This window comes from Lynx rufus, unplaced genomic scaffold, assembly GCF_022079265.1.
Source record: "Lynx rufus isolate CCGP_SWC_20201006 ecotype Redwood Valley unplaced genomic scaffold, mLynRuf1.p SCAF_22, whole genome shotgun sequence".
Taxonomy (NCBI): Eukaryota; Metazoa; Chordata; class Mammalia; order Carnivora; family Felidae; genus Lynx; species Lynx rufus.
In genome coordinates, this window is record NW_025814837.1 from 19,321,747 (window position 1) to 19,610,104 (window position 288,358).

Genomic DNA, 288,358 nt, shown 5'->3' on the forward strand with positions numbered 1-288,358 from the left:
CTATAGATGCTACTTGCACCAATTCCTATTAATAATCTGCATGACAACTTCAGTTTTCCTTGAATTATACCTTTAATATTTATGAAGGAATGTAATACCAGAAACTGTTATTTGGACATTTCTGATTGTCTAAACCATTATACAGCTTTATCTCCAAGCCATGCATACAGGTCATAAAATCATTATAATTCACAAAAACTGAAAACAAGAAATTATATGAAGGTAGTGAAAAAGGTACGAACTTCCAGTTATAAGGTAAATTAAGTATTAGGAATGTGAGGTACAACATGACTATAGTTAACACTGCTACATGGTACATTTGAAAGCTGCTAAGAGAGTAGATCCTAAAGTTCTCATCACAAGGAAAAAACCTTTTTTCCCCTCTTTTTTGGTGTCCATAACAGATGATGTATGTTAACTAAACTTACTGTGGTAATCATTTGGCAATACATGTAAGCCAAATCATTATGCTATATACCTTAAAACTAATATAGAATTATCCGTCAACTATCTCACTAAAATGGAAGAAAAAACAAATTATGATAGTAAAAAAAAATTACATGCTTCCTGTATGTATAAACACTAAAAGTCTCCCTTCATAACCCCCCCCCATGTATATGGGGAGATTCTTTAGACCATTTTACATGCATTCATAAGCATACAGATGAAATGTTTTTATGCAAACTGAGCCATAACTTTATTGACTTCTATACCTTGTAGTTCTCATTTAGCAGTTTAAAGACATTTAGAAATCACAAATCCATTTATGCAAATCCTCAGCAACACTAACTGTAACCGATCTTCTAAATTTTTGTCACTTCTACAGGGAAAAAAAGACAATGTGTTTTTCCTTATTATTTGTGAGATTAAACATCTTTTCATGAAGATGGGGAATTTGCATTTCTTCTATGAATTACCTATTCACATTATTCACACATGTTCAATTAGGTCAAAAGTTTTTTTATTTTCTACCAGTTTGCCACAGCCATTCGTGTTTTGTTTGTGGTTTGCATTTTTATATTGTTAAATTTCTGAATCTTCCTCAGGTATTAATCTGTGTAAGAGTATATTCCCTCCCCAAGACTGTAAAAAGTCTTATTTCTTCTACTTTTCTATTTTGAGTTTTCATCTACCTGGAATTAATCTCTTTTCCATGCAGCATGAGGTAGTAATCTACCTTTATTCTTGGCTCAAGTCATGATCTTGCGTTTCATGAGACTGAGCCCCAGGTCAGGCTCTGTGCTCACAGGATGGAGCCTGCTTGGGACTGACTCTCTCTCTCTCTCTGCCCCTCCCCTGCTCACACTCTCTCTCTAAATAAACATTAAAAATAAATAAAATGTTCCCATTTATGTGGGTATGTCTCCACACAACTTACACTTTCATACCGTCTTCATCATGAATTTTTAATGAGGACATTCTCCTACGTAATCATAATACCACAATCACATGCAGGATGATGAACAATAATCCTTCACTATGATCCAATAATGTCCACATTCAAAATTTCTAATCTATAATATAGACTTTGTACACCCTATCATAGTATCACACTGAATGGTACATGTAGGATCACCTATTTTTCTCCCCCATTAGACTACTGCTTAGGGTAGGGATCAAGACCTTTACACCTAATCCTGGGTGGTCATGGGCACTAAATCAACAGTTCGCTGAAATGTTTCAATGACTAAAAAAGAAGACAATCTTAAAATAACCACTTTTTTAGTGGCACTGCCAGCCATGGAAAAGGGGGGGATACTTGGATTGCGACATATTAAGTCCCAAATTTTAAAAAGTTAATCTGACTTATATAAAGATCCATTATGTTGAATACTTCTCATATTTGCTGTCAAGGAAAGAAAGTCTCTCTCAATAAATTGTTAAGGCTTTATTTCACTGGGTAAGAATTCTTTAATTTACCTCTACAATAATCACTTATAACTATATTAGCCTAGAATTTCATCTAATAGTTTCTTTCCATGATCAAACTTTGGTTTTCAAAAAATCTTTTATTTTGGGGCACCTGGCTGGCTCAGTAGGCAGAACAAGGAACTCTTGATCTCTGGGTCATGAGTTTGAGCCTCATGTTGGACACAGAGTTTACATAATTAAAAAAAAATAATTAATTGTCCCACTCAGTAATATTTAACTTTTAGAGAAGTCCAAATCATTTTTGAAAGTAGTATTAAAGTAAAAATAAAACCTTTTAGTAATCAAACAATCTACCATATGGAAGGAAGTAAAAGGAAAACCAAAGTAAGCAAAATGGCTTCTGAAGGGACCAAAATACATTTTAACAAGTCCAAGGATGTTTTTTAAATAATATTTATCATTATATGTTATCTGGTAGTCCCTGTGCATGGCAATGAGGATTAAAAATGAGTAGGACTAGGCCTCCAAGGAGCTCAAACTCTAATAGAAAGGACAGACACATAAAAGATATTTTATTTTAAAGGTAATTAAATTTAAAATGTAATGGATGTAGGCACAGGCTTTTACCAGGAACATAATGTAGCATGGATAGGAGGGAGTCAGAACTTAGTGGACTTCTAGTAAGAAGTCTGAAAAGTTGGAAACACGCAGCAAAAAGAAACCAGAGCAAAGATTTGGGAATAAGAAATAGCACAATGCACAGAAATTACAGCTACCACTACCAATGGAATGTTAAGTCCCAGAAAATGAGTAGGTAAGAGGTAGGTAATTTCCTTTCATGCGGAGCCCAAGCTGTTAAAGAGCTACTTGAGAATTTTCATCAATGGAGTACCACCACCAGGGTCATATTCACACTGGAAGACAATTTAGGTGGCTAGAGCAGTACATAGGTTAAAATTACAGTTATCAAGACACAGGAAAAACAAATAGATCAATGAAACAGAATAGAGTCCAGGAATGGACCCACATTTATATAGTTAATTTTGGGGGACCTGGTTGGCTCAGTCGGTTAAGCATCCAACTCTTGATTTTGGCTGAGGTCATGATCCCAGGGTTGCAGGGATCACCACAGGTTCAGTGTGGAGCCTGCTTAACATTCTCTCTCTCTCTCCCCCGCTGTCCCTCTCCCCCACTTGCTCTCTTTATATTTATATACTAAACATATACTATATACGTATACAAATATAAATAAATATATATGTATATAAAAAATAATCTTCTACAAAGGTGCCAATGGGACTGTCAAAGCACTCCAATGGGCAAAGGAAAACCTTTCCAACAAATGATACAATCTATGGTAATAGGGATTTACATTCCCTAAGAATATAGAATAATTGGAAATCTATACTGAAAAAAACAAACCTGGACCCCTAATTCATTCCACTTACCAAAATTAATTCATGACAGATCACAGGCCTAAACATAAAAGTAAAATCATAAAGCTTTAAGAGGAAAACACAGGAGAATAACTTTATGGTTTGAGGGTAGGCAAAAAAATTTCTTGACAGTACACAGATAATCACCATAAAAGGAAAAGCTGGTAAATTAAAACTTCCTCAAAATAAACTACTACTCACAAAAGACATTAAGGAAATGAACAAGCAAGTCAAACTGGGAATAGTTATACCTGACAAAGAACTAGTATGCAGGTTATATAAAGAAAATTCCTACAACTCAATAATAAAACAACACAATTAAAATGAAACACTTCACAAAGATACATGAATAGTCAATAAGCAGGTGAAAAAGTGTTCAACATCATTAGGCATTAGGAAAATACAAGGGGAGCCTGGGTGGCTCAGTCAGTTAAGCTTAGGCTCAGGTCATCATCTCATGGTTTGTGAGTTTGAGCCCCACATGGGGCCCTGCAACGGACAGTGCTTGGGATTCTCTCTCTCTACCCCTCCCCCACCCCCCAGGCCCCCCACACTCTCGCTCTCTCTTTCTCAAAATAAATAAATTTAAAAGGCTTTTTTAAAAAAAGAAAAGAAAATGCAAATTAAAACCATAGTAAGACACTACTACACAAGCAATGAAATGGCTAAAATTAAACTGACTACAAATATTGTTAAGGGTGTGGAGCAACTGGAATTCTAATATACTGTTGGTGGGTGTGTAAAATGGTATACAACCGCTTGGGAAAATGATCTGGCATCTTCCTATAGAACTAAAGTATACACGATGCTATGATCCAGCAACTCCACTCCTAAATATCCACCGCCCAAAATGAAAAAAGACTTGCACAAGAATGTTCAAAGCAATTTTAAAGAAAATACACATGTAAGTTTTAAATTTCTAAGATTAAGCAAACACCTAACGTGGGGGCTCATGTTTACAACCTCAAGATCAACTGAGCCAGCCGGGCGCCCCCAAAACATGTAACTTTTAAACATACAATGAACTTATCTACTAATAAAATTAAACAAATTACTGATACAAGCCACAATGTGGATGAATCTCAAAAATATGCTGCGTAAGACATTTTACACAAGAATGCATACTGCGTAATTCCAAATACGTATATGAAATTCTACTGAAACCAAAACTAAGCAATGGTAGAAGAAACTGATTGCCAGGGGGGTTATGAGAACAAGACTGACTGGGAAGGGCTTGAGAGAAATGAAGTTTTGGTAATGTTCCATATCTCAACAGGGGTTTGGGTTACAGAGGTGTGCAAATTTTTTTAAATTGGCAAATATATACTGTATTTCATAGCATGAGACAGTTAAAATCTTGGGTGGAAAAAAAAGAGCCTTTATGGCTTAGTGGTGTGACTGGAATGGTAGTGAAGGTATTGTGGCAGGAAAAATAGTTATCCCAGCCCAGGAACCAAACAGATTTGAATTATTTTCTGATGAATCCTTCACTATCTGAATTCTTTTTACTTACTGAAACTTAAATATCCAATTGATACAGTATCCTTTGGTATCCAAATCCACTATGAAAATTTTAAAAACCAAAGAAAATTGGGTAACAAGAGCTACTTTTAGGAGGTAGGTAAAATTGTGAAAACCTGTCAACTTATCAGTTTATTAAGAGGGAAAGATATCAAAAGACAACACCCAGATTTTTGGTTAAGGTGACAGTAAGGTGCCACCAACCCCTGTACAGAAATAAGTCAACTGAAAATGCAAACCAGTTAAACAACTACTCATTTTCTTGGCATAAAATACACTCCCCAGTAAGAAGACATTTTACTTCTATAGTCTAATACACAGAATAAGATTTAGTACAGCTTTTAAATTTTTCAGGAAAACTGTCACAACCCACAATAACTTTAAATGAGATAAACTGATTCCAAAGAGCATTACACAAAAATTAACTATAAATAGATTCAGACTGACAGTTATCTACAAATTGTGAAAATATACTTTAAATTCTGGGGTGTTTTTCTCCAAAGCTAAATTCAAACAAAAATAGACTAAAAGTTAACCTTAAATGCCTTCTCTCTATAAACTCCACTCGAAATACATATTCAGGTTTTATATGTTATTTCAACCATACTAGAAATTATCTACTTGTCTGTCTTCACAAAACATAAAGTTCCAAAAAGGCAAGCATTCTGCCTTTAAAACATTAAAAAAAAAAAAAATCCATTACCAGTGCAGTGTAACAGGTGCCCAGTAACTGATCGCAATTGACAAACCTTGATTCAGACAAGGGACTGACTAGCTGTTACACTTGTAACTGCTAACTTAATCAGAAACGTTCTCTATGTTCCAGGCCCTCTGCCTCCGGGAAAAACACCAAAACCAAATCTCTTCCCAAGCAGTTTATAATGAATTCCTCAAATCAGTAAACCAATAGGCTCAACTAACCGATCAAGTTTAAACACAGAAATAAAACAGAATGCGATTACCTGCATAAATCAGCCACAAATATGGAAAATGATTCTGCCTGAAGTTGGGAGATTTTTTTCCCCTGAATTAAAGAACTATCTTGAAAGGAAATCTTAGTTGAGTAACCTTAAATCGAAAAAGTTATCAAAAATAAACTAGAAAAAAGTAATTAAATCAGAAGTCCAACACTGATTTAAGACATTTCGGAAATGAGTTTCATTATTTCCAGATAGTCCTGCAGCTTCTAGGTACTTTTTTAAAGTTCATTAATTTAACTCAACGCATAAAATTTTTGTGTCTCCCACGTTCTCAGAGAGCGAACACTTAGTTATATTTGCGGTTCCTGCAGGCAGAGAGGGACCAGAAAAGTAACCTAGACTAAGAGCAGAAATTCCAATGAAATGAAAATCTTCAACTAACCGAAAATAAGAGCTTGTAAGGCTGGCGCTGCACCTTTAAGACCTCTTAGACACTAGATGGGACGAAACCGCCAGGCCTTTACGGCCACCTCTCGAAAGATACACGGGATCCGCACGCAATTCAGTCTGAAGCCCAGGCCCAGCGCCCGCGGCGGCGCGGTCAAGATGGGGCGGGAGCAGCGGGCGCGGGAGGCCGTTACCAGGCCGCGCGCGCACGCGGCTTTCGCGCCTTCCGTAATTAGGCAGCCCGGCCTGCCGCTCCCGGCTCAAATGGTCACAGCCCCGACCCGGCTGGGTCACCTCCTCACCTTACGAGCTTCATCCTAGCGGTGCCGGCACTCTTTCGGTCGGATAGCGCACAAAACGCGACCACCCAAGTCCAAAAAGCCTGGGAGTATGAATGGCCGGAAACGCCTACTCCCTGGGTACCGACGTAAAGAGCGCGAGAAGCGATGTGAACGCAAAGCGGAAACGCCGGGCCGCGCTGGACCGAATTCCCTTCCGGCCGCGCGGAACGCCACTGCGGCCTCTGGCGGCTGGGGGTGTGTCTTGCGACTGCTGAGGGCGTTTAGACCTGGTACAGGAGGAAATTCCCAGTAAGAGGTGGATTTGAGAATGTCAAATCTAGTTAGTGCGCCTTTTGCCACGGCCGGAAGCCGTGTACTATGCAACACTAAATACACTCGTGAACAAAGGAAATTTCTGAGAAAGCTCAAGAATTACGCTAATTCTTCTTCAACACCAGGAACCTCTGCACTACTTAATGTACCTGAAGGAAATCATACAGATTAACTGATTGTTTTTACTTTATTTTTTTTTAATTTTTTTTTTCAACGTTTATTTATTTTTGGGACAGAGAGAGACAGAGCATGAACGGGGGAGGGGCAGAGACAGAGGGAGACACAGAATCGGAAAGAGGCTCCAGGCTCTGAGCCATCAGCCCAGAGCCTGACGCGGGGCTCGAACTCACAGACCGCGAGATCGTGACCTGGCTGAAGTCGGACGCTTAACCGACTGCGCCACCCAGGCGCCCCTGATTGTTTTTACTTTAAATTCTGATCACAAAGATACCCTACACTGTGGAGAGATTTTCTAATAAGCTCATAAACTGTTTCATACCTTCTGTCTTCTTTCCCTCTGAAACCTTTTATAGGCTCTCAAATCACTTTCTGCTAATATTTCCTACTGTGAGAAAACCAGAAGCCATCCTTCAGCTCTTCTTCCAGTTAGAAGGACAGAAGTATTGTTGCTCCTTTCCAAGGCAAATTCCTCTCCATTGTAGTCTGGATCCCATGTCTCACTTTCTCAAGAATTTCACTCCTTCAGTTATCTCCAAACTTAAATTATCAATTTCTCTCTCTATGGGATTTTTTTTATAAGCATACAAATTTATCTTAAAACAAAATTCTCCTCTGATGCAGCTCCAACTACTGTCAGATTTCTTTCACATAAAAACTTCTTGAATGAACTGTCTACACTTGTTTTATCACCTCTATTTCACTCTTCAAACTCACTGAAACTGCTTTTCTAAAAGTCATCAAAAACCTCCAAGACAAAGCTCTATCTTCATCTTACTCAGTATTTCAGTTGTATTTAACACGAATACTACCCCTTTGAAACACGCTGCTCTCCAGATTTCCAGGATGCTAAGCTCACCTGGTTTTACTTCTATGCCACTAGTTACACTTTCTAGGTCTCAGCTGCCTCTTTCTCTACTGAGCCATTGCATGCTGGAGTGTATCAGGGCTTACCCTCCATGTACTCTTCATATGGATACTTTGTCCTTTAGCCTAGGTGATCTCTAAAACCATGGCTGTAATTTATATCTCCAGCCTGATCTTCATCCCTGATTATCAGAACTCTTGGATGTTGTAAGGCAATGGTCATCAAACTTTTAGCTGCATAGGACACACCTGAGGAAACTTTAGAATGAAAATTCTGGGGGCACCTGGGTGGCTCAGTAGGTAAAATGTGCGACTTTGGCTCAGGTCATGATTTCACGGTTCATGAATTCAAGCCCTGCATCAGGCTCTCTGCTGTCAGTACAGAGCCTGCTTTGGATTCTCTGTCCCCTTCTCTCTCTGCTCCTCCCCACTCACATTCTCTCTGTCTCCTCTCGCAAAAATAAATATTAAAAACAGAGAAAATTCTAATTCAATTGGTTTGGGGGCTGAAATTCCATATTTCTAAAAGCCTTCAGTTCAGTTCAGCCTTCAGTTGATGAAGATGCCCCTGGTTTATGGACCATCATATGAGTAGCAAGACTGTTATTGTTCATTTGTGTGTTGCCTGCTCAATATCTATCCCTCTGTCTTCCCACCAGTTCCTAATAATCTCCTGATGATCTATGTATTCCGAAAGAAGCTGACTCTACCCTTATGTCAGTCATCACATTATATTATTTGTCCACAGTGGCCTTGGAATGCAGGCTGATCCAGTCAGACCTTTGCAGGGAATACTCTATCCTTTTGGATGTGAATGGACAGGCAGTAGAACCAAGTGAAGAATCAGTCTTAGGAGAGAGTTAAAAAAAAAAAAATCAAAACTCATGACCCATATTAAAAAGCCCATGGATTTAAAAAAAATGCCTAAATGTGGCTATTTAAATTAAAAGTAAATAAAATTACAAAGTCAGTTCCTCAGTTGCAATACTCACATTTCACTCAAGAGGCATTTGTGGCTATGGCTACACTTTGGGACAGTGCAGATCTAGGGCATTTCCATCAGCACAGAAAGTTTGTTAGATACTGCTGCCCTGTTTATTACCATATTTATTTCCTTCTTTGCATTTAATTGTTATTTACCTATTTACCTATTTACCTAACTTGAAAATATACTATCTGAAGGCAGGAATTTGTATCTGTTCTGTTAATTTCTGCATACCCAGCATCTTGAATAGTGACTTTCACAGAACATGCCCTCAATAAATATTTGTGAAATAATTGTCTTCTCCATTAGAATGTATGTTGCATGAGGAAGGAGACCCTGCGTGTATTGCTCATTACAGTATACCTAAGTATTGAGCACAGGGTACTCCTCCCTGTTATCCTCAAGTTCCTTCCTACTTTGGCTCTGCCTACCTTTTAATCTCTTTTCCCCTCAGTAGTATTGGAATGTTTGAGTTCTTGAAACTCATCAAGCTCACTCTCCTCTCCAGACTTTTGTAATTTAGTTCTTTAATTTGGCTAATACTTACTCATTCCTTCTCAAGTATGTGGGGCCAGCATTATTACTTGTATGTGTAAGTAGTGAGTGTCCCAGAAAATGGCACATTGAAATGCCATTATCAGTTAATTTATACCAAATCAACTAGACTTTTTCTTTGTTTTTGTTTTCTAGATTGAAGTTGCTTAGAATTTTGACTCTCTCCTAGTAACTCTCTCAAAATGTCAAGAGTCTTGAAATAAAGTCAACGAGAGTGGACTAATAAAGAAAAAGGCTTTATTTGCTGCTAGCAGAAGGATCAGTCTGAAAGTCAGACTACTCTGTCTTCTGTGAGTTAGCAGAAGTTTTACAGGTTATAGGCATTTAGATTGGTCACAAGAAAAGGAACAAGGAAGTGAAAATATGATGTGTGGAACAATGCAACTGCTTCATTATTAGTTTAAAAACATTTTTTTTAATGTTTATTTACCTTTGAGAGAGAGAGAGAGAGTGTGAGCACAAGCAGGTGAGAGGGAGAGAGACTGGGAGACACAGAATCTGTAGCAGGTTCCAGGCTCTGACCTGTCAGCACAGAGCCCGACACAGGGCTTGAACCCATGAACCATGAGATCATGACCTGAGCCAAAGTCGGACGCTCAACCAACTGAGCCACCCAGGTGCCCCCATTATTGGTTTTTAGAAGTAGCTATCCTCACGCAGAAAAGTACATTGTGCAATTTGGAATTAGAAAAGAAAACAATTTAAACAATTCTAGATTACATTCACAATTTTGAGTTTCTCAAGAGAATTTACAAGGAGGGGCTTGTAGTTCTTGGTGTAAGGATTGTGCAAAAGACCTTCACAATTTACAGAACCATAATGTTGAGCACCAAGATGCATTATCTAGGCCACAGCATTTGTTTTCAGCATGTGTACATGACAAAATGTGAATTAATAAGAGTTCTCCCCCAGAACTTTCTCAGGAGCTCTCAGGAATGGAGGCCTGTCTTTTTACTGGGATCAGTTTGCTGTGAGTTTCTGTAATTTTTGAAAGCTCAGTCAAGCAAGATAATTTATTCAGTTCATTATGATTTCTTTTAGTAGATAACCAAATTAAATAAACCAAATTCCAAAGTTCATAGACAGACTGCTCTCAATGAAAACCATTGATAGAAAGCAAGACAAATTTTGTCAAAAATGACATTACAGAATAATTAAGAATTTAACTACAAATTGAGACCTCTGGCATTAATGAATCAGAAGTGAGATATCTTTTAAAATGGTAAAGAGGGGTGCCTGGGTGGTTTAGTTGGTTAAGTGCTGGACTTCAGCTCAGGTCATGATTTCATGGTTCGTGGGTTCAAGCCTTGCAATGGGCTCTGCGCTGACAGAACAGGGCCTGCCTGGGATTCTCTCTCTCTCTCTCCTCTCTCTCTCTCTCTCTCTCTCTCTCTCTCTCTCTCTCTCTGCCCCTCCCCCACTCTCTCTCTCTCAAAATAAATAACTTTAAAAAATGATAAAGAATAGTGCTCAAGAAAGTTTATTTTTCCCATAAAACAATTTTTTAAACATTTTTATTGGTATATAATGGACATGAAATCATATAACCTGGGGCATCTGGATGGGTCAGTCTATCAAGCATCTGACTTTGGCTCGGGTCATGATCTTGCAGTTTGTAGGTTCAAGCCCTGCGTTGGGCTCTGTGCTGACAGCTCAGAGCCTGGAGCCTGCTTCAGATTCTGTGTCTCCCTCTCTCTCTGCCTCTCCCCTGCTCATGCTCTCTCATTTTCTCAAAAATAAACGAACCAGAAAAAAGGTATACAGTGAGTTGATTAGATATGTTTATAGATTGCAATTATGGTTACCATCTTAGCTGACTCCTCTATGTCTCATAATTATTTGCTTTTTGTGGTGAGAATTAAGATCTACTCTCTTAGCAACTTTGATGTGTATAATATGGTGTTATAAAAGAAACTATTTTATACTTTCATGGCATGTTTAAGAAGCTGACTATATTTGGTTTTAGAAGAGAAAATCTAGAAAATGGCAGACATGAATTATACATCAAATATGATTTACTTATATACTGAAATAGATACATATGAGTTCACATGGCGTGACATTTGTAAGGATTCCTATGCTTCTGATGGTGACCAGTTCAACAAATAGAGTGGAATAGATTCCTCAGAAGCAGAGGCCTGTTTTGTGGGAAAGGAAACTTGTAAATATGGCAGAATTTGACTTACTGAAAATAAAGTGGTTTAGATGTCTCACAATCTAAAGGTGAAGGCAGATATAGGTGAGATAGCCTGGTACATAAACCACTTCAATCAGGTTGGCAGTTTACTCCTGAGTCACCCCCCTATTAAAGCCATTTGGCATATGCCATTAATGTAACATTGTGTTCCCAAGTAACAAGGTATGGTGATGTGGACAATGGCCTCACCCATCAATACATCTGGTTGTGGTTTTTAAACCACAGACTCTTTCCAGACGAAACTGACAAGTAGCTCAATAAAGTTTTATGGAAAATGTATTGTCAGAAAATCAGTCTTGACACCAGGCTTTACAAACTTAGAGCACATTTGGTTTTATTAAGTTCCAAAAAAGCAGGTCGGGGAGAACCCACGTGTGATCATGTCTTCAGATTCTCAAAAGCATGAGTACCGATTTTACCCAACCTCACAGTTCTGCAAATAAAATCAGCACAGTTAAGTGTGTTCAAAAGGATTGTGGGAACCACGAATCCTAGTGATAGAAACCTAGGCTCTAGCTTTAGAGGCTTCGAAGAGCCACAGTTTTGTCTGAACACCCGCCATGACTAAATCTAGTGGAACGTTCCACAATTTCTAGTCGACTCTTGCGCGCCCGCACACAAGAAAGAAACTGTGCAAAGACAAGATGAAGCCCTGGATTTTTTGGAAGCGCTGGAGTGCAGTGTGGGGTAAGGAAAGAGAAGGGTCAACTGCCTTCCGGCTTTTTTTTCTTTACATTGCCCCATATCGAAGATTAAAGGTATTTGAAGGTCGCAGAGAGCCGTTCCCACAACCCACCGAGGGTTCGGCGGCGGCGCATTACCAAGACAAACTACCACCGCTGGGGGCGTGAGTGGCTTTATTCCAAGAGACCTCCCCGGGAAGGTCCAGAAGCTGCCGCCTGGGGGCGCCGCCCCTTCCCGGCGAGGCGCCCACCCGCGGTGCGTGCACGCGAGGCCTCCCACCGCGCCTGCGCTGAGGGTGAACGCTGCCTTGCTTTTCCCCGACGCCCAGCGGTCCCGGCCGGGTTAAAAAACTGCGTGACACGCAGCGAGCGTGGCGGCCATCTTCCTCTTCTGGGCACGTCAGCTGAGCCTGTTACGGCTGAAGAGGAGCGTTGCGCAAGCGCGCCTCAGACGGTCACAGGTAACTCCCATCTGACGGGCGAGGCGTCGCCGTCGTCGCCGGAAGTTTGGCGTATCTGCGCCGCGGGAGAGGCGGCGGTCGCGGCAGAAGCGGCTGTCTCCTGATACCCGGATGTGAGGCGATTCGCTGGCTGGCATTGGACCCTCGGCCAGGAGTGAGGAAGGTACGCTAGCTTTCCGACTGTCCCCGCCGCCTACTGTCGTGCCGCCCGCGTCCTCACGTCCCTTTTGCCAGCCTCTCCGGAGAGGCTGGACGATCCTCCCCCCCCCCCCCCCGCCTTGTCCCACATTCTGTGTCGTTTTGCATCGTACGCATCTTGCTACTTCTCTGTTCCGGGCTCCTGGAGCCGCTGGGAGGGAGTGGGCGGCTCAGAGTCACTGTCGCCTGAGGTAGGCAATCAACCTGCGCGTCTCGGCTGCCCAGTCGACTCATCACCTGCTGCTGCTTGGTAGGCGGTCAGAGGTAATAAGGGGCCATGACCGAGGACCGGGTCAGGTCAGGGCTCCCAAGGCGGCCGCGAGGGCTTCCGGAGCCCCGAGGGCTTCCATTAAGACTACTGGGGCGGTGTCGCCGCTGGCCGGCAGGTAGCCCCCGGCCTCGTCCCCGCCCCTGGCGTCTTTCCTTCCCGGCGTTTTTTCCCGAGCCAGCCTAACCAGCCATCGCGGATTTGCGGTTCCTGCAGCTTGCTCCCCTGCCTTCGCCACTGCCCGCTGACCCGACCTGAACCTTAAGGCCTCTGCAGGCTGTGATATGGGGATCTTGGAGGGGAGCAGTGGCCTGGGTCCAAGGTCACAGAGTAATTTGGGTTGGACATGAGGGTCTGGACACAGGTAGGGCTGTTCTGGAGTAGAAATGGGTGCGTTGAGGGCCATAGTGAAGTTTGTAGGGATAGATGCGAGCAGAAGGGAATTGGGTTCTCTATTTTTGTCACTGTTCATAAGATTATTTACAACGGGGGTTTGTTTTACTCAGGCAGAGTAGAATAGCAACGCCAAAAATGAGAGAACTCTCCCACTCCTACACTCCCAACCTCTTCCCATCCCCCACCTCTAAATGTTGAGTTCTGAAAACCCTGCTGCAGGTACTGTATTTTCCGGGAGAGGAGGGCACAGTGGGGGGAGAGGAAGGAATTAAATCGTTGTGATTTGAGAGGTACTGTGAACTTTGTTCTTTGTAGCCTTTGGAATTGAAATGGTATTCTTATACAGCAGGAAGTAATTGCAGCACCCAGTATTTAAATAGTATTATCACATGATATTTTAATAAATAGCCTTTGCAAAAACCAATAAAAGGGTACTACTTGGTGGAATAGTAAGATGTGGGTGGGTTTTGTTTTTTCCTCTTTAATTTTTAAAAAGCTGATAAAACACGGATTTCAATTTAAAACCTTCTTGTTGCAGTGGACTGTACTAAATTCAACCTTTGTATTAGGTCCTTAGTTTCTGCGTTACATAGGGCATCTACCACAATGGAACTGTTTTTAATTTGAAAAACTTAAAAATTCTTACTATGGAATTAGATATTAGAGTAGGATGAAAAGTGCTTGAAAAGCGGTTAATTTGGAAGCTGCAAATTCAGGCCTAGAAACGAGAAAACTCTAACAGACACTTCTCCCTTTCAGGCAGAATGAAGTGTATGCCCCCTTAGGTTAGATGTATGACTTCAGAAGTACCCTTCTTAGGACAAAGCTTCTGCCCACCTTACTCATTCCTGGCCAAGGAAAATTTTGCTGTCATTTCTCATTGAACAGTGTGAAAATTCTGTAGTGAACAATAATTTTTTTAACATCAGCCTCATACAAGGTTTTGTACTAGGCATTTAAATTGATAAATTATGCTTCCAGAAGAAAGGGAAAAGGGCCCTAATTAATGAATGCCTTTATCCCCCCCCCCCCCCCATTGCTGGATAGAGTTTTTTAGCTTGGTATTTATATTATAGAACAAATTGATTGTATTTTTAAAAAAAATTTTTTTTCAACGTTTATTTATTTGTGGGACAGAGAGAGACAGAGCATGAACGGGGGAGGGGCAGAGAGAGAGGGAGACACAGAATCGGAAACAGGCTCCAGGCTCTGAGCCATCAGCCCAGAGCCCGACGCGGGGCTCGAACTCACGGACCGCGAGATCGTGACCTGGCTGAAGTCGGACGCTCAACCGACTGCGCCACCCAGGCGCCCCTGTATTTTTTAAAAATATTTTTTAAACTATTCATTTTGAGAGAGGGGCGGGGGAATAGGCAGAGAGAGGTAGAGCCCCATGCTGGGCTCAAAACACAGAACCATGAGATCACCAAACCAAGATGTACCGAAACCCAGTCCAACTGAGCCACCCAGTCACCCCACAAGTTGATTGTATTTATTGTAATAATGAAGGTAGCTAGCATTGCACAATTCAAAAGAATGGACTATTAAATAAGTAAATACATTTTCATGACTTCTTTTGGCAAATTTATGTTACATACAGAGTTCTTATTGAAGGTGATCAGAATTCAGATGGTAGTTTGAAATCAACTCCAGTAAAATTGTTGTTATAAGTAATTGACTTAAGAACTATATTACCCCTTCTGCAGCCCCAATTTTTCTGTGCATCCTTTTCTCGGCACAGTTGAAGTTCTTTGGCTCTATTTCTGTGTAAGTTGTGTATTACAACTGTGTTATACTACTTAAGTTACTTTTGGTAAACGGATCAGTTAACTTGGCCATCCTTTCTTTTTTTGAGGGAGCTGTATCTTATGCTTAATTGTGTTACAGTACATCTGAAGAAAGCAAGATTTATGTCCTCTGTTCTCTTCAGCTTACTTTAAACATTTATGGCTGCATATGGGGGATTCATAGAGATGAAGACTCAATATAAATAAAAGTGGGATATTAAGTATTACTTTAATGAAGTGGTTTTCAGAGTTTTTGGTTAGGATCCCTTTACACTCTTAAAAATTATGTAGGATTTCAAATAGCTTTTGTTTATATTGATAATTATTGTATTTTAAGTTAATATATTCATTAAAATAACTGATAAATTACAGGCTAATATAAATAACATTTTTTAATTTTGAAAAACAACCATTTTCCAAAACAATTAATTTTTTTCAACTTAAATTTTAGTTATAAAGCAAAAAACATTAGTGAAAGAATGGCAACTCTTTTACATTTTTGTAAATCTCCTCAATGTTTGGCCTAATAGAAGACAGCTAGATTCTCCTATCAGCTTTGCATTCAGTTATATGTTCTGGTTGAAGTATATGAAGAAAATTCAGTTTCACATCAATATGTTGGGAGGAGTGCTTTAGTAATCTTTTCAGATAATTGTGATATTCTTTGATTCTATAACAAAACTCAACAAATAGTAATATTTTTTTTTAAACAAGTGGTAATTTCTTAAAGGTTAGCTGCAATGTAGAATCTGAAACCATTTCTATATACTTTTTGTACAACGTTGTGTTAAAATTCATTGGTCTGTTTTGCACTTTGAGTTGATCTTTTACTCAAGAATGATTTGGAGCTAACGAATCTCCTGAAAGGATCCCTGGAATCCCCATGGTCCCACCTTGAGAACTGCTTTAGTGTAAATAATTGAATAGTTTAGAATTAACGTAGTTGTTAAAGTTGAAAGGGATAATGATAATATGGAAATGAAATTGTCCAGCAGTTAAGTGAAACCAGGAGTAACTAAGGTAAATGTTTTATTTTTTATAGGAAATATTATTGTATCAGTAATATTCTTATAGTTATTATTGTAGCTGATATTTAACAAGTGCTTATGATGTGCCAATTATTCTAAGGACTTTATATTAGGAAATGTTGCTTTTGTATCATCTTTATTGATGGTTAAGAGAAAGGCAAATATAATTAACTTTTTTTTTCCTATAGATAGTATAGTTTTTCTGATAAATGTTATTCTTTATAATGCAGATATAATTCCATTTTATTTTATGTTTTTTTGTAAGCTCTAGGTCCCAATTTGGGGCTTGAACTAATGACCTAGAGATCAAGAATCACATGCTTTACCAACTTAGCCAAGTGCTATCTATTTTAATCTTTTATTATTGATTGATTGATTGATTGATTGATTGAAGTAAGCTTTAGGTCCCAATGTGGGACTTGTACTCATGACCCAGTGGCTTAATCATTAAGCATCTGACTTTGGTTCAGGTCATGATCTCATGGTGTGTGAGCTTGAGCCCCGCTTCGGATGAAAAAAAAAAAAAACAAACCACAAAGAAAGAAACAAGTCCTGCTTCTCTCCTTCCCCCCCCCCCCCCCGCCACCCCCCCTCCCTTGTGGAATTCTCTCTCACTCTCTGCCCCTGGCTCACTTGTGCTCTCTCTTCCCCCTCCTTCCCCCCAAAAGAGTCACATATATAGTTCCAGATATGTACTGCTTAAATAATTTTCCTCCAAGGTATTTGAGGTTAGGGAATATGCCTAGCTCTAGCATCTGTCACTGTATATATTTAAAATATAAAGTTTTAGGGGCGCCTGGGTGGCTCAGTCGGTTAGGCGTCCAACTTTGGCTGGGGTCATGATCTTGCGGTTGGTAAGTGTGAACCCCACTTGGGGCTCTGTGCTGACAGCTTAGAGCCTGGAGCCTGCTTTGGATTCTGTGTCTCCCTTTCCCTGCCCCTCTCCCACTTGCACTCTGTCACTTAAAAATAAATAAACATCAAAAAAAATTTTTTTTAAATATATAAAGTTTTAGAATATTTTCACTCAGAAAATTCAGTTATTGAATAAAACAAATATTAGGAACTTTTAAGATAATTTTGTTATTGTGAAAGTTTGAAGTTTATTTTGTTAAATCAGTTCAATTAATATTTGAAAGTTTGTTGTCACTAAGCGAACTCACTAAGTGAGGCTTTTTTCAAAAACAAAAATAGATAATTTTCAAGACAAATTTAGGCTTACTTTAAATATTTGATGCATATTAAAATCCATATCATTTCATATTCACTTTTTGGTACAGCTTTATGGAGATGGTATATTAACAGAGTTGTACAACCATTGCCACTGTCTAATTTTACAATATTTTTATCATCCCCCCAAAATGCCTGTACTAGTATGTCACTCCTCATTTCCTTCCTAGTCCCTTACTACCACCAGTGTATCTGTTTTTTGTTTTTTTTTTTTATTTTTTTTTCAACGTTTTTATTTATTTTTGGGACAGAGAGAGACAGAGCATGAACGGGGGAGGGCAGAGAGAGAGGGAGACACAGAATCAGAAACAGGCTCCAGGCTCTGAGCCATCAGCCCAGAGCCTGACGCGGGGCTCGAACTCACGGACCGCGAGATTGTGACCTGGCTGAAGTCGGACGCTTAACCGACTGCGCCACCCAGGCGCCCCAGTGTATCTGTTTTTATAGATTTGTCTGTTTTGGACATTTCATATAAATTGAATCATATAAACTACCTTCTTTTACTTAGCATAATGTTAAGGTTAATCCATGTAGCTTGTATCAGTACTTTATAGCTAAATACAGTCTATTACATGTTATCAGTACTTTATAACTAAATACCGTCTATTACATGTGTATACCACATTTTGTTTATCCATTCGTCAGTTGATGAACATTTAGATTGTGTCCACTTTTTGACTATTAAGAAAAATACTAAGAATGTTTGTGTACAAGTTATTGCATAGGTGTATTCAGATTCACTTTTGAGCTTTCCCAGTATATTTTACGTCAATATAAACAGTATATAGTTTTTTACTTCACAGCTAATAAAGTATGTTCATTTCTGATACGAAAGATTCAAAGATTGCATAAATATATAAGTAAAATGTGAAAGTATTCATTCTTTGTGTACCCTTTCATCTCCCAACTTTTACTGCTGTTGATGTTTTAATGTGTATTGTGTTTTGTCTGTTAGTACAGTGGTACATGACATTCATTTATCTCTTTCTTAGAAAATTATATGTAGCTATGCAGCTTTTATACCTGTTTTTTTTTTTTTATGTTTATTTACCTTTGAGAGAGAGTAGAGAGAGTGTGCATATAGCAGAAAGACCGAGAGGGAGAGAATCCCAAGCAGGCTCTGCACCAGGCTCAACCCCACAAACTGTGAGATCATGACCTGAGCTGAAATCAAGAGTTGGATGTTTAACTGAGTCACCCTGGTGCACTCCCCCACCCCCCCTTTTTTTTAAAGTAAGTTCTATGTCCAGTGTGGGGCTTGAACTCACAACTCCAAGATCAAGAGTCACATGCTGTACTGAGGAACCAGATAGGTGCCCCACCCCCAACTTGTTAAAAAGTAAACTCTGTCCCCAACATAGAGCTCAAACTTAAGATCCTGAGATCAAGAGTCACATGCTCTTCTGACTGAGGTAGCCAGGCACCCCCATGTCTAACTTTTTTAGAAGTTTAATTAATGTTGAGTTTTACTGAATCACTATTACCAGTCTATTGAGAAAATTACAGGAATTTTGCAATTTGTTTTTCTATCAAGATGACTAATTCTGAGAACAGTTTTTACAGTGGTATTTCTGCTTTTCTTCTTAAGATAGAGCTTACTTGATGATAGTGGGTCTCTTGTTGCTAAAATATTATTTATTGGGGAGTACTTCCTAATTAAAAAAAATTTTAAGTTTTATTTATTTTTGAGAGGGTGCAAGAGAGAGAGAGACAGACAGACAGACAGACAGAGGATCCAAAGCAGGCTCTGTGCTGACAGCAGAAAGCCTGATCTGGGCTTGAACTGATGAACTGTGAGATCATGACCTGAGCTGAAGTCCAACGCTTAACATAACCCACTGAGCCACCTGGGTGCCCTTGTTCTTATATATGCCACTTAAAATGAGTCGAAGAGCATGTTTCCCACATATCTTGGAGCCATTTGTGTAATAGATTTAGGCTTTCAATGTTTGGAAAAATTTATTAGGGACAATATCTTGTGTTATTGTGTGTGTTTTCTGTTGCATTCTCTGTTAATGGTCTTTTGTGGCTTCAGTTATGACACGTTATGTGTTTCTGGTTAGCAGTAATTGGCTTAAACTTTGTTATTTAATTTTTTTTAATGTTTATTTTTGAGAAAGAGAGACAGACAGAGCTTGAGCAGTGGAGGGGCAGAGAAAGAGGAAGACACAGAATCTGAAGCAGGCTCCAGGCCCGGAGCTGTCAGCAGTGAGCACAGAACCCGACGTGGGGCTCGAAACCCACAAACTGCAAGATCATGACCTGAGCTGAAGTCGGACGCTTAACCGACTGAGCCACCCAGGGGCCCTTAAACTTTGTTACTTAAAATGTTTTTTTCATCTCTATTTTTGGGGTGTGGTTAGAATGTAAGAAATACTTGGATTACCTTAGATAGTGGGTGAGTGAATTGACACACACAGAAATAAGAAAGAGAAGACTCCATTTATAGAGCTGGATTTTGTGGAGGAAAATAGGAATCACCAAACACTAGGCCTCGAATATAGTGCAGGACTCAGAAAGTTGCTGAGAATAGTGTAGCTCCAGCATTTGGCTTACCCAGCAGATACTGCTACTAGAGGAATTAAAATAAGGTAAGCCAGGGCCTTCTGGGTGGCTCAGTCATTTGAGCGTCTGATTCTTGATTTCAGCTCAGGTCGATCTCATGGTCGTGGGATTGAGCCCTGCATTGGGCTCTGTGCTGAGCATGAAGCCCAATTCTCTCTCTCTCCTCCACTGCCTCTCCCCGGCTCGTGTGTGTGTGCGGGCGTGCATGCACATGCTCTCTCTCTCTCTCTCAAATAAATAAACATTAAAATAAAGCCAGATGCTCACACGGGTGATTTTGTCTCCCAGAGGACCTTTGTGATTGCCTGAAGAATATTTGATTTTCAGAACTGAGAGTGGAATTGAGAGGTGTACTGAGTTGGATTTTACAGTAAATCTTTTGATGGAGTTAACTGCACTTTGATCTGGCTGGAAGTTTCCAGTGATGTTTGAAATACTAAGAGCAGATTAGGTAAAGTAGTCCTAAGGCTGTGTAGAACAAAGCTGTTTTCATTTTATGAATTTTTTTTTTTTTTTTTTTTTTTTTTTGGTGAAGGAGTTACATTGATGTGATAATTATTTGGCTGGTTGATGCCCTATAATAATAGAATTCTTAAAATTCAGTCATCTCTGTATCCTTCAATCAGTTTTACTTGGTACTAATAGACTGTGGCTATGCTCATGCTCTGTTAAAAATGCTAATTTGTTTTAATTTAGGCTTGTTACGGGGCTCCTGGGTGGCTCAGTGGTTAAGCATCTGGCTTTGGCTCAGGTCATGATCTCACGGTTTGTGAGTTCGAGCCCCATGTCGGGCTCTGTGCCGACCGCTCGGAGCCTGGACCCTGCTTTGGATTCTGTGTCTCCCTCTCTATTTGCCCCTCCCCTGCTCATGCTCTGTCTCAAAAATAAATAAAACATTAAAAAAGAATTTAGGCTTGTTACATCTTTTTTTGTGTATGAATTGTGTGTGTGTGGTGCATGTGCATGTGTGTGTATACTACTTTTGGTAGCAAAACAAATTTTTGTATTATTTTGGGTAAGTTGTCTTTTCCTTCATTCTGGGACAAAAAATATATGTATCAATTCTTTGAAAGCAGAGCTGTTTCCTTTGCCTGGAACACTTTTTAGCCTCAGGTGGGAATATGCTTAATGCATTTAAGAAGTAATAGCAAGGGAACCAACCTAACTGGAGCAGAGTGAGTAGGGACAAAACCAGCAAGTAGTTAATAGTTAACATCAGCCTTTGCTTTTACTCTGATTGAGATGAGAAGTCACTGAAGAGTTTTGAGCAGAGAAATAACAGCCTGACTTGAGTTTTAAAAGGATCATGTGGCTGTTCTGTGGAGAAGCTGAAGTGGGGAGGGAGGAGCAAAACTGAAGGCAGAGTTAGGAAATAGGAAGTTGTTGGTAAAAATCCAGGTGACAGATAAATGATGACCTGGACCTGGGTGGAAGTGGTAGAGATTTTAAGTGGCCACGTTATGGATGTGTTTTGAAGGTAGACAGGATTTGTTAATGACAAATTGCATAAGCTTAAGAGAAGAATTGGGAATGACTGCACAAAGTTTTATGTTGGACACTCAAGGATGAACCTGCCATTTACTGAGATGAGAGTCCTTTGAAAACTTTAGATTTAGGAGGCAAGATTAGGAGTTCAGGTGTTAAAGTTTCAGATGTTCAGTAGCCAATAAAAATCTCTCTGTGGGTAGTATTCCTATTAATTTAATTTTTTTGTACTTGAATTGTATTACATTCTCTTGCATTTCTAGACTTAAAAAAAATCTTCTCATTTTCTTTGACTTGTTGAGTTGGGGTAAATAATTTTCAGGATTTCCATTTTGGTGAGATTTTAAAATAGATTGTGCACTCTAAATTTAAAAAATGGCTAAAACTTTTATACGTCAATAGAGGAGACCTGTTGGATGCCAGGATACACTGACAGAAATGAAATAAGAGTGGAGAACTTTTTCAGAACTTTCACAGTGAATCTTGTGTATTTTTAAGGTCAAATAGCACTAACAGCCTTACAATGACAAATCTCATTCCATTCCTAACCTTTCCCTATCCCCTAATACCTTTCTCCAGAAGCTACCACTTTTATTCTTCTAGCTGTTACTGTTAGTATCTAACTCCATATTTTTGGTGGTATGCAATAACTGCTGTATTTTGTTTTATCAATTTCAGATGTTACTTACTTTCTGCCTTCTTAGTTAAAAATTTAGCTCTCCTGCTTCCTTCCCCATATCCTCTTAAAAGAGTTCTATTTCAATTGCTGGTTAAGCCAGTAGTGAGTGTTGTTATAACTATGTAAATGTTTTACTGCTGAGCTGAGTATTCTGAAACTATATCCCCCCCCCCTTTTACCCCTTGGAGTTAATAATTGCCTTGCTTTTCTTTTGCCTAATATTTTAAGGTGGTAGGGCAGGAGCGCCGGGGTGGCTCAGTCGTTTGAGTGTCTGACTTCAGCTCAGGTCATGATTTCATGGTTCGTGAGTTCAAGCCCCATCTTGGGCTTTGCGCTGACAACTTGGAGCCTGCTTCGGATTCTGTCTCCCTCTCTCTGCCCCTTCCCCACTTGCTTGCTCTCTCTCAAAAACAAATAAACGTTAAAAAAAAAAAAAAGTGCTTGCACAGTTTCCCCCCCAAATGTCACATGCCTGACAGTCAGATTTTTCATACTCAAAATCCACTCCCTTTCCTGTGTGCACTCCCACTAGCCTCAAGGTTCCTTTTGGGATTCTTCAGCCATCTGTTTCATTATAGACTGGTTGCTCTTTTGACCTATTCTCCAAGGTGTTTGTATAATAGATACTGCTACCAGCAATATTTTACCTCACATTCTTTTTTTTTCTTTTATTTTTTAAGTTTATTTATTTTGACAGCATGCACACATGTGAATGGGGGAGGGGTGGAGAGAGAGATAATGAATGAATGAATCCCAAACAGGCTCCATGCTGTCCGAGCAGAGCCAGATACTGGGCTTGATCCCACAAACCAGGAGATCATGATCTGAGCTGAAATCAAGAGACAGTCGCTTAACTGATTGAGCTACCCAGGTGCCCTTTTACCTCACATTCTTACCAATACTTTGTCTTTTTAAACTTTAAAATTTTAGCCATTGTGGTGTTTGTCCATTGCCCTATTGAGTTTCTCTCCTCTTCTCCCCCCTTCCTTCCTCCTCCTCCTTTTTGTGATGAACTTGTTTAAATTTCTTGTCCTTTTTTCCTTCAGTTGGCCATTTAATTGATTTGTAGGATTTTAGAAAATATCATCTTTGTGTACTAATACTTTGTAAGTTTCACCTTTCACATTTTGTGTCTGTATTCAATTTGGCATTGACTTTAGTATATGGTACAAAGTAGGAAACCAGTTTTCCTCCCCCCTCCCCCCCCCCCACTATTTGTCTCAGCACTGTTTCTTTAAAAAATCTATTTTCCCAGCTGTAGTACTATTTTTCTTAAAGCAGTTGACTGGGGCTCCGGGGTGGCTCAGTCAGTGGAGTGTCTGACTTCAGCTCAGGTCATGATCTCATGGTTCGTGGGTTCGAGCCCCATGTCGGGCTCTGTGCTGACAGCTCAGAGCCTGGAGCCTGCTTCTGATTCTATGTCTCCCTCTTTATCTGTCTCTCTCTCTCTCAAAAATTAAAAAAAAAAAAAAAAAAAAAATTAAAAAAAAAAAGCCGTTGACCATACATTCATGAGTCTGATTGTGGGCACTCTGCTTTGTGTCATTAGTCTGTTCCATTGTTCTGTTTGTCCTTCAGTATAACACATTACTATGGCTTTACTGATTTTAATTAATTAATTTTTAATGTTTATTCCTTTTTTGAGAGAGATGGAGAGTGAGTGGGGGAGGGGCAGAGACACACACACACACACACACACACACACACACACACACACACACAGAATCCGTAGCAGGCTCCAGACTCTGAGCCATCAGCACAGAGCCCGACGCGGGGCTCGAACCCATAATCTATGAGATCATAACCTGAGCCAAAGTTGGACGTCCAACCGACTGAGCCACCCAGGCACCCTGATTTTATTAATTGTTGATGTCTGGTAGGGTAAGTTCACGTATCTTGTGGTTTTTTAAAAGTATGTTTTCTTATGCTTTATGTAGAATAGATTTTCTTTCTTTTTTTTGTGTGATGTTTTTGAGAGAGAGAGAAAACGGAGGCAGGGCAGAGAGAGAGAGAGGGACAGAGGATCTGAAACAGGCTTGGTGCTGACAGCAGGGAACCTGACATGGGGCTCGAACTCATGAACCATGAGATCACGACCTGAGCAGAAGTTGGACACTGAACCGACTGAGCCATCCAGGTGCCTCATTTCTTTTTCTTTTCTTTTCTTTTTTTTTTTAAAGTTTATTTATTTTTCAGAAAGAGAGAACGAGAGAGAGAGTGCATGTGCACATGGGGGAGGAGTATAGAGAGGGAGAGCGAGAATCCCAAGCAGGCTTTTAAATATTTATTTATTTTGAGAGAGGGATAGAACGAGTAGAATAGGGGAGAGAGGAAGAGAGAGAATCCCAAGCAGGCTCCATGCTGTCAGAGTGGAGCTCTACACAGGGCTCAATGTCACAAACTGTAAGATCATCGTCTGAGCCAAAATCAAGAGTTGATCGCTTAACGGACTGAGTCACCCAGGCGCCCCTTGAGGCAACTATTCTTGAGGCATTTTGCAGTTTTCAAGATTCTAATGCAAGTAGATAACAGGCTCTTCAGCTCTAAGATACCGTTTTTTTTTGTGGTCAAATCCATCATCTGTAGGTTGACAAATAATTACTGTTTGATAACTGGGGTGCAGAAATGATTTGGAGCGTTTATTATAGTGGAGGACATACATTATATAAGCATACTTCCTATATAACTGATAAATCCTGTATTAGAGGTATAATAAATACTTGTGCATTGAGTAAAGTACTTGTTGGGAACATAAAAAAGAAGGCACTGTTCCTCCCTGGAGGAACTGACTTTTGTTCCTGAGTACATGATATTTACATATCTGGTGTGAGTTTTGTTTGTTTGTTTTAAGTTATTTTTTTATGGGGGTGCCGGGCTGGCTTAGTTGGTTGAGCATGCAACTCCTGATCTTAGGGTTGTAAGTTCAGACCCCATGTTGGGCATAGAACTTACTTAAAAAAAAGTAAGTTATTTTTTATGTACTGTATTTAATATGAAAATGCTTCCACTTGTTAGGTATTGATTTTGCTATTTTGTGAAGAGAAAAACTTGTTATTTATCAGTAAGTTATATTTAAAAGCCAATTAGTACTATATCAGATTTAATTGTAACTTTAAAAAGAACTTTTTTAAAAGTTTTTTAAATTTTTTTTATTTATGAGAGAGAGAGAGAACATGAGGAGGGGAGGGGCAGAGAGAGGGAGACAAAGAATCTGAAGCAGTCTCCAGGCTCTGAGGTGTCAGCACAGAGCCCGATGTGGGGTTTGAACCCACCAGCCGTGAGATCATGACCTGAGCTGAAGTCGGATGCTTAACCGACTGAGCTACCCAGGCGCCCCAATATTTGTAGCTTCTTAAAAAGATCTCCAACCCTGAAAGCCTCATAAATTTTTTTTTTTTTTTTTTTTTTTTTTTTTTTGCCAAATGGGTTTTTAAATGTGCGTTTAGTATAATGCACAGTTTAAGACAGTAAAGTTTGATAAGTTTGGGCATATGAACACTGTGGAGCTAACACTCCAAGATAAAGGACATTTCCATCACCCTCAAAAGGTCTCTTGGAATGTATTCAGGTATGTTCCTGACTCCCGGTAATCACTGTTGTGTTTTCTGTTATTATAGATGAGTTTTGCCTCTTCTAGAACCGCATATAAGTGGGATTATGCAGTGTTTGACTTCCTTCCCTTAACATAATGATTTTTAAAAATTTCGTTCATGTTGCATAAACAACATGCTTATGTTTGTTTTTTTCTCCTAAGTATTCCATTGCATGAAAATACCACAGTTTATTTTTATATACTAGTCATTGATGCAGGGAGTTGCATCCACATTTTGGCTATTATGTGTAAAACTAATAGAAACATTTTTATATAGGTCTTTTTGTGGTCATATGCTTTTATTGTTTTTTCATATGTTTTTATTTTGGGTGGTAAATATTTAGGACTGGAATTTGAGTCACAGGGTACATGAAATTTAACTTTATAAGAAAGTACCAAATTTCCTAAGTGTTTATTTTATTTCATCCCACCAGCATGTTCTTAGAGTTCTATATTCCACAACCTCACAAATACTGGATTTTGTCAGTCTTTTAAATTTTAGCCATTTTAATGTGTTTGTGGTGGTGTCTTATTGTGTTTTTAATTTGCATTTTCCTGATGACTGATGTAAAATACTTTGTGAGATCCTTTTTGGCCATTTGTAAATAATCTTTGTGAGGTATATATTCAATTCTTTTGCACATTTTAAAATTTGGTGGTTTGTCTAAATGTGTCTATTTCTAGACTTTTTGTTCCATTGATTTGCCTTTTTTCACATTTTACACTCTTTATTATAGCTTTCATCTCATTTTCTCCCCCCTCCCCCTTTTTAAATTTAAATTTTAGTTAACATACAGTGCAGTATTGGTTTCAGGAGTAGAACTCAGTGATTCATTACTTACATACAACACCCAGTGCTCATCACAACAAGTGCCCTTCTTAGTACCCATCACCCATCTCACCCCTCTCCCATCTCACCCCTCTCCCATCAACCTATAGTTTTTTCTCTATCATTAGAGTCTCTTGTGGTTTGTTTCCCTCTCTTCTCTCCGCACCTTCCCACATGTTCATCTGTTTTGTTTCTTAAATTCCACGTAAGAGTGAAATCATTGGGTATTTGTCTTTCTCTGATTGACTATGTTCTAGCTCCATCCACGTTGTTGCAAATGGCAGGGTTTCTTTTTGACAGCTGAGTAATATTCTGTTGTATATATACACCACATCTATCCATTTATCAGTCAGTGGACATTTGGGCTCTCTCCACAGTTTGGCTATTGTTGATAATGCTGCTATAAACACTGGGGTGCATGTACCCCTTCAAATCTGTATTTTTAAATCTTTTGGGGAAATACCTAACAGTGCAGTTGTTGGATCGCAGGATAGTTCTTTTTAGTTTCTTTTTAATTTTTTTAAAAGTTTGTTTATTCATTTTGAGAGAGACAGAGAGCAAGCGGGGGCGGGGGGCAGGGAGAGAGAGATAATCTGAAGCAGGCTCCCAGCCATCAGCACAGAGCCCAACTCAGGGCTTGAAACCATGAAATGCGAGGTCATGACCTGAGCCGAAACCAAGAGTCAGTCGCTCAACCGACTGAGCCACCCAGGCGCCACTATTTTTGGTTTCTTGAAGAACCTCCATAGTGTTCTCCAGAGTGGCTGTACCAGTTTGTATTCCCAGCAGTGCAAGAGGGTTTCCCTTTGCATCCTGTCAACACCTGTTGTTTGTTGTGTTGTTAATTTTAGCAATTGTGACAGGTATCAGGTGGTATCTCATTGTGTTTTTGGTTTGTATTTACTTAGTGATGATTGATGTTGAGTATCTTTTCCTATGTCTGTTAGCCATCTGGATGTCTTCTTTGGAAAAGTGTGTGTTCATGTCTTCTGCCCGTTTCTTAACGGGTTATTTGCTTTTTGGGTATTGAGTGTGATTATATTATAGTAAATTCTATTATATATTATAAGATGTAGGTTTTTTTGTTAGAAACTTTTCACAGGATTGAAGAATTTTATTGTTGGGGTCAAGATAAATCAAGTTCTAGCTTTTTTTGATTTTATTCTAGAACCCTTAAATTTGTTAGTATTTCTGTTTGTCTTTAACCTTTTGATTATTTAGGGAACATTTTGATCTATTCATGAATGGATGGATGGATGCTATTGCCCCTATTTATTTAACCTTTTGTTTTTTATGACTATAGTCATAGAAATGATCATGACTTCTTCAATACTAGGCACAAATCCAAGATGGTGACTGTAAGTCAAGGACAATCAGATTTTTTTTTTTCCTCCTGTGAAAATTCCACTTCTTCCAAGTGCATCTTACACTTTGTGTTAATGTAATGCCTGCTCTGTGTTCTGCCAGTTCTAAAGGATATAGAAATTGTAATTGGATGGTTTGTTAATAACAAGCATGAAGTTCTCAAGATAGAAACACAGGTCTCTGTGATTGGCAAAGCCCCCTTTGCCCCTTTTAGTGTTCATGGAGAAACCCAGGAAAAATGAAAAACTGGAAGCCTTGGATTGATACTTAATTCCTTCCTTTAGAAGCTACTCCACAGGGAGCAGCTAGTTTACAGAGACTTTGCTACTGAAGAATGAGAGACATGGTAGTAGAAGGATGTAAATAGCTACTTCTTAAAGTTAGTGTTGTTCTTCTCTCTATGGATTTTGGACCACTATACAGGCTTGAGAAGTTTGGACGAAATGGACACATTCCTAGAAAGAAACTGAGTCAAGAATATAACTCCGATACAAAAACTAGACAAGGACATCACAAGTAAAAGAAACTACAGATCAATATTTCTTATTACACAAAAAATCCTCAACTACATACATACATACTGAATCAAAGAGCATATAAAAAGAATTATGCACCATGATGAAGTGGGATTTATCCCAGCAGTGCAAAGTTGGCTCAGCATATGACAAAGTAATACACTAGGTTAAAAGAATAAAGGGGGAAAAACTCACATGATCACCTTAGCGGATGTAGAGAAAGCATTTAACAAAATCCAGCGCCCTTCATGATTAAAAACACTCAACAAATGAAGACTAGAACAGCATCTGTGAAAAGCCTGTCTCTAACATTATACTTGATGGCGAAAGACTGAAGGTTTTACTCTTAAGTTCAGAAATAAGACAAGAATGTTTGCTTTTGCCACCTTTATTCAACATTGTGCCGGAGGTTCTAGCCAGGGCAGTTAGGCAAGAAAAAGAAATAAAGACATCCAGATTGGAAAGGAATAAAATAATTTTTGTTTGCAGATGACATGACCTTAGATATAGAAAATTCTAAGGAATCCACAAAAAAAGCCCAAAGCTTGTTAGTACTAATATATGAATTCAACAAGGTTATATGTTACAAGATCATTGTACAAAAATCAGTTGTATCTAATTCTAGACATGAACCATCTAAAAAGGAAATTAAGAAAAAAATTCCTTTTATAATCAAAAGGAATAAAGTACTTAGGAATAGATTTAACAAAAGTATAAGACTTGTGCACTGAAAATTCTAAAACATATTTTGAAAAATTAAGGATGACTTAAATAAGTGAAAAACTATGTGTTCAAGAATTAGAAGACTTCATATTAAGATGATAGTATTCCTCAAAATGATCTACAGATTCATCGCAATCCCTATCAAAATCCTAGCGACATTTTTGCAGAAATTGCTAAAATTAGTATTGTATAGCCAAAACAATCCTGAAAAAGAAAAAACAAAGGTGAGAGACTCACACTTCCTCATTTCAAAACTTAACTACAAAAGGACCCAAGAGTATACGATGAGGGAAATGACAATCTCCAATATATGTTGATGGGAAAACTGGATAGCCACATACAAAAGAATGAAACTGGAACTCTATCTTAAATTATACACAAAAATTAACTCAAAATGGATTAAGGACTTGAGTGTAAGACCTGAAACCATGAAACTCCTGAACATAGGTGGTGAGCTTTTTGACATAAGTCTTGGTGATGATGTTGTTAATCTACACTAATAGAAAAAGCAACAAAAGCAAAAATAAACAAGTGGGACTACATCATACTAAGAACAGCTTCTGCATTGGCAAAAGAAACCATCAGCAAAATGAAAAGGCAGCCTACTGAATGGAAGAAAATATTGGCAAATTATGTGTCTGATGAGTGTTTAATACCCAAAATATATAAACAATCCAATTAAAAATGGGCAGAAGTTCTGAATAGACATTTTTTCAGAGAAGACATGGCCAATAGGTACATGGGAAGATACTCAACATTGCTAATCCCCAGGAAAGTGCAAATCAAAACCACAGTGAAATATCACCTTACACCTGTTAGAATGATTATTATCAAAAAGACAAGAAATAACAAATGTTGGAAAGGATGTGGAGAAAAGGAAACCCTTGTTCAGTGAGGATGGGTACAGCCAGCATTGAAAACAGTGTGAAGGTTCTTTAAAAAATAAAAAATAGAACCCAACAATACTTTGGGTATTTATCTGGAGAAAACAAAAACAAAATTTCAAAAAGATATATGCACCCATGTTCATTGTGGCATTACTTACATTAGCCAAGATAAGGAAACAATATGTCCATCGATAAATGAATGGATGAAGAAAATGTATATATACAATGTCCTGTATACACAATGTATATACAGTGGTTTTTACTCAGCCATAAAAAAATGAAATCTTAACCATTTGTGACAACATGGATGGACCTTGAGGGCATTATGCTAAGTGAAATAAGTTAGAGGAAGGCAAATACTACATAATCTGACTGAAATGCGGAATCTACAAACAAAAATAAAAAACTAAGCTCATAGATACAGAATGGATTGGTGGTTGCCAGAGGTGGGGGGGGGGTGAAATGAGTAAAGGGGAAGAGGATTAAAAAGTACAAACTTCCAGTTATAAAATAAGTAAGTCATGGCCATGTAATATACAGCATGGTGACTATAGCTGATAATGTACATTTGGAAATTGCTAAGAGAGTAGATCTTAAAAATCTTCATAAGAAAAAAAGATTTTGGTAACTATGTATGGTGACACATTAACTAGGCTTATTGTGGTGATCATGTAGTAATGTATACAAATAATGCATTGTTTTGTTATATACCTGAAACTAACACAATAGGTTGATTATATCTCAACTGGAAAAAATTTACTTCAGAGCTACAGTAACTAAGACTTTGTGGTACTGACATAACCTCATATAGATCAGTGAACAGAATAGAGAGTCCAGAATTAAACCCATATGATTATGGGCAATTGATTTTTGATAGGATTACCAAGACAATTCAGTAGGTGAAGAATGGTCTTTAACAAATGGTGCTGTGACAGTTGGATATTCACCTGCAAAGAATGAAGGTTTTACTCCTACCTTGTACCATACATAGAATTAACTCAAGATGGAATGGAGATGTAAATGTAAGGTAAAACTGTAAAACTCATAGAAGAAAACAGATCTAAATCTTATGGTTTTGGATTTGGTAGTGGTTTCTTAGATATGACACATAATCACAAACAACCAAAGAAAAATAGATTCGTTGGACGTAATCTTAAAGACTTGTGCATCGGGGGCGCCTGGGTGGCGCAGTCGGTTAAGCGTCCGACTTCAGCCAGGTCACGATCTCGCGGTCCGGGAGTTCGAGCCTTGCGTCGGGCTCTGGGCTGATGGCTCAGAGCCTGGAGCCTGTTTCCGACTCTGTGACTCCCTCTCTCTCTGCCCCTCCCCCGTTCATGCTCTGTCTCTCTCTGTCCCAAAAATGAATAAACGTTGGAAAAAAAAAAAAAAGACTTGTGCATCGAAGGACTCTATCAAGAAAATGAAAAGATAAATGACAGAATTGGAGAAAATATCTGTAAGCCATGTATCTGCTAAGTCTCATATCCAGATAAAGAACTGTTACAACTCAATAATAAAAAGAAAAATGACCTAATTTAAAAAATGAGGAGGAGTGCCTGGGTGGCTCAGTTGGTTAAGTGTCCAACTTCGGCTCAGGTCATGTTCTCTGGGTCGTGGGTTTGAGCCCCATGTTGGCTTCAGTGCTGACAGCTTAGAGCCTGGAGCCTGCTTCAGACTCTGTGTCTTCTTCTCTCTCTGCCCCTCCCCAACTTGCGCTCCATCTCTGTCTCTCAAAAATAAATAAAAACGTTAAAAAAATAAAAATTAAAAAATATAAAAAATGAGGAAAGGATTTGAATATACATTTCTCCAGAAAAGAAATACAAATGGCCAATAAGGTCATGAAGAGATTCTCACCTGATTAGTCATTAGGAAGATGCAAATCAAAAGTACAATGCGGGGCGCCTGGGTGGCACAGTCAGTTGAGCGTCCGACTTCAGCCAGGTCACGATCTCGCGGTCCGTGAGTTCGAGCCCCGCGTCGGGCTCTGGGCTGATGGCTCAGAGCCTGGAGCCTGTTTCCGATTCTGTGTCTCCCTCTCTCTGCCCCTCCCCCGTTCATGCTCTGTCTCTCTCTGTCCCAAAAATAAATAAACGTTGAAAAAAAAAATTAAAAAAAAAAAGTACAATGCGATCACCACTTCACACCTAAAAGGATGACTAAAGTTAAAAAAGATGGTAATAAATGCTGACAAGGATGTGGAGAAATTTGAACCCTCATTCTTGGCTGCTGGAGATGTAGAATGATACAGCTGATTTGGACAACAATCTCTAAAGTTAAATACAGAGTTACCATATGGTCCATAAGTCATACTTCTTGGTATATAACCAAGAGACTTGAAACCTGTGTTCACACAAAAACTCATTAGAATTGTTCATAGCATTATTCATGATAGCCAAAAAGTAGGAACAATCTGTCAAACATTCATCAACTGATACTAAACAAAATGGTATATTCGTGCTACAGAATAGTATTCAGCCATAAAAAAACAAACAAACCAGGCATTACTGATACATGCTATAATGTTATTTGAACTTTGAAAACATGTTAAGTGAAAGAAGCCAGTCACAAGATGCCACATGTTTTGTGATTCCATTTATATGAAACATTTAGAATAGTTAGATCCAGAGACACAGAAAGTAGATTTGTAGTTGCCAGGGGCTGGAAGAAGAGGAGAATGGTGAATGACTTTTAATGAGCCATGATTTTTTTGAAGTCATGAATATATTCTGGAATTCGATACTGGCAATTCTTACACATTCTGAATATACTAAAACCTACAGGGGCGCCTGGGTGGGTCACTTGGGTGAGCATCTGACCCTTGATTTTGGCTCAGGTCATAATCCCTGGGTTGTGGGATTGAGCCCTGTGTATTGGGCTCTGCGCTGAATGTGGAGCTTGCTTAAGATTTTCTCTTTCTCTTTCTGCAACTGTCCCCTGCTTGTACTCAGCGTGCTTTCTTTTTTTTTTAAAATTTTTTTCAACGTTTATTTATTTTTTTGGGGACAGAGAGAGACAGAGCATGAACGGGGTAGGGGCAGAGAGAGAGGGAGACACAGAATCGGAAACAGGCTCCAGGCTCCGAGCCATCAGCCCAGAGCCCGACGCGGGGCTCGAACTCACGGACCGCGAGATCGTGACCTGGCTGAAGTCGGACGCTTAACCGACTGCGCCACCCAGGCGCCCCTCAGCGTGCTTTCTTTAACAAACCAACACAACTCCTCCCCCCCCCCGCCCCCACTAAATTGTACACTATAAAGAGGTAAATTTTATGGAAAGGAATTCTATCTCAATTCTGTTAAGTTTTTAAAAAAATGATTTTAGAGTTAAAATATATTGGATGATATACAATCCAAATATTTTTTCTTCTCTATTTAAAAATTAAATTTTTTTATTAGAATGCACACATGCTCACACATGGGAGCTGGGGAGGGGCAGAGAGAGAGGAAGAGAAAGAATCTTAAGCAGGCTCTATTCCCAGCATGGAGCCTGACATGGGGCTTGATCTCTTAACCCTGAGACCATGATCTGAGCCGAAATCAAAGATGCTTAACCACCTGAGCTGTCCAGGCGCCCCTTACACATTTTAATATAATCAAATGCCTTATTTTACTTACTTCAAGTTTATGTATTTATTTTGAGAGAGAGTGCACGCAGCAGAGGGGCAGAGAGGAGAGACAGAATCCCAAGCAGGCTCTCCCCATCTGCACAGAGCCCAGTGTGGGGCTTGAACTCCCATTCCGCAAGATCATGATCTGAGTTGAGATCAAGAGTTGGATGCTTAACCAGCTGAGCCACCAGGCACCCTCATAATCCAATATTAATGATTAAAACTTGAGTACATTTTATTATGAAGTACTTGTGGGAAATTGGATGTACTCTTAAAATTCTCAGTTACTTTGTATCATGTCTTGTAAAATTGCTGTAGTAAAATATAAATGTTATTTTTGGTTTTTTGAAGTGCTCATTTTATATAAAGTTTAATTATTTTTGTTTTACTTCGATATTGGTTTCATTAGGATTATATTAATAAGTTAGCTCTGCGTTACAGGAGTAGTATTATCAATTTGTTAACAGATGAGAGGATACATTTCAGTTCTTGATGCAAGATTTTATTTAGGGGTTAAAAAGAAAGGGGGATTTATTAAGTTGTATGATGCTATAGTGATGATTTAGCACGAAAGGGAAACTAAAATTGAAGTGGTCCTTAGAACACTAAATGAGTGATTGACAGTTACTGTAGAGTTGTATATCAGTTTATCCCTTTTCTAAGGCAGGTCCCAACTGTCGAATGTATTAAGGTATTTAGAATTTGGGAGGAAGAGATGTAAAAGGAGATAATTCATCATTTTAAAAATTATAATTCTTAGTGCTAAAATAATAAAGGAATATAAATGAGCTTTATTATTTTTTTGTTATTATACTTCTGGGGTTTAATCTTTGGTAAGTTTGGAGCTTCTCAGAAAATAAAAATTAAGTACGATATGTGTTAGCTATTCCTGTATAAGAAATTGTTCTAGGAAACCAATTTGATGATAAATTCTATTTTAAAAAAAAAGGATAAGAGAAAGAAACTGCTCTAGAACTCAGTGGCTTAATTATTCTTGAGTTAATTTTTGTTAATATTTAGTTAATTAATAGTTAATTATTCTTGATCACATATCTATAGAGCAGCTATGGGTTAGGTGACTTAGGTTAGGCTTGCCTGGGCAGCTTTGGGTGTGGGTGGTCTTTATATCTCACTGTGGGTTGGGCTTAGCACCTCATGTGGAGTTAGGCTCACTTCTCCTCTTTGTGTTTTATTCTGGGGTCTAGGCTGAAGGGTTGCCTTCATCTACCCGGTGAAACTCTTTTCATGGTGATGGCAGAGGTGCAAGAGGGCAAGCCCTGCTGCACAAAGAAATTTCAAACCACTGTTTGCATCATTTCTGCTAATGTTTCATCAGTCAAAGCAAGTTAGATGGCTAAGGCATGGGTGCAGGGAAGTATACTCTGCTCACCATGAGGCCAAAGGAAGGCATGTGGCCAGGCTCAGCATCAGTTGGGAAGGAAAATATACTCCTTCTATGGAGCGAAGGTTTGGAGACGGTGATTATATTTGAAGATAAACCTAATCTATTATATCTAATCTATTAAAAATGAGATATGTGATGCTTTGCATTGTCATTAGGCAGTTGTTTTATCTAGCTTAGTCTTAAGTTGTTTTAATAGATCAGTTAGTAGACAATAGTATTTTTTTATTCTCGTGTTTTAATAGATTGTTTTATTTTAGTTATAGGATTTTTTTAAGATTAATTGCCAAACACAAGAAGTTATTAGAAGCATCATTCATTGGAAATATCATCATTCAATTTAAAGAAACAGTGATATGTGATTTCTGTCTCAATAAGGTAAGTGGCTTATACTTTCATAAATTAGTGCCTTGCGATATGAATTAGTGTGCCAAATATACTTTCTATTTTCAAAGAAATATAACTTATATTTTAATTTTTTGACTAGGTTATACGTCTACATAGAAAACATTTGAGTAGGTGTATAGTGAAAAGTAAGCTTTTTTACACTTCTGACACTTGGTTTTGTAGTTTTCTTTCCCAGAAAGCTTTACTATTATATTTAGTATTATATATTATTAATATTAATAATTATTAATAATATATAATTAATAATATATAATATTATTTCCACACCTATTATATACATAAGTAAGCATATGTTTCTATACATTTCCTTTCTCCTACTCTTCTAAAAAGCAGCTATTTTTACCCTGTTCAACATCTTGCTTTTTTTGGTTTAACAGTGTTTTTTGATTGTAGGTGTAGATCCATATCAGTTACTTACAGCACTGTTTTTTGGACAACTTTATTATAGTTTATATACAGTAAATTTCACTCTCAACCTGTACAATTTGGTGGATTTTGACAGATGTACACATTGTTAGAACCACCATTACAGTCAAGACACAGAAGATTTCTGTCACTTCCAAAAGTCTGTTTCTCCCTCTATCCCTGACCCTAGGCAGTGACTCATTTACATTCTATTACTGTAGATTACAGTTGACCCTTGAACAACATGACTGGTTCCACTTATATGCGGATTTTTTTCAGTAAATACATTGAAAAATTTTTTTGAGATTTGTGGCACTTCAAAAAAACCCAGATGAACTATGTAGCCTAGAAATATTGAAAACATTAACAAAAAGGAGTCTCGTGAATGCATAAAATATATGTAAGTTATTTTATTATTTACTATCATAAAATATTGATATGTTATAAAAAGTTAAAATTTATTAAAACGTGCATGCACACACACATACATTGTATCATTTGCTGTCAAAAGAAATGTAAACAAACAGATGCGGTATTAAATCATAACTGCATAAATACTGTATTACTGTAATAATTTCGTAGGCACCTCATGTTCCTGTTGTGGTGAGCTCAAGTGTTTGAGTCTGCTTTAAACATCGTGTGATGCTAATCATCTCTGTGTGATTAGTCTCTCCAGTAAGTTACGTATTACAGTAAAAAATGATCTCGATGGTTCTTGCATATTTTTCATCGTGTTTAGTGCAATACTGTAAACTTTGAATAACACCATGGGACCCATACAGAGTGCTACTAGTGATGCTGGAAGTGCTCCCAAGAAGCAAGGAGAAGTCATGACATTATAAGAAAAAATTGAATTGTTTGATGAGTACCATTGATTTGAAGCCTGCAGCTACAGTTGCCCTCCAGTTCAAGATAAATGAATTTAGTGTAAGGACCATTGTAGGAAAAGAAAAGGAAATTCGTGAAGCTGTTGCTGTAGTTATGCCAGAAGGCATAAAACCTTGTACTTTTTGAAATAACCTTTTTATCTTGTATTGAAAATGCAGCTTTTATGTGGGTGCAGGATTGCTATAAGAAAGGCATACCTATAGACTCTAATATGATCTGAGAAAACGCAAAGTCATTATGTGACAACTTAAAGCAAAAGGAAGGTGAAGATTCTAAAGCTCGAGAATTTAATGCCAGCAAAGGATGGCTTAATAATTTTTGAAAGAGGTTTGATTTTTAAAATGTCAAGACAATGGGAGAAGCTGCTTCTGCCAACCAGGAGGCAGCAGATAAGTTATCAGATGCCATTAAGAAAATCACAGAGGAGAAAGGTATCTGCCTGAACAGGTTTTTTAATGCAGACAAAAATGTCTTATTCTGGAAAAGAAAAATACCAACAAAGGACATTTATTACTAAGGAAGAGAAATGAGCTTCAGGATTTAAGGCAGGAAGGGATAGGCTAACTCGTTTGTTTTGTGCGAATGCAATTTGGTTTATGATCAGGACTGTCCTTACCTATAAAGCTGCTAGTCTCCAAATCTTGAAGGGAAAAGAGAAACACTAGCTGCTGGACTTTTTTTTTTTTTTTTTTAAAGTGATCTCTACATCCAACATGAGGCTCAAACTCACAGCCCAAAATCAAGAGTCTCGTGCTCTACTGACTGAGCCAGATAGGTGCCCCAGACTTTTGGTTTACAACAAAAAGGCCTGCCTGGATAATGAGAACCCTTTTTCTGGTTTGGTTCCATCAATACTTTGTCCCTTAAGACAGGAAGTACCTTGATAGTAAGATACTGCTCTTTAAAGTTCTTTTGATCTTAGACAGTGTGCCTGGACACCCAGAACCTCCTGAGTTCAACACCAGAGGCATCAAAGTGGTCTGCTTGTCCCTAAACACAACATCTCTGATTTAGCTTCTAGATCAGCCTTTAGGACCTTTAAGGCTCATCACACATGATACTCTATATAGAGAATATTTAATGCTGTGGAAAAGAACCCTAATAGAACATCATGAAAGTCTGGAAGGATCACATCATTGAAGATGCCATTGTTGTTTATAGAAAAAGCCATGAAAACTATCAAGCCTGAAACAGTAAATTCCTGTGGGAAAAAAATGTGTCCAGAAGTTGCGCATGACTTCATAGAATTTACAACAGAGCCAATCAAGGAAATCATGAAAGACATTGTAGATATGGCAAAAAATGGTGGGGAGTGTGAAGGGTTTTAAGATACAGATCTTGGAGAAATTGAAGAGCTAATAGATGCTACACAAGAGGAGTTAACAGCTGACTTGTTAACAGAAGATAAATACATCTGAACCAATGCCAGAAAATGAAGATGTGGAAACAGTGCTGGAAAACAGATTGACATTAGACAGTTTGGTAGAAGCATTCCAGTTATTCAAGACTGCTTTTGACTTCTTATAGGATGTGGACCTTTCTATGATACAGGTACTGAAACTAAAGCAAATGGTAGAAGAAGGATTGGTATTGTATAGAAACATTTTTAAAGAGATGAGAAAACAAAAATGTCAGGCGGAAATTAGTGTATTGCTGTAAAGTTACACCAAGTGTGCATGCCTTTACTGCCTTCCCTTTCACCTTCACCTCTTCTGCTGTCCTTGAGACACCAAGACCAACCCCTCCTCTTCCTCCTCCTCAGCCTACTCATTGTGAAGAGTGAAAACAAGGATGAAGACATTTATGATGACCCACTTCCATTTAATCAATAGTAAATAATCATCATGGCATACAGTTAATAAACTTATCTGTTGTATGTTTGTCTTCCTGTGAAAATCTAATAACTTGTGGCAAGAACTGTATGAGACATTTTTCTTTCATCATCATCATCATCATTGCTTAAGTATTCATCGTATAGAAAATCATGTACAAGACTTGTATGGAAGTGGATAGCTTATCCTTACATAGGCATAAGGTGAGTGATATTTAATATGAAATTAATAATATGTTTTCTTACTGTTTTATAACTTTGCTTTCAAAGAATTACGTTATGTACTATATGCCTGTCTTATAATTGGAGAAACTGTATATTAGCCTATCATCACAAGTAAGTGATTTTTTAAAAAATGTGTTTGCAGTGTTATGATATGATTGTAATACTGTATGACATAAAAATTGTATAATGATTCATTAGTGTATATGCTAGGCCAGCATGAAGCAGCTGATCAGTTATACTAGGCTACTGTAAAGCAATTATATTGCTGCCTCATTAGTACACGAATTGTTATACCTATAAATAAGTAGGAATTTCTTTTTCACATTATCTTTTCATTTTTGATGTCTAGTGTTAGTGATAGCACATAACATTTACAGTGTTTTGTATCATTTAGGACAATATTGATGTAGGTTCTGACAGATGATTCATCTTGTAAAAGGATGTAAACATATCAATAAATGCAGTACTGTAAATTTATTTTCTTAACATTTTATTTTCTCTAGTTTTATTGTAAGAGTACGATATATAATACATACATATAACACAAAATATGTGTTAATTAACTATTATTGGTAAGGCTTCTCATCAACAGTAGGCTATATTAGTAGTTAAGTTTTGGGGTAGTCAGAAGTTATATGCAGATTCTTGACTGCACTGGGATTTGGCACTCCAACCCCTGTGGTGTTCAAGGGTCAACTATTGTCTACTTTTTCTAGAATTTCAAGTGGAATCCAACATAATGTACTCTCTGGGTCAAGCTTTTTTCACTCACCATAATGGTTGTGAGGTTCATCATGTTGTTCCAGAAGTTTGTTCTTTCTGTTGTAGAGTAATTTTCTATTATATATTGATATATCAGTCCATTCACATGACCTTTGGTGGTTTTTTTTTTTCCCTTCAGATTTTGGTTATCGTGCATAAAGCTGCTTTGAAGATTTTAGACCATGGGTTTTTACATGGTCATATGTAGAATGAATAGGATTCTTGCCTAGAAACCATCTTTGTCTACCTCAAAGATTTTGCCTTTGTTTTCTTCTTGAACTTTATAGTTTTGTACTCATTTCTGTGATCAACCTCAAATTATTTTTGTGGGTTGTGTGAGGTAAGGGTTGATGTTTTTTTTTTTTTTTCCCTTCTTTTCTATTTAGATATCCAGTAGTTCCAGCATCATTTTTTCAGCCTTTGTTTCCCCATGGATTTGTGTTGGCACTTTTGCCAAAATCAATTGATCATAAATGTATGGGTCTATTTTTGGATTCTCTGTTCTATTGATCTCTGCTTCCTTTATCAGTATTACAGTGCCTTGATTACTGTAGATTTGTAAGTCTTGAAATTGGATAGTTATCGGTATTCAAGAAAATCTTTCTTAAAAAAGGCTTTGATCATAGTATATAGTTTCTACATTTCCATGTAAGGTTTAAAATCAGGTTGCCAATTTCTTTATAAAAAGACTGGGAATATTGCTTGGACTTCAGTTGACGTGATTGCATGGTATTCTGTTGGGTGTATATGATTACATCAATTATGTAAGTAGCTTATACTGATGCCTGTTTGTTGGAGTGTTCAGTCTATTGATACAGTGTTGACAATTAATTTTATATTTATTTGTGTCTTTGAGCACTGGTGCATGTGTATCTGTTCTATAAAGTGCTGGAAATGGAATTGTTTGAAATTTAACATTTATAATTTTGATAGATACTGCTTGATTGTCTTGCATAGACATTGAATTATATGCAAGAATGTGAGACTACCTGTCACAAACCTTTGCCAAGACTGTGTTGTTAAACTTCCTGATCTTTGGCCTGATAGTTGAAAATTGGTATTTTGTCTTGGTTCTAGCTTACATTATTATGTTACTGTCATACCAACCATGTGTGGTTTCTTTCCTGTGAATACATTATGGTGATTACTGTTTCTTTTTCTTGCCAGAGTATTTCCCCAATTTCGTCTCTCAAACCTGTCTTCTGAATTTTGTGACAGGGTTTGAAAGTCTTTCCCACTGTGAAAATAAATATAATTTCCTACATTTAATCTGTTTATGTTTTAGTTCTTAATTAATTTTTAATGGTTAAATGTTTTCTGGACAATACCTCACTCTTAACCATAATTGCCCAGATGGTTTCCTAATTGTCTTGACACCAACCGTGTTATTTATTTATTTATTAACTAAAAAAAAAAAAAAAAAAAAATTTAATGTTCATTTAGTTTTGAGAGAGACAGAGACAAAAAAAGACAAGAGTGTGAACAGGAAAGGGACAGAGAGATAGGGAAACACAGAATCTGAAGCAGACTCCGGGCTCTGAGCTGTCAGCACAGAACCTGACATGGGACTCAAACCCATGGACTGAGAGATGGTGACCTGAACTGAAGTCAGGCGTTTAACTGACTGAGCCACCCAGGAGCTTCTGTCTGTCTGTCTATCTATCTATCTATCTATCTATCATCTAAATTTTAGTTAGTTAAATACAGTGCAATATTGGTTTCAGGAGTAGAACTCAGTGACTCATCACTTATATAAAACACCCAGGGCTCATCGTAACAAGTGCCCTTCTTAGTACCCATCACCTATCTACCCCTCTCCCAACCACCTCCCTCCATCAACCTATAGTTCTCTATCATTAGGAGTCTCTTGTGATTTGTTTCCCTCTCTTCTCTCCCCGCTCCCCTTCCCATGTGTTCATCTGTTCATTTTTTTTTAATGTTTGTTTATTTTTTGAGAAAGAGACCGAGCGTGAGTGGGGGAGGAGCAGAGAGAGGGGGGAGACAGAATCCAAAGCACACTTTAGGCTCTGAGCTGTCAGCACAGAGCCCAACACAGGGCTCGAACTCACTAACTCCAAGATCATGACCTGAGCTGAAGTTGGATGCTTAACCAACTGAGCCACCCAGGCATCCCTCATCTGTTTTGTTTCTTAAATTCCATGTATGAGTGAAATCATATGGTATTTATCTTTCTTTGATGGACTTACTTTATTTAACATACTATGTTGTAGCTCCATCCACGTTGTTGCAAATAGCAAGGTTTCTTCTTTTTGATGGCTGAGTAATATTCCATTATATGTATACACCACATCTTCTTCTTTTTTTTCCCCACCTTCATTTTTTTTTTATTCTGGGCATGTGCTTTGCTGTATCTGGACTTCTGGCATTGCAAGCAGTACTCAGTTATGTGAAGATTGGAGCTGTTTCCTCTGGGATAATGGATTGTTTCTTAGCATTGAATAATTGGAAGGAAGTATAAGGTCATGGAATTCTAAACCATCCCATTCCTATCCCTCCAGTCTGACGCTAGATGATGGTTTCAGCACCTTGAACTTTCCCCCTCACTGAATTATATACATAATCCAGCTCCTACATGTTGTGGAGTTTTTAGGATTGCCAGGTGAAATGTATGACTTTTATCTTCTTCATTTCTTTTGGTAATGCTGAGACCATGGGAAGAACATTTAAAATCCATGTTCATTTTATGTAGAAGTTCAAGAAGTTCACATTTAATATACATTTTCTTTGCACAGTCTTTATATGCAGAGCTGATTCCTAGTACTTTCAGGCCTCATACCATCTATTTTTATAACATCTGTACCTGGGTAAGGAAACAGCTTAGCACTGGTATGTTACTGTAAATCAGTAGGGGAAGTGGAGGTCGTTGTGAAATAGGATTCAAACTGAGTAGGTACTTGGAACATTCAAGTTCAGAATACTTAGTTTGGGGGGGAAAGACCATAGGTGTGTAATAAATTATGTACAGTCCATCTCTATTTTTCTGCTTTACATCCAATTACCAGTGATATTTTCCTCCCTTACATGCATTTACTTTAATAACTACCCTCATGTGTTTGTGCCTGTCCTTGAAAATATATTTACCCTTGTAAAATATGTAGCAAACTGAAACATAGAAATACACAGAGATATACAACATAGTACACAAAGTATTACTGAACAACTCAATGAATTAAAAAAAAATCCAAAAAACTTAGTAACTACTGTCCAGACCAAGATAGAGAATATTAACACCACAGAAATCTGTACTGTGCTCCATCTCAATTTTTACCTCCTACAGAGATAATTACTATATGACTTCTATTAACATTGATTGGTCTTTCTTTCTTTTCTTTTTTTTTTTTTTAATTTAAACAAGTTGGATCTTCCTGTGTTTAATTTTTCTTATCTGGTTTCTCTCATTCAACATTGTAGTTATGAGGTTCACCTTTTGTTATATACAACAGCATTTTGTTCTTTATTCATTTCTGAATAGTATTCTAGCATATAAATTTATTTATTGAATCTAGTTTCAATTTTTGGCTATTGCGAATAATGCTGCTAGGAACATTCTTGTACTTGGATATAGTCATTTCAGTTTAAAAGTTAGCAATGGTTGGAATTGCAGGGCCATAGCTTAGGTCTATGTTCTGCTTTAAAAACATTTTTTTTAGAGAGAGAGAGACAGAGCATGAGCGGGGGAGGGGCAGAGAGAGACAGGGAGACACAGAATCCGAACCAGGCTCCAGGCTCTGAGCTGTCAGCACAGAGCCCCACACGGGGCTCGAACTCACAGACCATGAGATCATGACCTGAGCTGAAGTCGGACGCTCAGCTGACTGAGCCACCCAGGCGCCCCCTATGTTCTGCTTTAGTAGATACTGTCAAACAGTTTTTCAAAATGTTTGTACCAATATAAAGACCAAAAGCAGTGCTTAAGACTTTTTGTTGCCCCAACATCTTCTTTAAAAAAAAAAAAAAAAATTTTTTTTAATGTTTGTTTATTTTCGAGAGAGACAGAGACAGAATGTGAGTGGGTTAGGTGCAGAGAGAGAGGGAGACACAGAATCCGAGCAGGCTCCAGGCTCTGAGCTGTCAGCACAGAGCCCGACACGGGGCTTGAACTCATGAACTGACTGAGCCACCCAGATGCCCCAGCACCACATCTTTATCCATTCATCAGTCAGTGGAGATTTGGGCTCTCTCCTCAGTTTGGCTATTGTTGATAATGCCACCCTAAACCTTGGGTTGCATACACCCCTTCAAATCTGTATTTTTGTATCCTTTGGATAAATACCTAACAATGCAGGTGTTGGATCGTAGGGTAGTTCTATTTTTAGTTTCTTGAGGAACCTCAGTGCTGTTCTCTAGAGTGACTGCACCAGTTTTCATTCCCACCGGCAGCCCAAGAGGTTTCCCCTTTCTCTGCATTCTCGTCAACACCTGTTTTTTCTTGTGTGGTTAATTTTAGCCATTGTGACAGGTATCAGGTGGTATCTCATTGTGGTTTTGATTGGTATTTACCTAGTGATGAATGATGATGAGCATCTCTTACTGTGTCTGTTAGCTGTCTGGATGTCTTCTCTGGAAACTAGTCTATCCATATCTTCTGCCCATTTCTTAACTGGATTATTTGTTTTGTGGGTGTTGAGTTTTGGTAAGTTCTTTATAGATTTTAGATACTAACCCTTCATCACATATATCAATTTGCAAATATCTTCTCCCATTCTTTAGGCTGCCTTTTAGTTTTATTGTTTCCTTTGCTGTATAGAAGCCTGTTATCTTGATGAAGCCCCAGTAGTTCACGTTAGCTCTTGTTTCCCTTGCCTTTGGTGACACACCAAATGTTGAATCTTATCTTCATTAATTTGAAAGTAATTAGATTCATACTACTACCTTTGTATGTAATAACTTGCTTCGTGCACTTGGGCCTATTTTTGGCACAAATCTTGCATTACTCTCCTGTTTATTGATGTGTGGGAACTAAATTGTTTTTCTTTTTTAAAAACTTTTTTTTTTTTTTAACGTTTATTCATTTTTTGAGAGACAGAGCATGTGTGGGGAAGGAACAGAGAGAGAGGGAGAACACAGAATCTGAAGCAGGCTCCAGGCTCTGAACTGACAGCACAGAGCCCGATGCAGGGCTCGAACTCACAAACCATGAGATCATGACCTGAGCCGAAGTCGGATGTTCAACGGACTGAGCCACCCAGGTGTCCCGGAACTAAATTGTTAATTATTATAACTAAGTGGCACAAATCTACACCCATTACTTTTTTTTTTTTAAGTGTTTGGAATTCTTTTTTTTATTTTTAAGTTAATTTTTTGAGAGAGAGATCACAAGTGGGGCAAGGGCAGAGAGAAGGAGAGACTGAATCCAAAGCAGGCTCCATGCCATCATTGCAGAGCTGGATGCAGGGCTCAATCTCACAAACTGCGATTTCATGACCTGAGCCGAGATCAAGAGTTGCTGCCCAACTGGGTCACCCAGGCGCCCCATACACCGCATTACTTTCGTTTTTTTTTTTTTAATGTTTATTTTTTGAGAGAGAGAGAGAGAGAGAGAGAGAGGGACAGAGTGTGAGTGGGGGAGGGGCAGACAGAAGAGAGGGAGACAGAGAATCCAAAGCAGGCTCCAGGCTCCGAGCTGTCAGAACAGAGTCCTATGTGGGGCTCAGACTCACAAGCTGTGAGATCATGACCTGAGCTGAAGTCAGAAGCTCAACTGACTGAGCCACCCAGGCACCCCATACCCTATTACTTTCTAAGTTGATTTGTGTATGTGTGTTGTTATAAACTGGTATGTGATATTTTCTTCTATTAGGTATTTCAGCTAATTGTTATTTAAAACTTTTTATTTAAAATTTTTTTATTCACCTTAATGAATTCACATACTAATAATTTTTTTCTTTTTTTGCCCTGCAAGTAATAATTTGCATGTATAATATATATGTGGTCAAGATTTTTTCCCAGTCCCTAGAAGCTTGAGGGACATCTTTTTCTCCTCATGATATACTTTATAACATTCTTTTTAAATCCATTGTGCTAGGTGCTCTGGGCCCTTTTAATCTGGCAACTCATTTCTTTCTCTTTTTTTAATTATTAAAAAAATTTTTTTTTAATGTTTATTTTTGAGAGACAGCGAGTGCAAGGGGGGGAGGAGCAGAGAGCGTGGGAGACACTGAATCTGAAGCAGGCTCTAGGCTCTGAGCTGTCAGCCCAGAGCCCAACACAGGGCTTGAGCCCACGAACTGTGAGATCATGACCTGAGCTGAAGTCAGATGCTTAACCATCCAGGTGCCCCTGTTTTTCTCTTTTCTTTTCTTTTTTTTGGGGGGGGGGTGGATGGAGGGATGAGGAGATTATCCTGGTTTTTCCAGGTGGCCCAAGGGTTCTTTTTTTATTATTATTTTTTAAATTTATATCCAAGTTAGTTAGCATATAGTGCAACAGTGATTTCAGTAGATTCCTTAATGCCCCTTACCCATTTAGCCCATCCCCCTCCCACAACCCCTCCAGTAACCCTTTGTTCTCCATGTTTAAGAATCTCTCATGTTTTGTCCCCCTCCCTGTTTTTATATTTTTGTTTCGCTTCCCTTGTGTTATCTGTTCTGTGTCTTAAAGTCCTCATACGAGTGAAGTCATATGATATTTGTCTTTCTCTAGTTTCACTTAGCATAATACCCTCTAGTTCCATCCACATAGTTGCAAATGGCAAGATTTCATTCTTTTTGATTGCTGAGTAATATATACATATATTCATGCTTCTGCATGTCGCTGTCCAGTTTTCCCAACACCATTTGCTGAAGAGACTTTTTTCCATTGGATATTCTTTCCTGCTTTGTCAAAGATTATTTGGCCATACGTTTGTGGGTCCATTTCTGGGTTGTCTATTCTGTTCCATTGATCTATATGTCTGTTCTTGTGCCAGTACCATACTGTCTTGATGATTACAGCTTTGTAATACATCTTGAAGTCTGGGATTGTGATGCCTCCAGCTTTGGTTTTCTTTTTCAAGATTGCTTTGGCTAGTCAGGCTCTTTTTTAGTTTCATTCAAATTTTAGGGTGGTTTGTTTTAGCTCTGTGAAGAATGCTGGTGTTATTTTGATACAGATTGCCTTTTAATTTTCTTCTTATATTTTGTCTCCTATTTGCCATATCTGTCTTTTTTGTTTGACTTTTATGAGATCTTCTTACTGTGATCTTCTAATGCTTTTATTGACTTTTTAAATTCTTTGGTAGTTTTACTTTTCATGTGTTCCTTTTTTTTTTTTTACTGTGAATGTTCTTGTATATTTGTTTCATGGATGGATTGGCTTATTTTTAGTTTTTGGCTCTGCAGAGTTTGTTTTTGCCAAGCTATTTATTTCATTTTTTCATTTTAAGGTTTTTCTTATGTATATTGTTATTCTTGTTTATTTGCTCAGGGTTACAAGTGAGACACTAAAAACTGATTTGAAAGTTTTGTGTGTTTGGATGGTGGACGGGCTGGTAGTTTCTTGACTGTAGGGTGTGAGAGACAGAGAGAGGGTGCTTGTGCTTATGGACTATGGACTACTACAGACTGCAGGTCCTATCAGTATTTTTTTTGTATCTTTTATCTCTAGGCCTGTCAAATTCATTAGAAAACCATCTTCCCGGAAGGTACAGTCTTGGCTGCCTCCTCTAGGAGTCTCTTGAGTAGGCAAAAGAGAAGTTTAGGTGTAGGGAGTGGGTTTCAGCAATCACTGTGTGTACTCCTACTTATTCCTTCTATTGTCAGTATGATACTTCTTCCCTCAGCTGTCCTGAGTCCCCAGACCAAAGACCTTTCATTATACTCTTTCTAGACATATATACTACAGTCTTTAAGGATGCAGGGGTGGACAGTCTTCTGGGTGCTAGTAATTGGAATGGCAGTCTTGGAATCTTTCTGTGTTTTTGATTTCTTTTTTCATCCTCATCTCTGGTGGAGCCTGATACTTCCAATTACTGAGTTTTTGGGGATTCTGTGGTTTTAAGTAGAGCTACTTCTCAGTTTCCCCATTTCTAGCTTAGGATTCAAGTTTTCTTGAGTCTGGAGGTTATTATTTATCATTCTTTGCAGCTTACATATTTTTATTTTCACCATTTGCTCTTTTATTTATTCTTTGGATTTCTTGTTTTGTCTTGTTTTAATCTATTGCTTTTTTAAAGTAGGTTTTACATGAGAGTAGAGGTAAATGTGTGTTTAAATCTGCCTTTTCAATTGTATATCGGTGTTTTTCTGTGTACAAGTAGTTATTTATGTGCACTCTTTTTCTTCAAAATAGGATTTTACTTTACCACTTTAACCTATTATATGTACATATTATGAATTGCATTTTTATTTTTAAACTTTTTTCCTACAGCATAAAATGGATAGTTTACCTCAGGTTAGAAATACTAAAGTTATTGGTATGTATAAAGTGAATTCTGAAGACTAATGGTAAGACAGGGTAAAATTGTGGAGTGTTGTATATAATGAGTGGTGAATGAATAACTTGCATATTTCCTTTGCACCTTTTAAACATTTTAAAATACACTTTCTTTTCCCCCCTCCTTAGGTGCTGTGTAATGTGTTAAGAGGATATTTTAAGGAATGATTTTGTCAAATTTTCATGAGTTATGGTGGCTGAAAGATCAGTTCTATCTTGTGGGAAAAGAATTGTAAGTAATATCAGGGAATAAACTGATTTTCGACTATTGTGTATTTATATAAGACAAGTCATTGATTACTTGTAAGAATGTAGTTGGGATATTTTTTTCTATTAACTTTAAATTTATAGATTAATTAAAAAGGAGAAGTTAGATTTTACATAAATCAGATTATTTCTGTATAGTATTAGCATTGCCATATTTCTTGGATTGTACAAAATTTAATTTTAATTTTTTTTAATTTTTCAGAAATGGCAGCACAAAAGGATATCTATATTAATAGAGTATTTTATTAAACTAAAAAGGTTAGATAAGAACTTTAAACTAACAGTCTCAGCAAACAAGGAGAGAAACCTACTAGCTGTAAGACATGTTTCAAATGAATCGAAGTCCAGTAACTGTAGACTTCAGAAGAAAAAAGTTTTCAAAATCTTTGTCAAAACAGGTCAGTGATAAATAACTCCTCCAGTAATAGGGCTAGGCCTGAAAACCATAATTAATTGAATAATTAACAAAACAGTTTGAACCTGAATTAAGTTTTTTTCATAAAAAATTATAAAAATATCAAATTAGAATTAAATTTTCCTCAGATTTCTATTGCCTTGCCCAAAAGTAAAGCAAATATCTTTTAGCCTTCATACCAGCTTTTCTCATGTCCTAGGGATGACTGAAACCTTATTTGAAGCAAACTAGTATTTTTGTTGAAAATGTACATCAGCCTCAAAGTTGATTTTTAAGACCTTCTCAGAATAATACTAGACATTCAGCATTCACACCTACCAGGACACAAACATCCTCTCAAATACTACTGAGAAAAGGAGGACGTTACTCAGGAATGATGTCCATTCAGGAGAAATCAAAAGAAAATTCCTCCAGTGTTATTAAAAAAAGTGAAGATAAGAATTTAGAAACACAAATTCAAGGTTCTCAAACGAATCTGGCAAAAAAATCAGGCCCAAAGGAAACTATCAAATCACTGGTTAAATCTTCTAGTGAGAGTAAAATAAATCAATCTGAATTAGGAACATGCATGAGTACAAGGTCAGCAAAAGCGGCATCCAATGATAAAAAAGCTAGCAAGTCCATTAATAAAAATATGGTGACTGTGAAGGGACATTCACAACAAGAATCTACAAAAAAGAAAAAATTACCTCAGAAAAAGTCAGTGCATGGAACTCCTAAATCAAATGAACAGTTTAACCGGAGGTCACAGAGACTTCAACAGTTAACAGAAGTTTCAACAAGGTCTCTGCGTAATAGAGAAATTCAGGGTCAAGTTCAAGCAGCTAAACAGAGTTTGCCACCAAGAAAAGAGCACTGTAACAATACTCAAAGTAAATCTAATAAAGTTAAAACAAGTCAAAAACATGTGAAAAGAAAAGTACCGGAAATAAAGTCTGACACTAAAGAGGATGAAAATCTAGTAATTAATGAAGTAATAAATTCCCCCAAAGGAAAAAAACGCAAAGTAGAGCATCAGACAGCTTATACTTGTAATTCTCAGTGCATAAAAGGATCTGAAAAGTGTCTTCAGAAGAATACTAGAAAAGAGGAAACAAAATCTGTGCCTGTAACTTCTGAGATAAAAAGATCAAAAATGGTTACTTCAGCAGTCTCTAAAAAGAATGAGATGAAGAAGTCAGTTCATACGCAAGTGAATACTAGTGCAAAATCCCAAAAAAGTCCACAGCCATCAGTGCCTGAACAAAGTGTAGATAATGAGCTGGAGCAAGCGGGAAAGAGCAAACGGGGTAGTATTCTCCAGCTCTGTGAAGAAATTGCTGGTGAAATTGAGTCAGATACTGTAGAGGTAAAAAAGGAATCTTTACAAATGGAAAGTGTAAAGGAGGAGAAGCCTACAGAAATAAACTTGGAAGAGACTAATAATGAAAGACAAATACTTCATCAGAAGGAAACAAATCAGGATGTTCAATGCAATCGTTTCTTTCCCAGTAGAAAAACAAAGCCTGTGAAATGTATATTAAATGGAATAAACAGCTCAACTAAAAAGAACTCCAACTGGACTAAAATTAAACTCTCAAAATTTAACTCTGTGCAGCAAAATAAGTTGGACTCTCAAGTTTCCCCTAAATTGGGCTTAATACGAACCAGTTTTTCACTACCAGCCTTAGAAATGCATCATCCAGCAACTCAAAGTACAGTTTTAGGGACAAAACCACATGATGACAAAAATATAGGTTGCCAGCAGGAAGAAACTAAAGAAATTAATTCTGAAGAAGTTAAAGTTAATGATGTTACAGTTGAAATTAATAAAACTACAAAAAGGGCTTCTGAAAATTGTCATTTGGATAATCAGATAAAACCACCTCCTGACCCACCGTTGGATAACCAGATGAAAGATTCTTTTGAATCAACACCAGATAAGGTAATTTATTTTTATTATGCACAGTAGAGTTGCAGGAGTACCTTCTTATTAAATAAGTTTTACAATGTATTTTAGCTTAAGAATCAAGTTGTAAAAGACAGGAATCATTTGTTAAGGTAGCCTATTCAATTTTAACTCAGTCTCGTAGTGAGTGAGACAACTAACTTGACTCCTTTAGAGGTCTCACATTCGTGTAAATGCTTCTCATTGCTTTCTTATTTTCACTTTTCATTTTTATTTTAAGTGTAGCATAAACCTGTTGAATTCTGGCTTTTTTTTTTTTTTGAGTATAATTGACACACCATGTTATATTTGTTTCTGGTGTACAACATAGTGATTCAGTATCTCTTTATGTTCTGCTTTGCTCACCACAAGTTTAGTTATCACCTGTTACCATGCAATGCTATTATAATATTGTTGATTATATTCCCTATGCTCTACTTTTTATTCCCATGACTTCTTCATTCCATAATTGGAAACCTGTATCTCCCACTGCCCTTTACTCATTTTGCCCTTTCCCATACCCCCTAGCTTTTCTTTTTCATTTAACACACCGATTTGCTTTTTCTATTAATTGCAACTACAGGAACTATGTTTCATAGTGACTAAAATATAGAAATTAAAGTTGGGCCTTATTCTGACCAAATTGTTAAAATTAATTTCAGCTGGCACAAATCAGCCCCTTTTTTTCCACCTGATAAAATTTAAAAATTAAACATTTATTTCTGGTAGTAGGGAGTCTTTCAGTTTGACTTATGTGACCATTTTGAACAGTTGGGCAAATAAAATGTCTGAAAGATGTAAATAATTCAGTCTTCAGTTTTAGAGTAAGATTGTAGTGGTGAAGAATTTTAAAAATGGTAAGTTGAAAAACAATCTTGAAAAAAAGGAAAAACAATCTAATAGCTAGAAGAAACTTTAATGATTATCTGAGGAAGTAGTTTGAAACTATAAAAGCAGCTGAGCTGATTTTTCCCGCCAAATTAAATCATAGGTAAAATACCAATATATAAACCTATAAGAAATTTTTTATGTATAAAAAATGGAGCTTTATGATACATATGTGAAAAACTTCACTAATTTGTTTCAATTGTTTTGTGATGAGAAAACTTAGAGCAGCGGAGGAATGTAATTTAGGTCACATGTTTGGGGACACAAATAGGATTCAATTTTTAGGTGTTCTTCTCAGCCCAGCATTTTTTCTACAATTGCATACTTTGAACATTAGAGCACTTGAGAAAAAAGTCATCATGAGTAGAGGGAAAAGTCAAATCATCCTAAGTTTTAGGAATGATTTAAAGTTCCTTTTGGAGGCATTTTGTTGTAGGAGCAAAGTTGAATGAATGAGGAATCTGGGCTTCTTGCCAGAAGCCATGAAAATAGATCATTGTCTATTCTCGTGGACTACAAATCAAATTAAAAAGGGAACAGATACCATATGGTACTCTTAGATTTTATTTTCTGAACAAATGGGAATGAAAGCATCAATTAGAAGGTAATTATTCAAATAGTGACAGTAATTAGAAGTAAGTAGTGACTGGTAGTGTAACAAGGGTGGTTTACATCGGAGATGGAGTGGCTTTCTTTTCAGGGTATGTTTTGTCAGCAAATTGATAGCTATAGTCCAGGTGTATCTTCTCCTGGAGTATATATCTTCAGGAGTTTATCTTCTTACTCCTTGCTGCATAAATGCCTGTCAAAACTCAGTTTGTGGGATAAGTCATGAGAATAAAAGGTACAATATAGGGAATATATAGTTACTGGTATTGTAATAGTGTTGTATGATGATAGATGGTAGTTACACTTGTGGTGAGCATAGCATAATGTATAGAGAGGTGTTGAATCACTGTGTGTATACCTGACATTAATGTTAACATTGTGTGTCAATTAAAATAAAATTAAAAAGAAACCCTCAGTTTGTGGACAGTTATATCGAAGAATAAGAAATGTAATCCTTTGGAGTACTAGAATAGAGATGCTTACTTGGACCACATTATTTTGACCTGTAATACTGTTTTTATTGGAATGTGCTTTGGATTTATACAGTTCCTCTCAAGGTGCATTATGAGAAACTGTCCTATGAAACTTGTGTTAAAAAGTGTATTTACGTTTATAAATTCTTGACTATTTCAAACATTCAGAATACTATAGAAAGTTAACATTATACTCTTGTTTACCACCCAAATTTGAAAAAAAAAAAACCCAACATTTTATTGAATTCAGGTCTTTTAAAATAAGAAAAGTATGTTACAGATACAGGAAAAGACCTTATCTCCCTCTTCTTTCCATTCACCTCTCTTCCCAGAGTTAAAATGAGTTTGTGAAGTTGGTGTGGATCCTTCCTTTTTTGTTTTTATGATTTCACTATTTATGTATATCCATAAAGAATACTTAGCACTGTTTGTGTTTTAAATGTTTACATAAATGCTAGCATAGTTTGTGTATATATGTGTGTGGTTTTTGTTTTTGTTTTGTTTTGTTTTTTGCTAACTTGGTTTTGTGCAAGTTGAAAGCACTTTTAGGTTGTTTCTCTTCTTTTCACCAATACCACTGATGCAATCACTTTCACAGAGTGATCAGGAATGTGGTAATCATGTTAGTTCATGACATAGTTGAGTGCCTGCTATGTCCAAGATTTTGTGCTAGGCTCCAGAAGACAAATGTGTTCTGCCTTTAAAAAATTTACATTGTAGCAGTCACTTAAGAGATTTCTCTTTATTCATAAGCACTAAGAATTGTGGCAGCTTTGTTCAACCATCACAGCAAGCTTTTGGTTAATGACATAATAGCCTTTGGTTAACACTGCCTCTTTGTTAGTCAGAGGAAAGCTTCATAAAATTATCACTATAGTCTACGCTATGGTTTCTATTATTATCTACATATTACAGGTGAGGGGAATGAGACTTAGGAATTTAAGTAACTTTTACCTGAGTGACATTTAAGTGGTAGAGCTAGGATTTAAACTGAGATTGTCTGGTTTCAGAATCTAGCCATTTTATACTTGGGGAGGAAGGAGAATATAAAAACAAACCCTGTATCATATGAAATCTTTTTCTATGGCTGCTTGTAATTTTGATGTCAGTTTCAGCCATACTGAGAAATGATGATGTTTGATAGGGCTTCTCTGAATTCTTTGGGCTGAATTTAAATTATTTGAACTTTATGAATTTTAAAGCCCAATTATTTTGTGATTCTTTTTTTAAGCCAGTAACTTCCTAAATTCCTTCCTATTTAATGGAGATTAATTAGTCATTGCTCTTGTTTTTAATTTTTCTGCTTTGTCAGTGATAAAACTTGTTCACTTTTTCAAAAATATTCAAAATAATGTTACATAGTTGAGTGTAAGAATCACAATACAGATACAGCCAATGTTGATAGAGCTTGGAATATTATTTTCTTTTGGTAGTTATTATCACCTTTGATAGTGTTCTGATTTAGGGGATTTTGGGAATACAAAAATGAATAGAATATCTTTGCTCTTAAGAGTTATAGAAGCTTGGGGTGCCTGGGTGGCTCAGTCGGTTAAGCGTCCGACTTCGGCTCAGGTCGTGATCTCGCAGTCCATGAGTTCGAGCCCCGTGTCGGGCAGAGCCTGGAGCCTGTTTCAGATTCCGTGTCTCCCTGTCTCTGACCCTCTCCTGTTCATGCTCTGTCTCTCTGTCTCAAAAATAAATAAACGTTTAAAAAAAAGTTATAGAAGATGAATCAAAAACAACCAATTGAAAATAGTAATAAGGACATGAAAGAGGTAGAGGTGAAGAAGATGGAAAATTATTCCAAACTTGGGAAAAGGGCATGGAGAAACTTGGCAAAGCTTCATAGAAGAGGTTAATATTTAAGTAATGGGTTGAATTTATACAGGGGGAGAGGTTCTAGATTAGCATTATCCAGTAGAAGTGTAATGTGAACCACATGATTTAAAATTTTCTGGTAGCCACGTTAAAAAAGAATGATAAACTGGTAAGATTAAAATATTTTATTTAACCTGTCATATAGAAATACTTTCATTTCAGCATATAATTTTAAAAGTAGACCTATTTTACTTTTTTGTAATAAGTCTTAAAAATCTGTGCTTTATATTGACAGTATAATCTCAAATCAGTCATACTAACTACATTTTAAGTGCTCAGTAGTCAGGTGAGGTAGTGGCTACTCTATTGGACAGTGCAGGTTTAGATGGATGAAACAGAAAAAGTATAGAACCAAAATATATCTGTGGGATTTGCAAGTTCTTCAGTGTAGCATGAAGGGGAATAATGGGAGCTGATGCGGAGAGGGTAGTTGTGGGAGAGATCATGAAGAGACTCTTAAAGCATTATCAGTGTGAATTACCCCAACTATGAAGTATTATCTTAAATTTTCTTAGTATGCATTCACTGAAAGTGTCTTGGAATGAGTCCCAAACATTGATATGAAAGCAAATAGTAACAATTTGAATGTTGTATGTTCAGAATTTCAGTCTGTGTTTGGAATCCAAGCTTCAAAACAATCCCGTGGGAAATACCTCTACTGTTTCAGCTTCACTCAATCAAGCAAAAGTTGATACAGGAGAGAATAAATTTCCAGGTAAAACTTTGAAACTATCATTTGGTTTTCTCAGTGTTCAGAGATATTTTTGTCAGTATGATAGGAAACAGTATTGACTACCAAATAGGCCAGTTAAATCCTTCTGAACCATATTGCATATGTTTTTCAAATGTGTAATTATCACCATTCTTTTTTTGTTTTTTAAAAATCTTTATCACCATTTTCGGGGCAGAATTGCTTCTCTTTCTTACCTTGTTTAAAGTACTTAAGTATGGGGGCACCTGGGTGGCTCAGTCAGTTGAGTGTCCAACTCTTGGTTTTGGCTTAGGTCATGATCTTAGGGTCATGGGATTGAACTCTGCATTGGGCTCTGCGCTGAGTGTGAGGCCTGCTTGAGATTCTCTCTCTCTCCCTGCTGTATCTGCCCCTCTCCCTTGCTCATGCCCTCTCTCTAAAATAAAGAAAAAACAAAGTACTTAAATATGACTCTTTGACTTGCTACCAGAAGATCTTTATCTTAAATCTTTTATTTTGTTTGTAACTTACTTTCTGGAGAAGTATGTCTTAATGAATTGCCTAAATTAGTGGTAGAAGCTTATTTCTCAAATACAGCTGATTATTTGTGCTTTTCCACTTTAGATTCTTATCTTCAATCCTGAGTTACTCAGTTTTCCATCTTAGTGATTTTGTTTTTGAAAGGATTTAACAAATGCTGCAGGGGCGCCTGACTGGCTCAGTTGGTAGAGCTTACTTAAAAAATAAAAAATTAAATAGATTCTGCAATTTGTGCAGTTATACCATACAAAGATTTTTTTCGTAACCTTGAAAACATCCTTGACAGTACATTATTTGAGTTGTTGGGTGAAGATTTGCTCACCATTATCAGATGAAGCACAAGGGCATATGGAAAGAAATTCCAAATTCCTCATTCTTGTTTCTCTCTGCTAAAGGAAATACTTAGAGTGGTATACTGAAGTCAGATAATTTCTTCTATTACGTATTATTTAAACTTTTTGTGGAGGAAGGGAAAGCACAATATAAATATGAGAAATGCAGTTATTTTTTAGAAAATAAAATGAATTATTGCGTTATTAATATTAAAACTTCAGAAACTATAATTTTAAAAATTACAGTATAATATACAGTTTTATATTAGTTTCAGGTGTATAATACAATGATTCAACAATTCTGTACATTACTCAGTGCTCATGATAAGTATACTCTTAATCTCCTTCACCTATTTCATCCATCCCTCACTCATCTCCCTTCTGGTAACCACCAGTTCTCTATATTTAAGAGTATTTGTTTCTTTTTTCCTTTGTTTTGTTTCTTAAATTCTTTCGTATGAGTGAGATCATATAGTACTCTATTTGTCTTTCTCTGACTGACTTATTTCACTTAGCATTGTACTCTAGCTCCATCCATGTTGCAAATGGCAAGATTTCATTCTTTTTGATGGCTGAGTAATATTCCATTGTATATATGCCACATTTTTAATCCATTCATCCATCAATGGACACTTGAGTTGCTTCCATAATTAGGCTATTATAGATAATTCTGCAATAAACATCTTTTTAAATTAGCATTTTGTATTCTTTGGTAAATACCTAGTAGTGGAATGACTGGATCATATGGGAATTCTATTTTTTATTTTTTGAGGAACCTCCATACTGTTTTTTACGGTAGCTACACCAATTTGTATTCCCACCTGTCATGCATGAGGGTTTCTTTTTCTCCACATTCTTGCCAACACTTACTGTTTCTTGTGAGACTTCAGGGTTTGTTTAAACGAAGAGGTGTTCCCATTTATTTCCATGTAGAGATTATATAATTATATGGGCATTTATACAATTTCCTATGTTGTTCAGTGCTAGTAACTGGTGAAACTATAAGCAAACTGTTAATCTATCATTGGATTTCTTTGTGACTCTGTAGAACTTTTCTACTTCTGAAGAGTAATTTCTAGGAAGGGGGCCTAATTTTATCAAATGGTTTTATTAAAAAGAAAACATTTAGAGTTGCCTGGGTGGCTCAGCTGGTTAAACGTACGACTCTTGATTTCTGCTCAGGTAACGATCTCACGGTGTGTGAGATTGAGCCCCAACATGGGCTGACAGCATGGAGCCTGCTTGGGATTCTCTCTTTCCCTCTCTCACTCTTTGCCTATCCCCTTTCACATGCTCTCTCTCTCTCAAAATAAGTAAATAAACTTAAAAAAATAAAACATTTAGCGTATTGTTCTCTTTTTTCTTCGTAATGATTTGCAACTATTAGATGGAGAGCTAGTACAAAGCTTAAGGTTTAACTCATCTTCTTGATTAAATTACAGGTTCAACTCCCAAACAACACACTATACTCAGTAACCAAACATCTAAGACCAGTGATAACAGGTAAGACATTAGTTTAATACAAGAGTAAATATAGGAACAATTGAAAAATAAACTGAGACTTTTACAGTTTTCGTGTATTTGAAAATCAATTCAAATTGGGCAGCATTCAGTGTGGCAGATAGAAAGGAGCTGCAAGGAGCTGTAACATGAAAGACTTATAGGCAGAAAGGAGTGGGATTAAGGAAAGTTATAACTGGTGGAAAAAATGGGTTGATTATTGCAAAGTTACTTTCCTTTAGGGGGAATGGCAGATTATCATTAGGGCAAATTATCTAACTAGTGCTGATTAAATGATTCCTGATTGACTGGTTAAAGATTCCATTTCTAGAAGAGCCAAAACTAAGTCTTGATTTGGTAATGTGGGGCTTAGCATAAGCAACTACATTTTGGACCTGTTGTCTTGTTTTTAACAGAACTTTTTAGGATTTTATACTTCCAACTTTTGAGTTTGGGATATTTTTCCTTAAAAAGTTGTGCTAATAATCTGGTTTTTCACGTAGAAAGAAAATGATCTTCATAAGTTTTCATTTCATTTTACTTTTTCTGTGCCTATACACACGTTTTATAGTTTCCCCCCCCCCCCCCTTAGGGTAATATGGGCATCTTCTCTACCTTAATTACCTCATTCTTTTAAATCTGCATTAAATTTCATTGTGTGAATATTCCATTGTTTATTTAACAGTTCTCTACTTCATAGACATTTTGGTTGTTTCTTATTTCTGTCCAAAAAAGTTCTTTAATAAACATATGCATCTTTGCCCGTTTGTATTACTATATCTAGGATAAATTAATAGCTATGGGAATTATCCTGCATTGCCATATTTTTGTCCGATGTGTGTCTTTTTATACTTCCAGCAACAGTATTTTGAGAATGCGCTTTTCTGCAAACCCTTTGAAGTACTGGTATAATCAACATGTAAAAGTGTTTTAAGTGTTTTAGAAGCACTTGGTTCTGTCTTTAATGTCAAAATTAAATTACATCTGACTTACTTTGCTTTACAGATTACTAAAAAACAGTATTTAGGACAAATTGTACTGACTCAGATGGCTAAAACTATGAAAAACTTGAAACTTACTCAAACTATAGTACAGCAGTTTTTTGTTTATTTGTTGAAAATCAGTAATTTTCTTGGGTGTTCTCCCCTTGATTTTTAAAATGTTATTTATACCCCCCTTGGAATTGAGATTTGTGAGTGTCGTATAGAGAAAGTTTTTTTTTTTTTTATTTTTAGTGCTTTGAAGTGATAATAGCTCTATAACATTTAATAGTGTGATTTTTTTTTTTTTTTTTAAAAGGGAGACACCACCAAATCATTCTTGGCCTAAGTGTAATTCCCATTTGGAGATAACAATTCCAAAGGACTTGAAACTAAAAGAAGCAGAGAAAGTTGATGAAAAACAGTTGATCATAGTAAGTATCCAACTTGACCTTTTTGGTGAAGTGTTGTTATAATCACCTTTCTTATGCACATTGTTAAAGAATAAATTCATTGCTTTTTTTTCAAAGAGGCTTGTCACCATAAATCGTCATTATGGAAATATTCCTGGTATCATTAGAAATCCCCCAACTAGAACCCCAGTAGTGAGTTCCTCCTATCACAAATAAAAACTCAAATATCCATACTCTTAGTTTTATTTACAACAGATTGATACTTTATATTAAATTTGTTACTTTTTTAAAAAAATTTTTATTTATTTTTAGAGAGAGAGAGAGAGAGAGAGAGAGAGAGGCATAGAATCTGAAGCAGGCTCCAGGTTCTAAGCTGTCAGCACAGAGCCTGATGCAGGACTCAAACCCACAAACCGTGAGATCATGACCTAAGCCAAAGTCGGATGTTTAACGGACTGAGCCACTCAGGAGCCCCAGATCTGTTACTTTCTTTAATATGTCGTTTGATGTACTTTGTTTTAGTAGTTGGTTTAAATATTAAAATAACATGGAGCTTAATACATAAAATGATTTTAAATATCTGTATTTTAGTGTATAATTATAATTTTTAAACTGTGTTTTACAGGAAGATAAACCAGTAGTTAATTTGAAATAGAACTTAAATACAGTTTGGTGACAAGTTGAAAAAGAGATATTTTGATTGATGAAAAAACCTAATTTGAGTAAGCGAGCACACTATAAAAAAAAATGAAGGAACCCAAAATAATAGGAAAATTTAATGTACTTCCAGTCAACATTGTCAGTAGGATTTGGTGGAGTAGACTATTGATTCTAACTTTAATATAGGAGAATAACTTTGTAAGAATTGTCTGCAAATTTTTGAGAAAGGTTAATCGGGAAAGTTTCATTAGAGTTAATAATGTTTCTGTTGTTAAATCAGTATGGTAGTGAAACAGGATTAGACTAGTAGAATATAGAGCAGCACTGTCCAATATGGTAGCCACATGTAGCTGTTGAGTATTTGAAATGTGGCTCATTAGAATTGAGATATGTTGTAAGTGTAAACATAGTTACTGCATTTTAAAGACTAGTATAAAAAAGGGAATGTAAAGTATTTCACTGATAAGTTTTTTTTTCTATTTAGTACATGTTGAAGTTAAAGTATTTGGGATATGTTTTGTTGAATAAAATACTAACATTAATTTCACCTGTTTTTGCATTCTTTAACATGGCTACTGGAAAATTTAAAATTTGTGGATTGCATTTCTATTCAGTTTTGGTCTAGAGTTGATGAGGATGATGATGTTAATGGTCAGGATAGCAGCTAATACATTGTTCCATGTACTCCACTCATATTAACGTAGTTAGGCCTCAGTTTTTAAAGTATGAGGTAGGTACTAGTATTATCTCCCATTTACCAATTAGGAAACCAAGGAAGAAAAGTTTGCTCAATACTATGAAAACTGCTTGGTTGCAGAGATATTTGTACACTGGTATATCATTCATAATAGCCAAAGGGTGAAAGCAACCTAAGTGTCCATCAAGGATGAATGGATGAACAAAATGTGTATACATACAATGGAATATGATTCAGCTTTAAAAAAAGAAATTCTGACATGTTACAACATGGTTGAACCTTGAGGACATTAAGCTAAGTGAAATAAGTTAGTCACAGAAAGACAAATACCGTAAGATTTCACTGCTGTGAGTGTCTAGAGTACTCACACTCAGAGACAGAAAGTAGAATGGTGGTTTCTAGGAGCTGGGAAGGAAGGCAGATTGGGGACCAGTTGTTTAATTGGTTTAGAGTTTCAGTTTTGCAAGATGAAAAGACTTTTGAAGATTGGTTACAGAACAATGTGAATATAGTAAAACTACTGAGCTGTACACTTAAAAGTCATTAAGATAGTAGGGATGCCTAGGTGGCTCAGCTGGTTGAGTGTCTGACCCTTGATTTCAGGTGGGACAACGTGGGATTGAGCCCCGCATTGGGCTCTGTGCTGAGCGTGGAGCCTGCTTGAGATTCTTTCTGTCCCTCTCTGCTCCTGTCCCTCATTTGTGTATTCCCCTCTCTCTCAGATTAAAAAAATAAATTAAGATGGCAAATATTGTTATATATATATTTTTTGCCACAGTTATAAAAAAATTTTTTTTAAAGATTTATTTATTTATTTTTGTAGAGAGAGAGAGAGAGTGAGCAGGGGAGAGGGGCAGAGGCAGAAGAGAGAGAATCCTAAGCAGGCTCCACACTTACTACGGAGCCCCCACACAGGGCTTGATCCCATGACGCTGGGATCACAACCTGCGCTGAAATCGAGAGTCGTACAGTCATGCAACTGAGCCACCAAGATACCCCTACTTGATCCTAGTTCTAAGATACTAGAGATGCTGTTATCTTAGATCTTTTTTTTTTTTTTTTAGTAATTCAAATTGTACAGTTTTAGAATAGAAAGAGTAAAGGGATTATTAGTTTATTATTCTTAAATTTAGATCATATTGCTGAAAATTTCTTGTTGAATAAGGACAAGAAAGAAAACATTTTGTAAACAGTTATGGTTCTATAGCACAAGTGAATTACTGGAGAATGGATGATTGTACTTGTACTTAGTTAATATGAAAAAAAAATTATAAATTACTGTTAATAATTTTTAATCAACTGTTTTAATAGAAAAATTAATATTACCTTTTCTCATGAGTTTTTGGTAACATCAAAATATTCTTTTTAATATTTATAAACTAGAATAAAACCATTAAAGAGAACATACTTTTAAGACATTAAAAAAGGAGTCTGTGAAACACAGACTAAGCTTTAACAGTGTAATTATTGCAGATATAAAAATACATCTTCATTCTCATTTATAGAGTATTTCCTGTTGAGGGCTTTAGGACTAAGATTGTAGTGTTAAAAGATATTTCTCAGTTCTTCTTAGTTGTTATTAAATGCTGTGGAGTGAGTGGTCAGATTACTAAAATTAAGGACTTAATAAAATTACACATTAGATTTCACAATTTAACATCTTGTTAATCAACACTGAACATTATTCATTGTAGATTAAATACTTCTCACTTGATGTTCCCGTTATAGCTTTAGAAGCTGAATTACTCCTTTGGGAGGGAAAAACCTTTTGTTTGTTTTTTATAAATAGGATGCAGGACAAAAAAGATTTGGAGCAGTTTCCTGTAATGTTTGTGGCATGCTCTACACGGCTTCAAATCCAGAAGATGAAACACAGCATCTGCTCTTCCACAACCAATTTATAAGTGCCGTAAAATATGTGGTAAGTGAAATTCATGACTTCTAAAATGCAGATAATTAGGTCAGCATCTTAAAGACATGAATTGCCAAATTTAAGTCATTGACAAATTTTTTAGGAAATAATAATATATACAAAACCCTGGTAGTATGTATACTGGCTTATTTTAAAACAAAGCCGAACATAAAACCAGCTAACTTTATTCTGGCTGGCTTGTGTTGTGGGATTTTTTTTTTTACTTAAGGTACATATTTAAAGTAGTTATTATACCTCATCTCTTCTAACAAATAATGCTATTCAATTTGAGTATTTAAAAATTTTTCTTTAGTGATTATTAACTGTTGATAAGCCTTTTTAATATTCATAATAGCTTGGCACAAGTTTTTATTTGAGGACTGATAGTGATATATATTATACCAAATAGATGGTTTTGCAATTTTTATTTACCTTCTTTTTGCTATCATGAGAGTTTTTCTTTATAAAATTAAAAAAAAATTTTTAAAGGTTAAGATCTCAGAATTTGTTGTATACTTAAAAAAAAAAAATCCCACAAAGCAAGTACATTTTAGTATATGTATTTTAGTGTATGTATATTTGAGACACGATGGGTATTATTTAATAGTTTCTGGAAATTGCAAAGTTTTAATCATTTTGAACCATTTCAGATATCTTGTGAAATTAGTAATTTAATGTAATTGCCGTTTACCTATATCTGAAATGGAATCTATTTTTTTCCTATACATGTTACCTTCAGTACTGTACACTCACATTAATAAGACCTCCAGGATATCTGAACTGAGATCACCAATTCATTTCATGTAGATTTTTACATAAGCAACAGATGTTGGATTTTTTAAAAGATCTTTATTGGCTTCAGTTAAATTCTTACCCTTATCTTTGGTTGAAGGGTTCATGTTATTTCATTTATCCAATTAATTCTAGGTAAGATACGTAGAGTTTTCTTATCTTTTCTTTTTTTTTTTTTTTCTTTTTGGGGTCTTTACTGTGGTGATTCTTTATATTCCTTATTTTATCTGCCATTGCCACACATACCCCCTTCTGTCACTTAACTAAATGCAGTATGAACTGTGTGGACGTGGAGTATCTATAGCTAGATACTGATTTATTGTTTGAAATTTGTACTTTTCCAATTTTACTATATTAATGCTCTTACAACTTGAGAAAAATAGTTCTATCAGTAGCTAAAGTATAGAATACTACGGGGCAAAAACATTTCATTTAATATACGTAAGTCTCATAGAAGTTCTCATTTTACATCATCTGATTCTTGTAATTGCTTTTGTAAAATTATAAGAAGATTAGGTTTAAAAGACTTAATTCCTCATCTTAAGGGAACTCCTTAATTTCTGAGAGAAAAAGTAAAGAAGTTAATCAGGAAATACGCACTCTGCGCTTCCACAGTACTAAGGGAAGCTGGTTTATGGAACAAGGTGGAGTCATTACCTTCTAAACAAATTCTGGCTCTTGAAAAGCTATCAAGCCATGTAGCAACTTAGGGAAGATTGATTCCTACCCCAGCCCTACCCCTCCTCCCACCCCACCACTTTGATGGGACAGAGCTATGGGTTATTTTATTATTTTTGAAATAAGCTCAAGAGAAGGAATTGAGTTTAGCAGTTGACCGACCTTTGCTAACATCAAGATCAATATTTTTCTTTTGCTGTTTTCAAATGCAGATTATACATAATCTAAGGCTATAGAAACTCCTCCAAAACATTGTAGCATTCTTATGTAGTGTATGGAGAGAGGATAAAAACATACGTGTTATGTTGAAGATGTTCTGTTGTGATCACAGCTCTCGATTTTGGATTGGGACATTAAACATTTATTGGGCACCTAGTATGGTGCTTTGCATTATTGTACACTTACAGGGCAGCTAGTGTTGGCTAGTGTTGTGTTTTTGCATCAAGCACTTTTTTTTCCTTTTTAAAAATTGAGTTATAATTGAAGTTTAATCACTTTTTAAGTGTTTGAGAAAACATCTTCTTTTTTTTTTTAATACTGATTTTATCTGTTTATGTTTCCTGGAGAGAAGCACATAGAAAAGAAGTCATTTGGTGTTCTGGCTTTAATTAACTTTAAATGACAATATTTGGGGACTGGAAATAAAGTTTTGTTCTACTTAAGACCTTTTGAAAATAGAATAAGTTAGACCCAATGAGAGTTTTACTTTTTAAATTTTAATCAAATGTTTTTAAGGAAATAAATAGCTTTTCCTTTGGGTAAAAATTTTCTCTTAGATATGGTAATAATCTGTGACAGTTAAGAAAGAATGGCTAAAGACCTTTACAAAAGATCAAAATGATATTTAAATTATTTAGTTATCATAGAAATTGATGCTCACAGAGCCTTATTTTTTTTTTTTTTTTTTTTTTTTTGGTTGGCAAAAATATTTTCTTTTTCTTTATCCTTTTTGGTTTGGGGGTAGGGGAAAGAATGATGATGCTCTCTATTCCGTACCCCATCTGCCTCATGGATACCATGTGAGGAAATTCATTTTATCTAACTTATTATAAGCTGTTTAGAAAGGAACTTGTTAATGCTTCAGGGGGAGCCTGGACTCTGGTTTACACTTAGAAACACTTCAATTTCCCTTCTTGAACTGAGGTACTCTTTACTAAAGGTGTGAAGAGAAAGCAGGAAAAATTCTTCCCAGAGCAGTGAGCAATGTTGCCAGGCCTGGAGCCTATCCAAAACTAAGTTATATTTTGAACTTGAAGGAATGTATTTGGGTTCTTTGCAGAGAAATTTCTAACTTAATCCTTTGTCCTCTATCCTTCCTTATCTCCTTTGAATTAATTAACACCTGACTGAATGAATGCTCTGTGGAGGGTTCTACTCTCGGAGGTATATGATATGCCTTTGCCTTCAAGGTTAGGAGCAAAACCTGAAAGAAATGAAAAGTTAGCAAGAGATTTATGTAACTACTAAAGCAGTAAGTCAATACTAATTATTTAAATGCAGTTATAAATTAGCTTTGCAGTTCAGAAGTGATAATTTAGTAAAGCAGTGATCAGAAGAGGGGTTTGTTTTCATCGGTGAGGAAAAATTAAGACTTGAAAATTTTTTTAAATGGACAAAAGGAGGTCATCTGTGATTGATGGCATAGTATAGCCAATGAGAAAGCTTAACATCTGTGTGGGGAATAATGAATAATTTTTGTTTGTTTGTTTTTACTGAATCAGATTTTTGTAGGTAGTAAGATTAGAAAAATGCATCAAATCAGATTGTGATACTTTGATTTTGATGCCCTTTGGCCTTTTTTCTTTCTGTTCTTTCAGATGTTGAAGAATTTTGAGAATTGTGAAACAGTTAAGTTGAAATAATGATCAAATAATATTTTGATAGAGTGTAGGGAGAGAAATAATATTTTAGTGACATATAAGGAGAGAGTAGTATGTGTTTGTGGTCTGTGTGGTGTTGGATTATTAGGGCGTTCGTAGAAAAGGGGAAAATCGATGATCAGAACAACTGAAGGAAGATTTGACAGATTTCTGATCGGCTACAGAGCCACACTCTCCAGCATTGTAATACTAAACCATCAAAGTAAAAATGTTGTTCCTCTTCATGGGAGGGGATAAAAGTTACAGCAAAGGGAATAATAATGAATGGTATTGTAATAGTGTATGGTGACAGATAATAGCTACATTTGTGAAACTTGCATAATGTATAGAATGTATAGAATCGTTGCACCTGGATGGCTCAGTCGCTTCATAAGGTAAGCCCTGTATCGGGCTCTGTGCTGACAGTTCAGAACCTGCTTGGGATGCTATCTCTCCTCTTTCTGCCTCTCCCCTGCTCACATGCACTCTCTCTCAAATAAATAAACTTAAAAAAATAGTTTTTAAAAATTACCCAGTAACTCTTGCTGAGTCTTTAATTTTTTTTATGTGAAATTTGAATACATATTTATTTCTATATACTTTTTCTGTATTCCTTTTGAAGGTGATTAGGAAAGAGGACACTGGGTGTTAAAGAGAAGTAAATAGAGCAGGAATAGAGATTTTTAAATCTTGGGAATGGAAAAGGAATCTGAAGCAAAGTAGCACTGGCCCTTAAAACTGTACTGTGGCATCACTGGAATAGGGAGCAGGTATATTTGTAGGAGGGACTGAGAGGTCAGAGAATGGTCTGAGTTTCGTTGAGTGTCTCTGCTTAAAGATAAGGCTATATATCAAGTTTGTTTCTTCTCTGATCCTGATTTTTAATTTTTCTACTTTGTTGCATCTTTTTAAAAAAACATTTTTTAAATGTTTATTTATTTTTGAGAGACAGAGAGAGAGAGAGACAGAGTGTGAGCAGGGGAGCGGCAGAGACAGAGAGGGAGACACAGAATCGGAAACAGGCTCTAGGCTTTGAGCTGTCAGAACAGAGCCTGATGCAGGGCTCAAACTCACGAACCATGAGATCATGACCTGAGCCGAAGTCGGATGCTAAACTGACTGAGCCACCCAGGCGCCCCCTACTTTGTTGCATCTTAAATACTTAGAGTATTGTGGTATATAAATATAGGATGGGAGCGGGACTTCCAAATCTTAGAAAATAATTTTGCTTTGGAATGGAAGGCCACATAGTCCGATGTGGGACTTGATCCCACGACCCCGGGATCATGACCTGAGCCGAAGTCAAGAGTCAGACACTCAACTGAGCCACCCAGACGCCCCCAGTTTTTCAGTTTTTAAAAAGAACTTATAAACTCTCAGGAGGGAGAATTTATAACGTATCTAGTGGCAAACATTTCTTTAATCTGTTCTTTTCTACTTTTCCCTATTTCCGGAAGTGGTGCCACCCTGTAACTCATTTCCTTAAACTGGAAACTTCTGAATAATCCTTCAGTTTTCTTTTTGCACTTGTTATACTCAACCCATTAGTAAATTCCACCTTCAAAATAGATTCCAAATCCTCCCACTCTGTCATGTCCATTGCTTCCTCTCAAAACCAAGCTGTCATCATTTGACCACTTGTGTAATGCTTTCCTAACTGGTTTCCCAGCTTCCAGTTTTGTTTCCCTACAGTCTTTCTCTGTGGTGCCTACAGCCATCTTTTAAAACTTAAATCTTCAACTGGGGACATGAAATATATTGTGTTATATTTGATACAAGTTAGGCAAAATAAAACTAGCAGTAATGTACCTCAAAATGTAAAAAGCAGTCCAAATTTGAATTCATTGTAGCGATTAAAGATTTGTTGGGGCGCCTGGGTGGTGCAGTCGGTTAAGCGTCTGACTTCAGCCAGGTCACGATCTCGCGGTCCGTGAGTTCGAGCCCCGCGTCAGGCTCTGGGCTGATGGCTCAGAGCCTGGAGCCTGTTTCCGATTCTGTGTCTCCATCTCTCTCTGCCCCTCCCCCGTTCATGCTCTGTCTCTCTCTGTCCCAAAAATAAATAAACGTTGAAAAAAAAATTAAAAAAAAAAAAAGATTTGTTAACTAGGATTGCATATAGAATTATATACCTAATTAAATTTAGGTGCTAAAGTGGTTCATTCCTCATTTAAAAAAATAGTGAAAATAATTTAACTCTGTTTCTTACCATTTGTAAGACATTATTATGGATCATCATATACCAGTGACTTTTCTTCAGTTTGTATTTAAAATTCTCCATGAGATATATTCTACTTTATGCATATGAAGATAATTCTAATCCTTCTCTCACAGGATATGCGTACATCTTTGGGAGTTTCATTTTCTCTATTGAAATCTTTTTCACATAGTTTGTCCATCTTGTCCTTTAAAATCTTTAGCATATTTATTACGGAAATTTTAAAGTTCTTCTATTTTTTAATTTTTCTTTTAGGTTTATTTATGTATTTTTAGAGAGAGAGCACGAGCAGGGGAGGGAACGAGAAAAAGGGGGATGGAAAGAATCCCAAGCAGTGCAGAGCCCCACGCAGGGTCTAAATGCACAAACCGCTAGATCATGACCCAAGCTGAAACCAAGAGTTGGACGCTTAACTGACTGAACCACCCAGGTGTCCTAAAATTTTAAAGTTTTTCTAATTCACATATGTGGGTCATCACTGAACCTGTTTCTATTGACTTTTTTCTTCTTGATTTTGGAATATCATTTCCTAATTCTGTTTATGGTCTTTTTTTTTTTTTAATAGACTATTTTTTTTTTTAGATCCATTTTAGGTTTATAGTGAAATTGAGCAGAAAGTACAGAGACTTCCCATATATTAACCCCCGCCCCATGTGTTCAGTATCCTCACACCAGTATGTTTGTTAAAATTGATGAACCTACACTGACACACCATTATTCAAAGTCCATAGTTTTTATTAGGGTTCACTCTTGGTGGTGTACATTCCTTGAGTTCTGAAAAATGTCTAATGACATATATCCACCATTATAGTATCATAGAGAATAGTTTCACTGCCCTGAAAATCCTCTGTTCTCTTCCTTTTTTATCCTTGCCTTCCTACTAACCCTTGGCAATTGCTGATCTTTTTTTACTGTCTTCATAGTTTTACCTTTTCCAGAATACTGTACAGTTGGAATCATACAGTATTTGTTTTTTTTCATACTGAGTTCTTTCACTTAGTAATGTGTGCTTAAAGTTACTCCATATCTTTTCATGGCTTGATATAACTCATTTCTTTTTAAAAAGTGCTGAATAGTATTCCATTGTCTGTATGTACCATACTTAATTTATCCATTCATCTACTGAAGGATATCTTGATTGCTTCCAAGTTGTGGCAGTTATGAATAAAGTGGCTATAAACATCCATGTACAGGTGCAGGCTTTTGTGTGGAGGTAAGTTTTCAACTCCTTTTCATAAATACTGAGTGTGATTGCTGGATTGTATGGTAAGAGTAAGTTTAGTTTTGTGAGACTGCCAAACTGTTTTCCACATTGGCTCTACTATTCCCACCAGCAATGAATGAGATTCCTTATTGCTCCACGTCCTTGTCAGAGTGTGGTATTGTCATTTTTCTGGGTTTTGGCCATTCTAATAGGTGTGTAGTGGTATCTTGTTTTCATTTGCATTTCCTAAATAACTTATGATGTGGAGCATTTTTCATATGCTTATTTGCCATCTCTATATCTTCTTTGGTAAGGTGTTTGTTCAGGTCTTTGGCCCACTTTTAGTTTGGGTGTTTTTTTTTCTTGTTGTTTTAAGAATTCTTTGTATCTTTTTGGATAGCAGCCCTTATCAGCTATTCATTTATATTATTTTCTCCCAGTCAGTGGCTTGTCTTCTTATGCTCTTGATGGTGTCTTTTGCAGAGCAGAAGGTTTTCATTTTAATTTTAATCAAGTGCAGCTTATCAATTCTTTCTCCCATGGATTGTGCCTTTGATGTTGTATCTAAAAAGACATTGCCATTTGGAAGGTTATCTGGATTTCTTCTTTGTTATTTTCTAGGAGTTTTACAGTTTTGCTTTTTACATTTAGGTCTGTGATCCATTTTGAGTTAATTTTTGTGAAGGGTTTGAAGTATGGTATCTAGATCCTTTTTATTTTTTTTATTTTTTTTTGCATGTGGCTGTCCAATCATTCCAGCAACATTTGTTGAAAAGACTGTCTTGTCCCTGTTGTTGCTATTTTATCAAACATCAGTTGATTATATTTATGTAGGTTTATTTTAGGACTCTCTGTTCTGTTTCACTGATATATGTGTTTCTTTTTTCACCAGTATCAGACTGTCTTGATTACTGTAGCTTTATAGTAAGTCTTTTTTTTAATGTTTTATTTATTTTTGAGAGAGAAGGAGAGAGACAGTGTGAATGGGGGAGGGGCAGAGAGAGAGGGAGATACAGAATCCAAAGCAGGCTCCATGCTCTGAGCTGACAGCACAGAGCCCAGTGCGGGGCTTGAACCTGTGAACTGTGAGATAGATCATGACCCGAGCTGAAGTCGGATGCTTAACCGACTGAGCCACCCAGGCGCCCCTGTAGTAAGTCTTTTTTTTTAATGATTGATTTTTTTTTTTCGAAAGCTTATTCTCAAATGTACAATAGAATCTAAGAAACATTTCATTCTAACTGTAGATAGCAACAGCTGGTATGAAAAGGAATCCAGATGTTTAAACAGGGATAGAAATAAGTATCACCATTGCCACAGACACAAGGAACAGCTTACTTTTTGCCAGATTTCTTAATTCCACCTGTGGCCAGGAGACCCCTCCCCACGGCCTTTGCTTTAGCTCCCTTGAGTTTCTTCTACTCCTCTTTCTGTTTGAATGCCTTATCTCATCCATCTCCTTGACCTGCTTCAGGGACTGACTTCATGCCACCTTCATGGCTAGACATGGTGCCTGCCGCTCCTTTCCCAGACTGCCACTGGAAGGGGTCTGGATGTCAGGTAGCATCAGTCTTCTGACTGTTCCTCTCCTTCAGTATCGTGTTGGCTGTTCTACCCTTTTTGCTTTTTCATATAAATTTTAGAATCATTTTGTCAGTATCCATAAAACAACTTGATGAGGTTTTTGATTGAGATTACATTGAATATGTAGATCAAATCAGGAAGAACTGACCTCTTGACGGTATTTAGCTTTCCTGTCTGATCTCAAAATTTTTTTATACACTGCATTGGAATTTCTGCAGTTTTCCAGCAGTTTTTTTTTTTATACTTTATGCCTTGGGTAACTATCAAATGTAACTGAATTTTGACGGAGCTAATTTTAATTTTAATTTTAATTTACTTTCATTTCTGAAGACTTATGATTTTGAAAAGAGATGGGTTTAAAAATTAATTATTTCAATACTTAATAATTCTTAAACTTGGCTGTTGAAATGTTTTTTCAAATTGCTTTTGTACTTATTTTTAAAATTTTTATTGAAATACAACATGTAATCGCTTCTTGGCCTTTTGGCTAAGATCAAATGAAATACAACATGTAAAAAAAAGTACACAAATAATGAATACACAGCTTAATATGGTGTTTTGACAAAGTCAACACCCATATGACAAGAAACATTACTGGCATCTCAAGCCCCTTTGTGCCCCTGTTGCATTCACTCCTTTTCCTTACCTTAGGTCTAACTGATATGCTAACTAGATTTGTTTTGCATTATTTTTCACTTCTGTTTTTTTTTTTTAATGTTTATTTATTTTGAGAGAAAGCATATGTGCATGTGAGCAGGGGAGGTACAGAGAGAGAATCCCAAGCAGGCTCCGCGCTGTCTGCACAGAGCCTGACAGAGCTTGATCCCATGAACCATGAGATCATAACCTGAGCTGAAAAATCAGGAGTCGGATGCTTGACTGACTGAGCTACCCACGCACCCCTATTTTTTACTTCTAAATAAATGATGCTTGAACAAGCCTTAGGCCATTGATAGTGTTTTGGCGATGGGTGGTTTGAATTTTCTAAAATAAAAAGTTTAATACAACACACACATACGCTAATGAATGCCCATGTACTTATCATCCAGTGTTAATAATTAACAATTCACGGACAGTCTTCTTTCATCCAGCCTTCTAAGTTATTTTGAAACGAACCCCAGGTGTCACATTATCATTTTGATAGATATTTTTAAATCTGTATTTCTAAAAGATGAAAAGATGACTATTTTTACTATAAAAGTTCTTTTTTTTTTAAGTTTGTGTATTTTGAGAGAGAGCATACATGAATGGGAGAGGAGCAGAGAGAGAATCCCAAGCAGGCTCCGCACTACCAGCACAGGGCCCATCTCAGGGCTGGAACCCATGAACCGTGAGATCATGACCTGAGCTGAAGTCACGAGCTGGGTACTTAAACAACCAAGCTACCCAGGCACCTCACCATAGAAGTAATTTAAAGAATATACCTACACCTTTTTTTAATTTAAAAAAATTAAAAAAAAATTTTAATGTTTATTTTTGAGAGAGAGATAGAGAGCGAGCAGGGGGAGGGGCAGAGAGAAAGGGAGACAGAGGATCTGAAGCAGGCTCTGTGCTGACAGCAGAGCCTGGTGCAGGGCTTGAATCCATGAGCCGTGAAATCATGATCAGAATCAAAGTCGGATGCTTAATGGACTGAGCCACCCAGGCGCCCAAAGATAACTGCACCTTTAAAGAAAAATCAGTTAATTCCTTACTATCAGAGATTCCCTTAGAGTTCAAAGCTCTCCAAATATAATTCTCTATACTGTTTATTTGTTTGAATTAAGATCCGTATATTGGCATCCGTTGGCACGTCCCTTAAGTCTCCTTTAATCTGAAGGTTCTCCCTGTTTTTTTTTCTTGCAATATTGGTAATCTTTTCAAAAGCTGGTTGTTGTTTTTATTTCTCAAGGTATTTTTTTCATGGGTATTCTCCTTCAGCCTTTTTATGAACGTGATTAGTGTGAGGTTTAAAAATTGGGGTATAATTTACAAACAGTTAAATGCACAGATCTTGGTGAATTTTGGTAATTGTATAGATAGATCAGTGTTTCCACCACTTAATGTATATTGTTTTCAGTTAATACCCTTTTTAAATGGAAAGAGAGGAGAAATCCTTTTCATTCTTTAGATTCTAAAGTTTAGAGTAAGTACAGTGGCAAGGAACAAAAAATAATCATTGATTGCTATTAGGAATATAAAGCTTTTTGCTTTTCACAGCCAGATAGGTGAATTAAGAAAATTTGGGGTTTGGAAAATATTACTTGCTACCAGAGGGATATATGTAACATTTTAGAGCTAAAGGTGAGAAGTGTAAATGCACTGAGTTGGAATTTGCATCTTCGTGGAAAGCTGTGGCTGTTTGGTTATTCCTGTAAATTGTATGCACCCTTCCCCCACAACCTTCACCTCTGCCTCAGTTTCAGGCAACAATCTCCTCTAAACTTTTTAAAGTCAGGAAGATCATGTGGTTATTAACTCCAGGAAAGAGATAACTACAGTGGAGGCATATAAATGTCTTAAGTATGTTATTTGACAGACATTAGCCTACTTGGTTCTTTCATCTGTCTGTGGTTTGAATTTATTGTTTATTTAACTTTGGGGACTTTATTAATCAACTTGGGTTTTTTTAGAGTAGGGCACTGATCTTAGTTTGATATCATTATTAAGGTAGAATAGAAGTTACTGAGTGGCTACTCTGTGTGAGGAATTATCTTAAATACAACTCTCTTAATCAACTAAGTGATGGAGGTGATGACAGCCGTTTTGTACATAGCCTAGATCTGGAAACAGAGAATTTGTGATTTGTACAAGTTATATAGCTAGTAACTACCAAGAACAGGGCTTTAAACCCTGAACTTTTACTCTAAAACCTTTGAACAGTTTTCACTAAAATACACTGTCTTCATGAGTATTAGAAACCTAAGAAATAGTAACTCTGCCCTTTGCAAATGCTTGCTGCTTATATGTATGTGAAGAAACAGTCATATATAAAACACAAAATTTTGTCAAATCCAATTGTGATAGAATTTCTGCATGAATGTGCAAGTCTCAAATTGTTTCAGGAGAAAGTTTTACACTAAAAAGTCAGTAAAACAAAATAATTTGTCTAGTGCTTATGGTGCAATATAATGACATTAGACCAATATTTTTGTTTTAAAGGTAATAGGTAAATTGATCAGATTTTCTTTAGATAATTCAGCTCAGGATATGACTTTTTTAGAAGTGGGGGTTACTTAAATTTTCTAGTTCTTCATTGAATTTATAGTTTAACTTTTAAGATGAAAAGTCTGTTTTCATTTTATGGAAAGTGGATATATTTTAAAAAGCTTTTCCTAACTTAACATAGTAATATAAATTTGTTTTAAAAGAGGTAATGTCTTTTATACTCCTTAAAAATTGCTTACCTAAATTCAGATTTAATTTCTATTTTGAAAAAAAAAATGACTTCTGTGTCTATTGTTTCTGCTCCTTTTCAAATCTTGAGAACCTTTTAACCAATCATAATTACAATCAACTGAATTTTACTTTATCTTTGTGTGCTCTGTTTTTTAAACAAATTCTCATTTTAAATACTTCAAATTGTTACATTTACCAAGCTTATTACTAGACTTTTTGTCCCTAAGATCCTGCCCCTCTCCTAAAAAGCCATTCTAAATTTTTTAACAGAAAATCAGCTTCCTTTCAAACTTGCCATAGTATTAAAAAAAATGTAGTTGTCTTTTTCTTGGTTTTATTGAGCTTTCATAGTCTTAAAAGATTTCAGAAGATCATGGTTTTCTCTAATAGAAGTACATACTGCTTCTTGAAAGTTTTTTTTGTTTGTTTTTGTTTTTATTTTTGTTTTTGTTTTTTAAATGTAAAGTTGATTGGGTAAGGCAAATGGAACAACCAGTTAAGCTCATTCCTTCTGTACTTATTATTAACTTCAAAGCTCCTAGTTTTAACCTCTGGTTCAGTCCCATCTTACTAGATTTAAGTGGTTTTTGTTTTGTTTTTTTTTTCATGCAGGTTCTGCTCATTAATCACCACGAGTGTGGATCTGAAGAAGAGTTTATTACCTCTCTTTTTTTGAGTATGTTTAACTTCAGATACACACAACGTAGCTTCTCCTTCCCTATTAGATTCTTAGAAGGTAGTTATATTTTTATAGTCTCCTTCTTGTGACTTTGATAGTTGTGATCAATAAGAATAAAAACTATTCCTTACTACATACTGGGCTACTGCATGCATATCAGTTCATTTAAAACCTCCTGGAGGTCTTTGGCATGCCAGACATAAAACCATGAGTGTGTGTTTGTGGAGGTAACCATGTTCCAAAGGAATTTAAGAGTTCTTTTATCAAGAAACTGGGACAGTTATCTTTCAGGCTCTGGGAATCACTTCTTTTAAGGGGCTTGCTTTTGGTGTGTGATTTTCAAAATTAATTTAAAATGGGAAATGGTAAATTAAAAATATTCTTGTGGTATTAGACTTTTGAATGATTAGTATAGAGAAGTTAGCTTGCATTTTACCTATTGTATGCTTAACAAAATAGCTGATTGTATCATGTAAACATTAATGAGAATATTTTTCCATGTTTGCAACTTTTAGACACAGCAATATATTTTTCTTCTTGTACATGAATATGATAAATGAAATATGGTAATAAAATTCATTCATGTTTTTTATATCTAGGGTTGGAAAAAAGAAAGAATTCTGGCTGAATATCCTGATGGCAGGATAATAATGGTTCTTCCTGAAGACCCAAAGTATGCTCTGAAAAAGGTAAATTTTCAGTGAAATTTCATGTAGAATGGGTAATGTAATTTTGTAGCCACTTTTAACAGTGTAATGCATTATTGGCATAGCATATTTAAACACCAATTCTGAAAACAAGCAATAAGCATTTAAAGAATAAAGAATACAACCCAACTGAAAAATTATGCTTTAAACTTGTAATGAGTTTGGGATATGTGAAATAAATTTTTAGTGAACTGATTACTGTCCCATATTATCAGTAAATTGAGTGATGATATAATAGGCATGCTAGTTTATGATGCCACATAAGTGACTTTAAGAATCAGAATTATAATTAAAATGTGAATAACTGAAAATTAAAATGAACAATTTTAAAGTTTCATGTTGAGAGTAAGTTTTTATTTTTATTATTTTTATTTTTTGAAGTTTATTTATTTTGAGGGAGAGAGAGCGAGCAGGGGAGGGGCAGAGAGAGAGAAAGGGAGGGAGAGAATCCCAAGCAGGCTCTGCGCTGTCAGCGTGGAGCCCAGTGTGGGTCTCGACCTCATGAACTGTGAGATCATGATATGAGCCAAAATCAAGAGTCAGATGCTTAACCAACCAAACCACCCAGGCACCCTGAGAGTAAATTTTTAAATAAAAGCTTATTGCAGAAGAGGATATAATAGTAGTAATTCTGAGATTAAGCATGGGGTAATCATATAATGTTAAGAGAAAAAAGATATATTCTGATTTATAGCTATAATGTAGAAAACCTAAAAAGATCCTCTTATCTAGTGTGAACCAGGTTTTACTCAAACTTAGAGTTCCATACTTTGAAGGTTCGGAGAAATAAACCAGAGAGATAATGAAGTCTGGAATCATTCTATTACATCAAGTATCTTTTTTTTTTTTTTCCAATTTCCACATGCTTTTTCAGAAGTACCTTGTAATGTACAGCAATGGGTCCAGTTGTCTATATGTAAATCTTAATTTCACTGAGCTATGTCCAGAATGTCTAGAAAATGCAAGGAAAATTATTTATGCTTATTTTTAGATTAACAATTGGACCTCTTTAAATTTAGGATAACTTAACCAATAGCTCAGTTGGTTAAACGTCTGACTTCGGCTCAGGTCATGGTTTCGCAGTTTGTAAGTTTGAACCCCACATCAGGCTCTTCGCTGACCACACAGAGCCTGGAGCCTGCTTTGGAGTCTGTGTCTCCCTCTCTCTGTCCCTCCCCTCCTCACACTCTGTCTCTCTCTCTCTCAAAAATCAGTAGCTATTAAAAACAATTTTTTTTTAAATTTAGGATAACTTCACTTGAAAGGGAGGTTGAAAGAAACATTTTAACCCTATCATTTGAAAATATAGCTAACATTCTACTTTATCTTACTGTTTTTGACTTCAGATAACCCTGTATTATCTATGACGGGACAATCTCAGATAACCAAATAAGCCCCCATACTACACCACTGCCTAATAATATAGACAATAGCATTTAGAATGACACATAACTATGCCCCCTGTCTTATATTTGAAACATTGATCCTTGTCATAAAAACAAATATTTGTTAGTTAATATTGGATTAGTGATTGACTAAATGAAAATTATGTAGTTTTTGGAATTCCAGCCATTACCGTTTGGAAATGAACAGTTGCTACACCACCACATGTGGCATTTGGACTTTTCGTAACTAAGAATATTAAGTAAATATGAACATCCTCGTTTTAGTTTCTCAAGGCAGAATCTTAGTAACAATGCAGTATGTTACTAGTTAATATCCCATAATGGGTTAAAAATGAAAATCTAAGGAATTGTGAGTCATTTGCCTTTAGGAACTGAAATATGAGTTGTATTATGGGCTCCTGTTCTAGGATTAAAAGGACTTGAGTTTTCATCCCTGAATAAAGGATTTATTACATGGTATTCTACATGTCAGAGGTATGAAGACTTAATGCTCTTAGGGGTTATTTTCATTTTAAACTTAGTAACACAAATGAGTATTTGTTGGACTGATTATTTGTATTTGCTAAGTGTTTGTTTATTTTTGAGAGAGCCTGAGCAGGGAAAGGGCAGAGAGAGAGGGGGAGAGAGAGAATCCGAAGCAGGCTCCATGCTGTTAGTGCAGAGCCAACCTGGGGCTCAATCCCATAAACTGTGACATCATGATCTAAGAAATCAAGAGTCAGGTGCTTAACCAAATGAGCCACACAGGTGCCTCTTGCATTTTTTTTTTTTTTAAACTGGGGAAAGAAGTAATGTTTGAGTACTTACAAAAACCTTTTAGTGCCTACAAGAGCTAGAGCTTGTATTTGACCTTGACCACAGTTCTAGGAGGTAAACTACAAGAAGCATGGTTTGATGTCATATTAGTATTTAAGGATTCAAATCTCTGCTCCTTGGTTTTCTAGATGTCCAGTATCTGACATGGGAAAGTTACCTTTGAATTTTCTTCCTTGCACATGTAAAGTGAGGAACCATAGACTTTGAAGAGATGTTGGACTTAAGTAAGATAATATCTGGCCAATGGTTGATAAGGAATAAACATGTGTTTCTTTACTCTCACTTCCATTTTTCTGATGAGAGTACTAATTAAGGCTTGGAAAGAAAAGTGGCTTGCCTGGCTAAGATTCCAGTGAAGCTCTCTCCAGTTCTCAAACCCGTGATGCTTCTAATGGGAAGCTTTAATGTTCTTATTGTCCGTTGTAGAAACTCTCACTGTTTTTGTTCTTTAGACTGCTGGTCTTGGCATTACTGTCCATTTCTTACCTCATTCTGCACATTGTTCCGCAGGCCTTGAAAAACAGGTCAGTAGGTCAGCATAAGCATTCCAATTTTTTTAATTTAAAATTTTTTTTATTTTTAGAGAGAGTAGGAACTGAGAGAGAGAGAGAGAATATCTTAAGTAGGTTCTCTTGCTCAGTGCAGAGCCTAACATGGGGCTTGATCCCTAGAGCCAACTGAGCCACCCAGGTGCCCCCCAAAGAACTCTTTAAACAATGTCCTTCGAATAATATACTCAACTTACTGAACTGTAATAGTATATTTTTACATCTATACATTGCTTTTTTTGTTACAAAAAATACTGTTCTTTATTTGGCAGGTTGACGAGATTAGAGAGATGGTTGATAATGATTTAGGTTTCCAACAGGCTCCACTAATGTGCTATTCCAGAACTAAAACACTTCTGTTTATCTCTAATGACAAAAAAGTAGTTGGTTGCCTAATTGCGGAACATATCCAGTGGGTAAGTGACTTTTAAAGAGTGTTCATATGTAGTTTGGTGGCTAAAGGGTTTACTGTGTAAACTTGAATAACATAATCCTGGTAAATTTATCAACATTTGATGTAAGGAAGCATGTGAATGTCAGATTTCCTGTAATTTATTATTAAGTGGAATTGTATCTTGCGTGAGAATTAGTTTCTCAAGTTAATATATAAAATAAAAATTTTATAAATCGAAAGCACTGTAAAATTTTGTGTAGGAAGTTTCCATGTTGGAGACTAATGTAATGTATGCCTCAGTCGCTTTAGTACTGGAATGAAGCAAAGGTTGGCAAACTGTTGCCTGAGGACAAAACCCAGCCTGTTTTTGTAAATAAAATCTTACTGTAAAATAGTGATATCCTTTTGCTTACATATTGTCTGTGGCTGGTTTTCCACTACAAAGACTGAGTTGAGTAGTTGCAGCAGAAGTCAGGTGGGCTACAAAGCCTTTCTTTATAAAAAGTTGCCCATCTCCAGAATAGATCACCACTTCTTTGGTTGAGTGCTAGGTAAGAATTTGGTTTGTATTTAGGAGCCAAATTGTACAAAAACTAAATAAAAGAATCACGATAAAAGGTATATGCTCACATTGGGTAAGTTATGTACTAATAGACCAACTTAGGAGAACAGAAGATTCTGTTTATGCTCAAAGAAGGCATACCTTATTTAAATTGGCTTTTTTCAGCTGAGCTCTTGTTCATGAATTCAGTGCACATTGGATTTGACTTTTGTTCAGTTGGTATCTTTTAGTATATAAATAGTTGCCTGCAAATGTATATTTTATCATAAAGTTTTCTAACGAAACAAAGTCAAAACAAGTCTGCATGAACTAATTTCTGTATGTTAAAAAATTTCAGCCTTAAATTGTATAGCTTTATGAATCTTGCTGTCTATTTTCACAAAATTGATTTAAATGAATAGCTGATAAGGTGATTTGGGGATATAAATTTGATATGAAATGGCTTGCAGAGTTTGCCATATTGAAATTGAGTTAATTTTACGTAGTGCAAACCCTTGTATTTTTTTCATTTCTGTTCTGCCTAGTTCCACAAATGATTTTTGCAGTGTTTAGAAGATAGTTATGTAATGGCTGTTTGTTGTTAATTCTTCATTGTATTGTCTGATTGTTTTAAGTTTTGTACCATGCCCCATCAGAAGGCTGGTTGTTGTCCAACTAGACTGGTAGAGGAGACATCATGCTTTTTAAAGCACTTTGGTGGTTTTTTTTTTTTTTTTAAGTGACGGGAGTGTGGGGAAAGCAGCTTTTAAAACTCTTGATTCTTCTGCCATTCCTATTCCTAGTTCTTGCATAGCTGTGAACCCTAAAACTGTGGCAGCAATCACACAGACAGTTGTTACGACTGCTGAGTTCTTCACATGTGCTTTGCTGGTCCTTGGAATGTGGGTAATAGAGGAAAAAAATAACATTCAGTTGCCATTATGGGCCAGCCATGATGGCAAGGTATTTTGTATGTATTACCTTATTTAATTTCTCAACAGTTTTCTGAAAGAGGTGATAAATATCTCTAGTTTATAGATGAGGATCTCAAATCTTAGTTAACTCTCTCATGGTGACATAACTAGTAAGTGAATTAGAATAGAATGGAGATTCAGGTCTATTTCCTGCTAAAGTGGGAGTGAAAATATACGTGACTCCCATAGTTTAAGAAGCCAGACACATGTAGTGACCTCCTCACTAAGGTTAGTACTAGACAACTGATAATTAATATTCTTACTTTAAATTTTTTTCCTCTAATTTTGATATATTAGGGCTACAGAGTTATAGAAGAGAAACTTCCAGTCATCAGGTCAGAAGAAGAAAAAGTCAGATTTGAAAGGCAGAAAGCCTGGTGCTGCTCAACATTGCCAGAGCCTGCAATCTGTGGGATCAGTCGGATATGGGTATTCAGCATGATGCGTCGGAAGAAAATTGCCTCTCGCATGATTGAATGCCTAAGGTAACTTGAATGTAATTCTTCAAGTCATTTTCTGTTGTTCTAAGATTTCAGCAGATTTTTAGTATAAAGATTGGCATTTAATTAATCTTAAATGTATAATCTTTATCTTCTTAATTTAAAATTTGCGTAAGATTGTCAGCATATTGGATCTGTGTTTTTTATGTGAAGTTAATCTGAGGGGGGAGAAAGCACTATCAGTTAAATACTGGTAAACCATTTTTGCTTACTTGTAACTATATTAGGGCAGAATAACCCACTTATTTCAAACTGTGTTCAATATCAGAGAATTTTAAAGAAAATCAGATCAGTGTGGGAAGTTTTTTGGGAATTTAGCTTTTAGGAAAATTTGTCTTAATTTAAGAATATTATTTGTAAATTATTTAAGTCTCTTACTAGTTTTTCTTTTTGCTTTTATTGCTTGATTTTAAATTAAAGGTATAGAGGAAAAGACTCAGATAAATTGCATGTTTTTTTTGTTGTTGTTCTTTTAAAGTACCTTTGCTAACAGATTAATGGAGGTTCAAATTAATCATGCAGATGAGGTTTTCATGTCAGTCTCTTGTTTTTGTTTATTCCTAAAATCCCTGTCTGCAATTACTGTAGGTATAGCTTTCAAAGTAATTCATCATTGTGAGGTCATAAGGCTCTAGAAATCTTAGAGCCTTAATGTGTTTCTGGTCTCTTCCCCCTTATTTTATTGTGAATAATGATCCAGGAGGGCTCAGGTCTACCCACACTTTTCATGATGAGTGCAGGCAGGTATATTTCTAGCTCTTTAAAAACTAAACCTGGAAAATGCAGCTGCTGAAATACTAGTCCTAAATATGAGGGCATTGCCCTTCCTTTGTTTTTTTAAATGAAAAGCAGTTTTATTTATCTTTAATTTTTTTTTAAGTTTATTCACTTAGAGCAAGAGCGAGCACAAGTGGGGGAGGGGCAGAGAGAGAGAGACAGAGAGAGAGAGAGAGAGAGAGAGAGAGAGAGAGAGAGAGAGAGAGAATCCCAAGCAGGCTCTTCACCATCAGCGCAAAGCCGAAGTCAGATGCTTAACCAACTGAGCCACCCGGGCGCCCTGCCCCTCCTTTAAGATTACAGTGTGAAAATTCTAATAGTCTGTATCCTGGCTAATAAAAAAATTTTTTTTTGTTAAAAACAGCCGTATTGAGCTGTGATTATGTAGCATAACATTCATCTATACAGTCAGTGGGTTTTAGTATATTCAGAAGGCTGTGCAACCATCATCACTTTCCAATTCCAGAACATTTCCATCACTGTCCCCCCACAACCCACACCTGTTAGAAATCACTCCCCATTTCCCTCTCCCCCACCTTCTTACAATCACTAATGTACTTTTCTATCTGAATGAATTTGCCTATTCTGAACATTTCATATAAATGGATTCCTATAATATATGACCTTTTGTGACTGGTTTATTTTACTAAGCATGTTTTCAAGGTTCATCCATGTTGTAGCGTGTATCTGTGTGCTTCATCCCTTTTTTTATTGCCAAATAATACCCCATTGTATGCATATACCACCACATTTCATTTATCCAGTCATCAGTTGATGGACATTGGGTTGGTTATACTTTCTGGCTGCTATGAATAATCTATGAACATTCATGTACAAATTTTTGTGTGTTTTTATTTCTTGGTAATTGGTTTGCACGTTTTTATTTCTCTTGGTATATACCTAGGAGTAGAATTGTTGGGCCATATGGTAACTGTTTGTGTAACATTTTGAGGAGCTGCCAAACTGTTCATTTATCAAAGCAGCTACACTATTTTACAGTCCCTCCAGCCACATAACAGGCTCCATATCGTCACCAACACCTGTCATAATTTTAGCTATCCTAATGAGTGTGGAGTGGTATTTTGTTTTGGATTTGATTTACATTTTCCTAATGACTAATGATGTTCACCATCTTTTCATGTGCTTATTGGCCATTTATATATATTTTTTAGAGAAATGCCTATTCAGATCCTGTGTCCATTGTTTTTCTTTTTCTTATAATAGTTCTTTATATATTCTGGAGACAAGTCCCTTATCAGATATATGATCTCCAAATTTTTTTTTTTTTTCAAATTTTTATTTAAATTTTAGTTAGTTAACATATAGTGTAGTATTGGTTTCAGGAGCAAAATTCAGTGATTCATCATTTACATATAATATCCAGTGCTCATCATAACAAGTGCTCTTCTTAATACCCATCACCCACTAGCCCATCCCCCACCCTCCTCCCTCCATCAACCCTCAGTTTGTTCGCCATGTTTAAGAGTCTCTTATGGTTTGTTTTCCTTTCTCTCCCTCCTCCCATCCCCCCCCCCCCCATATTTTTCTGTTTTGTTTCTTAAATTCAACATATGAGTGAAATCATACGGTATTTGTCTTTCTCTGACTGACTTATTTCATTCAGCACAGTACACTCTAGCTCCATCCACATTGTTGCAAATGGCAAGATTTCGTTCATTTAATGTTCCATTGTGTGTATATAAGTAATGTTCCATTGTGTATATATGTTCCATTGTGTATATATGTTCCATTGTGTATATATACCACATCTTCTTTATCTCTTCATCCCAGTTGATGGACATGCAGGTATTTTCCACCATTTCATAGCTGTCTTTTCATCTTTTTTATGTGCTTTGAAGCACAAAAGTCTTTAATTTTGAACTCCAAATTATATATCTTTTTCTATTGTCATTTGTGTTTTTGGTGTCCTAAGAAGCCATTTCCTAATGCAAGGCCACAAAGATCTATACCTATATTTTCCTCTAAGAGTTCATTAGTTTAGTTCTTACATTTAGATCTTTGATTCATTTTAAGTTAATTTTTGTGTATGTTGTGAGATGAGATCCAACCTCATTCTTTTTTTTTTTTTTTTTTTTAATTTTTTTTAACGTTTATTTTTGAGAGCATGAGCAGGGGAGAGGCACAGAAAGAGGGAGACATAGAATCTGGAGCAGGCTCCAGGTTCTGAGCTGTCTGCACAGAGCTCGACATGGGGCTCGATCTCACGGAACCGTGAGACCATGACCTGAGCTGAAGTTGGATGCTTACCTGAGGCACCCAGGAGCCCCCAAACTCATTTTTTTTTTTTTATATGGATATCCAGTTGTCCCAGCACCATTTGTTAAATAGACTGGTCTTTTCCATCAAATGGTCTCTGCACCCATTTCTGAAATCATTGATTGTCAGGGTTTTATATCTGGAGTCTTCAATTCTATTCCATTGATCTGTTCTTATGCCAGTAGCACACTGTTTTCAATTCTGTAGCTTTGTAGTATGTTGTAAAATAAGGAAGTGTGACTTCTTCAGTTTTGTTCTTTTTTAAGATTCTTTTGACTATTCAATGACTTTTCCATTTCCATATGAGTTTTAGGACACCAGTTTGTTAATTTCTGCAAAAGCAGCCATGGATCTGATTCATAAACACGGGTTATCTTTCTTTTTATTTAAGTTTCCAGGTTTTACACTTCTTTTGTTAAACTTACTCCTGAGATAGTTAATTTCAAGTATATAGAAATCTAATTAATTAAAAAAATTTTTTTTAATGTTTATTCATTTTTTGCACAAGCAGGGGAGGGGCAGAGAGGGAGACATAGAATTTGAAGCAGGCTCCAGTCTCTGAGCTGTCAGCACAGAGCCCGATGAGGGGCTCAAACTCAGAAACTACAAGATCATGACCTGAGCTGAGGTCAGATATTTAACGGACTGAGCCACCCAGGCGCCCCAATTAATTTTTTTTTAATTTTATTAATGTTTACTTATTTTTGAGAGAGAGAGAGAGAGAGCAGGGGAGGGGAAGAGAGAGAGGGAAACACAGAATCAGAAGCAGGCTCCAGGCTCCGAGCTGTCAGCACAGAGCCTGATGTGGGGCTTGAACTCACGAGCCATGAGATCATGACCTGAGCCGAAGTCAGACGCTCAACTGACTGAGCCACCCAGGCACACCCCCAATTAATTTTTAAATCTTGATCTTGTATCCTGCAACCTTGCAGAACTCCTTTTTAATTAGATCTAATATTTTTTGTGTGTGAATTCCTTAGGATTTTTGTATATATAAGATCATCCAAAAGTGTCCAAAAAGAGAGTTTTTTACTTCTTCCTTCCTGATCTGGTTTTTAGTTTCTTTTCCTTGTCTACTTGCCCTGACTAGAGCCTGCAGTTAAGTACACTATTGAATGGAAGAGGTGCAAACACAGATAGCCTTAACTTGTTCCTGATCTCTGGAGGACACTTTTCAGTCTTCACATTAACTTTAATGTTCTCTGATGCTCTTTATCAGGTTGAGAAAGTTCCTTCTACTCTGATTTGTTGAGTGTTTTTATCATGAAAAGGTGTTGAGTAAATGTTTTTAAAACCGTTGTTGCTTTCCTAAAAAAATTTTTTTTAATTTAATAAAGTTTTAAAATTTACATCCAAATCAGTTAGCATATAGGGCAACAATGATTTCAGGAGTAGATTCCTTAGTGCCCCTTACCCATTTAGCCCATCCCCCCCCACACACTCCTTGCTGTAACCCTCTGTCAGTTCTCCATATTTATGAGCCTCTTCTGTTTTGTCCCCCTCCCTGTTTTTATATTATTTTTGTTTCCCTTCCCTTATGTTCATCTGTTTTGTCTCTTAAAGTCCTCATATGAGTGAAGTCATGTGATTTTTGTCTTTCTCTAATTTCACTTAGCATAATACCCTCCAGTTCCATCCATGTAGTTGCAAATGACAAGATTTCATTCTTTTTGACTGCCGAGTAACACTCCATTGTATATAGATACCACCTCTTCCTTATCCATTCATCCATCGATGGACATTTGGGCTTTTTCCATACTTTGGCTATTGTTGATAGTGCTGCTATAAACATTGGGGTGCATGTGTCCCTTCAAATCAGCATACCTGTATCCCTTGGATAAATACCTAGAGTGCAATTGCTGGGTCGTCGGGTAGTTCTATTTTTAGTTTTTTGAGGAACCTCCATACTGTTTTCCACAATGGCTGCACTAGCTTGCATTCCCATCCTAAAAATTTTTTTACCTCACATTATTAATAATCTATGTGAACAGTTATTTTCAATGATTTTTAGAACATAAACATTACTTGAAAAGTCTTTCTGGTCAAATTGTAGTTGACAGGTTTTTCCAATTTTAATGATAAAAATAATAATTTTTTTTTTTTTTTACCCTTTCACACCCCCCCCCCTTTTTTTTAATAGGAGTAACTTTATATATGGCTCATATTTGAGTAAAGAAGAAATTGCTTTCTCAGATCCCACTCCTGATGGAAAACTCTTTGCAACACAGTACTGTGGCACTGGTCAGTTTCTGGTATATAATTTTATTAATGGACAAAATAACACTTAAAACAAATTCTTGCCTCTTGCTTGCAGTACTAGAAGACATCTACTGAAGAGAATGGATTGGTTGCTGACTTTAACCAGGAACTAGGGCCATTTTTATTACAATGAACTCAGGACTGGCAACAACCATAAGGTTGTTCCATTTTCATAAAATTGGAAACAATGCAGTAATAGCTTATTATTGTTTTGTTTTTTAAAGAAGATATTTTATTATCTTTTACAGAAATTTATGATTGATGTATTTTATCTATAGTTATTTAGACATGTTTACATGCAGCAGATAATTGTTCATAGTGGACTGAAAACTAATGCAAGGACTATGGTCTCAGTGATAAGTATATTTTGAAGTTCTTAATATGGAAATATACCAGTGTAGCTTGGTACTGTATTTTTTTATATTGATCTGCTGATACCAGTTATAGTTTTAAAGATTGTATTTTTAAAGAGCGGAAAACAATGTTTTTGAGTTACTATTCAAGGAGGGTGCAATATTGCCTATTTAGGAATTCAAAGCTAATTGTTAAAGGGTCTGAAATACATTTTGAAGGAACCCCTGCAAAAAAGCAAAGTTCCAAATAAGCAGGAAGAATTTGGAATATTGAGCATTTTCTTCCATTTCTTTCTTTCCTATTCTCGATGCAGGAGGAAGTGGAAGGTGGTATAAAATAGAGGCTTTCCTTCTTGGAGAGCTTTATTGTAGTGACTAGAATTAGAAAATACCCTCTAAAGTTTATTATTCTTTCACTCTGGTTTTATTTCTTAAAATAAATGTTAATTGGGTACACTTAGGCTAGTAACAGATCCCAAAGAGGTTTTATAAAAACCTGTGGAATAGTTGTAAGCTAACTATGGATGACTTGGTATCTGCTTTGTTATTCCTCAGAAATACTACACTGAGTATATGCCTGCGTTACTGGACTTCATTTTGATACTTGTCTATCCTTCATAGTGCCCTCTACTTTAAAGGGTTTATATGTTGAAAAACTGCTGTGGCCTTTTATGACCTTGTATATAATGTAGAATAAAATAATAAAATACTTGATAGCTTTTTCTAAGTGATAAATGTGATGACAGTGTGTTGTCATTTGTGCTTTTTCAGGGAGTTAAATTTGATACCTTAAAATAGAATTAAAATAGTGGCTTCTTAAAAGTTTCACCATTTTGCCAAAGGATCAGTATGTCAGTAACAATTCTGAACTTGGTCTTCAAAAAGCAGAATCCTAACATGGAAATATTCTGATCTTTTGAAGAAAGAGCCATAGCCCAAGAATGAAGCACCACTATGGTCTAACATAGATTATTTTTATGAGCTGAAATGATAATCATATCTTCATTAAAAACCAGCTGAAATTTAGAGCTTTAAATTATCAGGTGTGTATTTTATTCCCCTATAGATGTATGCTTTTCACATTTATAGAGTGGTATAAGGCTCTGTACTCTTCTTTGTAGGGGTGTAAATATTTCCCTTTGACTCATCATAATGGTCTGACTTTTGACACTCCCTTGCCTTTGAACTTTAAACTCTTACAGTCACCCCTGGTGTCATCATTTGCCTGACAGGGACTGTAACTTTTTAAAAAGAGCATGCAATTTTCGTGTGTAGTATAGATGCTCTATTAACTGTTAATCTCATAATACAGATCCAGTTTGCATAGAAACATGGTATGCTGCTTTGGGGAGCCAGAGTTGGTGTTTTCTAGGGGACCTGGGAGTAGAGAATATATATCTTTTGGTTGGTTTAAATGTTACAATTACTAGGAAGACTGTTTTCATGTTTATATTGAAGAAATAGCCCCTCAAATAGCTTTTACAATCTAGGTGTTTCTGTAAGAATAGTATTAGTAACATCTAACTTTTGAGTGTTTGCTATGTGTCACACCTTTAATATAGTGCTGCATTATTTTATTTAATGGTCATGACAACTCAAGTGAAGAATCTGGAAGTTAGAGATTAAGAGACTGCTTTATAGGAGTCTGGGTGAAAAATGTTGAAACACTGAACTAAAGTTATGATGTGTTGATGAAGATGAGGAAACAGATAAACTTTGAGGAGACAAAATGGAAGAATCGAAAGAGTTGATAACTGGCCAGAGAAGGATCATGGCAAAGAATTTAGGATAATTTGGAATTTTGAGTAACTGAATAGATGGATTGGCTCAGAAGGGAATACTGGAGAATTACTGGGAGAGTTGGACTAGGAAGGATGAGCTCAATTTTGGTAAAGATTTTGACGTGGTTGCAGAATCTCCAAGGGGAGACACCTGTTTGGTATATAATTGGATATGTTGATCTAGAGTTTGAGAGAAGTTTGAACTAAGGAAATTTAATAATTATTCAGAGGTTTAGAGGAGATGTCCCCACCCTGAGGTTTGTAAAATGACATGGTAGGAGAGAGTTGTGAGGAATACCATCATTTAAGAGTCTTGAAGAAGAGTACCTGGGAAGAGGTCAGAGGATCAGAAGAGAGTGGTAGAAACCAAAGGAAGAGTTTCAAGAATCAAGAATGGTCAGCACTGTCATATCACAATTGAAGGCTGAAGAGTGACACTAGAAAAAGAAGAGTGGTCTTTTCAGAGTGGTGGAGGCAGTAATGGACACTGTGAGTATCCACTAATGGCCACAGTCAAACTCAAAATAAGTTGATTCTGTAATTGTGATCATCTAAAGATGCCTATGAATTTGTCAGCTGCCCTTGAATAGTTGTTGGTTCATTATAAAAATACCTGCTGTATAGATGTTCTAGAAACTACAAGTATAGACAGGAACCACAAGGTTTTATGGGTTATGCCCTTGTTTACAAGGACATGCAGTGTTTTTATTTTGCAAAATTATTAAAAAATCAGTATTTTACCATTGGGTGAAGTATGACTACCTTAAGGACAGTAAGTATAATAGACATGCATTGATATTTTAATTGTTCTTGCTTACATTGCGTGGCTGCCCAGCTAGGGTGTCTGGATAGGAACACAGAGACCTGCCTAACCATATGTCACCAGGAGTTACAGTTGCTGATTTGATTTATGGAAGGTAGACATATGTATGTCTTTGACCTATTCTCATGGCTCTTGGGCCTTTGGGCAGATAAAGGGAAGATAACTGTCTTATAATAACCCCTCCTCCTGCCATACCATTCTAGTAAAAATAAAATAGAACAAAGAAGTGGTCAGAAAACAACTTGCTTTTTTTCTTAGAACTTATTTCATCTTTTGTCATAGTCACTGAAGTAGATGCTTTCCTTAGCTCAGCACTTGAAAGTTAAGAGCAGAAGGAATTTATTGTGTGAATGAATGGCTTTAACCCTTGGCCTCAGAGGCCCTTACTGAAATATCTTTAGTGATGGTTTCTTTCAGTGAAACCAGGGTTTCAGTGCTAGGGCAGAATTCTCCTAGACCTGGAAAAAGCTTAAGGGCCAGTTTCCATGACTAAAGAGAGGCCTGAGGGATATTTGTTCCCTGGAATAAACTGAAAGTTATTCCAGCTTTAGGTAGTTGAATCCAAAGGAATAGCAATCAGATCCACAGCTTTAAGTCTTTCCAATGGAGCAGCTGCTTTGGAGTATGTAGTGGATCTCTGGCAGTTTCTGCTTGCTCCCAAATCTGTCACCACACTCAACAAATGTTTATTATCGTCTCTCCTGAGGTAACAGCCAGGGGTCCTTGGCCTAGAAGAGTGTTTCTGTTTTGTTTTAAAGCTTGAGAGAGTGTGTTTTGTTTTGTTTTAAAGCTTGAGAGAGTGTGTGCAAGCAGGAGCAGGGGAAGAGGGGGAGAGAGAGAGAATCCCAAGCAGGCTCCACACTGTCAGTGCAGAGCCCGACCCAGGACTTGCTCTTACGAACTGTGAGTTCATGAGCCAAAATCAAGAGTCGGCCACTTAACTGAGCCACCCAGACACCCCTAGAAGAGAGTTTTCATGGTTCTGTAGCAAAGTCTACTATGCTAGCACTCTTTACTTAATAGAACTGAAAGCCATTTTTCTGAAATAAAGTTATTCTTTAGGTAGTTTGGAAATGGAGATGAACACCTCATGTCATACTACACAGTTCTAGCACCCCAAAGTTCTGTTTCTAAGGACACCAAAATGAATACAGTTGCCATCTATAAAAGATTGGGGTTATACTATGAATAATTCTAATGCCTAATTAGAATGCCTAATAGTCATCATTTGTAAGATCTGTCATCCATAATATGGAACTCTGCAAATGTGCATGATGTGTGGATACTTTATATGTGTGTACATCTTCTTTGTATAAGCTACAGCTTCTCACTCAACAAGTATTTATTTAACACTTTCTTGAACTGTTAGGTGAGAATAGTTGAATCTTAGAGTCATCCAGCCTGTGATCTGTGGACTTCCAGTCTTTTTTGGACATACCAGAAAATCAGGGTAAAGAAAACACTTTTCCTGTTTAAGGGGATGGGAGAGAATTTTAATACATTCACCAAATTAAATGAAAAGACAACATACGGTAGACACAACTTAAAAGACAATTTAGAATCATAAACAAAATGTGAGGTAGACCGACTAGTGTAATTCACCAAATTTTGGTTAAGAAAATTTTACAATAATAAGGTAACACAGGTGCTTCCTTTTCTAAGAATCACAAAAAGCAGTTGCATAAATTACAGCCAAAATAATTGAATACAACAATTCTTATTCTAATTTTAGTTTACATTCAGTATTAACCTGTGTGAACTGTCATACATGGCAAGGTTCAACAGGTCTATAGATCAATTATTATGCAGGCCTAGCAAACACATTCATACCACAATGTTTTAAAGGATGGCAAGGCTTGAAGCTGAACACACCAAGGTATGTATTAACAAATCATGGTGTCCTGTGCTTGTGCAATTTTATCCTTAAAGGAGAAGGACCTAACGTTCTCTAAGGAATTATACTGATAAGATGATTTTAAAAGATCCAAACCTTAGTAAGATAGGCATTGAGAAGAATAGGCAGGTCAGTTTGAGTTCTCCATCTTTGGGGTGATGGTCTTTGGCTTTGTTCTGGCATTTTTCTTCCACAGGGTTTAATAGTATTTAAGAGATCACAATCATTTGATTTTTCAGAGTACAGCCCTAATATGGAGTACCTGCATCTAAGGTTACTACTTTAAAAAAACACACTTTATAAAGACTTTGAAGCCATAAAGCCAGAAGAAACCCTGAGAGGCCATCTGCCCCAGTTACAAGTGTTTTGGGATTATTTCAAGTATTTTATTTGCTCTATAAATATTGGAATATTGCACAGTGGGTTTTTTGATATCCTCTGCATTAGGCCCTTTCAACAAAACAGGAACAATTGAAATACATTCATATCTAAATCAACCTGCTTCAAAACGTACCTCTTTACCAAAAATTCTGTACTGAAATTATGAGTATTTTTAAAGTATACATAAGGCAGATCCTCGTTGAAGGAGAATTTAAAATGGGGTTTAAAGGAATTGTTCATTTCAAAATACATTTAAAGCATCGTAAGCTATATTAAAACCAAGAGATCTGCAAACCATTTTCAGATTAGTACATTCCATTTTTTCACTACTGTAAACTCTTTGTTATCACAAGCTAATAAAGCTGGTCCGTTAACGTTATTTGTTCTAAGTAAATGCAGGCTGAGTCAGCCACCTCTCAGTAGTTTCAGGCCATAAGTAAGACTTCAATTCAAGTAAAAATGGCCATTTTAAGTGGTATGTGTGGGCTCATGAGAAAAATGTCAAATTGTTGAATGATGAGAACTAGAGTAATTTAAGCACAAACTTCCAAAGGACTTCATTTGTTCTAGAACATTTTCTAAAAGTCTGGGTTTGATTAAAATACATGGTGAGAAACTTACACTGTTGGTACTGAAAAAACACCCCCTACCGATTTTAGTGAGTCAGAGACTTTTAATGGAATCTTTCTTACTCCTCACAAAAGAATCACTGGTAAGATTAAAACAGTGGTCTTCCTATGGCTCTGTTTCCCATTTCAGCAGTTTTTGTGTTGTTGTCTATTATAAGGTAGCTGATATTTATTCAGTGTATTTTTTATTAAAGGAAGCTTTGCTTGAGGCCATGAAAAGAAACAAACTAGTTCCATTCCACACAGAACCAGAGCCTGACATTTAGCTTTGCTGGTGCCAACTGCTTAATCCCAACCAAACAGGGTGGGTATGGGGTGACTGCTGAAAGCTTCTTAATTGGCTCAACTACTGAATTAGGTTCTCCTTGTACAAGTTTAAACTCTGTTCCATATTCTCATAGACATAGTGTGCTTAGAGACTGGAAAGGTTTTTAAAGCATGAAAAAAACCTAAGGAATTTCAGCAAGGAGAAGCTGCATAAATGCATACAGTGCCTGCTCTGCATTTACTGATTTGTTTGTTCAGTTTAAATAGTAAACTTTTAACTCGTGTGGAAATTTTGCCAAAAGTTTCAATACATATAAGATTATAAATCTTAAACTAACACTGCACAGAGAAAGACAAAGCTACTTCTTTTTTTTTAAAATACAAATATCTTCTACATTCTATCATTTCAGACCCCTGAGTAGTACTGTACCAAAGTACAGATCTGAAGAGAAACTGAGGGTTCAGGCCTCAAACGTTAATCTTCATTTAATTCCACACCAGTGGTGTGAGTCTCATGTAACACATTCAGGCTAGCTAATGCTGAGAGTCCGTTTTCCCCCTAACACAGTATAGTAGAAAAAACAATGCAAACTCCACGTTATTTCTCCAAAGTACACCCTCCTCAGGCTCCCATGGCAGACCATGTCTTAAGTAATTGCATAACTGCCTAGGGTGGAGTTAACCTGAATTGAAGGTCCCAAAAGTGGAACTGAAAGAGAGTGATACCCCAGAGACCTGCCTCAGATTGGGGTTGGAGGGGCGGATTTCTTTGGAGAACAAATATGTTGCACTTTGCTCCACAGTGATTGTACTTTAAAGGAAAAAAAATCCCAAATAAATGTTTCTGCCCCACCCCACCTAGGCATCCCTTTGCTATTTTTGGTGTCTCCGAAAGGTCATACGTGGCGGCCAGTAAGAAAGTAGAGGGGCTTGTCATCACTGCTGTTAGCAGTTTGAAACTCGTCTCGGAGGCGGAACTGCCACTCATCCTCCAGCTCTAAGCGGACAATTGTTTGGCGTAAGGAGCTTCTGTCTTGGCAGATGACACACAGGGTAGCACCTTCAGAAAAAAAGGCAGAAGTGCATCTTAGGTTCAGGGATTGAAATTACGAAGAGCCTATCATCTTTTTCTGATTATGTCCTCTAAGCTGACACATCTGAGAACCAACATATAGGTAAGTAACCTGTCACAACTGCTCATTATAATTTTCATCTTATTTGAGTTCAAAAATAAACTCAAGTTTTGAGTTATCAGATTCAAAAGTTAAGAGTGTAAAGTGAAAAATCTTCCCTTCCCCTGTGGTAACCGATGGTAAAACCAATGTTCTATGTGTCTAGAGCAGGGGTTCTCCACTCGGCACCACTGGATAATTCTGTTATGGGGGCTGTTCTGTTCTTATAGGATATTTTAGCAGCATCCTTGGTTTCTCTTTTACTCACTATATGCCAGCAGCACTTTCCAGTGTGATAGTCTGAAATGTCTCCAGATAATGCCAAATGTCCTGAGAGGCAACCTCCCTCCCTCACTGTTCCATATGTATTTTATGCATATGTAAATACACATGTTCATCTATTCTTAAATTCTACATGAGTGAAATCATACAGTATTTGTTTCTCTGACTTACTTCACTTAGCATCATATACCCAGGTCCATCCATGCTGTTGCAAAAGCAAGACCTCCTTTTTAATGGCTGAGTAATATGCCATTATATACAAATACATCTTCCTTACTGATTCATCTATGGAGGGACACTTGGGTAGCTTACATATTTTGGCTATTGTAAATAATGCAGTAAACATAGGGTTGCATATATCTTTTCAAATTAGGGCTTTTATTTTCTTTAAATACCCAGTAGTGGAATACTGGATAATATGGTTCTTTTTTTTTTTTTTTTTTTAATGTTTATTTATTTTTGAGAGAGTGATTGACAGCGTGTGAGCGGGGTAGAGGCAGAGAGAGGGAAGGAGAGACAGAATCCAAAGCAGGCTCCAGGCTCTGAGCTGTCAGCACAGAGCCCGACGCGGGGCTCAAACTCAAGAGCAGTGAGATCATGACCTGAGCCGAAGTCCAGTGCTCGGCCGACTGAGCCACCTAGGTGCCCCAATTCTATTTTAAATTTTTGAGGAACCTCTATACTGTTTTTCACAGTGGCCTGTGCACAGTATGGTGAATCATACTTTGTTCACCGACTTCAGAGGTCATCTTGTCAGGATTATTCATGATACATAATCTGCAGTTTGTCCTTGGGCAGATCTTTTTGTACAGTGCATACCTGTTGAAGCAACTTTAGCTTCTATACCAGAATCACATCTCATTAAGCTGAGTTTTATTACAATGAGATTATTTGAAAAGCATTATTTCTCTTCTTGCACTGCATCATTCTTTTCTAGAATTAATGGTAAAAACATTTAATGTGGTCACATTTCTGGCCATCTATCTGTATTTTGTCCTGGTATGATGGACTTGATTCCACCCACACCCCAGTTAAGAAAATCATGGCCCTCGTTTAAAATAAGCAGGGTATTCACTGGCAAAAAAGATTATTAAAGTGCTTTTTGGCTCACTTCCCTATTTTGTTCAGCAGGAACAATGGCATTCACAAACAAAAGACACTAAATTTGGTATACCTTTTAGAAACTTAAATTTCTTCAGAAGATCAGCACCTACAAAAGAGTCACAGAGGTACAAGAGAAGTCCACTGAAAAACACCCCTTCACAGTTGACATTGCTGGAGTGGGGTCTGGAGCTGATGTAGCATATGGCCACCTGGAATCATCAAGCAGACAGCACGGGCATTTCAAAAAGCAGGCAAAACATCTGCACTTCAGCTGAATAAGTCAGTACCTGCCTATTTAGTTATTCCAGGGTAAGGTAAAGGACATACATTTTTTTAATTGAAACTGAAATAGGTTGGTTATTTAAATTCTGCACCTCTTTTATTTAGTGTGCCAAGTTTTAACCTATTTACATCTTGTTTCTCTTGATAAAGGACAGTTACGAGAAAATTAGTAGTAAGAAATGAAACAGGCCTCTCCACCTAAATGTCTTTGTAAAAATGAAAAATGGTCTTCCACAAAAAGGCACACTTGGGATGAAATTTAATTTTTTTAAATTCTCATCAATAAGGTAATCAGCTTTTCATTTAAATACACTTAAATTTTCAGACAGAAGCTTCAAGCAGTGCATAATTTTAAGTATTTAGTTCTATATGGCTTTCATGTAAAGAAGATAGCTTTATAAAAATTACACGGAGGTAAGATAGTTGGGAGACCCTGAGAACAGGGGCATGGCTTAATGACTGCACCTGACGGCTTGGATCCAAATACTGGTTCCTCTGCTTAGTAGCTGGGTAACACTGAGCGGCTTCCTTCATTTTGCCATACCTCAGTTTCTCTGGCGAAATAGTAGTAGTACCTGTTTCATAGGACTGTTTTATGAAATAAACACTGTAAACCACTTAGTAGGTATTCACTGTTAGTTGCTGTTAGTAGTAGTGTTGAGACTGTGTTGTCTAACATCTTGAACCCTGGACCCTGGGGTGGAGGAGTCTAGAGGCCTGGGTTAGACACATGACTTAGAGATACTAATGGTTTTTAAGGTACCTTCTACAACTCATGGTGTAGATTACATTTTCATTCTTATGAAATTTCAGTAAAATTGATTTAAAAATCAGTTTCCAGAATTGAATACATTTGGATTTCAGTCTGAAGATATTGTATATGTTAATACATACAAAGAAGAAAACCTAAGAGTTTTATACATACAAAGAGGAATGTATGTATGTTTTAATACATACAAAGAGGAAAACCTAAAATACGGTTTACCAAAATGTTACTGTTCCCATTACAAGTGATTCTTTTTCTTTATACCTTTTATTTACAGAGGATGTTAGTGAACAGTTAAATATTTTTAAAATATTAATAATAATTGTAGAGGAAAGCTTTGTGGCAGAAGCCCTTAAATAAAGTCCTCTGAAGGCCATCAGTGGTCAAAGGTGCAAGTGGCAAAAACTAACACTGATGGGGAATTTGAGACAAGAGAAAGAATGCAAAATAAGGAAACAATGGCAAAGAAAGAAATCCTAGAGTGGGAAGTGGTGAAGTGACAGCTACAAAGGTCTCCTGTGATACCCTAAATTGTCCAGCAGTCACTGAGCTTCTCTTTTGCCTAAAACAGTGGCTAAGACACTGTGTGCCTTTGAACTGTGTCTTGTGGAGAAGCATCATCACGTGATTATAATACGGTCTGATACGTTTTAGGACGGCAAGCAACTGCTTCTGTCCACAGTCACTGAGGTAGGCTCAGTGGAACTGACCTCTGAGCTAAGCTTTGCATATTCACTGGCTCACTGTGGACAGCAGAAGTAGGGATGGGGAGGGACAGTTGCCATCACATCTTGTGTGAGCCTTTTGCAGTATGAGTATGTCACAGGCTCCTTTTTTGTCTCCATTTAAGCTTTCAAATGGGAGCTAAAATGGGAAAGAAATTGATGGAAATGGGTAAAAGCACAATACCAGCCCTCTTCCCTTTACCTCTGGTCCAATGTTAAGGTAGCAGTCAATGGCCAACACAGGACTCTTGAAGTTATGGATGGCTTTGGGGAAGAGTTTGTAGGAAGCATGCTGAAGGAACTTCTCCAGGAGAAACTGCGCAGGGGCTGCCAGTAGTGTGTGTTCACTGTCGGGAGCACAGACATACTGAAGGGGCAAGATGGGTGCTAAGCTCTCTGACACCTGAAATCAGAGCCGAGATTATCATGGGAAATAGGTCTGTCACTGGATGAAACGGGCAAGGAAAAATGGCATTGCACGCTAACGGTCCCCAAATAGTAGTAGTAGCACAGTGACAGATGCTAGGCTCAGAGGTTAGTTTGTCCTTCTTGGCTTCTGGACTTTTTTCCCCCTTGGGAATAGGTTGGGTCTCACTTAATGCACAGCCAGGGCAGGAGAAAATGGAAATGTAGGCTTCTTTGACAGTTACTGCATTTAGCAACATTGTGAGGACCAACAGGAAGCCTTTCACAGTGCTGCTGGATGTGGACACGTTAAGTCCCATCTCAGCACATCCAAAAAATAAAAGCGAAGAGGCTTCTAAGCTGCACTGGGGAGTTCACATGTTATAAATTAAATTATTAAGACAGTAAATGTCTTAAACAGAAAAGGGTAGGTCCATGGAATTCACCCTCAATAAGTGTTGATTGGTCTTACTTTCTTAAAACAACAACAACAAAACTGGCAAAGGACCAGACAAGCATCTTAATTTACATTTCTCTTATGTATTAAAGAATGTAAAAATGTTAGTTTTGCCAGTTTATAAAGATAGAATGTTAAGTTTGAAACAAGATTTGATGGAGGAATTGTTAAGCCTTAAATCTAAAGAAATGTAAATCTGTTGAATTTTCAAATCTTTTGTTTTACTCTAGATGAATCCTCAGTAAGGAGACAGACTGCATATTTGGCATTAAGAACTGACTCCCTTGTGTTATCTCACTTTCCAGTCAAGTGGCAAGTACTTAATGCCAGTACCTAATAACAAAGAACAGTAGAATCAAGCTTGCAAACTTACCATAATCTTTGGTTTAATGATAAAGTCCCTTTGCCCTCCAACCTGAACATGTTTCTTCATGAGACTGAAGTTATTAAAGCGGCAGATGAGCAGGCCACTACTGTTTGTTCTCAGGTTAAAGTCAACATCTTCACAGAAATACCTAAATCATAATCACAATAATAGATCTCTGACTACCTGTCGCGTCCCAGCCATATTTGTGTTTTGTTTTGTTCTGAGACGGAGAGAGAGAATGAGAACATGGGAGTGAGCATTGAAGCAGGGCAGAGGGAGAGGGAATCTCAAACAGGCTCCATGCTTAGTACAGAGCCTGATGCGGGGCTCGATCCCACGACCCTGGGATCATGACCTGAGCTGAAATCAAGAGTCAGACATTTAACCTACTGAGCCACCCAGGCGCCCCTACATCCCAGCCATGTTAATTACATACATAAAGTCTGTTAGGAGACAGACTCAGAATCAACTTTGCCTTCTCGTGGAGCTGACCCTCTTAACTCTGCTCAATTCAGGGGCTCACAGGCCGGAGGAGGAAGTGAGAGGACTTAGGACCCAGACATTCCATGAGGCCTTGGGTATTCCTAAGCTGAAACAGGACTGACTGCACATTCTGTGTATTCTTGTGGGACAGAGATGCAGAGGTGCTCCCAGTTTAACAATCCTGGCTGCAAACAGGATGAAACGTCATCTGCCATGAAATAGCTACAGAATATTCTAATAGCTACAGATTGGGGGTTGACGTACGAGGACTTTATGGTTCCTGACATTCCTCACTTGGCCATCTTGGATTTTCCAGGATGTGGACATTATTTATTCAGGAGGCAAGACCAGGGCTAGTCTGCTTATTCCCACCTGTTGGCTTCTCCCTACAGGATCCAGATCTCTGGATCTTACTAACATTTAGGGGAAGGATTAACTTCTGATTTCTGAGGATGGAAGAGTTCACCTTCAATGGGTTAAGGACCCACCCACACTGATCTGTACTGATGTAATAGTTTTTGTCCCTCTTGTAGTTCTTGCTGAATACTGAGATGGCTAAAATACATTTTCTAAGCATTTCATGTTGTAATTATTATTATTTAAGGGTCCGGGTCAGTTTGAAGGAGGATGAAGGGGGGCTTTGGGGTTTGTGATCCCAGTTCTCCCTCCTTGTCCATAAAAAGAGATTCTCAGGTTTTCGAAGACAGAGGAACAAACATATTATAGGGGTCATTGTTGGGCGGAAGCAAACATGCCTGGAATGCTTGCACCCAGGAGGCCCGACTTACCTGTTGAAGTCATACTGCACATTCTGAGTCAAGTCTATGTTAAGGAGAATGAAGTCATGCACATGGCACCTAGAGAATGGGGCTTTCAGGCTCTGAGAAGTCAGCTTGCTGCTCCATTTCTGTATGCCAAGGATTGCGTAGTGGATGATTTTTGGTGTTGCTTCAATATGCTGCAAGACGCTCTTCAAGGACACATTCTTACTGGAAACTCCTGCTTCCATGGGCTGGCTATGAAATGTCAAGTTAGTTTATATAAGAGCAATAAATATTACCGGAGAGAGGATCATTTTTGAAGGGATAACACTACTATACACTATTAATATCCATAAAGATATAATTAGCTGGCTTACTTTATATTAGCCTGGAATGGAAAAGGACGTCAAGCCTAGTTTTCATGATGCCTGTCACTGCTAACTTAAGGAAATGGTCTTTTGGGTGTGGGGCTTACCACTTTTAAGACAGAAAAAAACAGCCCAACTCAAAATGACTAATGAACAAGAAGTTACCAAAGAAAGGGAGCCAGAGGTTAGAAGCACACAAGTATACTTCCCAGTGTTGTAATTCTGGTATAGTAAAGGAGTATTTGAGAATGTCACTGGCTTCATATTCACAGTGGAAACATAGTGTGTGAGCTGGAAGGAAGGGCCGAGAGGTCATCAGTGGGGGTGCTACTGGTATTTAGGGACCATTTACTGCATAGGACTTTTCCAGGTTTAAAATTCCCTGGTCCTCGTGGAGCCCCTTCACCAGGAGAACCACTGATTTGGGCCCAGCCCTAATTTTACAGATGACAGAATTGAGACAAAGAGATGAAATAACTTTTCCTTTTCATCCAGGCAGGTTACCAAGCAGAGCTGAGATTAAAAACCAGGTGTGATTCAGAAGCTAGTGGACTTTATAAATCATAGCGCCTTTCAACAGACTTTATAGCAAACCAAAGCCATGATGCAGAAATAGTCCAGAAATTTAACGGCACAGTGAATATCTAAAGAAAAGTGCTAGTGAGGGTTGTCTTCTGGATAATTGCTCTGTAAAGCTGTCCCTCTCTCATTTACTTCCATGCATAATAAGCCAAGGAAAGCATCTCCTTCATAGCATTAGGCCATACTCCCCTAGAACTGCTTGGCAAATACTACTACCTGGTCTGATCCTGAACACTGTGAATGTTCCATAGAACACACGAGTCGTCCATCACAACGATAAAAGGCCAGACACACTGGCGTTTAACTCCCAGTTCTTCCAGGCGGTTCCTCTCCAGTTCCAGATTGTGGTAGGACAGCTCCTTAATGAGAAACCTGGCAGCACCTGGAAGGCAACATAGCCACAGCTGTACATCCTTCACCCAGGCCTGACCCAAACCCCACAGACAGCTCACATTCTCTCCGCAGGCATGCCTATTCACATGGTGGCCATGTGGGATGGGAGGGTCAACCAATTGTTCAGAGCAGTGGTTCTCAAATGAGTAAAAGTAAGAATCACTGAAGGAGTCTCTTTAAAATGCCAATTTCCGGAGCCCATCACCAGAGATTCACTTTAGGTTTGATAAGGGCCTAGAAACCAGAGCTGTCTTTGATGATGCAGATGATTCATGAAGTACGCTTTGAGGGGAAAAGAATCCAGTTTCCTTGATGGGACAGAGGATACCACATAGAGGAAACACTTATTATTGGTTAGTTCTATAAAGCCAAGATAATACGTGCTCTCAGTCTTGGAAGCAGCCACTCAGATGTCCTGCACTAGGGAGTAGCCAAGTTTGCAATAACCTAAAGTATCCCCTGCTTTGGATACCTTTAGGAGATTGACAGCGATGTCTTCTTTGAAGAAGATTCTGGAAACTGGCATCCTTTTCTTAGTCTTTTCCACCGCACCTCCCCCCCCCCCCAGAGGCAATATGGTCTAGTAAAAGACTGGAGCCAAGCTGCCTACATTTAAATCCTGATACCGCCACTTTCTAGCTGTGAGTGAATGCCTTGGTTTCTCTACCTGTAAGAATGCAATGGTAACGTCCATCTCACAGGATTGTTGTGTGGTGCTCAAGACAGTGCCTAACGTGGTAAGTACTCAGTAATAGAGAATATTAAGATGATGTTCCTCAGATCCATCCATGTTGTTGCAAATGGTAAGATTTCATTCTTTTAATAGTGAACATTCCATTGTGTATATATGCCACATCTTCATCCTTTCATCTATTGATGCACACTTAGGTTGCTTCCATAATTTGGCTATTGTAAATAATGCTAAGTGAAATAAGCCAGTCAGAGAAAGACAAATACCGTATTTCACTTATATGTGGAATTTAAAAAACAAAACAAATGAAGAAAAAAGAGAGATAAATCAAAAACAGACTCTTAACTATAGAGAAGAGATGGTTGGTTACAAGGGAGGTGGGAGGGTGGGAGGGGTTAAATGGGTAAAGGGGATTAAGAGTACACGTCTCATGATGAGCACTGAGTAATGTATAGAATTGTTGATTCACTATATTTTACACCTGAAACAAATATAAGACCATATGTTTTACACTGGAATTAGAATTTTAAGAAAAGATCACATATTAGACACATTTTATTAGACAAATTTGCACATCCGAAAATGAAACAAAATGTAGGTAATGAAATGAAGAGGCTAAAAAAGCTATTGAATCTATGGAGGAAAGAGAAAAATAGTTTGGAAGTAGGAAGGAAAATCTGCCTTACAACAGGATGTATGTAATACGTGTTCTCAATGTAGTAAGAACCGTATATGAAAAGCCCACAACTAACACTGTAATGGTAAGAGATGGAAAGCTTTTCCTCTAAGCTCAAGAACAAGACAAGGATGCCCACCTTTACCACTTTATTTAACATACTACTGGAAATTCTAGCCAGAGCAATTAGGCAAGAAGAAGAAATAAAAGGCACTCAGGTTGGAAAGGAAGAAGTAAAATTATCTGTTTGTAGGCAACATGACCTTCAATGTAGAGAACCGTAAAGATTATACACACACACACACACACACACACACACACACACACACAGAGAGTTAGAAATAAGTGAATTCAGCAAAGTTGCAGATACAAAAACTAAAAAACCTGTTCTCTCTATACACTAATAGTGATCTAAAAGGGAAATTAAAAAAAAAAAACTTCCATTTACAATGGCATCAAAGAGAATAAAATACTTTGGAATAAATGTTTATTTAACCAAGCATGTGAAAGACTTGTACATGAAAAAGTACACAACATTTGCTGAAAGAAAGTAAAGATGATAAGTAAATGGAAAGACATCTGTGTTCATGGATTGGAAGATGTGATATTGTTGAGATGTCAATATTACCCAAAGTGATCTACAGATTTAATGCAATCCCTATCAAAATCCTAATGATATTTTTTTGGAGCAGAAATAAAAAAAAAAAAACCCATCCTTAAATTCATATGGAATCTCAAGGGACCCTCAATAGCCAAAACAACCTTGAAAAAGAACAAAATTGGAGGTCTCACGGCTGATTTCAAAACTTACTACAAAACCACAGTAATCACAACAATGTGGTACCAATGGGATAAGAATACAGAGCCCAGCACTATGCCCTTGTGCTTCTGGTCCAGCCCTAAGGCCTACGGTCAAATGATTTTTGACAAAGGTGCCAAGACCACTGAATGGGAAAAGGACAGTCTCTTCAACTGATGGTATTGGAAAACTGGATATACACATGCAAAAAATGAAGTTGGATCTTTAACTTACACTACATAAAACTAACAGGGATCAAAGACCTAAATGCAAGAGCTAAAACTATAAAACTTTTAGAAGAAATCAGGCAATCAGCAAACCTAAAGGCAACCACTGGAATGGGAGAAGATATCTGCAAATGATATATCAAAGGGTTAGTATACAAAATCTATAAAGAACTTACCAAACTCAATACCCAAAAAACAAATAATCCAGTGAAGAAATGGGCAAAAGACACAAATAGACACTTTTCCAAAGAAGACATCCAGGTGGCTAACAGACAAATGAAAAAAATGCTCAACATCACTCATCATCAGGGAAATATAAATCAAAACCGCAATGAGTTACCACCTTAACATCAGTCGGAATGGCTAACATTAACAACTCAGGCAACGACAGGTGTTGGTGAGGATGCGGAGAAAGAGGAACCCTTTTCCACCGCTGATGGGAATGCAAACTGGTGCAGCCGCTCTAGAAAACAGTATGGAGGTTTCTAAAAAAGTTAAAAATAAAACTACCCCATGACCCAGCAATTGCACTACTAGGTATTTATCCAAGGGATACAGGTGTGTGGTTTCGAAGGGGCACATGCACCCCAACGTTTATAGCAGCACTATCAATGATTGCCAAAGTATGGAAAGAGCCCAAATGTCCACTACTGGATGCATGGATAAAGAAGATGTGGTGTGTGTGTATGTATATATGTATGTGTGTGTGTGTGTGTATATATATATATATATATATATATATACACACACACACATACACAGTGGAGTATTACTTGGCAACCAAAAAGAATGAAATCTTGCCGTTTGCAACAACATGGATTGTATTATGCTAAGCGAAATTAGTCAAAGAAAGACCAATATCATATGACTTCACTCATATATGGAATTTAAGATACAAAATAGATGAACATAAGGGAAGGGAAGCAAAAATAATATAAAAATAGGGAGGGGGACAAAACGTAAGAGACTCAAGTACAGAGAACAAACTGAGGGGTTGCTGGAGGGTTGGGTGGAGGGATCGGTTAAATGGGTAGGAGGCTTTAAGGAAGACACTTGTTGGGATGAGCACTGGGTGTTATACGTGGGGGATGAATCACTGGAATCTCCTGAAATCATTGTTGCACTAAATGCTAACTAACTTGGATGTAAATTTAAGAAAAAAGTATAAAGAAAAAAAAAATAAAGAAGAAAACAGGCAAACAGCTTGCTACTGGATGTAACAATTATTTCTTGGATATGACACCAAAAGCACAGCCAACAATAGGAAAAAATAAATTGGACTGCATCAAAATTTAAAAGTTCTGTGCAAAGGATATAATTAACATGAAAAGCAACCCATGAAATGGGAGAAAACATTTACAAATCATTAGCAGGGGGTTAGCATCCAGAATACGTAAAGGACTCCTACAAATCAACAACAAAAAAGCCTAATTTTAAAATAGGAAAAGAACTTGAATAGATTGTCCGAAACAGATATATGAATGGCCAAGAAACAGACAACAAGATGCTCAACATAATTAATCATTAGGGAAATGCAAATCAAATCACAGTAAGATAGCATCTCTTACCCATTAGGATGGCTACAATCAAAAACAAGCAAACAAATCTCCCAAAACTCAAAACAAAAAACAGAAAATAAGTATTGGTGAGGATGTGAAAAAACATTTTACACTGTTGAGAAGAATGTAAAATGGTATATGTACCATTATGGAAAACAGTTTGTCAATTCCTCAAAAAATTAAAAATAGAATTATCGTATGATTCAGCAATTCCACATGTAGGTATGTACTTAAAAGGACTGAAATCAGGGTTCTTGGAGATATATTTGTACATCTATGTTCATAGCAGCATTATTCACAATAGCCAAATGGTAGCAGCTCAAGTGTCCACAGGTGGATGAATGGATAAATACAATGGAATATTACTCAGCCTTAAAAGGGAAGGAAATTGACACATGGACAACATAGGTGAACCTTGAGAACACTGTGCTAAGTGAATTCAGCTAGACACAAAAGGCAAATACTGTAAGATTAAACTTGAAGTACCTAAACTCGTCATGCAGAGACAGAAAGTAGAATGGTGGTTGCCAGGGAAAGGAGGAGAAGATTAAGGAGTTAATCTTCAGTAGTATGGTGTTTCAGTTTTGCAAGATGAAAAGAGTTCTGGAGATTAGTTGCAAAACAATGTGAATATATTGAACACTACTGAACCGTACACTTAAATGGCTAAGCTAGTAAATTTTATGTGTTTTTTAACAAATAAAAAATAATCTGCATTTCATTTGCATATATGTTAGCTTCTCAAATTATTGCAGAAGTGGCAAAACTATAACTATGCAAATTCATCAGATCTGGGATGAGGAAAGTCACCTAACGATTGGTAAGGCATAGGAGGGGGTGATTTGAGGGTCATACTCCTATAGAAAAAGATTTTAGTTAGTCTGGGGATATGTGGTTTTGGAGAGGACAAAGAACCAAAAATATGTAAAAGCCTTAATTCACTTGATATAAAGTGATAAACATGGAAACTAAAATTGTATTCAAAACAAATTTTTGAAAATATTTTAATTATATATATTTAAGGACATAAAAAGGAATGGAAGGGAGAACAAGAGGAAAGCTCTAAGAAGGAAGGGAGAGGGATGGACAGATCAGCAGAGGGAGAAACAGGCTGAGGGGGAAAAGAAGGGAAAGTGAGACCTGGGAGAGGAGGAGTGCAGAGTTAGGGAAACTATTCAGGTCTCATCTGTATTCACTCTAGTTCTGGACTGGGATGTTCCTACTTCCCTCTAATGTGTCAATTAGCAGCTTTTGGAACTTAAACTCTTCTGAGACTACACAGAGTCGGACTCCCACAGGAGCTGATTAGAGAAAGTGGTTAACAACTACCATACAAGAAGTGAGCAGACACACAGCTCTGAATCCAATTGGAGGTTTCCTGCCCCCCAACGTCTCTGTTCCATGCTGAAGAACCATATGCCCCTTTGACAAATCAGCCCATTGCTCTTACACTCCGTGGGGGAAAAGCAAGCGAGACTTTTCCAGGCACTTTTAAGATGACTGCCATAGGCAGTAGTGATACTTCCAATTTCCAGTTGGACAGAACCCCTTAGAACTTGCCATGTGCCTTTAAAATGATTAGCAATGGCTTAGGGACACCTCTAGATCCCTCTTAAACACAGTGAACTAGCTCCACCACCCCATTCCCCCCAAGACCATCCTTCTCACTGTTCTGTTCCTGCTGCAGCGGACCCAGCCATCACTGGGAAGAATCCCAAACCCTTTCCGGGGCACTCAATATACCAGTGACTTCTTTAGTCACTAGCCCTCAGAAGTTAAAAATTCTGCAAAGCAGCAGATAGAGGAAAAGGAAAACTCAAATTTAAAGAAAAATCAAAAGTCCTTTGGTCAGGGGGGCAGGACCCTTTTCAGGGGCTGGGGAACCTTTGAAAGTTTCATGTCCAGGCAATGAGCTCGCTTTATCTTTCAGCCCTTCTCTGTGTCCCAGGGGGCCCCTTACCCACGCCTGCATTATTGAACATGCCAGGAAGCACCAGCATGATGTGGTTGGGCCAGTACTTGCGGTACAGCGGCATCTCATATTCTTTGACCACCAGAAGATGCAGGTGGCTGATGCCCTCCATGGCGTGAAAAAGGTTTAGGAGTCCATGCTCATGGCGACCACTGGAAGGAGTGAAAATAGGGCTCTTGACTGCATTCAAATTCTGCTGAAAGGGGAAAAAAAAAGAAAAAAGAAATAACCAGAGACCAAAAAGGGAAGTTAAAACCCTTAGATTGAAGAAGTTTAGAGACCCTGATCTAGTACCTTGGGCCTGTCAGTCTGAAAGCAGTGTTGGCATCCAGACACTGTCACCCACCTTGTCTGAAACCAGGGGCAGCCGCATGCTCTCCAGGTGTTTACCCTGCTTGCTGAAGACAAAATGACTCTCTTTGGATTTGGGAATGATGAAATAGAGCTGCACCTCTTCTCCCAGCATAGAGGATGAGAATGTGAATGCATGAAGGGTGGAGTCAGACATCTAGATTTGTAAAGAAGGAAGGAAGGGGATGTAAGCTCATGGTTTGCAAACTTCTCGACGACTTGTTAACATTTTTAAGAGAAGCGAACTAACCTGAACTCATACATGCCATCAGACTTGGCTGTCCCTGAAATGTCGGAAGAGTTGGAAACGCAAACATTTCATCTTTTAGTAGCTGCCATTGACCTGAGAGCCAAGCCTCCTGCCCCTACACAGCCTCTCCACGGGTGAAGTTTCTGTTGCTTGACACTGTCTTTTGCATTCCTTATGTTCTTAGAACCACTACTCCTCAGTCTTATGCAGAGGTTAAACATTCCTGCTCGCTAAACATTTTCAAAGGTGCCCAAATATAGGGGAAAAAATCATTTCCATCTGTGTGCATCAGGCTAAATGAGTATCATTTTTCTAAGTAAAATATTAGGGCCAACATCATTAAAATGCCTCCATGGTCCCATCTTTCCTGGCTACCGTGGAAGCTGAAGAAGTTTTAAAGTCATTTAGCATAGAACTCTGGCTTCCAGGAGAGACCATCTGACTCACTGAAGCCAATTATAAATCTAACTTATTTTTAAAATTGCCAGAAAGTTGGGACACCTGGCTGGCTCAGTCAGTAGAGCATGTGACTCTTGATTTTAGGACCAGGAGTTCAAGCTGCACGTTAGGTACAGAGCTTACTTAAAAAAAAAAAAAGTGTTATAAAGTTCACATGCTCGCTCAGTAACCCAGCTCAATGAGTAATTACATAATTTATGTGCTTTACAATGCAGACAGTACTTGGCTTAATGAAAGGATAGCATCAATTTTCAGCAGCAACTAGAGTCCAGGTAGATTTCCTAAGATTTTTAACCTAAATATTATATTTCCTAGGAAAATAGTATAATTCTTCCCTTGAATTCTGGTTCATTCTGCTTCACAAGCATTGGAATATACTAGTGAGTACAATGATCACAGAAACTATATAAACAGAGGATTTTTAATGTTATCTAGAAGCTTATGATTTGTAGACCAGGTACTTGAATCTTCTATATTCTGTAAAGCATCATGAGTGGTTTACAAATTAGCCCACCAAAAGCTTTCGGTTAACACCAAGAAAACAAATGGTACATAAAAGGTAATTTGTGTTACAAGAGCAGAATGACCAACCCAGTTTTTCAGTATATCACTTCTAGCCCCTGTGGGAAAAGGGTGGAGACCTGATCCTTAAGAGCAGAAGTAAGTTTGGGTGAAGTCTAATCAGCATGTCCCATAGGAAGAGTTTTAGGTGTTCGGAACTAAGTCATAAAAATCAAGAAGCTAAAGTGGGAGAAAGCAACAGAGAACTTCTCCCCTACATAGGTTCTGGACCACTGTCACCTGCTGCCTTTACCATCTTGAGTGTTTACAGATGCTCTGGCCAAAAAGAAACAAAGACAGTGGGGTATTGGCTCACCTTCTGTGTTCCTTCCTCTCACTTCTCTCTAAATAAAAGATCAAATATTGACTCCTCTGTATGCCTAATGATCAAAACCACCCCACACTGGAGTAGGAATATGACTTGGTCAGTGCAAATCAGCTGACCTGTTCACAGCTCAAAGGGCACGCCCTGTGCATGTTAGAGATAAGAGCACCATTCCTGGGGCGCCTGGGTGGCTCAGTCTATTAAGTTTCTGACTTTGGCTCAGGTCGAGAGGTCAAGATCCCATGGTTCGTGAGTTCGAACCCCATGTTGGGCTCTGCCCCTGTCTACCTGCCCCCTCTCAAAATGAAATAAAATAAACTTAAAAAAAAAATCTTAAAAAAAAGAGCACCATTCTCATCAACAACCCAAAGCAGGGGGTGAAAAGAACCTTTCACCAAATATACTATAAGATCCAGTTTTTTCAGGATTACAGAGAACATCCCAGGTAACCTAAACATGACACATGTAACCATTTCAATGAAGTGACTTCAGACACTAAAACGCAAGTTTCTTTCTCTCTTCCCCCCCCCAATCCTAATAAACCCAAAGTAATTTTAATTAATGGCTTCACACATTTTGCTCACAAATGAGTGGCTCCATCTCATAAATCAAGTACCCTCTATCTAGGGCCCGAAACTGGGAGCCGTATTTTTCATTCCATATATACAATACCATGCTGGGTAACAGGCAAGGACAGGGGGCCACACCTGGGAGGCAGAGGTGCAGTCCATGTACTGGTGACATTGCTCACAGTGGTGGAAGGTGTTGTAGGCCGCGTATTTGGTCAGCATCATGGACACGGTTCCTCGCTTCCTGGGCTCCTCAACTTTGGAATCCTTTATTGCTTCTGTGTATAAAGGGACAAAAACCTTGCCATGATGTGCATGAAGCCCCTACTCCTGGGAAGAAAGTCCCCCACTCCCTGCAGGACTCTTCTAAGGAGTCTATAATTTATGCTCTGAAAGTCAGGTATGAAAAGTAAAAGGTGATACCTATGTGTACAAGAGAAAAGCAGAATTACTTTAAACTGCGCTCAAAGATTAAACTGCCCCAGGCCTCCTGCTCTGATTTGGCCCCTTGACCTTCAGAGGAGGTGCGCCTGGCTCTGCTTGCACTGACCTTGTTTGACCCCTGCCAGCTTCTCAGTATATACCAGGCTCATCAAACTGTACTTGGGATCATGCACGCTGACGTCAAAGGGCATTTTACTGAAGCTCTCGATGTCAGGCCAGGGCTCTCCCTCTGCCTGGCTGACTCCACTGCATTCACTGTGGTCTAGGACAAGAAGAAAGAAAGTGCGCAGAGCAGGCAGGCTGACTGGCCTCCCAGCCTCCCACCCAAGTGTCAGGAATGAGAGGTTTTTTTTTTTTTTAATTTTTTTTTTTCCACGTTTATTTATTTTTGGGACAGAGAGAGACAGAGCATGAACGGGGGAGGGGCAGAGAGAGAGGGAGACACAGAATCAGAAACAGGCTCCAGGCTCTGAGCCATCAGCCCAGAGCCCGACGCGGGGCTCGAACTCACGGACCGTGAGATCGTGACCTGGCTGAAGTCGGACGCTTAACCGACTGCGCCACCCAGGCGCCCCTGGAATGAGAGGTTTTATGAAACATGAACCCCCAGATGGGAGGACAGAGACATTTCTGGAAGATGACCTGCCACGTCCCAGGGCAGAGGGGCCCAGAATTATCCCTTCAGGTCCATGCTGGGAGGGACGCATGCCCTCACTGGCTCCAGCATTACCCTCTACACATCTGGTCCACAAACTCCCACACTATGAGATCAACTGATCTCCCACCCCAGCCTCCCAAATTGCCTTAAAGCTTATTTAATTTTGGGTCATCTAAATTCTCCCTTACAGTTTTAGTTGTGGGGTTATAAAACACTGAAAGCCTAAGAGATTTGAGGGATGCATTGAGCAAGATACCCAGTGTCTGCTGCGTATGAGAATCACCTGGAGAGCTTGTAAAAAAAAAAATCCTGTGCTTAGGTTACCACCCCCACAATCTGCTTTAGTACCCAGGCACCCATCATGGCATTTAAAGCTGCTTAGGTCACTCCAATATGCAGTCAAGTTTGACAGCTAGTAGTCCTAGGTTTGAATTCAGACCGCCCCCTACTACTCCACACCTGCAGGCACCACCCTTAACTCTCAGGGACCCTGGGTTATTGCAAGAATTCCAGATGGTGCATTTAAAGTGCTCAGGCAGTGAGGGATGCCTGGGTGGCTTGGTTGGTTAAGCATCTGACTTTGGCTCAGGTGATGATCTCATGATTCGTGGGTCCATGGGTTGGAGCTCCGCATCGGGCTCTGTGCTGTCAGCACACAGACCACTTCAGATCCTCTGTCTCTCTCTGCCTCTCCTTTGATCATGCTCGCTCTCTCTCAAAAATAAACATTAAAACAATTTGTTTTAAAGGGCTCAGTGGCAGGCACGTGGTGAGTGTCTAATAGAGGATTTATTGTTATTAATAAAATTTATAAGATGAAAAAATTTAAGAATTTTCAAAGGGAGAAGATTTAAAAAATTTTTTTACTGTTTATTTTTGAGAGAAAGAGCGAGCATGAGCGGGGGAGGGGCAAAGAGAGAGGGAGACAGAATCCGAAGCAGGCTCCAGGCTCTGAGCTGTCAGCACAGAGTGCGACAGGGGCTCAAACTCATGAACCTTGAAATCATCACCTGAGCCGAAGTTGGACACTCAAGTGACTGAGCCACTCAGGCACCCCCAAAAGTTTTATTTTTTTAAAAAGCCTAAAGATTACAAGTACAGCTAATATCTTTTTAACACAATCATGTTTATTTTTTATATCACTGAGCTAAAGTTTGCATTTTATTTACAACCTAAAGCTTATTCTAGATTTTTACAAAGATGTCAGTGTGCCTCTCCAGAGCACCATCACATTCACCTGCACTAAAATGAGGTGGAAGGAATAAAGCCAGCCTGATGGCACTTCTCACTTCAAAGGCCAGGCTTGCCTGTTGCACCAGCTGTGGTAGATTCTCTCACAGATCATCACACAGATTAAAGTTCAGTGTGGTGGGATCCGAGGAGAAAATTACAGGCATCACTCTCTTGTGGAGCCCAGGGGCTTTGTGGGAAGGTTGCTGGGATGATGGGTCTCTCATTCCTGGTCTGCCTAGTTCTGCCTTTGCCCTCCTGGTCCCAGCCCCCCTCCAGGCAGCTATGAATGTTTCCGGGCCAACTTGGAGCTCTGGGTCCCCTCTTTGGTGGGCCTGGGGTCAGCTCAAGTGGGGACACAAACAAGGAGATGTGGGTGGGAAGATGGGATTGTGTGTGTGTCTGGAATCATGAATATGACCTGGTAAGGAGTGGAAATAGGGCTGAAGGTGATAATAAAATGATTCAATACAGCTGATCTTGCCTAGTCTTGCTCTAGACTGAACTAGTCTTTTGGACTTGTCATAGAACAGGTCCAACTACTTAGGAAAAGCAAGTGGGGTGAGATCTGAGGGCCAGTCTGACAGAAGATGCCAAGGCCTTTCCCTTTTCTGGACTCCTCTTTGAGGGGCTTAGAAGAGCTTCTAGCTGATTACCACTACTCCCCTGCCTCCATGGGTCTCTTCCAGCACAGGTGAATGCTCCAAGATGTGAAGCCACAGTTTGGAGGCCACATTGTCCTTAGCTATAGAGCTAAAGCTGGCTGATTCCTGCTCATGTTCTCTTTCTGGCCCTGCTGATCGGACTACAGTGGAACCCTCCCACAGGTGACAGCTGGGGGGAAGGGTTGGATACAGGAGGAGGAGGAGGGCAGAAGATGGTCTCTTTGAAAACCAGTCCCCACAACCCTGTCAAGCACTAGCTTCTGCATTTTACTGAATGTGAAGGGCTTTGGTTATGGCTCCAGGTTTCTGTTCTGCATGAGGTTTTAATTTCATTATAGTAATCCATATACCTTAGCTCACAGCCTGCAGTTAAAATAGAAGATACTTTCTGGGGCTCCTGGGTGGCTCAGTAAGTTAAGCGTGGGACTGTATTTCAGCTCAGGTCATGATGTTACAGTTGGTGAGTTCAAGCCCTGCACTGGGCTCTGTGCTGACAGCAAGGAGCCTGCTTGGGTTTCTCTCTCTCTCCCTCTCCCTCTCTCTCTCTCTCTCTCTCTCTCTCTCTCTCCCTCCCTCTCCCTCCCCTGCTCTCTCTCGCTCTCATCTCAAATAATAACTTAAAAAAAAAAAAGAGTAAGATACTTTCTGACTAGCTAGCAAAGGCCTAGTATCCAGAATATCAAAACTCGGTGTCAGTGTGTCTTCTACCTGGGCCCCCACTCCTCCCCGGCAATGCCGGGGTTCGGAACTCACCCGTGTTGATCTCTCCCTCATCATACACATCCACCTCCAGGAGCCTGATGAGCATGCGGAAGAGGATCCGAAGGAACTGCAAATAGGAGCCCGTCTTTCCCACCTGGAGGAAGTATTTTTAATTGGAGAGGGGAAGAGAGGGAAGAAGAGAGACGAGATTTCACACCTGGGCTCTTGGATGTCTCCTGCCCCTGAGAGGCCTGAGTGAGGGCCTCATGGCTCTGGGTCACCCTCAGCCCACCCTGAGGCCCCCGCCCCCTCCCCGGCTCCCTTCTTGCCACCCGGGGCCTACCTGGGGGGGCCCAGTCAGCAGCAGCCGCCGAGGGTGGCAGGCGCGGGCGCCGGAGGCGGGGTCTGGCTGGTTGCTGAAGTCGGCGTGGTGCTGACGAGCTGAGGTCCACTGCCGGTAGTAGAGGGACTGCTCCTCGCTGCTCATGTCCTTGTGTAGCAGCGGCCGCAGGGAGCTCACCCAGGCCACGTCGGCGTGTGGCAGCAGCGAGGAGGACGCGGGCGGCTTGCCTCCCCGCTGCGAGCCCAGCAGGCTATAGGCCGCTTTCGATAAGATCACGATGGGGGGCAGGGCGGCGTGCAGGCCCCTGCAGCCTTGGGGCAGCTGCCCGGGCCACGACACGGCCCGGGGTCCCGAGGAGGAGGAGGACGACGACGACGACGGCTTGGAGGTGGTGCTGCTGGCCATCTGGGGGCCCAGGGAATCACACTCCTGCTTCAGGGTCTCCCCGGCTCCCCCTGTGCCTGCGGAGACCCCTTCATCCAGGCCCATGCTGTTGGCCGGGCTCTGGAAGCTGGGGGTCAGCGACAGCTTCTGGGACCTATCAGCCGCGCTGGAAGAGCTCACCCCGTTCTCCATGATGGAGCCTGAAAGAGGACAACCCACCCGTGGCCATGAGCAGGACTCGGCTATTTATTCCCTGGCCCCCTCTCTGCACAGAGCCAGGCTGGACTGCCTTGTCTCCATGAGGGCTGCTCCCTCTCCTGGCGCCCCGGGGGGTAACTATACCTCCTTGTCCTTTTCTAATTCCTACCCCCAGCTTTGTAAAGCGTGTGATGTTATGAAACTCTCCTCTGTTACTTCGTTTGGCGATGTGGTCTGATTCATTCCAGATTCTGGACCAATGCAAGCTCCCCAGCCAAGTCCTTCCTACTCCAGGGCACTTCCCTCCTCCTGGGGTCCAAGGGCCTCACACTTCTGGTTGTGGAAAAGTTCCCCAGGGGGTAGCCACTTCCATGGATGCCCAAACCAGTGTGGGGAACCGGCTCCATGTGGCGAGGATGGAAGGCATAATCTATGCTCAGTGAGGTCTTGCTTTCCCCCAGAGGTCCCTGTGGATTTGGCCAATCCAAATATGTTTTCCCCTCTGATAGGTCCCACTCTTTGGTTTGGTTTCATTCAGGACTGAAAGCCCTCTCTGACCTGGGGTTGGTGCTCCCTGGCATGTAGGTCATATCCCAACCTCAGGAGATCCTAGAGGAATAGCCAGTAACCGGAGGTCATTGCAACCAAGTCACTCCACTTGCTCATCTGACTTTCGTGTCTTTCCGTCTTGTCTGAGAGCTTACCTTTCCCCCCATGTCCCTGACCTTTACAGCCTGCACACTTGGGGCAGTGAGCCTCCCCAAGGACCCCCAGAGTCCACCTAAGGCTGAGGGATGTGTGCTCAGTGGTGGGAGCATAGCCCTTAGCTCAGGTTGTCTTCAAAGGGAGGGAAACTCTAAGCAGCAGAAGGCAAGCCATTACCTTTGTGGTTAATGAGAGCAAGGCCAAGAATATGTGAGCCTTCTGGGGCAGCTCTGCAAGTGCAGGGAATGGAGGCATCTGATTATTTTATTTTTATTTAATTTTTTTCAAAAATGCTTTATTTATTTTTGAGGGAGAGTGACACACAGTATGAGTGAGGAGGGGCAGAGAAAGAGAGTCTGTCTCCACACAGACTCTGAAACAGGCTCCAGGCTCTGAGCTGTCAGCACAGAACCGACCTCAGGAATGGCAAGATCATGACCTGAGCCAAAGTCGGATGCTTAACCAGCTGAGCCACCCAGGTGCTCCAGGAGGAGTCTGATTAAAGAGCCATGATGGGGCGCCTGGGTGGCTCAGTTGGTTAAGCATCCAACTTCAGCTCAGGGCATGATCTCACAGTTCATGGGTTCAAGCCCTGCGTCGGGCTCTGTGCTGATAGCTCAGAGCCTGGAGCCTTCTTTGGATTCCGAGTCTTCCTCTCTTTCTGCCCCTCCCCCACTCGTACTCTGCCTCTCTCTCTCTCTCTCTCTCTCTCTCAAAAGTAAATAAAACATTTAAAAAAAAAATTAAAAAAGAAAGAGCCATGAGAACAACATAAACACCCCCTTGCCTCCCTGTCACTGATGCTGCTATCCACAAACTTTCAAATGTGCTATTTCCCCTTCTCTTCTGTTACTCTTTACTATTCCCTAAACCTGTTGGCTTTATTCTGAACTGGTCTTAGAGGAGCCTGGAGGGGGAGCCTGGAGCGGTGAGGTGAGCGAAGGTGCAGTCCTGACCCCTGGCTGAGGCGAGCAGCTCATGCATGCTCTTCCAGGCTGAGGGTCCCTCTCAAGACACAAAGCCCCGTAGATGACTGCCTCTTTGACTCCCACAGTCATCCTGCCAGAATGAACAGACACACTCATGCTGCTTTTGACATGAAGTCGCACGCGTGTGTGTGTGTGTGTGTGTGTGTTTGCATGCATGTGTCATGGTGATGGAAGAGAGGAGATGTGGGAAAGAGGAATGTTCATGGTGGTCTTCTCTGGTAGAGAGGGGTTTTCATTTTCATTTTTTTTAATGTTTATTTATTTTTGACAGAGAGAGAGTGACAGGGTGCAAGTGGGAAAGGGACAGAGAGAGAGGGAGACACAGAATCTGAAGCAGGCTCCAGGCTCCAAGCTGTCAGTACCGAGCCCGACATGGGGCTTGAAGTGACAGGCTATGAGATCATGACCTGAGCCGAAGTTGGATGCTTAACTGACTGAGCCACCCAGGGGCCCCAATTTATTTATTTTTTTAAGTAATTTCTACCCCCAACATGGGGCTCAAACTCATGACCCCCAGATCAAGAGTCACATGCTGTACTGACTGAGCCAGCCAGGCACCCCAGAGTTTTCATTTTTAATGTCCTCTTTATCCTTTGTTACATTCCCCAAGTTTTTTTCTTTTTTTACATTCTGCACGTTTTCTATATGGAGTTTTATTACTCTTCCAATCTGAAGAAAATGGAAATAGTGCTGCATTTTCTGTAATACAGTTTCTCAGAAGAAAATTCATGCCAGGCACTGCCACAGGCCATACAGTAATGCTCTGAAAGGGGATGGCGGGCTGCATGGTGGGTCTGCACAGGCAGTGGCCCCAGAGTATACAAACATTTGCCGTTAACTACAGCTTTCAGATCTAGAAGGAAATGAGGGCTTTTGTGCAAATACCAGATGTATATTATCCTTGAGGTGATAAAGGGTAGAAAAGACTAGGGAAAGTGGTGCAGGTTAGGGTTTATAACATTTATTATACTTTGCTTATTACCAAGCTCTTCATTAAATGTTTACCCAGAGGAGAATTCTGTGACTGCTCTCAGTAGTTATGTTTTCCAAGTATCTTTGGATTGGGAATTGAGGTCTGGACAGGTTGCCGGAGTCCCTGAAGGCTCCTCTGACAGCCTTGAGAGGTGTGAGGGAGTAAATGCCTCTGCCTCCCCTATGTCTGTCCACCTCCTCACTCCCATTCCTCACCCCTTGAGAGAGAAAAGGAAGCACTAACCTGAGGTTCCAGTGACAGCACTACTGTTGCTCTGTGGCCTCTCCAGGTCGATCAGCAACTCATCAGAGTCGTTCTCGCTGATGGTAGCTCTCTCCTGCTCCTTCCCACTGAGGTCCAGGGCAACAGCAGGCCCTCGGATGACCTCTTTGGAGACATAGCAGCAGGCCAGACCCACCTCCTGCTCCAAGGCTGTGCGAGTTAAATAGCTTGAGTCGATGAGCCGGAGGTCACAGTACTTCAAAGACCTACACAAAAGTAATGATGTTTTGGGTGAGTCCATCTGGCCTTGGTTTCAATCTCAGCTTTGTCACCTCCTAGCTGTTATGACCTCACAGCAGCCACTTCATTTTCTCCAAGTATAAAATAGAATAACAGTATTTGGCTCATATGGTTATTGTAAGGAATGAATGGATGGCACAGGTAAGGCATTTATAGCAATGCCTGACACACAGTGAGCATTCAACTCATGCTGTTATTATTGTTGTTGCTGCCTTCCTGTCTGCAGGCCCTGGATTCTTAAAGGGGTTGGGAACAGCAGATTAAGAGACACTTCATCCAAATTAAAAAAATCCTGTTTGGGGGCACATGCTTTTCCTCTCTGCCTCTCTGCTTTGATGCATAAACACTTCTCACTGTGGCTATCTTCCATTCCCAAATTGCTAGGCAATCTCTGGAAAGTCAAAATAGTCAAGGCAGGCTATATTTCTTATATCTCTGAGGAAAATTATTCTCTTCCCCCTTGCTAAATGAATGAAATGGTTAAGCGTCAGCCAAGTTTTAACCATCAGCTTAGCTGGATAACTAAGGAAAAACGAGAAATAATTATTCATAATGTACCTGGGAAAGGTTTCTCCAAGAGGATCTTTGCCAGTTAGTATCACAATACAAGGCAGACCTTCTAAATCTTGGTATGTCCGAGGGGTCCACTCTTCTGGTTCATTTCCTCTCCAGGTCTGTAGAAAGGGACCCATATGATAAAATTAAAACCTCTTATTTAAGTTTCCGCCTCTTAAAAGATTTCTAGGTCCACATTCTATATGCATTTGTGGTTTCAAATGACTTCCGGTGTGAGTGTGTGTGTGTGTGTGTGTATCATATATGTGTGTGTATACTAAATTGCTACTACAAATTGGCATAATGAAGCACTCTAGAAGAATGTGGCCTTTAGTTTTATCTCAGTAGGATAAAACAGAAGATCTTGGTATATATCATGCATTAGTCACACAAATCAAAGAAACATACAATGAAATACCCTGCCAGTGATGCAAACCTTACAGAAACCCTGGTTAAACTACCTGCCTCAAGACTTTTAAATATATTTTCTTCATATAATGGACAGACTCTCGGGGCTGATTAACTGAAAAAGACAGTTTCAATTATGACTGACAAATAAAAGCATCTCAACTCTAGGAAAACAGATATTCACCAGAAAATCATCAAGTTAGCTACCCTTGATGGTTATTCCCACCCCCCCTCCCCCATACTGACTGTCAAAATAAGTGGCAAATAATAATTGGCTTGGGGCTCTTAGAAGTCTCTCTCAAGAAGGCTAAAAATATAACCAAATCTAGACCAATCAAAAAAAAAAAAAAAACAACGCTGACCCTTACTTAGAAGAGGAATGCAATTAGTTTTATGGTTCCAGAAATAATCTATTAATCATCAACTTCTGATACAGATTAACATATACACATATATACACATGTATATATATATCTTTAGTAAATGGAACGTCAATCAGTGGGAAGAAAAAAAATCCCACCAACTTGAAAGATGTTCAAAAGTGAAAAGATCTTATAGATTTTTATTTTAGAGCAGAAGGAAAACAGACTATCTCTTAAGTAGATAAGATGGTTTCTACTACTTTTATAAAGTATCTAGTATCTATGCTTCATAACAGCTTTCTAGCAGGAATTATAGGAAATAGATTGACATTTCTGATAATGCTTTAGGGAACAAAGAGTAAGAAGTGAGGTTATTAAGTAATGCACACAATTTATTTTAAAAATAGGCTGGTACTTCCTTTGCCAAACACAAAAAGAGATAAAAAGAAATTTAATATGCAAGACATAATGTAATAGGGTTTGATTAACGATTTGTTGATGTCTAGATAAAACAGTCTTTAGAAATAAATATACCCACAATTATTCAAATAAAGTATATATAATTTGTAAACCGGGAGGCATTCTGACCTTGTTGCCCAGTCTTTTATCATATATTTGCATACCAGAGGGAAATCAATGGACCTACACAGATTTACAAATTTGAGAGACTCTTCTTGTCTTAGAAAAACCAATCTATCAAAAATATATATATTTAAAAAATATTCATTTTTGAGAGAGCAAGCATGAGCGGGGGAGGGGCAGAGAGAGAGATTGGGACAGAAGAGCCAAAGCGAGCTCTGTGCTGATAGCAAGCAGCAAGCCTGATGACAGGCTCAAACTCACGAACCATGAGATAGTGACTCGAGCCGAAGTCAGACGCTAAGCTGACTAAGCCACCCAGGCCCCCTATCAAAAATATTTTTTTTAATATTAAAAGAAAGGTATCTACAAGAATTCAGTTTTATATACACTGTCATGTCAAAATGAATAATAACATTATCTAATTTAAAATAAACAATTTTGGGAATAGGAATCATTTTACTTATAACCCTCACATTGGACTCATGATGTTCCTGACACTGAGGTTCTCCCTGAATGGATTTTCCTCCCAGAAACCATCCAGAGGTCATGGTTCCATCAACAATGAGGTCAAGTTATAATGATGGGATAAGGGATGTTTTACTCTACAAAAGGTTTATTTTCAAAAGATTATTAAAGAAATCTCATTTTTACTCTTGACCAATCAGAGCTAGCCAAACCACTACAACATGCTTTTCTGTCCCTTTGCTACTTCTGATGAATAATGGTCACAGTTCTTGGATGGAACATTTATTTATACTTTTTTTCATTTTCTTTATTTTAGAGAGAGAGAGAGCAGGAGTGGGGGGTGGGGAAGCAGAGGGAGAGAGAATCTTAAGCATGCTCCACGAAAGTGGAACCTGACGTGGGGCTCGATTCCACGACCCTGGGATTGTGACCTGAGCCAGAATCAAGAATCGGCTGCTCAACCGACTGAGCCACCCAGGCACCTCTTCAGTGCAGAGCATTTAATACAAACACAAAAGACTGGGTGGGCACTGAGTTCCAAGGAAAAAATGGGGCTCAAGGCTAAAGAAATCTGATGAAAGCTTCACAAGTCTTCTGGAGAAACTGGCTTATTTAGATTTAAGCCTTGTATCCTTTCAAAATGCTTATCATACTTGTAAGTTAGTCATAATACATAACAGGATAATTAGAGGGAAGCACAGAAATAAGGCCATCCAATTGGAGAAGAAGCAGAGGATGTTACTCAAGGCTACAGATAAAAGGCACACCCAGCAACCCATGCCAACCCAACAATGGTAAGGGAGGTTGGTGACTTAGAAATAAATGTGTGAAGCAGAAATCACCTGGCAAGTGGCAGTTTTGCTTAGGATATGAACATTTCAATAGGAGTGCATATTTTCACTTCCACACAAAGAGAGAGTATAAACAGGATGCATTGATGCAGTCCAGCAGTTTTGAGAATACAAAAATCTCTTTTGTGTGGTTGGTGACTGGCAGCTACTCATACAAATTGAGATATAACTTCTCTGAGAATTACTTGGGCCCCCCCTTAATGTATGGCATGCTCTCAGAACAGCGCTCGCAAAACAGCTGCTGTCTAAAAGCCCCAAAGGTAATTCTGATTGCTAGCAGCCAGTTAGGCCTCTTGACATTGGGGTTGTGAGTTCAAGCCCTCCATTGGGCATAGAGATTACTTAAGGAAATAGGGAAGGGAAGGGAAGGGAAGGGAAGGGAAGGGAAGGGAAGGGAAGGGAAGGGAAGGGAAGGGAAGGGAAGGAAAAGAAAAGAAAGGAAAAGAAAGGAACCTGAGGTCTTGATTGTGGTTTTCAAACTATGACCCAGAGGGGCGAATTATTTAGGACCTGCTGATGTATACTGACTTAGTAATTGGCATTTCTGAAGACTGAACAAATGACCTAGACTATAAATAGCTATACTTGATCGGTGTCATGGAGGCCCAGAGAAGATTCTGCAGCCTCACATCCTTTTCAACCATCTCCCTGCAATAGGTTTGTGAGGCTTCACACAGTGGCACTGATTATTTGCTTTTCCAGATTTTCCAATCATTAGTATCATTCAAATTGTCTCAAGACATATGTCTCAATGAATTATACTGTAAGAAGAGTTCAGGACTCTCATTTGTTATCCATCCTAGAAATTCCATAGTTATATGGTCTATAATCATCACTTGAAATTGTGAACACTAGGGGTGCCTGGGTGACTCAGTTGGTTAAGCATCCAACTTTGGCTCAGGTCATGATCTCACGGTTCGTGAGTTCAAGCCCCGCATCAGGCTCTGTGTTGACAGCTCAGAGCCTGGAGCCTACTTTGGATTCTGTGTCTCCCTCTCTCTCTACCCCTCCCCATCTCTCTTTCTCTCTCTCAAAAATAAATAAATATTAAAAAAATAAAAAATAAAATAAAATTGTGAACACTGGGGTGCCTGGATGGTTCAGTTGGTTAAGCGTCCAACTTTGGCTCAGGTCATGATCTCCTGGTCTGTGGGTTCGAGCCCCACATCAGGCTTAGGTCATGATCTCACAGCTCATGAGTTCAAGCCCCTGTGCTGACAGCTCAGAGACCCTGGAACCTGCTTCGGATTCTGTGTCCCTGCTTCTCGCTCTGCTCCTCCCCCACTCATGCTCTGTCTCACTCTGTCCCTCAAAAATAAATATTAAAAACGTTGTGAACATTATATCAACATATGAAATATAAATTTTGTTATAATTTCCGTTAAATAAAGGGTTTCTATTTTTAGATTTATTTGTTCTAGTTGCTTATCAAGCTAATACAAGATATTTTGTTTGCATTTTGGATTATTCAATTTAGGTTAACTAATAGAATACAATAAAAGGTTTACATTTGCAAAATGCTTTATTTTTTTAATTTCAATTTTAATTAATTAATTTTTTTAGAGAGAGAGAGCATGCACAAGAGCAGGAGAGGGGTAGAAGGAGACAGACAGAGAAAGAGAGAGAATCCCAAGCAGTCTCCATGCTCAGCACAGAGCCTGATGTGGGGCTCGATCCCATGACCCTGGGATCAAGACTTGAGCATAAATCAAGAGTCAGACACCCAACCAAGTGAGCCATCCAGGTGCGCCGCAAAATGCTTTATGAACACGAAATAATATCTTCAAATTAGAGCTCCTGGAGATCATACAATCCAACTCTCTCATTTTGCAGATGAGAAACTGAAGCCCAGGATGAAAATGAAAATTCCCCAAGACTATGTGCTTTCTTTTCATCAAATTTGTGCCAAACTGGATTTTTCTTAACCTGACTTAGCTCAGGTTTTAGTGTGCAGGGTACACATACCATGCCGGTCTAACTCAGACATACAGTACACTTAGCTTGGTGTCATACGTAGATAGATATGCAGTTGTTTTATTAAATGCTTCCTAATAGCTAGAGCACATTGGATTATAAAGGCCCCCAGAAAAACCTGAGCAGGGCATAAAGGAGGGAGTTAGGTTAGTTGATTTAGGAATTCTGGCCCACCCTCTCCATGCCTAACAGGAGGGTTTAGGAGAAGTAGTCAGTCCCGCTGCCATGCGAGGGGAGGGGGCCGTGCTCATGCACTAAGCCCTCTGTAGTAGGCTTAGAGAAGTCAGACCAGCAAGCCTCAGGGCTGCATCAAAGCAAGTTCAATGAAACAACACTGTTGAAGAATCCACATGCAAGAGGGTGGGGAATAGCTCTATATGAGTACTAAAGATAAAACAAAATACTTTACCGACTCTAGACCTGAGATGACAGGCTAGGTAGACAGAAAAGAATTAGTGAATTGATGGTACCCACAGAGGTCTGAGAGAACAACTTACCTTTTTTTTCTGAGAAAACAGATGGCCGTGTGCTAGATGCATCTTGAACAAGGTCAATAAACATGGGGTCAAATTGGGTCATCTCATTTTTGCACCTGCAGTTGGAGAGCATGGAAGACCAACTGCATGCACATGATAAAAAGGGGGCTTGACAGAATCTTAATAAACTGGCTTCCCAATTTGGGAAGTGAACATGTCCCTTTGTTTAGTCTTAACATTGTCATGAAGATCAAACCAACACATGTGCAAAACTCTATTAAACTCAGGCCTCTGAGCCACCTATGTGGGATTTGTAGAAAACAGAAAAAAATGGTATTTCAAAGGAGAGATGTCTGACCATTGCTGACCTTTAATCGTGCCACAAAGTGAGTTGCAACACTGAGTTCAGAGGCAGGGTTCCCAAGGATGATCTCAAAGCGGTACTGCAGCCCCAGCTTGTCGCGCACCTCCTGCAGCCGCTCCTTGGCTAACATCGCCAGCTGCACAGAGGGCACCCTGATAATGAGCATGTGTCCCCGCCCACTTCTGGTTTTTCCTGGGGAGCTGATGAGGTCATCCATAATGCTGAGTGTTTCTGGTGTGCTGTGGTCTCGGAGTGACGCCATGGTGGTGAGGGCCATCAGAGCCTCTGAGTACTGCTGGATGAGAAGGTAGCAGCGGACGACCATGCTGTGTAGCCTGGGGTACCTTCAACAGAACACAGGGAGCTCGCACTCAGGCAGCAGGACCAGCTGAGACAGCAAGGTCTTTGTGGGAGAAATACAGGCTAAGCATGGTGGGAAGGGGTTACTGGTCAATGGAAGGCTTGAGCTCTAGCATGACCTTGGAACCCACATCACTAGAAGGAAAAGCTGAGCTTTCAACGCCTGTGAATCAGAACCTGTTGGGATAGGCACAGCAAGCTAAAGAGGCTTCGGGATGGTCTAGCAACCCCTAGCTTCCCTGAGTGTGGTCTACGGACCAGCAGCAGCATCCAGTGACAGTATCACCTGGGAGTTTGTTAGAAATGCCAAATTCCCCCACCCCAGATATCTGAATCAGAACTCACATCCTGACAAGATCCCCAGGTAGTTTATATACACATTAAATTTTGAGAAGCACTGGTCTTGTCAGGTTAATTGTTGACACAGTCATAATGGATCATTCCTGGATTCTAACCTCTTGGTGGCACTGAGTTAGCATGGTGGTATTGTCAGCTTATTTCTCTGATACTTGACTACAGTAAAGAAAATTGAGACATGTTTGAAAAATATCAGAAATACAAATAATAATTATTACTAATAATTACTAATTTCAGGGTAGCCACTCCACAGACAGCAGTTTATCTTCCAATAAAGAAGACAACTGCATCTTCCCATAAAGTGTACCTTGGTGCTGGAGAAAACTTGGAGCTGAGTGGGGAAATAGCATCCCCTAGTGGTGAAGCCTCCTATCACCTGAGCACTGCTTAGTCAAGGGAGCCTGGCAAATAGGGGTGTCCTTGAATCATCCCAATACCCATTGGTACCCCACCCCACCCTGCCTGGACTGCCAAGTAAGAGGGTCACTTTGTTCAAATTGGAACTTTTTACAATTACAGAGCAGGCAGAAAATAAATCTCTCATTTGTGTGTTACTCCTCAGAAAGCCAGGCCTGCTGGCAGTTAAGTACAAATGGACAAAGAGGACCCTCTTGCAGGCATGAAGAGGTGCTGGTCAAGAAAGGAGGTGCCAGGGGCGCCTGGGTGGCTCAGTCGGTTAAGCGTCCGACTTCAGCCAGGTCACGATCTCGCGGTCTGTGAGTTCGAGCCCCGCGTCGGGCTCTGGGCTGATGGCTCAGAGCCTGGAGCTTGTTTCCGATTCTGTGTCTCCCTCTCTCTCTGCCCCTCCCCCATTCATGCTCTGTCTTTCTCTGTCCCAAAAATAAATAAACGTTGAAAAAAAAAAATTAAAAAAAAAAAAAAAAAAAAAAAAAAAAAAAAAAAAGAAAGGAGGTGCTGGCGAAATGAGGATGAGCCCGTGAACTTGCTTTCTGGTCTCCAGCTGGCAGCACATGCAGCTGGGTAGGCCATGGGGTGGTTTGCCTTTGTTCCACGTTATAATTCTATTTAAAGTAAGACAAGTGGTCTGCCAGGCATGCACAGAAAAACCCAGGGTCAAATACCAATTAGGGTCATCAAATGAATAGCGTGGTTTTGAAGTGCTTTAGAGCTGGAGAGGACCGTGGATGGCCTGGTTTTGACCAGTCCCCTTTCTACTAGAAGGAGGATGAGTTAAAAGGATGAGAGAAACCTGGCTACTTGCCCAAGATCATGCAACTGGTCAGGGACAGAGCTGTGTCTGGATTCATTCCGGTCTCTGACAACATTTCCTTACATTGCAAGGATTTGGTAGATTGGGGAAAAGTGAAGAAATCCTTCAGTTTACTCAATGCTGGGCAAGTTCTTCAAACACTTAATAAACTATAGCTAGTATTAGTTTGAGTGACTGGGTTGGAAGAAGTGAGCACACAAGATCCATGTTTAAAGCTTAATGTTTTTTGATGGGCCAGGTAGGAAAACCAAAGTTAGAATACATGGTAACTTTGATCTATAGGCATTTAGATCTCATACTCTGAAAGAAGTATGAATTTAGAAGTGAATAGTTTTCACAAGCTGTTATGTTTGCACTGAACTGTAATTGTTGTTTTGTAAGTATTACCAAGGTTGTAAGAGAAGTTGACAGGATTGACTCTGAATGATGTTACCAGAACAGAGGGTACGTTCCAAGCTGGTAGATGAAGCCAGTGGGTGGGAAACACTTAAAAGGGAGACTCATGGGATGATTCTGGAAAGTAAGATCACATGTGCTGTGGAAGGATTAATGTCACAGAGTCGGTTAAGTCTTCTTAAATCCCACAGCTGCAAAAACATAAAATCCTACTCCAAGGCTGTTCCTTTTCTTGACACAGTATAATAACTCTCTGGATAGGATGTATCTCCCTGTCCTCATTTTTAATCTTTCTTTTTTCTTAGCAAAGTTATAGGGCAGGTTGTTAAATAGGTGGCTTATGATCAACTGGGGCCAGTTTGAAGAATGAAAGCTACTAAAAATTAGAATGTGCCTCATCAAAAAGAGTCCAACTGCCCCCATCACTGGAAGGTCAGACAGACTATTGCAGCGGAGGGCAGGGAGGGCCGTGTATTAGGTTACGTAAATTCTAATGCCTCTGTGATGCTTCAAGTCTATGATCCAAAATCAGAGAGAAAAAAATAGGAAAACTCTTTACTCTTCTGGAGTTTGACCTGGACTTGGGGAATAAAAAGAAAGCAGAAGAGACAGAAAAGTAATGATCTTTAACTCCCAAGGTCAGGGACTGAAGGAGACACCCTTGGAACTGAACTCACTTCAATGATCTAATTGCTCCTAATTTTCTCCAGTCTATACTCCCACTCTCATAGTAAAGTTCAGTTTTTACTGAGTCATCTAAGGGTACTTGCCTGTGTGAATAGAGGAGGAAAGAGGGGAAAATGAAAAAGTGTAGGGTATACGGTGGGGGGAGGCCACACCTCAGAGGAACTGGTCTTTAATTAGTAAATCCCTCTGCCCATCTAATCCCCTGGTAGTCACATGCTTGGGAGATGACTCAGAGCATGAAAAGTGGAGCATGATAAGTCCCACTTTGGGTCGCTAGTTTCCTTTGTTAGTCTTGGATGATCACAGAAAACCTATGTGAGTAAAAGGTCATCTTAGGTGATGTTATTTTTATTCTGCCTTTGCATGGGATCTGCACAGCCGGTGCTCCACCAAACTTCCTGTGACAGTGACATAAGAGACTTTCGGCTATTTTAGATACACAAGTATGGCTAAAGTAAAAGTTGAAGGTCCTTACTTACCTTTCCAAGAGTGTGTTCACCATTTTTTCAAAAGTCTCATCACATCTCAAAAGTGGACTTGTGATTCCCCACTGTAGAGACTTACTGTATTCATTCAGGCCAAAGTACAACTTCTCCTCACAGCTCATGTCCTCCTGATTCAAAACAGAGCAAAATCCAGTGAGGGGAGGATGCAATGTGTCTTGTTTTCTAGGGATGGAGAAATCCCTGCAATATATTATTTCCTGGAAGGTTAAAAAAATTGTGAACAAGTGATACTATATCAAACTAAAAAGCTTCTGCACAGCAAAAGAAGCCTCAACAAAATGAAAAGGCAACCTATAGTATAGTTGAAATATTTACAAATCATATATCTGATAAGGGGTTATATCCAAAATATATTTAAAAAACTCACATAACTCAATAGCAAAAAACCCAAACAATCCAATTTAAAGACAGGCAGAGGAACTGAATAGACATTTTTCTAAAGAAGACATGCCCATGGCCAGTAGGTACATGAATAGGTGCTCAACACCGCTAATCATCAGGGCAATGCAAATCAGAATGAGGATCTAATGTATAACAACTTGGTGACCACTGTAGTGAAATATCACCTCACACCTGTTCATTTTTTTTTTTTTAAGTAAGTTCTAGGCCCTACATGGGGCTTGAACTCATGACTCCAAGATCAGGAGTCTCTTGCTCTACTGACTGACTGAGCCAGCCAGGCACCCCACCTCATACCTGTTGGAATAGCTGTTTATCAAAAGGAAAAAAGATAACAAATGTTGACAAGGATGTGGAGGAAAGCAAACGCTCATGCTTTGTTGGTGGGAGTGTAAGTTGGTACAGCCACCATGGGAAACAATATGGAGGTTCCTCAAATAAATTAAAAATTGAATCATTGATCAATAAATATCCACTTCTGGGTATTTACCCAAAGAAAATGAAAATAGGATATAGAAGAGATATATGCACTCCCATGTTCATTATTCACAATAGCCAGGATATGGAAGCAACTAAGTGTCTGTCAATGGATAAATGGATAAAAAAGATATAGTACGTATATGTATATGTCCACACAATGTAATATTATTCAGTCATGAGAAAGAAGGAAATCCTGACATTTGTAACAAATAGACCTTGAGAGCATAATGCTAAGTGAAATAAGTTAGAGAAAGACAAACACTGCATGGTTTCACTCAGATAAAGGATCTTAAAAAAAAAAATTCAAACTCATTAAAGCAGAGAGTAGAATAGTGGTTGCCACGGGTGGGGGGGCAGGGGGTAGGTGGGGGAAATAGGAAGAGGTTGGTAAAAGGGTATAAAATTTTAGCTATAAAATGAATAAGGTCTGAGGGTCTAATGTATAATATAGTGACTATAGTTGTTAACACTATATAATTGACATTTGCTAAGAGAGTAGAAACTAAATGTTCTTACTAAAAAATACACACATATTTATATGTATATATAAATATGTGAGATGATGGATGTATTAATTAACTAGAAGGGAGGAGTCCTTTCACAATGTATGTGTATATGTATATCAAATCATCACAATGTACACTTTAAATATCTTACAATTTTACAATTACAAAATGAATGAGATTTTACAAAAAAAGAGAGGAATAGGAAAATCAAGAAACAGATTCTTTTTTTTAATGTTTTTATTATTTATTTTTGAGACAGAGAGAGACAGAACATGAGCAGGGGAGGGACAGAGAGAGAGGGAGACACAGAATCTGAAGCAGGCTCCAGGCTCTGAGCTGACAGCACATAGCCCAACGCAGGGCTCGAACTCATGGAGTGTGAGATCATGACCTGAGCTGAAGTCGGATGCTCAACCGACTGAGCCACCCAGGTGCCCCAAACAGATTCTTTTTTTTTTTTAATTTTTTTTTTAAATTTTTTTTTTCAACGTTTATTTATTTTTGGGACAGAGAGAGACAGAGCATGAACCGGGGAGGGGCAGAGAGAGAAGGAGACACAGAATCGGAAACAGGCTCCAGGCTCTGAGCCATCAGCCCAGAGCCTGACGCGGGGCTCGAACCCACGGACCGCGAGATCGTGACCTGGCTGAAGTCGGACGCTTAACCGACTGCGCCACCCAGGCGCCCCCCAAACAGATTCTTAAGTACAGAGAACAAACTGGTGGTTACTAGAGGGGAGGTGGGTGGGAGGATGGGTGAAATAGGTGATGGGGATTAAGGAGGGCACTGATGAACACCAGACGATGTATGTAAGTGTTATATTACTACATACACCTGAAATTAATATAACACTGTATGTTAACTAAAAAGGGAATTCAAATAAAACTTAAAGTAAAAAAATGAGATCTTGCCATTTGCAACAACATAGATGGACCCAGAAGCTATAATGCTAAGTGAAACAAATCAGAGAAAGACAAATGCCATATGATTTCACTTACATGTAGAATCTAAAAAACAAAATAAATGAACAAAGAAACAAAGAGACAAACAAAAACCCAAGACTGTTAAATATAGAGAGAATGAATGAATGAATGAATGGATGGATGAATGAATAAAGCAAACTGGTTCATTGCCACAGGGAAGGGGGATGGAAGGATGGATGAAGTAGATAAAAGGGATTAGGAAGTACAAACTTCCAGTTACAAAACAGAGAAGTCACTGAGATGAAAAGTACTGAATAGGGAATATAGCCAATAATGTTGTAATACTGCTGCTTGGTAACAGATGCTGACTACACTAATGGTAAGCAGTGAGTAATGTATAGAATTGTTGAATCATTATGTTGTACACCTGAAATTAACATAATACTGTATGTTAATTATAAATAAATTAAAAATAAATAAATAAACACAATAACCAATTGTTAAAATAAAATCAATATCTTATAATTTTATTTGTCAATTATACCTCAATAAAGCTGAAAAAACTGTATTTCATTATACAATCTGATATCAACTCCACAGTTATCTTGGGGACAGAAACCAAACTTCTTTTTCCCTTCAAATGAACTTAATATGTGGTTAATGTTGACCTGCTTTCTTAAGGCAGATGGTGACTTAACAGATGGTTTGTTTTCTCTTTGCTTTGTTCAGGCATGTTCTGAAGAATAGCATTTTTTAGGTTGGTACAGTCACAGGTCAGACTTTTCCCTCATGAAGCAATTCTCTATACTGATACATATGCTATATATAGAACTCTCCGGAGATTAACAAACTCAAAAATCCTATTACAAAAAACTTAACTTTTCTGATGTTATCTAATGATGGTAATTCAGAAAATCTTAGTCTTTTACAAAAAAAATATTTATTTAAAAATGGAATCTATGCTTTTCTGCCTTCATAAGCAGAATTCCCTGTATTTAATTTATCCCCCCTTCATGATGACTCAGTCATCACTGTGAAAATGAATAACTATTTTGGGATGTGACACAAAGATTCCCTCAGAGGATCCTGAGATGTATGACAAGATGTCCTTAAATGTAAATAGTCCCAAAATATTCAGCAAGCTTTTTGAGTTCATGCATCTGTGTTTTTTTAAACAATGGTTTTCTTTCATCTTTTCTACATTAATTTTTCCCAGTCATTTCTCCTAGCTGTCCTGTGGCCCATGTGTTTTAGTCTCTATTTGTTACTTATTATGTATTGGTATTTTTCCTTTTTTAAAAATGTTTATTTTGAGAGAGAGAGCACGAGCAGGGGAGGGACAGAGAGAGAGAGAGAGAGAGAGAGAGAATCACAAACAGGCTGCATGCTGTCAGCACAGAGCCTTACTCAGGGCTCAATCCCATGAACCATGAGATTATGACATAAACTGAAGTTAAGAGTCAGATGCTTAACTGACTGACCCACAAAAGTGCCGCTGGCATTTTTCTTTAAACACCCACAAACTCATTTCATAAAGGTAATACAGCATCTTAAATATAATAAATATAATAAATTACAAATAAATTAAGCAGTCAGAAGAAGAAAAAGCAAGGGTAAGAGAAATAAGATTGGGCCAGGGATGAAGCTAGTGCTCTCAAAAATGCACATTTTGTTAGAAGTGGGCTACAAATTTGTTTCTGAGCTCTTTGGTAACCCAAACAGATAAGCAACTGTGTGATTCAAAAGGCCTGAAAGATAGAAAATAAAGCAATATTTAATTGACAGCTTTTAATTATTTTTTCGTGGCCCCCCAAACCAGTTATTCCTTCTTGTTGGAATAGGATCTTCAAGAGTAAAAATGCTTTATTAGAGGACCAGAGTATGTTCTTCGAAACAGCAGAGCCTTAAAACATACATTGAGCAGCCTCTGTTTTGGAGGCTTGAAAGCCATTTTGTTTATTTGTTTGCTTCCTTCCTTCTGGGTTCTTGGTTGAGTTCTGGATAATTGTGTCAAATGAGTCATTTCAGGATGAAAAGTCATTCATCTGCATTCTCTCCTTATCCGGCTGTTGGCACAGAGTCCGTGGAAAAGCTTTCTCTTCTGTGTATGTGGTCTTCACTTTCCTTCTCGTCTTTGGTCCTGCTTCTTTGGGAAAATCTAAAATCCTACTCCAAGCCTGTTCTTGGAGCATTTTAATGCTCCATTTTAATGCTCCAAGTTAAAATGCAGCATTTTAACTTGCTGGATAGGATGCATCCACCTGTCCTCAGTGTAATTTCTTTCTTAGCAAAATTATGGGGTGGGTTATTAAACAGATGGCTTGTGATCAGTTGGAGCCAGTATTTTATTAATCTACAAAGACTTTGTAGATCAAGAACTAGAGATACTAAAAATGGGAATTAGATGTGAAAACTTTCCCCAATCATTAAGTTTGCATTAAACTATAGCTCTAGTTTTGTATTATAAACCTTGTAATAGACGTCAATGGGACCACCCTTTTAAAATGTTACAAAACTCTGAATGATGTTATTCAAAAGAAACATGCATCCCGAGAGTCACAAATCACAAATCATACTGAATCACTATGTCTTTTGGAAAAATGTCCCTTCTCCTGCAAATAAATAAATAAATAAATAAATAAATAAATAAATAAATATCCCTCCCCAAGTCCTGCCCTCCTAATGACCCTCATCCTGTAGCTCTCCCTGTCTTCTCCCTGCTATCCTTGCTTTTCCTCCAGCCAAATGCTCTGCTCTACAGACACTGTTACCTGGAAGGTCACCAAAGACTCCTGAGGCCAAATCCAGTGGTGTGTACCTGTCAGTCCTTGACCTCACTGCCCTTTAGGTAGTTCTCTTCATTGTCTATTTCAATGATTTTATCCACACCAGCTGCTTCTGTGATCATTGTTCTTTTTTTTTAAATATATATATATATATATTTTAATTTATATCCAAGTTAGTTAGCATATACTGCAACAATGATTTTAGGAGATTTCTTAAGGCCCCTTACCCGTTTAGCCCATCCCCCCTCCCACAACCCCTTCAGTAACCCTCTGTTTGTTCTCTATATTTAAGAGTCTCTTACGTTTTGTCCCCTTCTCTGTTTTTATATTATTTTTGCTTCCCTTCCCTTATGTTCATCTGTTTTGTCTCTTAAAGTCCTCATACAAGTGAAGTCATATGATATTTGTCTTTCTCTAATTTTGCTTAGCATTAATACCCTCTAGTTCCATCCATGTAGTTGCAAATGGCAAGATTTCATTCTTTTTGATTGCCGAGTAATGCTCCATCGTAGTACATATACTACATCGTTTTTATCCATTCATCTGTTGATGGACAGTTGGGCTCTTTCCATACTTTGCCTATTGTCGATAGCGCTGCTATAAACATTGGGGTGCACGTGCCCCTTCGAAACAGTACACCTGTATCCACTGGATAAAGACCTAGTAGTGCAATTGCTGGGTCATAGGGTAGTTCTATTTTTAGTTTTTTGAGGAACCTCCATACTGGTTTCCAGAGTGGCCACACCAGTTTGCATTCCCACCAGCAGTACAAAAGAGATCCTCTTTCTCCACATCCTCGCCAACATCTGTTGTTGCCTGAGTTGTTAACGCTAGCCATTCTGACAGGTGTGAGATGGTATCTCATCGTGGTTTTGATTTGTATTTCCCTGATGATGAGTGATGTTGAGAATTTTTTTGTGTCAGTGGGTCATCTGGATATCTTCTTTGGGGAAGTGTCTATTCATGTCTTTTGCCCACTTCTTCAGTGGATTGTTTGTTTTTCGGGTATTGAGTTTGATAAGTTCTTTATAATTTTGGATACTAACCCTTTATCTGATATGTCGCTTGCAAATATCTTCTCCCATTCTGTCGGTTGCCTTTTAGTTTTGCTGATTGTTTCCTTCGCTGTGCAGAAGCTTTTTATTTTGATGAGGTCCCAGTAGTTCATTTTTGCTTTTGTTTCCCTTGCCTCCAGAGACGGGTTGAGTAAGAAGTTGCTGCCACCAAGATCAAAGAGGTTTTTGCCTGCTTTCTCCTCAAGGATTTTGATGGTTTCCTGTCTTATGTTTAGGTCTTTCATCCATTTTGAGTTTATGTAAGAAAGTGGTCCAGGTTCATTTTTCTGCATGTCGCTGTCCAGTTTTCCCAGCACCACTTGCTGAAGAAACTGTCTTTATTCCATTGGATATTCTTTCCTGCTTTATCAAAGATTAGTTGGCCATGTGTTTGTGGGTCCATTTCTGGGTTCTCTCTTCTGTTCCATTGATCTGAGTGTCTGTTTTTGTGCCAGTACCGTACATGCTGATAATTTCAGCTTTGTAATACAGTTTAAAGTCCGGGATTGTGATGCCTCCAGCTTTGGTTTTATTTTTCAAGATTGCTTTGGCTATTAGGGGTCTTTTCTGGTTCCATACAAATTTTAGGATTATTTGTTCTAGCTCTGTGAAGAATGCTGGTGTTATTTTGATAGGGATTGCCGTGATCATTGTTCTTGACAAAATATTCCAAAACTATGTCATAAAGCGCCATAAAGTAGAAACTCCAAATGTGCATATGTGATAGTGCACTCATCTCAGTCTTAACTCATTCAAATTCCACCTCATCTGCTCTCCACAGATCATTGTTCCTCTTGAACTTTTTCTTCAACTAAAGGCATCACCTCAAAGACATCTCTGACTGTTGCCTCTTCCCCAATAAAGAAATCCTAGGGGAGGCACCTGGGTGGCTCAGTCAGGTAGGCAATTAAGCATCTGGCTCTTGGGTTTGGCTCAGGTCATGATGTTCATGGGATTGAGCCCCAAGGGCCCCACACATTGACAGTGTGCAGCCTGCTTGGGATTCTCTCTCTCTCTGCCCCTCCCCCATTAGCAAGCATACACACACTCTCTTTCTCAAGATAAATAAACTAAAAAAAAATCCTAAAAAATTCACCATTTCTCCCATTCTTCTCCTTGCTAGGACCACTATGTATTTGTTAATTTTAATCTGAATGATCAGAAAAGTCAAATGACTGATCTCCCTATTTTTTAAAAAGTTTATTTATTTATTTTGATAGAGAAAGTGCAAACAGGAGAGGGGCAGAAAGAGAGGGAGAGAGAGAATCCCAAGCAGGCTCTGCACTGCCAGCTCAGAGCCCAATGTGGGGCTTGAGCTCACAAACCGTGAGCTGAAGTCGGACACTTAGACTGAGCCACCCAGGCACCCCAACTGATCTCTCTATTTTTAATCACTTTGATTTGACTTCTATCATTAATGAAGTGCCTTAAAATGCAACCTCTCAGCATCTCCTAAAGCTGAACATATGTGTTCATTCCCACATATACACCTGACAAAAATACATACCTGTGTCTACTAAAAGGCATGTGCTAGAATGTTTATAGCAGCACTATTTGAAATAAATGAATGGGATGGATAAATGAATTGTGGTGTTCTCCCAGTGTAATCCATATATGGCAATAAGAATGTTTTATGACTCATGCAAAATAGAGAAGAATCTCACAAACAATGCTGAGTAAAAGAAGCTATATACAAAAGAATGCAAACTGCATGATTCCATTTTTTTCAAGTTCAAAACTGGGCAAACTAAATGTAGGGTGGAAGAGGCCAGAAGAGTGTTATCCTTTGGTGGGTAGTGCCTGTCTTCTGGGGGTAGTGGTAATGCTCTATTTTTTCATCTTGGGTGCTGATTTTTCATCTTGGGTGCTGAAAGGTGCTTTCAGTTTGTGAAAATTCATCAAGTTGTGCATTTACATTGTTAGTATAAGAATAAAAGAAATACGTGCATTCTGATAATACAATTGACTCTTGAACAACATAAGTTTGAACTGCATAGGTCCACTTACACAAGGTTTTGTTTTGTTTTCTGCAAAAAGCTTTGTTTCCATTCGGTGCAGGGCTTGGGGGAGGACTTCAGGGGGATTAAAAAGCTGCCTAGTGGCTGCAGGGAGAGGCTCAGGCAGAAGTCCTGACATCCAGTGGGATGCACATGGGTCCCTCAAAAGCCATTGAGCTCCAAAGGCTCTCAGCTACCATGCTTGAAAGTAAGCCTTTGGAAGAGATACTCATCCAGCCCAGCTTTGGGGGCCAGCCAGCCTGCAGAAGTGACTCAGGTGGTCATCCAACTTTTTGATGGGTTTCACTTCTTCATCTAGGAAGTGGTTCTCCAGGAAGTCACAGAGATGGGGATTTGTGTGGGCAGAACCCAGAACATGCAGATCCAGAAGGGCCTGCTTCGGATTCTTTTCCAAGACCATGGCATCCAGGATTTTACCCTACTCATCTTGACAGGGCTTCTGCACATCCTGAAAAAGGGCATGGCTGCCATGCTGATTTTGTATCTTCAAGAGACTCTCAGCCCTCCAGAGCCACATGGTTGAGGTTGGAATAGAAGCTCAGAGAGATGTAGGTGTTGGAGCCCTGCAGATGAATGTTGGCCAGGCAGTTGAAGGCGGCCTCCACCTTAATGGAATCATTCTGACAAATCCAGGAGCTCATGGTTGATTGGCAATAAGGAAGGAGCTAAGCTCAAAAACTGGTCCTAGCTACTCCTGGAGCCAGAAGGTGGTGAGAAGATGGTTCTGGAGGTTGTGACTGGAAAAGAGGTTGGAAGGCGGGTGGAGGGTGGAAGAAGGGGCATCCCTGGGTCTGTTATGTCTAAACACTGTTGAAGCAAGAGACAGATCTGCAGGACGGGCAGTCGCTCTGCCTATATGCAGATTCTTTACAGTATTGTGAATGTATTTTCTCTTCCTTACAACTTTCTTAATGTTTTCTTTTCTCTAGCTTACTTTATTGTAATAATACATTATATAATAATATGACATACAAAATAGGTGTTATGTTATCGGTAAGGCTTCTGGTCAACAGTAGCCCATTAGTAAAGTTTTGGGGGAGTCAAAATTATATGCAAATCTTCGACTGAGCAGGGGTGGGTCCTCCTGAACCCTGTGTTGTTCAAGGCTCAACCATATTTTTAATAATACTATGCCCTTTCAAGAAAATCATTAATGCCTTTGTAATAAGTGTAAACTTTTCCAGCCTGGGACTTCAAGCTTCCGTGTATATATTCCCAAGTTTCTTTTCATCCTCCTAGTGTTCGCTGAAAAATCCCTGTTTCCTCCTCTGTGGTGCTGCCCGAGCTGTCTGCTGTCAGGAGAGCCCACACCTCAGTCTGTCTGCTCCTTCCTTCCTCTCTTGCAAGGCCCAGCCACTGTGCTCTCTCCATGTCAAGTTTTCTAATGCTCTTAAGTGGGTGGGACTTCTCCCTCATTTCAATCCCCAGAGCATTTTGATATTTTAAAATTGTCTTATTCCAGGGGTGCCTGGGTGGCTCAGTTGGTTAAGCATCTGACTTCGGCTCAGGTCATTATCTCACAGTTCATGGCTTTGAGCCCGCGTTGGGCTATGTGCTGACAGCCCAGAGCCTGGAGCCCGCTTCAGATTGTGTCTCCTTCTCTCTCTGCCCCTCCCCCACTCATGCTCTGTCTCTCTTTGTCTTTCAAAAATAAATACACATTAAAAATTGTTTTTTAATTTATAAAATTGTTTTCTTCCAGTCTATTATTTTTGCAAATAAAAGTTGTATATATTTAAGGTATACAATGTGGTATTTTTTCTTTTTTTGAAATTGAGACATAACTGACATGTAACACTGTATTAGTTTTCAGGGGTACAACAAAATGATTCTGTTTATATATAGGCATACCTTGGAGATTTGAGGGTTTGGATGCAGACCACCACAATAAACAGGCATTACAATCAAATGAGTCAAATGAATTTTTTGGTTTCCCTGTACATACAAAAGTTATGTTTACACTGTACTATAGTGTATTAAGTGTACAATAGCATTATGTTTAAAAAACAATGTACATACCTTAATTAAAAGATACTTTATTGCTTAAAAATGCTAACCATCATCTGAACTTTCAGCAAATCATAATCTTTTTGCCGGTGGAGGGTCTTGCCTTGATTTTGATGGCTATTGACTGATTTGGTTGGTGGTTGTAGAAGGCTGGGGTGCCTGTGACAATTTCTTAACACAAGACAACAATGAAGCTTGCCACATTGAATGACTCTTCCTTTCATGAGTGACTTCTCTGTAGCAAGTGATGCTGTTTGATAGCATTTTGCCCCCAGTAGAACTTCTTTCAAAATTGGAGTCAATCCTCTCAAACCCTGCCACTGCTTTATCAACTAAGTTCATGTAATATTCTAAATCCTTTGTTGTCATTTCAACAATCTCCACAGCATCTTCACCAGGAGTAGTTTCCTTCTCAAGACACCACTTTCTTTGTTCACCCGTCAGAAGCAACTCCTCATCCATTCAATTTTTATCATGAGATTGCAACAATTCAGTCTCATCTTCAGGTTCTACTTTTAATTTTAGTTCTCTTACTATTTCCACCACATCTGCAGTGACTTCCTCCACTGAAGTCTTGAACCCCTCAAAGTCATCCACGGGGGTTGTAATCAACTTCTTCCAAACTCCTGGTAATGCTGATATTTTGACCTCTTCCCATGAATCATGAATGTTCTTAATCACCTAGAATGGTGAATCCTTTCCAGAATGTTTTCAACTAACTTTGCCCATATCCATCAGAGGAATCACTGTCTATGGCAGCCATAGCCTAATGAAATGTATTTTCCTAAATCATAAGAAGTTACTCCTTGACCCATGTGCTGCATAATGGATGTTGTGTTAGTAGTCATGAAAACCACATTCATCTTATTGTACATCTCCATCAGAGCTCTTAGGTTAGCATATACATTGTCAATGAGCAGTGATATATTGAAAGGAATCTTTTTTTTCTGGGCAGTAGGTCTCATCAGTGGGCTTAAAATATTCAGTCAACCATGTTGTAAACAGATGTGCTGTCAACTAGGCTTTGTTGTTACATTTAGAGAACACAGACAAGAGTAGATTTAGCATAATTCTTCAGGGCCCTAGGATTTTCAGAATGCTCAATGAGCATTGGCTTCAACTTAAAGTCACCAGCTGCAGTAGCCCCTAACAAGACAGTCAGATTGTCCTTTGGAGCTTTGAAGGCAGTCATTGACTTCTCTCTAGCTATGAAAGACCTAGAAGGCGTCTTCTTCCAATAGATGGCTGTTCCATCTACATTGAAAATTTGTTTCACGTAGCCACCTTCATTAATAATCTAGGTCTTTTGGATAACTTGCTGCAGCTTCTATATCAGCACTTGCTGCACTTTAATGTTATGCAGAAGGCATAAGCTTTCTTAAGCTTTATGATCTAACCTCTGGTAGTTTCCAATCTTTCTTCTGCAGCTTCCTTACCTCTCTCAGTCTTCCCAGAATTGAAGACAGTTAGGGCCTTGGTCTGGATTAGGCTTTGGCTTAAGGGAACGTGGTGGCTGATAGGATCTTCTATCTAGATCATTCAGATCTTCTCCATATCAGCAATAAGGTGTTTTACTTTCTTATTATTCATGTGTTCACTGGGTTAGCACTTTTTTTGAGAGAGAGAGAGAGAGAGAGCAAGAGCGAGTGTTGGGGAGGGGCAGAGGGAGAGGGAAAGAGAATCTTAAGCAGTCTCCATGTCCAGCACAGAGCCCAATGCAGGGCTCGATCTCACAACCCTGAGATTGTGACCTGAGCTGAAATCAAGAGTCGGATGCTTAACTGACTAAGCCTGCCAGGTGCCTTTTAATTTCCTTCAAGAACTTTTCTTTTATATGCATAAAATGGCTGTTTGGAGCAAGAGGCCTAGCTTTCAGCCTGTCTCAGCTTTTGACTTGTCTTCCTCACTAAGCTTAATCATGTCTAGCTTTTGATTTAAAGTGAGAGATGTGCAACTCTTCCCATCACTTGAACACTTAGTGGCCATTGTAGGGTTATTGATTGGCCAAATTTCAATATTGGTGTGTATCCAGAAATAGGGAGGCCTAAGGAGAGGGAGAGAGAGGGGAATGGCCAGTTGGTGGAGCAGTTAGAACACACACACACTTTTATCGATTAAGTCCACGTTCTTACATAGGTGTGGTTTGTGGCACCGCAAAACAATTACAATAGTAACATCAAAGATCAGTGATTATAGATCAGCATAACAAATACAATAATAATGAAAAAATTTTAAATATTGTGAGAATTACCAAAATGTGACATAGAGACCCAAAGTGAGTAAATGCTGTTTGAAAAAATGGCACCAATAGACTTCCTTGATACAGGATTGCCACAAATCTTCATTTGTAAAAATGAAATATCTGCAAAGTACAATAAAGCAAAGCACAACAAAACAAGGTATGCCTATATATGTGTGCAATATACATATATATATTGCAAAATGATCACCACAGGAAGTCCAGTTAACATCCATCAGCACATATAGTTATAATTCTTTTTCTCTGGTGATGTGATCTTCTAAGGCCTACTCTCTTAGCAACTTTCAAATATACCATACAGTATTAACTATAGCCATCATGCTGTACATTACATCCCCAGGACTTACTTGTTATTATTTTTATATAATTTACTGTCAAATTGGCTTATATACAACACTCAGTGCTCATCCCAACAAGCACCCTCCTCAATACCCATCACCCATTTTTCCCCTCTCCCCCATCCTCCCAATCCCTCTCAGTCTGTTCTCTGTATTTAAGAGTCTCTTGTGGTTTGCCTCCCTCCCTCTCTGTAACTATTTTTTCCCCTTCCCTTCCCCCATGGTCTTCTGTTAAGTTTCTCAAGATCCACATATGAGTGACAACATATGATATCTGTCCTTCTCTGACTGACATATTTCACTCAGCATCATACCTTCTAGTTCCATCCATGTTGCTGCAAATGGCAGGATTTCATTCTTTCTCATTGTCAAGTAGTATTCCATTGTATATATACACTACATCTTTATCCATTCATCAGTTGATGGACATTAAGGCTCTTTCCATAATTTGGCTATTGTTGAAAGTGCTGCTATAAACATTGGGGTACAAGTGCCCCTATGCATCAGCACTCCTTTACCCCTTGGGTAAATTCCTAGTAGTGCTACTGTTGGATCATAAGGTAGTTCTATTTTTAATTTTTTGAGGATTAACTTATTTTATAACTGAACATTTGTATCTTTTGATCCCATTCACCCATTTCATCCACCCCACCCCTGCCTCTGGCAATCACTGATCTCTTTTCTCTATGTATATCTTATTCTACTTTGGATAACAGTGACTTTGATATGTACTTTGCTTTTTCCTTTAAATGGTCAGTTCTCTTTGTGTTCTTGGAAAGATCTAACACAAGCCCAACAAGTGCTTAGTATTTTTTTAATTGAATTACCCTGCTTTTTCCAATTTTTCCTTTTTGAGGACGTTGGTTTCAGGATAATGAAAGGAGGCTAATGGTTAGGAGCTTCTTCCTAATGTGTAAGGGTGAGGGTGTAAGGGTGTAAATTAGATTCAAGTTTGAAGTTTTTATCTTTTTTCTATGTTGATCTCAATTTCACAGTGATGATTAAAAAAAAATTTTTTTTTTATTTTAGAGACAGAGAATGCAAGCAGTGGAGAGGGGCAAAGGGAGAGAGGGAGAGAATCCCAAGCAGACTCCACACTCAGAACAGAGCCTGACATGGGGCTCCATCTCATGACGCTGGTATCATGACATGAGCTGAAATCAAGAGTCTGATGCTCAACTGACTGAGCCACCCAGGCACCTCATAGGGATGATTTTTTTATGTGTGTATGTGTGTGTGTGTGTTTTGAGAGCAAGCATGAGCGGGGGAGGGCAAAAGGGGGGTGGGGGACAGAGGATCTGAAGCTGGGTCTGTGCTGATAGCAGCAAGCCCAATGTGGGGCTCAAACCCACAAAGATCATGACCTGAGCCAAAGTCAGATGCTCAACCGACTGAGCTACTCAGGCACCCCTGAATAAATGTTATTCTTACTTAAGACATATCTGGCATCTTTTACTTAAACATGCTTATTTTAAAATATCCATTATGTTTAACATTTTTTCATTTTTAATTTTTTTTAAAGTTTATTTATTTTGAGATAGAAAGAGTGCACAAGTAAGGGAGGGGTAGAGAGAGAGGGAGAGAGAAAGAATCCCTAGCAGGCTCTGCATTGTCAGCACAGAGCCCAATGTGGGACTCAAACCCACGAACCATGAGACCATGATCCAAGCAGAAACCAAGGGTCAGACGCTCAACTGATTGAGCCACCCAGGTGTTCCCACCATGTTTAATATTTTTTAAACAAAGGATCCATTGCTTAATGGCTAATCTTCTTTGTTTTTATGAAACACTTATTTCTTTTTTTTGGTAGTATGTTTGTCATGCATTGTATAGGTCATAGAAAATATTTTCCAGGTTTTAGGGACTGAAGCCAAAAAAAATATATAGTCTTGAATATGTACAACCTTGAGATGGTGCTCAACATATTAAGTGCTATTGAGTAATTTAAAGTAACAGTATCATAATCTTATGTTTTAACCAGAAGACTGAGAACTGATTAAAAGAAAAAAATCCAGTTGCTGGGGGAACATGAGCATAATTTATAGTCATACAGATCAATAAGACTTCAAAAGGATAATAAATTTCCAAGTCTCAGATTGAAATTAATGGTTTAAAAGCACAAAGATAGTCCAGGCTATTGGTGACTGTATAAAATAACATCACATTTTGGAGGGGGGGTACTATATAGGATGGACAATTTTGTATCTACGATAACCTTAAAAAGAACAATATAATTAGATTTATTTTGGACACACTCATTAGTTTTTAGTCTTATAATAATTGTAATTACATGGAACTTTTAGGAGATAAAGCTTTATGTTAGTTAGAGTTTTGAACTCTTACGGTATTTTACAAAGCCATGACCATATTTTATTACAAGATTCTGCTCCCGGGGGAACTGAGAATAATGACTGTGTATAAGAGAGCAGAATAGAGACTCACCATGTTGTCCAGCTGTATCCAGTGAACCTCATTGCTGGAGCTGATACGAGACTGTTGTGTCTGTAGTGTGTATGGGAATGAGCTAACCTGGAGCACCAGCAGGTTGAAAGCTTCCAGAACTTCTCTGCAGTTAATGACTCTATCAGCCAATCCATGACTAGGTTCACCATGTGACAAAGAGCCCGAAATGACACTGTAGAAATATTGAAAGTCACATTAATAATTTAACAGATTAGATTCAGAAACAGTCATCAAAATGGAGATAATGTTTTAGTTTTTATTTTTCTAGTTCTTTTTAACTGGGAGAAGGAGTACAGGCAACCAACATTTAATTTGAAAGAGAAATAATTACACTCCTTCTTACCACTTTCAGACAGATTTCAGACAGATTTTCCCCCCCTTTTCAGTCTGCCCCTGAAATACCTCCAAGTGTAACTCAGTTCTACAGGCCAAGGATATCTAAATCTGTAGCTGAGATGGATCACTTTGGTCTGAAAGCTCATCTAAATGAGTTTCTCCATCAAAACATGATGCTTGTAAGTGTGCAATAATTGGTACCCCAGAGAGGCAAGGGATCCCCTCTATGTTAATGCTACTATTCTTCCTCCCTTGAGGATGTTAGACTATGAGGAGGTTACAAAGGGTCCTCCTACCCCTCAGTATGAACAAAATTTTTACATCTAAATCATTTTCAATTATGTTCAATTTGAATGTACCAGGCTGTTATGCAGCCTCAAAACCACATATTTTTTTTTTGTCAAAGAAATAATCTCAGTGCCCTGGGGAATTAAATATAGAGAGATCCAATACACATCCTCACAGCTATTACTCCAAACTTTCAAACATGAGGTATATCAGGTCACTGAGTTATTTCTGCTCAAAGAACACTAGGAACAACTGAAGAGAATCTGGGCAAAATCCTTCCTTCTTTCCTTCCTTCCTTCCTTCCTTCCTTCCTTCCTTCCTTCCTTCCTTCCTTCTCTCCTCTCTCCCTCCCCCTCTCCTTCCTTCCTTCCTTCCTTCCTTCCTTCCTTCCTTCCTTCCTTCCCTCTCTCCTTCCTTCCTTTCTTCCTTCTCTCTCTCTCCCTCCCTCCTTCTTTCTTTCCTTCCTTCTCCCTTCTTTCCTTCTCTCCTTCCCTCCCTCCCTCTCTCTGCTTCTTTCTTCCCTCTTTTTTCTTTCTTTCTTTCTTTCTTTCTTTCTTTCTTTCTTTCTTTCTTTCTTTCTTTCTTTCTTTCTTCTAAAACTAACATCTTATTTATACCTACATATGGCTCTAGAGTTCAGATTGTGGAGTGCCAAATACATTCTGGCTTTTGAACAAGTGCTTTTGCAATTCTGATATTTCTACAACATACTACAAATCTTTCATATTCTCAACCTCACTGTGTTCTGAAGAAAGGAAAATCTATAAACACTTGATGATGCTTGAAATTGCCTTTTAAACCCATAGGATCAAAGACATCCCTTAACAGATAATTACTGTAATTTGGTCAGGGGGCCAAACTGGCACCATCATGCCCCATTTACTCTTCTTTCACTGTAAGCCCACCTAAGAAATAGGATATTCTCGGGGCGCCTGGGTGGCTCAGTCGGTTAAGCGTCCGACTTCGGCTCAGGTCATGATCTCGCGGTCCGTGAGTTCAAGCCCCGCATCAGGCTCTGTGCTGACGGCTCAGAGCCTGGAGCCTGTTTCAGATTCTGTGTCTCCCTCTCTCTCTGACCCTCCCCCATTCATGCTCTGTCTCTCTCTGTCTCAAAAATAAGTAAACGTTAAAAAAGAATTAAAAAAAAAAAGAAATAGGATATTCTCTGTTTAAACCGGTAAATTGGGGAATGTTTCAGATATGCTCAGATTTCTAAATTATTTTTTTAAGCTTATTTATTTATTTATTTATTTATTTTTTTAGTAGTCTCTACACCCAACGTGGGGCTCAAACTCACAACCCTAAGATCAAGAGTCATATGCTCCTCTGACTGAGCCAGCCAGGCACGCTATTCTGAAATCTTTAAGTGGCATCTTTTTTTTTTTTTTAATTTTTTTTTCAACGTTTATTTATTTTTGGGACAGAGAGAGACAGAGCATGAACGGGGGAGGGGCAGAGAGAGAGGGAGACACAGAATGGGAAACAGGCTCCAGGCTCTGAGCCATCAGCCCAGAGCCTGACGCGGGGCTCGAACTCACGGACCGCGAGATCGTGACCTGGCTGAAGTCGGACGCTTAACCGACTGCGCCACCCAGGCGCCCCTTTAAGTGGCATCTTTACTGCTTAAAGTTATGTGGATAGAGAGAAAGGCATGGAAGAGGAGAAACAAAGAGAAGAGGAAGGAGGAAAAAAAATGGTAAAGAACTGGGGAGGAGGAAGGACAGGGAAAGGAAAGCATATGGCTCTTCTTGGAGCTCAATATCCTCACTCTCCCTGCTGCTGCCCTTTCTCTAAGGCTGCTGAGTTCCACAATGCCCTGAAGACAGCTTTTTAACAGGGATTTTAAAAATGTTTATTTACTTTTGAGAGAGACAGAGAGAGAGAGAGAGAGAGAGAGAGAGAGAGAACAAGTGGGGGAGGGGCACAGAGAATCCAAAGTGGGCTCTGAGCTGTCAGCATAGAGCCTGATGTGGGGCTTGAACTCACAAACAGTGAGATCATGACCTGAGCTGAAGTCAGTTGCTCAACTGACTGAGCTACCCAGGTGCCCCTCAATGGGGATTTATAAATTCACTCATAGTATAGTTAAAATGAAGTCAACACTAAATTGGTAGGGAAAGTTGAAAAAGCAGGGAAAGAGTAGGAATAAGTTACCAATAAGAAGATGCCAAGTGTTAGGGTCTCTGGGCTTTTCAGGAATTTTTGACAAAACCATTGCTGTGCTAGAAGAAACACTATATTTGCTCACTCTGAAGCAATCACCTCGTTAATTCCACATGGGAGTTGTCATGAACTAGCACAAACAGTGTGTACGGGTTCTGTTTTACCCTTCTCATAAAAACTTCAAACTTGGTTTGAATCTCATTGTCTAGACGAACAACATATTTCTCTGCTCTTTGATAAGCTGTCCCATTTTCCTCCAGACCCAAGTCTACAAGGACACCTGCCAAGAAGAAAAAAAGAGTTTACCTTTTCACATACATATAAATAAATGAGATAAACTAAAGTTCAATGTCACCTGATATACTGGGTAGTGGCTGTATACAGAAATTTACAGAGCAGATATTTTTTCATTTTGCATACTCCCCACCACAATTTTGATGAGGAAATATCAGATTCTCTCTTCTTTAGAACACCTTAGCCCACTCCTACATGTCACACAAAGGACAACATGCAATGATCTGATACATTAAGTAGAAGCAGTCGAATGTATGAGGCGTCTAATTAAATCCTACTTATAGTGAAGTGCTGCTGCTAATAGCTACTATAGGTCACTTAGAGCTACAGCTCTTAGCCAAATTAATATATTCGCATAACCTTCTTTATCCCAAATTTAGCAACAAAACATAATATTAAAAAAGGATAATAACATAAGATGTCCAAATATACCACAACTACACTGTGGGCTCTTTTAGGTAGTATTTTACTCATTTTATATAGTGACAGTTTTGCACAGTATCTGAGTATGGGCAGTCTTCCATGAATGTTGGATTACATAACAAATTTATAAAATGAACTGAATTACCCAAAATTACTATATTCTCAAAATGTTAGAAATAGAAACTTCAGTACTGTATCATTCTATCTGTCTATAATATAATTACTTCCACATTCAAACATCTAAATAGTTTGAGGCACATGAAGGTGTTATTGGGATAATCAATTAAAACAACCAATCCTCTTTGAAAATGAAAATGAAAATGAAAATTATGTGAGGTGAAGGATGTGTTAACTAACCTGATTGTGATACACATTTCACAATATATACAGGTATCAAATTATCAAGGTGTGCACTGTATACCTTAAACTTACACAATGTTATATGGCAATTATTTCTCAATAAATCTGGGAGAAAGCCCCCCAAACCAAAGGCAACCCCCACCTCCAGACACTTAGCTGCATGGTGGGAGGGCTTAAGCCCCCTGAGATGAGAGAGCCTTGTGACCCAAGCCCATGGTCGGTCCTCCAACAAGGAGAAGGAACCAGAAGACTGATTTAGGGGTTAGATAAGCCACAGGGCCCTTGAGGACCAGCCTGGGCTCCAAGAGCTAGAGAATATATATTTAGCATCCAATATCAGCCATACCCACCAGCCACAACTATGTGAAAAAAAAAATCAAAATTAAAAAGAAGAAACAAGTTAAATTAAAAGACTTTTATAAATTATGAGGACTTACTTTTGTTTATCTAGCTTTTCTTTTCAGATAGAATCAGCTCAATTAACAATTACATACAATTAGCATCTAGATGCTGTAATAGTAATAGCTCTAAATGGTATAAAAGAAAATAGGAAAAATGTTTTACCATATGAAAAATTCATCACACAAGATGAGGTGAGCAGAAAGTTCATTTTGTTTTTAAACATTTTTCATGAGAAGTCTTTACCCAGACATTGATTTCAATTTCCACCCACATGAAGCCAAATGTTATTGTGACTATATCCAAAAGCAATCAGTCAAATATTTAATGTGGTGAGTATTCTGATTTTTTTTGAAAGTGGATTGCTTGCAAAATTCATTCAACATTCCATAGTGATTTATTGAGAATCCACTATGTATCAGGAACTATATCAGGTATTGTGCTAAGTGTAGGGATACACAGAAGAACAAGACAAAGATCTTAACCTTATGGAGTTTATGATGGAAAGGACAGATAATTTTGACAGGTGTCATGATGGGAGACAAGTACCATGGGATGGAGGAGGTGAACAGAAAAATAGAGAGAAAACCTACTTAATTTCTGGGGGGTTTCTGTTATCTTATCTGTATAATAGGGAGAGGAGTGACAGTTGAAAATTAGTCTGCATTTCCTAAGTTTATCCCTAGGAAATAAGCAGTGCAAGTTAATAGTAACTCAATATGAAAAGGTAATGATTCATAAAGAATAAAAATATTCCTTATGGATAATTAAGAATTGACTATACTTCAAAACAAATGAATAAAGACCTTTGACAGGTCAATTTCATACATGCCCTAATGTAAATACAAAGTTCCATGAATCTAAGAGATTCTCTTAGATATAACACATGTATTAGTTCATAACTATACAACCATCTGGCTCTGCAGTGGTGAATCTTGGTGGGGAGCAGGCACATCAGAGGTACTTGAGTTTTTAATTTCTAACTGGGCATTTTTAGTAAGGAATCCTTACCTTTAAAGTTTGTTTTAGACTTGCTTTTATTTTTAAGTTTTGTTTCTTTCCTGGTTATGAAAGTGATAGATAGTCATCTTGGAAAAACTGGAAAGTATAGAGATATATTAAAAAGAAAAATTTATCCATAATTCTTTAACTCAAAATAAGCTGTGAACATTTCTTTGCATTCCTTCCTGTGTCTTTTCCTATGCATACTGTGCTACCTAGAATTTTGTGATTGTATATTCTGATATTTTTCACTTGTAACTATAAAATAAGAAACAAAACTATCATTATTTACTAATAATATGTCTGTGTAGAAAACACAAAATAATCCACAGATAAATAAATTAATAAGAATTTGATTAAAGTGATGGAGTCAGAATCACTTCATAAAAATTAGTTGCATTTCTATACACTAGCTGCAAACAGTTAAGAAATATATATATTTTTAAAAACATTTACAATAACATAAAAAATATTAAGTATCTAGAAATAGGTCTTATAAAAGGTATATAAGATCTTTATGAAGAAAGTGATAAAACTATTAATGACATTAAAGAAGACCTAAATAGAGCTATATCATAAAATATAGTTACAAATAAATTCTCAAATTTATCTAGAGATACAAAGTAATTCCAATAAAAATTCTAACAGTTTTTTTCACCTTGAAAAATTATTTTAAAAATGTATATGGCAGAATCAAGACAGTCCTAAAGTAGAAAAGGTGGGAGAGATTTCGCTTCCCAGAGACTAAGAATTATAGAGCTGTATTAATAAGACAAAGTGGTTTTGGCACAGGGATAGACCCCAGAAAGAGACCCCCATACATATGGAAACTTGCTTCATAATAAAACTTGCATTGCAGATCAGTGGTAAAAGCATGGGATCTTTAATAATTGGTGAAGAACCAAGAAATTATATTGAATCTTACCTTACCTAATATGCAAAAAAAAAAAAAAAAGGTCAAGTGGATTAAAAACTTAAATGTAAAAGACAAAATTCTAAAACTTAAAAAAATTTTTTTTTAATGTTTATTTTAGAGAGAGACAGAATGTGAGAGGTGGAGAGGCAGAGAGAGGAGACACAGAATCTGAAGCAGGCTCCAGGCTCTGAGCTGTCAGCACAGAGCCTGATGGGGGGGATCAAACTCACAACTGCGAGATCGTGACCTGAGCTGAAGTCAGACGCTTAACTGACTGAGCCACCCAGGTGCCCCTGAACTCTGAAACTTTTAAATGACAACATAGAGAAAACTGTATGAACTCATAGAGGACTTCTTAAGCACAAACCCCAGAGGATAGACAAATTAAACTTAAGAACTTTTCTTCATCAAAAACATTACAAATAAAACGACAAGACTCCTAAATCCATAACAAGTATTACTAATGAAGAATTTGTATTCAGAATACATACATTACTCCTACACACCCAAGAGAAAATGAGCAAAAATATTTAATAAATACTTCCTAAAAGAAAAAATCCAGAGGCTATTCAAAATATGAAAAGATATTCAACTTCATTAGTGATAAGAAAAATACAAATTAAAACCATAATGAAATGGAATAATATCAAATTAGTTAAAAATTTTAAAACAATATAAGTGTAAGAAAGAAGTTGATGGAAGAAAATCACATGTATCTCCTCCTTTCTGCAAAAGAAATGCAGAGGATAGATCAGAAACTAAAGAGATTGATTTCTTATAGGTGAGTAAGTGGAAAAGAGGCAGAAAGGAGAATGGGAACAGCGTAGGTATCAGGAGGGACAGACGCTTCTCTGAATATACCATTTTGTATAGTTTTGGCTCTTAGAACCATAGCAATAAACAAAATCAACCAAGGATAGGGCAGGGGGTGCAGAGATAGGCAAAATGGAACCCAAACAGTTACAAATGAAACCTAACATAACTACACTGAAGGGGATGAGGATGAAAAGAACAAACATAAGTAAAGCAAATCAGTGTTTTGGCTGGATACTACAATACTAAAGACTCAAAAACTTTAGTTAGCAAATCTGTTTCTCACAGGAGTGTGGGTTAGCAATTGTATAACTGCTAGAAAAAAAATCAAAGAAGTGAATATATTGTAGATAATGAGAACTAGGTTTACCCCATCAGAGAAAGAAGTTACAAATAAAGAAAGAGGAAAGACTAAAATGAACCCTGTGGTGTCCATATTTCAGTACAAACATATTTTAAAATATAGATATATAGGTAGACACAGAAATAAAGAAGTGTGTATGTGTGTGTCTGTGTGTGTGTGTGTGTGTGTGTGCACGCGCACATAGGTTAATAAACATACATTTCCTACCTCTGTCTGCTGAGTAAGTCCAGGGACAATGACACCCCAGTAACAATAAGCACACTTAGCCTGGATTTTGCTTTCTAAATAGCATTCTTCAATAACAGGAATCAGAGAGTTCCTCGGAGAAGAGTTTAACTTAAGGTTTGGGGCAAGGAAATTAAAAATAACTTTGGAAGATCTGTGGTTCCAAAAAATAAGTATGCAAAAAGGGATCATAACATATTAAATGAACACTAGTGATGAAGCCACATTAATTATAACAAAAAGACACTCTGATGGGGAATGTTGATAATGGGAGATGCCTTGCATATGTGGGGGCTAGGAGTATGGGAAATCTCTGTACCTTCCCTTCAATTTGGCTGTGAACCTAAACCTGTTTAAAAACATAGTCTTTAAAAAAAGACAAAAAGACAAAAAAAAAAAAAAAAAAAAGACACAAGCGCCTAGCCAACAGGGTTCCCAGTGACCAAAGCTAGAAAACTTGGGACCAAAATAAATAATGATAGTGTTGGAAATGACCCATAGAATAAAATAAATGTTCACAAATCCTTGCTGCTTTAAATAAAATTTGAGGAAGAGCTCCTTACAAAAGGACTCAATAAATAAATCCCACTAATAAGTGTAGGAAAAATGGTAGAAATGCAAAATCATCATTATGCAAATACCACAATAAGCTGCATGTAGAATCCACTGATGGATGCTAAAATTCATAATTGAAGGTATATTAGCAAAATGCCAGAGTATTCTCCCAATATTTTTTTATCAACTACCAAGAGCTACACGGTAATTTTATAGTGGAGAAACCTGGCAGACACCACCTTAATTAAGTGACCAAGGTTAACATCACCTATTGGACATATCGACATCAAGTTCTCCCCAATATCATGCCCTGAGAAGGACATAATACTATTTTTGTGGTCTTTTTGACAAATACACATATCCTCAATCTAATTGTGAGAGAACATCAGACATTCCCAGATTGGAAGATTTTATACAAAACAACTGGATAGTATTTGCCAAAAGTGTTAAGGTCATGCAAAACAATGAAAGAGTAAAGAAGTGTCCATTTGCAGGAGACTAAGAGGACACAATAATTGCATGCAACGTGGGATCCTGGATTAGATCCTGAAGGAGAAAAATGACATTAAGGGAAAACTGATGAGGTCTTTAGTTAAGAGTATTGTTCCAGGATTGATTTTCTCTTCCTTTTAAAAAAAAATTTTTTTTTCAACGTTTATTTATTTTTTTGGGACAGAGAGAGACAGAGCATGAACGGGGGAGGGGCAGAGAGAGAGGGAGACACAGAATCGGAAACAGGCTCCAGGCTCCGAGCCATCAGCCCAGAGCCCGACCTGGGGCTCAAACTCACTGACCGCAAGATCGTGACCTGGCTGAAGTCGGACGCTTAACCGACTGCGCCACCCAGGCGCCCCTGATTTTCTCTTCTGATAACTGTACTGTACTTATATAAGTTGTCAACTTTAAGTGAAGGTGGTGAAGGGTATATGTGAACTCCCTACTATTTTTAAGCAAATTTACTAAGATATAGTTCATATACAATTCACTCATTTATGATGTACATTTCAATAGATTTTGTATATTCGCAGACTTGTACAACAATCACTACAGTCAATTTTAGAACATTTTCATGACTGCCAAATGAAAGCTCGTACCCTTTAACTATCACCCCTCAATTCCCCCTTGAGCCCCCCAGCCCTTTGGCAATCACCAACCTATTTTCTCAATAGATTTGCTTATTCTGAACATTTAATACTAATGGAATCATAACAATATATGTTCTTGTGTGACTGTCCTCTTTCATTTGGAGTAATGTTTTCAAGTTTAATCCATGCAGCATGCATCAATACTTTATTTCTTTTTATTACTGAATAATATCCCATTGTATGGATTATCACATTTTACATTTCCATTCACCATGGACATAATGGACATTTGGACTCTTTCCACTTTTGGGCTATTGTCAATAATACTGCTATAAACTTCTGTGTATAGGTTTATATGTGGACATATGTTTTCACTTCTCTCTCATTTCATATCTAGGAGTGGAATTGCTGTATTACATGGTTATTCTTTGTTTAACTAATTGAAGAAAGGCTAGACTGTTTTCTAAAGTGGCTATGCCAACCTATAACCAGCAAAGAAATTAAATAAGTAATCAAAAATCTTCCAACAAACAAGAGTCCTGGGCCAGATGGCTTCCCAGAGGATTCTACCAGACATTTAAAGAAGAGTTAATACCTATTCTTCTCAAACTATTCCAAAAAATAGAAACAGAAGGAAAACTTCCAAACTCATTCTATGAAGCCAGTATTACCTTGATTCCAAAACCAAAGACCCCACTAAAAAGAATTACAGGCCAATATCTTTCATGAACATGGATGCAAAAATTCTCAGTAAGGTATCAGCAAATCAAAATCAACAGTACATTAAAAGAATTATTCATCACGATCAAGTAGGATTTATTTTTGGTTACAAGGATGGTTCAATATTCACAAATCAATCAATGTGGTATACCGCATGAATAAAAGGAAGGATAATAACCATATGATCCTGTCAATAGATGCAGAAAAAGCATTTGACAAAATACAGCATCCATTCTTAATAAAAACCCTCGACAAAGTAGGGATAGATGGAACATACCTCAACATCATAAAGGCCATATATGAAAGACCCACAGCTAGTATCATCCTCAATGGGGAAAAACTGAGAGCCTTTCTCCCCTAAGGTCAGGAAGAAGACAAGAATGTCCACTCTCACCATTACTACTTAGCATAGTATTGGAAGGCTTAGCCTCAGCATTCAGACAACAAAAAGAAATAAAGGGCATACAGATCAGCAAGGAAGAAGTCAAACTTGTCTGCAGACAACGTGATACTGTATGTAGAAAACCTAAAAGAATCCACCAAAAAACTGATAGAACTAATACATGAATTCAGCAAAGTCACAGGATATAAAATCAATGCAAAAATCAGTTGCATTTCTATACACCAATAACAAAGCAGCAGAAAAATAAATCAAGGAATCTACCCCATTTGCAATTGCACCAAAAAAAAATATGGCATCGAGGAATAAACCTAACCAAAGAGGTAAAAGGTCTATATGCTGAAAACTATAGAACACTTATGAAAGTAATTGAAGAAGCCACAAAGAAATGGAAAACATTCCATGCCAAGGACTGGAAGAAGAAACATTGTTAAAATGTCTTATGCAATCCCTATCAAAATACGACCAGCATTTTTCACAAAGGTAGAAAAAACAATCCTAAAATTGTATGGAATTTTCCATGGAACCAAAAAAGACCCCTAATAGCCAAAGCAATCCTGAAAAAGAAAAATAAAACTGGAGGCATCACGATTCCAGCTTTCAAGCTATATTACAAAGCTGTAGTCATCAAGATAGTATGGTACTGCCACAAAAACAGACACATAGATCAATGGAACAAAATAGAAAACCCAGAAATGGACCCACAACTATAGGGTCAACTAATCTTTGACAAAGCAGGAAAAAATATACAATGGAAAAAAGACAGTCTCTTCAGCAAATGGTGTTAGGAAAACTGTACAGTGACATGCAGAAGAATGAAACCGGGCAACTTTCTTACACCATACACAAAAATAAATTCAAAATGGATTAAAGACCTAAATGTGAAACAGGAAGCCACCAAAATCCTAGAGGAGAACACAAGCAGAAACTTCTGTGACCTTGGCTAGAGCAACATGTTACTAGACATGTTGCCAAAGGCAGCAGAAACAAAAGCAAATATGAACTACTAGGACTTTATCAAGATAAAATCTTCTGCACAGTGAAAGAAATAATCAATGAAACTAAATGGTAGCCTATGGAATGGAAGAAGATATGTGTACATGATATATCTGATAAAGGGTTAATATCTTAAATCTATAAAGAACTTAGCAAACTCAACACCCCCAAAAAACAAATAACCCAGTTAAGAAATGGGCAGAAGACATGAATAGACACTTTTCCAAAGAAGACATCTAGATGGCTAACAGACACATGAAAAGATGCTCAACATTATTCATCATCTGGGAAATACAAATCAAAACCATGATGAGATACCACCTCACTTCTATTAGAATGGCTAAAATTAACAACACAAGAAAACAATAGGTGGTGGTGAGGACACAGAGAAAGGGGAACCCTCTGGCACTGCTGGTTGGAATGCAAACTGCAGCCACTCTGGAGGACAGTATAGAAGTTCCTCAAAAAACTAAAAACTACCCTACAAGCCAGCAATTGCACTATTCGATATTTACCCAAAGGATACAAAAATACAGAATCGATGAGGTGCATGCACCTCAGTGTTTATAGCAGTATTATCAACAATAGGCAAACTATGGAGAGAGCCCAAACGTCCATCAACTGATGAATGAATAAAGAAGATGTGGTTTATATATACAATGCAATACTACTTGGTAATGAGAAAGAATGAAATCCGGCCATTTGTAGCAATGTGGATGGAACTGGAGGGTATTATGCTAAGTGAAATAAGTCAGGCACAGAAAGACAGATACCATATGTTTTCACTTAAATGTGGATCTTGAGAAACTTAACAGAAGACCGTGGGGGAGGGGAAGGAGAAAAAAATGTTACAGAGAGGGAGGGAGGCAAACCATAAGAGACTCTTAAGGACTGAGAACAAACTGAGGATTGGGGAGTGGGGGAGAAGGGAAAGTGGGTGATGGGCATGGAGGAGAGCACTTGTTGGGATGAGCACTGGGTGTTGTATGGAAACCAATTTGACAATAAATTACATTTTTTACAAAATTGAACTACCGTATGACCCAGCAATTGCCCTATTAGGTATTTACCCAAAGAATACAAAAATACTAATTCAAAGGGATACATGCACCCCATTGTTTATACAGCATTACCTACAATAGAAGAAAATTATAAATGCCCATTGATTGATGAATGGATAAAGCTGTGGCATATACACACAATGGAATATCACTCAGCTATAAAAAGAATGAAGTCTTGCCATTTGCAACAACATGGATAGACCTAGAGAGTATTACACTAAGTGAAATAAGTCAGTCAGAGAAAGACAAATACCATATCATTTCACTCATATGTGGAATTTAAGAAACAAAACAAATGAGCAAAGGGGAAGAAAAAGATGCAGAGAGACAACCAAGAAACAGACTCTTAACTGTAGACAACAAACTGATGGTTACCAGAGAGAGGCAGGTGGGGAGGGATGGGTTAAATAGGTGATGGGGATCTTTAGGACTGCACCTGTCATGATACGCACCGGGTGATATACGAAAGTGTTGAATCGCTATATTGTACACATGTAACTAGTATTACACTGCATTAACTAGAATTTGAATAAAAACTTAAAAAAATAAAAAAATTTCTCCCATTCTGAGGGTTTCCTTTTCACTTTGTTGATGGTGTCCTTTGAAACACAAATGTTTAAATTTTGATTGTGTTCAGTTTATTTTTTTTATTGTTTGTGGTTTCAGAGTCATATATAAGAAATTATTGCTTAATTCAAAATCATGGTTTTCATCCATGTTTTCTTCTAAGAATTTTTATACTTTTAGCTCTTATATTTAAGTCTTTGATACATTTTGAGTTACTTTTTGTGAGGTAGGGGTCCAAATTTATTCTTTTGCATATGGATATCCAGTTGCCCCACACCATTTGTTGAAAAGATTCTTTATTGAATAGTCTTGGCATCCTGGCCAAAATTCAGTTGACCACAAATAGGAGGGTTTACTTCTGGACTCTCAATTCTATCGCATTGATTTATAGGTCTATCCCTATGCCAGTGCCACAGAGTGTTGATTACTTGAGCTTTGTATTGTATGAATTTTAGGGCCAGCTTGTTCATTTCTGCAAAGAAGCCATCTGGGCTTTTGATAGGGAATGTACTGAATCTGTAGATCCATTAAGGTACATTGCTATCTTAAAAATATTAATGCCTTCTAATTCATGACCATAGGATGCTGTTCTTTTTATTTAGGTCTTTATTTTCACTCAACAATGATTTCTAAGTTTTATACTTCTTTTGTCGAATATATTCCTAAGTGTTTTATTCTTTTTGATGCTGTTATAAATGGAATTGTTTTCTTAGTTTCATTTTTGTATTACTTGTACAATTTTTGTGATTTTTCTGTAGATCTAAAATTATTTTAAAATTAAAAAAATTAAAAGAAGCATGACCATATCAAATATTTGCAACTGAAACGCATACATTATTGGTGGGAGTGTAAATATAACCACTTAGGAAAAAAATTTAGCTTTATTTGGTAAAGTTTATATACATAACCTAGGCCACAACAATTCTACTCTCAGAGACACTCCTTTATTTGTGTACCAGCACTGTTTGAAAAAGTAAAAAAAAAACTAGAAACAACTCAAATTTATATCAGTAGTAAAATGAGTTTTTAAAACGTGTGATATATTCATGTAATAGAATACTACAAAGCAGTAAAATGAATGAATTAGTTATACATAACAACAGGATCAATCTCAGGGACATAATGTTGAATGTAAAAAGTAAATTACAGACAAATGCATAGAGTTCCATTTACAAAAAGGTCTAAATGATGTGAAATTTAACAATATATTGTTTAGGAGTTATATTGTTTATGTATATTAATTTAATTAATATATTATTTAGGAGTTAGCAAAACTATAAATAAAACTAGAGAATAATGAATAGAAATTCAGAATAATAGTTACCTTTGAAAGAAGAGAAACATTAACATTAGGGAGGGAAACAAGAGTCTTCAGTGTTCCTTATTTAAAATTTTTTTTTTTAACGTTTATTTATTTTTGAGACAGAGAGAGACAAAGCATGAACGGGGGAGGGTCAGAGAGAGAGGGAGACACAGAATCTGAAACAGGCTCCAGGCTCTGAGCGGTCAGCACAGAGCCCGACGCGGGGCTTGAACTCATGGACCGCGAGATCATGACCTGAGCCGAAGTCGGCCACTTAACCGACTGAGCCACCCAGGCGCCCCCGGTGTTCCTTATTTTAATGGGTACAAAAATTTTTACTATCTTGTGATTTTTAATACCTTTTATAAATTTTATAAATTTGATTTACTCAATATTAAAAATTTTTTAAAATGGAAGAATGCAAATAACTATCCGTCTTTTAGAAACCATTTGAAAACATTAATAACTATACTAAATTCTATCTGATAGATATATCATCAATGAAACACAACTATTTTCTCTTCATTTTCTATTTTGAATATTATAGAAGAGTTTAAAGACTAGTGCAATACCCTTAAATTAGATTCACCAGTTGTTAATATTTTGCTGCATTTGCTTTTTCTCTTTATTGCCTTTTACTGTTATTGTTCGTGTTACTGCTGAATAATTTGGTAGTAACATATCATAATATTCACCCCTAAACACTTCATTAGGCAGTTCATAAAAGCAAAGGCAGTCTCCTACCTAACTTTATTACCTCCTAGGAATTAACCTAACACTGGTATAATATTCTCTAATACCTAGCCTACATTTGAGTTTCACTAATTGTCCCAGGGCTGTGTTTTTTCTTTTTCTTTTTAGATCTCAGATCCAATCAAGAATTAAGCATTGCACTTGGTTTCTATGTTTCTTTATTCTTCATAATTAAAAAAGCCCCTGCCTTTTTTTCTCATTGGTCTTCTCATTGATATTTTTTTAATGCAGGCTAATTGTTTTGTAGAATGCCATATAATCTGAATTTGTCTGGGAGTGTCCTTGTGATTAGATTCAGTTTAAACATTTTTAACAATGATACCTCGTAGGTGACATTGCTCATAATGTCTATCTGTCCCAGAACTGGAGAGGGCAAAGTTTGATCACTTGGTTATGGTAGTACCTATTGCCAAACTTTTCCATTGTAAAGATACATTTCCTTTGTGTAATTTTTTTTAATTTTTTTTAACTTTTTATTTATTTTTGAGAGAGAGAGAGACAGAGCATGAACGGGGGAGGGGCAGAGAGAGAGGGAGACACAGAATTGGAAGCAGGCTCCAGGCTCTGAGCCATCAGCCCAGAGCCCGACACGGGGCTCGAACCCACGGACCGTGAGATCGTGACCTGAGCTGAAGTCGGCTGCTTAACCGACTGAGCCACCCAGGTGCCCCACCTTTGTGTAATTTTTAATATGTGGGATGACACTTTGTGACTGTGGGAATATTTGTTCCCAAAGGGCATTTTACTTAATGTTTTTAGTATCCATTGATATTTGTTATAATCAATAATTACATTGGTAGTGCAAAACAGAGATGTTCTAATTCTATATATTTTCCTTACCTTCATTACCTGGTACTCTTTTGTAAAGGAGGGCTTGCCCCCAACCCCTCACATCTCCTGACCCTTTAATTTTTTTTTTAGTATTACTATGGGTTCATGGATTTAAAAAAATTCCATAGATTACAATCCATTAGCATCATTCCTTTTGATACTCAAAATTACTAAATTTGGATAGTAAATGCCCCTTCAAGTAGGCTGTTATGTTCTTTTGAAATGTCCTCATCAATCTTTGAGGACTTTAGCACTTTCTGATATGACAAGATTCCAGACTTCTCCCACCTCAGAGTTGAGACATTAGGATGGTATTTATAAGCCAAGATCCAGAGACTACGTGTACATACAGATACTGAGATTTCACTGTTTTTAAGACCTTTCAGTGCACAGTTAGGAAATATTTTTAATTTTCTTCAAATTGTAAGTTCGTACTTATATCCAATTTAAATCTAAAAGGAACCTTTCCCCATTCCATATTTGAGACTCCCTTCTCTCATGGGAGAAGCCTGGTGTTCAACAACATTAAAATATTTACTAATTTGCTCTACCCTGTGATATACACAAAATATTTTAAAATTATCAACACCACTCTCAACAACATACTGATTAAAATTCAAAATTTATTTGTAATTCCTTTTGCCCTTAGGATATATCATATTAAGGGTAAACACTAAACTGGGGCTCCTGGGTGGCTTAGTCAGTTAAGCGACCGACTTTAGCTCAGGGCATGATCTCGCAGTTCGAGCCCCACATCTGGCTCTGTGCTGATAACTTGGAGCCTGGAACCTGCTTCAGATTCTGTGTCTCCCTCTCTCTCTGCCCCTCTCCCACTCCCACTCTGTCTCTCTCTCTCTCTCAAAAATAAAATAAACATTAAAAAAAAAAGTATACACTAAGGAAACTGTGTAAAAATACTTGAATTCATTCTTTTTGGTGTGTGGCTATATTATTTAAAAATATTTTTTTAATGTTTATTTATTTTTGGGAGAGAGACAGAGACAGAGCATGAGCAGGGGAGGGGCAGAGAGAGAGGGAGACACAGAATCTGAGGCAGGCTCCAGGCTCTGAGCTGTCAGCACAGAGGCTGAAGTGGGGCTTGAACTTATGAACTGCAAGATCATGACCTGAGTGGTCAGACACCTAACTGACTGAACCACCCAGGCGCCCCTAATTTGATATGCAGTTAGTTTCATTTACTTTTGTTTGCATTCAATATTAAGTTTTTTCCCATTTTAATTAAAAAAAAAGTAAGTTTATTTTGAAAGAGTGTGTGTGCATATGAATGGGGGAGGGGCAGAGAGAGAGGGAGAGAGAGAGAATCACAAGCAGGCTCCATGCTGTCAGCACAGAGCCAGATGTGGGGCTCCATCCTACAACCCTGGGATCATGACCTGAGCCGAAATCAAGAGTCAGACACTCAACTGACTGAGCCACCTAAGTACTTCAAAAGTTAAAACTCTATGAAAAGTTATACTCATCTCATCCCTATCTCTTCTACCTGATATAGATCAATGTTTTCATTAGCTTCTGGTTTAGCCTTCATGTTTTGTTTCATTTTTCAAAAATATGCACAGAAGTGTGAATCTGAAGATGGTCAGAACTGCTATGAAATGGCTGGTCTGAGAAAGGTCACTTTCTGTCTTGATAATTTCTTTATCACAGTTATATAGGATTAAATAAAAGTTTATACTCTAACAAATTATAAGCAAATCTGGCACATTTTTTCAAATCCACAATAAAAATGAACATCAGCCAGGCCCACCTGGGGTACTGAAGGTGGCCCTGAGAGATTCAGGGTCATGTCTGCTTAAATAATAAGCCTTACTCTTAGCATGAATGAAAATTTAGAAGGCATCAGTAACTCTTCTTATTTTATGAATTTTGCAACTCACTGAGTTATAGAACAGAGCCAGTGGTGATTGGAAATCACTGTGTTCCCTAAAGGTGATTAATCGGAAGTTGGGGGGCACCACAGGTGGTGCATCAGTCACGAACATCTTCCATGCAGATAACCAAGTTGAAAGGTCCCTGGAAAGGAAACTTCTTGGCTCGCCAAGGACTTCAAGCAGCTTGATTGTAGCCATTTGTTCCCCCTTCTCGTTACTGAAGGCTATAGCAGCCAAATGTGTTTAAGGAAAACCTGAGCACTGGCCTGTATTCCCTTCTCTGGGATTAAAGAGAAACAACATCATGTCTTCTGAGGCCATTACTCTAAAACTTTTAAAGAGGAAGCAGCAATTTTTCTACCATCTGAGAATAAAAGGGGGAGGGGAATAAAACCAAGAATCTATGTACCAAGTCCATAATACTTTATGAGCACCAATGTCAAAGGCCTTTCCACAAAGATGGAAAAACTAATGAGTGGCCAGCACCCATCACTAGAAGGAGCTGATCAGCCTGAATAGCACATCAGACTGATAATGGTCAGGGAAATCTAAAATGTGCAGGTATCATTAAAGATGAGCCAGTACTCAAAACAATGTCCTACTACACTGCCTGTTGGTCTGGAGAGAACAATGCATCTGGTTTGTACATTCTTATCCCTTGACGTTTTTAAATGTTTTTTTTAAATGTTTATTTATTTATTTATTTTGAGAGACAGAAAGAAAGCATGCATGCATGTGCACAAGCAGGGGAGGGGCAGAGAGAGTGAGGAAGAAAGACAATTTTTGTGCTGACAGTGCAGAACCTGATGTGGGGCTCGATCTCACAAACCTTTAGATCATGACCTGAGCTAAAATCAAGAGTTGGATACTTAATCAACTGAGCCACCCAGCCAAATCTTGATGGTTTTTAACAAAGAAGTTTATTTCTAAATTTTTTATTTCTAATTTTTAGTTCTTGCTCTTCTCATCAGGAAGATACGCCAAACAAAAATACAACTACTCTCAGTTTCAGCTGTTTATCTTTTCTGTGGATGGAATTAATTTCTCCAAAGTTTTGGTATGCAAAAATATTCTACTGCTTAAGAGAAAATGAAAATCAAGAAAATGTTAAATCATTAGAGCATGCTGAGTTTTTTTTTTTTTTTAATTTTTTTTTCAACGTTTTTTATCTATTTTTGGGACAGAGAGAGACAGAGCATGAACGGGGGAGGGGCAGAAAGAGAGGGAGACACAGAATTGGAAACAGGCTCCAGGCTCCGAGCCATCAGCCCAGAGCCCGACGCGGGGCTCAAACTCACAGACCGCGAGATCGTGACGTGGCTGAAGTCGGACGCCTAACCGACTGCGCCACCCAGGCGCCCCGAATGCATGCTGAGTTTTTAAGTGTTATGATAACAATGGGCATTCCTTCACCCTGGCAATCTCTTTCCAGCAGATAAATAATCTTGAATTGAAACAGCTGGTTAAAATCCCTGCTGATTGTTTCCAGGGCTCACTGCATTGGGTCCCTTTGTCTTTTGGTGGCCCAGCTGGCTCCCTTCTGTTCTCCTCTGGGACACGATTCTTTAATCTGTGTTTGGTGAAACTTGTCTGTGTGAGTCTTTACTACTGTGCAGTTTGAATGCAGCATTAGAACTGTACAAGAACAGCATTCTGAACACACAGATACAACTTCAGAGTCCTGAATGACTGGCAGACACACCTAATACACATACATTTAAGGCTTCTACTTGTAGCCAAAGTAGATTTCTGAAATATGGGTTTAATGACCAAATAAGATTTTGCCAAGAGGACTGCCAAATCTCAAATATTGCTTCTATGTCTTCCTTTTAGAACAGATTTCAAGTTACAGTTCAATTCCACAAAATGTTACAAAAAATTCAGTTCAACAAATATTAAGTGTCTGCTGTGCCATCCATAAACAGAGATGTTCCCTGAATATTTTACTTTCTAGTTGTGGAGAAAGAACACTAATAAACACACAGCCATGACACAGTATTGAGTGCCACGGCTGGAGCACCACAGGGTGCAGATGAGCACTGAGTGCATGAGCTGTGGAAGAAAAGCTGGGTAAGAATGTGTCCTGAAAGCCAAAGGAACTGCAGTGTTTAAAGGAAGAAATGGAGGTCAACTGTGCTGGCCTGAAAAGGTCATTGGTAACATTGGTGAGTCCTAAAAGGGTGAGGGTGGGAAGTGGAGGCAAGTTTTCAGGGCATTGAGGAGTGAGTGGGGAGATGAGGAAATGAGATGACAATGGACGACTCTTTTTTTTTTTTTAATTTTTTAATGTTTATTTACTTTTGAGAGAGAGAGAGAGCATGAGTGGGAGAAGGCATAGAGAGAGGGAGAGAGAGAATCTCAAGAAGGCTCCACGCTGTCATGTAGGGTTTGAATCCACGAACTGTGAAATCATGACTTGAGCCAAAATCAAGAGTTGGAGGCTCAACCTACTGAGCCACCCAGGTGTCTCTGATTTTAAAAATTCTTTGTGTGTGTGTGTGTGTGTGTGTGTGTGTGTGTGATTCTTTTTTTTTTTTATTATATGAAATTTATTGTCAAATTAGTTTCCATACAACGCCCAGTGCTCATCCCAAAAGATGCCCTCTTCAATGCCCGTCACCTACCCTCCCCTCCCTCCCACCCCAATCAATTGTTTATTTATTTTTGAGAGAGCGAGAGAGAGACAGAGCATGGGCAGGGAAGGGAGAGAGAGAGGGAGACACAGAATCCGAAGCAGGTTCCAGGCTTTGAGCTGTCAGAACAGAGCCCAATGTGGGGCTCGAACTCACAAACTGTGAGATCATGACCTAAGCCGAAGTCAGACACTCTACCAAGTGAGCCACCCAGGCGCCCCAATGGATGACTCTCTTAACAACTTGGGCAGCTAACTAGAGGAGGGTGAGCTGGAGGGTTAGGTGGGATTAACAGAGGCTCATTTTGTCTTTGAGAGAGTGGGGGCAGGTTTAAATGGATGAAATGAACCCTAGGAAAGAAAGAAGTTGAAGGTGGCAATAAGTGAAGAGGTAATCAATTGTGTGAAGTCCATGAGAATGAGGAGGGATGCATCTAAAATCAGGCTTAAGTAGAGCTCTTTCACTGATAGGAGGTAAGGGGAAAAGATAGGTGTGTATGCAGTTAGGTTTCTAGATCTGGAAGCAGGAAGTTCTAATTTTTATTATTTTTTTTTAACATTTATTTTTAAGAGACAGAGAGAGATAGAGCATGAGCAGGGTGCATCAGAGAGCAAGGGAGACAGAATCCTAAGTAGGCTCCAGGCTCTGAGCTATCAGCACAGAGCTCAATGAGGGGCTTAAACTCATGAACTGTGAGATCATGACCTGAACCGAAGTTGGCCACCCAGGCACCCCTGGAAGCAGGAAGTTTTTATCCAAAGTTTTCTTCTTTTGGGGTTGGGGAAGGGAGAAGTACATGGCATGGTCATATGCTAAGAGAGAAGGGTGAAGACATAAGGGTTGGTGAAACAGAATCTATAATAGTCAGCCCTGTGAAGAATGGGAGAGAGATCCAACTAGAGAACCAAAGTATATGATGATATCAGTTGGAAGTGTTGACTTTTTTCCCCCTATAGTATCTAACATTGTGAATATGTAGGAAGAAATTTTGTGGACTGACACTGGGGATATTGGAATGCTGATTCCAGGATCCAGCAGGAACTGGGATGTGACTTGGGAACAGGCAGTTGAAGAGGACTGGGAATGAAGAGCTTAAGGTACAGAGAAGCTAGGATACTGGATGTATAGACAGTACCTCCAGATGATGGTGGGTTGGGAGGTGGAGTCTGTGAGCCAGGTGCCAACATCTTTTATAAACCAGGGTTGGGCACTGGGCAGCTAACTACTTGGTTGGAAATTGGTTTTAAGAATGTTATGGGGCGCCTGGGTGGCTCAGTCGGTGAAGCGTCCGACTTCGGCTCAGGTCACGATCTCGCGGTCCGTGAGTTCGAGCCCCGCATCGGGCTCTGGGCTGATGGCTCAGAGCCTGGAGCCTGCTTCCGATTCTGTGTCTCCCTCTCTCTCTCTGCCCCTCCCCCGTTCGTGCTCTGTCTCTCTCTGTCTCAAAAATAAATAAACGTTAAAAAAAAAAAATTAAAAAAAAAAAAAAAAGAATGTTAGCTTTAGGGGTGCCTAGGTGGCTCAGTCAGTTAAGCATCTGACTTCAGTTCAGGTCATGATCTCATGGCCTGTGGGTTTGAGCCCCACATGGGGCTCTGTGCTGACAGCTCAGAGCCTGGAGCCTGCTTCAGATTCTGTGTCTCCCCCTCTCTCTGCCCCTCTCCAACTTGAGCCTCTTTCTCTCTCTGTCAAAAATAAATAAAACATTAAAAAATTTTTGAAAAAAAAGAATGTTAACTTTAAGGGGGTACCTGGGTGGCTCAGTCAGTTAAGCGTCTGACCTCACCATTTGTGAGTTTGAGTCCCACATCAGGCTCTATGCTGTCAGCAGAGCTTCAGATCCTTTGTCCTTCTCTCTCTGCTCCTCCTCTCTCTGCCCTCTCTCTCTCCCCCTCTCAAAAAAACCAAACCAAAACAAACAAACAAAAAAAAAACCTTAAAAAAATAATGTTAACTTTAGGTACTTGATTCCTGCTGCCTGTCACTGCCCAATAAATAGTTTTTTAAAATTTTAGGTGACTGACAAGGTGGTATGAAGTTGATGAGACCAAGAATATCTATTTAGAAAGCAAAAATGCCTTCCACTATCTCTTCACTCCCCTTCCTAATCTCTACCCTTTCCTTAAGATCTCCTTGCCTCCATATGGACAGAATAAGCTACTTTACGTATCAGAGACAGAAAGGTTTCTCTGTTTCTTTTATAATCAGGCATGTGTTGAGGCGTCAAATTTGTATCAATTCCCTGAGCATGATAAAACTTCCTTGCCTGGAAGCTGCCAGATCTGCTCTCATTCACTGAGACCACCACAGACACCATTTTAAAAGCAGGGAGGAACAAAATATTTACGGTCACTAATATTTCCTGTTGTCATCCCAATCACCTTGAATTGAAAGTGGCTTGCATTTTGATCACACTGATACCCTAGTATTCCAAGTTATAGAATTTAGGGTCTCCTTAGAATTAAAAGAATAATGCTCCCACATCAAAAAGTTTTTTTTTTTTTTAATTTTTTTTTTCAACGTTTATTTATTTTTGGGACAGAGAGAGACAGAGCATGAACGGGGGAGGGGCAGAGAGAGAGGGAGACACAGAATCGGAAACAGGCTCCAGGCTCCGAGCCATCAGCCCAGAGCCTGACGCGGGGCTCGAACTCACGGACCGCGAGATCGTGACCTGGCTGAAGTCGGACGCTTAACCGACTGCGCCACCCAGGCGCCCCCCTCAAAAAGTTTTTAAATGACATTACAACAGAAGTATTTCCTATAGTCTAAAAATTCCTTATGCTGCTTCTCCATTGATCATTCCAGCAGTTACAATCCATTTTGGTCAAACTTAAAAATGTTTAACCCCTTTAATTTCTTTTTTTACCTTCCAATTCTTTCCATGTTTTCTTTCTTTTTCTTTTTTCCTATCTGCCTCCCTTCCATAATTAGAATGTGAGTTGAGGTATCACATGCTTTGCTTTAGAGCTGAGTCTGCAACGATGTGATGGTTTCTATTTTCACCTTTTTCTTTCACCCACACAAGGACTGCCAAGGATGTGGCCTTTCTGCATGCCCTGGCTGCTTCTCCCTGCCCGATGCTTTTCCTGGCCGACTAGCTGCTGAAATGCTTCCTTTAGGGAAAGGCAAATAGAACCAGAAAACAGAGCACTTGGACACTGTTTTCCCCTCTGTCTATCCCTCCCCTCTCTCCCTCCAGCCCTTCATTCAAACATTAGTTGGGCAGCTACTTGCACCTGGCTGGAGAGAGGCACAAGTGAGGCACAGGCCTGCAGAAATGAAAAAGCAGTTCTTGTCCCCAAGGCACTGCCCTCTGTGACCTTAGGCAAATGAAGCTCTTCTTGACTCATATGGTGAAACATGAGGAAACTGAACAAGATGATTTCTTGAGAATCCTTTCTGTTTTCATAGCTCTGATGTTTGAGTTGTTTTAGTGGATAATAGTTGTTTTAGTAGTGCTTACTACTCTGCTGTGGACAATTTCTCTTTATACCTTAAATGTGCTTGCTCTCATACAATCAGTTGTTATATGTTCCAAGAATATGAAGGTATTTAAATAGTAAAGTACATAAATGCTGGTGCCATCATGATATGGAATACTACATATTCATTAACAATGATGTTTACAAAAGCTTTTAATGATACAGAAAAATGTGCATACTAAAATGTAAGGTGAAAAAACAGACAGAGGTAGAGAAGAAAGCCTGAAACACTAGGTATTAATTCATTTGTTAACACCCAGATTGTAATACTAGTTATCCTTGAATAGTGGGATTATAAATGTTTAAAATTTCCTACTTTGATTCTTCTATTTTTAAAAAATAAAGAATGCAACTATTTTTTATAATAAAATGAACAAAGTTATTTTTAAATATATAGAAGTGATTGCTTTTGCAGCATAAAATTAAGTATGTATTCCAAAGCCAGATATGAATAATTTTAAAAATATGCTTTGCTTTGAATTTTCCACATTTGTCCATAACATTGGTTTTTCCAGATTCCAAGCTTATGTAATTGGTCAAATTCTGGTACCTTGCTGAGGTGTTATAGTCTTGAAATTCTCACTTTAAAAATCTGAGGACACTGAGAAGGGAAACGGAAGGACCTATACAATTTCATCTCAAAAATGCAAGGTTTTATTTAGGGTCTTACATTTATTAAGAAAGGTGAAAATACAGGTCACCAAGAGGTTATTTTAGGAAAAGCCTCTGCAGAGAGCACAATTGCTGACCATGGGTGATTTCACCACTTGAAACAGGTGCTATGATGTGTTTGCTCAAGCATGATTTCAGATATCAGATCACAAACTCAGGAAGGCCACAAAGGCCAACTGGTACAAATAAAAGACATATAAGAGAAGGCATTCCCTCCATGGTAAGGAAGTGAAAAATCCATGAAAAAAAAAATCTGGTGACTGCTTGCTATGACTATAGCCCATCCATTTCCCACAATAGGAGCAGAAAGTAGTGCAGAAACGGCGAGTAGCTGAGGGGGCCTAGAACTCACTCTGGTTTCTGGCAGAGGTGTAAGAGAAGGCGTTTGACCTTCTCTGGCTAATCACCTATAAGTCAATATTTCCAACAGGTCATTTTGTAACTTGTCATTCAGAATTTTAGAGGCTGAAAAAAATATCACACTGTTGACCAGGCACTTGGGCCTCCAGAAGGCATGGAAAGTCACATGTAGAGCGTCAGTCACATGTAAAGAGGGGAAAATCTATTGTCATTCAGCTCGTTTAGCCCATGGAACTAACACTGAAAGATTTCTTATAGAGTGTGTTACTCAAAGAGTGGTCCTCCCACCAACAGCACTGGCATCCCCTGGGAGCACATTAGAAATGTTGAATCTGAAATAAGTCCGTCAGAGAAAGACAAATACCATACAGTCATACTTACATGTGGTATCTAAAAAACAAAACAAATAAGCAAACAAAAAACAACAACAAAAAGAAGCTCATAGATACTGAGAGGAAATTGGTGGTTGCTGGATGGGGTAGTGGGGAACAGGTGAAGGTTGTCAAAAGGTACAAACTTCCAGCTGTAAAATAGATAAATCCCAGGCATGTAATGTACAGCATGGTGACTATAGTTAATAATACTATATTGCATGTTTTAAAGTTGCTAAGAGAGTAAATTTTAAAAGTCCTCCTCCCAAGGAAAGAAAAAGAACAAATTTCTGCAAGGATGTATGGTAACAGATGTTAACTAGACTTACTGTGGTGATCATTTCACAAGATATACAATTATCGAATCATTATGTTGTACACCTGAAACTAATACAAAGTTATATGTCAACTATACCTCAGTTGAAAAAAAAGAAATGAGCCCATCCAGAACCACTAAGAGGAATCTGCATTTTAATAAGATCCCCAGGTGATCTATATGAATACTAAAGTTTAAAGAGCACTGTATCATAGGCGTGAAACATAATAAACTACATTTTAATTTCCTGAATTTTTCTTCTTCTTACTTTTTTTCAACTATATTGAAAATCAAATTTTATTACTATGGCTAAAGATTCATCCTCCAGGTAAAATCTGCATGTGTATGTGTGTATGTATGTATGTGTTTCTCTCAGCTAAGGTACTCAGAAGCTTATAAAGATGACATTTATAATTTCCTTTTCAAACCTAGCTTACAAAGGCAAGCATTTTTTAGCTGCCCCAGTTTTCCGAATTATTTATTGCATCTTCTAATTCTAGGCAAATTTCATATTTGGAAGGGATACTATTTACCACAAACTTCTAAAATCTTTCCTTCCTATCTTTTTTTCCATTTTCTGAGAAAAATATTTTTTCTTCCCTACTCATTCTCTTAAAGTCATTAGAAGAAATTCTAACTTTGTAGTTGTTTAAGGAGGTGTTATCTTTGTTGACATGGGGGAATGGTGATCTGGTTTCCAGTTTGAAAATGTGCTGGAAGTGTGCTAAATATCTAAGAAGCCACCCATCCATGCCACAGAAGGGGCTCAGGTGGCATAGACCCCAGTGCCCCATGCAGGGTTATCCTTTGAGAAAATTTCTCTTCATAAATGAACGACCAGTTTCTAGTCCACCAATTACATCATGGACTTAACAGTATCAGGCAAACATGCACATCAATTTACCCTTGACCTAGGAGGGAAAAGGGTCAGAGTACTTTCGAGGTAAAACTTGCAGATAAATTTAAAATAATGTTTAAAGTGCTCTTATCATTTGTATTACTGTAAAAAAAAAGGATGGAATTGTTCTATAAACATTTGGATTAAGCAAAAGCAAGAGGCAGAGGGAATCTAAGTGTGGATCTTCATAGGGTGTTCTTTGAAAGTTCAATCTCACCTGATTGTCGAATCCGTTGAAGAGTTTGCTGGACCAGAACTTCCGATCTTGGGACAATGATGATGAAGTCCACTTTGCTGAAGTGGCCGAGGTCCAGGCTCTGGCTGCCGCTGTCTGCTATAGCACACACCTGGGATAAGAGTTTTCTGGCAACCGTTAGCTGTGGTTGATAAATTTGGAAGGTTTCAATATCTAAATCTAAAATAAAAAAGTCATAAGAACAAGATTAATTCACTTCTGTTGATGGCCACTATGAATCCATACAGGGGACACACAACACACATACATGGTGAAGTAATGCTCTCTACCAAGCATTCTCACTGTCTAGTCTCACTCTCTGTTGAGTTTTAATAGATTTGCTTATTTTCCCTGAAAACCTGGCTGAAAGGATGTGTCCAAGAGTGAATGTGGTAACTGTACAAATGTATTCTTTTAAAATCAACTGATTGTCTCACAAATCACTACTCAACACCCCTCCCCCACCCAGAAATGTAGGGACAGACTACACTCTCTCAGCGAGAGCCGGGACTCTTCTCTGGAGAGGAGAAGCAAGAGTTTCCAGTTTTCTTGCGCACTATCAGCAAGGTCAGGTGCCCAAGCCCAGACCTCGTTCAGGGAAGGAGGTGATGCTGTAACCATAATAATGCTGAGTTCCTTTGAACTTTTCTGGATGGCACCACAGTACACATTTCCTCTCCAAGTCAGTTGCAACATGATTTGAAATTCTCCTCCCTGGGGAATGCATGACACAGGTCAAGAGATACTACCTTCACCTCTCTTCCCACTTGACTTGCCAGTGTTTGTGACCTGGCAATTGTAGGTGGTTGTGGTAAACTTCAATGCTGACGCCTGTACTATCTGAAGAGACCTGACTCATGACATGGCCAGCTGGCCACTCAAGAGGTGACGTATTAGAAAAACAATGCCCAAACACTCTAAACATGCCAGTAGCTTTTTATTACAAGTTATAACCAAGCAATCTCATACGTGCATGCATGCACACACAAACAATGAACTCAAGCAGGCAACATTTAATACTTCTTTACGAGGCTGCTTTTTATTGGGAACACATGTGGAAGTCTCACTGAAACACACAAAGGCCCAATTAACCTGCACTAATTAATGTTTTCTCAAATCAAACTACAGTGCGGCCAAGGCAAAGACAGTAGTCACAGTACCCTAGCCACATGGAACCCTGAGAGTGAGTGGAGATTTATACAGGTGGCTGAGAGAACTCACTAGAAAAGCCCAAAGCTGCAAACTTACAATAACAGAATGGTTTTTGACCCGCAAAGATTACCAATCAAAATAAATCTGTCTTTTGACAGGCTATTATTTCTTTCATGTCATAGGTTAAATAGATGGGGACTAGCACAGATGATAGCATAACTTTGTAGAATTTAACCTAGTAAATTTTGAAGTTTGAGGAAATCTAAAAATCTCTTTAAGCAATGTTTCTTAAGCAGGGAATTGAGGATATGAACATGGAAATCTGTTAAGTACTTTAAGAGCTTTTAAATTCTAACTTTGTTAATAATTCAAAAACTATGAACATATTTTAGATCATCTGGGTGATCATTTTCTTACCAAATAACACGCAGAAGTAAGTAACTTTTATTGTGTGTGTTTGAATTTGTTTGTGTGACTGAGCCGATGCCAAGCCATGCTGCTTTTATTGCTGAGGCAATCCTAATATATAAATTATACATTCCTATCAAGTGAAGGCCAGAAGGCTGTCAGCAGCAGCTCTATGGTTCTGTTTCATGTCTACCCTTTGTCCTATCTTTTTTATCTCGGTTCTCTCCGATGTTGTCCTTGTCAAATAGGGAATTAGGAAAGGAATCTGAACATAAAGGAATCCAATTGAATGATGGAGCTCCTCAGTCCTGGTCCCACCATCCTCTCTTATGTCCCGGAGGCTTGCAGGGAAGATGGTGTGTTGGTATTGCTGAGCTATCTGCCAGGAACGCCTTGCAATCACTGAAATTATGTGTGTTTTACGTGTCAGAGAGTAAATGAAGGGGGTGGAGAGCCAGGAGTCCTGCACGGACTGCATTCCACACTCAAGCAGTTCTTTGTAAGCCTCAGATAACACTGAAAGCTCTCTGGGCATAGCTGGTGGAGCTAAGGAAAGTACCCCATGGACCCCAGAATTTTTCGAGGGAAAAAAAGAGAGAGTCTGCTTATAGTAAAGTCTTTGATTTTAATTCTAGAAGACATTTACTAAGGACAAGGTGCTTGATCCAGGCCCCATAGTAAGACGTTTTTAATTTGGACCCTATTTATCATGTAGACAATGAGGAAAAGCCTGTCATAGTCTGTGACTCTAAGACAAGACCTCAAAAATCCTCAGAATGACTTAGCTTCTATTTCCTCCTTTTGGTCTGAGGTGACGTTACCCAGGTTTTGTGTGGGAATCATAGTGGCAGCCTCCTGAGCTGACACACATTCGTGAAGGTCTCCGTTGAAGGGCGTAACCACACTCTCTCCTCTTCTTTGTTGCATTTTGTCTAGAAGCTTGTCCAGGTCATCGCCTATTACACAATAAAGCGGAGATAAGAAGATTACAAGGAATGATACATTTCTATCAGTCTCCAAATTGGGCACCTAAGCTGGGTTCTCATCAAGATTTGTCAGTCAGCCAGCTTTTCCTGTCTGCGTTTACTCAGCCAGCTTTTTATGTCTGAGTTTACACTTGGCCATGCCTGTAGAGTATCTCTATAGCCAGAGCTACTCTCATTTGCATTGTGCTTACAATTTGTATGCTTTCACATGGCATATCTCTCTTGACCTCCATAATACTCAAAGCGGGCAGGATGGGATCATTCTATCTCCATTTGACATATTAGAAAACAGATCTGGGGAGGCAGAATCTCTCCGAAGGTCACATCACTAAATAGTGGCTGAGCGGAGGCCCTCCATATTAGTGCCTGCATGCCTTCCTCTGGACCCCTTGTTGTGTCAGTAACAAAATACTGAGGATAAACCATTCCGAATGAGGGAAGGTCGGCTGGCAAGTTCAAGCTCCACACTCATCTCCTTGACAGGCTAAGATTTAAATTCAGAAAATCACATAGTTAGGGGCTGTCAGTGTTGCTGAATCCTACAACCACTCACCTAATGATGTGGTTTTGAAATGCGATGCCAGGAAACTGACCTTTCCTGTGATGAGCTCATAACTAATTTCTTTCAAAAACTCACTTGTGGTGAGCATACTCTCTGCCAGAGCTCTGGACTGATGCTGACCTGCAGGACAGAGGGAGAGGAGGTGATGCATCCGTGAACAAATACTCACTAAAATATGATTTATAATAGCAAAAATTGGAAACAACTGAAGTAAGTAACTACAGAGACTTGGTTAAGGAAATTAGGGCACATAGAAAGATGGACAATTACTCAGCATTTAAAATGACAATTTTAAACAGAAAATGTTTATAATAAAATGTTAGATGATCAAGGGCAAAAATGATATACCTTATGTTTGTAACATAAGTGAAAACATACTGTACATGTGTTTAAAGACTAGGGGAGAATGTGAAAAACCTTTAAGAACGGTGTTTGCATGGCTATTATGAATATCTGTATTAAAAATGTAAGTTTAAGACGTTTAATTGTTTTCTCAAATGAAAATTAAAAAAAATAATGTATTATACTTTCTGAAAGAGATTTATGTCATATGTCATAGAGAGATGGGCAGGCAGGTTTTGCCAAAGTGAGGGCGCTTGGCTTCTTTAGTAGGAACAGGTGAGAGCCTTTCACTAGAGAGAAAAAAAGCAAATTTAATTCAGATGGCTGGCTACTCACGATGGTGCCTGACAGAAAATTGCACAAAGAACAAAAACACATTTTGTAATGTACCAACCTCCTGAACCTTTTCTTTAGAGTCAATGTTACAACATAAGTATCCTCTTTAGTGAGGAGGTGAATATATGAGCTAAGTTCCTGCCAAATTTGATTAACTGGCTTAGGCCACCTGTGGCAATGGCTTTATCACATGCTAGAGTGGTAACATTTCCAAAACCTTTTAAGAACAGAAGTTACTTGAGACAAGGGTATCTATTACTAGGGTATGCTTTGAAATAATGTTCTCACAACCAGCTGACAGGGACACCAGTCAAACTAAGGGCTACAAAAATCTGATCTGAGGAGAAAAACAAAAGTTAAAATTAGGAGGAAGAACTCAAGTTGGAGCAATTAGAGATTAATTACATGGATGCTTGAACACCCAATAAATGGACAGATGATTGAATGAATAGATTAAAAAAAAACCCTAAAAAAACATGACTCACCTAGTACTACCACACAAAATTCATTTCCTCTGATTTTCGATGCACAAATTGCCACGACATAATCTGGTAGTCTTTGATAGTGTCTCATTTCACTGAGAGTCCTCAACGTCTCTGAAATGCCCTCTGCCAAAGAGTTCTGGGTCACAATCACATGAACCAAGTCTTGAGATACGCTGGCAATTAGTCTAGCCAGCCAGGGGAGCTGTCCTGGAGACACAGGTGCACACTGAGCACCCATCTGCAGGGCTCTCTCTCTCAGAGTAAATTCTTGCATAGCTTTCAGCATGATTTGCTCAAATTCTTCCCTGAGAGGTATCTGATCAGGACCTAAATTGAAGAGAATTACAGCTAGAATTTTAAAAATATCACGGCTAGAAAGGAGAGAAACACACACATATGTCCATGTACGGTCCTTCCACCATACTCCAACTGGGCAAATGGGCTCTTTTTCCTGTTGGGGCCGCAAGTATGGACCCCAACTAACCATTTTCCATTGTGAAATTACCTTCTCTCTGCTTCAATATTAAAAAAAAAATGCAGGCTTCTGTTTTCCTTTATGCTATTCATGATATTTTTAAAAGAGGATATACTGAGAGAGAGAGAGAGAGAGAGAGAGAGAGTATCAATTCCTTAGGGGGTTGTCCTTGAAGGTGGTATATTCGTTGACCTGTTAAACGTGGTGTTACAGACATGGTTAATGACTCAGGAGGGAAGAAGCTAAACTTTAGGTTTCACCCATTTCTCAATTTATTTATAGCTACTTTGAAAAACAGTTTAATGTATTGCATCTGTATCTATTCTAAGGCATACTGTCCTTAGGAAAATTAAGTTTAAGTGTTTTTTATTTTAGCTTATATTTAAGCAGCCACACACTTCCCCTAAATAGAGAATGTCACTGTCATATAGCTGTTCCCCCAGCATTCTGGATTGTTAAGAATGGTGTTTGGCCCTTTCCTCCAGCTGTGGTTATGATAGGCTAAATTTGTGTGGGTGACTGGCAGTCCCTGGAATGAGGGGTGTTTTGTTTCTCTGCTTCTCTTTAAAACTCAGCCAGTCTGTAGGACAAAGCAAGCAAGTCAATATTTGGCATCCAAGTGACTCAGATGAATTCCTATGCTCACTACCTCTCTTCAGTGATTTCTTTTGCTGTGCAGACCTGAGATTTGAAAGTCAGGCTCCAGTAGACAGATACAGATCCCTCAGTGTCTGTGACCCGAGATCAAGCAATAGCCTCAGAATCCAGTATTAAAATCCCCTTGGGAAAGAATACAGGTTTAAGGGACTGCACTTCTGTATGAGAAGAGGCACCTTGAATGAGTCAGAAATCTCTCCTTCCACTAATAGGGATTTAAGTTGCCTCCCAGGCCACCACCCATGTTCTCTGGGAAAGTAAGAAAATGAAGGTTTAGTAATATTTTAAGGATATGGAAAATTAAATCCTCACAGAGTTTTTTTAATGCTGTCTATGGAAAGAGGGCAAGAACACTGCAATGCATACATTATGTTAATGTTTCTTATGCCCTCCCCAATTGCTTGCTATAGGGAGGTGGATGCCATCTTATCACCTGGGAACCACCAAAGCTTCTATCTTCATTTTGCTTTATCAAATTAGCATCATGATTAGTGGTCATTAGGTACATCTACTATGTAGATGTGGTGAGCTCAAAGCGTATAGATTTGTATCAACTATACAAATGCACAGTACAAGTGAGATGAAGGGAAGGTGGCTGTCTATTTAAAGCCTTCTTCCATCAGAATAAATGACAGCCCAAAAGCAAGTGGTTCTGTCTGCCATTCCCTACTGCCTCTCACAGACAGACCACCTGAAGGCTCAGAGGCCTGGTTCATAGGTGTGTCCATAAGATCCACTCCAAACCGTGATTGAGTAACATGTTCTATGAAGCAGTATAATTAATTTCAAATATAAAGGCATTCTGGGAAAATAAAATTATCAAACATGTTCATAGCATTCTCTACTGCCTTAAAATTCACTTTTACAGAGTTTCGAAGGAACTACTGTTAGGAATTGAGAAGTGGAGAAAAATGTACCAAAGTTTAAATGAGGTAAAAGAGCAAAATGCCTTGCTTCCAATCACCTCCCATCATTTCCTCATCCTCAGCCTTTATGGCCAAATTGCAGGAGCCTTTTCTCCACTTCCCACAAGCTTGATAATAGTAATTTTTTCCCATCAACTGCTGGTCTCCAGCAACTCAGCCTAAGCATCAGTTCTGATGGCTTTTTTTTTTTTTTGATGGCTTTTCAGATAGAGCTACCTTAAGAAAAGACAAGGTTCCAACAGACTCAGAGCCTTCCAATAATCACTGGATTTGCTGATTTCATTATCTACTTCAAAAGGTTTTCAGACTGTGAAATAACAGATGGATTTTTTTTTGAAGCGACTCTAGTGGAAAGACCTGTTCATTTTGAAGAATCTTGCTTTTCTCTTCTCTGTTACACCCACGTAGCTGAGCCATCAAAGTATTAGACCTGTTCTTCTAAAAGTTTGGATTTAAAAAAAAAAAGTCTATCTATAATCTACAGTATATATGAAAATGTTCTTGCTGCCTTCTTCAAAACCTTGAAGGCAAAACAAACAAACAAAAACTCAAGGGAGTTTTTGAGAAGAAGAAGGGAGTTGTTGAGAATAGGTATCCTAACGTGCAAAATTTAGATTAAAAAAAAAAAAAGAAATAGCCAGTCATGTTGCACATTGAGAGATATATTAATTGGCTGCCAGTAAAACTCCAGAAAGAACTGATCTTGCAAGGCAGACAAGAGGTCTGATTGAATGGAGATTTTTCTTTTCCTTTTTTTTTAAGATAAGAGCTTTTATAGTAATTTGAGGGAAGCCATTTTGTCTTGACCATTTAGTTCATTTAATTAACTTGGACTTTGATAAATTGTTATTAAGATTGAAAAAAATGCTGTGCTGACTGGCTTGGCCTGCCAATAGAATTACTCTATGCAGGCTTGTTTTACTAATTCTGGATGCATTTGGAGGTCACTCTTAGATCTTAGAACATAGCTAAAAGTGTATGTAGCAATTAAAATTATGACATCAAATGAGCTGCAGACAGAGGTGGTTTTTATAATTTTATTACCCACTAATCAATATGATTAGCAAGTCCTATGTTTACCATCAAAGTGATATCTGAAGCCTTCCACGTTTCAAAAGCCCATGTCAAAGCAGGCCTTCACTGTCAGGGTACCAACACTTACAGCCACAGGTGCTAGCTGATGCTCCAAAGACTGAATCCGGTTGGCTGAAGCTTTTGTTTTGTTTTTAGCATTGGTTAGCCCAGTATTTTTATTATTTAACACTTATATATTTTCAAACATTAAAATAATTCCTAAGAATGCAGATGGAAAATTTCTTCTATGTAATATTACATCTTGAACATTTTCCTAAGTAAATCAGTGGCTTGAAGTCCTGAGTGTATAATTAGGCTGCATATTAGATGACCTGCTGCAGTTTGCAAAATAAAGGACATTGCAATGTAAATGCTGCTGAGCCAGGACAGTATTGTCAGGACACCTGCACACACCCACTGTGGGCCTCTGGAGGATATACCAAAGAGAGGAAGTGAAGGGTTCATGACCTATGTATCTCCTTTACCCTACAACCTACAGAGCCTTCCAGGGAGGTCCACAGTTACTGCCTCAATGAAGGAAAACACGATGGGACTACATCAAAGGGGTGTAGCTGCAGAAGAAAAAAAAATGGGTGTAGGGACAGTGGATAAACAAGATAAAAAGGCTAAGTGGAAAACTGTAAAATAATTGTCTAAGACAATGGCTACATTTTCAGTCCAGATGATAGGTGCATTTTTGGAAAGGTGGCTTGGACAGACTCCCCAAGGGAGGAGGGTAACCATGGCCATAGCCCTTTGAGGTTCTGCCTATATTAACTACTCTGGAGACCTTAGGACCATCATGAAACTGGACACTAGGTGGAGCAATTTATCTCTTCTAGGACACAAGCAAAGCCAGAGGGTAGGGAGGTTAGGCAAGAGAGAAGTGGGGAAAAAAACAGGCAAGTGGCAGAAAGGAGAAGGAAAGAAACGGGAGAAGAAAGGGAACAGTCATAGAGAGTGGGGCTGAAGGAAAAGAATGTTAGAAATGAAAGAGAAAGTAAGAGATGGACAAATAGACGAATATGAGAAAGTGGGGAAAGAAAGGGAAAAAAACCATGTTGTGAAAAGAATAAAAATCGTCACCATCAAATAATTATTAAAAATTGCTTACCCAGTCGCACAAGATACTGTATCGTCAGAAGAATCATGTTTTCCACACTCAGGAGCTGGCTGCCAGTCAACCCTAAATGTTCCAAATCTTTGTTTTCCAACTGTGGAATCTTGTAGCAATTCACCAGCAGAGGACTCACAACAATGTCACCAACATTTCCATAGAAATAGGGTAAAGTGCCATAGCCTGCCCCAATAGAAGCAGGTCAATAAAGTTCAACATTTCTTTTTGAGGTCCAACCAGGTATACTTGCTCAACTAGGATTAAAGATGCTTAACAAAGTTTCCTGCCCTCTTAGGTGACTACCAAACAAATCACTCAAATATCCTAGGGAATTCACTCAGATGCTTCTCACTTATATTAAATCAGATGAACAGGAAGCAAAAGACTCAGATTATATTATCTCTGTTTCCCACAGAAAGGACATGTTAATATTATATCTGCCACAGAGAATTGATGAGAATTTGCAAAACATCTCTGTATCCTTTTGTAAAACTGCAATGATAAAATATTTCCCAATAAAATTCTTGATCAAGTTTCTTTCCACATAAGACGACAGAACACAAACTACAATAACATGTTTCATTTCCTGAGGTTTTCTTAAACATTTTAAAAAGCTAAACTCATTGATCACCAGCAATATTCTTCTAGTCACTGGTACTTGCAGGTTCCTACTCTTTGTGCTATCTTAGTTATTTTTATGTTCCCTTCTTAAATGTCCATAAACAGCCTCAAATTATCTTAGAAGTAGATAGGACAAAAATATGTTGAAATGTACCCTATTTTGGTGGTGTGGTAAAGAGCGCAGTCCCTCTGTGAGACCTTCTAAAAGGCAGACACCAAATGGTCCCATGTTCCAAATATCTTTCCAAGGCTTAGCTGCATTATGCATGCCACTCAGGTGTTCAATAAGAACTTCCTGACCATATGGAATTTAAACAACTGGGGTTCTCCCAGTGCCTATAGGCCCAAGAGCAGTGGATAGGGCAGCCTGATAAAGGACAGGGCTTGAAGCAAAACCATCCATGTCAGTAGGCTCCAGTCAACCAAAAGAAGCAGATAACACCTCACATAGACATACCCTAAAGATCCAGTGGAGCTTATACACCCTATCTGTTCAGTTCCAAAGGTAAAGCAGGTAGTCTCCTTCTGATCTAGGATAGCACCCAAATGAGGTGACTCTTGATGTGAGTCTGAAAAGCACTAAGTTAGTCCTGGAATCTAGAGACCTCTAAATGTCTGCACCTCTACTTATAGACATCTTGGAAACACTCAGACTCTATAAACATACTAATTCACAGATGCTTCTCCATGGTTCAGATATGCAACTCTGGGACTTCTTTGTTCTCCTGAATGGGGCCTGTTAGCTGGTTCAGCTTGTTTTTTCATTTCTCTGTGGTTTGGCTCCCTTTTCCCCACCTTGTCCACTCTTGCCAACCCTTCAGGAACTAACTGAAACATCACCTCTGAGAAGTCTTTTCAGACTCCCTCCAGGCAAAGTTAAGCTCTCTCTCCTCTGAGTTCTTGTAGTTCTTGGTTGTGAACCTGTACTAGCTCAAGTATCACAATGTTGTACTTATTTAAATGATAGACTCCCTACCTAACAGTATTCCCTGCAGGCAAATAGACTGCCTTATTTCCAACTTCTAGTCACATGTTTAATATAGCATGAGAGAGCTGGCCAATAAAAGCTGAAAGAATTAATAAATGGATAAATGAATACATGCATGAACAAATATGGATAAATATATGAAGAATGAAATGAAGAAACAGTACTAGATGCCAGCAGACACAGGCAATTTGGAATTCTTTCCCCTTACCTATCAGAATTACTGGTCTAACTCCTGAGTTAGTCAGCAGGTTTTCAGGAACAATTACAGTTTCCCCTGCAGGAATGGGTCGAGGTTGTAAAATTCCAGTTAATGGGGTCTGTGGAACTGGGGCAGATAAAAGGGACTCTGGAAAAAAAGTTGTTTGACAAGAAGGATTAGACATGAAAGCTAAGTGAAATACAACTGAAATCAACAGTCTTAATACTTTTAATATAGAAGTTTTAGAAGTCTAATCGTCCATTGTTCTTTAATTAAAGTAATTCATGGTTTATTATATAAAATTAGAAGTGACAAAAACAAAAGGAAAAAAAATCAACCATAAATCACATTCTGGAGATAACTACTATTTAGCATTTTCATAGTTTTTCCTAGTTGTTTTTCCACATGCAATCTATTGGATTCTGTTTCATAGTTAACTCCCCCACCTCCACTCCAATTATCGTGGCTTATCTGTTCATTATAGAGAATTGGAAAATTCCAAAAACAGTGAAGAAGGTCAAACTCATCACTAATCAGTACTATCTAGAGTCAAACACAGTAACATATGGGCATAATTCTTTGTATATATAGAATCTCTATGTAATCTTTAAAACTAAACAAATTTTTGAAGAATCCCATCCATGTCTTAGAATTGGCATGTTTACATTTGTCTGTGCTTAATACAGCAAGGTAGACTAGTGTTTGAACATTTAACAGTAGGTACCCAATGGCTATGGCTTGGTTATTATAAAGGAGAACAAGTTGGGTTTTTTGGGGGGGTGGGGGTGGTTTCTAGACCAGAAATAATAGGTGCAGGTCACATAAGGAACCAGAGCTCAGGAGAACATATCTAATAGCACAACCGGCAAAACAAGTCCATTTGTGACCTGTGCTGGTGGGCTACTAGCATCATGCCGCATGTAAAGAATGGCTTATTGATACTGTGGGCCAAAACAAAGCCAGATGCTAACTTAAGATCCATTGTGATGACACATGTACTTTTAGGGAAGACAGATGTGATGGGGACAAAATATCAGCTACTATTAATTTCCTTACATAATACAGGACATAATGATTAAGGAAATTTATCTCCAATGGTTCAGGGAAAGAATAGAAGACACCTCTGCTAATTAAAAAAACAAACAAACAAAAAAACTTAAAACCCATCTTACCACTTCTTGAAAGAGGGCGAACTGTAGGAACAGGTACAACTAAGCCAGGTTGGGGGACAGGTGACCCAGGATACCATCCCCGGTGTCGTTTCTTTGGTGGCCCAGAAATAAACATGGTAGCTGAAGGCAAAAAGAAAGATGAGCCTTGTCCTTACTAGTGGAAGAAATAAGAGAATTCAGAGTAACATGGGGCCTTTAATTTGATTATACTCAGAAAGTCTAAGCCACTCTTCTAGAGGTAAAGATAAAATTAGAAAAAGTCACCCTAACAATACCACCTCACATTTGTATGCTGTTTTACAATTTACAGTTTTACCCAGATTATTTCATTTAATTCTGCCAACAACCCTGTGAAGTTGTAGGATAAGTATATTTTTATACCAATTTTGTAGGTGGTTAAAGGAAGGCTCAGATTTGCCCAGAGTCACACTATAGAGAAGAACCTTGAACTCTGTATCTTGGTCAGCAAGGCTCATGGTTTTTCAAGACATTTCCTTTTACATCTGTTTCAACACTATTTTCTAGTGAGGCTCATCCTTGTAAATCACCAAGATATTTAATCATCATTGTTCACACCAATCATAAACCTTCAAAACTTTGGACGAGAAGCTAAGGAAAAACTGGGAGTGTACTGTCAGATAATTCATCACTCCAAACTCCATAGCACTTCTTCCATAATTTAGGTACATTCTTTCAAAACTCTAAGATGGGTATTGTACCTTGGTCTCCTGATGCATAGCTAGGTCTTGGTGATAATGAGTAATTTCCTGGGCGGGCTGGAGTAGAGCTGGAGGCACTGCTCTTCCCTCCATGGCTACTGTTTCCATTAGCAGCATCTGTACCACATGAGAGGAAGACTCAGAACAGAGGCTGAGCAGAACACTGCATTCTGTGACACTGAATTTTTCCACATGCAATCTTGATAAACCGCACACTGCAGGATTCAAAGACATCTCACGGACTGGACAGTACAGTTGTGTAAAACTGACTACAACCATAAGACTGGTACCTTCTTCAAAACGAAATGTCACCTAAAAATAATTTTCTGGGATCCTAAGAGATCTTTTACAATCATTTTCGGTGAAGCCTTTGGGGATGGTGGGTGGAAGAAAGAGAAAGTTGTTTTGTTTTGTTTTGTTTTTATTTTATATCTTGGGAATTTTCAAACATATACAAAAGTGGAGAAAATAGTATAATAAATTACATACCTATCACCCAGCTTCAACAGTTATCAACACATAGCCAATCTTGCTTTATCTATACTCCCTCTCCCTTCCCCCTCACCCAACATACACATATACTTGCTCTAGATTATTTTGAAGCAAACTTATTTATATCATTTCATCCATAAATGTTTCTAAATGAGTTTCTAAAAGAAAAGAACTCTTAAGAACATAACTGTAATAAGGGCACCTGGGTAGTTCAGTTGGTTAAGCGTCCAACTTGGGCTCAGGTCATAATCTCACAGTTCTCAAGTTCAAGCCCCATGTTGGGCTCTGTGCTGACAACTCAGAGCCTAGAGCCTGCTTCAGATTCTGTGTCTCCCTCTCTCTCTGCCTCTCCCCAACTCGTACTCTGTCTCTCCCTCTCTCACAAATAAACATTAAAAAAATTTAAGAACATAACTGTAATGTCATTATTATACTTAAAATTATCCATGGTTAATAATTTCTTAATATCAAATATCCCATTAATATTCAAATTTCCCCCCAGTTATCTCAGAAATAGTTTTTTTTTACAGTGGACTTCTTCGAAAAGGAAGGTTCAAAAAGGATCTACACATTGTTTAGTTTTTATGTCCCTTAAACCTTTTTTTAAGTTCACAATTATTTATTCATATAATAAAAATACAGTGTTCACATTTCATGGATTGTCTCACAAATTTTAAGAATAATTTGAAAAAAAAAAGAATAATCTGTTTGAATCAGGGTAAGGTCATACACTGCAAGTAGACTTAAGATTATGTAATTTTTGCTGAGTTTCCCAGACTCTTTAGGGTGTCAGTTATATCCCTCCCCCCACCCCCACCTCTCCTTAAACCTCCTTTAATCTATAGGATTCCCCTTCTTCTTTTTCTTTCTTCCAGTTAATTTGCTGAAAATCTGGCAGAATTTCTCATTTTCTGAATTTTGCTGATTGACTAGCTATGGCATCATTTAATGTCCCCTCTTTCCTATATACTAATTGTTAGATACAGAGGTTGGCTCAGATTCAGGATTGAATTTTGGGGCAAGCATATCTCATAAATAGTGTTATATTGTTCCATCAGCAGGCACATAATAACCGGCTTTCTCTCTTCTTGTCATGTTAAGAAAGAGCAGGGGGTTCAAGAGCTGTTATCTTAATCCTCAAATTATAAAGCTGTCCATCAAGGGGTGCCTGGGTGGCTCAGTTGGTTAAACATCTGACTTTGGCTTAGCTCACAGCTCGTGGGTTCAAGTCCCGCATCGGGCTCTGTGCTGACAGCTCAGAGCCTGGAGCCTGCTTCAGGTCCTGAGTCTCCCTCTCTCTGCCCCTCCCCTGCTCGTGCTCTGTCTCTCTCTGTCTCTCCAAAATGAATAAACATTAAAAAAATTTTTTTAAGTTGTCCATCAGTCCATCTGATGGTTTTAGCAACTATGCTGGTTACTGCCAAGATCTATAATTTCACTAATTTTTAAAATATTGTAATAACTTGGATTCAGTTTGTTCAAGTCTATAATCTAACCAGAAGGTAGATTCTACAAGAACTGTTGGAACAGAATAAGAAACTTGTCAAGTTTCCAAGAATGATAAGCTCTCTTCTCATTCTTCCTCTGCCTCTCTGACCATTTATTTTCCTTAAACACTGGAATTTTCGAAAATATTATCCTTGTTAACAGCTTGCCTTCTCCTACCTTTCCCCTTAGCAGATACTATTTACCCTGGTGATTTTTTTTAGGTAGGCTCCAATATGGGGCTTGAACTCAGAACCTTGAGATCAAGACCCAAGTTGAGAACAAGAGTCAGACGCTTAACTGAATGAGCCACACAGGCAACCCCCTACCGGTGATTTTAACCTCATGTACAATAAATTAGATGAGTGTTGAGCAGCTCCACTTGGATTATTCCACTTGGGCATTTCAAACTTAACATGTCCAAAGTTGAACTCACAATCTCCTCCTGGAGAACCTGCTCCTTCTTCTGTATTTTCTGTCTTAAGTAATTGCATCACCATTAGCAGAAAGATGGATGCAGACCCGAGACCCCTTCTTACACTTCATGCTTACATTAATCAGACAAATTCTGTTGATTTTACTTCCTGAGTAGTTCTTCAATATGTCTCTTCCTCTACAACCTATTATTATCCAGTTCAAGGACCTCATTCACCTAGACTACTGAAATGACCTCCAACTAGTTTTCCTACCTTTTTTTTTTTTTTTTTTTCTGCCCAAGTGATCTAACTCAAGTTCAAATCAGACCAGATCAACTCCTGTGTTCCATAAGTTATAGAGTAAAATCCATTCTTCTTAGCTTGGCCTCTTGTGACCCTTTCCTTGCCCACTACTTGCTCCCCTCCTGCCACTCCCTGAGTTTTACATTTTATGGTTCTAACAAGTCCAAACCAGTGGAAGTTCCTGCACACATCATGCTGCTTCTTTTCTTTCCTTTTCCTTTCAAGCTTTGATCTTGGATTTTCCCTGAATTTGAAGTATCTTTCCCCTACTCCTTTGTGCAGTGAATATCTCCTCATAGTTCAAGACCAAGCTCCTCCAAGAACTCATTCTTCATTACTCCCTAAAATGTTGGGCTAAAACTCTCCTTCCTTTGTGCTCCCCCAGCATATTGCTGTATTTACTGTAGTATACTGAAAATAACTTCCTATAGGTCTATCCCCCCAACTAGGTTATTAGTTCATTAGAGGTCAGGGATTGAGCATTATTTATATTTGTATCCTCAGTTCCTCAAAATAGCAGGTACCCAAGAAATGTTTGCTGAACAAAACCAACCTGCTCTGTCTTCCCATGTGCCAAATGTCATTCCTTGACTCTTCTGGTTGGAGCACAGAGAACACAAAGCTTTGTATAATAATACAATATTAGAGACAGCCCCACTTCTGTCTTCAGCTGGAAGGAAAAGAGCTTCTGTTTTCTTGTAGCAAATTGTCAACTGGATTTCACATAAGTCTTTTATAGACTATGTATTTACCAAAGAAATATAAATGAGGAAAACATCACCTGCAGCAAAAGTCTTCCCTACAACCTGCAAAGATAAAGCCAGTGGCTTCACAACATTCTTATTCCGGGTCAGGTCCTGAGCTCCACTTAAATTGATTGCAGAATTAGCTGGACTGAGAATCGGTGAATCTTGAAAATGAAACAGGTTGTTCAAATTAGAAACTATTTTACATGCAGGAAGAAAGTTAATTCATCAAGAAAGAAATGAGAGAAAGCAGATTGTAAAATACCAGTTTTATCCTTGACCTATTTTAAGAAAGTCATTTTCTCTGTATTCAGGTTTCACTTTCTTTGTATGTATTTAACAAACACTATAAGTTACTATGTGCTGGGTACTAGTATATGTACTTTAAATATATCAATTCACTGAGTTCCTATAAAAACTCAATGAGATAGGTAGTATTACTTTAAGGAGTAGTAGTCATTTAACTTGGTCAAAGTCATATGACGTGGCATCAAGGATATCATTATGTGCCATATTAAAACTATCTCAGGGGTGCCTGGGTGGCTCAGTCGGCTTATGTCTGACTCTTGACTTCAGTTCAGGTCATGATCTCACAGTTTGTGAGAACGAGCCCCGAGGCAGGCTCAGTGCTGATAGTGTAGAACCTGGTTGGGATTTTCTCTCTCTCTCTCTCTCTCTCTCTCTCTCTCTCCTTCTCTCTCTCCCTCAATAAATAAATAAATAAATAAATAAATAAATAAACAAACAAACATTAAAAAAATCTTCACAGTTCCCCTTAAAGTTGTATTTTAATTAAATATATTTAATTCTATTCAGATGAGTTTGTTATTTAAAAGTTGTTCTGCAAACTAAGTCATTGCAACGTAGGAAGAAGTACTTTTGCTGAAGGAGTTTGCTTTAACTTTTGGAATAAACTTGAATTAATTTACCTATATAATGCTAGGTACATCCAAAAGGTGGTTCCCATTTGGATTCAGAAAATAATGCAGCTCAGAAAAAACACATGCCATTTCAGAAACAGGCCATGGGGGATATAAAGACTAAAGCCAAATAGAGTTTTCCAAAATAAGTATAGACCCCCAATCAGTGACTCTACTCTACCAGAAAGCTTAATCAATTAGTACCAGCAAGGGTCAAAGGGACTGTGAAAATTTGAAAAGAAAAAAATGTTCTAAAGAACAGGATATTGATGGCACTACATTAGGAATTATCTAAAAGATAGTATTTGTATACAATTTGATTACTGATACATCTAATCAGTGTTCCTCATAAGAACTCAAAAAATTGAGTTTTGAATGGCTCAAAAAACTAAAAAACTAAAAAAAGTAAAAAAAAATTGAGTTTTCAACTGGCTTAAAAGAGTTAATGTGCCTCTCTAGGGGCCAGACTTACCACCCAGGAGCAATTTAAGGTCTATAGGAAGAATAGAGGCCAGCAACTGCATATACATTACAACACTGCAGAAAACTGAAGACAGTTTTTTATGTCTTATAGGATAGGAATCCTAGGGGAGTTTGATGTGCTATTATATAGGTTAGTCATTATGTTTTGGGCCACAATTGTATTGTTTGGAACAAGGCTAGTAACTTACTATAGTGGTTTATACCTATAATTTTAGCATATTTCTAATAGTCCAGGTAAACATATAGGTGAAAAGTAGTTGATCAATTATGAAGGGCTGTGATTTACCTTATTTTTTCAAATCACTGAATGCAAATTAGCACAGACCAATATTTTTAAAATAATGAAAAGGAAAAAAATTAATGTACAAAAATCAGTCTTCATATATATAAACAACAATAAATAGATAAATGCCTAGGAATAAGCTTAATAAGAAATGTACAAAACTATATGGAGAAAACTTTACGAAACTTCTTAATATAATGTCCGGGATTTGTTTCATCTATTTGCTTATTTATTTATTTATTATCAAACCTGCTTTATTGCATGTTTTAGCACAATTGTTCCAAGCAAAAACCATCGTTTTATGTTAACCATATTGCATTCATTTGCACACCTAAAGTGTCATTTCTCCAGTTATTTTACCAGAGCCACGTTTACAATTATCTGTAAGGTCAAATCTATTTTTGTAATACATATTTAATTTATTTTAATTTATTATATATATATACAATTTATTGTCAAATTGGTTTCCATACAACACCCAGTGCTCATCCCAACAGGTGTCCTCCTCAATGCCCATCACCCACTTTCCTCTCTCCCCCACCCCTCATCAACCCTCAGTTTGTTTTCAGTATTCAAGAGTCTCTTATAGTTTGCCTCCTTCCCTCTCGGTAACTTTTTTTTTCCCCCTTCCCCTCCCCACTGGTCCTCTATTAAGTTTCTCAGGATCCACATAAGAGTGAAAACATATGGTATCTGGCCTTTTCCACCTGATTTATTTCACTTAGCATAATACTCTCCAGTTCCATTCACATTGCTACAAATGGCCAGATTTCATTCTTTCTCATCGCCAAGTAGTATTCCATTGTATATATAAGCCATATCTTTTTTATCTGTTAGTTGATGGACATTTAGTCTCTTTCCATAATTTGGCTATTGTTGAAAGTGTTGCTATAAACATGGGGGTATAAGTGCCCTTATGCATCAGCACTCCTGTATCCCTTGGGTAAATTCCTAGCAGTGCTATTGCTGGGTCATAGAGTAGGTCTATTTTTAATTTTTTGAGGAACCTCCACACTGTTTTCCAGAGCGGCTACACCACTTTGCATTCCCACCAACAGTGCAACAAGGTTCCCGTTTCTTCACATCCTTGCCAGCATCTATAGTCTCCTGATTTGTTCATTTTAGCCACTCTGACCAGTGTGAGGTGGTATCTCGGTGTGGTTTTGATTTGTATTTCCATGATGAGGAGTGACATTGAGCATCTTTTCATGTGCCTGTTGGCCATCTGGATGTCTTCTTTAGAGAAGTGTCTATTCATGTCTTCTGCCCATTTCTTCATGGGATTATTTGTTTCTCGGGTGTGGAGTTTGGTGAGTTCTTTGTAGATTTTGGATACTAGCCCTTTATCCAATATGTCATTTGCAAATATCTCTTCCCATTCCGTCGGTTGCCTTTTAGTTTTTGTTGATTGTTTCCTTTGCAGTGCAGAAGCTTTTTATCTTGATGAGGTCCCAGTAGTTCATCTTTGCTTTTAATTCCCTTGCCTTTGGAGATGTGTCAAGTAAGAAATTGCTGCTGCTGAGGTCAGAGAGGTTTTTCCTGCTTCTTCTCTAGGGTTTTGATGGTTTCTTGTCTTACATTCAGGTCCTTCATCCATTTTGAGTTTATTTTTGTGAATGGTGTAAGAAAGTGGTCTAGTTTCATTCTTCTGCATGTTGCTGTCGAGTTCTCCCAGCACCATTTGTTAAAGAGACTGTCTTTTTTCCATTGGATATTCTTTCCTGCTTTATCAAAGATTAGTTGGCCCTACATTTGTGGGTCTAATTCTGGAGTCTCTATTCTATTCCATTGGTCTATGTGTCTGTTTTTGTGCCAATACCATACTGTCTTGATGATTACAACTTTGTAGTAGAGGCTAAAGTCTGGGATTGTGATGCCTCCCGCTTTGGTTTTCTTCTTCAATATTACTTTGGCTATTCGGGGTCTTTTGTGGTTCCACACAAATTTTAGGATTGCTTGTTCTAGCTTCAAGAAGAATGCTGGTGCAATTTTGACTGGGATTGCATTGAATGTGTAGATTACTTTGGGTAGTATTGACATTTTAACAATATTTATTCTTCCAATCCATGAGCACGGAATGTTTTTCCATTTCTTTGTATCTTCTTCAATTTCCTTCATAAGCTTTCTATAGTCAGGATTTGTTTTAAAATACTGATGGAAGAGGGGCACCTGGGTGGCTCAGTCAGGTAAGTGTCCAACTTCAGCTCAGGTCATGATCTCATGGTTCATGGGTTTAAGCCTCACATCAGGCTCTGTGCTGACAGCTTGGAGCCTGGAGCTTGCTTCAGATTCTGTCTGCCTTCAGATTCTGCCTCTCTCTCTGCCCTTCCCCCACTTGCCCTCTGTCTCTCTCTCTCAAAAATAAATAAACATTAAAAAATTTTTTAAAGTAAAATATTGAGGGAAGGAAGGGGAAAGGAAATAAGACTAAATAATATTGGTCATGTGCTCATAATTTTGCAGTCAAATGCTCTGCCACTCATGTGCTCATAATTTTAAAGCTTGGTCTATGGTTTTGGTTCATAATATTAGTCTATTTTTTTTAAGTTTTTATTTAAATTCCAGTTAGTTACAGACAGTGTAATATTAGTTTCAGGTGTACAATATAGTGATTCAACACTTCCACACAACCCCCAGTACTCATCAAAACATATGCACTCATTAATTCCCATCATCTATTTAACCCATTCCCCCACCCACCCACTTCTGGCAACCATTAGTTTGTTCTCTAGAGTTTAGAGTCTGTTTCTTGGTTTGCCTCTCTCTCTCTCTCTCTCTTTTTTTTTCCCTTTACTTGTTTGCTTTGTTTCTTAAATTCCACATGAGTGAAATCATATGGTATTTGTCTTTCTCTGACTTACTTCATTAGGCATAATACTGGCCAGCTCCAACAATGTTATTGCAAATGGCAAAATTTCATTTTTTTAATCACTGAGTAATATTCTATGATCTATCTATCTATCTATCTATCTATCTATATCACATCATATCTTTTTTATTCATTCATCAGTTGATGGACACTTGGGCTGTTTCCATAATTTGGCTTTGGAGATGATGCTGCTGTAAACACTGGGGTGCATGTATCTCTTTGTATTAGTATTTTTGTATTCTTTGGGTAAATACCTAGTAGTGTAATTACTGGATTTTAGGGTTGTTCAATTTATAACTTTTTGAGGAACCTCCATACTGTTTTCCACAGTGGCTGCACCAGTTTGCATTCCCACCAACAGTGCATGTGGGGTTCCCCTTTTTCACATTCTCACCAACACCTGTTGTTTCTTGTGTTGTTGATTTTACCCATTCTGACAGGTGTGAGGTGATAGCTCATTGTAGTTTTGATTTGCATTTCCCTCATAATACGTGATGATGAGCATCTTTTCATGTGTCTGTTGGCCACCTGTATATCTTCTTTGGAAAAATGTCTATTCATGTCTTCTGCCCATTTTTCAACTGGATTATTCATTTTTTAGATGTTTAATTTTATAAATTCTTTATATATTTTGGATACTGACCCTTTATCAGATATGTCCTTTGCAAATATCTTCTCCTATTCCACAGGCTGCCTTTTAGTTTTGTTGATTGCTAGTCTATTTTTATATGTATTTTAACTTTTCATATTAAAGATTTCTAAAAATTAAAAAATATTTACTTCTGAATATCATGAAAATAGACTTGAACAAATGTCAAGATATACCAAGTTTCTGAGCAGGAACATTCAATGTCAAAAAGATTAAGTCATGGGGTAGCTGGATGGCTCGGTTGGTTAAGCATCTGACTCCTGATTTTGGCTCAGGTCATGCTCTCATGGTCTATGAGATCAAGCCTTGCATTGGGCCCAGTGCTGACAGCATGGAGCTGCTTGGGATTCTCTCTCTCCCTCTCTCTCTGCCCCTCTCCCACTCATGCATGCTCTCTCTTTCTCTTTCAAAATAAATAAACTTTAAAAAAGATGAAATCAAGCTAGGTTAATTTATGAATTTAATGTAATCCTAGAAAAATACCAACAGGTTTAGATATTATTAGAATAACTACTAGAATTCTTAGAATGTTTATAAAGTAGGTAAATTGATGTAATGTTGATAAGGAAAAAAAAGAAACATACAAGGATAGCTGGAAACGTTCTGAAAAATAAGAGAAATGAGGGGAGCCTAATATGATGACATAATAAGGCTTATAAAACCTCAGTCAATAAATACTGTAGTCTTAGTGCATTAGTAGACAAATAGAATAATATAACAAAAAAGGCAGTAAGAAATAGATGCAAATACACAAGAGAATTTATATAAGATAAAAGTAGCTCAAAGCCACAATGAAGATGAACGCATTCAATAAACTGTATTGAGGCCATTGGATATACAAGAAAAAAGTTAAGATGGACCCACATCTTAAGACTAAGCACCAAACAAAGTCAAATGGACAATAGATATAAATTCAAAAACTGAAGATATAGAAATAATAAGACACAATGTGGAAGAGTTATCACCTTAAAATGGAAAAGGGCAAACTATTGGTCAAAACACAGAACCCATTAGAAAAAGGTTTATATAGGGGCACCTGGGTGGCTCAGTCGGTTAAGGAGCCAACTTCGGCTCAGGTCACGATCTCGCGGTCCGTGAATTCGAGCCCCGCATCGGGCTCTGTGCTGACCGCTCAGAACCTGGAGCTTGTTTCAGATTCTGTGTCTCCCTCTCTCTCTGACCCTCCCCCGTTCATGCTCTGTCTCTCTCTGTCTCAAAAATAAATAAACGTAGGGGCGCCTGGGTGGCGCAGTCGGTTAAACGTCCGACTTCAGCCAGGTCACGATCTCGCGGTCCGTGAGTTCGAGCCCCGCGTCGGGCTCTGGGCTGATGGCTCAGAGCCTGGAGCCTGTTTCCAATTCTGTGTCTCCCTCTCTCTCTGCCCCTTCCCCGTTCATGCTCTGTCTCTCTCTGTCCCAAAAATAAATAAACGTTGAAAAAAAAAATTTAAAAAAATAAAAAAAAAAATAAACGTAAAAAAAATTTTTTTAAATAAAAAAAGAAAAAGGTTTATATATATAATTCAGCTACATAAAAATTTAAAAAAATATGTATGACAAAACATACTATATCCATGCAAACAATAGCTAGAGAGGACTGGAGTAGCCATACTAGTATCAGAAAAAAATAGACTTTAAGACAAGAACTGTTATTAGAGAAAAGGAAGGATATTTTATATTGATAAAAGGATTAATTAACTAGGAAGACATAAAAATTAAAAATATACATGCACCTAAAAAGAGCCCCAAATTCGTGAAGCAAAGACTGACAGAATTGAAGGGAGAAATAAGCAATTCAATAGTAATAGACTGAGACTATAATATGCCACTTTCAATAATGAATAGAAAAAGTAGGGAGGTGATCAACAAGGAAACAGAATACTTGAACAACACTATAAATCAACTAGACCTAACTGAAAGCAATAAAACATTCTCCCACCAAAAGCAGAACACATATTCTTCTCAAGTGCACAGGGAAAATTCTCGAGTATAGACAATATGTTAGATGATAAAATAAGCCTCAATAAACTTAAAGGAAATTACATTCTACAAACGACATTCTCTAACCTCAATGGCCTCAAATGAGCGATCAATTACAGAAGGAAATTTGAAAATTCACAAATATGTGGCAATTAAACAAGGCACTCCTAAATAACCAATGAGTCAAAGAAGAAATCACAAGGGAAACTAGATATCACTTTAAGATAAGTTAAAATGAGAGGTGCCTGGGTGGCTCAGTTGGTTAAGTGTCCAACTTCAGCTCAGATTATGATCTCACGGTTCATGAATTTGAGCCCCGCATGAGGCTCTGAACTGACAGCATGGAGCCTGCTTGGAATTCTCTCTCTCTTCTCTCTCTACCCCTCGCCAACTCTCTCTCTCTCTCAAGATAAATAAATGAACTTAAAAAAAAAAAAAGATTGGCATGCTGGTGTGGTTCAGTCAGTTAAGCGTCTGACTTTGGCTCAGGTCATGATCTCGTGGTTCATGAGATGGAGCCCAGCATCAGGCTCTACACTGGCAGAGCAGAGCCTGCTTGGGATTCTCTCTCTGCCCTCCCCCACTTGTGTGCGTTCTCTCTCTCTCTCTCAAAATAAATAAATAAACATTTTTTAAAAACATAAATGAAAATGAAAAAACAACATATGGAAACTTATGAGATGCCATTAAAGAAGTGCTCACAGGGAAATTTATCGCTGTGAGTGCCTATATCAAAACAGAAGAAAACTCTCAACTAACCTCTACCTTAAAAAACTAGAAAAGGAAGAGCAAACTAAACTCTAAGCAGAAGAAAGGAAATAATAAAGACTACAGCAGAAATGAGTGAAGTAGGGAACAGAGAAACAAGAGCAAAAATTAACAAAACCAAGTTTGTTTTTTGAGTAGACAAAGTTGACAAACTTTTAGCTAGATTGCCCAAGAAAAAGAAAAGATGCAAATTACTAAAATAAAAAATGAGCAAGAGGGTATCACTGGCAACTTTCTATGCCATTATTACAGACTGAATTGTGTTCCCTCCCCCCAAAAACTCATATTTTGAAACCTTAATGCCTAGTATCTTTGAATGTGACAGTATTAGGGCACTTGAGTGGCTCAGCTGGTTGAGCATCTGACTCTTGATTTTGGATCATGTCATGATGCCAGGGTCATGGGATTGAGTCTTATGTCAGGATTCATTCTCTCTCCCTCTACCCCTCTCCCTCTGCCTATCTTCCTCTCTCTCTCTTTCTCTCTCAAATAAAAAATAGAGAATATATATATAAAGAATGTGACAGAATTTGGAGATAGCATCTTTAAAGAGGTAATTAAGATTAAAGAAGGTCATGAGGGTTGGGTGTTCATCTGACTGGTGTTCTTATAAGAAGAGGAAGAGACACCAGGGATGTACACACACACAGAGGAAGGGCCATATGAAAATGTAGGAAGAAGGCAGCTATCTGCAAGCCAAGGAAAACCCAACCCTACTGTACCTTGATCTTGGACTTGCAGCCTCTAGAACTTTGAGAAAATAAATTTCTGTTGTTTAAGCCACTCAGTCTGTGATATTTTGTTATGGCAGCCCTGGCATACAGACATTTAATTATATAACTCAAATGAAGTGGATAAAAAAAAATACTAAGGAATACACTACAAAACTACTAGGGTTAATAAATGAGTTCACCAAAATTGCAGGATAGAAGATCAAGATACATTCATCAACTGTATTCCATGCACTTGTAATAAATGATACAAAAGTAAAATTAAGAAAAAGCTTCTTCCATTTAAATAGCATCAGAAAAATTAAATACTTAGGAATAAATTTAATACAAGAACTATAAAACTTATACTAAGAAAACTATAAAACTATCAATAATTTTTTTAAAGATTTTAAAAGAATTGAAAGATATCTCATGCTCATGGGTCAGAAGACTTATTATTGTTAAGATGGCAATATTCCCCAAGTTGTTCTAAAATTCCAGTGCAAGCCATATCAGAATTCCAGCTAATTTCTTTGCAGAAATTGACAAGCTAATCATAAAATCCATTTGGAAGTGCAAAGGACCCAGAATCGCAAAACAGTCTTGGAAAAGAAAGACAAAACTGGAGGATTCACACTTCATCATTTCAGAACTTCATATAAAGCTACAATTAACACACAGGGTGGCATTGACAAAAGGGTAGACATACAGATCAATGGAATAGCACTTAGAGTCCAGAAATAAGTCATTGCATATTATGGGTAATTAAATTTTTTTAGGTTTATTTATTTTTAAGAGAGAGAGTGCACAAGGGGAGGAGGGGCAGAGAGCGAGAGGGAGACATAGAATCTAAAGCAGGTTCCAGGCTCTGAGCTGTCAGTGCAGAGACTGACACGGGTTTCAAATCCATGAACTTCAAACCCACGAACTGTGAGATCATGACCTGGGCTGAAGTCAGACACTTAACTGACTGAGCCACCCAGGTACCCCAGGCAATTAAATTTTGGCAAGGGTGCCACAAAAATTCAATAGGTAAAAAAACCAGTCTTTTCACAAATGATTATGGGACAACTGGGAATCCCCATGCGAAAGAATAAACTTGGACCTCTTCTTCATACCATATACAGAAGCTAACCAAAAAATTAACCAAAAAACAACTAGATGTAAGAGCTAAAACTGTAACTCTCAGGGGCAGCTGGCTGGCTCAGTCAGTAGACTGTGCAACTCTTGATCTTAGGGTCGTGAGTTCAAGCTCCACATTGGGTGTAGAGATTACTTAAATAAAAACTTAAAAAAATAGGGGCGCCTGGGTGGCGCAGTCGGTTAAGCGTCCGACTTCAGCCAGGTCACGATCTCGCAGTCCGTGAGTTCGAGCCCCGCGTCAGGCTCTGGGCTGATTGCTCAGAGCCTGGAGCCTGTTTCCGATTCTGTGTCTCCCTCTCTCTCTGCCCCTCCCCAATTCATGCTCTGTCTCTCTCTGTCCCAAAAATAAATAAAAACGTTGAAAAAAAAAATTTAAAAAATAATAAAACTATAACACTCTCAGAAGGAAAATAAGAGTAAATGTTCATGGCCTTGGATTAGGCAATGGTTTCTTACATATGACACCAAAAGCACAAGTAACGAAAGAAAAAAATAAATGAACTGAACTTCACGAAAAAAAAAATTGTGCTTCAAAGGACACCATCAAGAGAGTGAAAAGACTACCCATCAAGTGGGAGAAATATTTGCAACTCATATAGTTGATAAAGGACTTGTATCGAGTATGTATAGAAAACCCTTATCACTCAAATTAGAAAGATACATAACTAAAAAATGGGCAAATGATTTGTATAGACATTTCTCCAAAGAAGATGTACAAATGACCAACAGTGCATGAAACAAATAACTGATGATTAGCCAATGGAGAAATACAAATCAATGAGGGGTGCCTGGGTGGCTGAATCAGTTCAGCATCCAACTCTTGATTTCAGCCTCAGATCATGATCTCACAGTTGATGAGATTGAGCCCCACGTGAGGCTCTCAGCTGACAATGTGGAGCCTGCTTCGGATTTTCTCTTTTCCTCTCTTTCTCCCCCACTCATGCTCTCTCTCTCTCAAAATAAATAAATATTTTTTTTGTTTTGTTTTTTGTTTTTTTTTTACCTTTTTATTTATTTATTTTTTTTTATATGAAATTTATTGACAAATTGGTTTCCATACAACACCCAGTGCTCATCCCAAAAGGTGCCCTCCTCAATACCCATCACCCACCCTCCCCTCCCTCCCACCCCCCATCAACTCTCAGTTTGTTCTCAGTTTTTAAGAGTCTCTTATGCTTTGTCTTACTCGACACATCCCCAAAGGCAAGGGAATTAAAAGCAAAAGTGAATTACTGGGACCTTATGAAGATAAAAAGCTTCTGCACAGCAAAGGAAACAACCAACAAAACTAAAAGGCAACCAACTGAATGGGAAAAGATATTTGCAAATGACATATCGGACAAAGGGCTAGTATCTAAAATCTATAAAGAGCTCACCAAACTCCACACCCGAAAAACAAATAACCCAGTGAAGAAATGGGCAGAAAACATGAATAGACACTTCTCTAAAGAAGACATCCAGATGGCCAACAGGCACATGAAAAGATGTTCAGCGTCGCTCCTTATCAGGGAAATACAAATCAAAACCACACTCAGGTATCACCTCACGCCAGTCAGAGTGGCCAAAATGAACAAATCAGGAGACTATAGATGCTGGAGAGGATGTGGAGAAACGGGAACCCTCTTGCACTGTTGGTGGGAATGCAAAATGGTGCAGCCGCTCTGGAAAGCAGTGTGGAGGTTCCTCAGAAAATTAAAAATAGACCTACCCTATGACCCAGCAATAGCACTGCTAGGAATTTATCCAAGGGATACAGGAGTACTGATGCATAGGGGCACTTGTACCCCAATGTTCATAGCAGCACTCTCAACAATAGCCAAATTATGGAAAGAGCCTAAATGTCCATCAACTGATGAATGGATAAAGAAATTGTGGTATATATACACAATGGAATACTATGTGGCAATGAGAAAAAATGAAATATGGCCTTTTGTAGCAATGTGGATGGAACTGGAGAGTGTAATGCTAAGTGAAATAAGCCATACAGAGAAAGACAGATACCATATGGTTTCACTCTTATGTGGATCCTGAGAAACTTAACAGGAACCCATGGGGGAGGGGAAGGAAAAAATAAAAATAAATAAATATTAAAAAAAATAAAAATGCTTTATAAAAAAAAGCCACAATGAGATATTACTTCATGCCCACTAGAATGCCTAAACTAAAAAAAAAAAGACAGATAGTAAAGACTATTGGTGAGGATATGGAGAAATTGGAACCCTCACACATTGTTAGTAGGAATGTAAAATGGTACAGACATTTTGAAAACAGTTCCTCAAATGGATATATACAGTTACCATATGACCCAGAAATTCCACTCATAGGTAGGAAATGAGAAACAAGGGAAAATATATGTCTACACAAAAATCTGTGCACAAATGTTCATAGCAGCATCATTAATAATAGCCTCAAAGCAGAAACAATCCAAATGTCCATCAACTGATAAATGGATAAATAAAATACGGTATATCCATAAAATGGGATTTTTTTCAGCAGCAAAAAGGAATGAAGTACTGATACATACTGAACTATGGATGAACCTTGAAAACAACATGCCAAATTAAAGAAGTCAATCACAAAGGGCCATATGTTGTATGATCCCATTTATATGAAATGCCCAGAATAGACAAATTCATAAAAATAGTGGATTTGTAGTTCCCAGGGGCTGGGAGCAGAGGACTGAAATAGAGAATGACTGATAATGGATACAGGGTTTCTCCTGGATGAAAATGTTCTGAAATTTATTGTGGTGATGGCTGTAAAATTCTGCAAATATACTAAAAACCATTAATTGTATACTTTTAATGGGTAAGTTGTAAGATATATGAATTATATCTCAATAAAGCTATTATTTTAAAAACAGTATAAGCAAAATTATAAACCAGGGATAATATTTATAACTTACAATTACACTATGCTCCTATCAACAGAAGTCAATAAGAGAATAGATTACTGTTGGAGATACATTGTTGCCCCATACCACATCCTTTTGGCCCACCTTTGATTTCAGCAGGTGCTATGGTGGACAGTTCTATGTGAGCTCCAATTCCTGGGGCAGCATCTTACCTCAAGCTTATATCTAGCTTCTTTGAGCTTTTTATCTCAAGAGCTTCTCCAAGGCCATCAAGCTCTGAGCCCTATGTTGTGGTCCAGAAGTGTGAAGAACTATGACACCTCTGGGGCAGCCCTCAACTAATGAAGGACTAAGAATAAATGTCCTAGCCTTCCATTCTTTGGAAGGATAATTCTGGGAGGCATTCTGCATGCTTCTTAGAAAACCTGGTAGATTCCAACCCTCCTGGTTTATAGCAACAACACAGAAAATACACTCTTAGGTTGGCTTACTCCTGCTTGCAGGCATCACTTCCCAAATAAACCAATGGCATCCAAATCTTTTCTTTGGGTTATTATTCCAGTAGAACCCAAACTATGACACAAGTCAAGGTAAAGGAACTTTCAGTGCATAGAAAGAAGATGTAAATGGCTTTTAAAAAAATGTAAAGATGCTCGATGTCAACAAGGAAAATGTAAATTAAAACCACACTCAGATATTATTTTTCACCTATCAGATTGACAACATCCAGAAGTTCAATAATAAACTTTGTCAGTGAGCTGCTATGGAAATACAAACTGACACACATGTACTGGTAGAATCTCCATAGAAAGTAATTTACAGCATTTATAGGAATTACAAATGAGTACATGTTTGACCCAGCAATTCCTGGGTATTTATGTGCATGTGAGAAATAATACATGTTGAGGTTATTCATTGTTGCACTGTTTGAAAACAATATAAATGACCATCAATAGGGGCTAGGTGAAATAAATTATGGCACACAGTGTAATAGTTTGCAACAGTAAAAAATACCAAGGAAGCTCTTTATTGATTTGGAAAGATTTCTAAGAAACAGCAATATGAAAAAGTGAAGTGCAGAGCAGTATGCACAAAATGCTGCCTTCAGAGTAAGAAATGTGTAAAAATAAGAATCTCTGTGCTTGCTTGAATAGATATAAAGAAAATCTAGAAAGACACATGGTTACCTGTTTGGTGGAGGCATGCAGAAATGAGGGGGGATGGAAGAGAAACTTCACTGTGTATATATGGATGTAGCAAATATCTACACATGTACATTTTTGAAAAATGTAAATGTTTCAAAACAGTGTAATAATTGAATTTCTAAAATAAAGACAGAAAATAGCTACATGGAGACTGACAACTGGCATCAGAAGTATGGCTTAAATTGTACAAAGTGAGAATTTACTGCAGTATTAGATTACACACAGTGATTTAAAGGATAATCCAATTTCAATGAAACTGTTTTTGCCAAGCCACCAATGATTTAATTCCCAATCCAGAACACATGTTTCAGTCCCTATCATACTGAATCCCACTGCTGTATTTATTTATGTATTTATTTATTTAACAATTATTTATTGAGCACTTACTATGTGTTAAGTAACTTGGTGGGATCTACGGGTAAAATGGTCAACAAGGCAAGCATCGTTCTTGTGCAAGTTTTCCTCTGTCTACTAAAGTATCGGTGTTCTAAACTCTTACTTATCTCAAGACAATGTGATCAGACTCCATGGTTTCATTTTTAATTTTTGAAAATTTGTTTCATATATATTCTTTACTCTATTTCATTTCATTAACATAAATTTTGGAACATACCAATTATATAATAATCAGAAAGCATAGATGAGCATTAGATAAGGTCAGAGTAAACTCTTCAAAATGTAAATCCTATTATGTTATTTTCCTAATCTTTGCCACCTTGTATATGCTTCTATTCTTTAATTTATTGTGGATGGTGGACATTGGCATATTTAGCATTTAACATTAGTGGTTTTGATTATTTGGAAGTAGCCCCAAATTTCCAAACTGTGACAGCCTGTGATGCTGCTCATGCTCAGGCAGGAATTCAAACCCTGGGCTGTTGTGCAGTACCTGGTGCTTAGCTTAGATAATGAGTAAGCAGCTGATTGCCTAATTCTCTCTACCAGTGATTTCACATCCATTAAAAGGAGGAACTTGTAAGCACTGGAGGAATCACAGACTGGGCAAGTTCCTTGAGCAAGTCACAGCTCTGGTCTCTATGTTGTGGTTTGTAACTTCTTGTTTCTCCCACTAGGTCATGAGCTCCTTGAGGCATTCCCAGCTCCTGGCTAAATGTCTGTCATATCGTGGCTAAAGAAATAAAATGGAAAAAAAAAAAAGCCAAAACAATCTCCTTATCCTCTTTATGCAATAGTTCAAAAACTCTCTGTTAGCCCAAAATCCCTAGGGGGGAAATACTTTCTTTAAAAAAAAAAAGGAGCCATTTAAGTAGTAAGTAGAAAGAGTTTGAATTCTGATTTTGCCATTTACTAGCTCTTTTTGCCAAATACTAACCCTTTCTGAGATTGTTTCATAATCTGAAAAATGGCACATACCTACCTCACTGTAACAGTTATGTTTAGCACAGTGCCTGAAACACAGTAGATATTCAGTAAATATCTATTTTGCTAAACCTTTTTATTAACTTGTTTTTTATTTTTTTTAATTTACATTCAAATTAGTTAGCATACAGTGCAACAATTTCAGGAGTAGATTCCTTAATGCGCCTTCCCCATTTAGCCCATCCCCCCTCCCCCAACCCCTCCCATAACCCTCAGTTTGTTCTTCATATTTACGAGTCTCTTCTGTTTTGTCCCCCTCCCTGTTTTTATATTATTTTTGTTTCCCTTCCCTTATGTTCATCTGTTTTGTCACTTAAAGTCTTCATATGAGTGAAGTCATATGATTTTTCTCTTTCTCTAATTTCACTTAGCATAATACCCTCCAGTTCCATCCACATAGCTGCAAATGGCAAGATTTCATTCTTTTTGACTGCTGAGTAATACTCCATTATATATATACCACATTTTCTTTATCCGTTCATCCATCAATGGACATTTGGGCTCTTTCCATACTTTGGCTATTGTTGATAGTGCTGCTATAAACATGGGGGTGCATGTGTCCCTTCGAAACAGCACACCTGTATCCCGTGGATAAATGCCTAGTAGTGCAATTGCTGGGTTGTAGGGTAGTTCTATTTTTAGTTTTTTGAGGAACCTCCATACTGTTTTCCAGAGTGGCTGCACCAGCTTGCATTCCCATAAACCTTATTTTTTTAAGTAGGCTCCACACTCAATGTGGGGCCCAAACTCACAACTCTGAAATCAAGAGTCACATGCTCTACCGAGTCAGTCAGGCGTCCCTGTTTTTGCTAAATCTTGTTAAGCATTTTCCAGATGATTGAGAACTTAAATCTTCACCATCTCTCTTTTTGCCCTTGACACCTGTATAAAATGTGGATTACATAATTTGCTTCTTTCCCAAGTAAAGTACACTGATCTATTTTCACATTCAGACTGCAATTAGAGTAACATTCTTCTAATAAGACACCATATTCCTATTTAATGCACTCTGAGGCTGCATTAATTACTTTTGTCAGCCGTGTTTTACTTTTCACTCAATTGAAACACAACTCCCCCTAAAATTAATATTAAATAAGATACCTCCCTAATCTGTTCTTATGCCTTTGATTTTTTTAAACAGCTTTGAGTATAATTGACAATAAATGCATATACTTAAGGTAAACAATTTGGTAAGTTTTTACAGGTATACACACACACACACACACATACCTGAATCATCACCATAGTCAACATAGTGAACATATTCATCACCCCCAAATTTCCTTGCACCTCCTTGTAATCCCTCCCTCCTGTGTGTATTCCTTATTCACCAAGCCCCAAGCAATCACTCACCTGTTGTCACTATAGATTATTTGTTTCATATAAACAGACTAACACAATATTACTTTTTCTTTTGTCTGTCTTCTTTCACTCACCATAATTATTTTGAGATTCATCCATGTTGTTATGAGTATCAATAGCTCATTACTGTTCACTGAGTTGTATTACATTGCATGGACATATAACAATTTCTTCATCCAGTCACCTGTATAAACATCCACCTGGATGGACATTTGGATTGTTTCTAGTTTTGGCTATTACAAATAAAGCTGCTATCAACATTTGTGCACAACTGTTTATATGGGTATATATTTCTGTTCTCTTGGATAAATATCTAGGAATGGAATGGCTAGACTATATGATAGGTATATGTTTAACTTTTTAAGAAACTACCAAAGTGTTTCCCAAAGTGGTTTTTCTATTTTATGTTCTCAGCAGTGTATTAGAGTTCCAATTCCTCCACATCCTCATCAATGCATGGTATAGTCAGTCCTTCAATTTTAACTATTCTAATAAATGTGTAGATATCTCATTGTTTTATTTGCATTTTCTGATGACTAATGGTGCTAAGCATCTTTTCATGTGCTTACTTGCCATCCATATATCTTTTGTCCATTTAAAAAATGGATTATTTTCGGGGTGCCTGGGGGCTTAGTCGGCTAAGTGTCCACCTCTTGATTTCAGCTCAGTTCATGATCTCACAGTTTGTGAATTTGAGCCCCGCGTCAGGCTCTGTGTTGACAGTGAGGAGCATTTTGAGATTCTCTCTCTCCCTGTCTCTCTGCCCCTCCCCTGCTCACATGTGCATGCTCCTTCTTTCTTTCTCTCTCTCTCTCAAACAAACAAACAAAAAACTTAAAAAATGGATGATTTTCAGGGTGCCTGGGTGGCCCAGTTGGTTAAGCATCCAACTCTTGATTTCAGCTCAGATCATGATCTCACAATTTGTGAGTTCAAGCCCTATGTTGGGCTCTGCACTGACAGTGTGGAGCCTGCTTGGGATACTCTCTCTCCCCACCTCTCTCTCTGCCCCTCCCCTGCTTGCTCTCTATCTCTCTCTCTCTGTCTCTCAAAATAGATAAGTATTAAAAAATGTATTATTTTCTTATTATTGAGTTATTTTTTTAAGTTTATTTATTTGTTTTGGGAGAGAGCAAGAGCATAACAGCTTTCTTGTAGATTTCATTGAATTTTCTGCAAAGATCACCTGTGGTATATAAATAAGGACAGTTTTATGTTTTCCTTTCCAATCTGAAAGCTTTTTATTTATTTTTCTTGCCTGACTCCACTGGCTAGAATCTGCAGCACAATTGGATAGAAGTGGTAAGAGCAGACATACTTGTCTTGTTCTTATCTTAAGCTAGCTGTGGGTTTTTGGTAGATGTTCATTACCAGGCTGAGGAAACACCCTTCTTTTTCTAGTTTGTTAAGAATCTTTATCAGGAATAAATATTGAGTTCTGTCAATGTTTTTTTCCTGTACCTACTGAGGTCTTACTTTTTAATTTGTTAACATGGTAAACATTGACTGATATTCAAATGTTAAACCAACCATGCATTCCTTGGTCATGCTATATTATCCTTAACATATTGTTGGATTCAATATACTAAAATTTCATTTAGAAATTTTGTATTTATTTCATGAGGGACATCGGTTTGCACTTTTATTTAATACCTTTGATCTTGGTATCAAGGTAATGCTAACTAGAATGAGTTGGGAAGTAGTCCCTTCTCTTCTATTATTTGAATGATTCTGTGTAGAGTTGGTATTATTTCTTGTTTAAAACTTTGGTGGAATCTACCAATGGAGCTATCTGGACCTGGAGGTTTTTTGTTGTTTTTTTTTGTTTTTTTTTTTTAGGAAAGATATTAATCACATTAAAAAAAATTTCAATGTTTATTTTTGAGAGAGAGAGAGTGTGTGTGTGTGAGAGTCGGGTCGGTGGGGCGGGAGTGGGCAGAAAGAGAGGGAGACAGAGAATCCAAAGTGGGGCCATGAGATCATGACCTGAGCTGAAGTCAGACACTCAACTGAGTCATTCAGGTGCCCCTATTAACCACATTATAATGTATTTATGAGACATAGAGGTATTCAAGTTATCTATTTCTTTTCATGTAAGCTTTTGTAATTTGTCTTTCAAGGAATCTGTTTATTTCATCTAAGTTATCAATTTTTTTTGGTGTAAAATGTCCCTAACATTCCCTTATTTTTCTTTTAATATCATTCAAATGGAGGGTGATGTCACCTCTTTCAGTCCTAATATTAGTAATTTGTATCTTTTCTTCTTTTTCCCTGTTAGTGTGACTACATGTTTATCAATTTTATTGATTTTCTCAAAGAATGAGTTTCTAGTTTTATTAAATTTTTTGTTTTTTTTTTGTTGTTGTTGTTTATTTCACTGATTGCCACTTTGATCTTTATTACTTCACTTCTCCCTATTACTTTGGGGTTAATTTTCTTTTTCCTACTTTCTTAAGGTGGAAGCTGAGTTCACTGATTCAAGATCTCTCTTTTCTAATGTAGGTTTCGTGCTATAAATTTCCCTCAAAATAGTGCTTTAGTGTCATCCTCAAAATTTTGGTATGTTGTTTTTCATTTTCATCCAATTCAAAATATTGCTAATTTCCTTTTGGGTTTCTCTTTTGACCCATCAATTACTTAGAAGTGTATGATTTACTTTCCAAATATTTGGAGATTTTCCAGAGATCTTTCAGTTACTGGTTTGTAATATAATTACATTTTAGGTAAAGAATATATTTCATATTATTTGAATCTTTTCAAATGTATCAAGACTTGTTTTATGAGCTTTTGTATAGCAAAGGAAACCATCAGTGAAACAAAATGACAATCTGCTGAATAGGAGAAGGTATTTGCAAATATATCTGATAAGGATTTAATATCCAAAATATATAAAGTACTTATACTACACACCCCCAAAAAACAACACAACTTAAAAATGAACAGAGGACCCAACTAGACATTTTCCCAAAGAAAACATACAGATGGCCAACACATGAAATGATGTTCAACATCACTAATTATCAGGGAAAAGCAAATCAAAATCACAACTACACCTGTCAGCATGGTTAAACTAAAAAAGACAAGAAGTAACAAGTGTTGGTGAGGATGTGGATAAAAAGGAATCCTTGGGGGCGCCTGGGTGGCGCAGTCAGTTAAGCATCCGACTTCAACCAGGTCACGATCTCGCGGTCCGTGAGTTCAAGCCCCGCATCAGGCTCTGTGCTGATGGCTCGGAGCCTGGAGCCTGTTTCCAATTCTGTGTCTCCCTCTCTCTCTGCCCCTCCCCCGTTCATGCTCTGTCTCTCTCTGTCCCAAAAATAAATAAACGTTGAAAAAAAAAAAAAAAAAGGAATCCTTGTACCCTGTTGGTAGGAATGTAAATTGGTGCAGCCACTGTGGAAAACAGTATGGAGGTTCCTCAAAAAATTAAAATTACATGAGCGCCTGGGTGGCTCAGTCAGTTAAGCATCTATCTGACTCTTGATTTCAGCTCAGGTCATGATCTCATGGTTCATGAGATCAAGCCCTGTGTTGGGATCCACATTGACAGCATGGAGCCTGCTTAGGATTCTCTCTCTCCCTTTCTCTGTGCCCCTCCCATGCTTGCACACACACTCTCTCTCTCTCAAAATAAATAAATAAACTTAAAAAAATTAAATTAGAAATACCATAAGTAATTATACAACTAGGTATTCTGTAATAATACCATAAATAATACCATAAGTAATTCTACAACTAGTAATTCTACAACTAGGTATTTTCCCAAAGAAAATGAAAATATTAATTTGAAAAAATATATGCACCCTATGTGTATTGCAGCATTATTTATAATAGCCAAGACATGGAAGCAACCTAAGTGTTCATCAATAGATGAATAGCTAAGGAAGATATGGTGTGTGTGTGTGTGTGTGTGTGTGTGTGTGTGTGTATGCGTGCATGCACATACACAATGGAATATTATGCAGCCCTAAAAACAATGAGATCATGCCATTTGAGACAACATGGATGGAACTAGAGGGTATTATGCTAAGTGAAATAAGTCCAACTGATAAAGGCAAATATTACATTTCACTCATAAGTGGAATCTAAAAAACAACAAAAACAAATGAATAAATAAAGCAGAATCAGACTTATAAATACAGAAAACAAACTGACAGTTGCCAGAAGAGGGGGGATGAAGGGCTGGGCAAAATGGGTGAAAGGGAGGGGGAGTTACAGGCTTCCAGTTATAGAATGAATGAATTGCAGAAATAAAAGGCACAGCTTAAGGAATATAGTCAATAATATTGTAATAGCAATGTATCAGGACAGATGGTAGCTACACTTGTGGTGAACACAGCATAATGTATAAACCTGTTGGATCACTATATTGTATATCTGAAACTAATGTAACATTGCACGTCAACTATACTAAAAAAAAAAAAGACTTATTCTATGGCCCATGAGCATGATATCATGATTATTTTTATTCCTCTGTATGTAACATTTCTGTTTTCTTTGGCTTGGTAAGTGTTCTATGTGAACTTGAGGAGAATGTGTATCTTGCTGTTTGGTGGAATGTTCTATAAATAACAATTAGGTCAAGTTGGTTGATACTGTTCAAATATTTCATATCCTTTCTGTTTACCAATTACTGAGAGAAAGGTATTCAAATACCTGGCTATATTGTGGATTTGTGTATTTCTTAAAACAATTCTATTAGTTTTTTCTTCCTATATTTTGAAGCTCTCCCATTAGGTGCATAGATGTTTAAGATTGCTCTGTTCTCTTGATTACTTGACCCCTTTAATATTATGAAATTACTTCCTTGATCTCTGGTAACATTCTTTTCTCTGAAATCTATTTTTGCTGATGTTAATATAGCCACTTTCTTTTGAATGCTGTTAGCATGGTACATTTTTTAATACTTTTACCTTTAACTTATTTGTGCTTATATTTTAATTGAACTTCATGGTAGCAGCATAGAGTTAGATATTACTTCCCCCCAAACCCCAATCTCATAATATTTGCCTTTGAATTGGGGTGTTTAGATCATTTACATTTAATGTGATTCTTGATGTAATTAGGTCTGGGTCTTTCATCTTTCTATTTGTTGTTTTTTGAGGTTTATTTATTCATTTTGAGGGGGTAGGGTCAGAGAGAGAGGGACTGTCTCCCTTTGGGCTGTCAGCCCAAAGCCTGGTGCAGGGCTCAACCTTAGGAACCATGAGATCATGACCTGAGCCAAAACAACAGTCAGATGCTTAACCAACTGAGTCACCCAGGTGTCCCTTTCTATTTGCTTTCTACCTGTCCTATCTATTCTTTGTCCCCCTTTTCCTCTTTTCAGCCTTTTTTGGATTATTTTTTATTATTCTATTTCATCTCCTTTGTTGCTTATTAACTATAATTCTTGGGGCTCTTTAGTGGTTGCCTCAGGATTTATAGAATATGTCTTATCATAGTCTAATCTTAAGTGATACTACACAACTTCACATATAGTACTAGAACTTTACAATAGTATCCTTCCATATCTCCCTTCCTGGCTTTCATGTAGTTTACTTTTACATATTTTACAAATCTCACAATGTATTACTAAATTTGTATAAGTCACCTATCACTTAAATAGATTTAAATAATAAGAAAAAATTATATACATTTACCCATGTAGTTATCACTTCTAGTGGTTTTCTTCCCTTCTTTTTTAAAGATTCAGATTCTCTTCTGTCTGGTATCATTGTCCATCCATCTAAATACTTCCTTTTCTTGTAGTGTGAAACTGCTGGTAGTAAATTCTTTCATATTCGGTATGTCTGAAAATATCTTTATTTCACCTTCAGTTTTGAAAGATATTTTTGCTGAGTACAGAATTCTAGATGTTGCTCCCCTATCTCCTTATGTATATTGTTCCTATTAGAAATATGAAATCATGCTTACTTGTGTTCCTGTGTGTGTGTCTTTTTCTCTTGCTGTGTTTAAGATATTCTCTTTTTGTTGGTCTAGGCAACTTTATTATGATGTGCTTTGGTGTAGTTTTCTACATGTTTATTCTGCTTGTGGTTCATTGAACTTCTTTGATCTGTGAATTTATAATTTTCATCAAGTTTGGGAGGCTTTTGGCCATTATGTCTTCAAATATCTTTTCTCTCCCACACCCTCACCTCTTCAGGCACTCCACTAGCCAATATATTAGATTGCCTGAAGTTGTCCTACAGTTCACTGATGCTCTTTTTGTTTTCTTTTTATTTCTTTTCCATGTTTCATTGTAGACAGTTTCTATTATTATGCCTGCAGGCTACTAATCTTTTCTTCTGCAATGACTAATCCATTGTTAATCCTTATCAGTGTATTTTTCATTTCAAACACTGTACTTTTCATCTTTAGAAGTTTGATTTGGCTTTTTTTTATGGATTCTATTTTTATTACTTATTATTATTATTTTAAAAATATTTTTATTTATTTTTGAGAGAGAGTGTATGTGAAGTGGGGAGGGACAGAGAGAGAGGGAGACATAGAATCAAAAGCAGGCTCCAGGCTCTGAGCTATCAGCACAGAGCCCGATGCAGGGCTCAAGCTCACGAACTGTGAGATCATAACCTGAGACAAAGTCAGACGCTTAACCGACTGAGCCACCCAGGTGCCCCTATTACTTATTATTTTTTATTTTTAAGTAATCTCTGCACCCAACATGGGGCTCAAACTCATAACCCCAAGATCAAGAGTCACATGTTGTACTGACTGAGTCAGCCAGGCAGACTGGCTGTAAGTCAGATATCTTACATATCTACTTAACTTTTTGAACATACGATATATACTTATAATAACTGTCTTGATGTCCTTCTCTGCTAATACCAACATCTATGCCAGTTATTGGTTGGTTTGACTGATTAGTATTCTCAGTATTAATTGTGTTTTCTTCCCTCTTTGTGTGCCTGGTAATCTCTGTTTGGATGTCAGGTATTATTAATATTCTCTTGTTGGAGGCTGGGTTATTTTTTTGAATTCCTATAAATATTCTTGAACTTGGTCCTGGAATGCAGTTAAGTTACTTGAAAATCCTTTGATCCTTTGAGGTGTTGTTTTTTGGCATTTTTAGGCAGGTCTGGAGCAGTCAGTATTCAGTCTACAACCAAGTATTCTCCCTCATGGGAATAAGACCTTTCTAAGTACTCTAGTCAATGCCTGATGAACTATGAGGTTTTCCTGTCTAGCTGGTGGAAATAGTCCCTGTTCCTGGCCCTGTGTAAATGCTGAGCAATGTTTCCTCTCATTGTTTTGGAAGGTCCTTTTTACCAGCCTGGCATGGTATGCATCAATCAGTGCTGTGCTAAACATTTGAGGGAACCCTCTGCACATTCTCTCTCTCTGTTCATCTCTCTTTTCTGGTACGTGGTCCTATGAACTCTGGCTATTTTGGTCTCCCTATGCTCTCTCAGTTCCTTCTACTTAACTTAGGGATCTACTAGGCCCCCCAAGAATTCCCCCTCCCTGAATCATGGTCTGGAAACTCAAAGCACTAAGCTGAGGTGATGGTAAGACTCACATTATTTGTTTCTTGTCTCTCAGATACCAGTTTTTTATTGCCTGATATAAAGTGTCTTCAAACTAATTTTTCATGTATTTTTGTCTGGGTTTTTTTTTTTTTCAGTTATTTCAGGTGGGAGGCCAAATTCAGTCCCTATTTATTCATTTTGGCCAGAAGCAAATATTAAGTTGATCTGCTATTGATTTTTCAACCTTAGTTCTTCCCCTCTTCTTCTGCTCCTCCTGTCTCTTACTCTTAAAATCTAAGACACAGGAAAATTTTACAGAATTCTAAGTAGAAATCAATATCATCTTTACATTCCCAGATCCTAGTCCTTAGTAACTGATTAATAAAATTGTCAGTAGTGAGTAAAGAACGTTCAAATTCTGGTTTTGTTGCCTTCTAGCTGTATCTTGGACTTGTCTATGCTTAAATACCGGTCCTTTTCTCTACACATGCGTAGAAAGCTGAAGAAAGATCAGGAAAAGCAGATATTTTCTACTGAGCTATACATTTGGCTTAATCCTGAGAATTTAAAATTTTTAACTATTAAAAATATAAAATAAAAAATTGAAAAATAGAAACAAACATGCTAAAAATTTCACTTCTCCCACAAACCAGTGTTCTTTTCTGTCAGTATATACTCTTCTACATTTTATTTGCATTATATTTTGTACATGATATAACAAAAAAAACACTTTAATATTACTTTAGTTAACAGAATTACATTCTATGTGGCTGCATAGTGCCATAATTATATTTTTAAACATCTTTGTCATGTGAGCATGCTATGATGTACTCAGTTGTTTCTATATGAAGGTAACCTCTTTTTAGTTAGTATAAAAAATAACTTCAGTGACTATCTTGACCTCCATTTTAGGTTATTTTCTCAGCTAATCCCCTAAAGTGAGATTACTAGAGTAAAGGATATAAATATTTTTAATATTCTTGTTACATATTGCCAAACTGCTCTCTTGAAAGACTATACCACTGTTCACCTCTACCAGCCTAGCTAAGAGTGTCAACCTAGATAAGGATATCACTTAAAAGAAAATGTCGTGGCTAACATAATTAGTAAAAATGACTTTTCATTGTTATTACCTAGTTTCTTCATTTCCACAAAGTGGGCCATATTCCTTATACTTGCTATATAGTGGCATTTTCTTTATTAGAAAAGGAATTCTTTTGTAAATGGCTTTTTGCCCAACATGATGTTTGTAAGATTCTTCTATTGTGCTGCACGTAGGTATATTTTGTTCGTTCTCATTGCCAAGTGATATTTCATTGTATAAATGTGTTACAACTTATTTAACCATTCTATTGCTGATGAACATTGAGTTGTGTCCATTTTGAGCCAGTTGTGAAGAACACTGTTACGAACAGTCTTGTATATATCTCTTGGTGCACATGTGTAAGAATTTCTTTATGGAGTAGAAGAGCTGGAAGACAGGATATGCACATTTTCTACTTGGCTATGTGTTGCAAATTACTTGCAAAGTGGTGGCACCAATTAACACTCCTACCACCAGCAGTGTTCTTGTTGCTTGAAATCTTGGCCAGCATTTACTGCTGTCATACTTCAACTTATTGCCAATTTGGTCTGTGTATAATGGTATCTCATTGTATTTTTATTTTTATTTTTATTTTAAAAAAAAAATTTTTTTTCAACATTTATTTATTTTTGGGACAGAGAGAGACAGAGCATGAACGGGGGAGGGGCAGAGAGAGAGGGAGACACAGAATGGGAAACAGGCTCCAGGCTCTGAGCCATCAGCCCAGAGCCTGACGCGGGGCTCGAACTCACGCACCGCGAGATCGTGACCTGGCTGAAGTCGGACGCTTAACCGACTGCGCCACCCAGGCGCCCCTCTCATTGTATTTTTAAAGTAACTTCCCTAATTACCAAAGTGGTTAATGATCTTTTCATGTATTTGTTGGCCCCTTGTATTTCCACTTTTGTGAAGACTTTGCTCATTTTTTCTGTTACTGTATCTTTTTCTTATTCCTTCATAGGCATTCTTTACATACTCTTCATACTCGTCAGTTTTATGTTTTACATGGGTTCTCCTAGTTCATGGCTTGATTTTTCACTCTCTTCATGGTGTCTTTTAATAATTATAAGTTGCAATTTTAGGGGCACCTGGGTGGCTCAGTTGGTTAAGCATCCGACTTCAGGTCATGATCTCATGTTTGAGCCCCGCGTCAGACTCTGCACTGACAGCACAGAGCCCATTTGGGATTCTGTCCTCTCTCTGTCCATCCCCTGCTCACTCTCTCTCTCCCTCAAAATAAATAAACATTTTTTTTCAACAGTTGTAATTTTAATGTAATGAAACAACAGTCTTTTCCTCTATGTGCCGTACTTTTTGTCTCTGTTTTTAAGGTATCTATAATGCCTAAGATATTCTACAATATCTTATAAAAGCTTGACAGTTTTGCCTTTCACATTTAGATTTTCTAACTACCTGGAATTGATTTTGTGTATCGTGGGAAATAGGGGTCCAGTTTTATTTTTCTTTCCACATAGGATATACAGTTTCCACACACCATTTATTGAAAGAAAACGTCCCACTGATCTTCAGGTCACCTCTGTTAAGTATGAAATACGTCATGTGAATCTGCTTTTTATACTTTCTACTCTGTTCTGTGGCTCTGTGTCTATTCCCATTACAGGTCCACTCTGTCTTTATTAGGAAAGGTTCATGAGCTTCATACAGTATAGGGCAAGTCCTTTCATTTGTTATTTAAAAAATATTTTTTTAATGTTTATTTTTGAGAGAGAGAGAGACAGAGCAGGAGTGGGGGAGGGACAAAGAAAGATGGAGACACAGAATCCAAAGCAGGCTCCAGGCTCCAAGCTGTCAGCACAGAGCCCAACGTGGGGCTCAAACCCATGAACTGTGAAATCATGACCTTAGCCGAAGTTGGACACTTAACCAACTGAGCCACCCATATTAATTTTAGTTCTTATAATATGCAAGAGTAAGACAGTACAGGGCTTATGTTACTTTGGGCCTACCATGGTTCACAAAGAAGAAAAGCCCATTTCATGTATAATACCTCTGTCTCCAATAACAGGGCCAACTTCCCCATTAGACAAGAAGCCACCACTCTTTGGGTCCATAATACTTTTAGGGGCTCATGAAAATGTTTTAATTTATTTTAAAATCAGAAGAAAACAATGAGCTTTTGGCTGAAGGAAGTATTTTAGTATATAATACTAAATATTCCTTTTTATATTAACACAGTCATAAAACATTTATTTATTTTTTTTTTAAATTTTTTTTTTCAACGTTTATTTATTTTGGGGACAGAGAGAGACAGAGCATGAATGGGGGAGGGGCAGAGAGAGAGGGAGACACAGAATCGGAAACAGGCTCCAGACTCTGAGCTGTCAGCACAGAGTCCAATGTGGGGCTCGAACACATGAACTGTGAGATCAAGACCTGAGCTGAAGTCGGACGCTTAACCAACTAAACCACCTAGGTGCCCCAAAACGTATTTTTAAATACTGTTCTAGGGAGAAAGGGCCCACATAAGCAAATGTGCCCAAAGCCCATAAAGTGGCCCTGCCTGAGGGGCACCTGGGTTGCTCAGTTGGTTAAGCCCCAACCTCGGTTCAGGTCATGATCTTGCAGTCTGTGGGTTTGAGCCTCACGTCAGGCTCTGTGCTGACAGCTCAGAGCCTGGAGCCTGCTTCAAATTCTGTGTCTCCCTCTCTCTCTCTGCCCCTCCCCTGCTCACACTCTGTCTCTCAAAAATAAATAAATATTAAAAGAAAATTTTTTTAAATGGCCCTGTCTGATAGTGTTCTTAAAAATTATCCTATTAATCATAAGGGCAGAGATTAGGTGGCTCATCCATACACTGCCCTATAGGCTAGGGCATAAAAACATGTTTCCTCTTGATCATAGGTAAGTATATCATCTTCATTTGGGAAAATTGTACACACCAGTAAATTAATAATCCCCCAAAGGCTAACTTTAAATTTGAATAAAAAATAGAATTCAGATAATATTTCTATCCAGGCATTTGCCAGGTACTAGGGGTTACAGGGATAAACAAATGAACATAGAGCTTCTAACATATAAGATGGTTAACAATTATAATCGGGAAGAATGTCATACAAATAGAAGTATGGTAGCAAGATTGAGTTAATCCTTAGTTGCAAAATAGGTGATGTTATTTTTGGTTTTTCAAACAAAGAAACCAAGGCACAGAACAACTGAATGGCTTATCCCAAGCATCAACAAATATACTCAGATGAAGTATTTGAATACCAGGACTTTGACTCCAGGTCTTGTGCTATTTACTACCTGGTCTGAAACAGTGCTCATTCCATAGTAGATATTCAATAAATTAGACTGTATTGCATTAAATAAGAAATAGTGCCACTCCAAAGGATTTCATCTTTCTCTCAGAGCAACTATTTAATCTTTTCCCCCACAACTTTATCAATGTATATTTTATATATCATAAAATTTACCCATTTCAAATGTGTAATTCAATTATTTTTAGCAACTTACTACATGGTGCAATCATCATCATAAATCAGTTTTAGAACATTTTCATTCCCCCAATAAGAACTTGAATGCTTGTTTTTTAATTAATTTCTATTCCTATCCCTTGTCCCAGGCAACCACTAATCTATATCCTGTCACCATAAATTTGCCTTTTCTGGACATTTCACATAAACAAAATCATACAGTATATGGTCTCTCTTGTCTGGTTTCTTTCACTTAGCACAGTGTTTTTGAGGTTCATCCATGATTCAGCATGTGTCAGCAGTTTGTTCTCTATTATTGCTGAATGGTATTCCCTTGTATGGATACACTACATTTTTGTCTATCTGTTCACAAGCTGATTGACATTTGGGTTGCTTCCCATTTTCACCTATAATGAATAATGCTGCTATGAACATTTGCATGAAATTTTTTGTGAGGATATGTCTTCATCTCTCTTGGGTAGATACTCAGAAGTAGAATTCCTGAGTTATATAATAGTTTAACTTTTTTTTGTTTACATTTTTATTTACTTTTTTTTTTACTTTTTTTTTTTTTTACTTTTTTACTTTTTATTTACTCTTTGAGAGACAGAGACAGAGTGCAAGCAGGGGAGGAGCAGAGAGAGAGGGAGACACAGAATCCAAAGCAGGCTTCAGGCTCTTAGCTTGTGAGCACAGAGCCCAGTGTGGGGCTTGAACCCACAAATGCGAGATCATGACCTGAGCTGAAGTCAGATGCTCAACCGACTGCCATCCAGGCACCCCTATATTTAACTTTTGAGAATCTGTCAAATTGTATTCTAAAGTGGCTGCCACATTTTACATTACTACCAGCAATGTATGGAGGGTTCCAATTTCTCCATATCCACAGACTCTTACTGTCATCTTTTTTGACTATGGTCATTCTAGTGGGTGTGAAGTAGTATCTCATTGTGGTTTTGATCTGCATTTCCTTAGTGACGTTGAGCATCTGTTCATGTGCTTGTTAGCCATTTGTATATAGTCCATGAAAAGTGTCTATTCCAAATCCTTTGCTCATGTTTTGACTTATTGTCCTCTTAATACTGAGTTATAAGAGTTCTTTGTAAATTCTGGATACAAATTCTTTGTCAAATATGTGTTTCACACATTCCCCCCCATTCTGCCACTTGTCTTTTCATTTTCTTAATGTTGCCTTTTTAACTGTAAAAGTCATGAATTTTGATGAAGTCCATTTCATCCATTTTCCAGAAATAAATCCTTATATTTATGGTCAATTGATTTTTGACAAGTGCAATTCACTGACAAGAAGGTAGTTTGTTCAAAGATGGTAGTTTGTTCAAAGATAGGAACAATTGTATATCCACATGCAAAAAGATGAACTTAGATGCTCACTTCACGCTGTGCACAGAAATTAACTCAAAGTGGCTCATAGATTTCAATGCAAGAGATAAAACAACAAAACTTTCAGAAGAAAACATGGAAGATAAACTCAAGATCTTCAGGTAGGCAAGGGTTTTTTTTTTATTGATTCTTGAATTCTTGTCTTGATTAAACACAAAATATATACGTGTGTATGTATTTATATGTGGTATGTGGGTATAGTATAGGTAGGTAACTACACAGCCATCTTCAGCCACAATGAGAAACTGTTTTACTGGGATTGTTGACTAAAGTTTGAATTATCAATGACATAAATATGTTGAAAATAATATGCAAAGGAAAAGTGGCAAGCCAGCCAGAACATAAAATCCGGAGCTTGGCAGGTGGAATTCAAGACAAAACTGTGTAAATGGCACATTAATCCTTTCTTCAAATACTATGCAACGTGCCTACTTACATTTCAGGCTAAGAAATGTTGATTACAGGCAGTCATTGACTGCAGATTAAGAAGCCAATCTTCTAGGGGCACCCAGGTGGCTCAGTTGGTTAAGTGTCTGACTTTGGCTCAGGTCATGATCTCACGGTTTGTGGGTTTAAGCCCTGCATTGGGCTCTGTGCTAATGGCTCGGAGCCTGGAACCTGCTTCATATTCTGTGTTTCCTTCCTCTCTCTGCCCCTCCCTTGCTTGTGCACTCTCTCTCTCTCTCAAAAAATAAACATTAAAAACATTTTTAAAAATAAGCCAATCTTCTATAGAAAGATGAATCTCTATTAGCTAAGGAGATGCTACATACTCTTATGATTGCAATGATTTCATAATACTAACATGAAAGTCTTAAAGCCTATTGCTTTCAACATGTGTAGGAAGAAAGAAATTATTGTTGAAGAGTCATAAACCTAATTTGTCAAGAAGAAAATTTTAGATACAAAGTCTCACTTTTAAAGCTACTTTCTTCTATTAAATTCTATGGATCTCACCTAAAATTGTTAACAGCTAATTTCATGGTCAAATCGCCACAAGGGATACTCAAGGATATGGGCATGAATCTTGGCCACTTGTATTCACTGTGAGGCAGTCAGTGCCTTGTCTGTGTCTCTTCATGGCAATTGATGGAGCTTTGCTAAAGCCTAAAACTTGATTTCCTCTATTTCAGAGCAGTATTTGTTTTCAAAATATATTTCCTAATATAATTAAAACTGCATTACTGCTTATTAGCATGTTAATATATTTTCATTGTTTTCAGGTACAACTGGTTATTTATATATCTACCTGTCCCTTTTAAGAAAGGTAACATGTTTTATTGTGCTTTTATCCCCTACATGAGTGGTTTTAAATCATCAGAGCCATTGGTCAAGTGTTGGAACCCTGCCTTCCAGTATGTGACAAGGGTTTTAGGACACAGTAAATATTTCATAAGTTTTTACTGTAATTAATTAACTATTCATTTTTAATAGTGTAGTTTTAAAATTACATTTCAGTAGTCCCAAGGTCTAATGGAAGAAAATATACCATGGAATCAAACAAGTTACTAAAATAATATTCTAGGAAAGACATATAGGTCTATCATTATTGTAATGAAGGCTAACTAATGTTTCAATGCCTAGAGCCAAGTGCCAACTTTTTTCTTTCTTGAATACCTAGTAACACAATGTTCTCTCATTTATTCTAAAGAGATATGCTCTCTTCTCTTAGATTAGAGCCTCTATCTAAATCTCTTGGACACTTTAAAAGTCAGACCTTTTAAATCTGAGTACAGAAACATAGCTAGAAGAGCCCCAAATAAGGTTAGCCTTGTTACCATTGCTATTGTTGCAAATGCCTTCTAATAACTACTTATCTCTTGAAAGTAAGTAGAAAAAATTTATCAACTCATCAAAATTTCACATGAACTTGAAAGAGGAATGCTAAGTAGTGAAATAAATGAAGACAGCCTTCTTTTCAACTTGTGGGTAACGGGATGCTGGCAAAGCACATTATACTACGACATTTGCATATCAGATGAGTAAAATGATGCTTTACAAAAAACAAGTGAACTGGAAAACAATTCACAGATGCTTTTAAAATACTTTCCTTCTTGCCTAAGATATAACCTAGACTGGTTCTGAATAATTTTCTCTTTTTTTTCTGATTTTATTTTATTTTTAATTTTATTTTTTAAATTTATATCCAAAATAGTGTATAGTGCAACAATGATTTCAGGAGTAGATTTCTTACTGCCCCTTACCCATTTAGCCCATCCCCCCTCCCACAACCCCTCCAGTAACCCTCTGTTTGTTCTCCATATTTATGAGTCTCTTATGCTTTGTCCCCCTTCCTGTTATTATATTATTTTTGTTTCCCTTCCCTTATGTTCATCTGTTTTGTCTCTTAAAGTCCTCATAGAGTGAAGTCATATGATTTTTGTCTTTCTCTGACTAATTTCACTTAGCAAAATACCCTCCAGTTCTATCCACATAGTTGCAAATGGCAAGATTTCATTCTTTTTGATTGCCGAGTAATACTCCATCATATATATATACCACATCTTCTTTTTTTTTTTTTATATGAAGTTTATTGACAAATTGGTTTCCATAGAACACCCAGTGCTCATCCCAAAAGGTGCCCTCCTCAATACCCATCACCCACCCGCCCCTCCCTCCCACCCCCCATCAACCCTCAGTTTGTTCTCAGTTTTTAACAGTCTCTTATGCTTTGGCTCTCTCCCACTCTAACGTCCTTTTTTTTTTTTTTTTTTTCTCCTTCCCCTCCCCCATGGGTTCCTGTTAAGTTTCTCAGGATCCACATAAGAGTGAAACCATATGGTATCTGTCTTTCTCTGTATGGCTTATTTCACTTAGCATCACACTCTCCAGTTCCATCCACGTTGCTACAAAAGGCCATATTTCATTTTTTCTCATTGCCACGTAGAATTCCATTATACCACATCTTCTTTATCCATTTATCCATTGATGGACATTTGGGCTGTTTCCATACTTTGACTATTGTTGATAGCGCTGCATGGGGGTGTATGTGTCCCTTTGAAACAGCACACCCGTATCCCTTGGATAAATGTCTATTAGTGCAATTGCTGGGTTGTAGGGTAGTTCTATTTTTAGTTTTTTTGAGGGACCTCCATACTGTTTTCCAGAGTGGCTGCACCAGCTTGCATTCCATGAATAATTTTCTTAAATATTATCTGCAGTGATATTTTCAGTTACAGCCCTCCAGCCCTCCAGCCACCTGGAAACATTAAGTCCCACCTGGAGCCTTATCCTGTCCTTGGGGCCTGGGCTAGTACAACTCTCTACACTGGAGGAATTTTTAGAAGCCTTAGACTGGCAACTTATCTGTTCAGTATCAGTGTGGCCCTTCTGCTGATCCTGCCCTGATAGTATAACCTGGTTTCAGGCACTAAAATTTTATCTGGTTATTTGTAACCCAGCCTCCATCTTGAACCACTAGAAACTAGTGGATTCTTCCACTGTGATCCTCAGTCCTACCTTGGGACCTTACTTAATATACCAGTTGGTGCAATACTCCCTGTAATGTTCTGTGGGCTTAGTTTAGAGCCCTACCCTAGAACTCCAGTCTTCATGAGTTATGTCCCCAGTATATGCCACCTGATAGCTATGAGACAGACTTTCCTCATGTCTGGATTTCTACTTATTGCCCACTGTTAGACTTTTCTAGAGATAGGTCCTATGCTTGAGCTAAATTTCTTATCCATGAACTAACCCATCTCAGTGCTGACTTCTAACTCTAATAGTAACTCAGGTAATACTTGTTTTAAAACATTTCTATTCAAACCAGCCAACAGTCATTTTTAAAGTGAACCACTAAACATACATCTGGCTGCTTGAAATTCCAAAAGTAAATATCCCATACCTGTCTGAATGAATCCTGACTTGTATCCATTAGTTGTGCCATTTTCTGGTGTCACAGTTGATGATACTGAAGAGTTTGGTTTCATAGAGTGGCAAGTGGCAGAGGATTGTCGGCTTCTACATTCTGGGAAGGAGTAAGAATTATATTATGGGAGGAGACCAATACCCTGTCAAAGCAGGTGATGAGAACACAATCCACAAAATCTCTAAAATAAACTACTGTTCCTTAAGTAGCAACCATGTTCCTTATTGGCGGTTTCCCCTCCTCTAATCCTGACTCCAACAGAATGTTCAAGATGGTGAATTCACTTTGTCTTCCCAGGGCCAGATGTCATGTTTAGAAGGAAAAAAAAAGAAAGAAAGAAAAAAGATCCGGCTTTTGTTCTTCACAGACTAGCTCCCAGGGGAAAAATTACTCATAACCAATATAATCATGCTAGTTTTATGGATAAGGCAGGCTAAAATATCAGTAATTTGTTTTTAAAAAAATAAGCTTTCAAACACCAGTTAACCTCCCGTCAAGGATCAACTTAGTGTGGAACAGGAATCTATATAGGTTGTCTTCAATATTCTCACCTCAACCTTAATTTATGTCCAAAAGCTGAAGCAAAGAAAAATTTATAGTCAGAGGAGAAAAATTAGAAATGCTCAAATTCTTTTTTTTTAAGCCTACTTATTATTTTTAAGTGAGAAAGAACAGGGGAGGGGCAGGGAGAGAGGGGGATAGAAAATCCCAAGCAGACTTGATGCTGACAGCAGTGAGCCTGATGCAAGGCTTGAACTCATGAACAGATCATGACCTGAACCAAAGTCCAACGCTCAACCAACTAAGCTACCCAGGTGTCCCAGAAATGCTCAAATTCTTATTACTCTTAGTTTGTATCAAAGGAAATAGGTACACAATATTCTAGGTGATTTCTGATCATGCAACACCAAGCTTCATTTTAGGTAAGCCAATACTAATGGAGCTCTAACATGATACTTTAATAATACTTTGAACTGAGTCAAGTAGATAGCAAATACTAAGAAACCATGTAGGGCTATAACTTCTAACTAAATTATACCACACATTACACTATGTTAGTTTTTAAAGGTAGCATGTGAAAAAGAAATATAAATGGTTGTAAATGACAGTTAATTATAGAGGGTCCTTTAGAGAGTTTCCAAGTTTATCAGATATATGCAAGGTTGGACACAGTTTTCTATGACCACCTTGGCTAGGATTTTCCTTGAAAAGCAATTGTACTTTGGCCTACAAGGATACCTCCACATTATGTGTATCGTATGCATACATTTATATTGATGTTCTATGTCTGCATATCTGCATATCTCCATATCTGCATATATGGATACATATGCATATACAATCTTAATTCTAAAATAGTAACTTCTATAAATGTGAGGCTTCAGACACCTGGCTGGCTCAGTTGGTAGAGTGTGTGACTCTTAATCTTGGGTTTGTGAGTTTGAGTCCTACATTGTGGGTACAGATTACTTAAAAATAAAATCTTTTAAAAGATTTTTTAAAAATGTGAACCTTCAAAAGCCATTCAGGATGATTGTGCCTATCTTGGAACATGCAGCTATTTCCTAAGGAATTATATAATGTCATTTCAAATGCACCCAAGAGTAATTACAGTGGAAAACTCAGAGGAAAATCTGAAGTCATTTATAATTTGGATTTATTATGCTATTTCTTATGGTCAGGCCAAAATCTTGCACAGACAACAAATGGAAGCATTAAAGACAATTATTATATCATCTTTAATAATATAATAATATTGATAATTAAGAAAAATCTCAGCATCTAAGTAACTGCTCAAAAGAATAAGGATTAGATATTCCACTGCATTAGAACAATGAATAGAACTTGTGGTAAATCCTATCAACTACATGAAGATGTGAGATTTCAACTGGATTCAGATCCACAAATAAGTTAGTTAAGTTCTTCTACACTTAAAAAAAAAAAAAAACAACTTTGCCAACTTAATAATGTGTTTCCCCCAGGTATTAAGGTATTATGAAGAAGCGTTATTTGTTCAAAGTATGCTTAGTTCTAATGAAAACAGAAAACTATATGCTTGAGAATTACCAAAGAACCTAAATAAAATAGAAAAGAGCATCTAACCAGAAAAATGACACTTTGAGGTCCTCTCTAAGTGACAGGAAAGCTGAAAAGAGTCCTCCTGTACTCCACCCTCCCAAGAGACAAATATAAAGAGACATGCACTTTTTCTAAACCTGGATAGTCTCTATTGAAAATAGAAAGAAGTTGGGGCGCTTGGGTGGCTCGGTCGGTTAAGCGTCCGACTTCAGCTCAGGTCATGATCTCGCAGTCCGTGAGTTCGAGCCCTGCGTCGGGCTCTGTGCTGACCGCTCAGAGCCTGGAGCCTGTTTCAGATTCTGTGTCTCCCTCTCTCTCTGACCCTCCCCCATTCACGCTCTGTCTCTCTCTGTCTCAAAAATAAACGTTAAAAAAAAAATAAAAAAAAAAAAAGAAAGAAAGAAGCAAGTCAAATAACCTGCCAGAGAGCTTCACATCTTTGGATAGTCTTCTGAACTTGGGATATTTACATACATCATACCTGATTCTGAACCCCAGAAGGCCACTTGTCCTTACTGTAACATCCTCATTCCTTTCCCTTCCCTTTCCCTCCCAGAAGTTGACGCTACCTTTCCAGCAGATAAGAGGTCCCTTCGACAGTACACCCTGGGAGCTTCTGACTAGGTAGTACTTTAAGTGCTTCTGCTTCTTTGGCTGGGTGGTGAGCTTCAAGTTAATATGGTTGGAAAATTCTGTGAAATACCGAAATCCTCTTTCTCCACAGCCGATACAGTTTCCAGAAAACCCTGAAAGAAGACAAACCAAAGTTACTGGTGGATTTGTAAATTGATACAATACTTTTACATATGAAAAGTATAGAAATATTCAGTGCTTTTGACCCAATAATTTCCTAACCTCAAGGAAAAACACCAATTTTTTTTAGCAGAATTATTTTATAATAGTGGAAGACTGAAAGTAATTTAAATTCTGCTCTAAGTTTAATGGCTAAGAAAATAGAGTGGATAGTAGCATGTGATAGAATTCATACAGTTGACATAAAAATATGAAAAAGTTTGCTTCTAGAGATGCCCATGATTTCCTCCCCACACACTCCCTTCTTAGAGAACTTGCTGGCCCTGGTTCTCTGCCCTACCCACCACGTGCACTGTCACAGATGATTAGATTGTGCTAATATCAGACCCAGTCTGGGACAGTCAGAGTCTCTTTCATGGAATTTTATTTTATTTTATTTTTCAACTTAAAAATATTTTATTATTTGGTTTTTTTTTTAATTTTTTTTCAACGTTTATTTATTTTTGGGACAGAGAGAGACAGAGCATGAACGGGGGAGGGGCAGAGAGAGAGGGAGACACAGAATCGGAAACAGGATCCAGGCTCTGAGCCATCAGCCCAGAGCCTGACGCGGGGCTAGAACTCACAGACCGCAAGATCGTGACCTGGCCGAAGTCGGACGCTTAAGCGACTGCGCCACCCAGGCGCCCCTATTATTTGTTTTTTATTTGAGAGGTGGTGGGCAGAGGGAGAGAGAACAAGAATCCCAAGCAGGCTCCACACCCAGCATGGAGCTCGATGCAGGGCTCAGGGCCACAATCCTGGGATCATGAAATCAAGAGTCAGATCCCCAAAGGACTGAGACACCCAAGTGCCCCTTTCCTGGAATTTTAAAATAAATACAAATAGAATCAGTCAGATGGAACTGGGCCCTAAATTTGTAAGGTTTTGTAAAATTGGAACCCAAGTTGGGGGTTATGTCCAACCACCTGTCAGCTAAGGGATGGGAGAGAATAAATTGGCAACTGTGAAGGTTGTCTGCAGAGAGGAGGGCATGGACAGTGATGGGCAAGCCCAGGTGCTGTCAACTTTCCAGTTCCTATGACAGCTAGCTGTAATTTCTCACACAGGTGCCCCGAGAGTCCCATTTCCTCTTTATTCACCCCCCCCCATACTCAAACTAGCTTATTATCCCTTTAGATCAAACATCCAAACAATTCTCACTCAGATTATTCAAACAAAATAAAACTTTCAGTGACCTGCTTAGAGCAGTGGGCACAGAAAGAAGAAATGGAGGAGGCTAAGAGGATGTGAGGCTATCCTTTGCTTAATTGGAAATCAATCCCGTAATACACAGAGAAAAGTCACACAGAAATAATGTGAGTTCCTCTGGTTGTGACTGAGGAGGAAGCATCATATGTACTGCCATGTAGTGAACAAGGACAAGATAGGTGGAAATGAGAAAAGGCATTCCAAACTCCACACATACAATCTCTCTCTATATAAATGACTAACTTAAAATCAATCCACTGATGAAGTGATACTCTTTTTAAACCCCTAAACCAACCTGTTATCTAATTAACAAAGATATAAAAGGAGAGAAGAGAAAGGCCACCAGGATTAAAGACAGAATATCTCACAACATACCAATCGCAGACAGTCAATTCTGACAATCAATAGAAATGGCAGTCCAATTTATTATTTTTTCAACAATTACTTACTGAGCATCCACCTATATACCAGGCATGATGCAAAACTGGAAAAACAGAGATAGTCATATCTTCTGATCGGTTACATAAAATTAGTAATTTATATAATTAGTTTATTACTGTTACTTTATAGAAATATAAACATAAATTATTTAAAATATATTCAAAGATGGACTGAATTTGAGAGCATTTGGCTATCTGTCCAATGCTTTATAGCTACAGGCCAAAACCAAAAAAAGAAAAAAAAAAAGCCAATTTTTTTCACCGAGTTCCCAAGCCATCTAATCATCCATTTCTCCATGCATCCATGCATCTAGCCAACAAATCCATCCATCCATCCAACAAATACTTATATACTCTACCATATGCTAGGCACTCTTTCAGGTACCAGGTTTTCAGCACGGAGCAAAGGAGACAAAACCACTGCCTCCATGTAACTTACATTGTGGTGCGATTATCATGCCTTGACAGAAAAGTGCCTGGCTTGCCAGGCAGATGTAGAACCCAGTAAAATAATATAAGAACATTTTAGTCAAAACAATTAAAGATGGTGCCTCCCAAAAGAGGCTTATCTGGTAGATCCAAGTAGTTCATAAAAGATTAGTGTGAGAATTAAAATTAACAAATTACTGAGGTGAGGTTTTATCTTTTGTCTTTTGCTTATTCTCTGAGGTGAAAAGCAAGAGAATATACAAAGGAAGAAAAGCAAAGGATCTGGACAATCTTCAAAGAACAGAGATGGCACATTAATGATGAGAATTGACAATATTAAAGACAAAGAATCCTACAGCTCATTTTTAAAACTCTGTACAGTTTCAGTATCAGTCTTCGTTCAAGAGAGATTTTATCTGCCCAAAGTTCTTGTTGTCATCATCACAAAAAATAATACCTCTTACAGCTAAATTACCTATCTAGTGTTTCTGTCAACCAAGTCTTCCAATTGCACAGTAGATTTGGGACACATGAATGAACTGCCAACTGGATCAATATATACTTTTTAATGTTTATTTATTTTGAAAGAGAGAAAGAGAGAGAATGAGTGGAGGAGGGGCAGAGAGAAAGGGGGAAAGAGAATCCCAAGCAGTCTCCATGCTTAGCACTCAGTGCAGAGTCCAATGCAGGACCAGATCCCACAACTGTGAGATCATGACCTGAGCCAAAATCAAAAGTCAGACACCGAGCGAACTGAGCCACCCAAATGCCCCCTCAATATATTTTTTAACCAATTCCTTCACTCACAGTCTTTTGAATCAGCATAATTTATATAAAAAGTTTATAAATTGATATTGGAGTTCACTGGGATTATAACATATTCGAAGCTTAAAATTTTTCCCACTATACTTTAATGCATACTAAAATAATCTATCATCAGTAAGAAATGTTGGATGGGTATTAACATATAAAAATCTCAACAACATGCTTATCTAAGAGAAAAGTTCTACCATCTTGCTGCACTACACTTTCACTTGGAAAGTGGTTACTAAAAAATTATGTCCATTCACAAGGCTAGAGAAAGCAAAGAAACTTCCATTTCTATAAAGGTATTAATAAATATGACAGAATGGCAGAATAATAACCATTTAAAGAGCAAGTGCTCTGTGCCAGGCACTGTGCTGGATGGGTTGCCTTATAAACATCATATCTTTTGATCTTTACAACCCTGAAAGTTAGGCATCATTGGCCTCTTTTTATAGATGAGAAATCTGAGACCTCATGAGAATAAGTAGCTTGCCCCAGTTCTGAAAATACTAAGTGGCAAATCTGGGATTTTAATCCCAGTTCCAACTCCAATGACCAAGGTCTTTGATCTCATATTCATTATTATACACAATCATGAAATCTATTCTTCTTCTTCTTCTTCTTCTTCTTCTTCTTTCTCTTTTTAGAAACAGACAGAGCATGTAAGTGGGGGAGAGTAGCAGAGGGAGAGAGAGAGAGAGAGGGAGAGAAGGAGAAGGAGAGAGAGAGAGAGAGAGAGAGAGAGAGAGAGAGAGAGAGAGAGAATCTTAAGCAGGTTCCATGCTCAGTGCAGAACCCAATGCAGGGCTTGATCCCATGACCCTGGGAACATGACCTGAGCCGAAATCAAGAGTCAGACGTTCAGCCGACTGAGACACCCTGAAAATCTATTATTCTGATGGTGTTTCTTGTATCCTTTCATGATGTATTCTAGGAGGATTCCTCTAGTCATGAAGAATCATTAGGCAAAAAGGCATCATGAGATATTTTTCTGTGTCTGTGGTCAGAGCCACATATAAACTATTCCATCTGATGTCACGGTGATGCTTTTATTTATTTTTTAAAAGTTTGTTTGTTTATAGCAATCTCTACAACCAATGTGGGGCTAGAACTCATGACCCTGAGATCAAGAGCTGCATGCTTTTCTGACTGAGCCAGCCAGGCACCTCAACACTATGATGCTTTTAAAATGCTAAAAAGAAGTTTCCCAAAATTGTTATACCACAGCCAACTAGATTACTAGCTCTGTGTCTTAACATTTTTGTGCTCCCACAACACAGCCTAGTATGATTTTTGTCACATAGTACATTTTGAACAAAGTGTTGAATGAATGAGTGAACAGATACTTAGAAACTTCTTTGCTAATTTAGTCCAACTTATAAACTTTACCATTAGGCTTCTGTGTTAAACCATCTGCTCAATTTCACTAAAAGAAAATCATCATCTTTTTATGAAAGCCTATGGAAATTATCACTTCTTTTCCTATGAACCAAGAAAAAGCTTTGAATTATAAGTTAAGGAACTTTTATAAAGCATGGATAGGGTTACTTTCTAACTCAGAATACTGATGTATATATTTCCAGACTTTCTGATGACACTGTGTAACTAGGAAAAATGTATCTAACTAAACAAGTACAGCTTAAGAACAATACAATTCTTGAATTCTTTGCCCTCTTTCCTTTCATTTTTATTATTTTCACCAAAGACATCTCATGTGCCATTTTGTCTTCTTAATTAAAAATAAATCCAGTCTTTATTTCCCATGATGTAAGGAAGCGAGGTTGTGAAAAAAAAAAGTCCAGACTCAAAGTAAAGCCAGAGAGTAAAAACAATTCTGAGATACAGTAATACATTTTACATCATATGTATATTCCTAGTTACTTTGGTTGAACTAATGCTAAATATAACATGGGAATCATATCAATCAAATATAGCTAGGAATGATGGGTAGTATGGAGAAACTACCAAAAACTTACAAAGCAGATAATCTGCAGCTGAATTACTGAGAGTTGACTGGACATCAGGTCTAGATCAATAACTCTGTACAGAGTGAATCCTACTTTGCTTTACACAGAATTAATTTTTGATAAATCGCATGCCATCCTTTAGCTTGGCTTGAAAAGGCGGCCTCTTCAAGGCGGGTGTTTTGGGAATGAATAAAAAATAAAAGCTAATTTTTAAGAAGTTACTAAAAGTAAAAAAAATGTTTCATACTTGAGTTAATTACAGAATTCCCAATTCTGTGATCTAAAAAAAAATCTGTGATAATTTAACATGCTTTTTAATTTTTGTTTTTTTATTTGAGAGAGAGAGCGAGCGTTGGGCAAAGGGGCAGAAATAAAGAATCTTGAGCAGGCTCCATGCTCAGTACAGAGCCCCACGTGGGGCTTGATCCCACAACCCTAGGATCTTGACCTGAGTTGAAATCAAGAGTCAGACGCCCAACCAACTGAGTCACCTAGGCACCCCTATGATAATTTAAACTTGTAGTTTAACTCCTTCATCTTGGAAGGAATTTTATAGGTGTGAAATACTCACCTAAAAGTGCATTTTTCCCATGATCATCTGGTAGAAATCTCTTGTCTACAGCACACACGAGGATGTGTTCAGGCAGATTGGGAGACTTGGCCCCTACTAGGAGGAATCCTGCTGGGATGTCGATTTGTTCCATACAAAGAGATACCAAACGCAAATCCTTTCCTGCTTGACAAAAACCTAAAAATGGTAAAAAGGACACAGTAAAATGTTTAGGAAGGTCCTATCTCCTTATCACCCATCTGGAGAGTGGATTTGCCTATGGGAAATCCCATAAAGGCATAATCCCATAAAAAATTAAGGAGTAGATTATTTTTTTATGTTTATTTATTTTTTGAAAGAGAGAGGGAGAGAAAGAGCAAGCTGGGGGAGGGGCAGAGAGAGAGGGAGAGAGAAATCCCAAGCAGGTTCTGCACTTTCAGTGCAGAGCCTGATGCGGGACTCAAACTCAGGAATTGCAAGATCATGACCTGAACTGAAACCAAGATTTGGACGCTCAACCAACTGAGCCACCCAGGCACCCCAGGACTAAATTTAAAGTCCATATACTCCAATCTGAAGACAAATCTATCATACGTATCCCCTTCCCCCGAGTGGAGCTGAAAACACACAAAAAGGAGGTATTTCTGACAAGTTCAGCCAACATTTATGACTTTATATTTTCTGATCTACAAGTAAGCAAATGATAAATACACACAGAGCTTTGAAAAATGTATGTAATTTTTATGTGTATGTAGTACAATATTTTTATACTTTCAAAGCAAGTTCATATCTATAAATGGTGACTGTCATAGAAGAGAGAGGCTTCCATTTCACATAGGAAGAGACTGCACTTCAGATGTGGCTCATAAATGAATGGGCCAGAACTAGAACTCAGAACTGTGAAGTCATTTTTGTAAGCTACAACAGAACAACACATAACAAAACCTTACATAACCACGTTGTGTACCAAAACATATTACACTAACTAATTAGTTCATCATTTATTAAAAATCACTTGCAACAGATGCTACCCTAGGCCTGGGGATAGAATTGAACAAATATATCTTCCCCCAAGAACCTACATTATAGTCTAATTGGAAGAATGTATGAGGAACCAATAATCACAAAACAATATTACAGAGGACAGCTATTTTCTACTGCAAAGCACCTATTTCACATCTTCTGGGAGATAATCAAACCTCCTTGAACTCTAATCACGTGATTCCTCTGGAGAATGGGGATATTCTAGACTGACAGGAGGTAGCACCTGATCCAAGCTGGCCACTATAATATCCCACCTTTCCAGCCATAGTTGATTAGTCAGGGACACCTGACATAAACTGGGACAATCAAAGCCTTTTCTCAAGGAATTCCAAATATGGAGCCAGAAAGAGTATGACTTAGTTTGATCTGTGGCAGCTCAGTTCCTTGCCTTGTGAGAGAAGTCTGTCAGTAGACAGGAGGCTCAAAGGAAATGTTCCAGCAGTGTGTGGACCCCTGAAACCCAGCTGTATGTGCGTTTCCCAAGGTCGGATTGTGAAACCTTTTGCTTAGGAATTCTTTGAATAATATCTTCATTATACCTAAAGCTAATTTCAGTTGGGTTGGGTTTCACCTGCAGCCAAAAGAGGGTAAATACAAGTATGAAAAATACTATTTCAGAGAGTTGCAGAAGGTAAACGATGGACACCTAAATCTCCACACACAAACCTGAGGAGACCATCATCACCCAATACAAAGTAGAGAAAGACCCTGCTAAATTCTGCCAGTATCAATTTATAGTATGATGTTCACCAAATGCCAACAAACAATTGGATGCAATCAGTTATTATAAGAGAAAAAAAATCCAAATATTGTATGAAGTTGTGGCGCACATAAATCTACCATGAATCTACTGCATGGTTGAGCTCATCAAACCTCAAAAGCAGACATAATGGAATTGGAGGAAGTCAACAGAAGAAAGAATAAAATGATAAAATAATGGGGTTCAACCATCTCAAGCTTATAGGCTCCCTTTAACACTAAAATAATTCAAATTTAACTTTTAGTGTTTGTTAATTGAAAAAAACAAAAGCAGAATATTATTGTGAATTAACAATTTTGAATGAATCTATATTTTATTAGTCACAATATCATCTATATTTATTTGAAAAATAGTCATTTATACATGCAGGTCATATTATTTATTCAGTTTACACACAGTTTTTGGAAGCTATGGATACATAAAAGCCCTAAAAAAAATTCTGCTGCCCCCACCCCATTTAAGGGACAGAACTCAGGTTTGAAAGTGGGGAAATGATGATGATGGTATCAATGGCAGTAAAATTTATGGAGAACTTAATATAAGCCAGGCATGGTACTAACCATTGTACAGATTATTTTATTTAATCCTCTGAACAACTACCAACTCCTTTCCATAGATGGAGAAGTTGAGGCTCAGGAAGGTTAGGGAACTTGTGCAGTGTTATATAATGAGTTCAGTAATGTTCAGGATGTAAGACATGGTAAGTTTGCTATATAAAGACAGATCAAGGGGTGCCTGGGTGGAGCCTATTTAAGATTCTCTCTCTCTCTTCTGCCCCTCCCCCACTTGTGGACATGCTCGCTCGCTCTCTCTCTCTCAAAAAAAGAAAAAGAAAAGAAATAACACTTTATCATGACTTGCTCCAAAAGGCAGAACACGTATCTTCCCAAAAGATGCAGATAAATTCAGTGATGAGAAGAAGTTCATGATTGTCTATTGACAAAAAACAGGATGCGTGGGGAACTATCTCTGTCACTAAGAAGTAGTAACAAACCTTTCTACGACTTTGACTCACACCATATTAGAAAGAGTGGACTAGATGAAATGATAGTCTGTGCCAATTTGTATGAATTTTCAAATTATTACCAGCTTTTTAGAACATCAGAGCTATATAGAACCTTAAGATTATCTGATATAGGATCTCTCAACAGGCAGTTATTAAACTCCCAGGGACTTACAGGTATTCCATGATACTTGAAGTTATAAGACAAAATCAAATAGTTACCAATTTCTAAAATCTAACAAATAATTATTCTAATATTAAAGAATGTTCTGAGTGCTTTCCCTGCTACACATAGAGGGAGAGTGGAAACCAGTTGAATGAATTCAGGACTCACTTGTTTGAACCCTGTATCAGTGTATGGCTTTGATTTTCACACAACTGTTTTTATTCTTAGCCATTTGTATTGATATTGTGCTTAATTTATACTCATCATACATTGTTGGTTAATGATAGGAAGCACTGATTGTGTTAATGAACACAGTAATGTTACAAATGTGTCTAAAGATGCTCTTGCTAGATTTATGAAAGTTAGATTCAATCCCAACCCCACTCATTAAATTATAAAATTACATAAAATGCACCAATATGTTTTTGGGCACCCCACCCCCAAAAGCAATGTCAAGGTAAAATTTTGGTGATTACAATCCAACTTGGCTTTTCGTGTAGGAGAGAAAAGCCTACCTCATTTTGCAGCATGTTCAGTAGCAGAAATTCTGCACACAGCAGCCTGAAATCTTTTCATCATATAGATGATGTAAAAATTATAAAAATAAACTAGCATATCCTTTTAATCCTAAAATTTCAAATTTTGGGTATTAAAAGTAGATTTTGATTTTCTTTTTATTTGATGCTGGAAAACATTTAAATAGACTCAGCCCCCTGAAAAGCTATAATATTTTATTTTTGAATTTGTCAATAAAATATGCTTTTTCTTACACAACCGATTTTAAATACATTAAGTAGCAATTACTGAATGATAAAATGTAGACAATTTTTCTCATATGCATGAATAATATCAAAGAGTATATTAACATACTGGTCTAAAATAAATACTTTCTACTTAAAATCAATTCTTTATCATATGCCATGTAGTGACAGAATTAGGTTTTAAATTCCTAAAAAGTTCAAAAGACTATATATTAGTATAAAAGAAATTTGTGAGTCAAAGATTGGGTAACACTAATCTATTTAATATGTAAATGAGGACACTGGGGCCTATAAAGCTTAAGAAAATGGTCCAATTTTTAAAATATTCAGTAACTGGAGAACGTGGGACTAAAACCCAAGTCTCCGGACTCCAAATTAGATACTCCTTCATCCTCATTAACATCTCTGACTCATATAATGCTTCACCTTCCCTCAGTCTGATGTAGGACACTCTCCTATTACTTCTTCCTTGCCTTTTTTTGGAGTCCTATTACCCAACTTTCTAAGTTGAATCTTTGGTCTATTGGCACTCACCTACCTCATACTTGCTGATGAGTCCTTAAAATTCATTATTTTTCTGATGAGTTTTCTTTTTTTAAAAAAGCTATTTATTTATTTTGAGAGAGACAGAGACAGTGCAAAGAAGGGCAGAGAGAGGGAGAATCCCGAGCAGGCTCTGTGCTGCCAGAGCATAGCCTGACATGGGGCTGAAACCCATGAGGCCACAGGAACATAACTTGAGCCGAAACCAAGAGTCAGACACTTAACCAACTGAGCCACCGGGCACCCCTCTGATGAGACCTCTAAAAGCAATACATTGCAGCAAAAGGAGACCAAGGGGGAAAGTACAATTTTTGTTCTTGACTTAACAGAGATAGAGTCAAGAGGACTTAGTGTGGAGAATATCTGAAGAAAGCAGGATTTTCTGTAGAAGAGAGATGATTTCAGAGTGATTTCTGTGGCAAAAAAGGAGAACTACACAGTCCACTCAAATTAAGAAATACAAATAGTTTTTACTACAGCCTTTAGTATGAGGACACCTAGAGGTCAAAAGTAATAATTATTCAACAAATGACTGGATCCTCAGAGAAGCATGTTTTCTAGTCTCCTCCCCACAAAAATTTTAAGGGATGCTCATGACAATAAAAAGAGAAAATGTCCTATTTTATGCTAAAAAAAAAAAAAGCTGCAATGATGAGAGTATGTAAAAGGGGTACAGGAACCAACTGAAGGTGCTCCCAATGTCCCAAACCAGAACAATCTGAGCAGTGAGGTAAAGTAGTATTGACTTATAACTCAACATAAAATAAATATCCATGAGTACATAATAATATAAATAAATGAGTGAATAAATTAGTAAGTGGGGGGGGGAGACAAATCCCCATACAGAATTCTAAATAATTTATGTAGATACTCTGCCCTCGAGAAGGTGGAGCATAATTCCCTGTTCCTAAAGTATAAGCTGAGCATAGTGACTTTCTCCCACAGTATGGCAAGTGGGGGAAAGAGTGGAGATCACACTACCTCGGCCAGATGATCTACATCAACATCAACCCTCATAAATCATGTTGACAGAATGTACCCTTGATACAATATGATGAAAATGGCAATTTACCTTTGTGATCTTTCTCCCCAAAACCCATAACCCCAGTCTAATTAGGAGAAAAATATCAAATTCCAGTAGAGGGCCACCTACAATATACCTGACCAATAATTCCTAAAACTGTCAGGGTCATCAGAAACAAGGAAAGTCTGAGAAACTGTAACAGCCAAGAGAAGCCTAAAGAGACATAACAACTAACTCTATTTTAGTATCCTGAAGGGATTCTGGAAAAGAAAAGAGATATTAGGTAAAAACTAAGGAACCTAAATAAACTATGAACTTTAATTATTATTAAAATTAGTAATAATGTAAGATAATAATAGGAGAAACTGCAGGAATATATAGAAACTCTATACTATTGTCTCAATTTTTCTTTAAGTCTAAAACTGTTCTTAAAAAGTAAAGTCTATTTTTACAATGTCCAATTTTATCTTCTTGCCTTCATGTTACTCGCTAACACAAGCCACTCAGCCAATTTGATTAAGAGGAAAGAAAATAGGAGAGAAAGAGAAGGCAAGGCTGAGTCCAGCAACAGGGTAATTCAAGAAATAAATCAATTCAAGGCCAGAAATGGTGGCAACATCAAGAAAGTTTCCTAAATTGAGTTTGTAATTATTCTGAGAATACACTCACCTGGCAAAGATTTGGCTTTTTGCTGTGACACCTTTTACCTGTCTTTTCTAAATCCTAATTTTGGGGGGGTGGGATTCAGATCAGCTAATTATATACAAAATATATTATGAGGGATCCCCAAGTAAGAAAAAACATTATGCAAAGAACAATATTTATTTTTTTAAGAATGAAAATAAGCTCTGTGTGTCTGTAAAGAAAAAAAGAGTGGGTAGCTAAAGAATCTATGAAATGTGATTATATTTGAAGGTCTGTAGGATCCAAATATCTAGTGTAACAGGTAGTTCTGGTCTCTAGAAATATGTCAGATTATTAATATAATAAAGACCAACTACTCAATCTCAATTAAAACCTCAAACAAAATGAAAAGAAACCTTATTACAACCCTGTAGTGTGATTTTGAATCACATCTGAACTAATCTTGAAAGACAGAATCTTTTTTTAGGGGCTTCTGGAAGACCTGGGGGAAGAGTGCCCTAAGGAAGGATCTATGCCTGTTTACTGTATGCAAGTAAGGAAAGATAAGTTATCGATGTTGGCACACAAATAACAAACTTGTCCCTAAATAGCTTCATTTTCTGAGAATAATACTGAAATGCTGCCTTAACCCCAAGACCTTTGCAGCAAATTATTTTAATTTAAAAAAAGGAATAATGGTAGAGGGCCCTTCTTTGTAAACTTCATCTGCATTTCCTTAAGAAAATAGCCAAGGTTTTCACTTCACAGAACCAGATTTGCATTCTCCAATTATCTCCAACTTGAAGGTTACAGAGTAATCTAAGCGGGGGGAGGGGAAAGTTTACTGAAACAGCTGTAAACACAAACTAAAGTAATCAAAGCAGTATTTGGAAGCCTCAAATTTGGTTGCCCTTCACCCCTTTAGACAATCAACTGCCTCCCAGCAGGGTGGGAACCTACACTATTCCAATAATTTACATAAGAAATTAGCAACCAAAATTTACATCTGAATGGTAACCCCCAGAAGCCCATCAGGTATTAAGTATCTGCTTATCTAAATTGCCTCTAAAAATAGCTTTACCTTCCTTTAAGTCTTAGGTAAATAGAGGATTTCCCATGAAGGGAAGGTGGTATGCTAAAACAAGTCCAGGCATTACATTGTCCTAATTCACTGTCATTTCTATAAGAAAAATTTCACAACTGTTCTGTCTTTGGGTGAGAGGGTTCTTAGAACTACCCTAGAATGAGCCAAATTGAAACAGCTATGGACAAACTTTAAACTATCAAATTATGAACTATGCTTTTTGTTTTTAATGGCCACCTTGAGGTGAATTAAAGGGGAAAAAATATGGACATGCAATTAATTATAAGAAACCAAAGTAGCTGATGTAGGAATCTACGTCTATGACCTGTGTCTTCAGGTTGTCTTGGAATTTGAATTTATGCTTGGGTGCTATATTTGTTTCCCCCCCCAGAAAAACTGCATCTCCAAATCTTTTTCCTTCATATCTAAAATTAACTATTACCCTTCCCTTAAACTTTACATAATCGCCTCATGGTAAGAGTAGTGTTCTCATGTTTTAAAGTTCAAGAAATAGTTGCTCTCTGTTAGATCACTGAGTTTGTATCTTGGTGAACACTAAATATACCTGATTGTTAGTAATACCAGTGTTAGCACCCCAAAAGGCAAACTAAAACATATTTAGAGCACAGGAAAAACAGGAGAGCCCCTCCTCCATTTTTGGTATAAAATTTGATATTTCAGAATTATCCCCTAAAGCTTTGACTCTCGTTCTATTTAATTCTTAAATATAACAAGATTCTCAATGACAAGCCAACAATATTTTAAGCACAATTTCAATATTTGGTCATTAACTGTTAAGTATGACTTGACTGATAAATAAAAGGCACAAAAATGGATATAGAACAGCCAAGTGGAAACCTAACCCAGTCACTTGCTACACAACTACCTATCATACCAAGAATAATGAGTAAATTTGATGCATAATATTAAGTCTGGGCAAAATAAATCAATCACATCTGGAAGCAAATTTATAAGAAATAGTGCAGATAGGATTAAGGATTTTGAGCTCTTTACAGCTTATCAAATTCTTGAAAGGAAGAAAAGGAAAGGAAAAGAAAAAGAAAAAAGAAAAGAGGGAGGGAAGGCAAAAGAGAAAGAGAAAAGAAAGTCAAGAAATAATAAAACTTCCAAGCAGTGCAAACTCATTTATCTGGATTTGCACATTTGAATCTTTAGTTTACCCCAAATTATTTACAATTCAAGCTGTGTAGGGAGAATGTCCTGAAATCTTACCCCTTTCCGCCTCACTCCTCACCCCTAGGATTTGCATGCATTGTAAACACCCCAGGTCCAAGTCAATCAGGGTATAAAAACTGCACTCTGGCTAATATGGATAAAGTAGAATCCACATACTAATTAGGTTGGGATTACCAGAAAATAGCACTGTAAATACTGAATGTAAGGAAGAGAGTATATTTTAAAGTTGTGACATCATCAAAACCATGAAATACTGAGAATGTTTTATATTAGGATTTCCTTTTTAAAGTGTGGTTAAAGCCGTGGTGGAAGAGGAGGTTCACAAAATAAATAAAATGGGATTATCAAAATATGTACATTTTTATCTTCTACAGATAACACTATATTGCATGAGTGTTCAGAATAAATGAAAAAGGTAAATATAAAACATTTGATATCTCTATTAATGTTTTTAAGGTTGGAACAGAAAGAAGTAGGAAGACAGGACACTTAAAAAGTACCTGAGATAGTAGCATTCTTGCAGGAAAAGCCCTGACTTGGGCCTAGGCTTGCTTTTGCCACATATCATCTCAGAGAAGTCATTCAACTGCTGTGAATCTTACTTTCTTCATCTATAAGATGAAGCAATAATACCTGTCTTTCTTATAGACACCTGCTGTGAAGTCACAGAAGATAATGTCAGTGAGACCATAATCATTCCTCATTCCTTTCTGTAATTACTGGTTTCCAGCCTTCAGCACCACATGTAATGATTGAAAACTAGCCAGACAATAAAGAGGAATTGGTAAAAGAAAGAAAAGAAAAGAAAAGAAAAGAAAAGAAAAGAAAAGAAAAGAAAAGAAAAGAAAAGAAAAGAAAAGAAAAGAAAGAAGGAAGGAAACAAAGAAAGAAAGAAAGAAAGAAAGAAAGAAAGAAAGAAAGAAAGAAAGAAAAGAAACCCACCATCTGTAGTGCAAGACCCTTCTGGGGCAGGTTTTTGTGAATAAGGAATTGGTGGGCTATTTGAATCAGACATTTCTTCATCATCTTCGTCATCTTCCATTTCATTAACTGTTAGATTGTTAGAAAAATCCAGGCTTCCATTTTGAGTGTAGCGGTGTACCAAATCTTTATCCAGATCCTCCACCTTGGGTTTTACATCTGGGTGAGCAAATAAATTACAACTAATTTAATAAAAAGATGCTTATAGAAAAAATAACCAAAAGAAAAATTCATACTTCTGAAAGATATCAGAGGACAGGAAGACTAGCAATGTCTAATATTATATCAATTTATTTCAGAGGTCCCCAGATTTGGAATTTCCACTTCTTTTAAAAGAAATCTAGAAATGTGTGGGATTGAGAAACTTACCTGCAGATGAGAAAGGATGCTGGTCAGGGTCCAGGTACAGCTGGGAAAAAATTGGCCGTGGAACCACACTACTACATCTGAGAGAGGCTTCTATGGAGTTGTGGAGAGCTTCCTCAAATTGAGCAGATTTCAGTTGCCCAGCATATGAATTCCCCATGGTCTACACCACCCCCCCCAAAGAAAAAGAGGAAGAAAGGAGAAAATTTATATAATTAGAGGACTCTATGACTGCAAAGTACACGTAGAGCTGATATAAACTATACCCATATATCTTGTTAAGATTCATATATGAACCCTACCTATATTTCCTAAGACAACCTGTTTTAAATTCTCTGTTACATAACTTTTGCTTTTTGTTTTCATAATCCAAATCCATTTCAAAAAGGCCCTTTAGAGGATCTTCTGTCTGAGAATCAAACAGTAATAAATGCTTTAAGTCAAGGTTCTCTGACCAGTAAATCAAGATTGACCTGTCAATCATGAAGCCTAACATGATGACAATGGGGCCACTCCTCCTTAAAACTAGTGGGCTACCATGATCCCATTCCAACTCTATCAGTGCTTTCAGAGTAAATATCTAGTTACTGCTCTCTCTACTAAGATCTTCTTACCCTGGCAGAATAGGGGGAAATTCTTCTCTTGGGGGGGAAAAAAAAGAAGAAGAAAGAAAGAAAGCTTTGTGATACTATATTTGACAAATTCCTGAAAGCAAGATTTGAGCCTTTTAAACCCAAAGAAGTCATTTATGCATAATTAGTATTTATTTTAAAAAAACACAGTTTTTTTTTCCTTAATCTGAATCACAATCTTATTTGAGACCCTCTAGGAATGTATAGAGTAAGAAGTTCGAAAGCCATGGCCTTTACTTCTCATAACCGATATTTGTATAGTTCTTGCTAGTTACAAAAATCTCCATGAATATCAATAATAACTACAATTCTTTGGGTACTAACTACTGGCTATACCAACAATTCTCAAAGTAGGTTCTGAGGTCACCAAGACCCTTTCTGGGGTCTATGAGATCAAAACTCTTTTCAAACTTATTACTAAGATAGTATTTGCCTTTTTTACTCTCATACGTGTACAGTAGGATTTTACAGAGGCTGCATGATGTGTAATATTGCAACAGGTTTAATTAGAAGCAGATAGATCACTTTTCTCACTAACTTTTTTTGGGAAAATATAGTTATTTTCCCCAAAATGTTATATATGTTGACATATAATGGGTTATAATTTTAACTTTTAAAGTTAATATATATTTTAAACATTTCTTACTCTTAGTGTCTAATATAGTCTACATAAACAAAACTCAATTTTGATTCTGGGATCAAAAATGTGAGAGCTGTGGAGCTAGACAGTACCCTAAATATTTTATAAAAATTATTTTATTTAGGGCACCTGGGTGGCTCAGTTGATTAAGACTCCCGACTCTTGGTTTCAGCTCAGGTCATGATCCGTGGTTCTTGGGTTTGAGCCCCGCATTGGGCTCCATGCTGGCAGTGTGGAACATGCCTGGAATTCTCTCTCTAACCCTCTCCCTCTCTGCCCTTCCCCAGCTTGTGCTCTCACATGCACTCTCTCTCTCTCAAAATAAATAAACTTCAAAAATATATTTTATTTAATCCTTAGTATTCAGAAGTAGGTAGGACTTGTCTCACTTCATCAATGAAACAATTGAGGCTTGGAGAAGCCAAGTGACTTGCCCCCTATCACCCAGCTGGTAAAGGACAAGAACTCAATATCTAGCTGTGTGAGGATAAATCCTATACTCCTACAGTATAGGCTCAATTTGGATAAATCTCATTTCAAGAAAGGCAGTTTGAAAATATCATAGCCCCACTTATCCCATGAAAGAGAGGGACAGATACTAAATTTCACCTGGAAAGCCAACTGTGATGGACTCTCTGAAGGGAGTCCCTAGAGGACTCGTTGAGAAGGACCCTAAGCATGCATCTGGGCTCAGCAGGAAAAGGAAGCCAAGATCCAGTCACTCCTAAGCAGGGAAGGGGTAATGCATACAACCTTACTATCAGGCTTCCCAGAGTTATATTCATGAGCTTCAAAGGATTTTGGTGGCTATGAGCTGCTGAGCTGCCTCTATATAGCAAAGAAGGCTGTTTACATGATTCTGGGTAGCAATGAGTAGTATTCAGAGATTTCCATCAGAGTGGCTGCGTTTAGTAAAGCTTTGTTGGAGATTCTTATGATTTGGAGGAAAAGCTGGAATTATATTTTAGCAATCTTTCTCAAAATAGGTAATAAGAAGCTAAATACCATGGATTTAAATTAGTAAATTCCTCTTTACAAGTAAAAGAAATTTTATAACTATATGAGGTGATGGATATCAACTAAACTTATATGTAGTAATCACTTTGCAAGATATACCTATATCAAATCATCATATTGTACACCTAAAACTTATACAATGTTATATGTCACTTTTATCTCAGTAAAACTAGAAAAAATAAACTAGATTTCTTCAATTATTAGGTTCCTTTCTTTCAAAAAGTACATACCCAAAAGTATATGTATGATACTCAATTAAAAGTTATAAGTAGAAGCAAAATCAACAAACTCTGTCAAATAAAGTTTTCCTGAAACACCAAGTTTTTGTCCAACCTTCTAAGACTCTCCATTAGGACAACTATAAACATTTAAATTTTCTAAAGCTCAAGACCACACATGATCAAAATAGGGTGAGTTTGCAGGAGAAATATGTTGTGTTACCATTTAATGCATCTAAGTCAAAATTCAATAGCCATTTCACCTTTTTTTTTCTTTTTTGCTGAAGGGAGAAAACTACCAGCACAGTCAACCATGGGATTTCTTAACCATAGAGAACAATGGAATAACTTCTAAGGTGGACCTTTCTCCAGAGCACCAAATGCCTGGAAATCTTGCCTCTTTTTAACTATTACCTGCTGAACAAATTACCTTCCTTTTATCATTGAAAACTATATTCTCTAAGAGATTTTTTTAGTTTAATAAAGAAATGCCCAATTGTACATGGAGGACTACATAATCTCAATCTCTTTGATTTATAGTTTAAGGAGCAATATAAAAAATATGTATATGTAGGGCAAATAAATATTGTGCTGAATAAAAATATTAAATCAGCATAAAAATGGATAATCATGTTTCACCGTCATAGAGGATATACATAATGTTATAAGAACATTAGCAATACTCAAGATGACAAAGGGAAGTACCCAGGAAACAGTTGGAAGAGTAAAAGGAAGAGACTGATTATTCCAGATGAAAACATAACTGGACATTTTAAAAACAATAATGATAATATGAAGAATTATAAAACTGACCCCAGACTTTTTTAGTGCTGAGTACAGAGTTCTTCCCTTTACAGTTCAAGTTCAATGCTACCCAATTTCCAGTTCAATGCTCTCAAAAGAAGGGTAGAGTTCAAGGAAGCCTTTTTAGTATAATGTATTCTTAATATCATATGCTATAAGGGGCACCTGGGTGGCTCAGTCAGTTGAACGTCTGATTTCGGCTCAGGTCATGATCTTATAGTTCCTGAGGTGGAGCCCCACATTGGGCTTAGTGCTGTCAGCATGGAGCCTGCTTTGGATCCTCTGTTCCTCATTCTCTCTGCCCCTCCCCTGCTCACTCTTTCTCTCTCCCAAAATAAACAAACATTTAAAAATAAAAAAATATATCATATGCTATATGATATAGGGTCACTGGGGGCACTTGGGTGGCTCAGTCGGTTAAGTATCTGACTTTGGCTAAGGTCATGATCTCGCAGTTTATGAGTTCGAGCCCTGCCTCAGACTCTGTATGGACAGTTCAGAGCCTGGAGCCTACTTCAAATCCTCTGTCCCTCTCTCTCTCTCTCTGCCCCTCCCCTGCTTGCTCTTTCTCTTTCTCAAAAATAAACAATTAAAAAAATGTTTAATATCATATGCTATAATATTTAGGGTGACTGGGGGCACCTGATGGCTCAGTTGGTTGAGTGTCTGACTTCAGCTTAGGTCATGAGCTCACAGCTCGTGAGCTGGAGCCCCGTGTCGGGCTCTGTGCTGACAGCTTAGAGCCTGGAGCCTGCTTTGGATTCTGTGTCTCCCTCTCTCTGTGTCCCTCCCCACTCACACTGTCTCTCTCTCTCTCAAAAAAATAAATAAAAACATTAAAAAAATTAAAAAGATATTTAGGGTCACTGAAACTGTTGGCATTATCTACCTAGACTACTGGCCTTCCCTTCCTCTGAATCTCAAAGAGCCCCCAGTAGTTGAGATGGCATAACACACACTGAAAGTCAGTGTATAATAATTGTGATAGGCACTTCACACATAAAGTTAACATTTGAAAAATAAGACTATGTATTCTGAAGTCTTATCTGATGCTTTAATTGTAAGAAGTGTTTGGGAAGCAACTGAAAGGAACATTTCATCCTGTGTCTTCTGTACTTGATAACTTCTATAAAAGTACTTACTACATTAATAATACAGTAACTATTAACCATGAAACATTTGACAAAAGGGAAATAAAAACATTGCAGATCAAGAAGCGGTTTCCCTCAAATTGTATTCCTTTTCCTTTCCATTTTCAATAGAAAAAGGAGAATTGGGGAAAGGCCATGGAGCCATTAGCAGGTACCAGTTTCCCAGGCTACTCTTTTCCTTACTTCTCCAGTCCCTATTCCTAAAACCTCCAGTGAATGAAGCTGCCTGTTCTATGCCAGCCCTTTTATCTTTCTGTAGAAAAGGGAAAAGGCTAGAGCAGAAAGGCACCAAACCACAATGGTGTGGTGGTTTGTACTTGATCCCATTTGCATTTTGAGCAATTAATTAGTGGTGCAGAAAGAGCCCATATTGTATACCATCTCTTTCTTAGAGATTTCTGTAGTGTCACAAGAGTATCCATTAGCATCTCAGCGTCTGTAGTCCTTAATGTCAGCCAGATATATAAAAGATACATATATATGTAGAAATTGCAAGTTTGCTTTCTTCTTGTATGTTGTACAACTCATTCTGAAAAGTAGTTCTACATTATCTGACCTGAAGTTGGATTTATTAGGTAATTGTGGTAATATTAGTTAATTGTGTTTCATGGTTAATAGTTACTGTATTATTAATGTAGTAATTACTTTTATAGAAGTTATCAAGTACAGAAGACACAGGACGAAAATGTTCCTTTCAGTTGTTTCCCAAACACTTCTTACAATTAAAGCATCAGATAAGACTTCAGAATACATAGTCTTATTTTTCAAATGTTAACTTTGTGTGAAGTGCCTGTCACAATGGTAGGCATCTAACAGGCAGATGATATAATAATAGTTGTTGCTGTCATTAATATTACTGGTGGTGGTGGTCCTTGCTGTCATTGTTAAGAAAAGTGAAAGGAAACATTCTACTTTGGACAATTACAATACTGGTAACATGGAGAACTTACTAATTGCCAGATAATACTCTATTGCCTCCTTTTAAGAGAATTGAGGCCTAGGAAAGTTAAGGAATTTGCCCAAGGACAAATAAAAGGAGATGGCAAAGACAGGAGTAGGATCTAGTCAGTTTGGCTACACAACAGCTCTCTTAGGCTATCTTAATCACTTAGACCATTAAGCTGTTTAACCACCTACTATAATGACCTAATTGGGTAAATGGGTATTCTATAAAGTATTACTAAATTGCCAAAACAAACAAAACAAAACACCCACAAAAACACAAAACAGAACAACCCAAGGAAGAATTTTTTTGTTTGCTTATTTGTCCTTGTCTGTATATGTCACAGTGGCAAGAAGACAAGGCTGAAAAAAGAGTTTTAGCATAAGATATGGGCTAATAGGCACAAAGCCGAGCAATAATTTTAAAAAGTCAAAACAAAATAAAACCGGGGTACCTGGGTGGCTAAGTTGGTTAAGCGTCTGGCTTTGGATCAGGGCATGATCTCACAGTTCATGGGTTCAAGCCCCACGTTGGGCTCTGTGCTGATAGCTCAGAGCCTGAAGCCTGCTTCGGATTCTGTGTCTCCCTCTCTCTCTGCCCCTTCACCACTCACACTCTGTCTCTCTGTTTCTCAAAAAATGAATAAACATTAAAAAAAAATTTTAAAGCAAAATAAAACTATCCCTCCCCTGAATAAAAAGACCCAAACCTCCCTGTATTAGATGAAAGGGAAAGATAAACAAAGGGTAAATTATTTAACAAAGAATAAATACACACATATAAGGAAGGAAGCATAGGCCCGCCCTTGGACTCCAAAGTATCTGATGCATGGGTTGCGTGTCCCCTGATTTTGAGAACTCTCTTGTCCATACCCTTTTTCTTCCCATTTCTTCCAATTTTGGAAGACTCAGTCATGTTTCATTAATCCATTATGTGGCAAGTCTAGAAATCAAAAACATTCTTATCAACTCCCTAAAATATTAGGAATATTTATATAACTTATTTCCCTCCAATATTTCCCCCTGTCTAAAAAAGTTTCTTCTTCTATTAAGAACAAGAAAAAGTTTCCTAAAACTCAAATGATAAAAAGAAAGAAGGAACCTGAGAGTATATCTTCCTTGACTTTCTTCTCAAATCAGTTTTTTAAAAAGTACTAGATTTGAGATATGGTCCAATATATTACTTTTGAAAAAGTAACACAATTTAATTTCTATTACCCTCTTCCATCTGAAGCAGACCACTTAATCCAGGTAGGTAGAAGAAAAAAAAATCTGACCTTAATAATATGATATGAATTTACTGGAAATTTTATAAACACAACTTTTCTTATGTTTATAAAAACACAAAAACCTGGGAAGTACACACAATAATCTATTAGTAATGTTTATCTATTGATACTGTGTGGTTTTTAAACTGTCTTTTTTGGGGGGCACCTGCCTGGTTCAATCAGTAGAGCATGTGACTCTTGATCTCAGGGTCCTGAGTTTGAGCCCCTCGTTAGGCAGAGCCTACTTAAAACAAACAAACAAAAAAACAACAACAACAAACAAACAAAAAAACCTATCTTTTTTGTCTTATTAATGTCTTCTAATTTTTAAAGTAATGAACAGTATTATAGCATAATATAATAAAGGAAAAGGAAAATATCATATAGCACGTGAGCTAATCCCAACTCTATGACTATCCTTGAACACAAGCAGTTTAAAACAGGCTTATTACTTAATAGCTGGGTTTGCAAAGTGAACACTCTTCACCTTTTCCTGGTGCTTCAAGATTCCAGGGAAAATCCAGATCATTCCAGCACTTAGACTGAGAACCTCTCATCAAGATTTGGAGTTTCCACTACTACTTTCTATCATAATTACTCCAAACTATTTCCCCCCAGTTTTGATATACTGGTATTGGCCCAACCATCTCCCTCAACAAGTTCCTCTTTTGACCACGAATAAATATTTTCAAGGTACTACACTTGGCTGTTTATAAAAGCTGACTTTTAATACCAATTATGTGGAGAAGATAAACATTAACTTTAAAATGTATGGGGGGAGGGGCACCTGGGTGGCTAGGTCAGGTAAGCATCGGACTCTTGATCTTGGCTCAGGTCATGATCTCACAGTTCGTGGGATTGAACCCCACATCAGAGACTGCTTGGGATTCTCTCTCTCTCTCTCTCTCTCTCTCTCTCTCTGTCTCTCTCTCTCTCTGCCCCTCCCCTCCTTGCTATCTCCCTCTCTCTCAAAATAAATAAATAAACATTAAAAAAATAAAATGTATGGGGGAAAAGGATCATTACAGTTAATGACAAGAAAGAACAAGAAAAACACTGATTTAAAAAAAATCATGTACATGCTAAAAGAAAATCTAAGATACTACTTCAGGGTTAATCTAATTTTAACAGCAAGATAGTCTACGCAAAAGATAGATGGGTATATATATTTTTTAAACTAATAATTTATTTAAAAAATATTTTAGATTTGTATTTCCAAGAATTGTCTACTGAAGTCTGAGAAGCAATGACAATTCAGTAACAATAAGCACTTCCTAGTACCCTGATTGTGGTTTTCTACTACCATTCCCCACTGAAAAGCATCAAAGCTCCTTGAAGTTATAGCCAATTCCAGGTCTGACGCAGGAAATACACAAGAGGAGCCTTGAACAAAGAGCAAAGAAGCTATTGAGGGGTGATGGATCATGTCAAAAGACATGAGTCAATATGAAATGTCCCCATAGACCAAAGACTAGAGAAATTGAACATAAAAGAGAACTAATTCAATGGAGTAAAGCATATTTAAAATATTAAAACTCACAAATTAATTTTTGCTACTCAAGGTGAAGAAGAGAGCTCTGCTTGGGGAAAAATAACAACAACAATACAACCCAAATAAATCATCTAAGTGAATGCTGCAAAAAGGAAAAGGAAAGAAGGAAATATTTATTTTGCTCTTTCTGTACTTCAGAGTAACCAAATTGTCCTGGTTATGAGAGTTTTAATATTTTTAATGAAGAATTTCAGCTAATAAATGTGGAAAGAATGACAGAATTATAAAATTACCAATTTGCAACCCTTGATGCAAAATTCATTTACTCAATGATAATGGGGGAACTCTATAATAGAGGGGTCAGGCTGACATCTCCTGAGCTCACTGCTCAAGTTTAGTATCACTAATAGTCAAGCCATGAGACGCCATGAGCCTCCCCATAAGAGAGAAAAGGAAGCACACACACTGTAGAAAGTACTTCTGCCAATGGGTGTAGTGAATATAGTCAAACCCCTATAGCTAACTTGCATTTATAGGATGAAGGAACAAGAAACCACATGGAAACAAGCAAACTCAGAACAAGGGACAGGTGGACAGAACAATTTATTTTTTGCAACAACCTAAGCTTATCTAGTTTATAAATGATAGAACTAGGATTCAAATTTAGACTAAAAACCCTGTGTTTTTTTCCCCACTAAAACATGCTATTGGACATAGAAAAAAGGTGAGCATAAAAATGATACATTCTGTTTGTGGTGTGTGTGTATAGTTGGTTTTAGTTTGAGGTTTTTGCTTTTAAGGCCCAATTTATTGACTGCGTGCCAGACATAGTACTAAAAGGACAACTTCATGTAACTTGTCAGTTTTGTTACCTTTTTACTTTATAGATGTTGTCACCCCCTCTCCAAACTTTAACAGTTATCCACGCAGCCAGGCAACATTTATAGAAATCCTACAAGTGAAGTGGGTAAGCACATAGGCTGTAGAGTCAGATGACCTTAATTCAAATCCCACTCCCACTACCTCTATGATATTGGACAAGTTACTTGGTCATTTATTAAGAAATTTTACAGTCACATATATAAATTATTACTGTCCCTCACAGTTCTCAGATTCTTTGACTTTGTATAAGAAAACTACTGGTAGGGGCACCTCGGTGGCTCAATTGATTGAGCATTCGACTTTAGCTCAGGCCATGATCTCCCAGTTTGCAGGTTCGAGCTCCATGTAGGGGTCTGTACTGACAGCGTAGAGCCTGCTTGGGATATTTTTTCTCCCTCTCTCTCTGCGCCTTCCCTGCTTGCATGTTGTGCTCGCTCTCTCTCTCTCTCTCTCTCTCTCAGAATAAATAAATAAATATTAAAAAATAAAAGAAAATTACTCGTAATGATGAATCACTAAATTCTACTCCTGAAACCAATATTACACTATATATTAACTAGAATTTAATTTTTTTGTTTATTATTTTGAGAGAGAGAGTGTGAGAGAAAGGGGGGAGGGGCAGAGAGAGAGAGGGAGACACAGAATCTGAAGCAGGCTCCAGACTCTGAGCTGTCAGCACAGAGCCCAACACGGGGCTCCAACTCATGAACCGTGAGATCATGGCTTGAGCTGAAGTTGGCTGCTCAACCGACTGAGCCATCCAGGCACCCCTAATTAACTAGAATTTAAATAAAAACTTGAAACATGAAAATAAAAAGAACATTACTTGTTATATAGCATTACTGTTCACATACCTTTTCTCTATTAAAAATATTTGCCGATGATAGTGATAATGACAAGGAAATCAAACATGGTTCTTGCAAACTCTCACAATCTATATATAATCCAAAACTAAAAGCAAGCATATATTCACATTTCTCTTTTGTCTGTTTTTGCATTTCATTTAGTCTTTGAAATTGACATTTGTTGCTCTTGATTATAATTAGTTGGGTCTAGTGTCTGTCTGACTCCCCCATTAGACTGTGAGTTCTTAGGGGAAATATTTTGTTTAAAATTAGAATGAGTAAACAAACAAACAAACAAAGAATACATTGAGCTTTTTGTGTGTCTAATCTAATTATACATTAAATGAGTTTAAAGAGATATTATTGCTTCCCAAGCACATTTCAAAAAAGCACAAAGCTAATCATGCATTCAAAACAAAAGTGTTTTATTTCATTTTTATTCATCCTCTTTGCTGAAAACTTTGGAAAATGCAAATAGATTAAAAGATGAAATTTCCAACCATTTTAAACAGTTCTGTACATTTAAATCTAGATCAATCTCTTTTGACAGTTTCTGAAGCCAAAAGTATTTTAGGTACTGAAATAAAAACCCAGCCCTAGTAACTTTATTCTAAAATTAACCATTTTACCAATATACTTATGGATATGAAATATGTCTTAAATTGTTATGGAAATAATTACTGTAATATGCCAACTAATTTCACAATTATTAAAAAGTGTCATAATTAAAAGATAAAGTATGATGCTATTTTTTTCTTTGTAACAAAGAGTCACATGTTACTACTAGAAATCTTTACTTTCTTCCTTGAAATACCAGAAATTCTTCTGTAAAATAAACACATCTCATGGAGACTCTCTGGAACTAGTATAATTACCAGAGGCAATCCCTGTGTAAGATCAAAGAAGCAAAACAATAATAGGCAATGTGTGACCTCTACCATGTCACCAGAGACCAATTTTTCAACAGGGAGAAGAGTCAATAATCCAGAACAGAAAACATTAAATAACGAGAAATGCTTCCAAAGTGTGGTTTACCGCATCCATCAAGGCTGCCACACTCAGAGAGTTCAGTCTCTACGGTTTCAGAGAACAAACTTGTGTGGATTTATCACACCAATTATTCAAATCTACGTAAAACACCAGAGGCAAAAACCAATTTCTCAAATGCAGAGTAGAATTTCAAAAGATACCACAATAATTTTCCAAATTTCACTGGATGCGTTAAAGAGTATAATGGGAACAGTACAGATGACTAAATCTTTTTCATATAACATTCACCTAATTTCTCTTATTTCCTATCGCCACTTATTTTTCCCAAGAAGTTGTCTACAAAGTGGGCTATAAACATTAACCAGATAAATACAATCAGTAATAATACATTGAAGACTTCTGCAGGTTTTTGTTTTGTTTTGTTTTGGTAATACTGGGTCCCTGGATCCAGAAACAGGGCTTGCTTTGGTCTCTTTTGTAATGTATTGAGATGGCCAATAAGAATTATAAGGGTGCAAAGTAGGGTAATCCCACTCATGGTAATTACAGTACAACAGAAGTACATTTAAAATTGACTTCTAAAAAGCACCACACAGAAAATTGGGCCTCTTTAGAATCAGCAAAATTTGATTGTTTTTAGATATGACCACCAAACAGCTATGTTCTTTCAAAATTAGATGTGACTTAGGGACTGAACAAATATATCTGAATTTAATTTGCAAAACACCCATTCTGCTGCTAATTCATAGAGTAGTAAAAAGACTTAGCTTAGAAGAGACAGTGCTGGAAATACAAAGCAACTGTGAACATTGTGTTCTTATATGGATTTGTTAACTCCTGCTACCTTCATCTTTCCACTCTGTCATCTGCCCATCTTTCCACCTTCTTATCTTATTAACATTGCTAATTGTATTTGTCAGTTTTGCCACAATTTCAATGCTACTTAAACAGCTGTGGGTTTTCTCTAGGCAATTATCAGTCACTACACTTAGGTTTCTAAATTAGTTGTTGAAAGGCACTTTAACCTTGAGAAAATAGACACTAAGCACACTAAGTCTTACATTTATGTATATGTTGCTCCAAAACGAGTAATTGTTAACAGAAATTGAAAAAAATCACAAATATTGTAAACTCACAAATTAGTAAGAAAATGCTTAACAAAGCCTGTTACACACTACTCATCATTTAATCTTTCTCTTACTATATATATAGTAACATATACTCTCTATGTGTTTGTACATGTATATAGCATATCAACTGGAACATCCAAATACTGCCAAATTCCTCTAACAGTCCTCTTTTACTACCTGCCAAGTGGCCAAGACCTTTCAAAGGTACCCATAATCATGGAAATGGTATCTTGAGGTCCTGGGCTCTGGTAAGGAGAGCTCTCACAACATGCAGATTCCGCCCCCCAGCCCCCACTTTCCCATTTCCCTTCTAAGAGAAAAATCCTTTACTATATTTCTTTTCCCATTCTCTATTCTTGACTCTGACATTGATTTTCTTCTTTCTACTAAAATGGACAAGCAACACATTCAGGGAGAAACACAGGTTTATGATTATTCATCAACTGATACCCACTTCTATGAAATACAACTAAATTTTTAAAACATCTTCTGTAATCTAGAAACATATTTCATGTGTCATTTATTTTCTTTATACATTAAAATAAATTCTAAGGAAACTTTTTAGAGTTCACACGTCTTGGTGTTGTTAAAGGTATATAATATCCTGTTTATAGATCAGTCAAAATCTTGTTAGAATAATTTTTAAATTAATGTAGGCTCCACCTTACCCGTCTCCCTCCCACCCCCCCACTTTCAGCTCCGAGGAAAGAAAAGGGTGGTAATTCAACAGTGCAAAATTCTTCACTGAGAGACAAACATTAAAATGATAAACATTTTGGAAAGTGAAGTACACTTCAAACCCTCACTGTTCTTTCAGACCTATATTGACTCTTATGCTAGTTGCCAACATTTGGTAAGGATTATCCTACCATTAGACAAAAGCAAGCATTCCTTAGATAAATCAGGAGTTTTTGCCATGAGACTCATAAAACCTTTTCACAACACAGATTTTCAAGAGAATCCTTTAAGGTTTTAGGAGGCTGCTCCTTTTACTGAGTAACAAAATACACCCCGTGGTGTCTCACTGACCCCACTCAGCTGTCCTTTGACCTCTTCAATTGTTGAAGCCTAACTCCAGGCCCACAGAATTTGCCTCCCATATCAAACAGGGGATGTTGCTAACTCCTAGCACCTGGTGTAACAAAACCGTTCTCCACTCTTCTGTCTCCTCTGCTCCTTCTCTGATCATTTTCCAGATGTTCCAGGCCCAAATGTTAAGCCAACACTAGGTTCCAGGGTCTGCATGGTCACGAAGGCACAAACAGGGACCACGCTGAAGTGGCAATGACCCTCTTGTTCTTTTTGGCCTCAAAAGGATTCAGCACGAGGAAAAGATCTTTGCCCTTTCTTGGAAATGCCAGGCTACTCAAACACATTGTGACGTACGAAAGGAAAGACAGTCTTGGGCTATGCCCTGATAGATAAGAGTTCCTTAAACAGCATCCCTAAATCCTTAATTCCAAGCCAACTTTTAATTTTCTTTGATGTAGGGAGAAAAAAAACAGTATTGCCTTTTCCTTTTCTAAATTAAAAGCCTCCTAAAAATAGGGGAAAAAAACCTTTTAAAACATATATCTCAGGATAGTGTTATATGATAATTTTTATACGGTCACTACATACCGTTTGGGTTTTTCTGCAGATGCCAATAATCTAGATGTCTCTCTTATTAGACAACTTAAAAAAATAAAAACCACAGCAAAGAGGAATCAAAAACTGAATTCTTATATTAATTTAGGTATACAGGAAATACAACACAAAGGCTGTTGTCAGAAAAAAATAATTATCCAGCAATACTGAGTAAGCAAAAGCTTATTGCTGAATAAGGTTTTTTGCCCCCTTTTTTTGTGTGTGTGGAGAGGATGGGGGAGGGGAGAGGAAAGCAGAGGGGAGGAAATGGAAGAAGAGCTCATAGAAAATATCTCCTTAATCAGTTGAAGAACCAAATACAATAACTTTATTTAAATTCTAAATATAACTTCCTAAAACAAATTTGATCTTGAAAAATTTGGGGGGATACTATAATTGTACAATACCTTGGTTTATTTATTAACATTTTTGAATCACGGTCATGATTAAGTTGGGCTGTCAATACTTCAGGGAGCCTGTTGTCTAGATTTTACTTGTTTAAAGCTTTTTTGCACCTGCAAAAACATAAAAAAAATAAAAATATATGTAAAGATATGAATTAATTTCCAAATTCATTACATTCCAGAAGAAAATTATTTAAATATTTACAATTCTACAAAAATTACAATTAGAAATGAATTATCAAAGTCTCATGTAACTCCATATACCTCATAACTGGCAAATACAGATATTCCTCCATCTTAAATATTCCCAAATAATCATTCTTAATTACATACACTCAAAAATAATTTCTCTTGTTCTTAATATTTCCCCCTCTTCATCCTACTAAATTGAATAAATCTGTCAAGTCTGCATTTTCCACAAGTGTTACCACATGCTAAAAGCCCCACAGACTATTTTTATTTTAGGAATGAAAATAATGAAAGGCAGTTTTCTTATTCTAGGGAGTTTGAATTTCATAATCTCTGATTCTCGGCCAAAATTTATCTCCTCAAAGAACTATCAAAAATTGAAGACATAACTCATATTGCTTAAAATAATTTTTCTACTTTTTGAAACTAATGCTTTAATAATCTCTGAGAAAGAGAGACTGCAAGAAGAAAAAGAGCTACTGCTTTCTACCCTTTTGAGTAGTGTATTTCTAGAAGTAACTAAACTAAATAATTATAATTACATATAACTGGTTGAAAATTATAGGGTACATATTATTCTCTCCTTTAAGTAGATTATGTTCAAAATAAACTATTGGGTGAAAAACAGGAAATACAGTTATAAAATATCAAGTGAAATAAAAACTATTTGTCAATGATTTTAATATGTAACTTAGAAATATTTCTATTCCTGTGTTATTGTGTCTAAAGGAAAACAAAAGGGGACTTTCCTAAGAATATACTAATTTCAATATGCATATTTATAGCACTAAAATATTAAAAGTAATATTAACTTATGCTTTCTAAAGACAGTTTTCATTTTATTGTCCTTTTATTCCAATGTGAGAGAGAGGAAAGAGAAAACCATTTTAGATTTTGAAATAAAAATCTTTATCTTACCTCTCCTACTGTCAGAAGAATGTCTTCAGGCAAAAGAACAATTTAAAAAGCAAGACGCAAAAAAAATATAAAAAATTTTAAAAAAAGGGCAAGACGCAGATTTTCAAACTTATGTATCTCCCACCCACCCACCCACAAATAGACATCTTTTTGTAAGTCAGGAGTCTTGCTACCTACAACTAAACCCAAGATTACCCCATATGGTCAACAAGGTCAAACTGCATTACTGCCAATGAAACTATATGACTCCACAAGGACCTTAATGATTTTTAAAAAAGGTCAGTAATCCAATTCCAATAGCTTCAGAGTCTAAAATTGCTAATTTTTGGCCACGTGCTACACACTTCACCTGCTAGTAATGACATTTTTGTATTTTCTTCTAATTACACTCAAAGCTAAGACCTTTGGCCCTGGGCCACAGACCCCTATTCAGGCTGCACACATTCTCTTAAACGACCTGATCCTTTGTTGTCACTCTTACTCTTTCATCTATTATTTACACCCATAGAGAAGGAAGAGACTCTACCATTTGTATAGCTTAAAGCTTCTAATCATCTTAATTTCTTTGCCTTTCAACCTATGGTCTTTTTCATAGACTAATGCCAGAAAGTTTGACAAAATCATTTTTTTCAACCACATCCTCCCAGCTCCCCTTCCCCTTTCCTACTCCCTGGCCAACCTCTCTCCTGTTCCTTCTTTTACACAGGAATGATTCTGCATCAGTCCAAATTTACAAATTTTGACTTTCACCAACAAATTGAATTTCTAAGTATAATACAAAATTTCTATGTTGTTTTGACAGATCAATAACAATTATATTTCTTTCTTTCATCAAAGGACCATTAAATTAATTGGAAGTTTACTTAAAATATGCCCCCAGTCATAGATTTTTCAGAATCCCCCGCAAAAATGTCAAAAAACTTAACAGTAAAGATGTTGGTTATGTGGTTATTACTTTTCCAACATTTTAATATCTACAGTTGCTCAAAAGCTTACAAGAAAAAAAGGAAAGAAAGAAAAGCAAAAATATAAGGAAACTTTTTAAAGAAAACAAATTTCTTAAATAAAAAATTTCAAATCTTTACATTTTAAGACTACTAATTCTCAAACAGCAAAATTGTCACATAAAACAATGTATATCATTGCAATTTCCCAACATTTTCCCCCAGACTTTTTTTAACTGTCCAAATACATTTTGCAAATCCAAAGCACAGAATTGTTTACCATGATGCAGTCGTGCCCCTCAGATCACAGTAGCCACCAAAAGCCTCTGATTTCCAAGATGTTTATAAAATGACATATGATCCATCTTTGCTCTCTCTTTCTCTATTGCTCAGCTTACTCTTGATTTCTAACAGTGTTTCCTTGTTGTCTGTCCTTTCTGCAGACCCCGAAACCCCTTGTCTTTTCTTATTTTCACCATTTGCTTCAACCAGCAGTTCACTGGAGACCCATCCATCTTGTAATGCCTAAAGTGACAGATGCTCTCAGGAACCACCACACTGCTGAGTGAACAAAAGATAACATCACCTCTAGGAACTCCAGAGAGAAATACAACTACAACCTTAAGACAGGGGCTGACTTGACAGACACTGGACCATAAACCTCTTCTAAGTGAAAAAAAACAAAACAAAACAATTGCCACACACACACACACACACACACACACACACACACACACACACAAAATCTGACACAAATCAAAGGCAGAAAAGAGTGATTATTTGTGGATTGCCTTTTCACTCCGAGGCTCACTTTTCCCTCCCAACGCCTTTATATTGGGGCAATTCACTTGCCAAGAGGCAAGAGAAGTTCTTGGGAAAAAGAGCCTTTCTCAAGTATCTTCTTTTATTCAACCATATTTGAAGTGAAATTTATTCACATGTGTGTTTCAGTAAAACTAAGGCTTATGACAGAGCATTTGTAAGCCTGACCTGTCCTGCTTGCATAAAGCAATATCTGGACTCAGAAATGCTGACTCAATTCTACTGCTAGGCACAGGCATGCTTTGCAAATTAAAAACACATTTAGAAATTAAAAAGCAACGTGTGACACAATGTCAACAGTATGTGTAGCTCATAAAAATGGCTCACCATTCATTCATCAGACAACTTCCAACTTGGGTTAAAAAGACAGTTAACAAGAGGATTCTGGGAAGGGCTACAGATCTCTTTTCTAACAAAGGAAGGGTTATATTAACTTCTCCCAGCAACAAACTAATGACAGGGACGCTGTAGATACAGGGATGCTGCCTGATGCCATCTAGGGTTTTGTTTTTCGTTTTTTAAGCATCTTGTTTAAAATCTTCATGCAGGAATAGGTAAATGCAAATTCTAACATTTAACTTTAGTTTAACTCTAAATTTACATAAATACAGCGAAGGGAAAATTTTGAAGAATAGAAAAACAAAACCTGACTTGAAGGTCACTTAAGAACATCATGTGATCAATGTCAATTACAGAGATTAACAACTGTTTTTTATAATAGGTATCAAGCAACAAGGAAGAAAAATCTCTGCTACAGCTAAATTATCATTTTCAAACCAGGTAAATGATACAAATATTTATGTTAAATCTAAAATAAAGAGTGAAATGCTTAAGAAAAGTTCTGTCAACTATACTTCTAAAAAGAAATGTAAGCATTTGCGGTGACATTTCTTTGATACAAGTATTTTAATTTTCCTTTAAAATTTTTGCACAAAAAGCCTTAGTTACAATTATTTTTCTTTGAAGTCACTAGTGACTGTCCTCTCAGTCCCATTTTACTAAAAAAATATAAAACTTAAAAGATATTTTATCTCCGGGGTTTGAAGTATTTGTGGGGTAACAGAAAAATGTCCAACCTGATAAATCAACATATCTGTTTTTTAAACATTTTTTTAATGTTTCTCTTATTTCCTCAAACATTTCAGTGTATCTGTACAAATAAGATACTGCAAATATTTCAGAATCTCAGAATTTTCTGGTTTTTATTTTAATGCTGGCAAAACAGAATGCATACAAAATAATTAAATGAATATGCACAATTTATGTAACTAAATGGGAAAAAGATTAAATAGAGACTGCTTATCAATATAAAAAGGACTTGTTCTAATATAAACTTGATCTTTAAACCAGATCATTTTGTTTTTTGTTTAACACACCATGATCCTAAGTAATTCACCCAGAATTACTGATCCAAAAGTACCATATCATTCAACACTTTCAAATTTTGGCATTAATACCAAAAAGAGAGACGTGACCTTGAAATGACAGTTCCATTGCAGAAGGCTCCCCCCCCCCCCAAAAAAAAAGCCCACTTAAATGACTTACTTTTAAACACAATAGGATCGATATGCATGCAGGAAAAGTACACCCCTGTGGAAAGTTCTTATTGCCTGATTGATCAAAAACAAAACAAAACTTTTCTTTTTTAAGGGCCCCTTCCAGATCACAGTCAGTGCCAGAAATCCACACAGGAAAAAAATCCATCAAAATGAAACCCTAAAAGGGTTTACCCTTCACCATCCTATTTGCACTTCAAAACCCTGTAAGTCCTTCAGTTAAACCCCAGGGCTGAACCATTTCAATAATAAGAGAGGTGGCCAGAGGTGATTTATCTCCCATTTGGCCTCTGGACAGAGGCTGTAATGTCTACGAAACTTCCCTTCCCTGAGTCGTACCCTCCCCCAAGTCTCAACCTTCATTTGTGCGGCTTTGGATCTGCAACCTTACAAACAACTCCTATGCCCCTTCCAATCAGATGCAAGAACGGTCTGTAACTCAAGATTTGGGTACATTTTCTTGGCAAAGCTTTCACAAAATGGAATGCTGCTGAGTAATTAGAGCTTTGAAAATACCAGGTTAAATTTCAGGTTCTCTTTGTTATAAGTGGGGGAAGAAAAGAAACTTTCTTTAGCTTCTCTCTTCTCACATATGTTAATTGTTGTCAGAACTTCTTAAACTTTTTCCAGTTTATACTTTGATACTCAATGTTTCTGGCCACATCAGCCAACTTCCTGCAGTGATGTTCATCTAAATTTAAATCCTTGCATTGTAAAATATCTTATCCAACAAAGTACAGATTTCACAGGTCATACACTCCTGGGTCAAAAAGACCTTAAAAACAGATATCAGACCACTATGACTCAACTGATTTATCTTACCTACCCTTGTTATCAAATATGTACTATAACTGTCATCATACAATTTTCCTCTAGTGAAAAAAACATCAAACAATGTCAACAGTTATTTACATAGAAATATAGGTCCCAGCAGTCATCAAATGTGAAACACAGTGAAGCTATTCCTTAAAAATGAAGGATATTTTGTCAGTATGCATGAATTCTCTATTTCAAAATTACATTCACATGCGTCTTAGTGTGGAAAGAGGATGAAATACATATGCACAGTTTTCCCTGTTTTCTTTGTTGTTGTTTTTTTCATTAAATGAGAAGTTTGTTTTTCTAATTGATTCTGATAAATTCCAATTGAATGCCACATTAACAACTTGCACTAAATGATTCCACTATAGTGATTTCATTTTTACAAGTTGAAACTTTCAAGTTATGTCACTAACTTCATATATTTAAAGACTCACAGGCAAATATATATTTCACTGAAACCTAAAATCGGTTAAGAAAAATTTTGAATAATACAATTAAATATATGCTGATAGTTAAAAATACAAGAAAGACACATTTTTGTCAACTAAAAATTTTTTATGTTTTTGGAGATATTTATCAATAAAAATTATATTTCTGCCATTAAAAAATGTACCATCAACATCCTTATACCTCATTAGCAAATATTTTTCATTTTCAGAGCTCCAACTACCATGAATTCAAGAAAAAACAATCCTCACAGCAAATGACGTTATTGCATGCTACCAAGTCAATGAATCTCACACGTGTATTTGAGATAACATAATAATTCAAATTGCATAAATAAACCAGGAAAAATAGATGGCTAAAAAAAAAAAAACAACTATGAGACATGGATTATATCACTGAAACAAACTTTGGCATTAGTAACAATATTCAGGAAAACAAATTTCTTAACCTACTACAGGACATAAAATAAAAACAAAAAAAAATGCTTTCTTCAGATAATCAACAAGAGTAAATTGATCCACCACAGAGGAAATATTCAATTTTCATTAAATATTTACTCAGTGCAATAGGTTGTTAGGTCTATGTAGACCTCAAAGAAAAAATAGTTCCTGTCTGGTAGGAATCAGGTCTTGGGAGAATTGAATGGAGATGAGAGGCAGTTTCTCAAGTCCTGACACTGTATTTCAAATTGACAATGCTAAAAACTGGAGATGTGCTATAAAACGTATAGTACTACTTTGAAATCTGATACAAAGAAAGTGATACTTATTATGATGAGCACTAAGTAATGTATAGAATTGTTAAATAACTATATTATACACCTGAAACTAGTATAACACTGTATGTTAACTATATTGGAATTAAAATAAAAAAACTTAATAAAAAAATAGAAAACAAACAAAAAAAAAACAAAGAAGGTAATACTTAAGAGACTATTAATTTTAATAAAGTTTGACTGGATAAGCAACTTCATTTCCTATTGTAGCACAATAAAATTCAGATGTTCAAAATCTGCAGTCCCCAACTCTCCCACTCTATAACCATAGCCCAGTCACCAATATTCTCTGGGCCTCTTATCTATAAAATGGGGAATAAAGTAAATACATTTCTAGATTGAAAACATTATGGTGGTAATGGGGGAGGCGAAGAGATCCCATTCACAGTAGCAACAACAAAAATAATACCCAGGGATCAACTTAATGACAGATATATGATAACATTTTTTAAATTGCCAATCTTTATTTAGGTGATTTAAGTGAAATTTTACACACATAGAGGAATGTGCTACGTGTTTTTTTATTTTTATTTTATTTTAAAATTACAGATTTAATCTCAGAGTGGTAGAGCAATTAATGTCATTCAACAATGTTTATTGAGTGTAAGGTAGAATTGAGGTTTTAATTTTTTTTTTAATTCGTCATCTTTTTCATTATTTATTTATTTTTAAATTTACATCCAAGTTAGTTAGCATATAGTGCAATAATGATTTCAGAGGTAGAATCCAGTGATTCCCCTACATATAACACCCAGTGCTCATCTCAACAAGTGTCTTCCTTAATGCCCCTTGAGCATTTAGTCCATCCCCCAACCCACAACCCCTCCAGCAACAGTTTGTTCTTTGTATTTAAGACTCTCATATGTTATGTCCCCCTCCCTGTTTTTATATTATTTTTGCTTCCCTTCCCTCATGTTCATCTGTTTTGTATCTTAAATCTGTTTCACATATGAGTGAAGTCATATGATATTTGTCTTTCTCTGACTAATGTTGCTTAATATAATACACTCTAGTTCTATCCACGTTGTTGCAAATGGCAAGATTTCATTCTTTTTCATTGGTGGGTAATACTTCATTATATATATGTATACCATATCTTCCTTATCCATTCATCTGCTGATGGACATTTCGGCTCTTTCCATACCTTGGCTATTGTTGACAGCTCTGCTATAAACATCGGGGTGCATGTGCCCCTTTGAAACATGTGCTAGGTGTTTTAAAGAGAAACCTAATTGTTGTAAAAATATGCTTCTCAAACAAAATCATAAAGTTAACACAATTCCACTCAAAGTATCAAAGTTTTAGGGGAACATTATGAAAACATCCATAGGGATGTTAAAAGATTACTAAAAAAAAAAGATGGGGAAAAAGTCTCTTCAATAAAAGTTATAAGGGGAGGTAAGTCAAAATAAATGTTAAATTATATCATGAGGAAAGAGCTTTCAGTCATTAAATCTATGTCACTAAATCCAATGAACATATTTTTGGCTCTCCTCTAACAAGCCCTCTTGGTAGATTTCTTGAAATTTCCTTTTCTTCGGCTGGATTTCATCTGGTATTCTTCCTTCCCTAGCTGCTTCTCAGTTTCCTTTGCACTCCCACAATATACCACCCAGAAATGAAATGTTGGAGTTCCACAAGGTTTAGTCTTTGTAGCCATCTTCCAAGGTGGCTTAAATGATTCTTGTCTCCTGTGTATGCCCGCCCCCACACTGAATCAGGGTTGACTTGTGCGATCACTAAAATACCAAACAAATGACAGCCTGTGATTTCCAAGGTCATAAAAGATACTGCAGTTTCTGCCTTGACCTCTTGGATCACTTGCTCTAGGAGAAGGCAGTCACCATGCTATAAGGACACTCAAAACAGCTCTGGGGGTGGGACCTGAGGTTTCCTGCCAAGAGACAGCACGAACTTACCTAATTGCTCTCCTTGCCTCCTGTCTGGTGCTCTCCAATCATTTCTCTGCATTACAGTGCAAATATAACCTGTCAATCCTTGCTAGAGCCCTTCATGGTTTTATATTACTCTGAGTATAAAAATCAACAGTGTAAATATCCCTGCCCATCTCTCTAGCCTTATCCTGAACTGTTCTTTTCCTAAATGTTGTGCTCCAGCAACACTGACCAGCCTTTAAACACCTATGTTCCCTCTGCCTGTAATTTCACCCATCTTATCTTTTAATTTTGCCAGTTTAAATCCCCTCATCCTTGGGGCGCCTGGGTGGTGCAGTCGGTTAAGCGTCCGACTTCAGCCAGGTCACGATCTCGCGGTCCGGGAGTTCGAGCCCCGCGTCAGGCTCTGGGCTGATGGCTCAGAGCCTGGAGCCTGTTTCTGATTCTGTGTCTCCCTCTCTCTCTGCCCCTCCCTCGTTCATGCTCTGTCTCTCTCTGTCCCAAAAATAAATAAACATTGAAAAAAAAATTTTTTTTTAAAAATAAATCCCCTCATCCTTTAGATCTCAAGCATTGCTTCCTTGATCCCCTTAGTCCTTGCTAAAAGCTCCCATAGGACCTTATTCATATCCTTACCAGCATTTAATTCACTGATGAGCTATATAACTTGTGTATTAATGTTTGTCTTCCCTATTAAATTCTAAGTTACATGAAGGTAGGGACTATGTTTTTCTGTTTTTGCCTATTATTGATATCGCAGCACCTATTGTAGTGCCCTCCTACAGAGCAGGTACTCATAAATACTGTTTGAATAATTTAATAATTTAAAATGCAGGGCTAGCACAAGAATGATAAGCTCATTAGAGACAGTCCAAGAAAACTTTATTATCTATAAGAATTATTATATGACACCCACAGCTAACATCATACTCAGTGGAGAAAAACTGAGAGCTTTTCTCCTAAGGTCGGGAACCAGACAAGGATGTCTACTCTCACCACTTTTATTCAACATGGTACTGGAAGTCCTAGCCATAACAATCAGACAATAAAAACAGATAAAGGTGGGCACCTGGGTGGCTCAGTTGGTTAAGCACCCGACACTTGGTTTGGGCTCAGATCATGATCTCACAGTTGGTGAGTTCGAGCCCCATGTTAGGCTCTATGCTGACAGTGCAGAGCCTGCTTGGGATTTCTCTCTCTCCCTCTCTCTCTCTGCCCTTCCCTCGCTCACTCACTCGCAAAATAAAATAAAATAAACATTTAAAAAAATTAAATTAAAAAAAACAAAAGGCATCCAAATTGGTAAGGAAGAAATAAAATTTTCACTATTTGCAGATGATATTACTATATATAGAAAACCCTAAAGACTCCACCAAAAAACTACTAACACTGATAAATCAGTAAGGTTGGAAGATACAGAATCAATGTATGGAAATCCACTGCATTTCTATAATGAAGCAGCAAAAAAGAGAAATTAAGAAAACAATCCCACAGGTGTGCTATTTTGAAGGGGCACATGCACCCTGATGTTTATAGCAGAGCTATCAACAATAGCCAAGGTATGGAAAGAGCCGAAATGTCCATCAGCAGATGAATGGATAAGGAAGATATGGTACACATATATATAATGAAGTATTACCCACCAATGAAAAAGAATGAAATCTTGCCATTTGCAACAACGTGGATGGAACTAGAGTGTATTATACTAAGCAACATTAGTCAGAGAAAGACAAATATCATATGACTTCACTCATATGTGAAACAGATTTAAGATACAAAACAGATGAACATGAGGGAAGGGAAGCAAAAATAATATAAAAACAGGGAGGGGGACATAACATATGAGAGTCTTAAATACAGAGAACAAACTGAGGGTTGCTGGAGGGGTTGTGGGTTGGGGGATGGACTAAATGCTCAAGGGGCATTAAGGAAGACTCTTTTTGGGATGAGCACTGGGTGTTATATGTAGGGGAATCACTGGATTCTACTCCTGAAATCATTATTGCACTATATGCTAACTAACTTGGATGTAAATTTAAAAACAAATACATAAATAAAATGTAAAACAAGACCCCATTTACAATTGCACAAAGAAATAATAAAATACCCAGGAACAAACTTAATCAAAGAAGTGAAAGACCTGTACTCTAAAAGCTATAAAACACTGATGAAAGAAATTGATGATGACATAAACAAATAGAAAAACATTCCATACTTATGGGTTGGAAGAACAAATATTGTTAAAATGTCTATACTACCCAAAGTAATCTATAGATTTAATGCAATCCCTATCAAAACACCAACAGCATTTTTCACAGAAGAATCCTAAAATTTATATGGAATCACAAAAGATCCCAGATAGTAAAAGCAATCTTGAAAAAAGAAAAACAAAAGCAAAGGTATCACAATTCCAGATTTCAAGTTTATTACAAAGTGATAGTAATTAAAACATGACATGATGCTGGCATAAAAACAGACACATAGATCAACAGAATAGAATAGAAAGCCAAGAAATAAACCCACAATTATATGGTCAGTTAATCTTTGATAAAGGAAGAATGAATATACAATGGGAAAAAAGTCTCTCCAATACATGGTGATGGGAAAACTGGACAGCTACATGCAAAAAAAATGAAACTAGACCACTTTCTTTCACTGTACACAAAAAATAAACTCAAAATGCATCAAGGATCTAAACATGAGACCTGAAACCATAAAAATCCTTGAAGAGACCACAGACAGCAATTTCTCTGACATTGGCTGTAATAACATCACTCTAGATATGTATCCTGAGGCACGGGAAACAAGAGCAAAAATAAACTATTGAGATTACATCAAAATAGCTTCTGCACAATGGAAACAATCAACAAACTAAAAGGTAACCTACTGAATGGGAGAAGATATTTGCAAATGACATATCTGATAAAGGGTTAGTATCCAAAATGTATGAAGAAGTTCTGAAACTCAACTCACCCCCCCCCCCGCAAACAAATAATCCAATTTAAAAATGGGCAGAAGACATGAGCAGACATTTCCCCAAAGAAGACATGAATGGCCAAAAAACACATGAAAAGATGTTCAACATCACTTACTATCAGAGAAATACAAATCAAAACCACAATGAGATACCACCTCACACCTGGCAGAATGGCAAAAATAAAAAACAAGAAACAAGTGTTAGCGAGGATCTGGAGAAAAAGGAACCTTCGTGCACTGTTGGTGGGAATATAAACTGGGTGCAGCTACTGTGGAAGACATTTGGAGGTTCCTCAAAAAAATTAAAAATAGAACTGTCCCATGATCCAGGAATCGCACTACAGGGTATTTACCCCCAAAATACAAAAACATTAACTCAAAGGGATATATGCACCGTTATGTTTATTGCAGCATTGTCTACAACAGCCAAACCATGGAAGCAGCCTAAGTGTCCACTGATAGATGAAGGGATAAAGAAGATGTGAATATCATTCAGCCATAAAAAGAATGAAATATTTCCATTTGTAACAATATGGATGGATCTAGACAGTATTATGCTAAGTTTAATAAGTCAGAGAAAGACAAACACCATATGATTTCATTGATATGTGGAATTTAAGAAACAAAACAAATCAGCAGAGGGGAAAAAAAAAGAGAGAGAGAAAGAGAGACAAACCAAGAAACAGACACTTAACTATAGACAACAAACTGATGGTTACCAGAAGGGAGGTGGGTAGAAAGATGGGGAAATAGGTGATGTGGATTAAAGAATACACTTACCATAATGAAAAAATAATAATAAAAAATATTTTGGAGATATTTCTGTATAAACATGTAAAGATATTCCTCATTCTTTTTTGTGGCTGCAGAGAATTCCCTGGCATGTATATACCATGATTATTTTAAGCTAGTCCCTTAATGATGGATACTGAGTCAAAGGATATATGCAGTTTTAATTTTGTTAAATATTGCCAAACTTCCCTGGTTTTGTTTTATCACACACAAAGCAGTCTTCATTTCTTCTACACATTAGAAACATTTTCAATTACAGTTCTGTTTTTCTAAGGTCCACATCAGATAGGAAACCGCCAAAAGCACAGAAAAGCTGGGTTGGAAAGAATCCCTGATAATTAGGTACCAAGTGAGAGTTGAACTAATCGTTGAACCAATTTACACTCCCGTTAGCAATTTATGGATCACCATACCTTCAACAGTGTAGAATATTATCTACTTTTGGATCTTTGTCAATCTGACAGATGAAAAATGGTATCTCAATGTAGTTTTAATCCGCATTTCTCTTACTATGGATGAAATTGAACATCTTTTCAAACATTTAAAAGCCCTTGAATTTTCTTCTCTGAAAAGTCCAGTCTTTATCCATTTTTATATTTGGTTGTTGGTTTCATTCTTGATTTGTAGAAGTTCTTTATACATTAAAGAATTTTGTCTTTTGTGTATGATATGGGGTGCAACATTTTCTGCCAGTTTTCCATTTTGCCTTTGCTTTTGGTGTTTGCTATTGTTTTTCCACCCCAAAAAAGGTTAATTTTTATGTAATCAAATTTATCAATTGTTAATATGTTAAAAAGTTGCATGGAAACACATAATTCACTTTACTTGTTTAATTAAATGATCTATGTAAGTGTTTACTTCCCAGAAGCATTAAGAAAGCAAAGGCGTGGAGTAGAGGGAGAGTAAGTTAAGAAAAAGAAATCTCAGGACACCTGGGTGGCTCAGTTAGTTGAATGTTTGACTCTTGATTTTGGCTCAGGTCATGATCCCAGGATTGTGGGATTGAGCCCTGTGTTGAACTGTGCGCTGAGCATAGAGCCTACTTAAGTTTCTCTCTCTCTCTCTCTCTCTCTCTCTCTCTCTCTCTCTCTCTCCCCCCTCCTCCCCTCCTTCTCTCTCTCTCCCTCTCTCCCCCTCTCTTCCTCTCCCCCTCTCCTTCAGCTCTCTCTCTCACACACATACACACACTCTCTCTCTCTCAAAATAAAAAATAAAAGAAAAAGAATCTAAATAAATAGAACCCCAAAGATGTTATTTTTCTATTTAAAAAAGTTTTTCAGTTTTTTCAGTTTATTTATCATTTTTTAGGGGAAATAGATATTTCCACCTTACCTACTTCCTCTTGTTTTTGCAAAAGGGGCAGAAACACACACACACACACACACACACACCACAAAAACAAGAGAGGTGGAGATGATGAATGGATAAGGGTTTGAAGTTGCCAACAGGAGCTTAGGATGAAAAGTTTGAATCAGTAGCTTCTTAGAATAAAGAATGAACATCTTTAGATCCATTTATTTCTTGATTCTGGACTTTAAATTGGTGGAAGGGCTGCATACTTCTGGTAGAGGGGAGGATCCCAGGAAAAGCGTTAACTATGGTTTGTTTCTTTTTTCTAACAAGAGAATCCAACAATGGATTTTCTCCCTCATACCCCAAATTCTAACTCCCAACCCTTTCTCTACCTCCTATAAACTTTCTACCTTTCTTTAGTCCATAGTTGAAAAACATGAGAGCCAATTAGTGTTTGTTACCATCTTTGCTGGTAACTCCCACATCTACATCATTGGCCATAATATCTTTTCTGAGTTGCTGATCTCCACCCAAACTCATATGTCCAAAATTAGTATGTCCAAAAAAAACCTCATAATTATTAGAGTAAAAGCTATTCCTTTTTCCTGATTTCATTTTTTTACCTAGAAAGTACTGTGAACTGTGTTGTTCCACTCACCACTCTATCAATGACACCCAATCCCATCTGCCACCTCCCCCATTTGGGGTCCAGAATTATGTTCTATCACTGGTCTACAGTGTGCCGTCTGTTCCAGCCTCCAGAAACTCGACTATAGGACCCCAACTTTGTTCCCATCACCTGCCTCCTGGATCTTCTTCCCCCTCACCAACTGACTGACTGTTGAATAGGAAACCTCTTCGGTGCTATTTCTTGTGCATGTGTCCTCCCAGCCCCCAGTACTGCCCTTGATTCCTGAGAGCCATGGAGCAGTTTTCTACCATTCTTTTCTTCTAGCTGCTTGTTTTAAGTCCTTTTTAAAAAAGTGTTTATTTATTTATTTTTAGAGAAAGAAGGAGAGAGAACAAGGGAGGAGAGAGACAGGCAGAGAGAGAGAATCCTGAGCAGGCTCCATGCTTTCAGCGCGGAGCCCGATGTGGGGCTCAATCTCACAATTGTGAGATCATGACTGAGCTGAAACTAAGAGCCAGAGGCTTAACTGACAGCCGCCTAGGTGCTCCTTAAGTCCTTTTTATGTGATTCCCCCTCAGGCCCCCAATGCTGCCAGCTGCTCTGTGAGACTAACCAGGTTGTCTGACCTGGGGTCAATTCTGTATGACTCGTACAGAGTCACTCCCTGAAAGGCCACTTTCCCTACTTTCCAGATTTTGTAGTTTCTGCATCAGTCACACGAACCCCACTGCTCTGGTCTGTCATCACTGTGCTTTGTGAAACTGTATCTCCTCGTAGCCTTTCTCAGTGTCTGTGGCACTTTTGTAACCTCCTAATACTAGAGTAAGTTTTTTTTTGCCAAAATGGTGCCCTCTAGATTTTCTGCACCTCTCAACCTGGGAGAATTGGGAAACTTTCTGCAAGACTGCCTCCCTGGTCCTCCACATTCTTCTCCTGATGTCAGTTTTTCTGGGTTTGACACAAGCCCATGAGACACCCTTTAAAGCCTCTGACAGGCTATGCCATGTCCTTTCCAGACCACTTTAGTTAGACTACATCATTGTGAGGCCACCAGCCCTTCTGTTTGAATTCTGTCAATCTCCACCTGGCCCACTTCTGGGTGGAACCTGGACAGTATTGTCACCCTTTTCCTACCTTCTCCCCCCACATCCCTGGAACTGGCTGTTTTCTGTGAAAATGGCAGTGAGCAGGTTCAGTTTTGAACTGGCCCTGAGGGAAGGGGTTAGGAGTTGTGTGGGCAAGAGGCAGGGATGACAGACATTGGAGAAGTGAGAATAAATTTTTTTCTTTTGAATATTTTTTGTATAAGTAATAAATGCAGTGGAAACAAACAAAAAGTAGCTTGGAGGCAGTCTGTAAGGGAACTTATATGCCAAATTGGGAATTTGAATTTTGTCCCAGAAGCAGGAGAAAGCCAATGGAACCTTTCCAAAAAAAAAAAAAAATTAACATAATTAGATTTTTAAAAATAGAAGGTAACTCTGGCAATAATGTGAAAGTTAGAGACCAGATAAAAGGTTTCTGAAGAATCTAGGAGGAGTTGATGGGGACTGTACATAATCAGGGCTGCCCTTTAGGTAGGGAGTTAGAAATTCAAGACTCAAGTTCAGGAATGAGAACTCAACAAACAGACCCTGGAGACAGACAGTTACCACATGGAAAACTGTTGTCTGTACTGGGGAGATTACTAGGGACTGCCACTGTAGAGAAAGTATGTGGAGTAAGGGTCAAGGGCGGGGAGCGGGGGGAAGTCTGAGAAACATCGTCATTTGAGAGTCAGTCAAAGGATGAGGAAAACCACTTTGCAGAAGGAGCAGTAGGAGAAGCAGGAAGGAAACCAGGAACCTGAAGGGTTTTGAAAACCAAAGGACAAGAGACTTTGGAAGAGTGGGAGGTGGTCAACAGTTTCAACAGGTAAGGAAGGTCAAATAGGATCAAGAGTGAAAATCTGCCGGGTAGCAATTAGTCTTTCAAGAAGTGTGGTGAACTAGGATGGAAATCCGTTGGTAGCTGTTGAAAAGGTAGAATGGCAGGAAAGATACTAGAATGAGGGATCTTCACAGGATGAGTTTCTTCCCTCCAAGGAAATGGAGAGGTGGTGATACCGAAGAGAGGAGATGATTAATGGAATAAGGTGCTGGAGGGGTAGAGAAAGGAGAGAGGAACAGATGAAAGACACACATCAATGGCAGAACCACAGGACAGGAGCCTGGGTCCCTGATCATAGCAGAAATGTGTTATGAGCTATAGACAATTACCTCCAAATTCTGTTTATGTGGAAAAGAAATAAACTTCCAGCTTGGTATTTAATGCTTCCTGTCATAAGCAGACAAACGAACTCCTAACTGATACAGGAGAGAAGGGAGTTCAAAGAACAAGCAAGTACCTCTCACAAGCATGAAGACATGAAATAGCACAGTATGTTCTGAAGACAAGACCAGTCTGCAATTGCTAGACTATCAAATGTGAGAGAGGGAACAGTAGGAAAGGAAGATGAAAATGTAGACCCAGGCTGTGAGAAGTTGAGACTGGATCCTATGGATAAGAAGTAGCCACATGAAAGGATGTTAAACAAAGAAATGGCATGCCCCCCATTTCAGCTTTGGATAGATTCTTCTTGTGGCAGTCTGGAAGGGGTTGATGTGGAGGCAAAACAGGATGTAGGGAGAGTGCTTAGAAACTTCTACTAATAGTCCTGGTGAGAGATCATGATGCCAGCCCGGGTGCAGTTATGGAAGGGTTACAGAGGGATGGAGAGACCTGAGAAATACTCAGGAATTAAATCAATAGGAATTGGTGACCAATAGCATGGGCAAATGATTCAGGGTGAAGCCCAGGTCTCTATCTTACATTGCTTTTCTCCATCCTCACTGTTAGTACCTCAATTCAGGCATGCCACTACCTCATATATTCATTCAGTAGATATGTATTGAGTGCCTTCTCTGTGCCAGGTCCTGCAGATACAATGGTGAACAAGACAGAAATGGTCTTTGCTCTCCCAGATCTTAAACAGGAATACCATTGCTGAAAGCTTCATATGTGATATCTCATTTAATCCTCCAAATACCCTTTGATGTAAGAATTACTATGTTCCCATTTTTCAGATGAGATAACCCAGTCTTAGAAAGTTTAATGATTTGTTCAAGGTCATATGGCTAGCTGGTAAATGGTGGTGCCAGGAATCACATGCAAATCCACCTTACTTTAAGGCATGGTTTTATTTTGTTTTGTTTTGTTCTGTAGGCTCTACACCTAATGTGGGGCTTGAACTCACAACCCCAAGATCAAGAGTCACATGCTCTATGGTCTGAGCCAGCCATGTGCCACCTAGAGCCATGTTTTTAATCACTTGACTATGTTCTTTCTCATGCAATTACAATGAACTGAATACTGTAACAAGAAGTATGGTGGTTTGGATCACTGCAGCCTCCCAACTGGACATTCTTTCTGCATTTGTATGTTTCTAAAGTGCAAACTGGGGAGAATGGTGGTACTTCCTCTAATTGAGGGCACTTGGAGGAAGAAGATGAGGCTTTGCATGGAAGGTGATAGATACATTCAGGCCTTAGATATATATTGATTTTGAGATGGCTCTGAAACATCCAAGTGGAGATACCCAGCAGTAATGTGACAGACAAGTCTGAAGTTTGGAGGGAAGCAGGGTTGGAGACGAAGCACTTGGCATCACTTGTACTTATAGGTCAGCTAAATTAAGGCAATTACTGGGACTCTTCAGGGGCTCCTAGAAGAGGAGCAGCCTGCTGAGAAAAGGGCAGGGTACAGGCTTAAAGAGAGTGGAGTAGATTTAGGATAATTGATTAGAGAAAAAAAGAATTCACCAAGGGTACTCAACTTAAGATAATTAAGTTGTATTTAGGGTTAGAGAGAATGAATTTATAGTTGATATCCATCTGCATGACTGAGGGATTTTCTCCAGCAACAAATAACCAACTCAAGAATAGGAAGACTTGCCAAAATTTTATTATTTTACTAGTTCCTTTCTTTTGTCTCACTCTGATTCAAGACCTTGCCTGTGAGTTCCCAGAGCACCCTGATTTTACCTTTGATCTGCTAAGGAACACTTGACCTATTAGGTTCTATTTAAGTCCACCTCCCCTTTGGACTTTGAAATCCTCAAAGTTCTTTGAGACTTTGAGAACTCCAAAGTTATTTTCCTTTTGAAATCTGTTTTTTATTGTTTTTATTCCCTATTATGTACTTGTTTTATCTCCATGTTAGGCTGCAGAGTCTCTAAGGGGAGGGACTGTGATTTTGCACAGTTCTATAGGAGCATCACCGTAGTTCAATGCCTCAGACACAGTATTTTGTTAAACATTTGTGGGACTGGATTGACTTTAATCTGGAAGCTGCAATGTGAAAACTAACCAACTATCTAATTCTATCAAGCAGCAATTTTTAAGACTTGGCAATTTTATTCAGACTTGGAATAAACAATCCCCTCGTCTCAGCCTTCATTCTCTGTCTTTCATTAAGAAGTAGCTAGGACACCTCCACCAGGTACATAACATTTTGTCTTTGGAGTTTGGACCCTACAGGCAGCTCTCTAGGCTCTTTGACCATGGATAAGCTACTCAGCATTTCTGGGTCTACTGAATCTCAGCAGTTTAATAAAACTCAGAGGATTGGATGTGATGATTGCAGATGTCCCTTTCTGTTCTAAAATCCAAAGATTAAAAAAGAAGTGACCAGCACCAAAAAACAAGTAGATAAAAATCAAATCAAATCAAATCCAAAGATTTCATGACCCCCCCCCCCAGAAGACCTTTAAACCACACTTAAGAATACTGCCTTATAAAGCACAATTAAAACATGGGTTCCAAGTAAAATAAGTCAGAGACACAAAAACCACTATGACTTAAAAAATATGTGGAATCTAAAAAAAATAAATGAATGAACAAAGAAACAAAAACTAGAAACAGACTCATAAATACAGAGAACAACTGATGGTTGCCAGAGGGGAGGTGGTTCGTGTGATGGGCAAAATAGGTGAAGGGGATTAAGAGATACAAACTTCCAGCTATAAAATAGATAAGTTAAAGGGATGAATAGTACAGCATAGGGAATATAGTCAATAATATTGTAAGAACTTTGTATGATGACACATGGTAACTACACTTTTCATGGTGAGCATTTCATAACGTATGTAATGGTCAAATCACTATGTTGTACACCTGAAACTAATATAATACTATATGTCAACTATACTTAAATTAAAAAACACATGGGTGCCATGTTTCACAATTAGAAAATGTCAAACAAATCCCTATCTCTATAAAGTTGGGCTACAATGAACTTCCTTTAATCCTCACAGAGCACATTGCCTCTAAAATGAAGACACTGGCATTTTATATTTAATTATTGCTTTGACCACTGGTTAAAACATTTAATAGATGCAAGATGTTTTTCAGTGGTAGATTTATCCAAAAATCAAACAAAAGGGCACTGTTATTCACTTTGCTAGTAAAAAGACAAGAAGGCTAGAATGTGAAACACCATCTCAAATCTCATGTGTACCTTGGATAACACTTTCCTTTTTTTCAGATTAGAAATCAAAGAGTGGAAGTGACTTACTCAAGGTTATAGATGTACCAAATGGCAAGGCTGGTAGTAGAATCCAAGGCTTCCAGTCATATGCCTTTTTTTTTTTTTTAAACAACCAAATTGGTCAAAAATCTCCTGAAAGACAAAAACAGATGAAAGTGAAATGCCAGTTGACTGAGTTTAAACAGAGACCCCACTTTGTTCTTTCCAGGTTCAATAATAAACAATTCCAGTGATTAGCATGAAGGGCTGGCAGATGAAACATTTAACTCCTAAACAAAAATATTTGTATTTTTGCACTGAAGTTAGCAAATCAATTGTAAAAATTAAAGTAAATGGAAAATAAAGAGAATTAACAAACCCAGAATTCAATTTTCCTTCACTCTTTTGGAAGACAGAAAAAAAAAAAAAATCCCTGCGGTTCCCTTCATTAGCAGGCAGGGTGGTGAGTCCCATTGTAAATCCCACTTATAAAGGCTCATGGCTACCTGCAGAGCCTAGGAGTACCAATCACATTAGTGAAGACACCAGATGACCAAAGGAAGCAGTGAGGGTCTGGGAAAGCTAGTAAACAAAAGGCAGCATTCCAAATGAATGCCATTGCTAGAGACTGCATTGTAAAATGCCTGGATTTGAGAACCCTAAAGCAGATTAGTTTAAGGCAACAAAAGATTCAAACAAGATACAAAGAACCCATTTTGACACATTAAGAAATTGTCTTCATTAGATCATCAGGTGCTTAAGTGTAATCATTAAAAAAATAATAATAATTCCATTTAAGTTGTGTTTCAAGAAGTTGTCCTGGAAGAACGGGGACTTAAACATGGTTCTTGAATATAACATGTTCATGACCAAAATTAATGAACTACACATGCTAGCCTTTTTCCCTTTTAATCTTCCTGACATTTTAAAGCCCTGTAATGACTTTAAAATTTGTTATACACACCATTTCAATGGACCACTCTGCCATGAGTACTGCTACTTTAAGCACCAACTAGAAAAACTTGAATCTTTCCAATCTTCCACGTTGTTGTAATACTTTTAAGTATGAATTGCCAAAATGAAAAGCAACAAAACATCAGGCCATGGCATAATTTCCTGGACATTTTCTATCACTTCCTGTGCTTATTTGGCTGTTGTCACAAAGTTTAGACTCAAATACAGTCTAGATGTTTAAATTTGAAAATGTGGAAGTAAAACCTTATTTACTTCCATGTGAAGAAGGCTGATATTTGCTGCTGTTTGTTTTCTTTTGTTTTAAGGGTGGAATTAGGGAATTATGTTCAATAAAGTTAATAACTGCCAATATTGTTTGCCAGTTTTATTCACTAGATATCCATAGTGCTAGGCTTAATAATGTTGATGTGAGGTAGAATTACTTATTGAAAGTCCTGTAAGAAGACATGGTCACTGACAATATGTGTAACATTAGATCAAATGGCCTTCTATTCAACGTTAGACCATCAATCAGTCTGAAATTTTACAAATGTATTTAAAGACCCTCTATCAATAGCAGATAAGCAGACAGGCAAAAGTGGTTCTGATCATTTAAACAGTCCTAAAATTCTATAAGCCAAACTTGAGGTATAATAATGAGAACCTTTTCCTGTAATTTGTATTTGAAAATTAATTTCTCATCATACCTCAATTTGATAATCATCCCTCACCAAGAACAAAAGTAGTTCAGCTCCCACTTTCCCTTTAGAGGTACTCCCATTGTTTTGTCAAACCCTAATAGGGTCATAAGCAAGGCTTCACTGACACAGAAGGAAACAGTTCACAACTAATGAGCTGAGGTCACCTGCAGCTTTTAAGGCCAGGTGAAAACTTTGACTTCATTGATGTTCAAGTGGAAAAACATTGGAAAAGTACAGTGAGTATGAGCTAACAGTTTTCTGGCTTCACCTCTCCCCTAGGCTTAAAAATTATATAATGATAATAACATTATAATAAGATTAAAGTTTGTTATACTATTTATTTAAAAATATAATCAATCACCCTTGTTTGACAGAGGCAAAATGAAGTAGAAAAATAAAGACACTGGTGGCTGAGCCACATTTCAAGTTTGCAATAGCAGATGAGGGGCACAACTCTCATTGCCCACTCCCTCAAACCCTCATAATGCTGTGGCTTCTCCAGCCTTTTCAGTTTTGTCACATCGACGGTGGCATACATATGCCCTATCAAGTCAGTAACAGTATTTTCTCAGACAGCTCCTTATTTGCTGACTGCATTCATGGAGTGTCTCCTTTCATTGTCTCATCTATCCCTTCCCTCTCTCCTTGGCAGCTCAGAGACAGGACCAAGAACTGCCTGACTTGCGAGCCCCTAAAGCAGTGAAGACAAGTGGTGTGGGGGTGATAAATCTGAGTCAGATCATGCTCTAATACTTTGCAATCACGTGGCTTGAGGCTAGTTATTATCTATAAAATGAGAGTAAGATTTCCTACCTCATCAGGTTATAGTAGATGGTGTATGCAGAGCACCTGGCATGTATTAGACATACAATAAATGTCAATACTCTTCATTATAGAAATCCCTAACCACAGGAAGAATTATGCTTTTACAGAGTGTTCTTTCATGTATATTATCTCAGTTAATCTTTGTAAGATTACCACACTCAGAAGTAGCAAAGTACTCAAATGCATGTCCTCTGACGCCAGAACCAACTTTTTTTCTATTGGGCTACTATGTGAGGGGCTGTGGTGGTGGAGATCACATCATATTCCTATATCATCAATGCCTGTGGATAGGGATGTGGAGCATGGGCTGAACTGGGAGGGATCTTAGAAGTAAGTAAATGAAGCAAAAAAAATACAATCAAACAAAACCATACCACTTGGTAGGGTAACTGCCAGAGAGAGAAACTGCCCTTAGTGTTTATCAATAAAGTATCCTTTATGGTAAAAAAAGAATGAAAGTGAAAAATAATTATAATGTCCTGGGTGCTAGATCTTTATAAGACTGTGATTATATTAAGTTGGTCAAAAAAAAAAAAACTTATGAAAATAACAGACCTAAGAATATTATTTTTGTCTAAGGTTGAGAAAGCTTTCCTAATTGTCATTAGATGTAACCAATATCTAAATTAGCCAAAATTTCCTAAAGTACCTCAGAACTATGAGTTTTACTTTTATACACTTTTACTTCCTTTAATCCTCACAATAACATCTTGAGATATACATTGTATTCATTATGAGAATACAGACAACAAAAGATTGAGTGACTTATTTGAGAAAGTTAGCACTGCTGTTACCCAGACCTACATCCTTTAAACCCTACATGTGTATTTTTCAAGCTAAGTCACATTATGTTCTCTGCAGTAACAGAAAAGAATATGTGAAATGGTCTAAATTGTAATCAAGATTGTTAATTAAAACTCATGAGAGGAGTAACAAATGTCAGGTTGGTTAAACATGAGTTTACATACACAGACTGTAAATATCCTACTTAGAGACTTCTGAGGTCAGAATGACATCCATTGTTTAGGTTTGAAAATAAATTTTTAAAGTCATTCCTGGCCTACTACGGAAGCCAGACTGAAAGAAAATGGGATTCCTAACTCATTCCAGTCTGATTATATACAATCATATTCTGAGTTTACTATTTGCATTTTTTTAACTTAAAATTTTCTAAGAGAAATTTACAGCTTAAACCATAATGACAACTTTTCACCCAAGGATATGATCTTCACTCTCTCTTATTACTTTCCATTCTATTACCTACCTAGAAAAATCTTTGTTGAGAATCAAAATATAAGGAAATTCCTAATTAATGGAGTTGAGATATATGAACCGATGGCATGTAAATTGAAAGACAAAGTGCTCTTTATTTGGGGATAAAAAGTGAATAAACTAAGAAGAACCCTAAAAAAATCTGCATGAAGAAACAAGTCACCAGAGCTATGGATGCAGATAGTCAACATTCAGGAGAGATGGAGTGGGTCAGTCCTGCCAGTTTGGGTGCTCAGAGAGGCTCTTTTTAAAGTCACTGCTAGTTGAATAGTAATGGTGGTGGTGGTAGAAAGTGCTGAATGATAAATCAGGACATCATGAGGAAGAATGGAATGGAAGTTCCTATTTGTTTCAGCAACTGCTATAGCATGGGTTATATTTGACCTGAATGTAACTAAACAGAAAATCTGGCTGGAATTACTACTGATTTTTCTTGATGAAACCAAGGTGCCCATTGAGACACTGTTAAAGTTTCGCATCATTTACATCAGTGTTTCTCACAAAGTCTAGTTCAAGGACTGCATCTGAATCACTTGACGAATGGTACTCACCATGGAGATTCCTTATCCTCTCTCTCAGAGATTTACAAGTCACTAATTCTAGATAAGGACTCAGGAATCTGCAATTTGAATACCCCAGAAAGTGTTGCTAGATTTAGCAAATAGACAACGCGAGCCCCAGATGATTCTATGACATTACAGTTTGAAAATCACTTATTTGGAAAAAAGAGGGGGAGGGGATCAAAACTGTGTATGATTGTTAAATGGGATGCTTATTTATAACAATTAGCCATACATATTAAAAAGAAAAGAAAGAAACCTCACTGTCTGATCCTAGGACTGGCTCCTTGACTACTCTCTGCTTCAATCTCTTCCTTTGGAAAGTGGAAACAAACCAATGATGATTCCTACTAAGCCCCCTGCCACTCTGGTTATGCTCAAAGAAGGTACCTAAAAGCACAAGAGAGTTAGAAAGGCCATTTTGCCACGACAACAGCAACTTGTTACTGGGATGAGTACTGTGTACACCTCCACCACTGTTTAGATGCCTGTGGCATTTGACCTTTACCTCTTCCTCTGAGGCCGGCCCTAGCAGGGAATGAAAGCATCTAAAAAAATGGAACATTGCTTATCAACTAGGTTTTTAACTGTTAAACCTAACTTCTCTAGGTTTTACATTCCACTCCCCCCTTCCCAAAAAGCTTCTAACCAAGCTTTAATGGTAATTGGATTCTGTGTTACATGACAAATGTGTATTAGAAGAACATTTAGAATGTTCAACTCTGTAATAAGAGGCATCAAGCCTGTGAATCCTGGGGTAAAGAAGACTGCAAATCATGCTCCCATTTCACAGAAAAGTTAAACAGAAAAATTGCAATATTATTACGTACAATTATTAAAGTAGTTCACTAGGGAAGAGATGTCAGAATGGAGGGGAGTTCTGAGAAAATGACACAGGAGCATAGAAGGGTGGAGGTAAGGATAGAAAGACATATGGGGAGTCTGCAAAGGTAAATTTTGACGATTAGTGGTATGCTGGTGGTTAGTAAATGCCAGTGTGCCTCAGAATCATGGTATGGCTGTCTGTGACATCCTTCTCTGCGTTTTCAAAGTCAGTGTATGCCATAAAGGAAAAGTGAAAAATTAGTCACATTAAGAAGAGCTCACACACAAATAAGTATAATCTGACTTGATGTAAGGAAGACCCAGCAGACTTTGTTTGCTTATTCAAGTTTTCTGCTGTGTTGCTGGCATAAGGTCCTATTGTTTCTTTACTACTAACAGATATATGGGAGGCTGGGTCAAACATCATCTGATATCATTCTCAATATGAGGGCTTTGTTTGTTTCCATATAATGATGTTCTTGGGCTGTTAAAATCGGTCAGGGTCTTTCCTTATTATAGTTAGACAAGTCACTTTACAGAAGGAAGGAAGACACCTGATTCACATGACCAAGCATAGCAAAGGGAGCATGTGAACTTTCAACAAAAGAGGAAGCTTTATACCAGATGTGAAAAAGTAAAGTTTATTTTTCCATTTAGCTTGTTTATTTAAGTAAGAAGGAAGGAGACAGCGGCTGCTTCCCATTCCAAACTACTCAGGGAATTACTTTTCTTTCTTCTTTATAAATGAACAAAATTGGCTTACTGCAGTTTCCAGAGAGATCTGGAAAGGAACCAAGTCAGTAATGATTACATTTCATCTGTAGCTAGTTTAACCTTTGAAACCTGCCAATCAGCAGACAAGACCAACAGGGAAGGTCAATGCAGCCTTGCCCATCTAGCATTCTCTTAATGTTTAGATAGAAAACAATTTATTACAGAAATTATTTTAAGAAATACAAAGCACAGTATAGACTGTAATCAAGGCCCTTATAAAATTCATTTAGCAGCTGAGAAACCCTCAAGTCTTAGGTTAGTTTACTTTCCATTTTAATCATTGTGATTAGGCAGCACAATGATAGAACTTTTACATTTAAAACAAAATAACTGAAGGAAAACATCTTTTGTCCTTGATTCATCTATCTTTTCACATTATTTTGGTCTGACACATCATTTGTTTCTCAGCTGAAGATCTTCTTGGTATATATCCAAAGACAAACACTATCTTTTTCACAAATTGTTAAACATTCCTCTTAATCCTGAAGGTATTAAATGCTATAAAAATAATATAAAATATACCACAAAACAATCATTGATATTTTGATCATGTATTCATTAGCAAAAAGAAAAAAAACAGGCCACAAAATATTAAATGGCTTTTCCCTCTTCATTTACACATCCATTAAAAAAATGCTTAACTCCTCTTCCTCCCCCATAATATCCTCTCATCCTGCTTCTTGCAGGAAAAAAGAGAACACCATCACTGAGATTAATGGAGCATTGGTAAAGTACTTTAGGTACAAATGACCCACTTTTATGTACTGCCAGAACAATTCAGCAAGGGTTTAGGAAGAAGAAAACCTCAAGTTCCTTTCCATTGAATCCATGCAGCTGGTGGTGATAAATTGATTGTTCTCCTTTAACAGCAGGGTCAGAAAGACAAAGAGAGAAACATTTTCTATAACTGGCTATATTTTTTATTAATTAGTAAACTTTTTTTCTTTAAGTGCCCTATGTCATCAAGAAGAATTACCTCCAGTTTTAATTAAAGCCCTCTCAAAGATAAACTCATCCTGCTAAAATGCAAGAGTGGCATAATGGGATGATTTTTCTTTGAGTAAGACAAAATGCAAGTGGTCCCTCTTTCTAAATGAAGGAGAAAAGGGATTGATCTACTTCTGGACTTCTATTTCCTGGGATTGTTTCTTAAATACTTTCTGTTTATCACTCTAGTTTATCATCTTTAAAAACAACCAAAAATAGAATTGGTAATATATCAAATTCTAGATACTGTGTGAAATTCAAGAATCCTAAATTTTGAACTTAAATCTGTTCTTCTAAGTATCACTATCAAGTGTGAGTTAAAGTAAGACTCACTTACTCATTTGGTCTTTGCTATGAACTCTCCACAAAGATCTGAATCTGGCCCTTCAACTACTATAGTTACTGCAAAAATTACAATTGCTAACATCAGCTAATATTTAATGCTCAGTTTGAAGATTTTTTTCATGCAATCTAATAGTTTATTTTTATTTAAAACCAGGATGTAGCTACCATTTCATAGCAGTAGTGTTAGAGACCAGGAAAGGTAGGGAAGAGGTGTCTAGAGTGGAGTGGTTACTACAAGTCTATTCTCAAGGCTTAGATGTAAAAGCATGCTGGGATGTAAAAGATTCAGTATTCACAGAATCACTAAAATAATACATTGAACAGAGTATTAACATTTGATACGATTAGTAAATGAACACATTTATATGTGCATTTGTGTGCATGTGTGTGTGTGTGTGTACACAGTAAAGCCACCTTCCAGACATCGGATTTGTGGGAAACCTCAACTATCTATCCTTGAACCAGTCAGGCACCTAGAAATAAGAGGAAAATAAACTTTCACAGTGAAATAAAGAAAGAAATGTGACTAATTTGTATTGTAGGTGCAGACTCACCCTCAAGTATAACATAAAACAGCAGTTTACCAGCAACATGACACACTGGTTCCAGGGAGAAGTGATAACTCACCTAAAGAGAAGAGACTCCATATCTACAAAAGTAGACAAACACACACACACACACACATACACACACACACACACACACACACACACATATATATGTACTAAATACTCAGGATATTATAGAGGCAAATGACCCTATACTAAATACTTCAATAGTCACTGCAGGCAACGCTGTAATTCAGTGAACCCCAAAAGCAGATCTTTATAATTAGGACCCTGAGTCAGCAAATATGTGCTATTTAAAAGGCAGAATACATGGAAACCAATTTGACAATAAATTTCATATATTGAAAAAAAAATAAAAAATAAAAAAAAATAAAAGGCAGAATACTAAGTAATATATTATAGGAAAATCTTTCAATGAAATAACTGATTTTTTTTGAGCCTTCAGTTACATGGAAAATAAAGTCATATGGAAAAACTTTACTATTGTTATGCTTTAGGCAATGTATTTTGCCTCTAACTTTCGAAGGTTTTTCTGAATACTCATTTGTTATGTTCAAAGAAGTTCCAAGGAATGTAAATATTTTAAATATTATCACTATTTACAACTAGATTAAATTATACAATTAAGAGTTGAATTTTTTAAAGGATGCCTTTTCGAATTATATTTGCCTTGTTAAAAATTGTGTTAATCAATTGTGTGTACAAGTTTTGGGTTGCACTGCAGTGTCTCTTCTTCCATATGACTGTAATAAGCTACCACTCCTGGCTAGTAATAAGTTATCACCTATACTATTATGATGTGATTTTAAAATCTGATGTACAGTCTTGGTTATTAAGACCTCTGAAGAGATTTGCATGAGGAACAGCAGGAGGAATTACTTAAAACTTGAAACAAAAATTCTTGATTCATTAATTACTTGTTGAACACCGCAATGTCATGGATGTAATCCAATGGTCCTGGAGGATGCTTAGAAAACAACAGAATAAGAAGATTTCAGATACTCTGAAATCTTTGACTCTCTTCCTTTGAAAAAAATCTTCTGTCACAAGTCAGAAGGATAATGTCTCTTTTCACCCAATGAGAAAGCTGTTCTCACACGAGCATAATTAATCTTCTGACACCATGACAAAGAAATTCCTTAAAAGGATTTCTCCGATTTCCTCTCAAGACAGAAGATTGTCTTTATCCATCATCTGTTCTTCCTGATCCCTTCTTTTTGAATATCCACATCAGCAGAATTGTCCATCAGAAGAGACAGCAGGAGGGAAATCTCTGCATGATTGATAGGGCCCTGATGCTCTGCAGGCTATTTAAGTGCAAGCATCTATTGTTGCAAACTTACTTTACAGCAGTTAAACAAATATAATAGTCACCAATTCAACCATTGTGCAGCTTAGACTTGACTAAAACTAGTAAGTGAAGTTTGCTAATGACAAGGCACTGATTTAAACTTTGCAGATAAGTTGTCCTGGTGCCTATTCAGAAAAAAAGAATATTCTCAAAGTCATGAAACAGTATATATGGTATATTAGAAAGTGTTATACACTATACTGTATGTAGATAGACATTCCCATTAAAAAACAAGAAACATCTGAAACTTTATCTTAACAGTCACTCAGTACTTCTCACCTACATCATGGCTATTTAGGAAAACAAACAAACAAACAAAATTGCATTATGTTACCATCAAGAAAAATGAGATGTGTCAAAGAAGAAAGTGGTACCAATACTCCCTTAAAATTATTTTTTCAGATTCATCATAGTAAAGTTTTTTTTTTCAAAGAGAGATTCTGGTATATTCAGGTGCTCTCACCCCCATCTGTGAAAGAAAATGGAAGGCTATTTGAGACTCCTTGTGAGGACCTCCTACTTCCTTGGGTGGAACTAATGAACAAGAAGAGCACTGTAGGTCAGTTTCAAGTGGAGGAGCAAAGCACACTGAGCAAAGGCCCAATCCACAGAAAATGCAAGCCTGGCTCCATTTGCAAAGTAATCTATATGAAATGGAAACAAATCTAGAAATCTCACTAAGCTCTGGTAAAAGCACACCCAATATGAACAGTAGAGGTTACAGTATGCTCTGTGTTCTTTATAGATGCTGCCAAGAAAGGCCACTTGAGCCCAGACACTAGGACACACTGACACCATGTGTTCTGTTCGCACCACAATGACCTTGACTACTCAGTTCTGGACGCACCCTGTGAAAATATTTGTTTATGCTTCCAATCCCCAAACACTGAGGCCAGCCCCAGTTCACTGGTGCTTCCCTTTGTATCTTTAGAAGGACAGACTGTTGCTGCCTGACCTATCATGGGGCGTCTTCTCCAGCTGACCTGCCTCCTCCAGCCAAGGAGAACGACTGATGGCTGGTCCACAGCCAGGACCCACGTGTTTTGCAATGAGCAGCTTAAAATGGTTTTTCTTAAATTGCAGAGTTATATTCAGGATTGATTACCCCTTTGAAGATTTAGGGGAAAAGAATTAGATCCAGGATAAAGACCTAGGAAAATCTTTGTGGATAATGAGGGACACTAACCAGTTTGAATGCAGAATATCATAGAGTTTGAATTTAGAGAAGCTGGAAATCAATTGAGAATGAACTGGTAGTAAAAGTAACACAGGAGGAGGGCCAGATGGGGAACTCAGACATACAGCTCAGAAGGGACTTTGAAGCGTTCCCTCACCAGCTAAGGACCCAGAAATCTGACCAGGGCTCACATCACCAAGAGCTCCACATCGCTGGCTGACAGTTCTTTTGTGAATGGCTTGTCTTCCCAACAGGATTGTGTGTGTACTGGGACAGAGCAGGGTGGGTGGCAAGAACCAGTCCTTATCATTTTTGTTTGTCTATCATACATCATATAGCATCTTGTCAAGATAAATAAACACTTACTAGTTAGTTAGAATGGAAATTGATTAACAGGCTATTAGTTCTGCCCAAGGCCAGGTGTATAATACCTGAGAAGGGGACCTTGAGACTAAGTCCAAGTTCATAAGGAATTCTCTCTTGCCTATAATGATCCCCAGAGTTAAATCCTTGATGAGAAAAACCTACCAATGTATATGGGAAATCTCTGTACCTTCCTCTTAATTTTGCTATGAACCTAAAATTGCTCTAAAAAATTACATTAGGGGCGCCTGGGTGGCGCAGTCGGTTAAGCGTCCGACTTCAGTCAGGTCACGATCTCGCGGTCCGTGAGTTCGAGCCCCGCGTCAGGCTCTGGGCTGACAGCTCAGAGCCTGGAGCCTGTTTCGGATTCTGTGTCTCCCTCTCTCTCTGCCCCTCCCCCGTTCATGCTCTGTCTCTCTCTGTCCCAAAAATAAATAAACGTTGAAAAAAAAAATTTTTAAAATTACATTAAAAAAAAAAGCCCAAAACAAAATAAAACAAACCCTACCAGTACTCACAAAAACACAGGGGAAACCAAACATTTCATTCTTTTGCCCTTCAGAGATATCTTTGTAAGACAAGGATCAGTTGTAATGTGGTCCATCATGAATATTTAACACTAATTGTGTTCACAGAACCGACTCTGGATTAAGACAGGCATTTACTGGATTCTAGCTCCCCTGCTTCCATGGGTGCATATGGTTCAGTCTCTCTTTGCTTCAGTTACTTCATCTGTAAAGTGGAGATAATAATGGTGCCTATATATTATAAGGTGTTGTAAGGATTAAATGTAAATCCTGGCATTTGGCAAACACTCAGTACATACCAACAGATTATTATTCATTCCCTATTGCCCCCTTCCCCCCTCATTGATGCAACTCTCTTAGTAGGTACATTCAGCTCTATTTCTGGGAGTTTATCACCACACACACACACACACACACACACACACACACTACCAGATTTTGGTGCTAAGAAAGGAGTTGGCCCAGTAAATTGAGCTAAATGGTCACTTCTGAATGACTGAGAAAAAAGAATGAGTAAATTAAGCAGAACAAGCAAAGAACAGAGCAGGCCAAGGTGACACAGGGGCTGGAAACAGACAATTTCTCTGAACTCTATTTGAACTATTGCAGGCCTGCGTGTGCCTCATTCTGCCTCATCCAGCTCAGCTTCACCACCTGGCTTCCTGGTTACCTTTACACTGTCTTCAAGTTGGGGTCTTACTGGGATACACAAAGCACATTCTGTACTTATTTTTATTTCTATTCAGTTCAATGCATACCTATTTTGTTCCTGTAGTTGCCAAGCATTGCTACATGCTGAGGATACATTTGTGAATAAGACTATAATTTAGAAATTCACAGTTCATTGAGGAGGGCACTTGTGGAGATGAGCATTGGGTGTTGTATGGAAACCAACTTGACAATAAATTATATTTAAAAAAAAAGAGGTTAATACCTCAGAGGGCCTTATATGACAACCTACATACACTGTAATACAGAGCACACATGGTGCAATAGAGTATAGTATAATAGAGAACATGTAGTGTAATAGGGAACATGAACGGTGTAATAGAGAACATACACAATGCAACAGAGAATATACATAGTGTAACAGAGAATATACATGATGTAATAGAGAGCATTCCAGTGCAATGGAGAACATAGTGTAATAGAGAACACACATAGTACAACAGAGGACGTACATAGTGTAATAGAGAACATACATGGTATAACAGAGAACACACAGTGCAATAGAGAGCATACATGGTATAACAGAGAACAGGGAGCATATAGTACAACAGAGAATACACATGGTGCAACAGAGAATAAACATGATGTAATAAAGAACAGACATGATATAATAGAGAGTATACATGGTATAATATAAAACATACACGGCGTAATAGAGAACACGTGGTGCAACAGAGAACATACATGATGTAATACAGAACACACATGGTGTAACAAAGAACACACATAGTACAATAGAGAACAGACCTGATATAATATAGAGCATACATGGTGCAATAGAGAATATACATGGTATAATAGAGAATGCACATATTATAATAGCACACATAGTGCAACAGAGCACACACATGGTGAAATAGAGAACATACATGGCATAACAGAGAACATACAAGAAGCCTAGGTGGGAGTGGCACTTAGGACTTAAAACATGAGGGGGAGTTTGCATGACAGAGAAAAGGTAGTGTTGAAGACATTCCACATAAAGAAAACAGTGGGGCCAAAGAAGTAGGTGTCACTTTTGTGTGTGTCTGAGTCCTAGAAAGCATGAAGGCAGAATGGCAAGAAGTTAGATTACAGAGTGAAGTGACATTAAGAAAGGCGATTAGGCTTTAAAAATTTTTTCCCCATATAAAGAGGAGTTTTTAAAGATTTTAGGTAAAAGAGTAACATGATAGAATTTGTTTTTCAAAAAGACAATTCATGGAACCAAATGGAAGACACGGGACTAGGAACAGGAAAAGGAGTCAAATGTCATAGCGCTTGGAAGGGGATGATTAAAATGGTCTGGCAAGAGGCAATGAGGAACTAAAAGGACAGTGGAGCTGCAATGTCATTTATTCAACTTTTGCAGGTTCCTGAATTGGCAGGGTTTAGTGACACACTGGACGTGGGATGTGAGAGGGGAGGAAAAGCCTTCGATAACAGGGAAGTTTCTAGTTGGAGTACTTGAGTAAATGCCATGCCATTAATTAGGATAGGGGTGGTAAAGGAAGTGTTGCCCTGTTTCTGTGTGTGTGAATTTGTAGAATCATGTGTCTGAAGGCCTTTTGTTTACCCTATGTCACTAACACCCGGACCCTCCAGAAGGGAATTTAAGAATAGATTGAAACCTTAGAAAAATACTATTTTCCAGTGGGTTTTTAATAAGGTATTCTTTTATTTCTACTTCCTTACCAAAGGAATCCTATGACACCTACTATAAATTCTAATTTTTAACAATTGTGCAAAATTCCATTATTTACTCCATAAGCTGAATGGTTCAATGGATTTTGTGGCTAGACCTGTCTTTAAGTATGAGACAGAGAGGTGAAAAAAGAAAAAAAGACGAGCAGACATCTGCCAAAAGGCTACATGTGCCAAATGGGAAATGAGAGCACATTTAGAGAAAGAGGAAGAAGAAACAACAGGGGGGTTAAATACCCCTATTTTACTGCTAGGGAAAGTTTCTAAAGGGGAAGAACTTGTTTCATGATCAGTTTCATATATCCGAGGTCCACATCAAAGAGAACACAAGTCATTTTCAGAAGGTAGTAGCTGTCTTATTCTTCTATTACTGTTTTTGGGGCATCTATTATATCAGATTAAAAGATGGTTTTTATTAATGATTAACTACAGTGTTAACAAATATAAACAAAATTAATATGACATTTAATGAAAAGCAACTTGGTTTACTCACTAAACTACATGATTACCCAGCACATTCACCTTTAAAAAATATTATATTGTTATTTTATTTTATTATTTTTAAAATATTAATTCCAGTATAGTTAACATACAATGTTATATTATAGTGATTCAACACTTCCATACATCACCCTGTGCTCATCACAAGGGCACTCCCTAATCCCCTTCATCTATTTCACTCATCCCCCTACTCCCCTCCTCTCTGGTAACAGTTTGTTCTCTACAGTTAAGAATCTGCTTCACTTTTATAAAAAAATAAAATAAAATTACTACTGACAATGGGGCAGGATTGTGGACAAGGTAGTTGGAGCTCAAGCAGGCAACTATCTTTTTTTTTTAATTTTTTTTAATGTTTATTTATTTCTGAGAGAGTGACAGAGCATGAGTGGGGGAGGGGCAGAGAGAGAGAGATAAAGAGAGAGGAGACACAGAATCTGAAGCAGGCTCCAGCCTCCAAGCTGTCAGCACAGAGCCCGACATGGGACTCAAACCCACAAACTGCAAGATCATGACCTAAGCCAAAGTCGGATGCTCAACTGACTGAGCCACCCAGGTGCCCCCCCTTTTTTTTTTAAGGAAACATATTTTTAGGGGAACTTTTTCTTTTTTTAGTTTTAGTTTTAGAGAGAGACAGACAGAGAGAGCACGAGCAGGGGAAAGGAGTAGAAGGAGAGAGAGAGAGAATGAGAAACTTAAGCAGGCTCCATGCTCAGTACGAATCCCGACACAATCCCGACTCAATCCCATGACCCTGGGATCATGACCTAAGCCCAAATCAAGAGTCAGACGCTCAGCCAACTGAGCCACCCAGGCACCCCACCCCCCACTTTTTAAAAGTTTGTTTATTTATTTAAGTAATCTCTACATCCAACGTGGGGTTCATATGCATGACCCCAAGACCATGAGTTACATGCTGTTCTAACTGAGCCAGCCAGGCACCCCAAGCAGTCAGCTTTCTTGGACCAGGAGGCATCTTCAGGAATGACAGCCACACATAGAGGAGCAAAAGACAGAAGGGGCCCAGATCCCTGATATCATGTATCACAATCTCAGGCCTAGACTAGCTTATGCCAGAAATGGTCTCCTAGAGCAGAAAAGTGGAATAATTCCCCTTAGACACACTCTCAACAATAAGGGTTAAAACAAAAATTTGTTTTTTGGTTGGTTTTTAGAGAGACAAAATTTGCCAGTCACATAAAATTTCCAGTAACCTGTTATTTTATTATATGACTAATGCCTTTCATATTTAATCAAGATTTAATTTTCCCCTAGGAGCCAAATGACACTGAAGAAAGATACATCTGCATTCAACCTCCCACAAAGTAAACTCTTATACAGCTTTTATTCTAATCCAAAATGATAGGATGATACAGTGCTTCTTCAGTTAGGTTCAGCAAACATGAATTGGACATCTATCTATGTGCTAGTGTTCAGTCATTTCATTAAACTGTATTAGCAAGAAGCATAAGTATGTATATGCCCAAATTTTCCAACAATTCAAGTACAGTAACAACTTCTCTCTCTAGGGGTCATTGACCCAGAATTCTCAACTACTGGAAACACAGATAAGCATACAAGCAGATAAGTATACAAACAGACACAACAGACTGCACAAAGTTCACATTTTAAATGTATTTGCACTTCACTCAAGGGGAGCGAGCCATCAGGCACTCACCCAAACTTGTTTCCTCTCATTTAAGACACAGTTTGAGGGAGTTTGGATATATGATTCTTAGCTTTGACAGATTAAAAGACGTGAGATCCAGGGGCAAGAACAATGACAATTAAAAAAAAGAAGTGAAACTTAAAATTGACACTGACAGTGAAGATAGAAAAACAACTTCAAAAAGGATACAGAGGAACTTAAAATATGCAACAATCAGGAGCCATTGAGTTTAGGAGTTCTATACATAGTTCTAGTATTTAGCTTGGTTCTAGTACATAGCAAGACATTGAAAATAACCAAAATCATCAGGATATAGTTGGACTTATTAAACAATTAATAATCTATAGTAACTTTTTGAAAAATTTCTGTCAAATTATTCCTTTTTAAAATCTAAACATTTCAGAGAATAAATTCTAGAGATCCCCTACAACTAAAAAATTCTCATGCACACATGAGCTGCGGATGGGCAGAGAGAGGGAGAGGAAAAGAATCCCAAGCAGGCTTCAAACTGTCAGTGAAGAGCATGATGTGGGGCTTGAACTCATGAACCATGAGATCATGACCTGAGCTGAAATCAAGGGTCAGATGCTCAACCAACTGAGTCACCCAGGCACCCCCAATGTACACATCTTAACTTAAAAATACTTTCTGGCTAAAAAATACTAACCATTATGTGAGCTTTCAACAGGTCATTAACTTTTTGCTGGGAGAGGGTCTTGCCTCCAAGTTGATGGCTACCAACTGATCTGGGTGGTGGTTGCTGAAGGTTGGGGTGGCTGTGGTACTTTCTTAACACAAGACAACAATGAAGTTTGCCATGGTGAATGACCCTTTCTTTCATGAGTGATTTCTCTGTGGCATGCAATGCTATTTGATAACATATTGCCCACAGTAGAACTTCTTTCAAAATTGGAGTCAATCCTCTCAAACCCTGCCACTGTTTTATCAACTAAGTTCATGTAATATTCTAAGTCCTTTGTTGTCATTTCAACAATCTCCACAGCATCTTCATCAGGAGTAGTTTCCTTCTCAAGAAACCAATTTCTTTGCTCACCCATAAGAAGCAACTGCTCATTCATTAAAATTTTATCATGAGAATACCGCAATTCAGTCACATCTTCAGGCCCCATTTCTAATTATAGTTCTCTATTTCTACCACATCTGCAGTGATTTCCTCCACTGAAGTCTTGAACCCCTCAAAATCATCCATGAGGGTTGGAATCAACTTCTTTCAAACTCCTGGTTAGGTTGATATTTTGATCTCTTTCCGTGAATCATAAATGTTCTTAATCACCTAGAACCTAGAATGGTGAATCCTTTCCAGAAGGTTTTCAATTTACTTTGCCAAGATTCATCAGAGGAGTCACTATCTATGGCAGCTATGGCCTTCCAAAATATATTTCTTAAATCATAAGATTTGAAAGTCAAAGTTACTCTATAATCTATGGGCTACAGAATGGATGTGGTGTTAACAGTCATGGAAAGCACATTCATCTCATTGTATATCTCCATCAGAGCCGTTAGGTGACCATATGCATTGTCACTAAGCAGTAATATTTTGAATGGAATCTTTTCTTCACAGCAGTAGACCTCAACAGTGGCCTTAAAATACTCAGTAAGCCATGTTGTAAACAGATGTGCTGTCATCCACGCTTTATTGTTCCATTTATAGAGCACAGGCAGAGTAGATTTAACATAATTCTTCAGGGCCCTAGGATTTTCAGAATGGTCAGTGAGCACTGGCTTCAACTTAAAGTCACCAGGTGCAGTAGCCCCTAGCAAGAGAGTCAGCCTACCCTTGAAGCTTTGAAGCCAAGCATTGACTTCTCCTCTCTAGCTGGGCAAGGCCTAGATGGCATGTTCTTCCAATAGAAGGCTGTTTCATCTACATTGAAAATGTCTTCTCCATTGTAGCCAACTTTAGGTCTTCGGGGTAACTTGCTGCAGCTTCTACATCATCACTTGCTGCTTCACCTTGTACGTTGATGTTATAGAGACAGCTTCTTTCCTTAAACATTATGAACCACCCTCTGCTAGCCTCAGACTCTTCTTCTACAAGTCTTTACCTGTCTCAGCCTTCACGAAATTGAAGAGAGTTAGGGCTTTGCTCTAGATTAGGCTTTGGCTTAAGGGAATGTTATGGTTAGTTTGATCTCCTATCCGGATTACTCAAACTTTCCCCATATCAGCAATAATGCTGTTACACTTTCTTATCATTTGTGTGTTCACTTGGGTAGCACTTTTAATTTCCTTCAAGAACTTTTCCTTTGCATTCACAACTTGGCTGTTTGGCACAAGAGGCCTAGTTTTTAGCCTATCATGGCTTCTGACTGCCTTCTTCACTATTCATTTCCAGCTTCTGATTTAAAATAAGAGACATGCAGCTCCTCCTTTCACTTGAGCACTTAGAGACTACTATAGAGTAATTATTAATTGGTCTAATTTCAATATTGCTGTATCTCAAAGAATAGTGAGGCCCAAGGAGAGGGGGAGAGATGGGGAAACAGCAGGTCAGTGGAGCAGTCAGATCACACACACCATTGATCCACTAAGTTCACGGTTTTATGTAAGCATAGTTCATCATGCCTCAATTGCAAGAGTAACATCAAAGATCACTAATCACACTAATCACACCATAACAAATCCAATAATAATGAAAAAATTTAAAATATTGCAAGAAGTACCAAAATGGACAGAGACATGAAGTGGACAAACGTTGTTGGAAAAATGGCACCAACAGACTTGCTCGATGCAGGGTTGCCACAAACCTTCAATTTGCAAAAAATGCAATATCTGTGAAGAGCAATAGAGTAAGGCACAATAAAACAAGATATGCCTGTATGTATAGTGAAAAGTATATAATACTTCTCCCTAGGGACAACTACTATTGCTAGTTTCTTGTTTATTCTTTTGAGAGAAGATGGAATGGAATTGCAATATAAATATACACGCATATACATGAATGTATGCATTACCACAAAAGGTTAGCATACAACAACACTCTTCTGTAGCTCACATTTTTCACTTCACAATAAATCTTGGAGATCTTTACATATCAGAATATAGAAAGCTTCCACATTCTTTCTTTTCATGGCTATACAGCACTGTGTGGTTGATTTAACCAGTTCACTAGTGAGTATTCAACCTTTGGCTATTACCAAAAATGTCTGCCATGAGTAATTCTATACATAACCATCTCAAACATGTTATCTCAGTAGGATAAATTCCTATTCATGGAATTGCTAAGTATATGAATTTAAATTTTTGATAGATATTGTCAAGTTGCCCTTCATAGAAATTAATTTCTACCAAACAATGTATAAGACAGCCTGTTTCACCATACCTTTACCCACAGAATCATAACTTTTATATTTTTGATTAATTGAAAATTGAATTGCAAAAACAGTATTATTTCACTGGAAACAGAAATTTAAAAATTTGGAAGAATAGTAGCTCATTACAGTTTTAATTTGTTTAATTATTCC

At 37.7% G+C, this 288,358-nt stretch overlaps 3 protein-coding genes and 1 pseudogene across 6 annotated transcripts in view; 1 reads left to right on the forward strand and 3 right to left on the reverse strand.

Moving 5' to 3' along the window:
• The window catches only part of SNRPD1 (small nuclear ribonucleoprotein D1 polypeptide), a 12,500-nt gene extending 5,891 nt beyond the window's left edge, over positions 1-6,609 (reverse strand). The window contains exon 1 of the mRNA XM_047087065.1: positions 6,499-6,609. Within this exon, the coding sequence (XP_046943021.1) occupies positions 6,499-6,512 (14 nt within the window). The 5' untranslated portion in view covers positions 6,513-6,609. The remainder of the gene's footprint in view (positions 1-6,498) is intronic.
• A 6,164-nt stretch (positions 6,610-12,773) lies between these two features.
• ESCO1 (establishment of sister chromatid cohesion N-acetyltransferase 1) lies at positions 12,774-87,109 on the forward strand. Of its 4 annotated transcripts, XM_047086897.1 has the most exons (13): positions 12,776-12,898; positions 35,555-35,672; positions 38,758-39,030; positions 48,376-48,478; positions 48,716-50,852; positions 55,304-55,418; positions 57,709-57,769; positions 59,066-59,180; positions 62,306-62,437; positions 75,417-75,506; positions 78,567-78,710; positions 80,501-80,688; positions 85,898-87,109. In XM_047086897.1, the coding sequence occupies exons 5-13, from the start codon at positions 49,302-49,304 to the stop codon at positions 86,043-86,045; spliced, it is 2,544 nt and encodes an 847-aa protein (XP_046942853.1). In that variant the 5' UTR covers positions 12,776-12,898; positions 35,555-35,672; positions 38,758-39,030; positions 48,376-48,478; positions 48,716-49,301; the 3' UTR covers positions 86,046-87,109. The 4 variants fall into 4 exon arrangements, 3 of the variants coding, with proteins under 3 accessions (XP_046942853.1, XP_046942854.1, XP_046942855.1); XR_006963505.1 differs by lacking the exons at positions 80,501-80,688; positions 85,898-87,109 and adding an exon at positions 74,751-74,874 and having other exon boundaries at positions 12,774-12,898; positions 78,567-78,654; XM_047086898.1 differs by lacking the exon at positions 38,758-39,030.
• A 5,452-nt stretch (positions 87,110-92,561) lies between these two features.
• Positions 92,562-235,579, reverse strand: GREB1L (GREB1 like retinoic acid receptor coactivator). Its single transcript, XM_047087027.1, has 31 exons — positions 235,423-235,579; positions 235,015-235,212; positions 225,888-226,064; positions 220,239-220,415; positions 217,567-217,689; positions 180,285-180,401; positions 179,566-179,685; positions 178,403-178,540; positions 176,583-176,768; positions 172,337-172,663; positions 171,165-171,293; positions 170,447-170,581; positions 168,048-168,245; positions 144,239-144,419; positions 141,332-141,524; positions 126,091-126,224; positions 122,585-122,924; positions 117,102-117,217; positions 116,265-116,509; positions 112,773-113,356; positions 112,481-112,583; positions 109,281-109,436; positions 108,869-109,008; positions 106,562-106,723; positions 106,204-106,408; positions 100,115-100,280; positions 98,976-99,203; positions 97,711-97,852; positions 96,678-96,878; positions 94,773-94,911; positions 92,562-93,204 (listed from the first exon to the last, which is right to left on the reverse strand). Exons 1-31 carry the CDS (start codon positions 235,577-235,579, stop codon positions 93,041-93,043), a joined length of 5,781 nt encoding a protein of 1,926 aa, XP_046942983.1. The 3' UTR covers positions 92,562-93,040.
• On the reverse strand, positions 134,453-134,925 carry LOC124517519 (ferritin light chain-like; annotated as a pseudogene).
• Positions 235,580-288,358: the final 52,779 nt, after the last annotated feature.

Excerpts from the sequence above, each read along its gene's own strand:
- ESCO1 (XM_047086897.1), top strand. The coding sequence starts at position 49,302 with ATGATGTCCATTCAGGAGAAATCAAAAGAAAATTCCTCCAGTGTTATT. Across the intron at positions 50,853-55,303 it reads TTGAATCAACACCAGATAAG|AATTTCAGTCTGTGTTTGGA; the intron begins GTAATTTATTTT and ends TTGTATGTTCAG. Across the intron at positions 59,181-62,305 it reads ATGAAAAACAGTTGATCATA|GATGCAGGACAAAAAAGATT; the intron begins GTAAGTATCCAA and ends TTTTATAAATAG.
- GREB1L (XM_047087027.1), bottom strand. The coding sequence starts at position 235,579 with ATGGGGAATTCATATGCTGGGCAACTGAAATCTGCTCAATTTGAGGAA. Across the intron at positions 126,225-141,331 it reads GGATACAGCTGGACAACATG|GAGGACATGAGCTGTGAGGA; the intron begins GTGAGTCTCTAT and ends GTTTTGAATCAG. Across the intron at positions 106,409-106,561 it reads TGCCCCTGGTTTCAGACAAG|AATTTGAATGCAGTCAAGAG; the intron begins GTGGGTGACAGT and ends CCCTTTCAGCAG.